This window comes from Hemiscyllium ocellatum, chromosome 8, assembly GCF_020745735.1.
Source record: "Hemiscyllium ocellatum isolate sHemOce1 chromosome 8, sHemOce1.pat.X.cur, whole genome shotgun sequence".
NCBI lineage: Eukaryota > Metazoa > Chordata > Chondrichthyes > Orectolobiformes > Hemiscylliidae > Hemiscyllium > Hemiscyllium ocellatum.
The window spans coordinates 103,610,186-103,898,543 of NC_083408.1; the positions used below are offsets into that span (position 1 = coordinate 103,610,186).

General features: G+C 41.4%; 5 protein-coding genes across 9 annotated transcripts in view; 2 read left to right on the forward strand and 3 right to left on the reverse strand.

The window, feature by feature from the left end:
* Positions 1–25,393: 25,393 nt before the first annotated feature.
* On the reverse strand, positions 25,394–115,618 carry lin52 (lin-52 DREAM MuvB core complex component). Of its 2 annotated transcripts, none has more exons than XM_060828567.1 (6): positions 115,586–115,618; positions 99,094–99,168; positions 97,481–97,518; positions 91,305–91,371; positions 89,614–89,697; positions 25,394–27,289 (listed from the first exon to the last, which is right to left on the reverse strand). In XM_060828567.1, exons 1-6 carry the CDS (start codon positions 115,602–115,604, stop codon positions 27,228–27,230), a joined length of 345 nt encoding a protein of 114 aa, XP_060684550.1. In that variant the 5' UTR covers positions 115,605–115,618; the 3' UTR covers positions 25,394–27,227. The 2 variants fall into 2 exon arrangements, with proteins under 2 accessions (XP_060684550.1, XP_060684551.1); XM_060828568.1 differs by having other exon boundaries at positions 99,094–99,162; positions 115,586–115,604.
* A 356-nt stretch (positions 115,619–115,974) lies between these two features.
* Positions 115,975–156,973, forward strand: aldh6a1 (aldehyde dehydrogenase 6 family, member A1). The gene is made up of 12 exons (XM_060829401.1): positions 115,975–116,101; positions 137,095–137,133; positions 138,464–138,538; positions 139,560–139,721; positions 141,733–141,811; positions 142,155–142,457; positions 143,408–143,529; positions 147,260–147,449; positions 148,562–148,743; positions 153,115–153,294; positions 154,701–154,799; positions 155,646–156,973. The coding sequence occupies exons 1-12, from the start codon at positions 116,066–116,068 to the stop codon at positions 155,748–155,750; spliced, it is 1,572 nt and encodes a 523-aa protein (XP_060685384.1). The 5' UTR covers positions 115,975–116,065; the 3' UTR covers positions 155,751–156,973.
* Positions 156,974–174,648: 17,675 nt separating this feature from the next.
* Positions 174,649–206,621, reverse strand: LOC132817994 (basal body-orientation factor 1-like). Of its 2 annotated transcripts, none has more exons than XM_060828569.1 (11): positions 206,190–206,621; positions 202,218–202,467; positions 197,383–197,448; positions 193,377–193,520; positions 190,290–190,370; positions 189,112–189,182; positions 182,070–182,214; positions 180,724–181,217; positions 179,748–179,849; positions 177,285–177,344; positions 174,649–174,858 (listed from the first exon to the last, which is right to left on the reverse strand). In XM_060828569.1, exons 1-11 carry the CDS (start codon positions 206,210–206,212, stop codon positions 174,729–174,731), a joined length of 1,566 nt encoding a protein of 521 aa, XP_060684552.1. In that variant the 5' UTR covers positions 206,213–206,621; the 3' UTR covers positions 174,649–174,728. The 2 variants fall into 2 exon arrangements, with proteins under 2 accessions (XP_060684552.1, XP_060684554.1); XM_060828571.1 differs by lacking the exon at positions 206,190–206,621 and adding an exon at positions 204,026–204,098.
* A 126-nt stretch (positions 206,622–206,747) lies between these two features.
* Positions 206,748–273,076, forward strand: entpd5a (ectonucleoside triphosphate diphosphohydrolase 5a). 2 transcript variants are annotated; one of them, XM_060829404.1, is made up of 15 exons: positions 206,766–206,832; positions 216,610–216,670; positions 221,521–221,820; positions 223,383–223,459; positions 224,852–224,995; positions 226,186–226,261; positions 232,398–232,433; positions 232,874–232,962; positions 246,322–246,401; positions 251,980–252,041; positions 261,277–261,378; positions 267,866–268,006; positions 268,097–268,153; positions 269,733–269,848; positions 270,898–273,076. In XM_060829404.1, exons 3-15 carry the CDS (start codon positions 221,592–221,594, stop codon positions 270,982–270,984), a joined length of 1,296 nt encoding a protein of 431 aa, XP_060685387.1. In that variant the 5' UTR covers positions 206,766–206,832; positions 216,610–216,670; positions 221,521–221,591; the 3' UTR covers positions 270,985–273,076. The 2 variants fall into 2 exon arrangements, with proteins under 2 accessions (XP_060685388.1, XP_060685387.1); XM_060829405.1 differs by lacking the exon at positions 216,610–216,670 and having other exon boundaries at positions 206,748–206,832.
* Positions 273,077–274,017: 941 nt separating this feature from the next.
* The window catches only part of coq6 (coenzyme Q6 monooxygenase), a 21,488-nt gene continuing 7,147 nt past the window's right edge, over positions 274,018–288,358 (reverse strand). For both annotated transcript variants that reach the window (XM_060829402.1, XM_060829403.1), the window contains exons 4-12: positions 288,100–288,223; positions 286,097–286,227; positions 283,701–283,808; positions 283,512–283,574; positions 281,981–282,088; positions 280,198–280,400; positions 277,886–278,001; positions 276,085–276,251; positions 274,018–275,656 (exon numbers count right to left, since the gene is read on the reverse strand). In XM_060829402.1, coding sequence (XP_060685385.1) covers positions 275,627–275,656; positions 276,085–276,251; positions 277,886–278,001; positions 280,198–280,400; positions 281,981–282,088; positions 283,512–283,574; positions 283,701–283,808; positions 286,097–286,227; positions 288,100–288,223 — 1,050 coding nt within the window. In that variant the 3' untranslated portion in view covers positions 274,018–275,626. The remainder of the gene's footprint in view (positions 275,657–276,084; positions 276,252–277,885; positions 278,002–280,197; positions 280,401–281,980; positions 282,089–283,511; positions 283,575–283,700; positions 283,809–286,096; positions 286,228–288,099; positions 288,224–288,358) is intronic.

The following is a 288,358-nucleotide window of genomic DNA, read 5'->3' on the forward strand; positions in this document are numbered from 1 at the left end:
GGAGGAAAATGCCATCAAGCCACCGGAATCTACCCACATTATTTAGTGAAGTTGCCTTCCAATGAAACACACAGACATTTTGGGGCTATCAGTACATTTGCAATTGTGATGGGAACAATGCACTTTTGGGGCTGAGGATAGGTTTGCATTTGCTCTCAGCTTCAGCTGCAAAAGAAAGATTTCAACCTATACAGAAATTGATCATTCAGAAGGTTTTTGTTTCCTAACTTCAGAAAAACAAACAAGTAAAGGAAAAATATCTTCCAGAGGGAGATTTCCTGAAGTTGAGGCTTTGCTCTGAGACTTCACTCAGCATTTACAAAGATGAAAGCGGCAACAATGCAAACGTAGGCATTCTGCCTGCATACCATTCAATACATCGCACTATAGATGAACCATGTGTCCTGCTCTGCCCAAAGGCAGGTTCCTTTCCTATGCAGCTTTTTAGCAGATTCTCAGGGACAGATGAGGGGATCAGTCCTAAATATACCACAGTCTTGAAAGGAATCAAAGCCATGCTGTTGGTGTTACTGTGAACGACACACTGGCCAATTACCTAAGTGAGCTGACAGCATACGCAACATGTACTGTGCAGCCTTATAGACAAAAATATTACAGACACCACATTCTCTGCACTATATTATAGATGCAATAAAATATGCACAAACTTATACTCACTGCATTATAAACATAATATGCTATGAACTACATTATACTCAATATTCCATACACAAAATTATAGACATACTATTATTTGCTTGACATTCCACAAACAGTGCACAGCATTGTTTATACATTATCACCTCTACACAATGTATTATAGTCACAGTATTATAAGTAAAACATATGGACAGAGTAATACAAACAAACCTGTATATAGCAGTCTAGACATTTCTTATGGATATGGCATTACATTATTGTCGTACTACAGACAGCTTTCTAGATACAGCACCATGGGTCAACATTACAGACATGACATCCTATAAAAAATTTAGTCACTTTGTTATAGACAGTATTATCCACTTGCCATTGCATACACCAAAGTATCAACACAACGTTATGTATTTGAGATTATTCACACAGCGTTACAAGTAAACTTCGAGTATGGATATGGCTTTTATTCAGAAATGAAGTATTAACTTTGTTTCTTTCTCCACAGATGCTGCCAGACCTGCTGAGTTTTTTCCCCAGTATTCCGTGTTTGTTTCAGATTCCCGCTGTCCACAGTATTTTGCCTTTATTCCATTATTTTATATATTTTCTTCTTTTTCCTTATACAGGAATATAACATTTCACATAACTCTGCATGAAATTTAATCTGGCATATGCCAGCTCCTTGTATCAGTCTATCAAAAGTCCTCCAGAAGACTATCATTATCTTCCTCACAATTCAGAATACTTCCAAGTTTACTGATGTCTAAATATCCTGAAATTGTGCGCTACATTCATGCATCCCTGCAGGATCATTTACACATGACAAATAAAAGCAGGAGTCCGAGTACCAATTGCAGTGATTAGAACATGATCAGGTAGGTGGACCTCATAGAATATGAGTTCCCTGATTGGGGCCGTTAATCTGGTCCGATCAGGGAGCCCTGGCTGACAGATATAAACAGGAGTGTCAGAGGTTCTGCTCACTTTAGGAGCCAGATCTGAGTTGGTTGAGTTAGTATCAGGAAAGGGTGACTTCTTGGTGATGGGATACTGGAGTAATTTCACTAATCTTTGGGGAATTCAGCTGTAGACTTTTCTCCAGACTGAAAGGAAAAAGTTCACCATTACTCCCACCATGCAGCCAACTTCCTATTCATGTCAGACATTTTATGTTCCATGGACTTCAACTTTGCTGGCAGTGCGTTAATATGGCATTTTATCAAACACCTTTGAAAGATCATATGCACCACTCTACCCTCATTACACTCATCAATGCTCATTATTGTCTCATCAAAACAACCCAGTCAAGTTGGTTAAACATGATTTTTCCTTAACAGATTCATGTTGCCTTTCCAAATTAGCCCACACTTGCCCAAATTACAGTTAAATTTGGACCACATTATCATCTCTAAATGTAGCCCATGACCAAAGTCTGACTTCTCAAACCCTTTCCCACTATAACACCAACTTAAGACTCCACAGCCCCTCAGTGAAAACAGTGAGGGTCGGGGTGGCCTGGACCTACATGAGCTGGGCCTATCTGTTAGAGCTGTATTAACTTGGGCCAGAGCTCCAGAGTAATCATTTCTGTCTCAGAACATACGACTGCAAGCTTTTAACTCACCACCTCACTTTAGGAAGTCTGACCTAGGTTAACTTGCTTTACTTACATTCATTCACATATCTGGGCATTGCTGGCTAGACCAACATTTGTTGTCAATCCCTAATCATCCTCCAAAGTTTTCTCGAACTGCTCTTGCACACACGGTGTAGGGACACACACCATGCCTTTGGGAAGGGAATTCCAATAATACTGAAAAAATAGCAAAGAGTTCCAGGTCAGGATGGTGCGTGGTTTGGAGGGGAACTTGCTTGGATGATTTCAACAGAGTCGTTGGATTTATCCTGGTGTCCTTTTTTCTGAATAAATATGTAACATTTGCAATTCTCCAGTTTTCTCACACCATTCCCATATCTAATGAAGATTGAAAAATAATAGGCAGCCCCTCCACAATTTCCAATATTAAAACAGAAAGTGCTGATGAACTCAGCAGGTCTGACAGCATCTGTTGAGAGAGAAAAAACAGGGTTAACGTTTTGAGTCCAATATAACGCTTCTTTGGAACTCCAAACTTTCCATCCTTACTTTTCTCAGCATCTAGCATCCCATTTGATCCCAAAAACACAGTAAAATCAAATACAACCATCCAACTAAACCTCTTCTTTACCTATTTGATCAAATTCATTATTTCAACTATCTGCTTTTTACTATGCCTCATACCTAACCCTCCCAAACCTAATTCCCCCGTTGCTTAACTCTTACCAATTTCTTGTTCCTGTTCTCAAATATTTTATTAATCTTGACCCTACCATCTCTTCTGAATTAATACATTTTATTGTACTCCCTAACCAAAGAAAGAACCACGTTAAATATTCATCAAGTCTGTGTTTCACAAAATGGCCTGATGTAATGAAGGGTGTACACGTGCAGTTGGAAATCAGCAGCTATTTGTAATGGTGGTGTCCTATCTCCTGCACACCCTACCCCTTTATCATGCAAACTATTTGGTGAATATTAATAGAGGTAGTTGGTGACTCCATCACCATATTTCCATGAGCAGTGGCGGTGAGAGAGTAGCTACAATGATTCAGAATCTGAAATCTCAGAGAGTTGCATTAGGGAAACTCAGGAGCTGCTTGTCTCTTTGGAAAGCCACATTCCCAGTTGGCCAGCTCGCAAATGGCACTGCACATTGTCTGCTGGTAAAAGAAAATCTGGGAGGGGAGCTGTTGCAAAGGAAATCAGAAAGAAGAGTGACAACAGCTGAGGAAATATTCTGAAATTAGTTTAGCTTTCCTTTCTTTGGAAATTCTTTCTTTGGCAATGGGGGGTATGGTGGCTCAGTGGTTAGCACTGCTGCCTCACAGTGCCAGGGACCTGGGTTCAACTCCAGCCTCGGGTGACTGTCTGTGTGGAGTTTGCACATTCTCCCCGTGTCTGTGTTGGTTTCCTCCCACAGTCCAAAGATATGCAGGTTAGGTAAATTGCCCATAGAGTTAGGTGTATTAGTTAGGGGGAATGGGTCTGGGTGGGTGACTCTTCAAAAGGTCAGTGTGGACTAGTTGGGCTGAAGGGTCTGGTTTCACATTGTAGGGAATCTAATCTAATCACTGACATCCCAGAAGAGGCCTGTTTATTCACGATGCTCAGGTCTGCTTTGATTTCATATTGTTTTGTTACATTTGAAGAGTAAGATACTTGGTAGAATACAAGTGTTGGTTTGTGAGGCTGATGCCACTAAAGCCAAACTTCCACACTGTAAGTAATCTAATCTAATCTAAGAACTAGAGGGCATAGATTTAGGGCGAGAGGGGAAAGATAAAAGACACCGAAGGGGCAACATTTTCATGACGATGGTCTGTGTATGGAATGAGCTGCCAGAGGAACTGGTGGAGGCTGGTAAAATTGCAATATTTAAAAAGCATCTGGATGTTTATATGAATAGGAAAGGTTTGAAGGGATATGGGCTGGGCGCTGGCAGGTGGGACTAGATTGGGTTGGGATATCTGGTCGGCATGGACGTGTTGGACCGAAGGGTCAGTTTCCGTGCTGTACATCTCTATGACTCTGTGACTCTAGAAGAAGGAGATTACTGAGTGACATGGATTTGAATAGTCCTGATGGGTGACTAAGCATTCTGTTGCTGTTTTATGACAGTTTGCTCAATACATCTATCACAGGCTTTCAATTTTCATGTGAGCTGGCATGGAATTGTGAAATTTCTCCCATTAAAGAGAGAGCAGTCACTGCATTATACACCAACAGAAATTCTACAATTAAGAAACTCAGACATAAAGAGGATTGAATGAGGGTTTCTGTGCATGCTTGATACCCAGCTGGACAAATTCACCAAGAGCGAAATTGTAGTGATTGGGTATTTATCCAGTTGCCAGAAGCAGTTTACCAAATAAATACCAAATCACTACGGAACCATTCTACCCTTTGCAACACAAAGGACCTTGTGATGAACTGTTACTTTTCAGAGTAATTTGGACATTTGTCCTACAGCCATAGAGTCATAGAGACTGACAGCACAGGAAAAGACTTGTCAGCCCATCAAGTTTGCGCCCAAAAAAAACAACCACCTGACTTTTTAAATCCTGTTTTCCAACACTTGGCAGCCTTGTAATCACAAGTATGTATCTAAATATTTAGAGTCATAGAGATGTACAGCGTGGAAACAGACCCTTCGGTCCAACCTGTCCATGCCGACCAGATATCCCAACCCAATCTAGTTCCACCTGCCAGCACCTGGCTCATATCCCTCCAAACCCTTCCTATTCATATACCCATCCGAATGCCTCTTAAATGTTGCAATTGTACCAGCCTCCACCACTTCCTCTGGCAGCTCATTCCATACATGTACCACCCTCTGTGTGAAAATGTTGCCTCTTAAGTCTCTTTTATATCTTTCCCCTCACACCCTAAACCTATGCCCTCTAGTTCTGGACTCCGACCTCAGGGAAAAGACTTTGTCTATTTATCCTAACCATGCCTCTCATAATTTTGTAAACCTCTATAAGGTCACCCCTCAGCCTCCGACGCTGCAGGGAAAACAGCCCCAGCCTGTTCAGCCTCTCCCTATAGCTCAAATCCTCCAACCCTGGCAACATCCTTGTAAATCTTTTCTGAACCCTTTCAAGTTTCACAACATCTTTCCGATAGGAAGGAGCCCAGAACTGCATGCAATATACCAACAGTGGCCTAATCAATGTCCTGTACAGCCGCAACATGACCTCCCAACTCCTGTACTCAATACTCTGACCAATAAAGGAAAGCATTCCAAACGCCTTCTTCACTATCCTATCTACCTGCAACTCCACTTTCAAGGAGCTATGAACCTGAACTCCAAGCTCTCAATGTTCAGCAACACTCCCTAGGACCTTACCATTAAGTGTATAAGTCCGCTAAGATTTGCTTTCCCAAAATGCAGCACCTCGCATTCATCTGAATTAAACTCCATCTGCCACCTCTCAGCCCATTGGCCCATCTGGTCCAGATCCTGTTACAATCTGAGATAACCCTCTTCGCTGTCCACTACACCTCCAATTTTGGTGTCATCTGCAAACTTACTAACTGTACCTGTTATGCTCGCATCCAAATCATTTATGTAAATGACAAAAAGTGGAGGACTCAGCACCGATCCTTGTGGCACTCCACTGGTCACAGACCTCCAGTCTGAAAAACAACCCTCCAACACCACCCTCTGTTTCTACCTTTGAGCCAGTTCTGTATTCAAATGGCTAGTTCTTCCTGTATTCCATTAGATCTAACCTTGCTAATTAGTGTCCCATGGGGAACCTTGTCAAACGCCTTACGAAGTCCATATAGATCACATCTACTGCTCTGCCCTCATCAATCTTCTTTGTTACTTCCTCAAAAAACTCAATCAAGTTTGTGAGACATGATTTCCCACGCACAAAGCCATGTTGACTATCCCGAATCAGTCCTCACCTTTCTAAATACATGTACATCCTGTCCCTCAGGATTCCCTCCACAACCTGCCCACCACTGAGGTCAGGATCACCGGTCTATAGTTCCCTAACTTGTCTTTACCGCACTTCTTAAACAGTGGCACCACATTAGCCAATCTCCAGTCTTCTGGCACCTCACCTGTGACTATCGATGATACAAATATCTCAGCAAGAGGCCCAGCAATCACTTCTCTAGCTTCCCACAGAGTTCTCGGGTACACCTGATCAGGTCCTGGGGATTTATCCACCTTTAACCGTTTCTTAAAATGCTATGAGAATTTCTGTCTCTATCACCTTTACAGGTAGTGAGTTCTAGATTCCCACCACCCTAATGAATGAAAGATTCCCATTCCCTCTAAACCTTCTGCACCTTACCTCAAGATCTGTGCCCCTTCCATCTTTGTTTTCAGCTCCCCTGCTTCCTGTACGGGAAGTCTGTTACTTGCGTAACTTCACTTCCCCTCATGATTGATCACCAGAAGATCTGCAGAAGGAAGACAGATGGTTCCTTAGTCGTGACTTTTTTTTCTGTTGCCCTTCTCAGAGGACAGCAGGCTTGGTGCCATTCCTTAAACACACTTTCGAGGAGAAAATGCCTCTGCTCCTGCAGAACATTGAGGGGCGAGTGTTCTGGTTTCTGACTGGGGGCATAGCTTTAAATGCCAATTCTTGGGGGGTGGCGGTGCTCTTGTGGTACAATGATAGTGCCCCTATGTCTGGGCCAGGAGACCTAGTCTCACCTGACCCAAAGGTATTTCATATTAAGGAGGCACAGTGCCTCAGTGGTTAGTGCTGCTGTCTCATAACTCTGGGACCCAGCTTCGATTCCAGTCTCTCGTGGCTGGCTATGAGAAGTTTGCTCATTCGCCCCGTGTTTGCATGGATTTCCTCCAGGTGCTCAGGTTTTCTCCCACTGTCCAATTATGTGCAGGTTTGGTGGATTGGCCATGCTAAATTGCCTACAGACTGCAGGTAGTTTAACCATGGGAAATGCAAGGGTAGGAGGTGGATCTGGCTGGGATGCTCTTCAGAGGCTTGATGTGAACTTGATGGGCTGAATGGCCTGCTTCTACACTGTAGGGATACTATGATTCTTCTATGATAACATCTCTGACCAGGTCGATTTGAGAAAATATCTAAAGTTTGTGTGATTTCGAATCAAAGTGAACTTATGTAGAAATCAACTTAAAAATAGAGCTTGCAATAAAGATAAACCCAAAGTACTGAGAACAAAACAATATTTGGAACTGTTCAGTATTTTATGTCAAAGATAGGAGCAAGTAGTGAAACATTAAAATAGAGTTGTAGGAATGTTGTTTCCTTTTAGAAAGCGTGTGAATTAGACCAGCAATTAGGGGCTTATTAGGGGTCATGATGTGCTGTGTAACTCGCGTTGCTGGTATCCGCTAACATGGTCCAGGTCTTCATGGCAAGCCCCAGCTGAGAATAGACCAAGCCATTGTCTTGTCCAATTATTCTGAATGGCCTTTCTTTTTGTTCTCTTTGGGCACGGCTGTCTGATTGCTTTTAACGGGCTGCTCGTTGCATCCGCGTTACGAGTGTGCTAATTAAAGGAGAAACGGCCACAGTAATTATGTCAGGTCTGGTTAGAATGATGACAATGCGGAATATTATTTTTATGCAACGTTTGTGTAAGCGCCCAGTTTTAAAATCTCATTAAGTGAGAAATGGTCCATGCAGAGAAACTTGGGGCATGTCACACTTACTTACTTTCCTGATTTAAACAAGTGCGTGGAATAAATTGAGGCTCCTGGATGGTGTGGACATGCTGTTATTGTGCTAATTACCACTTTTCGTACAGACTACTGCTCAAATTCCATCCTTGTCAGTAATTGGAAGATTGTTTCTCATGGTGCAGTGGCAATGCTCCTGCCTCTAGTCCAGAAAAAAGTTGAAAATGTGTTGCTGGTTAAAGCACAGCAGGTCAGGCAGCATCCAAGGAACAGGAAATTCGACGTTTCGGGCATAAGCCCTTCATCAGGAATGAGGAGAGGGTGCCAGGCAGGCTAAGATAAAAGGTAGGGAGCAACTCAGCACTGCCCTCCTAACCTGCAATCTTCTTCCTAACAGACTCTCTAGTCCAGAAATCCTGGGTTCAATTCCTACCTGCCTTAGAGGTATGTTAAAACAACTAAGAACAGGTTGATTAAAAAAGTAATGATTTGAGGGCTTTTGTGATGAACTGGTCATGTCTGTATCTCTGGGCCAGGTGGGCTGGGTTCAGTTCCCATCTGCCCCAGAGATGTGTAATAACATCTCTGAACATTCAGCATTCTGAAGGAGGGTTACTGTACTTGAAACATGAACTGTGCTTTCTGTCTCCACAGATCCTGCCAAACCTACTGAGTTTCTTCGGCTATTTCTGTTTTCATTTGAAATTTACGTCTATCTCCTTGGCTGGGTGAGGGAAGAGTTTGTCACTTTGTACTGTGTTGGCTTAAATTGCTAGATGTGCTTCAGAAGTTAGGATTTTCTGTTTGAAGTTTCTCCATTCATTTAAAACTCAAATCCCTGTTACATAACATCAATAGTGTCTCTGCTTGGTGGTGTGTCAAGGGGGCTCAGAATTAGGTTAAGCGAACAAATAAACCAGTGGATCCTCGATTCACCAATTGGGACATTTCCTAGGCACAGTGAAGATTTTCTGCAAAGTGTGGTCACCAATGAAGCTGAGCAGGGCCTTGAATTGTACCGGCCCTAAACAACCCTCAGATCTTCTTCACTGCACTATCTTCCTTTAAGATACTCCAAGACCGAGAATTAAGGCTTCTGACAAAGCTTTTTCCAGTCTCCCAACAATATCCTATGTGGATCATTGCCATATTATGTTTAATCACACTCAATTAAAGCATTACTGAATGTTTTTCTATGCCAAAGATGCTACATTAGTATAGTCTGTTGAAGTAGTGAGGGACACCATGGCACAGTGGTTAGCACTGCTGTCTCACAGCGCCTGAGACCCGGGTTCAATTCCCGACTCAGGCGACTGACTGTGTGGAGTTTGCACGTTCTCCCCGTGTCTGCGTGGGTTTCCTCCGGGTGCTCCGGTTTCCTCCCACAGTCCAAAGATGTGCAGGTCAGGTGAATTGGCCATGCTAAATTGCCCGTAGTGTTAGGTAAGGGGTAAATGTAGGGGTATGGGTGGGTTTCGCTTCGGCGGGTCGGTGTGGACTTGTTGGGCCGAAGGGCCTGTTTCCACACTGTAAGTAATCTAATCTAATCTAATCACTATCCAAAGGACAGCACAAGGGATGAATCATATTTGTTACATAATGCTAAAATTGGGCTTTAAATCCAGTTGACCACTGGAAGAAAGGAATAAGGAAACTACGCACTTTTAAGGAAAATGGCTTGTAGTATGAGATGGTGCTGACAGATTTCAAGAACCTATTCCACAGCATGGAGGAAACTTGGGGAAAAAGCATTTTGAGAGGTTGGGAGAATGGGAGTCTCCTGTTACAATGGGTTTTGCAGCTTCAGGAGTCTGAAGTTATTAAAGAAACCTGGTGAAGCTCCCTTTTTCATTCTGGATACAGTAATAAAGAGAAACAATGTGGTGTTTTGGTGTTTGAATTAACATTTACTTTGATGGTCTGTGTTTCAGAACGTGGTTTCTAAAGTACATTTCCTCAGTTGAGCAAAGAATGGAAGGGCCCATTGGAGGGGGTTGAATTTAGTCATCAATACCTTCCTTCCTTGAGAGGAGTCTCACAAGATGTGGAATATGGTCCAATTTTTTTCCAGGATCTCACCTTTGACTTTAACTCTGGTGACCACGAAGACTAATAGAGTATTCCTCCTGAATTTGTCATCATTCTTCGCTTAGGCCACAATAATATTAAAGCCATGGGCCTCATCATTGGAAGAGCCACAAACCTTTTATCACCAAAGTCCAAACAAGGCTGTGTCACTGCACTACCTCTTTTGTGTTATCATCCTCACTGCAATGCAGTACCTAATCCCCAGCAAACTTCCCAAAGGTGTGGGGTAATCTAGAGTGCAGAGAAAAACTGTTCAACCCACTCCATCTTCAATCTGAAATCGAAACCACTCCAACGTCAGGTGTAGAGCTTCCATTTGCAGATGAAACATGTGCATGTTTGCTCAAAAGCTGAGTTTCAGGCTATTGCCAAAATGTTGTCCAAAACATATAATTAAAATGGGCCTTTCACTAATAGTCTGGAAAACTGAGTATTCTTTCATGGAGAGAGAAACAGAGTTAACATTTTGAGTCTAGTATGACTCTTCTTCAGATACATTCACTGTTTCTCTCTCCACAGATGCTAGCAGACCAGTTGAGTTTTTCCAGTGTTCTTGGTGTTTGTTTCACTTGCTTTCATTTAAGGTTCTCTTCAAACCAGATCCCAAAACATCTTTTCCAATGTCAGCAAACCAGATCTAAACACTGCATTGCAAAGTAATATTGTCATAGAGTCATAGAGATGTAGAGCATGGATCAGACCCTTTGGTCCAAACCGTTCATGCCAACCAGATATCCCAACTCAATCTAGTCCCACTTGCCGCACCCGGCCCATATCCCTCCAAACCCTTCCTATTCATCTACCCATCCAAATGCCTCTTAAATGTTGCAATTGTACCAACCTGAACAATTCCTCTGGCAGCTCATTCCATACATGTACCACCCTCTATGTGAAAAAGTTGCCCCTTAGGTCTCTTTTATATCTTTTCCCTCTTGCCCTAAACCTATGCCCTCTAGTTCTGGACTCCCCCACCCCAGGGAAAAGACTGTCTATTTATCCTATCCATGCCCCTCATAATTTTGTAAACCACTATGCAAGGGAATTTATTCTGACAAAAATGGAATGCTGTTGTACCACTTTGCCCCTATCCTTTGTTCTGCTACCTATCAAAGTTTACTATGCAATAAAGTTTAATTAGCACATGCATTGGCTATCTTAAGGTTGCTGCAAGATGTATCAAAGGATAGTTACTGCTGTAGCGCAGTGTGTTTTAATTAGGCCTTTTCTCCTTGAATTGAAAAATGTGGTGCTGGAAAAGCACAGCAGGGCAGGCAGCAGCTAAGGAACAGGTGAGCCAATATTTTGGGCATAGGCCTCTCATCAGGAATATTGGGGGGGGGGCAGCAGGTGCTGAGAGATAAATATGAGGGTGGGTTGGGGGAAGATAGCTAGGAAGGTGGCAGGTCAGTGCAGGTTGGGGGGTGTTAGTGATAGGTCGCAGGGAAGGGTGGAGCAGATAGGTGGGAGGAAGGTAGACAGGTAGGACAATTCAAGAGGGCAGTACCGAGTTGGGGGTTGGATCTGAGACGAGGTGGGGGGAAGGGAGATAATGAAACTGATGAATTTGATGTTGATACTGTGTGGTTAGAGAGACCCAGGAAGACTGAAGATGTTCTTCATCGAGCTATTGGTTGACTTGGATTTGGGGGTGGAGGAGGCCCAGGACTTGCATGACTTTGGTGGAGTGGGGTGGGGGTGGGGTAGAGTTGATGTGGTCGGCCACAGGGCAGAGAAGTTGTTTGGTGCATGTGTCTCAGAGATATTCCCTGAAACGTCCTGCCAGTTGGCATCTTGTCTCCCCAATGTGGAGGAGACCACATCGAGAACAATGGACACAGTTGATGAGGTGTTTGGATGTGCAGGAAAATCTCTGCTGGACGTGGAAGGATCCTTTGGGGCCTTGGACAGAAGTGGGGGGGCGGAGGGTAATGTGGGCACAGGTTTTATACCGCTTGCGCTGGCAGGGGAAGGTGCCGGGAGTGGAGGGTGAATTGGTGGAGGACATGGACCTAACGATGGAGTTGCAGAGGGATTGGTCTCTGCAGAATGTAGATGGGGATGGGAGAGAAATATATTTTTGGTGGCAAGGTCTGATTGTAGGTGGCAGAAATGAAGAATAATGCGCTGTATCCAGATTTGAAGGTTAGATGAGGGAGGGGGGTGGAGAAGCTTCTATCCTTGTTGCAATTGGAGGGGTGGAGTTCAAGGACAGGAGTGCAGGAAGTGGAGGAGATATGCTGGAAGGCCTTGTTGATCATGTGGAAGGGGAAATTGTTGGAAATAGGCCATCTGGGATGTTCTGGAGTGGAATTACTCCTCATCAGAGCAGATACAGTGGAGGTGTAGCAATTGGGAGTAAGGGATAGCATTTTTACAGGATGGGGTGTGGGAGGAGAGGGGATTTCAAGACTAGGGGGCACATTTTTAAGGTGAGAGGAGAGAGATTTAAAAAAGACATGAAGGACAAATCTTTTACATAAAGGGTAGTTTGCTTGTGAAATGAACTTCCTGAGGAAATGATGGATGTGGTTACAATTACAATGTTTAAAAGACATTGGAATAAGTACATGAACAGGAAAGATCTGTAGGGATATCGGCCAGGAGCAGGCAAGCGGAACCAGTTTAGTTTGGGAATATGTTCAGCATGGATTGGTTGGACCAAAGGGTCTGTTTCCGTGCCGTATGACTCTATGACTGTATTGAACAGAAAACTGAAAGAATAGTTGTGAAGGGGAGTCATAGGGTTTCAGGATCATGCTTGGGAAGGTAATTGAACCTGTCAATAAAGCTGTCAACCTCATTCGACATTTGATCTTCTTGTGATTGAAAAGATACCAAAGGTCCAGAACTAGAGGGCATAAGTTTACAGTAAGAGGGGAAATATTTAAAAGAGACCTAAGGGGCAACGTTTTCACGCAGAGGGTGGTGCATGTATGGAAATGACCTGCCAGAGGAAGTAGTGGAGGCTAGTACAATTAGAACATTTAAAAAAGCACCTGGATGGGTATATGAATAGGAAGGGTTTAGACGGATATGGACCAAGTGCTGGCAAATGGGACCAGATTAATTTAGGATATCTGGTCCGCATGGACGAGTTGGACTGAAGGGTCTGTTTCTGTGCTGCACATGTTCATGACTCCACGACTCTATGACTTCTCCAGAAGCTGTGAATAAGTACGCTGGATAGGAATAAGTGCGTTTGAGAAACATCACAGGCTCTGGCCCCAAACTATGGTATCCTTAGAGGGAATGGACACCATTAGGCAGAAAATGCCAGTAGCAGGCAGCAGAAAGAAATGGATGTGATGGAAGAGCAATAGTTGTCCCAGAACATGAAGAAGAGTGAAGACAGTGTGCCAAAATGGTAGGGTCAAATCATAGATAATGGAAATAGTCTGCGCTTGAGGCTAGGGTGAATTTACTCAGAGTTTGAAAACAGGAACATGCCATGGAAATGGTTAAATTGCATGATTTGCATTGATAAGTCAGTAGCTACAAAACTGATTACAGCCGCAGTTTTAGAGCTTGTGTGATTCCACTCCAGATTAAAGATCAGATAATTCTCGGTAGGCAGTTTAATCCTGATTTTCTATTTCAGAACGTGCACCACAAATGCAAATGGCTTATCTAGGTTTTTAACTAAAAGTCGAGATTATGGTGTCTAACTCTGCATATTTCTATTATTTTGTAAGGAACATTTAAATGAAAGCAGTAATATTGGTAATAGCCGATCATGAACTTACCTTTTTAATTGTGTTTCTCTGAAGATGCAAGCTGAGATATGGTTCCTGTGCATGAGAGGGAGTATGAGTAAGTGTGTGTAAATAAGTGAATGTAATGTATGAGTATGTGTATGAAAATGAGTAGGCGTGAAAAATTATGTGAATGACTGTGAGATTTAGTGAGTGTGAGGGCAGTGTAAGGGTGAGTGTGAGGGTGTGAGAATGTGAGGGTGTGTGAGAATGGGGGATGTGAGCAAGTGTGACTGAGTGAGTGTGAGAATGTGTGAGGGTGTGAGTAGGTTGTTGAGTGAGGGTGTGAGTGTGAGCATCTGCGAGTGAGCGTAAGGTTGTGAGTGCAAGGACATGTCATTGTGAGATAAGTGATTATCAGCTTCTGAGAGTGTGTGGTCACTGTGTGCCGAAGCGTGGAGTGTGAATGTAAGGGTTTGTGAATGTGAGGGTCTGAGAGTGTGAAGGTCAGTGTGAGGACTTTGTGTAAGTGAGTGTGAGGGTCTGAAAGTGAGAGGGGGTGAGAGTGAGAATGGGATGTGAGGTAAGGATGTGACTGAGTGTAAGGGTGAGTTTGTGGGGGTTGTGCAAGTGAGTGTGGGATGTGAGTGTAAGAGTGTGAAACAGTAAGAGTCTGTTGATTATGAGGTGTGAGTATGTGTTGAACCTGTATGTGGTGAGAAAAGTGGAGTACAGTAGGACCCACCATCGCCACAATCTATTTTCCTCATTCAGGGCAAGACAGGCCATGGCTAGGGAAGGAGACACAATGAGTAGCAGTGGAAGGAGATGAGGAAGATATTAAATTTAGGGCAATGATTTGGCAGTCAGGTTTCTCAGTTTATTTGCACCTACCCACTCCTTCCTGCAGCAGACTGATCCTAATCCAGAAGAACTGGGACGGCCATTCCTGGAAATTTCTCAGGCTGCATAGCCATGTATATTTTCCTTTGTCATGATGAGGAACATTGATCTCCATAACCCCACTCCTCATTCTCCCTCCACCACCACCTTTACTAGCTCCTCCTCTCTAAATGTCATTCTGACTTGCTCCCAACTCTGCTGAGAATGCATGGCCCACACACCCCTTTTCTCAAGTATCTATTTCCACACCTTGCTTCACCCGACAAACATTGAGCTGTCAAAGTGACAAAATAAAAAGTAACGATAAAAGCAGAAAATGCTGGAGAGATTCAGCAGCTCCAGTAGCAGTGAAACAGAGTTACAGTTTCAAGTCCAATATGACTCTTGATCAGAACTGAACAACGCTAGAAAACTATGGTTTCATGCTGTTGGCAAAGGGAGGAGGGAGGAATGCGTGGAACAGAAGGTGAAGGTGTCCAGAGCAAAAGGCAAAGGGAGCACTAATGGTAGTAAAGGAGAGATGTAGATGCAAGATAGATGTTAATGTTAGGTGTGAAAAATACAACATAGATCAGTTCTGCTAAAAGCAAACCCATGCCATCAAATCAGAGGTTGGTTGGGGAGGAGGGTGGTGGTGGGGTTAATTGGTTGGAGGGGGTAGGACAGAGGGATAGGAGTTTAATCAAAATGGAGGACAATATCAATGCTCTTCGTTTGTTGAACACGGTGTTGAGGCCTGATGACTGTACAGGGTGTAAGCAGAAAATGAAGTGTCACTCCTCTAGCTTCCACTGATCTTTGCTAGAATACCGCAGTGGACCTTGGATGGAAATGCAAGTACAAGAGTCAGATGGTGTACTGAAATGGGTTTTGGTGTCATCCAATTTTGGTGTCTTCTGCAAACTTAATAACTATATCTCCTATCCAAATATCCAAATCATTTATATAAATGATGAAAAGTAGTGGACCCAGCACTGATCCTTGTGGCATTCCACTGGTCACAGGATTCCAGGCTAAAAAACAACCCTCCACCACCACCACCCTTTGTCTTCTACCTTCGAGCCAGTTCTGTATCCAAATGGCTAGTTCTCCCTGTATTCTATGAGAGCTAACCTTACTCACCAGTCTCCCAAGGAGAACCTTGTCGAATGCCTTACTGAAGTCCACACAGATCACGTCTACCACTCTGCCCACATCGATCCTCTTTGTTACTTCTTCAAAAAACTCAATCAAGTTCGTGAGACATGATTTCCCACGCACAAAGCCATGCTGACTATCCCTAATTAGTCCTTGCCTTTTCATACACATGTACATCCTGTCCCTCAGGATTCCCTCCAACAACTTGCCCAACACCGACATCAGACTCACTGGTCTATAGTTCCCTGGCTTGTCCTTACAATCTTTCTTAAATAGAGGTACCACATTAGCCAACCTCCAGTCTTCCAGCACCTCACCTGTGACTATTGATAATACAAATATCACAGCAAGGGGTCCAACAATAGGTTCTCTAGCTTCCCACAGAGTTCTAGGGTACACCTGATCAGTTCCTGGGGATTTAACCACTTTTATGCTTTTCGAGACATCCAGCATTTCCTCCTCTGTAATATGAACATTTTTCAAGATGTCACCATCTATTTCTCTACATTACATATCTTCCATGTCTTTCTCTACAGTGAACACTGATGCTAAATATTAATTTAGTATCTCCCCCATCTCCTTCGGCTCCACACAAAGGCTGCCTTGCTGATCTTTGAGGGGCCCTATTCTCTCCCCAGTTACCCTTTTGTCCTTAATATATTTGTAAAAACCCTTTGGATTCTCCTTAAATCTATTTGCAAAAGTTAACTCATGTCCCCTGATTTCCTCTTAGGTATATTCCTACTGCTTTTATACTCTAAGGATTCACTCGAGAGTGTGTTGCTGGAAAAACAGGCAGCATCCGAGGAACAGGAGAATCAACATTTTGGGCCAGAGCCCTTTTCCAGCAACACTCTCTCAACTCTGATCTCCAGCATCTGCAGACCTCACTTTCTCATAAGGATTCACTCGTTCTATCCTGTCTATACCTTACATATGTTTCCTTCTTTTTCTTAACCAAATCCTCAATTTCTCTAATCATCTAGCATACCCTACACCTACCAGCCCTTCATTTCACCCCAACAGGAATATACTGTCTCTGGATTCTCGTTATCTCATTTCTGGAAGGCTTCCCGTTTTCCAGCCATCCGTTTACCTGCAAACATCTGCCTCCAATCAGCTTTTGAAAGTTCTTGCTTAACACCATCAAAATTACCCTTCCTCCAATTTATAACATCAACTTTTGGGTCTAGTCTATCCTTTTCCATCACTATTTGTCCTGTCAATACAGAGGAGAACACAATTGCCTTTTTTGCATTGTTTTTCTCTCAGTAAAGCTGACCTATTTTCTACTATTCAAATCTCTACCATCTGGTATATTCACATTTTGCATAAGTATCACATTGAGGATGAAAGATGCCTGCAGACATTCAGCTTGAACAAACAATTGAACTATGCAGGAGTACACAAGTGAACTGTATTTCAGGCAATAATGTTTGGGCAGTGAGAGCAAAAAGAAAATACATAGGTAACAATAGTACTGGAAGACTCTCTCTCTGTTCCTCTTTCCTTCAGCCATACTTGATTAAAACCAAATTGGGGGAATGTCCACTCATCAAGACTGCAAAGATATCTACAAATTTCATTACTCTGAGGATACAAATTATCAATTAAACAACCATGGTGTCAGGTTAAATACTAACATTTCAATGTTTTTATACTGGTCATTCTTGATAGTACATTTTGTACTAGAAACTCTCCCCTGCTTAGACATATTAACTATGTTTGTGTAGGTTTAGGTTGTCACATTTTATCATTTTTCCACGAGTTAATAAGTAATAAAATTCATATTTCTTTCACTTAAGAAAACCTTGCAATCGGTTCCTTACTTTGACTAATACCACTTTTTAACAGAAGTTGATACAGCTGCTGCTAAAACAAACTTTGAATCTTGTTGCGGCAAACTGAGTGAGGAGTTAGAGAGGATTTGATTCACCTCTCCTTACTTGGTTGGAGCAGAACTGGGGTGTTTCCTGATACATTCCAAAAGACTAACAGAAGAATTAGAGTGAAGGGAAGTAAATGGTCTTTTCAAAATTGGTTTATAAAAAAGGACAAAACTGCATTAAAGCAGAAAATATCTACATTTGTTTTCAATATTTTCACAGAGCAGATTGAGATAACTTGAGAAAAATTAAGAGAACTGTCATGCTAAGACTTACAAAAGGTAACTTAGAGGCGATTTTTCAGTTGAATGACAGGAAAACAGAAACTACAAAATGTGTAGAAAACCATTCAGAAGAGGCATTTGAATATACCAAATTGGATTAGAACTGAAATTCAAAAAAAGAGTATTCCAAGAATGAGACAGGAACTGTCATGATTTTTGCTCCATTTTTCTTGAGGAGAATGCCACTGACTATGGGGCAGTAAAAAAGGTTAACTAAGTGCATATAAATGAGGACTAGAGGAATACCAGCAAAAGTACCCTCAAAGAACCTGACATTCACACCTGGAATTTGCATGACTTAAGCAGCTTGCTTTCGATCAGTAGGTACCATTCACACAAAATTTAGGCCACTGATAAGATCAGACCTCAAATGAAGTTCTCCAATTTGTTACAGTTCCAGATATGATACTCATTACATTAAGTTTGCAGCAAGCAGTGTTGCTGTACAAAGAGACCTTGGAGTGCAGATTCATAGCTCCTTGAAAGTACAGTCGCAGAGATAGGATAGTGAAGTAGGCATTTGGTATGCTTTCCTTTATTGGTCGGAGTATTGAGTACAGGAGTTGGGAGGTCATGTTGTGGCTTCCTATCAGAAAGATGTTGTGAAACCTGAAAGGGTTCAGAAACAATTTACAAGGATATTGCCAGAGTTGTAGGATTTGAGCTATAGGGACCCATTCCCCTACATTTATCTCTTCACCTAACACTACGGGCAATTTAGCATGGCCAATTCACCTAACTTGCACATTTTTGGACTGTGGGAGGAAACCAGAGCGCCCGGAGGAAACCCACGCAGACACGGGGAGAATGTGCAAACTGGCACTGTGAGGCAGCAGTGCTAACCACTGTGCCACTGTGTCGCCCACAGAGACCTATAAAAGAGACCTAAGGGGCAACTTTTTCATGCACAGGGTGGTATGTTTATAGGAATGAGCTGCCAGAGGAAGTGGTGGAGGCTGGTACAATTGCAACATTCAAAAGGCATCTGGATGTATATGAATAGGAAGGGTTTGGAGGGATATAGGCCAAGTGCTGGCAGATGGGACTAGATTGGGTTGTGATATCTGGTCGGCATGGACAAGTTGGACTGAAGGGTCCGTTTCTGTGCTGTACATCTCTATGACTCTATGATTCTAAGAAGGGATGAATTGGCTTTGCTTCTTTATTCAAAAGCTCCTCAGTTGTTCAGAACAAGTTAAATTTAAAATCCCTTCCTTTGTCAATGGAGTAGTGGACAGTGTGGAAGAATTTTGCAGGTTGCAGGGGAACTTGGATAAACTGCAGAATTGGGCTGAGAGATGGCAAATGGAGTTCAATGCAGCGAAATGTGAGGTAGTTCACTTTGGCAAGAATAACATGAAGGCAGAGTACTGGGTCAATGGAAAGATTCTTGGTAGTGTGGATTTGCAGAGGGATATTGGAGTCCATGAACATGGATCCCTGAAAGTTGCTACCCAGGTTGATAGTGCTGTTAAGAAGGCATACGGTGTGTTAGGTTTCATTGGTGGAGGGATTGAGTTCTGGAGCCGCAATGTCATGCTGCAACTATACAAAATGCTCATGTGGCTGCAGTTGGAATATTGTGTTCAGTTCTGGTCGCCCCATTACAGGAAGGATGTGGAAGCATTGGGAAGGGTGCAGAGGAGATGTACCAGGATGTGCCTAGTCTGGAAGGAAGCTCTTATGAGGAAAGGCTGAGAGACTTGGGTCTGTTTTCATTGGAAAGAAGGCTAAGAGGGGATTTGATAGAGACATACAAGATGATCAGAGGATTAGATAGGATAGACAGTGAAAGTTTTTTTCCTAGGATGATGATGTCAGCTTGTACTAGGGGGCATAACTACAAATTGAGGAGTGATAGATTTAAGACAGATGTCAGAGGCAGGTTCTTCACTCAGAGAGTGGTAAGGGCGTGGAATGCCCTGTCTGCCAGTGTAGTTAACTCAGCCACATTAGGGAGATATAAACAATCCTTGGATCAGCACATGGATGATGATGGGATAGTGTAAGGGATGAGCTTACAATAGTTCACAAGTGAAAGCAACATCGAGGGCCAAAAGGCCTGTTCTGCATTATATTGTTCTATGTTCTTTGTGGATATTTCTCTCTGGAGCAGAAATAAACTTTTGTTTTAAAATTTAAGTAAAAATTAAACACGTTTATTTTTGAATCAATAGTGTGAGTTTATTAATTAAGAAATAGCAACATAACACACACGTTTTAAAAATTAGAGATGAACCAAAAAAATATAAAAGTTAAAAAAGTATATATGGATAAGGCTATGAATTGTTGAATAGTTGAATAGTTGAACAATGTGGCAGTTGCAGTGCAGATCATTGGTAACATTGACATTAGTAGTCAAAAAGTGTGCTGCTGGAAAAGTGCAGCAGGTCAGGCAGCATCCGAGGAGCAGGAAAGTTGACGTTTAGGGCATAAGCCCTTCATCAGGAATGTGATAAAGGGCTTATGCCAGAAATATCGACTCACCTGCTCCTCAGATGCTGCTTGACCTGCTATGCTTTTACAATGCCACACTTGTCAATTCTGATCTCCAGCACTCGCAGTCCTCATTTTCTCTGCATTGTCATTAGTAGTTGAGCAGTCAGTTTTATGAACCTTAGGTTTGCAGATCTTTTGAGATTCCTTTGTTCTGATTCAGCTTGTTCAGCCTCTCCCTATAGATCAAATCTTCCAACTCTGGCAACATCCTTGTAAATCTTTTCTGAACCCTTTCAAGTTTCACAATATCTTTCCAATAGGAAGGAGACCAGAATTGCATGCAATATTCCAACAGTGGCCTTACCAATGTACTGTACAGCCGCAATGACCTACTCAAAACTCTGACCAATAAGGGAAAGCATACCAAACGCCTTCTTCACTATTCTATCTATCTGCGACTTGACTTTCAAGGAGCTATGAGCTTGCACTCCAAGGTCTCTTTGTTCATCAACACTCCCTAGGACCTTACCATTTAGTGATAAGTCCTGCTAAGATTTGCTTTCCCAAAATGCAGCACCTCACATTTATCTAAATTAAACCTCATCTGCCACTCCTCAGCCCATTGACCCATCTGATCAAGATCCTGTTGTAATCTGAGGTAACCTTCTTTGCTGTCTGCTACATCTCCAATTTTGGTGTCATCTCCAAACTTATTAACTATACCTCTTATGCTCACCTCTAAATCATTTATATAAATGATGAAAAGTAGTTTTCTAGCACTTTCTCTTTTGTAATAGCTACCATACTCAACTCTGCCCCGAGTCTCCTTAATTGTTGGGATATGATTCATGTCTTCCATTGTGAAGAATGACAGAAAGTACTTATTAAGTTCTTCAGCTATTTCCTTATCTCCCAGCACTAGCCTTCTTGCATCAACTTGGAGCGGCACAATTTCTACTTTTGCCTCTCGTTTGTTTATTATGTATTGAAAGAAAATTTTACTAATATTGCTAGCTAGCTTACCTTCATATTTGATCCTCTCCTTCCTTATTTCTCTCTTTGTTATCCTCTGTTTTGTAGTCTTCCCAATCTTCTGATTTCCCAGTGCTCTTGGCCACTTTATAGGCCCTGTTTTCCTTTTGTCGGGTTTCTAATTAGCTGACACAGTTGCAGAGGCACTTTACCAGCAACATGGGGTAACAAGGGGATAGTCATTCAACTGTGACCCGGGTTGGTACAAGAATATTCCGCCCCACTTACACACTCCAGTAATGTGTTTTTTTAAAACTCATATCCTTGTGCATTGTTCAAAGGGAAAACACAAAATGCATCTGCAGTTTGGGACATAATCCACAATAAGTATGGTTTGATGTACTATAATAATTTTTACAATCTCATCATTACTGTGATTTATAATTCGATTCTCCTAAAATAGGAGTTCATTGCATGTTATGCTCCTAAATAGTGATGAGGTGCTATTCAAATGCAAGTCATTCTTTCCATTATTGCAAATATTGGGGAAAATATTCACCTACAAAATTTGTACAGACGAAAGGATACTATACACAACTATTGAGTTTTATAAGGGATTCCATCAGAATACAGCAAAGATTAGTTTTTTGATCAAGTCATCATGATAAATCATCAAACCTTTCACCCTCTAATCCTTTGTACTAAGTAAGATCTACTCTTGGGAGAACAGCAAATCCAGAGCAAATTTATTTCCACTATAAAACACAGCATTAGCCTCAGTAAGTAATTGGAAGGCTGACTGCTTAACTGAAAAACCACATTGACTACAAAGCTCTATGTGCAGCATTACATTATTAAAATAAAATAAAACTGAAGTACTTATTAAAGCAGCATCTGTTGATTGCAGCCTCATCCACAGAATACTAAGGCAACCTGTAAGGTTCGTAAACTAATAGGAAACAGAGTAAAATCTCAACATACCTTTGGGGCTGGAAGACTGGTAAAAGAAAGAACAGGCTACAGGCTACATGTTTGGGAACTGATGCCAGCCTGATGTGATGAAACTTTCCTCCCTCTGCTGGCTGTAAGGAAATGGGTTCAGACCATAGTATTCCAGTTCCTTGTGCATCTGGGTCCACAGAAAAACGTGCTTAACTTAGAACCTCTTAGCAATCTCATTCGGTGCAAAGTATGGTTTGAGAGAGAAGTGAGAAAAATGTCATCCTACTATCGTAGGAGTATCCTGTTCAGGCTGGGGCTGAGGCACACTGCTACAATAAACTAATTTTAATCTAACCATGCTTTAATTTCCCTAAGTGTATTCCATGCTGATTAAAACCATATCATCGTCAGCGCAACTACTTTAACTATTATTCAGACTTTGGTTTCTTTTCTTTTCTACATCTAGAAGTGCTCTTACACACAGCTGATTGTGGAGATGCTGGTATTAGACTGCGGTGGATAATGTCAGAAGTCACTCAGCTCCAGGTTATAGTACAACAGGTTTACTTGAAATCACAAGCTTTTGGAGTGTAGCCCCTTCGTCAGGTCAAGTGAGGGAGAAGCACACAAACAGAGAGATCAGGGGCAGAGAGATCAAAAGATCATATAAATGGTGTAAGTGGAGACTCCAATAATAAGTCTCTGCAGGTCACCAGAAGTGTCAGACAGTATGACCCTTTAAAGGCAATGTTAATCACCAAAGGTGAGGGAGAGGTAGGGAGAGAGGGCAGACTTTGGGTTCAAATATTGTCCATACATAGTGTGACTGGTAATTTTAATATCAAATGGTGACATCCTCCACTCAGCTGGGCAGTGATAAACAACAGCATTGGCACTTCAACATAACCTTGATTATAACTAAAATTATACTGTATGGTTCTTTCATACAAACATAAAATAACAGAGGAAGTCATTCAACCCATGTGCCTCTGCCAACTCTGGAAGGTGTGTCCAACAAGTCCTGCTTTCCTGCTCTCTCCCCAGAGCACTGCAAATACTGTCCTTTCAAGAATTCATCTGGTTTCCCTTAGAAGGTCATTATTGAATCTGCTTCTACTACTACTCCAGACGTTCCAAGTAATGACAAGTAACCTCATAAATTAGATCCCCCTTCATCACCTGAAGTTCTTTTGCTAATTGCATTAACTTTTCTTGAAATACAATAGAATGAGCCGGATTAAAGACCTAAAAACAAAGTAGGGGAAAAAACAAAATAGGGATCTAAATAAATTCACCAACAGTTGAAATGAATGAACAAGTAGGACATTTTGGAAAACTTAATCTGAACTTTTTTGATTTGCATAGAATCTAATGTAACGATGCTATGGCTTTAAGAGGTGTATTTTGCCCTGGATGTTTTATGAAGGAAGGTTGAGACAGAGGTACCAAGCAGTCTGCTCCAAAGTCAATAAACAGCTTGACAGGTCTTTTTTTTTAAGTTGGAACAGTAGGAACAGCCTGAATGGTGGGGGTCAAGCTGCCGCAGACCCAGGATTTTTAATGTTAGTTTTACGGTTGCAGTTGCTGTTGGGGTCTTGAAGCTGGATGTGGAAGCTGTTTTTTCTCTCTTTGCTGCAGCTAACAGCTGGAAGCTCTCTTCCTGCTGCTGGAATTGCATGTCAGACAGCCCATTTTACTGTGATTGCCTTTATGAAGAATGGGTTCATGGGGCATTATTGTATTGGAACAGTTATCATTTAGTAGTTAAATAATCTATTAAGTTTTCCAATGGAGTTATGTTATTCCAATTCTTTCTTTTCTTGTATTTTAACTATAAACACTGAATAAAGTCTGTTTTACTTCAAGACTAGTAGCTTGACCAATTGAATTACACCTGGAATGCGATGCTTAATACTTGCCATATCCCTCTAAACCGTTCCTATTCATTTACCCATCGTGACGCCTTTTAAATGTTTTAGATTAGATTAGATTACTTACAGTGTGGAAACAGGCCCTTCAGCCCAACAAGTCCACACCGACCCGCGGAAGCGCAACCCACCCATACCCCTACATTTACCCCTTCACCTAACACTATGGGCAATTTATCAAGGCCAATTCACCTAACCTGCACATCTTTGGACTGTGGGAGGAAACCGGAGCACCCGGAGGAAACCCATGCAGACACGGGGAGAATGTGCAAACTCCACACAGTCAGTCGCCTGAGGTGGGAATTGAACCCGGGTCTCTGGCGCTGTGAGGCAGCATGCTGTAATTGTACCAGCCTCCACCGCCTCCGCTGGCAGCTCACTCCATATACGCACCACCCTCTGTATGAAAAAGTTGCCCCTTTGTCCATTTTAAACCTGTTCCCTCTCACCCTAAGCCTATGCCCTCTAGTTCTGGACTCTTGTACCCCAGGGAGAAGACGTTGGCTATTCACCCTATCCATGCTCCGCATGATTTTATAAACTTCTGTAGAGTCACCCTTCAACCTCCAATGGTCCAGGGAAAATAGTTCCAGCCTATTTAGCCTCTCTGTATAGCACAAACCCTCCAACCCTGACAACATCCTTGTAAATCTTTGCTGAACCCTTTCATGTTTCACATCCTTCCTAAAGCAGGGAGACCAGATTGAATGCAGTATTCCAAAAGTGGTCAAACTAACATCCTGTACAGCCACAACATGACCTCCCAACTCCTATACTCAATGCACCAATAAAGACAACTTGTTTTCCATCACTTGCTATTTTGTTTTCTAACATTGTACTTCACTTGCAAAGACAGAACATTGTGCAAGATATTTATGATATTCTTAATGCCATGTTAAATGCAATGTACAAGGAGAAAATCCCAATGTGTGTTGCTTTCTGCAAGATGTGTAAATAAGGATAGAAATTTCACATCAAACATTGCTCCAACAATATCCTTTTCCCCAATATCTATCACTTACTCTTTGCTAGTTTCTTTGTATTCTCATATACATTTTCCCAGATACTGTCAACCCTTGGTATTTCGCACAAATTACCACAGTAAAGTCTGAAGAAATAAAAGAAAGGTATGTCTAATGCATATATTCCTAAGAAATATAATCGAACAATCTTAAGAAGGCTTTTAAATAATGCATATTTTTAATTCAAAAATAAACTATATAATAGAAACATTTCACACTTTTGCACAACACTGTTTGTGAAACTAGATCCGATTTCAATTCCAAAAATATATGGAAACAAAGCTTGAACCTAGTAATTGGAACAATGTTGAAGGGTAGGGGCAGGTGGCTTGAATGATTTGTACATCTACAACAAAGTGTCACACCCCTTTACAAGCAACCACTTAAGATCTAAGCTTCTCATATTTGAGATGTCCATGGGTCGCTGGAGAGGTCAATGTTTCCAGTGATTTTGTCCAATATTTCCCTGTGACTTTATCCCAGTTCTAAAATCAGACTTCAGTTTAGCTTTGTGCATCAGTTACCAAGGCTGAAATTTTAAAGGATGGTCTCCATTTTATTAGAATGCTGCAATTCTAATTCCAAATAACGTGACAATGGGATTGGACTGAACAGAACTGTTTGCATCAACATGTGAAATTTGATATGGAAAGTTGGGTTTGTGTTGTGTCCCTGACTACAGTGATACTCGGTTGCGTGATTGTGATCAAGTACAACTTAGACTTTCATGTTCTCTACTTAATGTTTAAAATTTCGAATCAAAATTTGGTTTAATTTATTTTTCTTCTTAAAACGACCCCTCTCCCAAGATTCAATACTCCACTATGCAGTTTGCAGCCCAACTGTTTATCCCTGCTGCAGGTCAATCACAAAGCATAGTTTTGGTAGCCAGGAAGGAGACACATGGGGCCCAGGAAATGAAGGACAAATAAAATTAAGAAAAATCTTTCTCCAAGTTACTAACTGAATACGTCCTAATGTTTTCTTCTGATACCAAAAGGGAAATAAATTAGAGCGATAGCAGAAGTTATTCCCTTGCAACACATGCCTGAATCATTCATCTAAACAAGACTGCTTGATGCACAGCCATACGTATTCTTAGATATGATTACAATCTCTCTTCTCAATCAAAATTATTTCGGTTTGGCATGACACCTTTTTAAATTGATTTATAATTAAGTTAGCTTTGTTTTCACTTTGGAGCAAAATATCAAAGATTTGTCCTGTTTGTTAGTCACAGATCCATAATATTTCAGGTGGAATAAGTAATTTAATGCCAATGCCAGATTTCTTTTTGCACACTCCAGTCTAAACCTCTAACTGTTGATCAATCACCCTTTAGGGTACTAGTCCAATGCACAATCATTTTAACATAGCTTTTATATGCTCTATCATTAAAAATCTGACAACACAGACAGTAATGTGTTAAAAAGTAGAAGCACAGCAAAGCCTCGAGATGGCCTCACAAACTGTAGGAGAGAAGTTTGGACAATCTTTTGAAATGCCATATTAAATCTCTGAAAACATGTTCAATTTTATGTTATTCTGTCTAAAACAAACAAGTGGGGTTTGTGAAAAGCCATTGTACTCCCAGACAATTTTCTTTACAATGCTCCTTCCATCAAATGTATTATTATTTGATATCCAAATGTGGGCATGTGCTGATAGAATCAGAAGCCCTAAAGTGCTATTGTTGTGCGTAACCTTACTTCATTGCGTGTTAAAAGGGAATAACAAATTCTAAATATACGATAAGAAATACATCTAGATGAGTCCACGACAATATAACAATATTGTAATTTCATATACACAAGGCAAACCAAATGCTGCCTTTCTACAGCAAACAAGCATCAACTGTAGTTTCTATTTCCAATTAAAAACAATTTGCCTTATAGGCTAAAAGATAAGTTGTCCTTAAAGTATGATCTTGTGACGCTCTATTGTATAGGCAGTCTGAACAGACGATATGTGAAGAATGTGGAGGTATCCGTAGACAGCAATTGTCTTTAAACAAGTGCTGGGTCTTCTCTCAGAAACAAGTGGTTGGAATTTTACTGCAACTTCTTGGGCCGTTCCAAAATGTTTAAAAATTTTCCTCTGGTCATTTCTCGTGCTGAAAAATAAAATTTTGAAAGAAAATAAGTACTTACGGAAAAAAATTTTAAATGGTTCGATCATTCCCACTTCCCCTTTGAGAATGTATGGTTTTGCAGTAGTTGTTGTTTAGAACCCATAGATGGACTCTCAAAATTGAATCAGTGTGATCGAACTCTCCAAGTTCTGAAGGATGTAGCTTCCAGATGAATCATCATGAGGAAGTTGACTTCATCCTCAAGATCCTCTTGTTACAAGCACGCCTGGCAGAAGTAACCAATATAGAATCCTTGCAAAGAAAAATCTTAAACTGAGGATAGCCATCATTGAATACTGTGGGATCACTGCACTGCTAAATGTGACATGCTAAAGACAAATCTAGCAGCCTAGAACATATCTACTTGGGTATGAAGGAAGTGTCCTTGGCCAATCTATAATTAGCTATTTTCTATTATAAAGGTCAGAGAAAATTGCCAACACAATGCAAAAAAAGTCCAAATACTTCCTGATCATGAAAGAATCCTGTAGCATCAACATTTTCGAAGTCACCACTGATCAGAAGCATAATTAGACCAATATCAAAATATGGTTACAAGATTAGGACGGAGGCAGTGTAGTCTACAATGACCGGAATATTTCCCGATTTCTCCAAGCTTCTCCATCACCTAAGAGATTCATGTCAGAACTGAAATGCAATCCTGAATATTTACCTAGAAAGATACACTCACAACAGCACTCAACAAATTTCACATGATCCAGAATTAAGCAGCTCACTTGTTCATTGTCCCTGCAACTACATCAGATACCGACACCATTTAACATGCATTGTGGTGTTGTTGAGTGCGTCAACTCAACAAGATTACTTTGACAGCAAAGCCCTGACCCATTCCACCAAGAAGAATAAAAGTAGCATTGTTCTCTAAACACCAATATCTACAAATATCTGTCTTCAAGTCAGTTGGAGCTATATGACTGATTCTCTTCTGCTCAATATTATTTATCACTTGATGATAAGACAACACAATAAAACAAAAAATATTCACATCAGGGCAGAGGGAACTTCAATCAATCTCCAACTAAACCATCCGAACACATGAGAATACTCCTAGTCAGCACCATCTGTAAAATAATGAAAAAAAGTTTCATTCCCTAACACTGTTATTCCACATCTTCATAAAGCTAAAAAACTAAATTATCTTGTGAAGGGAAAATTTTAACTCACCAAATTGAAGTTATAATAAAATTAGTGAATTTAATTGCAAACTTAATATTTCTATGTCTCAGGCATTGTTTCAGTTTCCTGTATAACAATCTGAAATTAGGGGTTATTGACAGGCAACTTTCAAGTACCCAGCACTGAGATGAAAAGGTCAGCTTGTTTTTCAATCAGCTGTCAAGTTTTAGTCAATAACCAGACTCCTGCCACTGGCACCTGTCAACAAACATGGAGGGGACAGTGTTATATCTATCAATAACTGACAACACCAATTACATTGTTGTGGAGTTTCTTCAATGCACAGGACAGCCTCAGCTCTAAGGTGGCCTTTGTAACCACCAAATCTCTCAACAGTCTGACACTTTCAAAGCAACAATTTTAAATAAATAACAGGTAAATCGGAGCAAGATTGAAACATGCTCAGAGGTTTTGTAGAATATAATAAATAGTTGGTAAAAATTAAGTAATTCACTGCCATTAACTGAACCTCAAGAGTATGTTTTGCCGTAAATGCACTTCCAATAGTCAGTCATGCAATAGATTTTCAACATAGTGTATAGTCATCATCTAGACTTAGAAATATTTCTTCATTCTTTCATCGCTAGGGCAAATCCTTGAATTACCTTCATTATAGTATTATGGGTCTCCCTACAGCAAATAGACTGCAGTGATTCAAGAAGACAGCGCACCAAAACCTTCGCAAGGGCTTCATGGGGTGGGCAATAAATACTGGCGCAGCCAAGGACACCAACATCTCATGACGAATTTAAAACATTTATAGTTGGATTGGTATTAGACTTGCAATGCACAATAAGGCACTTTATGATTTGTTACAAAAATGACCATAAAGTCTATTAGATTTTTACAAAGTCTCATCTGGCTCACTTCTTTCTATCGAAACCAAACTGCATGTGACTCCAGCCCCACATTACTTGATTGAATCTTAATGCCACAGAAGCATTGTGGCCATTTCAAATAATGCTTATATGCACTCAGATTCAAGATGGCACCCTGCACTGCATTCACGGAAAACTAGGGATGGTCAACTAATGTTAGCCTTGCCAGTATCACCCATTAAAAAGGAAGATAACGTTTCATAGAATTATAACATATAGTTGTGATCAATTAAATGAGTACAGTCAGCCATTTATTGAAAAAATGTTTCCTGTCTCTTAAAAGCAATGAGGGCAACTAGGGGTGGGCAATAAATGCTGGCCCAGCCAATAAGAATGCAATTTTAACATGCAGTTAATCTGCAAATGTGTTGCTGGTCAAAGCACAGCAGGTTAGGCAGCATCTCAGGAATAGAGAATTCGACGTTTCGAGCATAAGCCCTTCATCAGGGCTTATCTTCATCTCATGTAGCCCTGGGATTCCTACCCGTTTTTCCATTATGACTCAATTTACAGACTGGAAAGTTGCCATGCCTCAGAGCTGTGAGTTGTGGTTGGGTAAAGGGATTGGGACTCGTGATCGTGTACGTGTGGGGTAGGGGTGGGGATGGGAGCTTAACTCTGTTTTCCTCTCAACAGATGCTGTCAGATCTGTTGTTTTCTCAGCACTCTTTTTTGTTTGTTTCACATTTCCAGCACCTGCAGTTCTTTGTTATATAATATAGTCTATCAACTTCAGACTATTGACTTTGATCCTATTATAATTTTCAAATGGCAAGAGCTGGTGATGATTTTGCTTTGCCTATTTACAGTTCCTCTGAAGCAATTTTTGTGCTTTTAAATTGTTCCAATGTCATATCTTCTTGCCTTGCATCATCATTCTTTTCATCAATTATTTCATTCTGCTTTCTAACCTCTCGCAGACCTTTTTGTTCTCCCAACTCCCATTTCCCCACTTGTGTACTTGCTTAAAATTTGTTACATATAACTTTTTTACAGCTCTCAATGCGAAACAGTAACTCTTTTTCATGTTTCGTAGATGCTGCCAGATCTGCTGTGCATTTCCAACATTTTCTGTTGTATTGCACATTTTTTAGAGGTAACACCCTTGTGTCTGTCACAGTGGTTAGCACTGCTGCCTCACAGTGCCAGAGACCCGGGTTCAATTCCCGCCTCAGGCAACTAACTGTGTGGAGACACGTTCTCCCTGTGTCCGCGTGGGTTTTCTCCGGGTGCTCTGGTTTTCTCCCACAGTCGTAAGATGTGCAGGTTAGGTGAATTGGCCATGTTAAATTGCCCGTACTGTTAGGTTAGGGGTATTGGCGGGTTGGTGTGGACTTGTTGGGCCGAAGGGCCTGTTTCCACACTGTAAGTAATCTACTTAAAATCAAAACTCTCAGGAAGAGAAAGAATTCAACAAATGTTTAAAAACAAAAATACTTAACAAACGCTTCAAAAATATAACTCAAATATCACAGCAATGGAAGTCATTAACATTGCCTACCTGCACCACATACATCCATTAATATGGAATAATGACATTTAATGATCAGTACTATGATCCAATTTTTTAAACAGAATTGTGCACCTCTCTAGTTTTCTGATAGCAAAATTTGTCTATATTAAATCAGAATTGTTATACAGATAAATAGGATTAATTCTGCAGTAACCCAAATTGATTTTATCGTCTGAATCCTGAGATTAGAATGCAACCTTAAACTAACTTGCATTAACTGCTTGGTATTTGCTTTTAATAATAATAGATGGCCTCATTTTGTATGTTGGCTTTGATTCCATTTTAAAGACCTACTGTAGTCTTTTTTGCTCACTGGTGACAGTGCAGATTATTTAACTCAATGCATTATGTTCACAAAAAAACCAATAGATATCTTCCATCACCAAAAGGATGACAATTGTTTCATATGGATTAAGTTGTCAGTCAGTGCATGAATGCAATTCAGTGGACAAGAGCACAAGGTGCTTTAAAGAAGAGCCTTTGGATTCAAAAAGTTAACTTTTGCTGTCTCCACAGACGCTGGGGGTAAGGTAGCTATTTTTAATTAACCTATTCAGAAATGTTATGATATAATTCTGGAGCAGGTAGTCTTTGAACTCAGACTTTCTAGCCCACTAGGGACACTTTAATGAGGTGTGAAAAATGACTGAAACTGCAAAGACCTGACTTTGCCTGAAATTAAAAACACTTAAGTAGGTAAGTACATAGTTAGTATTTGGAGAACTGCCTGAACTAATCAACATTTAATAACATTTAAATCATGCCTTTTTAATCACTTCCTTTGGTAATGCAAATAGTTGATGCCATTTGCCGTATTACATCAAGCCATACTTGTTAAGAGTATATGACAAAAATGGTGAGTCAGTATTTAAAACATACACTGTTCAACTTGTATCTTGCACGATTATATCTTTTTTACACAGCTGTTATAAAAAAGCTTTTTTGATTATTGGCTAGCATTAACTAACTTTTCATCCCATCAGAAATAAACTGTTCTCCAGTTATACATTTAAAAGATTAATCAACCTGTTCAGCCATGTTATGATGCATCTCTGAGCAAATGGGTCTTGAAAACAGAGTTTCCGGTGATAGGGAAACTACCAATGGTCCACAAAAGCCCTGTGTCCTATATAATCCAAACTAGCCCTACCTCCGCCAAACTGCATACCTAGTAGATAAGGAGGGGGTTTGGAAAGAAGATTTATCTAAATTAGCGACAAAAAAATTACAGAAGCTATCCAGACATTTCCCATCTATCCCCAAGACACTAACCACACCCTCCACCTCTTCAGTAATTTCCAGTTCCCTGGTCCCTAGCACTTTATCTTCACCATAGATGTGCAGTCCTTCTACACATCCATACCCCACAAGGATGGCCTTCAGGCACTCAGTTTCTCCCTCTCCAACATACTCATCCAGTCCCCCTCCACCAATACCCTCCTCCACCTTGCCGAACTAGTCCTCACCATCAATAACTTTTCCTGAAACTCTTCCCATTTCCTCCAAATCTAGGGGTTGGCCATGGTCACTCTGTTGGGCCCCAACTATGTTTGCCTCTTTGTCAGCTATGTCGAACAATCCCTACACAGGCACTTTGCCCCAACTCTTCTGCCGTTACATCAAAGACTGCATCGGTGCTGCATCCTCCACTCAGGCTGAATTGGAGCAGATCATTGACTAAGCGCACAACTTCCACCTTGCCCTCAAATTCACTTGGTCTATCTCAGACACAGCCCTCTCCTTTCTTGACCTCTGGCTCCAGCGACAGTCTACAGATGGACATTTACTATAAACCCACAGACTTCCATAACTACCTAGACTACACCTCCTCTACCCATCCTGCAAGAACTCCATCCTGTTTTCCCAATTCCTCTACCTCTGCCACATCTGCTCAGATGAGGAGACATTCCACTCCCATGCATCCCAGATGCCCACCTACTTTAAATAACGTGGTTTTCCCCCCCTCTGTCATCCAGACAGTCCTCTACCGCACCTCTTCCATTTCCTGCTCCACTGCTCTTAACCACCCCCCTCTAAACACAATAAAGACAGGTTCCTCTTTGTCTTCACATACCACCCTACCAGCCTCCGCATCCAAAGTATCATCCTTAAACACTTCCGCCAACTCCACCGCATCACCAACAACATCTTCCCCACCCCACCCCACCCCTCTCTGCTTTCTGCAAAGACTGTTCCCTTTGCCAATCCTCGGTTCACGCCACTCACCCCACCAACCCCCCTAAACCCTCTGGCACCTTCCCCTGCAACCATAAAACATGCAAAATCTGCTGGCACACCACCTCTCTCACCTCCATCAAGGAACCCAAACAGTCCTTCTAAGTTCACCTGCCTCTCCTCCAACTGAGTTTACTGTATCAAGTGCTCCTGATGTGGTCCTCTCTACATCAGTGAGACTAAATGTCAACTCAGGGCATGATTCATCGAGCATTTTAGCCAGGCCCACAGGAACCAACCTGACCTCCCAGTCAATGCCCACTTTTATTCCCCTTCCCACTCGCTCTCTGATATGACCAACCTCGACTCCTCCAATACCACAGCGAATCAGATCTCAAACTGGAGGAACTCAACATTGAGTTCTCCAATTTCAAATAGCCTCCCTTCCCATCCCCCAACTCCCTTTCCAGCCCCACCCCCCTTCCATTCCTCTGACCGACCCTTCCTACCAGCTACCAACTGTATTTATTCCTCCCACTGACTAACCAGTTCACACCCTCTATCCGTGCTCACTTATCCCTACATTACCATTCCCCTCAACTCCATTATCTGCAGCTCCTCTTATACCGATCCACAGTCCTGAATGAGGGTTACACTTGAAACATTGACTTCTCCACCTCATGATGCTGCTTGCCTTGCTGTGTTCTTCCAACCTCCTACTTGCCTACCTTGAATTATCTAAGGACTTTTATGAAATCCACAATAATAATTAATATAAAAATGCTAAAATGCTACAAATATTCAACAGCTCAGGTTACATCTGTGAAAAGGAACAGAGTTAATATTTCAGGTTGGTAGCCTTTCATGAGAATGTAAAATTCACAAAATTGGTTGCACTACCATGTTTCAAGAGATTGTCATTGCAAAGGCTGGATCATCACAATAACACATCAATTCTAAATGCATTGCAATAATGATTATTTTGAAAGTAATCATGGGCAACTGAATGAAAGGGAAAATGTGAAGAGAGAAAAAAGGATTCAAAGAGAGGAGGGCAAATATATGAGACAGAGAGAGAAGAGGAAAATGGGGAAAATACATGAGACAGAGAAATGATAGGAAGGCAGGAAATCAGAGGGAAGAGAGAAATCGATCATAAAGGTTAGGAGAAAAAGAAGAGAAAAAGAGACAGAGTGAGTAGAATGAGAGAAAGACATTACTATCTTGGCTTCTTCTATACATAAAGTCCATTGCTACCTAATCAAGATGAACACTACTGTCTCGATTTCAGAGGTGGTCTAAAATTTCACACTATTTCTAATATATTTTCAACTGTAATACACTATTCAATACACTCAATAACTACAATCATAAAAAGTGTATTGTAGAATATATTTTCAAAACTAAAATGCAATGGACAATTATTTAAATTTTTATGCAAATCATACACAAGATTCTATGGCACTAATGTTGTTTTGGAAACAATTCACAAGTATATTTTCCTCATACACCGCCTGCTGTTTTCAAATTACACAGCACACAAACCGGAAGTTTATTATCCAATATTTTAAGTGTGCTATCTTTTATTTTATATAACTTAACTCTTACTTCACGCTAATGTTTTCACACTAATAACGCTAGAATACACTTCCATTTCCCAGCAACTATTTTTGTCTTATTTTCAAATTAACATCTGAGCAGCTTTTTAAAAGGACAAAGGCTTTGGGACTGGTGAATGTGTTAAGAAATAAGATATTTAATTATGATTTAGTTGAGAGGAGCTAAATTGACTAATAGCAATCTAAAAGGTATTATGAATACTTCACCTTGGGGTGTCTATCACTGGGTTAAACATGATGCTAATTGGAAATGGGCTGATTAATAACTCTCTGTCCTGTCTATTCAAATAACACTTAACAAAATAATCAGTGGCGGCTGGCCACCAATTTCCCTAAAAGGAATTAAGCTATCAGAATTAACTGATAGGAAACAAATGAAGATGACCTGTAATTACTAAGCTGGTGAAGTAATTATCATATTACAGAAATTATTCTTGATGAAAATCTTGTAAAACTGCACTGTTCTTTCCAGGAGGCAGGTTTTCTCAATTTCAGGTCTGTTACATGTTTATATCCCAAAATACTTCAGCTTATCCGTTTTTTTATTACCAGTTAATACTCCCCAAACCACTCCACCACCTCCCAGCTTTTTTGGGGTAATTGTTAAATGTACAACTTTTGTTTATCAAATTTAAATTTTGTATTTTGTGATTTATACATATACAGCATGTTGAACAGGGATTTGGTAGGTTAAAAGAACATTGAGTATATAAAGAGTCAGCTGGTGCATAGTTTCTTTTTCATTAGATTACCATGATTTAGGTGGTTTGGTTTCCAACAAGAATTGATTTAATGAGTGTATTGAATTTTTTTCTTACAAAAAGAAAAACAATTTACACTTAATTGTCTACGTGACAAACATTCCAAGGAGCTTTCTAGGATTTCAGAGGACATTGAGCACATAGAAGTGACTGCAGGTGTGTTCAATTTTGAAGTGGCGGCTTGTTGAATCCAAAAGCACTTCAGAAGAATGTTCGACAACGAACATGTTCCTACCAGGCACCGATAGTGATGAGGAAAAAAGGGCAACATTCTTGTAAGAGGCAAGAATTGGATAATTGGAGAAGGCTGTTGAGAATGGAGAGAGTGAAGTGTGTTTGTATATGAGGCAAGAATGTTGAAATTGATTCACTTGAGACAGGAATGTATTGATTTTGACATGATTTATTATTGTCACATGTACATGAGAGACAGTGAAAACTGTTATTTTGTGTGCTAATTAGATAAATCATACCATACATCAGAGTAGAACAGAAAGTAGAATATAGCATCACAGCTGCAGTGAAGATGCAGAGAAAGAACAACTCTAGTTATGAGAGCTTTGTTCATAAGTCTGATAACAATGGGGAAGAAGCTGTTCTTGAGTCTGATGGTATATTTTCAAACCTTTACCTTCTGTCTGATGGAAGAGAGTATACCTTTTTGGTGTGGCATTGGATGTGTTGTGTTTGTCTGTATTCTATAAGCTAACCTTGTGCCATCAACAATGTTGGGTTAAACAGATTAATTAATTGACCTGGATATGTTAACTCTGATTCTCCTTCTACAGTTGCTGCCAAGTCTTTTATTATGGGATGTGGATGTTACTGGCAGAGCCAGCAATTGTTGCCTAATCCTTACTGCCTTTGAACGTGGTTTGCCAGCCATTTCAGAAGTCAGTTAACATATTTTTTAATGAAATAACTGATACACACACACACACACACACACACACTCCTAAGTTCAAATACCCTCAATATAGAGTGTGAGATCACAGCTAATGTGTTTCCAGCACTTATGCACAAATGAAACATTCTAACCAGGTAGTTACACCCCTATTTACTGCATCTTGGATCTTAGTCTCAGAGTCAAATTTAATAGTTGATCATGTTCATTACAGGAAGATCTACCACATTTTTCACACATAGCAGTTTCTGAACACACGCAGTCAAGTTAGACATTCCATATTAATTTGCATTATCTCAGTAATTTGAAGTTTTCTTCAATACTATTTAGCTGAGTTTTGATGTTATGACTGGTTTAAAACTGTTCTCTATCTTTTACAGCTTCTCTCCCCTTGCAACTTCTCTCTTCCTCAAACCTCTTTTGCAATCTCCTTGTCCCTCCATTCCCCACCTACAGCCCCTTCTTCCACTCCATCCCCTCTGTTTATAGCCACCTTCCCTTTCTTCACACATTTGTAACTCCGTCTCACCACTCAGCAAGCATCAACCGTATACCTAGCCTACTTGGTTCACAGCATCAGAAAAACACACAAGAGATGTCAAGAAAGAGGGGAGTTGAAGAACGCGGGGTCATAAAGTATGGAGTAGGGGTCTATTGTGTTGAGCCAATCTTCATATATGGTATAACTAAGTACTCCACAACTCTAAGCTCAATACGTTGCCAGACCAAGGGCCATAAAGGAGCTGAAAGGTTAAGCAGTTAAGGGTTAAAAGTTTAATGATAGCAATGTTAGTGAGAACCACAGATGTAAGTAGAATAGATAAAACTAGACATACAGACAGTCAAAGTTAGTAGTGTAGAGGCCACACTACCAGCAGAATAATGTCCGCCTTGGGTAAATGAGTCATAGAGTTGTGCAGCAAGGATACAGGCCCTTCAGTCCAACTCATCCACGTCAACCAGATATCCTGAATTAATCCAGTTCCATTTACCAGCATTTGGCACATATCCCTCTAAACCCTTCCTTTTCATATACCCAACCAGATTCCTTTTAAATATTGTTATTGTACCAGCCTCCATCACTTCCTCTGGCAGCTCGTTTCATACACGCACCACACTCTGTGTGAAGAGATTGCCCCTCTGGTCCCATTTAAATCTTTCTCCTCTCATCTTAAACTTATACCCTCTAATTTTGGCCTCCCCCACCCCAGGGAATAGACCATGGCTATTCACCCTATCCATGCCGCTCATGATTTTGTAAGCTTCGATAAGGTTACCCTTCAGCCTCTACTCCAGGGAAAATAGACCCAGCCTTTTCAACCTCTCCCAATAGCTCAAATCCTCCAATTCTGGCAATATCCTTGTAAATCTTATCTGAACCCTTTCAACTTTCACAACATTCTTCCTGTAGCAGGGAGACCAGAACTGCTTGCAGTATTCTAAAAGTGGCCTAACCAATGTTCTGTGCAGCTGCAACATGACCTCCCAACTCCTAAACTCAACGCACTGACCAATAAAGGCAAGCATACCAAATGCTGCCTTCACTATCCTATCTACCTACAACTTCACTTTTAAAGGAACTTTGAAACTACAATCAAAGGTCTCTTTCAGGACACTCTCCAGGACCTTACCACTAAGTTATAAGTCCTGCCCTGATTTAACTTTCCAAACAACACTTCACATTTATCTCAATTAAACTCCATCTGCCATCCTCGACTCATCTGATCAAGATCCTGTTGTATTCGAAAGGAACCTTCTTCACGGTCCACTACTCCACCAATTTGGTGTCATTTGCAAACTTACTAACCATGCATCCTATGTTCACATTCAACTCATTTATAAATGATGAAAAGCAGCAGATCCTTATGGCACATCGCTGGTCACAAATACAATGTAAAAGACTGAGAGAAAAATAGCAGACACCTGGATAAAGAGTTGTGGGAATTGTAATACAAATGTTGCAATGTTTTCAATAAATTTTGGATCTAGCTCTAAATTTACTCCACCTACAAATGTCTCAGATTTGTCACAGGTCAGAACTCAAACAATGAGAAGACAGATTACAGGTAAGAGCTCTTTCGGGAGACAGTACAGACACGATGGGTCGAATATCCTCTTGTACAGTAAATTCTATGAACTCCAGAGTTTTGTGCTCTTGTGGCCACAGTATTTATAAGCCTGGCCTGGTCCGGTTTTTGGTCAACAATGAGCCAAAGAGTATTGATTGTGGGGAATTACCAATGGTAATCCCATTAAGTGTCAAAGGGAGAAAAATATTATGTTACATTTTTCCTCAGTGTTAGCTACATTCTTAGGATAGATAGTGTAGAGGTTTATTTTGTTATCTTTGGAGCTTTCGCAGAAATTCTCCACAAGTTTCCCTTGGGTAATTAGATAAATGGGATATAATTCATGGAAGAGCAGACAGCATATAAATTGTGGAAGAAACAAGCTTGAAAGGGCTAATAATTTTATTTGATCTTTTTCTTCTCTTATGATGTAAAATAAAAAGAGAAGAAATATAATTCGAAGTCTATGGATTTCAAGTAGTATAATATGTCCACATCGGTACAATTATGGCATTTCTTCATCACCCCTCCGCTGCCTCAGGAACCATTCATGGCAGGAGTTCCAATGAGCACCAGGTTACAATTTCACATCCATTTTTTAATAGATAGAGAGGAAGAAACTGCATTCCCAAGAGATACATTCACAAACAGCCCTTTTGTATCAGGCCATTTTGCATTTGCAATTTAAGCTGCACAAGTAATTTTTTTTACCTAATATAAAAGTAAAATGATTTTGGAGCATACAGGATTATTTAGAAATGTAATTGCATGCCAATCTCATTTTCTTTTGTTCAGATCTTAAGGGACAACTCCACCCATATTACAATTCAGAGAGATGTTGAAATGCCATTTACTATTAGTAATGGCTAGTGACCAGTTATGCAAAACTGTGGTTTCATGGATGACTCCTCTCTAGTAAGATTTATTTAAACTCTAAATAACAAAGATTTCTACTATTAAAAAAAAACTACAAGTAGGATTGCAATTTTTTTAATCTTTTTGTTTAGGTAGTATGGGTGTAGCTGGCTAGATTAACATTTATTGTCTAATTCCATGGAGAAGGCACTAGTGAGCTTGCCTTCTTGAACTACTGCAGTCTTTGGTGTTTAGGGAAAATGGATTTGGACCCAATGATTATGAAGGAACAATGATCTAGTGCAAATCAGGAATACTTATGGCTTGAAAGGAGAATTGCAAGATGGTGATTTTCCCATACATCTATTGCCTCTTCCTTCATGGGTGGTAGAGGTCACGGGTTTGGGTGCTGTCATAGGAGCCGTGATCAGGCAACAGAGTGCATCTTGCACATGGTACATACTGCTGCGACTGCATCAGTGTGGAAGGGAATGATGGATGTTGAACGTGGTCAAATCAGTGGCAATCAAGTAGACTGCTTTGTCCAGTTTCTTGAACATTGTTGGAGCTGCACTTATCCAAGCAAGTGGAGTATTCCAGCACGTTCTTGACTTGTGTCTTGTAGGTAACACACAGGCATTAAGGAGGCAAGAGATAAGTGACTTGCTACAAAATCCCTGCTTTTGTAGCCACGGTGTTTATAAGACCGGTCCAGTTCAGTTTCTGGTCAATGGAAATCTTCAGGATGTTGTGAACGGGGGTTTCAGCAATTGTAATGACATTCAACTTGCAGGGGAGATGGTTTAATTTCTGCCTTGTTGGAGATGGCCATCGCCTAGGACTTGTGTGGCAAACTTACTTGCCACCCATCAGCTGAAGCCTGAATATTGTCCAGGTCTTGCTACTATGGTCAAGTTTGCTCCATGGTGGCTCAGCACCAGGGTCCCAGGTTTGATTCCAGCCTCGGGCAACTGTCTGTGTGGAGTTTGTACATTCTCCCTATGTCTGCATGGGTTTCCTCCGGGTGCTCCGATTTCCTCCCACAGTCCAAAGATGTGCAGGTCAGGTGAATTCGCCTTACTAAATTGTACATAGTGTTCGGTACGTTAGTCAGAGGAAATGGGTCTGGGTGGGTTACTCTTCGGAGAGTCGGTGTGGACTTGTTGGACCGAAGTTTCCGCACTATAGGGAATCTAATCTAATCAAGGAATCTAATCAGTATCTGAGGAATTGAGCGGTACTGGACATTATGCAATCATAAACAAAACATCCTGACATCTGGCCTTATGATGGAAGGAAGGTAACAAATGAAGTATTTGAAAATTGCTGGACCTAGGAAACTACGCAGAAGAACTCCTGTGGGGATGTCCTGGGTCTGAGATAATTGATATTCAACAACCATAACCATCTTCCTTTTTGATAGGGGTACTGTCCAAACAGCAGATTGCTTACATTTGCAACATTTTTCATTTGGTAACAGCAAATTAAACTTTCACCTTAATATGTCCCTCAGTAAACAATCCAAGATGAAGATCATTTCTTGAGGTAAGAGGGTTTTACTTTGACAGATTTACTAAATTGGCCCTATATATTCTGGAGTTTAGAAGAATAAAGGGTGATCTATTTGAAACATAAAATATTCACATGGGCTTGATAAGGTAGGCACTGAGAGGTTGTCTCCTCAGGTTAGCAAATATAATGGGCAAAGATTTAGGGCTGACATGAAGAGAAACTTTTCCACTCAGAGGGTTGTGAATGTTTACAATATTCTATCCAGAAAGTCATTATGAATATATTAAAGGCTGGAATAGATAGGGTGATGCATTGGCCTAGTGATGTATTGCTGGACTGTTTATCCAGAGACCCAGATAAAGTTCTTGGGATCTGGATTCGAATTCGATCACCTGCTGTGGCAGGATTTGAATTCAATAAAATATCTGAAATTAAGAATCTAACGATGACCATGAATCCACTGTTTGTCAGAAAAAAACATGTGGTTTACAAATGTCCTTTAGGGAAGGAAACTGCCATCCTTAACTGATCTGGCCTACATGCGACTCTAGAACCACCGCAATATGGGTGACTCTTAACTGCCCTTGGGGCAATAAATGTTGTCTCGCCAGCAAACCTTTATCCCATGAATGAATTAAAAAAAAGAAGAGATTTTTTATCTCACATGGAATCAAGGGATGGGGAACTCTTGAAAAGGAGATCTCTCTTATTTCTCATCTACATGTTGTTATTTGAAGATATTATCCGAAAACACAATATTAATTTTCGCATGTACACTGACTACACTCATCGTACTTCACCACGATGTCTCTCATCTCCTCCACTGTTGATAAATAATATCCAATCATCCAGCAAAGGATGAGCAGAAATTTCCTCCTCTAAATATTAGTCACTATTTTTGGACCTGGCTTCAAATCTGTTCCCTAGCTGATGACTTCATCCCTCTCTTTGGCAATGGTTGGTTTGAAACTTTGATGTTATACTTATTCCTGAGATGAACTTTGAACCTTATGTTTGCACCATCACTAAGTCTGCCTATTTCAACTTTCAAAGTCATCCAACTTTGTCCTGATCTTATCTTAAGTGCTGTTGAAGCACTCATTCATGTTTTGTTCAGACTAGACTTGATTGGAGTCACAATGGACCCCTGCCTAGCCTCCCATATTATATCCTCCAATAACTTTAGATTGTCCACATCTCTGTTGCCAGTGCTTTAATTCATAGCAAGATACATTCACCTATCACCCCTGTGTTTGCTCTTGGTCAAGCAATGGATTAATTTTAAAATTCCCATCCTCATTTCTAATTTCTCCATGGACTTGCCCCATCCAATCTCTGTTATTTCCTCCACAACCAGTCAAAATCTCTGTGCTATGCAATTCTGACCTATTGAGCATCTCTAATTTGAATTGATGGTAATGCTGCAAAATGTCTAAGACCCAATCCCAGGACTTAGAATTCCCTTTCTAACTTCTTCACTGCTCTACTTCACTATCCTCATTTAAGAAACTCATTAAAAGCTGCCTCTTTCATCAAGCATTCTTTCTTCTGATCCAATATATCCTTACGTGGCCCAGTGTCATATTTTGTTTTGTAATGCTGTGTGTTGGAATGCCTTATTACTGTAGAAGTGGTACATAAACATCAGTTGATGCTGAAAGAGAGGTGGAGAGCAAAACTTAAAGCCTATATCAATGAAGTAATTACAATCCGGGATATGCAAAAGACCAGAAGTGGAAGACAGCAACTACCTCAGAAGGTTAAGTAGCTTAAAGAGGTTGAAAATGTGTTGCTGGTTAAAGCACAGCAGGCCAGGCAGCATCCAAGGAATAGGAAATTCGACGTTTCGGGCCAGAGCCCTTCATCAGGAATGAGGAGAATGTGTCAGGCAGGCTAAGATAAAAGGTAGGGAGGAGGGACTTGGGGGAGGGGCGATGGAGATGTGATAGGTGGAAGGATGTCAAGGTGAGGGTGATAGGTTGGAGTGGGGTGGGGGCGGAGAGGTCAGGAAGAAGATTGCAGGTTAGGAGGGCGGTGCTGAGTTGAGGGAACCGACTGAGACAAGGTGGGGGGAGGGGAAATGAGGAAACTGGAGAAATCTGAGTTTATTCCTTGTGGTTGGAGGGTTCCCAGGCGGAAGATGAGGTGCTCCTCCTCCAGCCGTCGTGTTGTTATGTTCTGCCGATGGAGGAGTCCAAGGACCTGCATGTCCTCGGTGGAGTGGGAGGGAGAGTTAAAGTGTTGAGCCACGGGGTGGTTGGGTTGGTCGGTCCGGGCGTCCCAGAGGTGTTCTCTGAAGCGTTCCGCAAGTAGGCGGCCCGTCTCCCCAATGTAGAGGAGGCCACATCGAGTGCAGCGGATGCAATAGATGATGTGTGTGGAGGTGCAGGTGAACTTGTGGCGGATATAGAAGGATCTCTTGGGGCCTTGGAGGGAAGTGAGGGAGGAGGTGTGGGCGCAAGTTTTACATTTCCTGCGGTTGCAGGGGAAGGTGCCGGGAGTGGAGGTTGGGTTGGTGGGGGGTGTGGACCTGACGAGGGAGTCACGAAGGGAGTGGTCTTTGCGGAACGCTGATAGGAGAGGGAAATATATCCCTGGTGGTGGGGTCCGTTTGGAGGTGGCGAAAATGACGGCGGATGATACGTTGTATGCGGAGGTTGGTGGGGTGGTAGGTGAGAACCAGTGGGGTTCTGTCTTGGTGGCGGTTGGAGGAGCGGGGCTCAAGGGCGGAGGAGCGGGAAGTGGAGGAGATGCGGTGGAGGGCATCGTTGATCACGTCTGGGGGGAATCTGCGGTCCTTGAAGAAGGAGGCCATCTGGGCTATACGGTATTGGAACTGGTCCTCCTGGGAGCAGATGCGGCGGAGACGAAGGAATTGGGAATATGGGATGGAGTTTTTACAGGGGGCAGGGTGGGAGGAGGTGTAGTCCAAGTAGCTGTGAGAGTCAGTCGGTTTATATTAAAGAGGTAGCTTAAAGAGGTTACAGAGATGGCTAAACGCAAAGCCACAGAGGGATTTCAAAGAATGTAGATTCTAACAGCAAGATAATGGCTCAGTGATTAGCACTGCTACCTCATACTGCTAGGGACCAGAACTTGATTCCACCCTCGGCATTTGCACATTCTCCCTATGTCTGCGTGGGTCTCCACAGATGCTCCAATTTCCTCCCACAGTCCAAAGATATGCAGGTCAGGTGGATTAGCCATGTTAAATTGCCAATAGTGATGATGGACATGTAGTTTAGGTGGATTAGCCATTGAGAATGCAGGGTTACAGGGAAAGGGAAGGAGGGTAGGTCTGGTGGGATGCTCTTCGGTATGGACATGATGGGCTGATGGCCTGCTTCCACGCTGTCGGGATTCTAGAATTTTTAATTATGAGCCAATGTGTGTCATTGAGCATAAGTGATGGTTAATAAGATTTTTGATAAGTTGGGGCAGCAGAGTTTCAACAGATCAAATTTACACAAGTAGAATGTGGGACACAAGCTGGAAATGCACTGGAACAGTCAGGTCTGGAGACAACAAAGGCCTTAGTGAGGGTTTCAGCTGATCTGAGGAAGGCACATGTGATTAAGAAGATAAAAATCACAAATCTGTTCATGAAGTTTAAACTGATATTACGAATTCAAGTCCAGTGCTGATCTTGCTGGTTATGTGGCCTCAGAGGCTCCTTATAGGCTGCCAGACCTCTTATGATTTGGGGATGCTGGTGTTGGACTGGGGGGTACAAAGTTTAAAAATCACACAACACCAGGTTATAGTCCAACAGGTTTAATTGGAAGCACTGGATTTCGGAGCACTGCACAATGACGTGATGAAGGAGCAGCACTCCAAAAGCTAGTGCTTCCAATTAAACCTGTTGGACTATAACCTGGTGTTGTGTGAGTTTTGATGGGAGTTCATGCATACTGACCTATACCTCTTTGACATATTCTTGCTGAGACTATGACATTAACATCCTCATGTGATATGGACTGAAAACTCACCTCTTTTGCATGTTTCTGCCCATCTCAATGAAGGAACATGGAGTGCAAACTTGATGAAAAGAGGCTTGATAATGGCATGCACAGAATAGCTATTAAGAGCAGACTTCGTTCATTCAATCCATGAAACTTAGCTTATGTAATAATATAAGACAAAACATTCCACTAGGGGTAAAAAATGAGGTCTGCAGATGCTGGAGATCACAGTTGAAAATGTGTTGCTGGTTAAAGCACAGCAGGTCAGGCAGCATCCAAGGAATAGGAAATTCGATGTTTTGGGTATAAGCCCTTCATCAGGAATGAGGAGAGTGTGCCAAGCAGGCTAAGATAAAAGGTAGGGAGGAGGGACTTGGGGGAGGGGCGATGAGATGTGATAGGTGGAAGGAGGTCAAGGTGAGGGTGATAGGCCGGAGTGGGGTGGGGGCGGAGAGGTCAGGAAGAAGATTGCAGGTTAGGAGGGCGGTGCTGAGTTGAGGGAACCGACTGAGACAAGGTGGGGGGAGGGGAAATGAGGAAACTGGAGAAATCTGAGTTCATTCCTTGTGGTTGGAGGGTTCCCAGGCGGAAGATGAGGCGCTCCTCCTCCAGCCGTCGTGTTGTTATGTTCTGCCGGTGGAGGAGTCCAAGGACCTGCATGTCCTCGGTGGAGTGGGAGGGAGAGTTAAAGTGTTAAACATTCCACTAGACCATATCAAGAAGTAATTTTAATTTATTTAAGTGGATGCTGACTTGTAATTCCTTTATTTTAGTGAATGGTCTCACAGTTTTCCTTTATCACACATGATTACCTCCACAGCACACCTATTAATAAAATACCTCTCTCCTTTTTAGATCCCTCTTCAGACAGTCAGGAGTCAACAGTTTCCCAACACTATCATGATGTTGCTTTACTTAGGACAAGCTATGCAATCGCTCATGGCTTAATCTTTGTAGGAAAAACTTCCATTTAACAGATAAATATTTGCTTAAATACCTTACTTAAAGCTTGTGAGAATACATTTTTCATAAACTGGTGAGGTGTGTGAAAATGAGAGTAAGAGAAGGCCCAAACAAAAGCAGATGAATTTGCTTGGCAGGTCTGGCAGCATCTGTGGAGAGAAATCAGTCAACGTTTCTGGTCAAGTGACCCTTCCATAGAACTAAGTAGTAGAAGGCCATCCACTTGTGAAGCCTTGTCTGCCACTGGATAAGATCATGGCTGAACTGACTGTGATCTTAGCTTCGCTTTCCTATCTATTCCTGACACCATTTGACTTCCTTGTCAATCAAGAATCTACCTTCAAAATATTCATTGCTTCCCAACATTCTAAGGACGAAATTTCTATGGACCAATAACTCTGACAGGAAAAAAAAAATCTGCCTTAAGTGCTGTTACTTTTAAGCTGTGTCCCCTAGTTCTACGCTCTCCCACAAGGAAAAATTTCCTTTCCGCATCTACCTTCTCAATTCATTTCATGATTTTAGATGTTTCAAGATCACTTCTTATTTTTCCAAATTCCACTGGATACAGGGCCAACCTATTCAACTACTTTCAGGAATGAGGCGAGTGAACTTTCTCTGAATTGCTTCTAACACTATTATGTCCATCTATTTCTCACATACTTACCTTGAAATCTTCCCACCTTCCCACAGCAGACCATAACATACCATGATGCTTCCATTGCTCCTTGCTGAGAGCTTAAAAATTCATAAGTGTCTTCGTCAAAGATTTTTTTTCAAGCATTCAAAGCACTTAATCGTAACATAGTTCCTGTTCACACCAGCAATCAGTTTTTAGTCACAACAACTTCTGAAGACCGAAGCCTGCCAGCTCAGAACGTGGATGAAGAGTAATGGGACAGCATCTAGTGATTGACTGGGATTGTGGTGGAGCTTAGAGGACAGTGCAAGAGAAAGTGAGGACACAGTATCTTATATTAGGGATGAAACAAATGTTAGGGACTCATGCTTCTGGTAAGGATGTTATGTTGGAAGTTAGGTTAGTGGGTGAAGAATTGCTGTAGTTGGAGTGGATTTGAGAGTTGGACTGATGGGGACATACAGAACAGGCTGTAGTCAAAGGTCCAAGTTCAAGCTATGTACCTGCTGCATTTTAATTTCAGGAATTCAATTCTATCCTCAGAGTTTCGTGAATTGTTCAATAATATGTTATGACAACCTACAATTTAGCCATCTCTCTCGGGGTTTCACCTATTTTCTCATCAAGTTCTGATATGGGAAAACCTAAGAAAATTTCCATTGCAGGTATTAGAATTTGCAGGTATCATCTGATAAGGTTACTGGCATTTGCTGCTATCTATGATCTTTAAATTGGTCATTGTATGATAGTATCATATTTAAAACATACAGAAAGTATCACTGCCAGAAAGAGCTATTAGAAGGTATGCTAGTAGAGGTAATTCAACTAGCTAATTAATCTTGAATACTTGTGGAACTTTAATTAATTTAGCATTTGGAAATGGCAGAGGAATTTCCCACGAGTGTTCTGGGGAAAGGGGTTGAGTAGGAACTAACCTTTTATTTAATTATTTTTCATGGTGTGCAAGCATTGCTCACAAGGCCAGCATTAGTTCATCACTGCTAATTGCACTGGAGAAAGTGCCGAACCAACTTCCTGAACCACTGCAGTCCATTTGGTGTGGGTATACCCTCAGTGCTGTTGGGAAGACAGATCCAAAATTTCAATCCAGTAACAGTGATGGAACGGTGGTAAAGTTCTAAGTCAGGATGGTGTGTTGCTAACATACAACCATACAAACTAATAGCCTTTTAGCACTTTGAGCCTCCTCCACCATTTACTAAGATCATGTCTGATCTGTCCAATCCATATTCCAGCTGACTTCTGATAATCTTTCACCCTTCTGGTTTAGCAAGAATCTACTTACCTCTGTCTTAAAAATACTTCAGGACTCTATTTCCCTAACTTTTCAGTTCCAAATACTCAGTATATTTACATTTAAGATGAGAGCTGAGAATGTGTTGCTGGAAAAGCGCAGCAGGTCAGGCAGCATCCAAGGAACAGGAAATTCGACGTCTCAGGCATAAGCCCTTCATCAGCTTCCTGATGAAGGGCTTATGCCTGAAACGTCGAATTTCCTGTGCCTTGGATGCTGCCTGACCTGCTGCGCTTTTCCAGCAACACATTTTCAGCTCTGATCTCCAGCATCTGCAGACCTCACTTTTTCCTCCATTTAAGATGAGAGGAAAAGATTAAAGATCTTTTCACACAGAGGCTGTTGCATACATGCAATGAGCTGCAAGGAGACGTGTTACAATTACAACTTTTAAAAGACATTTGGTTAGGTACATGGACTGAAAATGTTTAGAGGGATATGGGCCAAATGCAGGCAAATGGGAGTAGCTAGTTTAGGAAAACTGGTCAGCATAGTGAGTTGGACCAACGAATTTGTTTCAGTGTTGTATGACTCAGGGACTCTATAAATCAGCCATCTGTAAACATGTAACTTATAAAAAATTGATTTTTTAAAATGTCAGAATCTAGGCCCTGGTAATATGATGTTATGCCAACGATATGAATTATATTTACGCAGCACTGGTTATATATTAAGAGTTCTAAGAACCCTTTGAAAGCAGTAGAAAAAAAGAAGGCATTCAGGGAGAAAGAATTAACCAATTTAAGAACTGTAAGTAGAATTTGCAAAGGATGGAGCTACCATGGCAAATAATGACTGAAGGAATAGTTGCCAGTGGTAAATATGATACCAGTTGAAAGAAACGACATGTTAGATCAGGTAGTAGATGTACAGTAATGGAGTGTAGGAACAGAGGTTTACTGTCAGAAGTGCAAGGTGCACATAATGAGACATAATTTCAAGGCATGATGGGTCTGTCTTGTGGGGGGGTTATAAAGATAAGGACATGAATATCAACCATCCATTACTTTATCTGAAGAATTCAGGAATTTCCATGTACCTAGTAAGAAACTACGAGGCAATTTCCTTACAATTTAGAGGGAAGCTTTAGGTAAGTCATAATTACAATATTTTGCAGGGACACTGCAGTTCTATTTCTCATGAAAACGGCAGGATTAATGGGACCCAGTATTATCTTGTACAGCAGTGATGCAAATTCGCATATCATCAATTAAACATTTTAATCAACAGGAAATTAAACAGCTACTAAGCTTCTTGTCATCAAGCCAGCTGTTATTTTACAGCATCAGACAGACAGCTCATCTCATCATTAGAAGGAATGATGCTAACATTGGATTTAATAATGAACACTGAAATGTAGTTAAGCTCCACAAATTGGAGGCTTGATAAGAATAACGTCAACAAGACACTGGACTGGTATTTAAGTACAATTTACCAATGGTTAAACAGATGCAAATATTCAGCTCCAGATATAAATGCAATAGTTCAGAAAAAGGTATTGTTAATAATCTTATGTTTACAAAAATTAAATTCTACTACCTTTGAGCAGATTTATTAGATTGAAAATAGTTCCTGGAATATTATCTTGATATACAAAGAATTGGGTGTCATAAACTTGGACACGTCATCAACATATAGATTTCTGGGGTAGCAGCTCTTGCAGCACACCGGTGTTGGTGTTCCTACCTCTGAGACTGAAAACCCAGATTCCAGTTTAACTGCTCCAGAAGTATGTCATCACACATTTGAACAGTTTAATTAAAAATATCCACAAATTCCCAAGGAAAAGCAGATTGGAAACCATGTGCTTCAATATGAAGAGAAAATATTTCCCTACTTCATGAATATTGCCCTATTTTGATTACATAAAAGTGCCAGGGAGCAAATTAATCTATAAATTTCAATTAATACCTTAAACACTCTATATTAAGTAGCATTGTGGCACCAAAGCAAGGCAGTGTTAATGTGCATTGCCGGAGGAGTAAAGAGATGGTGCTTCAGCTCTTCTGCTTCCAAATAAACACACTCCTTTCAGTAAGTATTTGATCTCATGTTACGATAGACCATTCAGACTTGAAGCTTACAGCTCAGGTAATGGGTAAAGAAGAAGAAAAAATAAATTGACACACTCTCAGACTAATTTTGCACTTCTAATAGCTGGCTAAAGAAGCAAAGATAGGGACAAACGGAAGTGTTAAAGAATTAAAATGTGCCAAGAGTGAATTTTCCCCACTGCTGCTGTTGCCTCATTTAATCTGGAGGAGTAACCCATAAGCATAAAGCTAAATATAGGCAGAATGTGGTGAACACTGAAACGTGAAATGAGTTGGCTTGCCAATGGCTAGTTTTCATATCATTAAAAGCTCCTACACTGCTCACTTCACAGGCTTCAGTCAAGAACCAATACTCATTCAAAGGGCATATAGCTTTAAGATGGCGCCAACCTAATTGAAGGTATGATTACGACACTTCATGTATGAAAACGCACAAAGAACAAAGATTATCCAGGGTTGACTATAATGATTCGGGCAGTTTACAGGTTAATACGTTTACCTTTTTAAAATAATGGAAATTATTAGGAAACTCAAATTTATTGAGAAATTCAGTTGATTTTCTATTTATTAATAGATATTTAACATATATGTAATGGATGTTCAAATGTTGCCATCAATCGCAAGCAGGACGTGACGTATTTCACCACCTCACCAAAGAAGACAAGTTAACTTTGCTCACTTCCTACAAATAAAAGATGTGTACCTACATTGGGCCTGTTTTTTGCCTTTCATTTTGTGGGATGTGTGTGGAACATTTCTTGTTCCATCCTACTCAGGCCTCCGCTCACAACTCCCTTTATCCAAGTAGTAGTGTTCCCATGTATCTACTGCCCTTGTCCTTCTAGGTGGAAGTGGTTGTGGGTTTGATAGTCTGTCTAAGGATCTTTAGTGAATTTCTGCAGTGCATCTTGTAATAGTATGCACCACTGCTAATCAGTGTTGGTAACACATATGGTCTTTGTGTTCGATGGTGTTAAGCTTCTTGAACGTTGTTGGAGGTGCACCCATCCAGGTAAGTGGGTAGCATTCCATTACACTCTTCACTTCTGCCTTTTAGATGGTGGACAGGTATTGGGAGGCAGGAGTTGAGTGGCTGACCACACTTTTCCTAGCCTCTGACCAGCTCTTGTAGCTGCTGTATTTATGTGGACAGTCCAGTGGCTTCTGGCCAATGGTAACCCCAAGGATTTTGATTGTGAGGGATTCAATGGTGACCATTGAATGTCAAGGAGTGGAGCTGAGATTGTCTCTTATTGGAGATGGTCATTGCCTGGTAATGTGTGGTGTGAATGTTTCTTACCACTTATCAGTCCAAGCCTGGATGATCCAGATCTTGTTACATTTGAACCTGGTTTGCTTCAATGTCTGAGTGGCTGGCAGAATGGCTCAACAGTTAGCACCACTGCCTCGTTGTGCCAGGGAACCTGGCCCAATTTCACCCTCGGGCGACTGTCTGTCTGTGTGGAGTTTGCACATTCTCCCCATGTCTGGGTGGGTTTCCTCCAGGTTCTCTAGTTTCCTCCGACAGTCCAAAGATGTGCAGGTTAGTTGGATTGGCCATGGTCCAGGGTCATGCAGGCTAGATCAGTTAGGATGGGAAATGCAAGTTTATAGGATACAGTAGAGGGATTGGTCTCGGAGGATGGCCTTTGGAGGGTTGCTGCGGATTCAATGGGCCGAATAGTCTATTTCCACACTGCAGGGATTGTATGATTAGATTAGATTACTTACAGTGTGGAAACAGGCCCTTCGGCCCAACAAGTCCATACCGAGCCGCCGAAGCGCAACCCACCCATACCCCTACATTTACCCCTTACCTACGGGCAATTCACCTGACCCTCACATCTTTGGACTGTGGGAGGAAACCGGAGCACCTGGAGGAAACCCACACAAACACGGGGAGAATGTGCAAACTCCACACAGTCAGTCGCCTGAGTTGGGAATTGAACCCGGGTCTCAGGCGCTGTGGGGCAGCAGTGCTAACCACTGTCCCACCATGCCGCCCACGATGATTCTAGTCATGAATTGTCTCTCACTTAAGCATAAACCATTAATATATACATCGCACAAGCTAGGAGCCTAAAAATGAGGTCTGTGGAACGATACCCTTACATGTTCATCTCCGAACTCTTTCCCTCCCTTCTTTGATTTCTTCGTCTCCATTTCTGTCTAATAATATTCATTTCAAGCTGACAAGTTCACCAACTCTGCAGCTTCCTCACTATTTTTCCCTTCCCCCGTGCTTCTTGTTAGAACTTCATTTATTTCTACCAGTTTCTCGACCATATCTGTCCTGATTTTGCTACCTTTCACTTGACATTTCCAACAAGTTTTCCTTACACTGCAACCAAGGACAGACCCTCAGTCCAACCATTTTATGGATGAAGAAATTTCTCCTCGTCATTGTTCTAAATGGCTTGTATTTTATTCAGAGTTAGATCCCATCGGGGAAACATTCTTTCTGCATCTACTGTGCAGATTTCTATGAAATTATGTCTCTTCTTTTAGACTCCACAGAATACAGGCCCAGTCATCTATACCTCATTGGAAAGTCCCATCACCCGAGGAATGTCTTGGAAAACCGTTGCTGCACTCCACGTTCTTCCAAATACTTCCTTCCTTGGGCAAAAGGATCACAATTGAACACAGTACTCCAGGCCCAGTCTCACTAGCACTAAATTCAGTTGAAGCAAGACTTCTTCACTCCTGTGCTCAAATTATCTTGGGATAAAGGCCTCCATAGGGTTTGTCTTCTGAATTACTTTCAGTGACTTGTGAACAAGGATACCTAGCTCAGTTTGGACATCAACACTTTCCAATCTCTCACCTTTAAGAAAGACATTGCACTTCACTTCTGTTCCTCCTAACAAAGTGGATAACCTCATTTATCCACATTTTATTCTATCTGCCATGCTCTTGCATTATCGCACCCTGTCCAAATCCCCTTGAAGATTTTTTGCATTCTCTTCACAATTCTCAATTCCACCAAGGTTTGAAATATCTGCAAGCTTGGAAATATTACAATTGGCCCCCACTTTCAAATTATTCAAATCCAATCAGTTGGTATAGACTGTGAACTGCTGAGACCAAAGCACTGATCCTTGCAATCATTGACGGCAGAAAGGACTTGTTGATGAGTATGACTATTCACCTAAGAAATTCTGCGTCTCTAGTCATGGGCACTGTGGGTCATTGCATGGCTGATGAGCCAATCATACAGCTGTAACTCCAACCACACATTTGGCAGGTTTTTCAGGAGGTGGAAGCATTCCTTAGCCTCGAGATTGTTGGCATTCTCTCTTTGTCATATTCCACTCTTCCTCTTGACAACGAACATTCTCAAGGAATTGTTTCCCATCATACCGCAGTTTTCTCCAGGTTGGTTTCTTCTGAGTGAGGGTCTCCCATATGTTGACATCTATGTTGGATTTTGTGACGGAAGCCTTCAGGGAGTCTTTGAAACACTTCCTTTTGTCCTCTTGTTTGAATGTTTTCCTTGTACTGGGCAAAGATTTGCTTTGGTAGTCAGAACTTAGGCATCCCGAAGCAAGTGTCTGGACCAGCAGAGTTGGTTTTGGAAAATCTCTGCTTCAACGCTGATGCCAATAGCTGCTTCAAGGACACTGATGTTAATGTTTCTTCCTTCCAGCTTGTGTACAATCTGTCTTAAACAGTATTGATGGGTCTTTTCAAGGGTCTTGAGGTGGTATCTACATATAGCCCCCAGGTTTTGGAACCATATACAAGAGATGAAAGGATGACTACCTTATTCAGCGTGGATGTCATGTTATTTGAAAACTCTCAACCACAGGCATCCAAAAGCAGTACTTGCAGATTGAATGTGAAGTTGAATTTCCAAATTAATGTCAACATTAAGAAGTAGCTTCCCAAATGATGGAAATGCATGATGCATGGGAGGATTTCTCCATTGATCTGAATGAAGGAATGGACTGGAACTTGACCTGGAACAATTTGGTCAAGGATTTGAGCTTCTTGAGGTTATAGTTAAGCCTGAACCAATTCTTTGGTATCCTTCCATAAAAGCATTAAGCAAGACTTTAAGCTTCTCTATTGAGAGTACCGAGATGAGGATTTGGTGTTGGGAGAAAAGCATTCAGTTGTGTGTAAGAGCACCTCTGGATTTAAAAGGAAAGAAAAATTCAAAATAAACTACCTGTTCTTGCCTTTAACAGGCAGCTTTGCATGTAAGTATCCAATTAGTTACATGTGTGATTTACTGGTGGCAGTTAATGGTTAAAAACAAAAAAAGGTCAATGATTTGGTGATGGGGTAAAAGAAAAGCATTCAGTTGTGTGTAAGAACACTTCTGAATGTAAGAAAAAAACCCAGTCCTGGGGTTTATCCAGTTTTCACTTGGACTGAAGTCACCCACGATTATTAGATTTCTCTTATTACATGTACCTCCTAATTTCCTGATTTATACCATGTCCTAGATTACTATTACTATTTGGTGGCTTTAAGTCATTCCTACCAATATTTGTTGTCCGGTGTTGTTTATTAGCTCCATCCAAATAGATTTCAAATCATGTTTTCCTGATCAAAGGTCCTTTAGTACTATCACTATTGCACTGATCACAACCCTTTATTATCAGCACTTTCCCATGTCTTATGTCTTTTTCCCTGTCCATTCTAAATGTTAAATATCCTGAAATGTTCAGTTTTCAATCTTGGTCAATTTGAAGTTATGCCTCAATGATAGCAAATAAATCATAAACATTTACTGTTACTTGTTCCAGCAGCACCGTGGCTCAGTGGTTAGCACTGCTACCTCACAGCACCAGACTCCCAGGTTCAATTCCAGCCTTGGGCAACTGTCTGAGTGGAGTTTGCACATTCCCCCCATGTCTGCATGAGTTTCCTCCCACAATCCAAAGATGTGCAGTTCAGATGAATTGGCCATGCTAAATTGCCCATAATGTTAGGTGCATTGGTCAGAGGGAAATAGGTCTGGATGGGTTACTCTTCGGAGGGTCGGTGTGGACTTGTTGGGCTGAAGGGCCTGCTTCCATACTGCAGGGAATCTAATCTAATCTAATTCACTTACTCTCCTGCAAATGCTGTGTGATTTCAGATACTGCATCTAATTCTATCTTTTGAACACTATCCTGTCATTTAATCCTTATTGATTCTAAAACTTGTTTCTGCTATTATGCATTCAAAGGATCATCCTCCACAATTTCTACCACCTCCAACATGATGATTCCACCAAATAAATCTTTCCCTTTCCTCCCATCACCATTCCAAAGGGATAGAGAGAGAGAGTAGACATTTGCTGTTAATATCTCCTCTGAACCACTATTTTGTTTCTTTATTACAACCATTACTTTGCTTCCTGTTCTGACATCTTTGCTACTAAAGCTCCACCACCTGTAACCTACCCTGGTTCTCCCTTTTGAATCATCTAATTCGCGCTTTCTTTCAACAGTTCCAATGAAGCATCATATTAACTTGAAACATTAACTCTTTCTCTCCATAGCTGCTGCTATATCTTCTGAACCTTCCAGCACTTTCTGTTTTGATGTAAGAGTTACACAGCCCTTTCAGAAGGATTTCAAAGTTTGGGGATCTCCTAAAATTCCTGACATACCCAAGAGTCCAGTGCAAGCACAGACCGTGGCAGAAGGCAGAATGCAGGGACATCCGACAGACAGAAGCTGAAAGGATCGGAATTGGTAACACAAGAAGGGACCTATGTAACAAGGTCAGTCAGGAGCAAATAGAAAGCGATGCTGGCTCCATGCAGCTGAAGTGTTGTACAGGAAAGCTATAGAAGCTGTTGGTAGCATTGTGCTGCTGTGTTTGGGACTGCGGAAAGTCCAAGAATTGTACTTGCTCTATGCAGCTGAGTGTTGTGACTCAAGGTGGTCTTGTGAGTATCACAATCCTCAAAGATGGCAAAGTCCACGACATCAGTGCAAAACTTCAGGATGCAGCATTTGTAACAATCTTTAGCCATAAGTGGAAAGTGAATGATCCACTTTGGTCTCCTACAGAGGATCACAGCATCACAGATGCCGGTCTTCAGCTAACGTGACTCACTCCATATGATCTCAAGGAATGGCTGAAGGTACTGGTTTTAGAAAATCCTGACAACATTCCTAACACTGAAGACTTATACTCTAGACTTGCCGTGTCCATAGCCAACCTGTTCCAGTACAGGTATGAGACTATCACCTAAATGACATGTCTGAAATTGCTCAACTATGTCCTATGCTCAAAAATCAAATCCAATCAGTTATCACCAGTCTACTCTCGATCAACAGGGAAGTGGTCATCAACAGCGCTATAAGGCAGCACTATTTTAGCAATTATTTGCTCACTAACACTCAGTTTGAGTTCCATCAGGCCTACTCATTTTCTGACTTCATTACATCTTTGATTTAAATATAGTCAAAAAAGCTGAACTCCAGATGTGAGGTGAAAGGAACACCAAGGTAGTATTTGCCTGAGAGTGACCTGAGAAGGGGCCCCAGCAAAACTACAGACAATGGGAATCAGGAGGAAACTCTTCACTGGTTGGAGTCATACTTAACCCAAATGAAGATGGAGGTCAGTTATCTAAGCTCCAAGACATTTCTGTAGGAGATCCTCTGTATTTGGCAGGCATCATCAACAAAAGAGAATACAATCATATCCCCTTGACATTCTTACCATTTCTGAATTCCTTGCTATCAACAGCCTGGGGGTTGTCATTGACTGGAAACATCTCCCAATTCCCGAAAGCATGTCAACCACCTAGAAGGTACAAGTCAGGAATGTTAAGCAACACTCCCCACTTTCCTGGATGAGTTCAGCTCCAACATAATTTAAGCAACTTGACACCATATAGGGCAAAGCAGCCTATATGTTTGGCAGCACTCACTTCCTCCACCACTGATACTCAGTTACAGCAGTTTGTACCATCTGCAAGATGAACTGAATCAACCCACTCAAGGATCCTTGAGACAGAAATTTCCAAAAACACAACTATTACAATTAAGAAGGTTAGAGCAGCGGACACAGGTGAACATCACCACCCTCAAAAATCACCTCAAAGCACTTGCTATCATGACTTGGAATTATATCACTGTATCTTCAGTGGCATTGAGTCAAAATTCAGAACTCTCTTCCTAACAGCACAGTGGTGCAACTACTCAAAAGCAGCTTACCACCTCATTCTCGGGACAGCTAAGGATGGATAAGAAATACTGGCATAGCCAGGAAAATCCACATCTCATTAATTAAAAAGACAGTGCAGTAAAATAATTTTGCTTAGTGCAGCTGTTGAGATTGGGACTGCGGGAAGCCTAAAATCTCTTGTTGGTAGCAGCCTGCCTAAGATGTTGGGACCTCTGTTAAAATGCTGAGGGCAGCCTGACTATAGCAGGGGGGAAACACTCTAGATAGTAGATCACCTCTGTTAGAAAAGAAGACCAAACAATCTGACAGATATCTGGAATGATGTATCTTTGGGTGATAACTGAATTTGTGGAGCTTGGATAAAATAAGATCTGTTGTCAGCTGGGGATTAGGGGAGAAGGTGAAACTCTTCAAGAAGAGGATAGAATTTAAATAATCTTAATGGCTCACAGTAATGACTTAAGTTTGGGTGGTAAATTTCCTGAGAAATTTAGTTGTGTCTGCCATTTAATGTGTAGTTTAAGGTATGTTCAACCAAAATTTGCCCATTAATTCATATTTACTTCATTAATTTTGGATGTTAGAGCATAATGTAGAAAATATTTACTGTTTGCTTTATTGTTGCTTACATATTAACATCTCTTCTGCTCGTTTGAAATCATGGAATATTGTGCCTTTAATTCTCTTAATAAAGAAGTGGATTTCAAATTTAATATACCTGAAGCTACTTATCCTTAACCAGCTCATAACAAGGTATCATTGTCAGATACACAACAGTTTGCAGCAAAAATAATAGCAGTTGTACACCATGGGAAAATGTATATGCATGCTCAATAAGGGAGACAGTTTAAAGGAGATGGGAGAGGCAAGTTATTTTACACAGGGGGTGGTCCTGGAAGGCACTGTCAGAGGTGGTGGGAGAAGCTGATATAAATAGCCACGTTAAGAAGCATCTTGAACAGGCAGGGAATAGAGAGAGACATTTAAAGGCAAATGGTTTTTAGTTTAGAAAGCTGTCATGTGTCAGTGCAGGCTTCGAGACCGAAGGACCATGGAGTGATTTTTGTTTTTTTATATAGGTGGTGCTTTTGGCTCTCAAATAAATTGGCCAACTCTTTTTTTTTACCTCAATGCCACAGCTGAGTTTGTTGAATCAGACCTGCCCAGCGTGGCACAGTCTCTTTGCCTAGCGTGGTGGTTTTTCAGCCTGGCGTAGCATCAGCATGAACTTTCAAGGTGATTCTAGAGTGGTCTCCCAGTGTCGAGAGCCTTGTGGTGAAGCCTGGGATGGTCTGGAGGCTAGGTGTCAATTTAGATTGGGTCAGAAGGACTGTTGACCTGAACTTTTTATTTCTCTATTTTCTAATTTATTCCTATGACCTGTAATGCTGGACTTTATATTTCTTTATTTTTCTAATTTATGTTTTCCTAGGAACTTGAGCTGAGGAATCTTTACCTAGATACCTGGTATCTAAGACAGTGCTGTAATGGTGAATTGTAAACTCGTTTGAGTGCATGTGACAATAAAGTCAATTCAAAATGCCATGCGATGGTAACCCATTTACCTAAGGACAAGGTATCTATCCTTGCACTGTCTGAAGTACAACTGGCTCTTATTGCTCATGAAGTGGCATTAACCCCACTGACAGACAAAATAATCATCTACTTCATTTTCAAACACTTTCAAATCAAGGTGTATGGAATAGGAGAAAATAAGGGCAAAGAAAAGGTTAAATACAAAACAAAACATGTGCTGTGATATATAAGTAAAGTATGTGAGCTTGCCATTTTGTGATACAGTAGGCAAATACGATAGTAAAATAGCAAATGTGATATAAATTAGCTATATGGCTAACCAAAATTTTCATTGGCAGTAAACAGGTTAAGTCTCAATGCAGAAAAAGGCTGTATTGGATATGTAGTTAAAATGCCATTTTGAAATTCTACAGTGTGTAATCTTTACTTAATGGATTTAAAGCCCATTCTCTCAGGGCTGATCACAGAGTGTGCACAGTGGAGAGGAATAGACAGCCTTTTCCTCTCCCTTGCCACCTTATTCTGAAGTTTGTGTTCAGGATTCAATTACATAGTTATTGATACCTCACAACGATATTTAAAATGCAGACGTGAAGCCTGATTTCCCTTGGGCCTGCTCCTCTTTATTTCAATGCCAACGTCCCTAAGTGAATTCCTGAGGCGTCCATATTAATGGGTCTTCAGTCTGGATTCATTCATTAAACACTCTGCAAGGTTTATGATGCTATGATTATTAGCCAACAAGTCCTTGAATCTCAATTTACTTATGCAAATGTAAGTTTTTTTCCTTGAATTGCCTGAAAAAAAATGCTCCAGGCTCATCCAGATTGCTCTCAAACTAGACAACTAGAAGATTTTAATTCTTTTTGTTCCCTATTCAACTCACCCCTAGAAATGAGCAGCTAATCTTTTTCTTATTAACTATAATTTTCTTTTCAACTTAGGTTGTATATAATATTTTATTTGCTACTTTTAACTTTCTTCAGAACTTCAGCTAATCTTATACACCAGAATTCAAAATAGTGTAGATTATATAACTGAATCCTATATGAAAAGAATATTACATTGCCAGCAGAATAGTACTTTTAGCACAGAGAGAATGCATAGGAGTGAATACTGAATGGTAATTGAGGGCTGAGATAGCTTACATAGTAGATACCTCAAGTTTAGTTATAGACAGTCATCATGACTGCCTATAACACAGTGCACAGCAAAAGGCCATTCAGGACATTGTCTTGTAATGCTGACATATTCACAATGATGTTAATACTTTATAGTTTGCTTCAAGATCCTAAGATAGAAATGTGAGACTCAAAGTTCACTGTCCGTATGTTTCTTTACAAAATTATATGATATGAATGTTAAGACAGTAGTTTAAAGTTTTGAGCTTGTAATTGCTCCAAAGTAACTGATGAGTGAATATGATAATCACAGAGGATTCAAACAAACTCTGCAGATATAATGCTAATCATTTTTGATTACTAGGAAATAATAGCACCAGAAATGAAAATGAAATTTGAAAGCTCATGCACAAAGTTATAGATATGATGAGGCTGTCACGTCACAATGAAACTGGTAGTTAATAGAATAGTACTTCAAGTGAACTGGAATGCTATGGCAGCATTTATGGGTACAGAAATAAAGTTAACATTTCAGGTCTGCAGCCTTTCATAAAAACTGGGAACTATAAGAAAAATAATAATAAGGTTTGAGTAAATCAAAGTCTGAGAGTGGAGAGAAAAATAAAAGGATAGTTCTGTGATTAGGTGTAGGGCAGGACAGATTAAATGAAAATAATGGTTCAGGGCCAAAGTGATTGCTAATCTGACAAGAAACAAAAGCTGCCTCTAGAAGAGGTGCAAATAGCAGGATCCAGTAGACATGCCATCCAAAAGCAAAATCAAGGGACTACGAGAGAAGTGAGAGAAATGGGTGCCATTTTGGCATTATGATTTATCACTTCATTGTTTGGCCCTTGTTGTGGCCCATGTCATCAGCTGGCCGAAACAGGCTGCAGGAAGCAACTGGGAATGAGCCTGCATTGCTTTTATCATGGAACACCTCATCTTCCGCCTTGGAACACTTCAACCCCAGGGCATCAATGTGGACTTCACCAGTTTCTTAATTTTCCCTCCCCCCACCTTACTCCAGTTCCAACCTGCCAGCTCAGCACCATCCTTATGACCTGTCCTACCTGCCAATCTTCCTTCCTACCTATCTGTTCCACCCTCCTCTCTGACCTAGCACCTTCATTCCCATCTCCATCCACCTATTGCACTTTTAGCTACCTTCTCCCCAGCCCCACCCTACTCCCATTGATCTCTCCACCCCAGAGACTCCCAGCCTCATTCCTGATGAAGGGCTTTTGCCTGAAACATCGGTTTTCCTGCTCTTCAGATGCTACCTGACCTGCTGTGCTTTTTCAGCACCACTAATCTTGACTCTGATCTCCAGCATCTGCAGTCCTCACTTTCGCCTTGCTTTTCTCACCATCTTGAGACTGAAAGTCTAGAGGTGTGAGGCAGAAGTGGAGGTTAGGCTGACAAAGCAGAGTGGAGTAGGTCTCCTTTTGCCATTGTTCCTTTGCCAAGCTCACCATGTCTGCTGGCACTCTCTAGCCACCCCACTGACCAAGAGGTGTCATTCCTGATACCAGAGGGTTGTGCTATAGGCCCAGCAATGCTGCTCCATCTGTTCCCTTCCACCTGGTGGCTCTCCCTCTCTATCAAAGGAGAGTTGTTCCTCCTCCTTGTTTGGGTGCCAAACTGGCCACTGAAGCAATTGTAGAGAGGGCTAATGATGTCAGCTGGCTACTTCAATGTGTTCCTGCAGCTGTACACTGGTTGCTAAACTATGCACGATAAATGTGCCAGAGAAAAAGTTGACCAGCAAAGAGAAACAAAATGAGATGGAGGCAAGGGTAATGACCTGAAGTTACTCTCCCAGTAGAGTCCAGAAGGCAGTAAAGTGTCCACTCAAAAGATGAGGTGTTGTTCTTCAAGCTTTCATGAACGTCATCAGAACAGTACTGCAGATCAAGGACAGAAGTGCCAGAATGGAGGTGAGAAATTACATTAACAGGCAACTGGAAGCTCAGGTTCATGCTTCCAAACTCAACAGAGATGCTCTGTAAAACATTTACCCAAAGTAGACTGGGTCTCCCCATAGTAAAAGAGAATAAACTGTGAACAATGAATACAGTATACCAAATTGAGAGAAAGACTAGTAAATTGCTGTTTGTCTTGAAATTTGGTGCCTAGAATCGTGAGGATGGGAGATGTTATAGTCCCTGTGCTTGTATGGAAAGGTGCAAACACTTGCTCCTTCACCTCTTTCTTTCTCTCTCTCTTTTCCTATCCTAGAATACCTTTTCATAGAAGCATTTGATGAGGTATTACTTAACAGAAATGACAACAAAGTTAATGCATTTGAATAAAAAGGACAGTGACATCACAGTTGTGAAGTTGACCAAGTGATAAGAAACAGAGGACAGTGGTGAGTTGGTATTTTTCATACCAGACTAAGGTATACTGTGGGGTTCTGTCAAGAATCACTATTAGGATTTTCTATTCCAGATCTATGATTATGTAAGCTTGAATGTGCAGTGCACAATTTCAAAATTTTCAGATTGCACAACACTTGGAAGTATTGTAAACTTTGAGGGAGATAGTGATGTACTTCAAAAGCATCATAGGTCAGGCAGGTCAGATGAAGGGCTTATGCCTGAGATGTAGATTCTGCTGTTCCTTGAATGCTGCCTTACCTGCACACTCAACTCTGATCTCCAGCATCTGCAATCCTCACTTTCTCCTAGTTGATTTTAACCTTACTGCGAAGCCTCTTCCAAAGATGCCTACCTTGAAGAAGTTCTCCTCCTCCCTCTGCAAGGATCTCAGTGTGTCTCTCTCTCATTGCACTCCCCAGGTACCTCTCAGCCCCCCGACCCACAAGCCTCATTCCTGATGAAGGGCTTATTCCTGAAACATTGATTCTCCTGCTGCTTGACTTGCCGTGCTTTTCCAGCACCACACTCTCGACTCTGATCTCCAGCATCTGCAGTCCTCACTTCCTTCAAGAGGACATTGACAGGATGATGCAATGGACAAACTTGTGGCAGGTTCAATTTAACGTAGGAATTTGTAAAGTGATACATTTTATTTGAAGACATAAAGGGTGAAATTCTGAAAGGAGTGGAAACAAAGTCAACAGGCAGTAGGTGTGCAGACATCAAGCAGTTGGTAGGCCAGGGCATGAAGACAATAATAAGGGAGATGGAAGCGTGAGCTGTCCAAAATGAAGGATGGAGTACATTGGAAATAGAAGTAGGCTATTCAGGCTTTTGAGCCCTCTCAATATGCCAGATCGTGTATCACCAAATCATTTTCACATACTATCCCCTTGATATTGTCGGTATCAGAGACATGGCTGCAAGGGGATCAAGGCTGGGAACTAAATATCTAAGAATATGCATCCCATCAAAAGGAAAGGCAATGGGCAGAGGAGATAGGGTTACATTGTTCGTAAGATATGAAATTAAAATCGATAGCAAGAAGACATAGAATATGTGGGGACAGAATTGAGGAACCACAAAAGAAAAAAGACCCTGATGGGAGTTGTGTACAGGCCTCCTAGTAGTAGTTAGGATTTGGAGCAGAAAATAAATTACAAGGTAGAAAAGGCAAGCAAGAACCATGGAGGATTTCAATATGCAAATCAACTGGGAAAATCAGGTTGGTATCAGATCCCAAGAAAATTAGACAAATGTGAGGTGCTGCATTTTGGTAAAACAAATCAAGGTAGGACTTATATAATGGTAAGATCCTAAGGTAGGTTACTGAACAAAGAGACTTTTGAATGCAGGTTCATGGTTCCTTGAATGTGTAGGAGTCACAGATGACTGGGTAGTGAAGACGACTTTTGGTATGCTTGTCTTTATTGGTCAGTGCCTTGAATATTGGAGTTGAGAGGTCATGTTGTGGCTGTACAAGACACTGGTTAGGCAATTTTGGAATACTGCATTCAGTTCTGGTTTCCCTGTTCTAGGAAAGATATTGTGAAACTTGAAAGGGTTCAGACAAGATTTACAAGGATGCTGCCAGAGTTGGAGGGTTTGAGCGAGAGGGAGAGGCTGATTGGGCTGGGGCTGCTTTCCCTGGAGCTTTGGAGGCTGAGAGGTGACAGAAGTTTACAAACCTTATAGAAGTTTATAAATCATGAGGGGCATAGATAGGGTGAACAGCCAAGGTGTTTTCTCCAGGTAGGGGAGTCCGAAACTGGTGAGCAAAGGTTTAAGGTGAGAGGCGAGTGATTTAAAAGGGACTTGAGGAGCAACCTTTTCATGTAAAGGGTGGTGCATGTCTTGAATGAGCTGCCAGAGAAGGTAGTGGAGGCTGATACAATTACAACATTTAGAAGGCATTTGGATGGGTACATGAATAGGAACTATTTAGAAGGAAATGGGCCAAACACTAGCAAATGGGACTAGATTAATGTAGGATATCTGGGCAGCATGGAGGAGTTGGACTGTGGGATCCATTTCCATGCTGTACGTCTCTATGTTTCCGTCACTCTAAAAGAATTTTGGAATGTCGACAGTTGGCATTTTGAAGAAGTCTGTGGTAGAGCCACTAAGGAAGATTTGGTGACAGGTAATAGGGAGGCTTGATTAGGAAATTTAAGGTGAAGGACCTCTAAGAGGGCAGTGACCATAATATGATAGAATTCACTCTGCAGTTTGACAGAGAGAAGCTTGAATCCAATGTAATGGCATTAAAATTGAGTAAAGGTGACTTCAAAGACATGAGAGAGGAGCTGGCCAGATTTGATTGGAAGGGGAAGCAAATCGCAGGGAAGACAGTGGAACAGCAATGGCAGGAATATCTGGGGGTAACTGGGGAAGCACAGCAGAATTGAACTCAAGGTAGAAGAAACATACTAAGGGGAGGATGAAGTGATTATGGCTGACAAAAGTCAGGGACAGCATAAAAGTAAATGAAAAGCATACAATGTGGTGAAGATTAATGGGAAGTCAGAGGATTGGGAAGCCATTAAAAAAAAAAGAGGATAACTAAAAAAAGTACCAGGAGGAGAAGATGAAATATGAAATGCAAGCTAGCTTGTATTATAGAAGAAAATTGCAAGGTAAGGGAAAGGCAAGACTGGACACTGAACCACTAGACAATGAGGGTGCAGACATAGTAATGGGAAGCAAATAAATGGCTAAGGAACTAAATAGATACTTTGCATCAGTATTCATGGTGGAAGGTACCAGTAGCATATCAGAACTTTGAGAGAATGAGAGGGCAGAGGTGAGTCTAGAGGACATCACTAAGAAAGCTGAAAAATCTGAAGGTAGATAAATCACACAAACCAGATGGAGTGCAGCTGATTGTGCTTCATCAAGTGGGGGGGGGGGGGGGGGATGTCATGTCTTACAAATCTGTCAGAATTCTTTGGGGACATAACAAACAAATCAGACAAAAAAAGAGCCAGTAGATGTGATCTATTTGGATTTCCTAAAGGCAGCAGTCTGCAGCTCAGGAGGCTGCTAAATAAACTAAAAGTCCATGGTGTTAGGGGCAAGGAACTGGCATAGCAAGAGGATTGACTGACTGACAGAAGGCAGTGAGTGGGGATAAAGGGGTTTTTTTGAGGATGGCAGCTAGTGACTATTGGAGTTCCACAGGGGTCAGTACTGGGACCATATCTATTCACATTATATATTAGCAATCTGGACGCAGGAACTGAGGGCATCGCTACTAAATTTCAGATGACTCACAGATAGGTGGTAGATAGGAGCGGGTAGTATTGAGAAGCAGGGAGCCTGCAGAAGGACATAGCTAGGGTAGGTGAGTGGGCAAAGAAGTGGCAATGGAATACAATGTGGGCAACTGTGAAGTTATGCACTTTGGTTGGAGGAATAGAGGAGTAGACTAATTTCTAAACAGGGAAAGGTTTCAGAAATCTGAAGCACTAAGAGACTTTGGAGTCCTCGTTCAGGATGCTCTTACTGTTAACATGCAGGTTCAATTGGAAGTTAGTAAGGCAAACGCAATGTTAGCATTCATTTCAAGTGGGCTAGAATACAAAAACAAAGATATACTGCTGTATACTGATGTACAAAGCTCTGGTCATACTGTATTGGGAATATTGAGAGCAGTTCTGGGCCCCTTATCTAAGAAAGGATGTGCTGGCATTGGAGGGGGTCCAGAGGAGGTTACAAGAATGATCTCAGGATGAATGGCTTGTTACATGAAGAGCAGTTAAGGACTCTGTCTGTAATCGCTGGAGTTTAGAAGGATGAGGGGAGGAACTGATTAAATCTTACAGAATATTGAGAAACCCCAGATAGGATGGATGTGGAAAAGATATTTCTACTAGTAAGAGAAACTAGGGGCCAAAAGCACAGTCTCAGAGTGAAGGGATGACTCTTTAGAATGGAGACGAGAAGGAATTTCTTCAGCCAGAGGAAGGTGAATCTGTGGAACTCATTGCCATAGAAGGTGGTGGAGATTGAGTCTATAAGGTGACTGCCATTTCCACTGTTTCAGTTACCTGCGGCTTGAACATATTATACAGAACCAGGGGGCTGCCGTGGAGGTAAATTTCCCATTTAAATGAATGGGTTCGCTACTATCCGCGGTTTCGGTCTTCCGCGGTAGGTCTTAGAACATATCCCCCATAGGTACCTGAGATAGAGATAGATAGGTTCTGGATTGGTAAGGGGATCAAGAGTAACATGGAGAAGGCAGGAGAATGGGGTTTAGAAACATATTAGCCATAATCAAATGATAGAGCAGACTCAATGGGCCAAATGGCCTAATTCTGTTCTGATATCTTTGTTTTCAGGTGCAAGTTCCCTAGACAGTTTCTTCACTTGTTCCATTACCATGCTCTTTGGCCTGTCATGATAGGGTGGTCATTCAAAGTCATCAATGTGAAATGTCAATGATGCTCATCTTGCCACATGCTGCCTGATCTGTTGAATATTTCTGGCATTTTGTATTAAAGGAAACAAAGTTTTTTTTTGAAAAATTGTATTTTCGGGCAAAAACAAGATAAATTACATATCTAGAAAAATCACGCAAAGTCTTATGATAAAGCAACACTGCTTTACACCTTACAATCAGGAACAAAATTAATGCAATTTCAGTTCCAAGAGCTTTGTCTATCTGGATTCAAAGTAAAACTCACTAATGGATAAGTGACCTTGGCTCATTTATATTTATGATTAATGGAAGATTGAGCTTTCTGTCTTTTAAATAAACTCAGTACAGTCATACAGAGTGTGACTGATGGGCAGTACACATGTCATGTCGTGCTTCCCAAATTTAACACTACTGTGCTGATTATTTTTGCATTCTTTGTATTGTATGACTCTTTTTATGCATTGCTATTATAGCAACATAGAATTAGGAATACTATATTCTTCCACTTTCCCCCAAACTTGTTTAACTATTCATTGCAATGTTACCTGATTTGTAGTTCCTTCCACCTGGCTTGGCTTCATATCCTTTAACATCTTTAATTAGCAAAAAAAAGTATTGTTCCTAGACTTCAAATTATTTACTGAGTGCGAATCTACTGCTTTAGGTTCCACACTTCTTCCTCACAAGTGAAAGAAGTGTTTCCTAACTTATCTCTTTAATCCCAGCTCTTATGTTAAGAGTTTATAACTGGCCGAATGTTTTTAACAGGAGCATTAAAAAGAAGTTCAGCTGAAGATGTTGATGCTGTGAGGATAGATTTCTTCTAGCACAAGTCACACTTTAGATATCATAACTGTCACTGAGGATGAACTCACGGCTGAGCCCAAGCAAACATGCACTTCCCAGCAAAGCTTATTGACACGGTGATCATTTTTAATCCTCCACCAACATGAGCTGAGCTCGAACACAATGGCAAAAAAATTGTCAGCTGAACCTTCAGCAATGTGTTAACACTTTCAACCTAAATCGCCCTGTAAAATATTAATAAAGAAAACTCCTGAGACAAGCTATTTCTGTTTATCCAAGCAAAAAGACCATCTGGATGTGTTGTGGGTTTGTCGGACAGCAAGAATTTACTTGGATTTAATGAGTCCCTCTCCACCATACTGTCATTTCCATTCCTGCATAGCAATCTTGACATTCAGACCATATTATGTTCAGCACCAGCCCGTTCCAGTGATAGTGCCTTTCTGCTTATGGTCATAGAGACAGAGATGTACAGCACAGAAACAGACCCTTTTGTCCAACTTGTACACACCGACCAGATATCCCAACCTAATCTAGATCTACTTGCCAGCAGTTGGCCCATATCCCTCCAAGCCATTCCTATTCATATTCCCATCCAGATATCTTTCCCCTCTCATCCTAAACCTATGCCCTCTAATTCTGGACTCCCCCACCCCAGGGAAAATACTTTGGCTATTTATCCTACCCGTGCTCCGCATGATTTTATAAACCTCTATGAGGTTACCTCTCAGCCTCCAACATTCCAGGGAAAATAGCTCCAGCCTATTCAACCTTTCTGTACAGATCAAATCCTCCAACCCTGGCAACATCCTTGTAAATCTTTTCTGAACCCTTTCAAGTTTCACAACATTCTTCCGATAGGAGGGAGACCAGAATTGCACACAATATTCCAATAGTGGCCTAACCAATGTCCTGTGCAGCTGAAACATGACCTCCCAACTCCTGTACTCAATACTCTGACCAATAAAGGAAAGCATACCAAATGCCTTCTTTACTATCTATCTACCTGCGACTCTACTTTCAAGGAGCTATGCACCTGCACTCCAATGTTTCTTTGTTCAGCAACACTCTCGAGGACCTTACCATTAAGTGTATAAATCCTGCTTTCCCAAAATGCAGCAGCTCACCTTTATCTAAATTAAACTCCATCTGCCACTCCTCAGCCCATTGGTCCATCTGATCAAGATTCCATTGTAATCTGAGGTAACCTTCTTTGCTGTCCACTGCATCTTCAATTTTGGTGTCACCTGCAAATTTATTAACTATACCTCTTATGCATACATCCAAATCATTTATATAAATGATGTAAAGTAATGGAACCAGCACCAATCTTTGTGGCACTCCATTGGTCACAGATCTCCCGTCTGAAAAACAACCCTCCACCACCACACTGTCTTCTACCTTCAGCCAGTTCTTGTAGAAATAGAACGTGGGTGAGCATTTTTATAGAAGATCCTATATTTCATTAGGGTGTGGGTACTTCTCCAACAGCTCTGCACCCTCTCCAGAATCCCATCCATTCACCCCCAAAACTGTGAATCCTTTTCAGGTTATATTCTCTAGGTGCCAAAAAGGCTCAGATGTCTCATCCGCCTGGCTACTAGAATGCTCGTCATTCTTAAATGATGGTAAGAAATTTGATCACTGAAAGCCACTTTCTTGAAACCTAGTCTGTCTGAACCTGGCATACAAAAAAATCATTTCCAATAGGAATCTAATCTGCAACTGGGGACAGGAGCCCCACTCCATTCCACCTTCCCTCAAACTAACCAATTTCAATTGTGGTGATTCTAATACCACTCCAACAAGGAAAATACTGAACTTATCTGGTCTGAGTGGTACAGCTGCTTATTTTGGGAAAACAATAATAAGCAGCTGTTATCATTTGAAGTGTTTTGGGAATGCCAATCAAGTGAGTTCACATTCTACCTTTTCACTTCTTAGATCTGATTTTAAATGTACTGAGACTGGTGAAATAAAACTCTCTTTCTCATGTCTATAGGCATCCTACATCAAAGAATATGAGAAGGTAATCACTTATATTGCATCTTTCACAACCTCAGTAGCTTCAAAACACTTTACATCCAATTAAGTGTTTTTGAAGTGCAGACACATAGAAAACATGGTAGTCAGTTAGCACACAGGTAGCACTTATAAACATCAATAAGATCATTGTCAGATAAAGTTCTAACAATATTAATTAAGAAATAAATACTGGATGAGGTACCGGGAGATTATCACTTGCTCTAGATTAGATTAGATTACTTGATTAGATTAGATTACTTACAGTGTGGAAACAGGCCCTTCGGCCCAACAAGTCCACACCGACCCGCCGAAGCGCAACCCACCCATACACTTACATATACCCCTTACCTAACACTACGGGCAATTTAGCATGGCCAATTCACCTGACCAGCACATCTTTGGACTGTGGGAGGAAACTGGAGCACCCGGAGGAAACTCACGCAGACACGGGGAGAACGTGCAAACTCCACACAGTCAGTCGCCTGAGGCGGGAATTGAACCCAGGTCCCTGGCGCTGTGAGGCAGCAGTGCTAACCACTGTGCCACCGTGCCGCCCCAAAATAGCATTAGATCTTTTGCATCTCCCCAAGTGGGCCGATGAAACTCTCTTCATGATATCTCCCTCAGTACTGCATTGAAATATAAATTCAAACATTTGTGTTCAGTTCATTGGAGGATGCCTTGAACTAGCAACCATCTGGTTCAGAAGCATAGTGCTACTAACTATGCCATCATTGACACTATTCAGTGGATTCAGCACCCACTATTTAATGCTAGAGTCATATAGCCATAGGGTCATACAGCACGGAAACAGATCTTTCAGTCCAACTTACCATGCTGACTAGTCTTCCCCAAACTAAACTAATTCCATTCGCCCGAGTTTGTCCCGTATCCCTCTAAACTTCCTTTTTATGTATCTGTCAAAATTTCTTTTAAATATTATAACTGTACCTCATCTACCACTTCTTCTGGCAGTTCATTCCATATACGCATCACCCTCTGTGTAAAAGGTTGCCCCTTAAATCTTTCTCCTCTCACCTTAAACTTATGCTCTCTAGTTCTGGACTCCACTATTCTGGGGGGAAAAAAAACTTTGATATTCACCTTATCCATACACCCCATGATTTTATAAACATCTATAAGATCACCACTCAATCGCCGACACTCCAGGGGAAAAAGGCACCAGCATATCCAGACTCTCCTTATAACTCAGACCCTCCAGTGTGAGTAACATTCTTGTCAATCTTTACTGCATCCTTTCCAATTTAATAATATCCTTCCAATAAAGGGTGACCAAAACCGTACACAGTACTCCAACTGTGGCCTCACCAATGTCCTATACAGCCGCAATAGCACTTCCCAACAGCACTACTCAATGCTCTGACCAATGAAGGGAAGCTTTCTTTACCATCCTGTCTACCTGTGACACCACTTGCAAGGAATTATGTACCTGAATTCCTAGGTCTCTCTGTTCGATAACACTCACCATGATCATAACAATAACTGTCCAATTCCTGCCTGGCTGACTTACCAAATGCAACACCTTGCATTTATCTAAACTAAACTCCATCGGCCACTTCTTGGCTAAGTGGGCCAGCTGATCCAAGATCCTGCTGTACTCTTCAATAAGACCTTCTCCCCTGTCCACTATAGCACCAATTTTGGTGTCATTTGCAAAATTACTAACCATGCTTCTTCTTTTCTCATCCAAATTGTTTATATAAATGACAAACAAAAGTGGGCCAATTGGCAGAAGAGTCAATTTGGTGCCTAGTGTGAGAAATCGAAAAAGTAAATTACAGAGCTTGTCATTTTTATGTTGCTCTGATGTGCCAGAAGGCCAAGGGAAAGGAGCATTAGTCTCAACCTTTACTCTTCATTCAGTATAGAGAGTTCTGGAAATGCTGATACTGCATAGAAAGGCATTTCATTTCATAGCACAGACACACCTAAATAAAATAAAGTAGATTAAGAAATGCAAGTTTTGTTTAAAAACAACATAGATAGAACCATCTCCACTGTTTTGCTCTGCTGTGCCTATGCCTGTCATAAGATAACAATCTGGGGTTCTCAATCAGATGCAAACAAATAGATGATTCAAATATCTTAACTTTTATTCATCTTCTAAAACAATTACAGCTTATCGTACTGTTTTGAGGTACAACCAGGTTACTTACATTTGTTTATATAATAATTACAAATATTGAGATTGTAGAAATGTCCATGCTTACAAAATACATCTCCAACATGAAATGAGCAGAGAAAAGGCTAGAAGTTCAAAAATAATCATTTGTGTGCACGTGTTTGTACAAGCTCATTATTAGGTCCCTCCTACAACTGTAGATAGAAATTATAATTGAAAAACACAGTCCAAATCAGCTAAAACTGAAATAAAATTAATGAAACAAAGGACTTCACTAAATAACAGCACTGAATTCCCTCTATGTTAGAATGCCTAGCAGGCTGACTGACATTCAAATAGGTGATTTATTTCTAAACAGCTTCATTAGGAAGCCAGAGACACAAATTCACAAAAAGAAATCAGGAATCTAATGAACCCATTTCAGATCAAACCACATTCATTCCTCAGTTAATCCTCTTAACCATCAGCTTCTCCTTTTTCTAATCTGATTCTCTACAGAAAAATAAAAAGGATTTTTAAAAATATATGACAAACTGTTAAATGCTTGTGGAGGAAAGTTAAGCAGAGTAGATAAAATCCTCACAAATAGCTGATCCTCTTAGCCATTTAATTTGCATTCTGGGTGACTTAAAATCATGAAATCTGCTCATTGACCACTTCCTTTAACTGGAGGTCAAACTCAAGAGTACAGTAGCAAGACAGACACAACATGTCCACACAGGCTTCTAACCAATTTCTAAAAAACAATTAGAGGAATGTGTATAATAAACTTTGGAGAAATTCACAGAATAGGAAAATAGTATCATTATTAGTTTGCAACTAATCCAGCAATGTGTGACAACAAAAAAACCCCACAACTTCTGAGCCTCCATAAACAGAATGGTCATGCCATGAACCTCAAAAAATGGGGAAATTGTAACTGTGCTGTGAGCCTCTTCGCTGAAATACATAGTGTGTCATGAAACTGTCGAACTTGCATTATTAATACAAAGTAATGTCAAAATGAATCAAAATCCAGGCAACTGCTTCCCTAACAGCACTGGACATGTACCTATCCAATATGGATTGCAGTGGTTCAAGGAGACAGTACCATCTCCTTAAGAGCAGATTAGGGATGGCCGGGCTTTGCCCACATCCAAATGAATGACAAGGTAATAATCTTGCCCCATCCCTACCCCCCCTTTTTATCTCTCAGCCCCCTTCCCCCTCCATATACCTGATGAAGGGCTTATGCCCGAAACATCGACTCTTCCGCTCCTTGGATGCTGCTGACTGCTGTGCTTTTCCAGCGCCACACTTTTCAACTCTGACTCTCCAGCATCTGCAGTGCTCCCTTTTTCCTAGCTGGTATATTATGTCCTAGGACCCCAGTAAACGTCATGATTTATGTCCCAGGAATGACACTGAAATTAGGCAGTCCAGAAGGGACAATGAAGCACTAATGTCTCAATCTAGCAAATAATGAATTGTTCCTTCAGGTTTCCTCAAGGCTTTTTCATCTGACTTAGTGGTATTTTTGTCCCAGTCTTGTGAACATTGTGTGGCAATAAATTTCAGGATGCAAAGTGGTTTCAATATTCAGAAATGGAAATTAAATTTATTTTCAGAAAGAAATCTATAGAAGATACAGTTGTGCAATTTGGGACATGTCGTGGTTTGTACAATATAGTTGGAAATAAAAAGGATGATTTGCAATCTATAATTCCCAAAACATTCTACTACTGGTGTTTTGCTCTTTTCATTTCCAGACCGATTGATAGATGAGTAAATAAAATCATTATCATTGTGTCATGTGATCACTAAGATAGTGGAAGTTCAACCTCACATACCATAGTCTTTTTTTCATCTAACAATTGCTATGTGCTTATGAAAGCAGTTGCATTGTTCGCAAAATGATGAACAGGGCCATTGGTTCTCCACATTATGTTAGTACATTACATGTATCTATCTGATATGCAGTTCTCAATTACTAAAATTCCCAATCTTGCAACATTTTTGGTAATTTTGTAAAAATATTCTTACTTTACCTTCTTGATGTGTTTTCTTTATATGTAATAACCCATTCCTTTCTGCATCTAATTTGACATATACCCCTCTCCATTGATTGCTCTATTTTGTTCTCTATACTTTGGTTTTATTGGTTAAAGACATTGACTATTGGGCATAATATTTGCAAGGTCCCAGATGTCATTAGTGACAACATTGAACCATTACTCATTTACATTTCCTGTAATTTGCAACACAATCTGAAGGATGACTGTTCACTGCAAGATGCACTGTTCCATGCCAAAAACTTTGACTTCCCAAATTGTGTTGTCTGTATTGCATCTCAAAAACAATTCTGATCTAAAGTTGCAACTTTGAGAAGGTTGCAGAAGGCATACTGTAATCAGATAAAAGGAGTGCAAAATGTGTGACACTCCTACATAAACATCTGAAAGTGGCGAAGAAGGTAATGTTCTTTGAAGTTCAGATGACACAAATAAGCTGCTCAAAATTCTACCATCTCATTCCTTATCATAATAGTCCAGGACAACATCCAGCTGGTATATTAACTTCCGTGTAACGCAAACAATTCAGCATTTGTTATCCTCTCCAGTCTGTGTATTATCTTCCATATAATGCAGTTTCAGTTAATTCCATAGATATAAACAAAAAGTTAATGAACTCTATTGTGAATTCCAGCATTTTGCAGCTTGTCAGTCTCTACTTTCCCACATTTCCTGGGCTGACATCTCTTTCATTGATGCATGTAGTATCAGAAGGCTTGTGTGTGAGAAAAAGTCTTCCACTATACAAATAACGTTTTCAACTTTTATTCAGATTTGATTCAGCCAACAGCAAAATATATCCATGCACTTAAAGTGTCAGCTGGAGAAAGACACTGTTGTAGAGATGAACAACCACAACACTAGGATTAGTTCTTTATAGACTACACTGATAATCAGTATTTGAAAAAAAATCACCTGATCTTTCTGACCCCTGACTGACTCTATTGTGTTACTTGAAGTATGCTATTGTGATTCAGAATTATGTCTGCAGCAGCGCTGAACTTAAATTTACAAACATGAATTAAGAGCAGGATTAGGCCAGTAGAACTGATGATCATGGCTGATCTGATCCTGGACGTAACTCCACATTCTGTCTAGCCCCAGAAATTACAGACTGCTTTATAAGTCAAGAATATATCTACCTCTGCCTTAAATATATTAAATAACCCTACCTCCACCACTCTCTGGGGAGGAGTGTCCCAAATATTCATCACCTTCAGAAAGAAACCCTCATCTCATTTCTGAACGGGAGACACCCTGTTTTTGGTCAAAGATCAGTTATCTCGGTTAGTTGAATGGCTGAAAATGTGTTGCTGGAAAAACGCAGCAGGTCAGGCAGCATCCAAGGAACAGGAGATTTGACGTTTCGGGAATAAGCCGTTCTTCAGGAATGCTGCTTATGCCCAAAACGTCAAATCTCCAGTTCCTTGGTTGCTGCTTGACCTGCTGCGTTTTTCCAGCAACACATTTTCAGCTCTGATCTCCAGCATCTGCAGACCTCACTTTCTCCTAGTTGAATGGCTGGCCTGTGATGCAGCATGATGCCAACAGCGTGGGTTCAATTCTCGCACTAGCTGAGGTTACCATGAAAGACTCTCTTTCTCAATCTCTCCCCTAATCTGAGGCATGGTGACTGTCAGATGTCTTTAATGACAGGAGTGGCCCTATGAGTCCAGTAGGATTATGGTAACTTTACCTTTTACTTCTAGTCTCTTCAATTCTGAACTTCAAAAGTTTATTCTTTATGCAAGGAATCCACTCATTCTTATTTCTTCAATACTTTTTCTCTTCCTTACATCTTCAGACACCAGTTCAGGCCACCTGCTAAACTAACCAGCATAACTGAGGTGGCCACTCTCAGAATTTTGGAATGAAGAATTAATGAACCATAACCAAGAGTGTTGTTTTTTTAAATAGCAGATGTATACAGAAGCACAATGCAGTCTTCTCATTCAGTCATGGAAAGGCTTAGAATTCAATTGTATGCTATTCCGTCCTATTTTTAAAAACATAAGGAAAGAGGAGGAAGGGTGGTTTTGCAATATTACTATTCAATTAATTAATGAAATAACTTTATGATTCCTCGCATGTTGCAGCATTCACATCCCATCTCAAGATGGCGGTTTCAGCATTCAAAATACTTGGCTGAAAATTTCACACAAGCAATTTGGATCCAATATAAATGATAAATTGCTTGATTTAAAAATATTTTAATGTTGCAGGTCACAATTATTCAAAACCTGTGGTCTGACAGCTCAAGCCAATTGCCACTTGGCTCTATTAAAACCCTCTCAGAATTTCTTAAAACAGAATCTAGCCAAAACCAACAAGTGTTTAACTATCAATGTATTCACAAGACCCAGGAGAGTAATCTGAATTCAATTACTATAAATAACATTAGTTAGAAAACAAGCAGAAGGCCCCTGAGGGACAAGGAGCTGTGATGACAAGCTGCAACCTCTTCCTGCAGAACAATTCATTAGGCAGAGCGTAACAGATGTGCCACGTGCTCACTGAAACCCATCAATCCTACTGGGGATTCATGTAATTATTTGAGTTTCGAGTGGCAGGAGCCACCAGCGGCACAGCAGCTGCGCAGGCACAGGGGACCCTCATGTTTTAATCAGCATCACTTAAATGGGCCCTCAGTGCACTTGACGCTAGCTTGATATGCAGTCAAGTGCAAATCGGAGCTGATGGTACAAGTAACTACAATCTCGATCACTTTAAGTGATATCTGCAAGAATTCACTAGCATGATGCCCATGAGTGTCTGCATGAGCAAATTTGTAACCGAGACTAATAAAAGCAAGAATAACTCTACCACCTTGATGGAATGCTTTGAATTGTTAGATTAATTAAGACAAGAAAGCGCATCAGTTACTACCCAATAAATCTAGATTTCTATACTACTTATTCTCACAGTTTTCCATTTTGGCAATACTGGATAAAAGAAGAATCTATTCACAGACCTCTGCTGCTGCCATTCTGAAACCAGTTACAGCACATGCCAAATTTAACTAAATATTAAGATCACCTACTCCTAACTCCATAACAACTCCCGGATTTGACTTTACTTCAGATTATCTTCCACAAAAATCCTCATTTATGCCTTCATTCAGAATTTTAAGCATTCAATCATTGGGGTGGCAGGTGAGGAGAGGTGCCCTCAGCTGCATGGGCCCTCAAGTGTGAAATTCCATCCCTTTGTCCTTCTGCTTTTCCTCCCCTTCCCCTTTTAAGAAACTCCTGAAACTTACCTTGCTGATGTGCCTTTTGCCTATCTGGCCCAATATTGCACTAAGGGGCTATACAAATGCAAGGTGCTATTGTCGTATATTAGTCTCATTATAGACAGGCATTAGACAAGTTTTGATTTTAAATACAAGTTTCTATTCTTTCACTGCATTCTATTCTGGGACCGTGGCTGCAGAAAACTATCACCTACGGAGATAATGGAGTAAGCCCCAGCTTTGTTCCGTAAAAGGACAACAGGAAATCTAAAGACACAAAAAATCTTAGAAAGATATTTTCTTGGTTTCATTGGAGATGGTAAGATGGAAGATTATTATGTTTGTTATCCCTCCCTCCACTTCACAAAGAACTGTCATAGAAAATGACAATGTACGATGCACTTTATGTAGATAATGGATGATTTCACAAGGATTGTGATGAAATTGTTGTAAATCATAATCTGTACCCATTACTGGGAAACAGCATTGTCAGCATAAATACAAGTTAAATGGTGTTGTTATGTTGGAAAAGAGGGAGAATATGTATTCAGTTCCTGACATAATTCTGAAGTGCCCCTCCCTTGTTCCAATAAACAGAGATGACAACTGACATTACAGGAAGATTATCTGTTCTGCCTACTAGCCTGTTGCTAACAGAATACACATGTTATGACAAGCAACAGCATTTTCTAATGTTCTATTAGCCTTCCAATCCTCTTTTAAACACAAAGACAAACTGACAGGTGAGGGGACACACTCTTTTCAATAGCTACATCAAAATGGTTAGTGTGAATACAAAATAGAATTTTATATTTTGCATGACCATTTGATACTTTATTAAAATTAAAGGCAGGAGGAATTTCACCTCCTAAAGTCTTTGAGGTTTAGTTCATACTAACATTTTGTGTTTTACGCACAAAAACAACCAGATCCCTCTGCACTGCACTATTTAAAGTCTCTCTCAATTTAAATACTAATCTGCCCTTTGGTCCTTCCGACGAAAATGTAAGCTCACATACTACCCCAGATTAAACTCCATCAGCCACGTTTTACCCACTACCTCTCCTATCTGAATCCCTTTGCAGATTCCTTGTGTCCTCATTACAACATGCCCCTTCTATTTATGATTATACCATCAGCAAATTTGGATACATTACACTCTGTCCCCTTGTCCAAGTTATTAACATAAACAGTAAATACTTTCAGATCATGGACTGACCCTTGTGGGATTCCACAATTTCTGTTTTTCTAACTATTTATGTCTTTCTAACCTCAAAATGACCGATTTATTCCATCTTTCTGTCTTCTGTGTATACCGTGAGCTCCTACCTTGCAATATAACCTTGGACGTGACACCTTATCAAATGCCTTCTGGAAATTAGATTGGTAGCTGCAGGAAATGGGGAATAAAGGAAATTTGAAGCAGGGAGGCATCTGGGTTTAGGCCTACTATTGTGTGACAAATACCAACACAAGTCTATGTCTGAGTTGATAATTTCCACAATGTAATTTCTCTGCAATTCTGTCTATTTTGATTAAACTTCAGTGGGTTCTATTAATCTAAAAGACCCTCTTTCATCAGAAAGACAAGTACAAATACAAAACCAAATGGTGAGATTACATGAAGATCAAAACATCAGCACCTCCTTCATTATACCAATGTTTGGCAAAAGACTGAGAGGAGTTAGGGGAATTCTGACAGTGAACTGTTATGATCTGGACTGCACTGCCTGAGAGGGTGGTTAAAGCAGAGTTAGTAATAAAACTTTCAGAAGGGAATTGGATAAATATTCAAAGGGGAAAATCTGCAGAACTATAGAGACAGCACAGGGGATGTGGACAAACTAGGGAGTTCCCTCAAAGAATCAATGTAGACATAAATGGTCTCCTTCTGTGCTAGACGATTCTATATGATGTCAGACAAAAATTTATCATACTGAACACTGGTTGAGTTTTCCACATTAAAGCTGTGACCCAGAAATATCTAGGAGGTCATTAATACTAAATGCAAAACATTTACAACATTTGCTGTTTCTCTACTGTCTCAGAATAAAAGTAGAATGGTGTCAATTTAAAAATATTAATTTTTTCAGGTGTTCATCCAATTCTCTTTTAAAATCGATTATGATTCTCCGAACACCATTACCTTTTTACACTATAACATTTGCTGACTTATGCCTTATTCTTTTGATGACATCCTTAAAATAATGTCTTCTAGTTACCAACTCACTGACTAGTGAAAATGGCTCCATGGTAGGGCTATGAATAAATAACCTGGATGTTTTATCTTTATTCATGAACGTTTTTTGTAAAGAAAGTTCAGTTGGATCTTTTACTGAAATCGGACAGTCAGAATCCATTTCCTAATCCTCACCAATTTACAATAAAATTCTATCACATGTTGCTACATTTCCATCTTACTCAAAGAGGGTGCAAGGGTGCCTATTTAGCAAAACTGAATTATACATCAAATAGTAATCCAGCATTGGCTCCCATTCAATCACTGACTTTAACCACTTGATGCAAATACTTGGACGTAAAAGTGGGAAAGGTTCCATTGCTTAGCAGTGGAGGATCAGTCAAACAATCACATTCACCAGGAATTCCAAGCAAAGGCTAGAGTCCTCATCAATGCCCTGAAATCAGAGAGTCATTTAGGGTGAAGAAGGTGGCCATTCAGCCTGCTGAGCCCTTGTCAACACTGTGGACCAATCTAGTCAGTCACATTCCCCAGCTCTACATTCATAGCCCTGCTTTACTCTTCCAATTTCCTTTACTAATCATTCATTGTTCCTGCTTCTACTAACCAGCAAGTTCCGAGTCATTATTAGCATAGCAATGTTCTTTCTCACATATTTCCTATGCTAACGGTCAAAACTTTAAATCTGCCCTTGTATCATCAACTAATGGAAACAGCTTCTTCGCATCTGTCTTATCCAACCTGTCACAATCTTGTAGATTTCTGTCAAATCTCTTCTCAATATCCTTTGCTCCAAGGAGAAGTCTGGCTTCTCCAATATAACCTTGTAGCTAAACCCTGCCCCCTCCCCTCCCCCCCCCTGAATGAATGGCCTATCCTGCTCTTTGCAAATATGCTCTGCCACTTTTAAGTATTTATGCACATGCATCCTGGATCATGTATCTCTGCACACTATTATGAACTGTATCACTTAAGACTATATTGCCTCTCCTTATCCCTTTTATCAAAATACATCAGTTCATGCTTCCTATATTAAATTCCATCTGCCACTTATTTGCCTCTTCTGCTACATGTAATTAGCATAATCTCATTGTTTGACAAAGCGAGGCATCAAGCCATAAAAGGGGATATTAGAGTAGGATTTGTCATGTAGTTGTTTTGAAGAATCATCTTCTAGAAGGAGAAAATGGGGCAGAAAGTTACAGACAGAATTGCAGAACTTAGCAAAGGGATGGCTCCCAATGTGGAAATGATGAAATGGAAATATGCAAAATACCAGATTTGGAAGATTGCAAGATCTCAAAAGGCTAAAGAGAGCTGGACAATATCATCAAGACAGATTGATACAAAATGATGGAAGTTTTACAAACAAAGAAAAGAGCTTCAAAACCAAGGTCAGTGCTAATGTAGATCAGCAAACAGGGGAGTGATGGTTGAATATGAATTGGTGCAAGTTCAGATGCAAACAAGACAATTACGATCGGCTCAAGTTTAAAGGAGCATTTAAGGTGGAAGGCCTACATAAGTCTAACTCTAAATACATCATTGAAATTGCGAGATAGTTTAAATTACAAACCAAATTATAGCTACAATTACATGACAAATTGATCTGCTTTGTACAAATTATTTTCCTTAATATGTCCATTAGATCCAATGATGTGTTGCAAAGACATCCAGTTTCTCCTATTCTCCAAACACTACATTCTTTATCAAAATAAAGAATATTTTGTTTCATTCACCATGAAGGCAGGGTCAAATTTATGTTCCGGCTCAAACAAATGAACAGTATTTTGAAAAAACCGTCTTTCTTATTTCACTTTGCTGATACATTTCCACAAGCCAGTCAAATAGAAGTTCAGAAAACACTTGAGCTGCAAGTTTGAGGTCATGGTATCACCTTGTGGTGATAACTTGCACTGCAGCAATCAATTTCGTCCAGTTTAGAGTTTTTGACTCGATTATCTAGCTTGATAGTCTCCATCAGGATTCCACCAACCCAATATTGAATGTGCAAGTTCTCCCACATTATTCAAGGCCAGACTAAGATACTGTCTTCACACTGAGGATATTGTCTTTTTTGTTGTGTGGCACAACCACCTTGTTAAACAGGAATAGATCTTAAACATAGCTGGCATCCACGCAGTGCTGTGGGCCATCAACGCAGTAGAACGGTATTCAATTATACTCTTTGACAATAGACAATAGACAATAGGTGCAGGAGTGTGCCATCAGCCCTTCGAGCCTGCACCGCCATTCAATGTGATCATGGCTGATCATTCCTAATCAGTATCCTGTTCCTGCCTTATCTCCATAACCCTTGATTCCACTATCTTTGAGAGCTCTATCCAACTCTTTCTTAAATGAATCCAGAGACTGGGCCTCCACTGCCCTCTGGGGCAGAGCATTCCACACAGCCACCACTCTCTGGGTGAAGAAGTTTCTCCTCATCTCTGTCCTAAATGGTCTACCCCGTATTTTTAAGCTGTGTCCTCTGGTTCGGCACGCACCCATCAGCGGAAACATGTTTCCTGCTGCCAGAATGTCCAATCCTTTCATAATCTTATATGTCTCAATCAGATCCCCTCTCAGTCTTCTAAACTCAAGGGCATACAAGCCCAGTCGCTTCAGTCTTTCAGTGTAAGGTAATCCCTCCATTCCAGGAATTGACCTCGTGAACCTACGTTGCACTCCCTCAATAGCCAGAATGTCTTTCCTCAAATTTGGAGTCCAGAACAGCACACAGTACTCCAGGTGTGGTCTTACCAGGGCCCCGTATAGCTGCAGAAGCACCTCTTTGCTTCTATACTCAATCCCTCTTGTTATGAAGGCCAGCATGCTATTAGCCTTCTTCACTACCTGCTGCACCTGCATGCTTGCCTTCATTGACTGGTGTACAAGAACACCCAGATCTCTCTGTACTGCCCCTTTATCTAAATTAATTCTATTGAGGTAGTAATCTGCCTTCCTGTTCTTGCCACCAAAGTGGATAACCATACATTTATCCACATTAAACTGCATCTGCCATGCATCTGACCACTCACCTAACTTGTCCAGGTCACCCTGTAATCTCCTAACATCCTCATCACATTTCACCCTGCCACCCAGCTTTGTATCATCAGCAAATTTGCTAATGTTATTGCTGATACCACCTTCTATATCATTAACATATATTGTAAAAAGCTGCGGTCCCAGCACGGATCCCTGCGGTACCCCACTGGTCACTGCCTGCCATTCCAAAATGGAGCCGTTTATCACCACCCTTTGTTTCCTATCAGCCAATCAATTTTCAATCCAATCTAGTACTTTGCCCCCAATACCATGCGTCCTAAGTTTACTCACTAACCTCCTATGTGGAACTTTATCAAAAGCTTTCCGGAAGTCCAGGTACACTACATCTACTGGATCTCCCTCGTCCATCTTCAGAGTTACATCCTCAAAAAACTCCAGAAGATTAGTCAAGCACGATTTCCCCTTCATAAATCCATGCTGACTCTGTCCTATCCTGTTACTACTATCCAGATGTGCCGTAATCTCATCCTTTATAATAGAATCCAGCATCTTTCCCACCACTGAGGTCAGACTAACTGGTCTATAATTTCCTGCTTTCTCTCTCCCACCTATCTTAAAAAGTGGTATAACATTAGCCACCCTCCAATCCTCAGGTACCGATCCCGAATCTATTGAATTCTGGAAAATAATCACCAACGCATCCACGATTTCCTGAGCCACCTCCTTCAGTACCCTGGGATGTAGACCATCAGGCCCCGGGGACTTATCAACCTTCAGACCTAACAGTCTCTCCAACACCAAATCCTAGCAAATACAGATTCCCTTAAGTTCAGGTCCTTCAGTCACTGTTACCTCAGGGAGATTGCTTGTGTCTTCCCCAGTGAACACAGATCTGAAGTACCCATTTAAGTCTTCTGCCATTTCTTTGTTCCCTATAATATATTCCCCTGTTTCTATCTTCAAGGGCCCAATTTTAGTCCTAACCATTTTTTTGCCTTGCACATACTTGAAAAAGCTTTTACTATCCTCCTTTACATTATTGGCCAGTTTACCTTCGTACCTCATTTTTCCTCTGCGTATTTCCTTCTTAGTAATCCTCTGTTGTTCTTTAAAAGCTTCCCAGTCCTCTGTTTTCCCACTTATCTATAGCTCAACATATTCTCCACTCTACCATTACCATCAAGCCAGGGGATCAACTCTACTTAAGAGATGAATATAGGAAGGAACTCCAACTGCAGCATCAGACCTAAAAATAAGCTGTTAATCTGGTGAGGCTACAACACAGGATTGTTTGTATGCCAAATCTCAAATGTAGCATGAGACTGACAGGCTTACCAATCCCACTACCAACTGATCAGATCTAGTCATGACTGTCAGTGATCAATTTAAAACAACTCACTGGAAGAGGAGGTTCCATAAGCATTACCATCCTCAATGATAAGGGAGCCCAGAAAAACAGTGCAAAAGATGAGCACATGCAACCATCTACAGCCAGATGGACCTGATGGATGATATGCCTTAACCTTCTCCGAAGATCACCTGTCTACAATAAACATGACAAATCTAAACAGGTCAATAACCACTCAATCATCAGCACAGTGATGGAAGGCATTGTTGTCAGTACGACCAAGTAGCACTTATTTAAGTATAACTGTTCAGGACACTCAGTTTGGATTCCACTAGGTACACTCAACAGCTGACCTTACGAGAGCCTGGGTCCATGGATGACAAAACAGTTGAATTCCAGAAGTGAGGGAACAGTGACCACCCTTGATAGCATTTGACAAAGTATGGCAGCCAAGTGGTTGATTCAATTTTAGGACATCATTGTAGCATTTTCTAGGTGTAATGTCCTAGGTTGAAATGTCTGCAAATGCTTCATCAATGACTTTCGCTCCATCAGAAGGTCAGCAGTGAGGATACCTACTGATGATTGCACAATGTTCAGTGCCATTCATGATTCAAAGTCTGTGTCCAACAAGACCCGGACATCACTCAGGCTTGGAATGACATGTGACAAGGTACATTCAGGTCACATAAGTGCCAGATAGTGAAAGAAGGAATCCCACTATCTTTACACACAACAGCATTAGCATCACTAAATTTCCTAAAATCAACATCTAGGCAGTTACCATTGACCAGAAACTAAACCGGATCAGGCATACAAATACAATCGGCTCCAACAGCAAGTTAGACAACAGCAAGTGACAGTTTAGAATTATACAGCAATTAACTTCCCTTCTCACTTCAAAAGCCATTCTTCTATCTACAAGGCAGAAGTCAGTATTTTGAAAGAAGATTCTACACTTTCTGGATGAGTGCAGCTCTAGCAACATTCCAGAAACACAAATCATCCCACTTAAGTGGCACCAATATTTACTCTCATCACCACTGAATAAAAGTGGTAGTAGAGCATATCATCTACAAGAAGAAATTTGCCAAGGCTCCTTTGCCAGCACCTTCCAAGCAGTCACATCCAATTGCTAAGAGAAGGCAGCAAATGCATGTTTCCCTCCACACTATCTGGACTTCGAACTGTATCACCACTCCTTCACTATCACTGGGTCAAAATGCTGAATTTCCTTCCTACCAACACTACCGATGCATCTATAACACATGGACTGCAGCGATTCAAGAATGCAGCTCACCAGAACCTCCTCAAGATCAAGTCGGCATGTGCAATAAATGCTGACATAGCTAGTGATGCTCACATCCCGTGAGAGAATTTTTAAAAATTCTAATACGAGTGCAAAATGACAGAATTTAAAATTTGGGATCTACAAGCGTATATGAGGTATTTAGCTTAGTTGGTTGGACATTGGTTTCTGAGTCAGAATGATGCCAACAGCATGGATTCAATTCCCTCACCAGCTGAGGTCACCCTGAAAGTTCTTCTTCCTCAACCTCTCCCCTCTGAGGCATGGTGACCCCCAGTATAAACTCTCAAACAGTTGTCTTTCTCTATTGGAGCTATGGCGGTAATATGTTATTTTATTGCCAACTATGAATTTCCTAATCACTAAGGAATTAACCATAGGGTTATATAGAATCAGGAGAATTAAATCACCCTCTCTCTCCAACATGTTAACAAGTATAAATCTTCTAGTTCCATGAATTAGCCAGGCCAGGAACCATTATCAATTAGTTCCTACAGTACTGTGGACTCGACCCTGTCTGACAATTCAGAAGTGGACACAGTGATGGCCAACTGTTAGTGGGCTGTTTAAAAGTCCCACTTTGATTCTCTGGGACTTCATCCTAGTTGTTTGCTTATCTTTTGTGCTTAACTAGGCCTCACTGCTCACAGTCACCTCCCTCCAAATACTCTGCATACCAACTAATACTCCTCATCCAGTTATAGAGTATACAGCAGGGAAACAGACCTTTAATCTAACCAGTCCATGCCAAATCTAATGCCAAAGTAAACTACTCCCACTGTCTGCACTTGGCCTATATCCTTCCAAACATTTCTTATTGATGTACTTACCCAAATGTTTTTTAAATGTTGTAACTATACCTGTATCCACCACTTCCTCTGGAAGTTCATTCCATACATTAGATTAGATTAGATTACTTACAGTGTGGAAACAGGCCCTTCGGCCCAACAGGTCCACACCAACCCACCGAAGCGCAACCCACCCAGGCCCATTCCCCTACATTTACCCCTTCACCTATCACTACAGGCAATTTAGCATGACCAATTCACCTAAGCTGCACATTTTTGGATGTGGGAGGAAACCGGAGCATCTGGAGGAAACCCACACAGACATGGGAGAATGTGCAAACTCCACACAGACATTTGCCTGAGGCAGAAATTGAACCCGGGTCTTTGGCGCTGTGAGACAGCAGTGCTAACCACTGTGCCACCATGCCGCTTACATGATCCACTATCTACTAAAAAGGTTTCCCCTCATGTCTCTTCAGCATCCTCCTAGGAGCTCATGCCCTCCTACCCACAGCCATACCTGCCATTGTAACTTATGAGCTCCTATCAAACCCATTGCCTCTTAAATCCTCCATATCAACATTCCAAACCAGTGTCTAGCCCTTCACCAGGAAAGGGCTTTTGCACGAAACATCAATTTTCCTGCTCCTCGGATGCTGCCTGACCTGCTGTGCTTTTCTAGCACCACTCTAATCTAGACTCTGATCTCCAGAATCTGCACTCCTCACTTTTGTCTATTCCAAACCAGTACCCATACTGTGCAGAACTAGTGTGGAACTTCTTAACAATACCCATTCATAATTTTCTGTTTAAAAAAAACTACCGTTACTATAAAACTTATAAAAGTGCCAATCAACCAAGACTTTTGACGTATCACTAACAGAACTTGTAAGCACTGAACACCCATTCCTCCTGTGCGCACATTGAGCTATTGACAAAGAAATCACAGAAAAAAGTTTATAATTACGCCACAAAACTGTAAATCATCTTGTCACTTCTATCAACAAAATAGTTCATACTTTTGTGAATCTGCACTTTCCAAGAATTGTTGGTCTTCTTTAGCATCATCAGAACAGTATTCAGCAACAATCTCATTTAATTCAATGCTTTTAAAAAACAGATTATCTTAAAGAACAAAAGGCTATCTGAAGGACACACTCTCTGTAACACTAAACAAAACAAAATAAATTACAGATTCTGGAGATCAGAAAAAACAGAAGTTGCTGGAAAAACTCATCAGGACTGACAGTATCTGTGGACAAAAAGCAGGATTAATGTTTTGGGTCCAGTGTCCCTTCTTCAGAACTCTGTAATGCTGCCTGAGTACCACTGAATTCATAGGGAGTCAGCTATGTAGCAAATGCTCAGCCCTACACTAAATCATGGACGTGGGATGGCAGAACGAAAATCAATTATTGCTTGCCTCTACTGGAAATGATGCAAATCACAAATCACAGACTAGCTTCATTTGGGAAACTTGGTCAGCATGGATGAGTTGGATCAAAGGGTTTGTTTCCATGCAAAGTGACTCTATGACTGTCACAAAGCTGGTTCTTTTTTCTGAAAGCTGTTCCTTTTCTCAAGGATACTGTGTCCTTTTTTCTTAGAGGGGTCGTAAACCACTCAGGCTCCAATTAAACTGGTTTGGTACAGAGATGAAACAGTTTATTGACAGGCTTTCTGTTTACAAAGTGGTCATGTTTTAGAAGTGATCTGTATAATGCAAGGGGAGTGGTCAGTCCTAGAAACTGAAGTCTGACTTGGTCGGTGCAGGAGTGGGTTGTGTGGAAACAGGCTGCTAGACTCTATCTTCTTCTACCCTTCTAACTTTGACCTGTAAGCCTTTGTTTCATTGTTACTGTGGTTATGAAAGTTTGTTTATTGGGACTGTTGCGCATATTCGGAACAGTATAATTAAGTCTAGTTTGGATAGACTGAGTCTGTAGGTGTTTGTTATTCTGTTCTTTGTGCTTCATTCCATAATTTTGTGAATAAACTTTTGTCTGTTTTAAAACCTTGAAATATTATGTGTAATTCTGGTCTCCTTCCTATTGGAAGGATGTTCTGATACTTGAAAGGGTTCAGAAAAGATTTGCAAGGATGTTGCCAGGGTTGGAGGATATGAACTAAAGGGAGAGATTGAATAGGCTGGGGCTGTTTTCCCTGAAGCATCGCTGGCTGAGGGGTGAGCTCATAGAGGTTTATAAAATCAGGAGGGGCATGGATAGAATAAACAGACTAAGTCTTTTCCCTGGGGTGGGGGACTCCAGAACTAGAGGGCATAGGTTTAGGATGAGAGGGGAAAGATATAAAAGAAACCTAAGGGGCAACTTTTTCACACAGAGGGTAGTACATGTATGGAAGAGGAAGTGGTGGAAGTTAGTACAATTGCAACATTTAAAAGGCACCTGGATGGGTATATGAATAGGAAGGGTTTTGAGGGATATGGGCCGGGTGCTGACAGATGGGACTAGATTGGGTTGGGATAACTGGTCGGCATGAACAAGTTGGACCGAAGAATCTGTTTCCGTGCTGTATATCTCAGTGACTCTATAACCTGGTAGTCAACCTAGCTAACTTACTCTAGGTAATTTTCACTGTACACTTATCAAAACAAATTGCAAAGTTATAGCCTGGGCTGCCTGCTTAAGAATGTTTTGAGTGGTCTGGCCTAATCCATGCAATTTAACCTTTAGAGCTGAAAATGTGTTGCTGGAAAAGCGCAGCAGGTCAGGCAGCATCCAAGGAGCAGGAGAATCGACTTTTCGGGCATGAGTCCTTCTTCAGGCTCATGCCCAAAACGTCGATTCTCCTGCTCCTTGGATGCTGCCTGACCTGCTGCGCTTTTCCAGCAACACATTTTCAGCTCTGATCTCTAGCATCTGCAGTCCTTACTTTCTCCCAATTTAACCTTTAGCCTCATTTCAGAATTTAGTCATACAACTTGCTGTTTAACATCTACTAATCGCTTCAATTCCTTAATTGTGAACACATCACAAATTGACAGGGAATACATCTTCTGTCACTGATCACATTAGTAAAGCTGCTGCAAATAGTGTCAACACAGTAATCTAATTTTGATTCTTGTATCATTTGAACACATGTAAGCATTGCTCTGACAACTTAGGAAATCAACTAACTGCTCAATTAAATTACTGCCTTGTAATCAATCCCCGGGATCCAATACTCTCCATATTATCATATCCTCCTGTGAGTCATGATACATATTACTCTGCAATTAAGACAATATCTAGTTTTGTGTAATCTTCAATTGGTCTCACGTCAGCATTACCATTAAATATCATTAGTTCTATTTAATTCTGGTGAAATTACAAATTCTATTTCATAAAAAGACCCAGTCAGGTCATTATTTTCTCTCTCACTGTTAAGTTTATGTTTGTCTGGTTTTAAATTTATCTTTCTTTAAGCAACACAACCTTTTCCATATCTCCCACTCACCCCAATATCTTTTATGTGAGTCATAATCCAGGACTGCTGTTCACAATACAAAATACTCATATGCAAGATTCACAAACATACTGAAAAACTTCGCTCCCACACCTTTTTTTATCACTCTAACTGTCCATCCTCAATTCCATCCCAATGCCTGAGTTGCACTATGCATTAGCTTGTCCCTGTGGTATCATAATTGCCAGGGCCTACCAGACATAAAATTTGCAACATACATATGGAAGAACTGGTTCCTGTCCTCATCCCCCATCAGTACAAGTGGAAACCTTCTCAGCTAATAATACCTGTTCTTGAATGTATTAGGCATACACAGTATTATTAATATGTTAATATTATAGTTACAATCTTAATCCATATTACATTGCACTCTTATCAGTTTGGCTTCAAAAAGCAGACTTAATGTCTAGTCTTCACAGTCCCCTCACCCCATAAGCATACAAAGATCTAAATTCCATTTGTAAGCAGAATATCTACTCGTGAGTGATACCTGTCTTCTGGATTTAAACTATTTTGAGCCAAGCCTTGTGAACACAAAAACTGGTTTATTATGAAAAACGAATAACCTTCATTTCTCTGCTTTAACCAAGATTGAAGAAGGATTTGGCTATACCTTAATCTTGCTGCCATCTTTATGCCAAATTAAAAATAGGGAATTTGGAACTGCCATCCCCAATTCATCAACATGAACATGCAGAGACAGTATGGCAAACAAAAAGAGAACAGGGCTGAGAGTAGAAGAAAATGCTGTTATAAGAAACTTCAACATGAGCCAATAACAACTATGTTCTCCAAGCAGTGCATGGTCTGTTATCTGCATTTATAACCATGATTTTTTTCTTCTACTCCAAGCTTAAATTAATATAGTTACATACAATGATTTCCGATTGAAAACAAGCACTTACATTCATCCAATCCCAACTGGTAAGCGAGATTCTGTAGGCCTCGTACCTTCTCCATTAAGTTAGCAGTAGTAAGACTTCCCAACTCTGTGAGCAAACATAGTTTAGAGATGCCAGTGTTGGACTAGGGTATACAAAGTCAAAAATCACGTAACACCAGGTTATAGTCCAACAGGTTTATTTGGAAGCACAATCTTTCCGAGCACTGCTCCTTCATCAGGTGGTTGTTGGATTTTAAACATTTAATTAGGATAGTGAATAGAAATGATCATCAAAACTTATAAATTAAATTTATATTCAAAGAGGCGAATGAGAGTTCATGTCACATTTTTCACTGCAGAACAAGAAGCATTCTGAAAATAAAATTATGCAAAACAGTGAAACCATCTATTTCCGTTTATTTTTACAAGCTTCCTATATAAAAAACAATGCAAGACTTCACAACTGAGACAGAGATACCAAAATTATGACAAATATATTTGAAGAAAATTGTTAATGCCCGAATTTTAAAACAGAGTTTAGATGATATTATAAAACTTGCATATCTAAGGTATCATAATACTGGTTCTTTTTACAAGGTTACGATACCCTTGAGTTTTTTCAGAGAGGTTCTAACGATCATTTCTGAAGTTTGACTGGTTTATTGGAGCCCTTTGTTTATCCCTAACAGGTAATATCTCCAGCCTACGACTTTCATGTCTTATAAAACACGGTATAATCAAAGGAGAGTGGCCAGTTAGCTGCATAGCTAGCTTTCATTTAGATTAGAGTTTTCTTTTATTCAGTTCAGAACTTTAGTGAGTTCAGTTGCAGCAGGAGATGTGCTGCTTACCTGTCTTACAGCAAACTGTAAGCTGCCTGTGTCATTTTTAGCATTTGTGCTAAGGGATGTGTGTATTGGGACTGTTGCAAGTATTTTCGGACAAGCATCATTAATTAGGGTTTGGACAGAATATATTATCCGTTATTCTGTTTTCTGCTCTTTATATTTCATCCACAATTTTGTAAATAAATTGTCTGTTTAAAACTTGGCAGTCAAACCAGCTATTTCACTCTGGGAATATCCACTATACACTTACCTAAAAAAATAGCAAAGTTATGGTCTGGGCTACCTACTTAAAAATGTTTTGAGGGGTCTCGCCTAGTTCATAACAAAGGACGATTGGAAAATGGTGACAAATTCTTCTCCTATCTCTCCTCTCACATCCTTCCAGTATGGAGTTTACATAACCAGGGATTAAAGAATTAGCCACCTTGATTATGCTAATTTGCAAAAGAACCAAATTGATTGATTAATCATTCTTCTCAAGTACATCAATGTTCTCATTCTGAAAACTAATACTAAATCTGAATATCATTGTTATACAACCACTCTTAAAATTTCAAATCCTTTCTACTAAATTTTTTAAACATATTATTTCTCAGCACTGGTCATCCTTTTCACCTCCATACGACACATTCTATGTTTTTAGTGATTCTCCTTAGTATTGTTAGGCATAACTTCACAATATATCTCCTTTATAAAGTGATCAAGAACAGTCTAAGGTTCTGAAAGGTGCTATATAAATGTAACTTATCCCTTCTTCACAGGTCCTATCTATAGCACCATGGTTTTGTACTCCTAGCTGTGTTGCTCAGAGTAACCCTGCATTTTAGAGCAGTTAATTAAGGCAGAAATTAAACACAGTTAATACCTTTCAGCATGTCAATATCATCTTTTTCAAGTTCTGCCATCCATTTGGGTGGAGAGCTGGTAATAGGCTACAAAACAAAAATAGAAAAATGGGAAGTCTTAATTGCAAAAGGACCTTACAATTCCGTTTAAATAAATTGCATATTTTGCTTTTATTAAAGGTTTGACAGAATGGGTGGCACAGTAAATTAATACTGCCTCTTCACCATACAGACTGATACTCACTCCCATTGATACTCATACTCATATGGGATAAACAAATGAAAACAACTTCATTCCATGTACTATTATGGGAGAATCAACTGTTGAAAAAATACTCTTGCCGTGATTGGAACAAGGGCCAGGCAGAGCTCACCTACTAGGAGATCCTTGATTGGGGCTGTTAACCTGGGTCAATCATAGACTCCTCACAGGACTTGGAGCAATCAGGAAAGCTCTGGCTGACTGATATAACCAGGAGATATGGAATCTCCTCAGTTTAGGGAACTGACTCTATGCTGGCTGGCCCACAGTCAGTGTGTTACTGCTGCTGCTGGTTTCTGTTTTTTTCGAGAGAACTGGACTCCTAAACTGGCTGGTTCACAAAGCCAGTTTTGTTAACTGACATTCCTGTTCTATGCAGGACTGATTTCTAAACTGCCTGATCTATGTGGTCAACGTGTTTCAGTTCTCATTAGGGAAATGTCATTTCACTGGCTGGTTACAGTTTGTATGTTACTCTTTTCTTTTACTTTGAGAAAAGAACGATGTTGATTTTTAGCCCTTGCACTCTGGTTTTCTTTCCTTTTTGTCTGTGTTTTCACCTTTTTTTGGTGTTTGGGTTGAGCCCCTGTGAGAAAATGCACCTTTCTAGATGAGCTGTTCCTGTGGGTAGGTCTGGCCCTTTGTTGGTGGACTAGCCCTCCGTAAAGACTGAACACCTATGTGTGTGCTGAGAGATTGCTATGACCTGGAGTTCGGGAGTGGCCTCTGTCTTTGGGAGAGGACAAAATCCCTGTGAGTTAACTGCACCTTCACAATCTACTGCATTCCTGTGAGTCAGATTGGTTCTTTGTGGATAAACCAGGCCTATATGGAGATTGAACACGTATGTGTGCTGTGGAGTGTGTATATGCTACCTTCAGGAGTGGACTCTATCTCTGACAATGCATTCTGCATACTGAAGTAAACTCTGTTTCTGGGAATGGACTTTGCATTTTGAAGAGAACTGTTTATGATAATGGACGCTGTGTACCAGAGAGGACTCTGTTTGTTGGTAATTGACTCTGTCCTGTTGTTGGGTTTATCACCTACACTGTCTTGAGTCCCTGCATCTGGCCTCACTGTGAGCTGGGAGGCTCATAGATCGTCCTGAAAGCTGTCACCCTGAGACCGGAGGGTGGGTAGGGCATCCTGTGAACCAGAAGGTGGGTAGGCTGCTCTGAAGGCTGGAAGGTGGGTAGGCCGCCCTGATACCAATCGCCCTGAGAGCTGGAAGGTGAGTAAGCTGTTCTGAGCGCTGTCATCCCAAGAAGGGGTAAGTGGGATAGGCTGTCCTAAAGGTGGTCAGAAGGTGTGTCAGAGCAGCCAAGAGTCAGACGTTGCGTAGGGGCATGCGGAGATCCAGAAGGCTGTGATCTGTCCTGTGCACAGTCATCCCAGGAGGGGGACAGGCTGTCCTAGAGGTGGCTAGAAGGTGTGTCAGGGCAGTCCACCAGCCAAATGGCACGCCGGGGTAGGTGAGAGCCAGATAGTATGTAGGGGCAGACCGAGAGCTGGATGGTGGGTAGGCCTTCCTCAAAGCAGTTGAGGACCTATAAGCTGGATTTAGGCTGTTGTCAGGAGCAACCATTTTATGCATGCTTTTATTAACCACAAAATGTTAATGCAAAGTAACATAACAAAATGGCTTCATGCTGCAAATTAACACTATGTTTAAAATGGCTTCTCATCCTGCTAAAAGCTGCATTCCTGCCTTGCTGAGCTAAGTGAATCAAAAGGTAAAGCAGAAAATGGAACCTTCACAGTATGGAATTAACTAAGCTAGATAGAACATTACTAACCATCCCAGCTAACCTTGAAATGCAAGTGTGAAGAGATAATGTGTAGTAAACAACTTTGTTTCCCAGAAAATATCATTGGGTTAACTTGCTATCCATTATGTCATTTTAATACACTTTATTGGATTTACTCTGCAATTAAGGCAGTACTATTTCTTAAGAAACATATAAAAATTGCCTTTGTTCTAAGTGAAATTGTGCAGTTTCTCCAAGGAACACAGAAGCTTTTAACTTCTGTGTTGCTGGACAAACTCGTGCTTGGCGTCGTAATAAACTGTGAAATCTTGCTGAAGCAGACTGCATTCCTGTTGATTATTTGACCGATCGCAGAACCAGGAGACCCCCTTCACAGTCACCCTGGGCAAGTACCAGGGCAGGCTGTCCTAGAGGTGGCCCGAAGGCGTGAGAGGGTGGTTGGGAAGCCGGAAGGTGGGTAGGCCATCCTGGTCACTGTCATCCTGGGGGCGGGGCTAGACAAAGGACAATCTGTCCTAGAGGTGGCCGGAAGGTCTGTCAGGGCAGACAGAGCCGGAAAGAACGTGGGGGTGGACCGAGAACCAGAACGGGTGGAGGGATTTGCTGCCTTTGAGTGGCTAGAAGGTGGGAGAGATGGGTGGTTTGCTGGTTGCCAGGGGTGTCTATGATATATGCACTGTTTTATTGTTCGGTTTATCGGACTGCCTGGTTTGCATTTACTGCAAGGTGGGATTCGAGGTTTGTCCTCATTTCCCTGTGAACTGATTGTCAGTGGGGTTAGGGGTCTGGCTTTGCTGCTCCTTTCCCCTGTAAATTACTGTTTCTTACATATAGCTGTTAATGTTAATTTTATTTGTAATTTGTACAGGTTAATAAAATATAAACAGGAGATTCAGAGTGTCTCCTCATGATAGGGACTGGCTCTGAGCTGGCTGGTCAGAGCCAACATACTGCGCACATGAAAATAAAGGATGATTTGGTGATGGGATACCGGCCCCTGAAGTGATTTCAACTGTCAAACTTAATAGGAAGAAAAGGAATGGAAGTTGTGTTGCAGAGCTATTCAGTATGGATTGACAAATGATTAATGGACAGGAAACACTGAGTAAGCTTGAACTGATTATTTTTTGGTTGATAGACTATAACTTAGCAGAGCAGTGAAAAGGATCAGCACTAGAGCCTCACCTTCTGATAACATTTATCAGCAGTTTAGTTGAGAAGGCCAAGTCTGCTAACGATTGAGTTTGGCAAGAAAGTCAGATGAGAGATGCAAAGAATAAAATCTTAGAGTCATACAGCATGGAAACAGATCCTTCAGTCCAACTCATGCATGCCAACTACATATCCTAAATTAATAAGTTTTTCAGATATAGGAGCAGAATTAGGTCATTCGGTCCATCAGGTCTGCACCGCTATTCGATCATGGCTGATATGCTCCTCACCCCCATTTTCCCACCTTCTCTCCACATCCCTTCAACCCATTATACCAATTAAAAACGTCTTACTCCACCTTAAATTTACTCACTGTCCCAGCATCCACCACACTTTGGGGTAGCAAATTTCACAGATTCACAACCCTTTGAGAAAGTAGTTTCTCCTCAATGGTTTTAAATTTGCTGCCCTTTATCCTAAGACTGTGACCTCTAATCCTTGAATGCCCCATAAGATGAATCATCCACTCCACATCTATTTTATCCACACCTTTTATCATCTGAAATTTCATCAATTTGATCTCCCCTCATTCTTCTAAATTCTAGAGAGTATAGGCCTAAACTGTTCAATCTCTCTTCATACAACAAACCCCTCATCTCTGCGATCAATCTAGTGAACCTCCTCTGAACTGCATCCAATGGCACTTCATCTTTTCTCAAATAAGAGGACCAAAACTGCACATAATACTACAGCTGCAGTCTCATCAATAGTTTGCATAGTTGCAAAAATAACTTCCTTACCACTATAGTCTATTCCTTTAGCTATAAAAGAAACATTCTTTATTGTCTGCTGTACCTGCATGCCAGTTTTCTGTGACTCATGAACAGGTGCACTTAGATCCTTCTGCACTGGAGCACCCCAAGTCTGAGCTTGTTTTAAGACTGCTTTTGTGAAATGCATTTGAGAGGTAAAAACTATTCCAAATTTGGAAGTTTCATTCCAAAGTGATAGCTGGTATGAGAGACTAAAAAGATCTCACAACAGTTCTGAAAGGCATTTCTGGCGCATAATGTTAGGACAGACCAACGAGAGATTTCCTGTTTTTTAAGATAATACGTTGCCTTCCCATTTTTCGACCCAAATGCATGACCTTGCATTTATCCATGTTAAACTCCATCTGTCACATTTTGGCCCACTCTCCTTACCTATCTATATTCATTTGTAAGGTTCTTATTTCCTCAATGCAACTGACCGTTAGACCTATTTTTGTGTCATCCACATATTTAACTATAGAGTCCCATTTGCCAGCATTTGGTCCACAGCCTCTGAACCCTTCCTATTCATATACCCATTCAGACACCTTTTACATGTTGTAATTGTGCCAGCCTCCCCCAAATCCTCTGGCAGCCCATTCCATACATGCATCACCCTCTGCATGAAAATGTTGCCCTTTAAATCTTTCCCCTCTCACCTTAACTTTTGCTCTCTAGTTTTAGTCTCCCACACACTGGGGAAAAGTCCTTATTTATTCACCCTATCCACACCCCTCATTATTTTGTAAACATCCATAAGATCATCCCTCAGCCTCCGACGCCCACCTAGCCTATACAACCTCTGCCTTTAGCTCAAAACCTCTATCCTTGCAACATCCTTGGAAATCCTCTCTGAAACATTTCGAGTTTCACAACAGCCTTCCAATAGCAGGGAGACCAGAACTGCATGAAGTATTCCAAAAGTGGCCTAACCAATGTCCTGTATAGCCGCAACATGACCTCTCAACTCACTAACCAATAAAGGCAAGCATACTAAATGCCTTCTTCACTATCCTATTAACCTGTGACTCCACTTTCAAGAAACTATGAACCTGCACTCTAAAATTTCTTTGTTCAGCAACACTCCCCAGGACCTTTCCATTAAGTATATAAGTTCTGCTCTGATTTGCCTTTCCAAAATGCAGCACCTCATTTATCTAAATTAAACTCCATCTGCCACTCCTTGGTCCATCTGATCAAGGTTCCGTTACACTCTGAGATAACCTTCTTCGCTATCCACTACACTGCCAATTTTGGTGTCATCTGCAAACTTACGAACTGTACCTTCTTCTATGTTCATGTCGAAATCATTTATATAATTGACAATAAACAGTGGACTCTGCACCAATCCTTGTGGTGCACCGCTGGTCATAGACTTCAAGTCTGAAAAGTAATCCTCCATCACCACTGTCTGTCTTCTACCTTTGAACCAGTTCTGTGTCCAAATGGCTAGTTCTCCCAATATTCCTTGCTAGCCAGTCTACCATGAGAAACTTTATCAAATGCCTTATTGAAGTCCATATGGATATATCCATCACTCTGCCCTCATCAATTATCTTTGTTACTTATTCAAAAATACTCAGTCAAGTCTAAGCTTTTATTTGAATTGGAGACAATCATTATACAAAGGTAGATGGAGAGAAACTTTTCCCCTTCGTAGAGGGATCAATGACCAGGGCGACATAGATTTAAAGTAAGGGCAGGAGATTTAGTGGGGATGTAAGAAAACCTTTTTTCTCCTCTCCACCTGGTGGAAATTTGGAATTCACTGCCCGTAAGGTTGATAGAGGCAAAAACCCTCATAACATTAATAGTACTTGGATGTAAACTTGCAGTGCTAAGATTGACAATACCATGGGTCAAGTGCTAGAAGATTGGGTTAGAATAATTAGGTGTTTCTTTTTTGACCAGCACAGACTTGATGATCCAGAAGACCTTTTTCAGTACTGCAGACCTCCCTGACTCTATAAACTATCTACTATAATTGAAATGACATTTCTCTTGTAATAACTTTGCAGACTTTCTTTTTCCCAATAGGAATTTCAATTTTGCACGAAATTATTTACTAGTTAGTGAGGAATTTCTTGAATTTTTGGCCTGCACTAATAAGGTGGAACATAATAATAATGGAGACTGAAATAGCAACCACAATATAACTAATAATTTATCAGGACATCAAGTTGCACAAAAATACTTACACTTTTGAAAGATGCTGCAAATTCCGCTACCCCTGGCACTGAAATATACAAGGAGATTGTGTGATTTTCTGTAAAACTACTATCAATGCAAAAAAACTCAGTACTGAATTACAGAATACTGTTTCTCTTTGGAGATGTCATGGCAGTTCCAACTTAGGACATAGATAGGAAATCTCTCTTTGCTCTGTCCTAACATTATGCCCCAGAAATAGGACACATTTTCAGAACTGTTGAGAGATTTTTTTAGTCTCTCATACCAGATATCTCACCTTGGAATAAAAATTTGAAACAGTTCTTACGCACTAGAAACTGGATTTGGGCCTCTCAAATGTATTTCACATAGGAGTCTTAAAACAAGCTCAGACAGGAATGGTGGTGGCTCAGTGGTTAGCACTGCTGCCTCACAGCGCAGGGACACAGGTTCGATTCCAGCCTTGGGCAACTGTGTGTGGAGTTTGCACGTTCTCCCCATACCTGTGTGGGTTTCCTCCCACAGTCCAAAGGTGTGCAGGACAGGTAAATTGGCCATACTAAATTGCTCATAGTGTCCAGGGTTGTGTAGGTTAGGTGCATGAGTAGGGGAAATGTAGAGTTATAGGGTATGAATGGGTTTGGGTTAGTTACTCTTTGGAGGGTCGATGTGGACTTGTCGGGCCAGAATAAGGGAGCTTTATATCATCAATAGTCTAAGCTTAAACTTCTGCAAGAATAGTGTACTATCTTTTACACATCCATTTTAGGAAGCTACACTTGACAACAATGTACTTAACACACTGAGTTTATTTCAGTCATCTCCAATATTGCATAATACGAACTGTTCTGTTTATACCAATCTTTCATATTTTCATAGATTTGTTAATTTTTACAAATCTTTGTTGTAATTTGGAGCAGCACGATGTCTCAGTGGTTAGTACTGATGCCTCACAGCACCATGGACCTGGGTTCAATTAAACCCTTGGGCAACTGCGTGGAGTTTGCACATTCTCCCCGTGACTGTTTGGGTTTCCTCCGGGTGCTTCAGTTTCCTCCCACAGTCGAAAGATATGGAGGTTAGGTGGCTTGGCTCCACTAAATTGCCCACAGTATCCATGGATGTGCAGACTAGGTAGGTTAGCCATGGGAATTGTTGGGTTATAGGGATCGGGTAGGATGGTGGTTATGGGTGCGCTGTTCTTTGGAGGGTTGATGTAGACTCTATGGGCCAAATGGCCTACTCCCATACTGTAGAAATTCTATCATTTACAGCAGTTTAAGAAACATTTTTTGCTACTGTGAGATGTTCAGCCCACCAGTTGCCTGTGGCTTTTCAGCCCATGGTTTTGCTGTGGAACACTATGCAAAAGTGGCATCCAATCCACTCCCTGCATTGGGCAGTCAGATGTGTTCACTCACTGTGGACTCTCTCTATGAAATGTTTGGTTTACTTTATAGGTGATGCACCATTTGCATCATGTGGTGCTCATGAGATCTCACACTTTTAAACCAAATGGGCCTCCTGCATGTAAACTTTCATTGCCTTCTACATTGAATTGTTCAGTTTAAGCTAATCATTTGATATCCATATTCATTGACAGTATTATGCAAGATTTCAAATTATAATAAAAATATCTTACTTTGTTCTGGCCATAAATCTGGTGAAGCTCTATCCAACTTCTCGAAGCTCAGCAAAGACTGTTCTAAATCTGCACCTGACAGTATAGAACCAAAATATTGGATAAGTGGCCAGAATGACTCCAATCATATATTTTATAACAAAAAACATTCGTGGTTGAATGGTCTTAATATATAACAGCAAGATCCAGAAAGAAGTAAAATTAGAAGGAAATAATACATTCTAACTGTTACATGCAGCTCTTGAATCACGAGAATTCTTTCAGAATTCCATATCCAATTTTCAGAACTTCGATACTGAATTTATGTAGGAATGTCTGAGCACTGTAAACATAGTTTAACGGTTTAGGTACTGGCAAACACGCACATTTCTGAGTCTTGTTGTTTTGTAACAATTTGTAGAGGATACAGCATCACCTTTGGAGTGAAATAGAATGACAGAAACCACCTTGCAGCATTATACCCATTCAGTTTAACATACTACCAAAAAGTTAGTGTTACCAACTCAAGGATTTTAATTCAAAATAATAAATTAGTAAGGCTTCTTTTTAAACACGAGATGGTGACAGACTTCAGAAACTTGGCCCCTCACCACAAACTGCTATATAACACCTATTACTACATAGTCAATAGATATTTTATATGTTTAAATAAGCAGGTTCAATGTTAACGGACTACTAATGCATGGAAACAATGATGTGTACATCACCTGTTTTATTCTAATACTGTACTAACCAATCAACTAGTAAAAAGTCAAAGATCACAGGAAAATACAACAGAGACGATCATTCAGCCACTTGAGTCTCTTTCATCATTTAATTGGAACTTGGCTTTAGTGCATCTTCGTGAATTTACCTGCCTTAACACCAAATTGCTTGATATTCTTGCCTAGCAAAAAAAAATCTACCAATCTCGGTTTTGAAATTTTCAATTCGCCTCCAAATGACCAGCTGTTTGGGGAAGAGATTTCCATGATCCTTCATGTGAACTACTAAATATCACCCTTCATCTTCAAGCAACTTTTAACTGGACGAGGTTTGCAGATATGAGTCAATATGCATTTGAAAAGTCTTGCAATGAATTATTAATATTTGAAACCTATATTTAGAATCTTCAGCAACCTATGGTATATTTACCATGCAGTTTCCATTTTACACGTAAATATATATCATATTGATATTCATAACAACTTAGTAGGCACTGGTGACTGGCCAGTCTTTACTTGCCCTTGAGGAAACGGTGGTAAGCTACCTTCTTGAACAGCCACAGTCTATGTGCTACAGGTTGCTCGGAAAGGAATTTCAGAATTTTGACACAGCAACAGTGAAGGAACAGTGATATTTTTCCAAGACAGGATGGTGAATGATTTGCTGGGGCCTTGCAGATGATGGAGTGCCTATGTATCTGCTGCTCCTGTCCTTCCAGATAGAAGTGGTCATGGGTTTGGAAGGTGTTGTCTCAGGATCTTAGGTGATTTATGCAGTCTATCTTGTAAGTAGCACACATTACTGCTATTGAGCATCCACGGTGAAGGGCATGGATGCTTGTGGATGCGCTGCCAATCAGGTGGGCTGCTTCTGTTGTGAATAATGTCAAACTTCTCCCCTATTGTTGGAGCTGCACCCATCCTGGAAAGTGGGGAGTATTCCATTACACTCCTGATTTGTGCCTTGTGGACATGCTTTGGGAACTTAGGGAGTGAGTTGTCAACAGCAATATTTATAGCATCTGGTTTGTTCTTGTAGTCACAGTTTTTATGTTGCAAGTCAAATTGTGTTCTGGTTGATTGGTAATCCCAAGAATGTTGATAGTGGGTGAGTCAGTGATTCAGTGAATGTCAAGGGGCATTGCTGACATTGTGTTTTATTGGAGATGGTCATTGTCTGGCATTTATGTAGAGTCGTAGAGGTCTACTGTATGAAAATAGGCCCTTGGGCCCAACTTGCCCATTCCGCCCATGTGGCACAGTTGTTACTTGCCACTTGCCAGCCCAAGCCTGGATATGTCCAGATCTTGTTGCATTTGAACAGTATCTGAGGAGGTAATGTTCCAGGATACAAATGCTACAGGAAGGACAGAAAGGGAGGCAAGAGAGGAGAGGGAGTGGCATTTTTGATAAGGGATAGCATTACAGCTGTGCTGAGGGAGGATATTCCAGGAAATACATCCAGGGAAGTTATTTGGGTGAAACTGAGACATAAGGAAGGGAGGATAACCTTAATGCGATTGTATTATAGACCCCCTAATAGTTGGAGGGAAATTGAGAAACAAACTTTTAAGGAGATCTCAGCTATCTGTAAGAATAATAGGGTGGTTATGGTAGGGGATTTTAACCTTCCAAACATAGACTGGGACTGCCATAGTGTTAAAGGTTTAGATGGAGAGGAATTTGTTAAGTATGTACAAGACAATTTTCTGATTCAGTATGTGGATGTACCTACTAGAGAAGGCACAAAACTTGACCTACTCTTGGGGAATAAGGCAGGGCAGGTGACTGGGGTGTCAGTGGGGGAGCACTTTGGGGCCAGCGACCATAATTCTATTAGATTTAAAATAATGATGGAAAAGGTAGACCAGATCTAAAAGCTGAAGTTCTAAATTGGAGAAAGGCCAATTTTGACAGTATTAGGCAAGAACTTTCAAAAGCTGATTGGGGGCTGATGTTCGCAGGTAAAGGGACAGCTGGATAATGGGAAGCCTTCAGAAATGAGATAACAAGAATCCAGAGAAAGTATATTCCTGTCAGGGTGGTAGGTATAGGGAATGCTGGATGACTAAAGAAATTGAGGGTTTGGTTAAGAAAAAGAAGGAAGCACATGTAAGGTATAGACAGGATAGATTCAGGAATCCTTAGAGTACAAAAGAAGTAGGAGCATACTTAAGAGGGAATTTAAGAGGGGAAAAATGGGGACATGAGGTAAGTTTGACAAATAAAATTAAAGGCGAATCCAAAGAGTTTTTACAAACATATTAAGGACAAAAGGGTAACTAGGGAGAGAATAGGGCCCTTCAAAGATCAGCAAGGCAGCCTTTGTGTGGAGCCACAGAAAATGGGGAAGATACTAAATTAGTTTTTTGCATCAGTATTTACTGTGGAAAAGGATTTGGAAGATTTGGACTGCAGGGAAATAGATGGTGACATCTTGCAAAATGTCCAGATTACAGAGGAGGAAGTGCTGGATGTCTGGAAAGGTGGAGTAAAGGTGGATAAATCCCCAGGATCTGATCAGGTGTACCCTAGAACTCTGTGGGAAGCTAGAGAAGTGATTGTTGGGCCTCTTGCTGAGATATTTGTATCATTGATAGTCACAGGTGAGGTGCTGGAAAACTGGAAGTTGGCTAATGTGGTGCCACTGTTTAAGAAGGGTGGTAAGGACAAGCCAGGGAACTATAGACCAGTGAGCCTGACATTGGTGGTGGGCAAGTTGTTGGAGGGAATCCTGAGGGACAGGAGGTACATGTATTTGGAAAGGCAAGGACTGATTAGGGATAGTCAACATGGCTTTCTGCGTGGAAAATCATGTCTCACAAGCTTAAGTTTTTTAAGGAAGTAATAAAGAGGATTGATGAGGGCAGAGTGGTAGGTGTGATCTATATGGTCTTTGGTAAGGCGTTCAACAAGGTTCCCCATGGAAGACTGATTAGCAAGGTTAGATCTCATGGAACACAGGGAGAACTAGCCATGTGGATACAGAACTGGCTCAAAAGTAGAAGCCAGAGGGTGGTGGTGGAGGGTTGTTTTTCAGACTGGAGGCCTGTGACCAGTGGAGTGCCACAAGGATCGGTGCTGGGTCCTCTACTTTTTGTCATTTACATAAATGATTTGGATGCGTGCATAAGAGGAACAGTTAGTAAGTTTGCAGATGACACCAAAATTGTAAGTGTAGTGGACAGCAAAGAGGGTTACCTCAGATTACAACAGGATCTTGACCAGATGGGCCAATGGGCTGAGGGGTGACAGATAGATGGAGTTCTGATCTCCAAATCTGAGGAAAGACATTCTGGCTATTGAGGGAGTGCAGCGTAGGTTCACAAGGTCAATTCCTGGAATGGCGGGACTACTTTACGCTGAAAGACTGGAGTGACTGGACTTGTATACCCTTGAGTTTAGAAGACTGAGAGGGGATCTGATTGAGACATATAAGATTATTAAAGGATTAGACACTCTGGCAGCAGGAAACATGTTTCCACTGATGGGTAAGTGCCGAACCAGAGGACACAGCTTAAAAATACGGGTTGGACCATTTAGGACAGAGATGAGGAGAAACTTCTTCACCCAGAGAGTGGTGGCTGTGTGGAATGCTCTGCCCCAGAGGGCAGTGGAGGCCCAGTCTCTGAATTCATTTAAGAAAGAGTTGAATAGAGCTCTCAAGGATAATGGAATCAAGGGTTATGGAGATAAGGCAGGAACAGGATACTGATTAAGGATGGTCAGCCATGATCATATTGAATGGTGGTGCAGGTTCGAAGGGCAAAATGGCCTACTCCTGCACCTATTGTCTATAGAAGGAGTTTAATTCAGAAAAATGTGAGGTGCTGCATTTTGGGAAAGCAAATCTTAGTAGGATTTATACACTTAATGGTAAGGTCCTAGGGAGTATTGCTGAATGAAGAGACCTTGGCGTGCAGGTTCATAGCTCCTTGAAAGTGGAGAGACAGGTAGATAGGATAATGAAGAAGGCATTTGGTATGCTTTCCTTTATTGGTCAGAGTATTGAGTACAGTAGTTGGGAGGTCATGTTGCTGCTGTACAGGACATTGGTTAGGCCACTGTTGGAATATTGCGTGCAATTCTGGTCTCCTTCCTATTGGAAAACATTGTGAAACTTGAAAGGGTTCAGAAAAGATTTACAAGGATGTTGCCAAGGTTGGAGGATTTGAGCTATAGGGAGAGCCTGAGCAGGCTGGGGTTATTTTCCCTGGACCGTCGGAGGCTGAGGGGTGACCTTATAGAAGTTTACAAAATTATGAGGGGCATGGATAGGGTAAATAGGCAAAGTCTTTTCGCTGGGGTCAGGGAGTCCAGAACTAGAGGACGTAGGGTTTAGGATGAGAAGGGAAAGATATAAAAGAGACTTATGTGGCAATTTTTTCATACAGAGGGTGCTACGGGTATGGAATGAGCTGCCAGATTAAGTGGTGGAGGCTGGTACAATTGCAACATTTAAGAAGCATTTGGATGGGTATATGAATAGGAAGGGTTTGGAGAGATGTGGGCCAGGTACTGACAGGTGGGACTAGATTGGGTTGGGATATCTGGTCGGCATGGACGGGTTGGACCAAAGGGTCTATTGCTGAAAATGTGTTGCTGGTTAAAGCACAGCAGGTCAGGCAGCATCCAAGGAACAGGGAATTCGACGTTTCGGGACAGAGCCCTTCATCAGGAATCTCAAAGATTTTAACCTACTGCGAATCCTCTTGCAAGGATGCCTTCCTTGAAGAAGCTCTTTCCTGTTCCGTGGATGCTGCCTGATGTGCTGTGCTTTAACCAGCAACACATTTTCAGCTCTGATCTCCAGCATCTGCAGACCTCACCTTTTACCCAAAGGGTCTATTTCCAAGCTGTACATCTCTATGACTCTGAGTTGTGAATAGTGCTGAACATAATTGAATCATTGGCAAACACCCCCACCACTTCTTACCTTATGATGAAGGGAAGGTCATTGATGAAGCAGCTGAAGATGGTTGAGTCTGGGACACTACACTCAGGAACTCCTAAGATGTTCTACAGCTATGGTGACGGACCTCCAATAACCACAATCATCTTCCTAAGTACCAGGTGTAACTTTAACCACTGAAGAGTTTGCCCCCAATACCCATTCACTCCAGGTTTGCAGGACTCCTTGATATCACACATGGTCGAATGCAACCTTGATGTCAAGAGCTGTAACTCTCACGCCACCTGTTTGACAGTCTCTAATAGCAATGCACTAGGACAGTCAAGTAAATGAACCCTTGTTGTATAGCAGTAATTAACAAGGTCAACAAGACAATTAACTACATAATGTAAACAGTAGATTACAAATCAGATGAGCTAAATTATCAAATCTTATGGTGCACTGATCAAACTGCACCATGAGTTCTGCATTCAGTTCTGATTGCCAAAAAATAAGACAGACAGAAACAAGTCCTGGAAGCTATATAGAGGAGTATCACAAGCTATGCTACAAAATCACAAGAGACTGAAGATTGGAGAAAATTGACACTTTAGCATTGAAGGGTGATATCTGAGGGTTGATTGAATGGAGGCACGTAAGGCTGTATTGAAAAAGTGGTCCAGGACATTCGACTCGGACCTTTGGGTGACCATCCTCCAAGGTGGACTTCAGGACATATATTTTGTGGGGTGAATTTGTACATGCAGGGTTACATTGTACTTTACTCAAAAACTGCATGCATTCATGTACAACTCTGAGCTCAAACTGCATGACTTCATGTAAAACTCCATTATCTCACTTTTTAGATTAGAATCAATCTAAACATCATGGCATAAACAGAAACACAGGGGACTAACACCTTCAACGTATCACCATTGTTAACAGCTAACCTGAGAATGCAACTTTTTAAAAAAGGTTTTGTGATTTACACATGAAAGAAGTGAAACTATCATGATATGCTAACAAATGAAAGGTTTAACAGACAATCAATTTTTCAATGTATAATTTCAGTTACATCACACTGTAAATTTTTGCTATAAATTCTGTGTGTTAGGATTGCGCCCTTCACTATCACCTGATGAAGGAGCAACGCTCCGAAAACTAGTGTGCTTCCAATTAAACCTGTTGGACTATAACCTGGTGTTGTTTGATTTTTAACTTTGTACACCCCAGTCCAACACTGGCATCTCCAAATCTTGAAAAAGAAATATTGAGTTATTATGTAACTGAATCAAACTGGTCATTTCAAAACATTAAGATGCAGTATAAATTCAATGGTGTAACTTTTAAGGGATGCAGATACAGAGTGACCTGAAACAGAAAACGTTGGAGAAACTCAGCAGGTTTGGCAGCATCTGTAAAGAGAGAAAGAATGTCAACATTGAGTCCAAACTATTTTTCAGAATTGAGTGACCGCACCTCACATATACAAATCCTTGAAGACTGCTTTTTTTTTAAAACAGGGTTGTTAAACAGGCCCCAGGTAGATGTTTAAAGTACAAAAGCAAAGAAATCTTAATAAATCTATATAATCATTTGTAAGATCTCAGTTGGAAACATTCTATTATGCCTACTCTGACAGCCATACTTTTTAGGTTGGTGTTCAAGCCCTTACAGAGAGTGCAGAGGGGATTTTATATTTATTCATTCGTGGGATGAATATACTGTTGTAGGTTTGCAGCCACACATAAACCAGACCAGGCAGATGGTACATGTCCTTCTCTAAGGCCGTTAGTGAATCAAATGGGTTTTTGTAACAATTGGCAGTGGTTACGTGAACACCATTGGACAGGTTTCTTTCCATTAAATTCAAAATTCACCCTCCACCATTGTGGGATTTGAACTAATTTTCTATAGAACATTATCTTGAGATTCCAGATTACTAGGCAGGATCACTAATATTGTTCTCTTTAAACAGAGACAGTTCAGAGTGATCAGATCACATAGCATTTGATAAATATAATTTCTCCTATTAACTTTATCAGCAGGCAACATTCATGGCAAAAATATTTGGCTGGGATATTATGGTGTCAGAGGAGGAAAACTTTTGTTTACAAATCAACTTGACGTAAGGTATTTCAGATAATGTCAAGTGGTGGAGAAACAGATTCAATTGTATCTTTTAAAATTGAATTTGTGAAATAGAGAAAACATTTGCACAGCCATGGGGAAAGAGGAAGGGAGTGTGATGAATTGGTAACTCTTTTAAACAGGCAAGACAAACCAAAAATGCAGTTATAACACTATGATTTGAAGATGACTTCAAGACAATAGGGCACTTCGCTTCAGTCAGAGTTACTGAGCAGAATATAAGACCATGCAGGCAAAAGAAAATCCTAGAACAATTCAAAACAAATGTAATTTAGATGCTATAGCAGGAAGTGTGGATTAAAGAGTAGTAATGCAAGTCCCCTGAATTAATAAATTGAGGTGAGGCATTTAGAGTAATATTGTAAGGGGACGTAACAGTAGTACCTGTCAAATTCTGACAACAATGTAGCTTAAGGTTCAAAGTAATACCTTTACTTTAAAATAGCTAATGGGGCAGAGGACTAATAGGAATTCAACCCAAACTTAAATTAGTTTTAACCAGTTCTGTAGTGATTGTAACAAGGTCAGCCAGGTGGGCATCATAAAATTTGAGTTCCCTGATTAGATCAGCTTAACAGGCCCAATCTGACAAATAAGAACAGGAGAGTCAGACATCCTGTAACTCTGAGGGAGCTGGATCTATGTCAGGGACTTCTCCACATGTAAATAAAAGGGGACTTGCTGTTGGGATAATGGCCTTAATTGAGTTACTTCAGTGGTGATGAGAGAAAAGCATGCTCCTGAAGAAATTTGCTTGCCCAGGTGTCTTTGAGGTCAGGTCAACATTTCTGACATGCCATTATTTGGGAGGCTTAACTTGTTCAATCCTTCCATCTAAGACTGGGCCCAGTATGTGGAAAGACTGTTTTTGTCTTCCAGGGAAGTTACATTTTATTTTTAAATTCACTCATGGGATGAAGGTGTTGCTGGCCAGGCCAGCATTTATTGCTCATCCCTAATTGCCCAAAAGGTGTTTAAGAGTCAACCACATTGCTATGGGTCTGGAGTCACATGCAGTCAGACCAGGTAAGGATGGCAATTTTCTTCCCTAAAGGACATTGGAAAATAAAACCATCTGGTTTACCAATCAACAACAGATTCATGGTCACTACAAGACTCTTAATTCCAGATTTTTATTGAATTCAGTTTCCACCATCTACTGTGTTGGGTTTTGAACCTGGGTCCCCAGAACATTATCTGGGTCTCTGGATTAACAGTCCAGTGACAATACCATTTGGCATTACCTCCCCATAAGGGGTAGATGAATAGCAACGTATACTTCTCCTGACAGCTTGTGGAGCCGTAGTTTTTTGGTTATTGAGTGCTTAACTGTCCCTGAAGCATTAGATACTATAAACTTTGGCTCCTCTAATTCTGAGACACTATCCATTTTATTCAGCAATTTGAGGACCTGGGGAAATCAAAGAAAGAAAAGAACAAAGAAAATTTACAGCCCAGGAATAGGCCCTTCAGCCCTCCAAGCCTGTGCTGATCCAAATCCACTGTCTAAACCTATCACCCAATTCCTAAGAATCTGTATCCCTCTGTTCCCCAACTACTCATGCATCTGTCCAAAGGCACCTTAAATGAATCTAACATGCCTGCCTCTACCACCTCTGTTGACAACGCATTCCAGGCATCTACCACCTTCTGTGTAAAGAACTTTCGGCGTGTATCCCCTTAAGCTTTTCTCCTCTCACCTTGGATTCATAACCTCTCTTTATTGAATCCCTCACCCTGGGAAAAAGCTTATCTCTATCCACCCTGTCTATATCCTTCATGATTTTGTAGACTTCCATCAGGTTCCCCCCCCTTAATCTCTTTATTTTTTCTAATGAAAACAATCCTAACCTACTCAACCTCTCTTCATAACTAGCACCTTCCATCTCTGGCAACATCCTCGTAAACCTCCTCTGCACCCTCTCCAAAGCGTCCACATCCTTTTGGTAATGTGGTGATCAGAACTGTACACAGTATTCTAAATATGGCCGAACCAAAGGTCTCATACAACTCTAACATGATCTGCCAGCTCTTATTCTCAATAAAGCATACCATATGCCTTCTTGACCACTCTATCCACCTGTGCAACACCTTCAGGGTACAATGGACCTGAACTCCTAGATCTCTCTGCTCATCAACTTTTCCCAAGGCGCTTCCTTTTACAGTATAGCTCGCTCTAGAATTAGACCTTCCAAAATGCAGCACCTCACATTTGCCCGGATTGAACTCCATCTGCCACTTCTCCACCCAACTCTCCAGTCTATCTGTATTCTCCTGTATACTTTGACAGTCCCCTTTGCTTTCTGCTACTCCACCAATCTTCGTGTGATCTGCAAACTCATGATCAGACCACCAATGCCCTCTTCCAGATCATTTATGTAGGTCACAAACAACAGTGGCCCTAGCACCGATCCCTGTGGAACACTACTGGTCACCTTTCTCCATTTCAAGAAACTCCCTTCAACTATTATGCTGTGTCTCTTGTTGTTCAACCAGTTCTCTATCCACTGAGCAAGAACACCCTGCACACCATGTGACTTCACTTTCTCCATTAGTTTACCATGGGGAACCTGATTAAACACCTAACGTCCATGTATGAGACATCTACAGTCCTTCCTTCATCTATCAACTTGGTCACTTTCTCAAAGAACTTTCTTAAGTTGGTAAGACACGATCTCCCCCGCACAAAACCATATTGCCTATCACTGATAAGCCCATTCTCTTCCAAATATAAATAGATTCTATCTCTCAGTCCCTTCTCCAGCAACTTTCCCACCACTGACATCAGGCTCACTGATCTGCAGGAATATCCCTACTACCCTTCTTGTATGGAAGACAACATTAGCAACTCTCCAGTCCTCCAGCATTTCACCTGTGTTTAAGGATGCGACAAAGATATCTGTCAGGGCCCCAGCTATTTCCTCTCTCGCCTCCATCAGCAACCTGGAACAGATCCCATCTGGTCCATTTATTTACCTTGATATCCTTTAGCCTACCCAACACATCCTTCCTCCTTATGTCAACGTGATCCAGAGTAAACAAACTTCTATCTCTAATCTCAACATTCATCCCGTTCCTATCCTCAGTGAACACTGATGCAAAGTAATCATTCAGATTCTCACCCACTTTCTCAGGTTCGACGCACAACCTTCCTTCCTTATCCTTTAGTGGACCAACCCTTTCTCTGGTTACACTCTTGCTGCTTATATAGGAATAAAAATCCATATCAGGATTTTTGGCTAGTTTAAGATGGCTGGCAGAGGCATATGACTTTGGATTAAACCTTAATGAGATGCTGAGACCATTTGGTATGTGGAATCACTGATACAACCATGCAACAAAAACCTCCCAGCTAAAACCCAACTGACTTCAAACAGGCACTACAACTGGCCTGATCAATGGAAAATTTGGCGTAAGTTGGTTCAGTTATCATTGATTGTAGTAAAAGACTTGGTCCCAAGCTTGTTTGGGCAGAATGGATCAAGAAGATTCATCTAGATTGGCTCAACATTTTTGATTAGAAAATGGCAGCCTGAGTGACTCTCTAATTAAATATCCGACAATTTTCGGGAAGGTCAAGGGACAATCAAGGGAGTCAAGGCCAACTTGCATGTTTATCAGGAAGCAAGTCCACTACTTTAGGAGGCCATTTACCTTACAGGCAAAAGTCCAATCAGAAATCAGAAGGCTGGTAAGAGAAAGAATTATCAAACCAATCCAATAGGCAGAATCCGTTGTACTGATTATGAAGTACAAAGGGTCAGTTTGCCTTGGTTAACAAATGGTAAACTGCTTTTCACAGCTAGGTAAATGCCCAATTCCTTGCATAGAGGTAGAGACAAAACTGGCAGGGGGCTGTCCTTCATGACCCGGGACATGAGCCTTGTGTACTTGCAATTGCAGTTAGAGGAAGATTCCCAGAAGTATGCCACAATTAATAACCATAAAGCAGAAACTGAAACACCTGATCAGCGGATCCAGACACTCTATACAGTCAACACAGGAATTCTTGGACATCATCAGAAATATACACATAGACAAGGAAGAAACTATGGTCTCATTCGATATAATGGCACTGTTCACTTTTATTGGCAAAACCCTAGCCAGAGAAACAATAGCCAACCTGCTGGACATACAGAACAGACAACAACACGGGGAACCTATCAACAAAGACTGCATACTCAAACTACTGGACCTGTGCCTCACAACACACTTCACATTCAACAACCAAATATATGAACAAATCAACAGCACACCCATGGGTTCACCCATCTCTGGACTCATAGCAGAAGCGGTAATGCAAAGGTTAGAACAAACAGTCTTACCACAAATTCAATCCAAACTCTGGGTCAGATATGTAGGTGATACTTTTGTTTTTAATGATTACACAGAAATAGAGAACACACACCAGATCATCAACGCCACATTCATAGGAATCCGATTCACTAGAGAGGAAGAAAAGGACAACCAACTCCCATTCCTAGACGTGATGATACAGAGAATACTGAACGGAGAATTCACCACAAAGGTATACAGGAAAGCCACACACACAGACCAAGTCCTAAACTACGAAAGCAACCACCCCAACATACACAAAAGAAGTTCAATCAAGACACTGTTCAAAAGGGCCACAACACACAGCAGTACACCAGAACTGCAAAAAGAGGAAGAAGAACACCTATACAATGCATTTGCCAAAAATGGATACCCGCACAATTTCATCAACAGATGCCTAAGGGAAAGACCACAGAATGAGGACATACCACAACCAAAGGACTAGCCACACTACCATACATCAAAAACATTTTTGAACTGACAGCCAGACTACTGCGACCACTAGGACTCATAACAGCACACAAACCAACAGCCACTCTCAGACAACAACTCACCAGGACGAAGGACCCAGCATGCGCAAAACCAATGTAGTGTACAAAATCCCATGCAAGGACTGCACAAAACACTACATAGGACAAACAGGAAGACAGCTAACGGTCCGCATCCATGAACACCAACTAGCCACGAAACAACATGACCAGCTATCCTTAGTAGCCACACACTCAGATGACAAGCAACATGAGTTCGACTGGGACAACACTACTATTATAGGACAAGCCAAACCGAGAACAGCCAGGGAACAGCCAGGGAATTCCTAGAGGCATGGCACTCATCCACAGATTCAGATTCAATCAATAAGCACATCAACCTGGACCCAATATACCAGTCACTGCAGCGGACAGTTGGAACTGACAACCAGGCGCGGCAGGTTGTCACTATAAATGCCGGAGGAAACATCACTGAAGTGCTTCACAGGAGGCTCCCAAGCACTGAGGATGTCACCTAGACAAGGGACGAAACGTCTGCAAAATAAATTCCCAGCTCAGCTAACAGAACCACAACAACGAGCACCCGAGCTACAAATCTTCTCTCAAACTTTGAATAACCATAAAGGTTTGTACTAACATAAAAGACTGCCATTTGGGGTATCGTCAGCCTGTCTAATTTTTCAGCAGAAAATAGAGAACGTTTTACAAGACCTACTCCAAGTCACCATTGATCTCATCAAGCAATAATAACAGGGAAGACCAATAAGGAGCACTTAGAATTTGAACATAGACCTTCAATGTTTCTCCCTGATGGCTGTACGCTTTAGAAGGATAAAACGTCTGTTCCAGGCACCCCAAGTGAGCTACGTGGGCTACACAGTTGAAAAGACCATGTTACACCCATTGGAAGGTAGTGAGGGCAATCACAGGTGCCTGGCCTCCCACATCTGTATTGGAGCTAAGGTCTTTCCTTGGACTGGAGAACTATTACGGAAAGTTCATACATGACCTGGTCTTCATCCTGGCAGGTTTGCATTAACCCTAAAAAAAAGGTCAACCTCAGAAATAGTTGCATAGCCAAGCCAGAGCTCTTAAGGAAATTAAAAGACAGCTATCATCCTCTATGATCACAAGCAAAATCTGGGAATGACATGAAATGCCTGCCTGTATGGCATTGGGGTAGTATTAGCTCATCAGTGGCCCAATGGAGAGGAACACTCAACTGCAAACACATCCAGGAGTTTGGATAATGCAAAGCATAAATATGCCCAGATAGAGAAGGAAGGTTTGGTGGTCAGACTTGGAGGAAATTCCATCAATACTTTACTGACATAAATTTGTAATAACAATAATAATAGACCACAAACCTCTGTTTGGTCTACTTAAAGGACAAGGCAATGGTGTCCACAGTTTCTGACTGAATTCAGTGGTGGCCTCCAGAACTAAGTGCGTATAATTACAAGTTGTCCAGGAGGCCAAATAGCAAATGCGGATGCACTGAGCCACTTCCCACTGGCAGCTACACTATACTGGTATTGCCACTGGAAGAGTCAAATGGTTTTAAATTTGCTAGACACACTTCCAGTCACAGCTGACATCAGACTTTGGACCCAGTAAGATCCAGTCCTGGCAAAACAAACAGATGGAGGTGATGGGGCAGCCAAAGGGCCATCACAACCAGAACTAAATCTTTTTGGACCTGGAGAGACCAGACCTCAGGAGGAGATGGCATATTATTAGTGGGAACAAGAGTGATTGTCCTGATTAAATGTTGCTGCCTGATACTAGTTGATCTCCACCAGGGTTATCCAGGGATTTTCAAAACGAAGATGTTAGCGAGAAGTAATGTCTGAGGAAGGGTAATTGGTTCCCAAAACAATAACTGATTTCTCTCCACAGATGCTGCCAGACCCGATGAGCTTTTCCAGCAATTTGTTTTTGTTTCTGATTCCAGCATCTGCAGTTCTTTCAGTTTTTATTGAGAAGTATTGTCTGTTGGCCATGAATGGATGCAGATATAGCTGCATTGGTGGGGACAGTGCCCAGAATGTCAACAAAGACAAAAATTACCACTAGCAGCTCCCCACATTCGTGGGAATGGCCAGTTAAATCATGGATTCAGTTACACAACTACTATGTAGGTCCTTTCATGAGCTTAACATTCTCAGTCATTGTGGACACTCATAGAGCTCATTTGTCAAACATGGGGTCAGCGATAGAAAAAAGGCACTTTTTTTTTGCAATACAGACCCTCAGAAGTGTTGGTGACAGATAATGGGCCATTGTTTCCCAGCAAGAAATTTCAGTATTTCCCAAAGTTGAATGGTATGCATCATTGAATATGCATCATTGAAAGCCATCTCCATTCCATCCATCATCAAAGAGTCTGGCAAAAAGAGCAGTCCAAACTTTGAAAGCAGACTTAAAGAAACAGCTTCACTTGATAATAAACTGTCCTGGTTCCTTGTTGATTTTAGAACCACCCCTCGCGTAACTACAGTGATCGCTTTGGCAGATTTACTAATATAGGGAAGACTCTGCACCATGTTAAAGCTGATCTTCCTGGACCTGAGGGGAGAGGAAGATCGGCATCAAGAACATCAACGCTGCACACTACTTCACTAAGTGAGGAGACAAGATTACTTCAGGGAAAAAAGTTTGGTGTAGGAACCGTGGAAATGGCCCCTGCATGGGTAAGAGTTATAGTCACAATTTCAGGTCCAGTGATGTAAAAAGTTCAGGTAGGTGTGATGGTCCTAAACAAGCATGTGGACCATATGAAAGCTGGAAACTGACAAATGGCAGAGCAAAACGTTCTCAGCTCCTCAACTGCCTTTTCAATTGCTCCAAAGCCTGTGAGTTGTCTCTCTCCATCAAGCATTGAATTTACCTCACAATTTGAGATGGAAACAGTGAGGATACCACCTCAGGAGGTACAGAAAAGCATTACCCTATGTCCTCAAAGACGGAAGGGGAGGAATGTAGTAATTGTAACAAGCTGCAAATGTGTTGCTGGTCAAAGCACAGCAGGCCAGGCAGCATCTCAGGAACAGAGAATGAGAGAGAGATAGTGCGAGCACCGCCCTCCTAACCTGCAATCCTCTTCCTGACCTCTCCGCCCCCACCCCACTCCGGCCTATCACCCTCACCTTGACCTCCTTCCACCTATCCCACCTCCATCGCCCCTCCCCCTAGTCCCTCCTCCCTACCTTTTATCTTAGCCTGCTTGGCTGCTCTCTCTTATTCCTGATGAAGGGCTTATGCTCGAAACGTCGAATTCTCTATTCCTGAGATGCTGCCTGGCCTGCTGTGCTTTGACCAGCAACACATTTGTAATTGTAACAAGGTCAGCCAGGTGGACCTTAAGCTGTTAATCTGGTCCAACCAGGGAGCAGTGGCTGATAGAGAAAAATAGAAGTGTCTTCTCTGTGTCTAACACCTGCACACAAAAAAAGTGTCAGACATCCTACTCACTCTAAGAGGGCCGGATCAACATCAAATAAAGAGCCACTTGGTGATGGGATACTGTCAGGTGTGAGTGATGGGGACGAGGGTCGCCGTGGCTTCTCGCCAACATCTTAAAAGGAGAGGAAGGAGAATCGTAAAAAGGAAACTAACAGGTGTGGCTAGAAACAAAACATAAACAGAAGGAACTGAGCACGGCTGTGAGAAGAAAGCAAAGTTAATTCATCAACCCAGAGTTCGAAACGTCAACTCTGCTTTCTTCCCACAGGCACTGCAAAAGAAAAACCTTTACAGCGTAAATAAAAGATCACAACTTTTGTTTTAGGTTCGAATTGTCCCAGTTCTGAGAGGATGAAGCAGCCTGGTAGCAGAGTCGAGTGCCTTCTGACTAGAGGCGCGCTCTCTCTCACTCACTCGCGCTCTCTCTCTCTCATGTTCAGAAACAAATTAGAATTTACCCGCACTCGGCGACGCCATCTTCCCCGGACGGTCACATGACCCACTCGCTACCACCCCCGCGCGCCCCCCCCCCTCCCCGCGAGGGCAAAATAAACACCGGCGAATTTTTTTTTTCCGAACGGAATAGTTTCCGATTTCAAATGCGCTGTTTGGGGTTTCGGATTTTTTTCAATAAAGCAAAACGCGTGTAAAAACTTATCGCCCCGACCGTTAGCCGCCGGGAATCTCGCGACATTAGTGGGCGGGGGGGGGAAACGGGGGCGCGTTCTGAAAGGACGTCGGCATTGGCCGATCGGAATCTGGCGCCTCGCCAATGGGCGTTGGGCTGGAGATGATCCCCGCCTCCATGGGAGGCCGGATTGGTCGTTGCTGACGGTTCCTCAGTCTTCACTGTCAGGAGCTGATCCGTAGTGAGAGAGAGAGAGAGAGAGGGGAGGGGCGCGGGCAGTGCTGTCTGTCTGTCTGTCATCGGTTCCACAATGGCTGCAGTTCTTAGGGTGGCTCTCAGGCGCAAGGTAAACCGTTGGCAGTCACTTAATGACTCGCGTGTGGGGATGATGGAAGACGGGCAATACAAGAGAGGTTCCGCAGAATGTTCCAGTACCGTGCACGTCAAGATCGTTTCTCGGCCGCCGGTTTTATTTCAAACCTTAAAGATGTAGAAACCACGTCTCTGTATGCAGAAGAAATCTCAAAAGAATAATATACGCGCTTTCTTCATTTTGGTAATAGACACACTTTAGCGTGCAGCAATTTGTATTCCCAGCCGCCTTTCGTCCCCTTGACCTTACCAAGTGGTGGAAAACAAACTCGTTCTATTTATATGTTATGCAGTTGTCGTTTTATTTCACCTTTCACCGTGGTTTTCTGCATTTTTGGATCTAATTGTTCTATATCCCCGTGTATTTTCCTTATTTTGCTTTGTTGCAAGGGATGAAAACGCTTATTTACTAGGTTTGAGTTTTTAAACGTGTCTCAAATACTTGGCAACCGTCTCAGTTTCCAGCGACGACTTTGTTATTGTGCCCATGTCGCTGTTAAACCTCAGAACATTAAATACAGTAGATCTGCAATTATTCTTTACTCCTCTGATATAAAGCGTCAGTGATCTAATTGAAAAGCATAAATTGTTGGAGAAATTCAGCAGGTCCGTCAGCATCTGTGGGGAAAAAAGCATTTGGGGTCCGGTGACACCTCTTCAGTGATCTGACCTTAAATTTTTCGATTGTTGATTGTTACTTTCTGGGGTTCACTATTACTGGTCTAACTCATCTGAAATCGTAAGGTATCCAAGCTAATTGGTTTCCTAATTCAATTGGTCAGTGCCCCTTTTTCTCCTGTGGTTTGTACTCGGGTTGACTTGAGAGAAAAGCAGTTAATGCTTGTTCATACACTATGAGCAAATTATTGTAATTGCTGGAATCTGTACTGAAAACCCAGCATTTTTTTTTGTTTTCAATGCTTGTTCATATTTCTACTCGGCATGTACAGTAGAAGTCTGTAAGTCAGCTTTAGTGGGTGGTTTCCAGAGCTCCCTAGTTATTGGTTCAAACATGTTGGAAAGTGTTGTCCTTGGTTTTCTGCCTTGTGGCATTTTTGTATTTTTATTCTCTCATTCCTTTCATCCTCTGGAATAGTTTCAGGAATCTCACTATCCTGTTCAAATATTGTAAGTGCGAAGGCTTAATCAAGATTTTTTTGAAATGGGAAGAAAAAGTATCTACTTTAATTTTTTTTTGCAAGTTAGCTCATTGAGCTGATTAGGTTTTTTCTCAGAATTTTTGTTACCATGCTAGGTAACATCATCAGTGAATTTCGGGTGAAATGCTGGTGTTCTGTCCTGCTTTCTATTCGTGTCTTGGTCTGTTAAGGTGGGTGATATCATTTCCAGTTCTTTTTCTGAGGTTAGTAAATGGGGTCCAAATCAATGTGTTTATTGATGGAGTTCTGGTTGGAATGCCAGACCTCTAAGAATTCCTATCATGTCTCCGTTTAGCCTGTCCTAGGGTGGATGTGTTGTCCCAGTCAAAGTGGTGTCTTCCTTCGTCTGTGTGGAAGGATAGGAGTGATAGCTGGTCTTTTGGTGGCTAATTGGTGATCGTGTATCCTGGTAGCTAGGTTCCTGCCTGTCTGTCAATGTAGTTTTTGTTGCAGTCCTTGCAGGGTATTTTGTAAATGACATTTGTTTTGCAACTAGCCACCAAAAGACAAGAACAGCTATCACTGTGATCCATACACACAGACAAAGAAGGACATCACTTCTACTGGGATGACACATCCATCTGAGGACAGGCCAGACAGAGACTTGCGTGGGATAAAGAACCGGACATGATATCACCCACTTTAGCAGACCAAGACACGTAAATAGAAAGCAGGATGGACCTCCAGTGCTTCACCGGAGGCTCACCGAAGATGTTACCTGGCATGGTAACAATGTCTGAGAACAAACCTACCAGCAAACTAAGAAAACTTACAAAATGAACCTCAACCTGAGCTACAAATCTTGTCAAATTGCATATATTTTTTAAATTGTCAGGTTCCATTTACTGAATATAACAGTAATGATTTAAGGACAAGTCTTCTACACCTCTCTGCACTGAATTCTTGATTTACACTTCAGTTGTACAAGCCTTCAATTTCAATTTCCAGCTGTGTTATGGCATTCTTTCTTCCTCTTCTGTCAATTTGTGTCTCACATGTTTTCAGTGGATGGAAATATCATTGGCTGCACCAACATTTATTGCCCATCCTTGGTTGTCCTTGAGGGTGTTAGTGAGCTACCTTGTTGGTGACTTGGCAACTTGCAAACATTAGGATTTCCATGAGCTTCTGCCTATACAGTATTCTTGTCCATGCTAGGTCGTTGGCTTTGGAAGGTGCTGTCAAAGGAATCTTGGTGAATTTCTGCACTGAATCTTCCAAATGATGCGCACTGCCACTGTATGTTAGTGTGGGAGGAAGTAAATGTTTGTGGTAGTGGGCTTCTTCATGGATGGTGGAAAACTACTTAAGTGTTGTTGGAGCTGCTGTCATCCAGGCAAGTTGGTAATATTCCATCATATTTCTGATATGTGCCTTGGCTTTGGGGAGTCCAGATCTGGACATCTGCTTCAGTATCTGAGTAGTTGTGAGTGATGCTGAATATTGTTTAATCATTTTTTGAACATCCCCACTTTGACCACCTGGAGGGAATGTCATTGAAGCAGCTGAAGATGATTGGGCCTAAGACGCTACCCATGAATTCCTGTAGAGATGTCCTGGAGCTGAAATGGCACATAATTTCTGTACTCCTCTATCACTGTCTGGTATTGGTATGACTTCTTTATAGCAGTGATAATTGACTTCATTATTAGTTCTCTTCTCCAGAGCTCATTTCTTTATTGTCCTTCTTTTCTGGTCTTTAACCTTGCTTGACTTTCAGAATTGTACCTGATTTGTCCTATGCTGAATTTAGATTAAATGCTGTTATCTCAATTACACTTTCAATATCTTCAACTAATTCAAAGATCCATACACTGAAAATATATTTAGTTGTTAAAGCATTTTGTTATTGCTTTCATAGAGTTACATAGAATGGAAATGTCTGTTCATCTCATTTGGTCTTTCCTGGTGTCTGTGTTCCATGTGAGCCCCTCTCAGCTTTTGACTTAACTCTCTCCCAAATCCTTTTACAGTAATTTCTTCTGTAGCCCAATAGTCGCATCCCTGTGCAAACCCACGTTTCACAAGAATCATGCAATACAACGAGCACTTCAACTATTAACACTGCAATTATGCCATAGCCAACACGTTTTAAAAGTTTGCATTTAAGAAACAGCGTTCCTATTTGTCAATCACATTGCAGCGAATTTGAGTTGATGAAAAGTGTTAAAGTGGAACAACCTGTATTCCTTTCTCCGTTATCCAGTTGTTAGCATCCTTTTAAATGTGTTTAAGCTATTCACCTGAACAATTCCTGATAGTGAATTCCACACTTTGAGTGCACATTCCTCTTGAACCTGTTGAATTTAGGAGTAACTATTCCTTTTCTCATTCCCCTTTCATGGGATGTAAAATTGCTGGAATGGCCGGAGTTTATTGCCCTCCAGAGAGCATTGAAGAAAGGGTTGTTGAGCATTTTGAGGGCTGAGGCAGGTGGGTTCTTGATGATTGACAAAGGAGTCAGTGTATAATAGAAGAAAATGGGGTTTGAAGTCTCAGGCAGATCATCATGATCTTACCAAATGGTGTAGCAAACCCAAGGGACTGAATGGCCTACTGTTCCTTATTTGAATGTTTATATTTCACACTTATTCCTTTTAACTTCTGTTTAACACACCCCACTTCATCCTTCATTGAAAGTCTGTCTTTATTCAACGTGATGCCCAAAGGGTCTGTTTCCTGATGAAGGGCTTTCGCCCGAAATGTCGATTTTACTGCTCCTCGGATGCTGCCTGAACTGCTGTGTTCTTCCAGCACCACTAATCCAGAATCTGTTTTTTACCTAGTTCTATGGCTCTATTGTTCTGTGATATGCTCCCACAGTGAAATTTGTTTTTCCTGCAATAAAAATGCAAAACTAGTCTGGAACATTATGTAACCTCCAACTTCCTCAGATGGCGTTCTGAAAGGGTTACAGTGCTTTTATTTTTAAATCATCTCTTTTTGTGTATTTCTCAATGTAGCCCAGTATTTATTTATATAGTTGCTCATTGGTTGTGAGCACTGATGGTAGCATCAGTATTTATTGCCCTGGAGAATTTGTGATCACTTGTTGCCTGAAACACTGCAGTCCATCTTGTGAAGGTACACCCACAATGCTGTTGGCGAAGAAGTTCCATGATTTTGACCCAACGACAGTGAGCAAGCAGTGATTTAACTTCAATTCGGGTATGGCTTGGAGGCAGATCTTTCAGCTGTGGTGTTCTCATTTCTGCTGGCCTTGTCATTCTAGATGGCAGATGTGGGTTTGGAAGGAGCTGTCAGAGAAACCTTGGCGAGTTGTTGCCGTACATCATACTGCCACATACATTGGTAGTGAAGTGGATGAATACTGAAGGTGGTGGGTGGCATTCAACTCAACTTGTTGTTCAGTGGCAGCAGTGTATCATCTACAGGATGATGCATTGCAGAAATTTATCAAAGATCCTCACTCACCATATTCCAAAACCATGACTACTACAATCTAGAAGGACACGGGTAGTAGATTCATGGGAGCACCACCACCTGCAAGTCCCCCTGCAAGCCACTCACCATCCTAACTTAGAAATATATTGCTATTCCTTCAATTGTTGGGATAAAATCCTGGAATTCCCCCTCTACCTACAGCACATCATCTGCAAAAGTTCAAGAAGGCAGCTGGGGATAGGCAATAAATGCTGGCTTAGCCAGCAATTCCATGAGTAAGTTAAATACAAAATAGTTCTCAAATGGTCAAAGCTTTGGTGGTGGAAGTGGCTCACTATCGCCTCCATGCACCACATTGTAGGGTTTCAGTGAGTTGCAGATTCTACGCTCTGCAACATTATTAATGTTTAATGCAGACATAGAGCTAGGGTGAAATACTTATTTCCAGCATCAACCCTGGAAGGTGGGAAGAGATTAGATTAGATTGCCTACAGTGTGGAAATAGACCCTTTGGCCCAACAAGTCCACACCGACCCTGCAAAGAGTAACCCCCCCGACCCATTTCCCTCTGACTAATGCATCTAACACAATGGACAATCTAAAATGGCCAATTCACCTGACCTGTACATCTTTGGACTGTGGGAGGAAACCCATGCAGACATGGGGAGAATGTGCAAACAGTTGCCTGAGGCTGGAATCGAACTCTGGTCCCTGGCGCTGTGAGGCAGCAGTGGTAACCGCTGAGCAACCATGCTGCCCCATTTTTTTATAAACTTATCTGTCCTCTTGTCCAGTACCTACAGCCCCCCCACTGTCTCTGCAACATCCTCCAGCCCTTACCAACCTGCCCAGCTGTGTACCTTCCTCCACACTCTGCGGCACATGATATCACTGCAACCTTCCCCAGTCCCTGCAGCATTCGTCCATCCTGTTGTACAGCACCTCATTTCTTCTAACCTTCTACCATCCTTCTTAACTTCCTTATCTGTACAAATCACTCCAGTTCCGACTGCATTTCCTGCCAATCCTCCTTTTGCATAACATTATGAAGCCACTTGAACCTTCCCTAAGCCTAAGGTGATAAATTTTAGGCTGCAGTTTTGGTAGGTTGCTATTAGTCAGAAATCTGCTCACAGCTTGCCTGCTTAGCTTTTATAAGTAGTCAGAAAAGACCCTTCCTTTTTTCTGAAAGAACTTTGTTCATCCACACTGATTTAAAGCTGCATATTTTATGGTCACAATTTCATACTTCAACTATTAACTAGAATTGCCCGATGAAGTTTCAAGGTCACTGCTATCACATTTGCAATACAAAATACAATAGCCTAAAGCATTTTTTTCATTTACAATGTGATATTTCTGATAGCAAATCTGTCAACTTTTAGCTATTAATGAGTATAAGCTCCTCGATTTTGGTAAGTAAACATGCCCTTCAGGAAGGCAGAATATACATTGCAATAAATATCTTGATTGTTTGGCTTGGAAAAAATGGTTTCGGGTTTCTCTGCAGATACTAGTGATACTAGTCCATAAAAAATTACGCATTATCATATTCTAATCTTTCCTATCAAGATTTTTCTCTGGCACAGCACTCTAATTACTCTAACCAAAGCCACAAACAACATCATCTCTAACTGTGATTATGGTGAATCATAGAATTGTAGTGTGTTTACAGTACAAAAGTAGACCATTCTGTCTGTTAAATCTGTGCTATCCCTTTGAGGAGCAATTCACCCACCAAGTGATACTCCTATACCTCTTCTCCATAGCCCTGCAAAAATGTTTGTTCTTTTCACAAAATCCAATTCCTGTTGAAATCCTTGATTGAACCTGCCACTTTCTCAGGGAGTGCATTTCAGATCCCAACCATATGTTGCATGAGAAGTATTTTCTTCATGTAATTATTGCTTCCTTTCTCGTTATTTTGGACCTCTTCCCTCCTGGTTCTTGATCCTTCCACTGTCAGGAATAGGTCCTCCCTGTGTACTCTGTTCAGGCCCCATGATTTTGAATTCATAATTTCTCAATCTTTTTCCAACATTATCCACCACTGTCTAGTTTTTTTTTTGGATTGCCTTCACATGATCCCCCTTTTCATGTCCAGTTATAGCTAGACAAAATCTTCTGCAATCTCCTCCTTTTGTGAGAATCTCTCTCTGTAATCTGTCAAGGGTCTATGATTGGCTGCTTCCTCTTCCTCATCATGGCAGCATCTACAGGAATGTGGATCAGCTTTTACAGACAAATTCATGACTCAGTAGGGAGACTGTGTCATATCTATTCTAGTTAGCCATTGAAAAGTTTACAAGTGTTGTCTTTGTCTCCAGCCAGCAATACAGTTTCATGCTCTTGACGTCAATTCAGTTTTTCTCCTTTGATCTTTTGGTTCCTGGTGAAGCAGATGGTCAAACCCTCAGCATCTTGTTCAACCTCCAGTCGTGCATCTATAACCTCTCCACTGTATCACATCCTGCAGCTCTTGAAAGCAATTTCACCTAAAAAATGCTAATGTTCACATCTGTGTGTTGGCTACTCTCCGATCCAACACTTCATTAATATCAATTCATCCAAAGTTTGCTTCTCCTCCTACTTCTCACCAAGTCCCATTCATTTGTTGACCTTGCTAATGTACATGAGTTCCTGATCCATTTTCCTTTGTTACTTAAGGGGATGTAGGCATTGCCAGCCAGGGAAGAATTTGTTGTCCATATCTAATTGCCCTGAATTGAGTCCATTTCAGAGGGTAGTTAAGAGTCTTAACACATTGCTTGCCCCATGTGATTCCAGATCTATAGCATGGATGGCTGATTTCCTCCTTTTTTTTATAAGACATTAGTGAACCAGATGGGTTTTTAAAATAATTATAGTTTCATGCTCATCATTATTTCATTGTTTTCTGGCTGAACATCTTAAAATCCTGGAGAGAGTGCAAAAGAGATATTCACAAGTATGAAACCAGGAATGAAGAATTTTCAGTACAAGGAATGATGAGAGAAATTAGACTTATTCTCCTTTTAGAGTAAAGAAGATTTAAGAGATGACTTTCTTGAGATATTCAAATAATGAACAATTTTGATAGGGTAAAGGAGGATATTCTGATTCCACTAGTCGGTGTATCAGTAGCTGAAGGTCACTGTTTCAAAGTTGTCAGCAAGAGAGTGTTGGGACGGACCCGTAGGGTCTCGTCTCCACGTGTTCTTTGGAAGGAGAGATCACACCGGCTAGAGTTTGGAGCAAAAACACCGTTTATTACAGAATCAAGACTGGCAAACTATACAACGAATTCAAAGGCATGCAATTCGTTGGAGAAGGCATTCTGTCTTCCTCTACGGACCTGGAGCAGTTATACTTCGCGCTTCCTCGAGTTCCCGGTCAGGTTCCCCTCGTTCGGATCTCTCATTGGTCGGTTCACCCGTCCGTGAAGGGATTAGTGTCTCTATTGGCTGCCCCGAGATACCTGTCCAGCTCCTGCTGTGCTGAACAATGGGTAGACATCCTGGGTTCAGCAGTTTCCGATCTTGTAATTTAAAAGTTTATTGTTTGGAAGGGTTTCCTCATTGCTATGCGTCTGGCTGTCTGGGCGTTCACAATAGTTCTCCATAGTTGAATATACAGGTATTATCATTTAACACAGGACCCGAATGAGTTTGACGTCAGCGGAGGCATTAGCAAGTACTTTATCAATCAAGTGTAGTATCGGTGCGATTTACACTATCCGATAGTTACCGGTTTCCTTTATTAACAATGAGATTGTAACAGGATGATCTGAAACTGACGGACATGTTCTAATCCCCAAGGAATGTGACCTCAGGCAGACAGTCCTGCAGTGGCTGGGTTTACTTTACATGGCTGTGTTTTAGCTGGTATCTGACAGTGTCTGCTTTAATAATGGTGCTCCCCTCCCTAGCCCCAATGTAGGTACCCCGATAGCAGATTATCCCCAACATTCCCTCCCTTGGCCTCGAAAGAGGCCACACCCCCTTATCCCGTAAGGAACACAACCCCACGAGGCGACCGGTGTCCGGTGTTGTATCGACCAGACTCACCGGTTCTAAGGAGACAGTCATGTAGGGATGAAGGGTGCCCTGAAAAACGCGCCGCTACACAATTAAGCAATAGATAGTCACAGCTGCATGCTAAGCTAAACTAATAGTTGAAGTAATTGAGGCAGTGTCTGCAGAAATAACGAAAAGCACAGGATTAGACAAGCATTGCAATAAGTCATTCAGAGCTGGCGAAATGTACGCGAGTGCGTTAGAATGAGTAAGCCATTTAGTAAACGCAAGTCTGTAGTCCAAAGAGCCGGCAAATGTAAATAGGCGTTGTAAGTTTTTGGAAAGGGAGTAGGAACAGCCTGGTACTAGCAGTTAGGTACCCGCTAGAGATCTGAAAACCAGTGTGAGACTGTACTGTGCCCCGGTGGTCCCGTGGATCAGTATGGTCCAGAGAGCAGCAGTGCTGTCCAATCGTCCGACACGGATGCAAGCAGGCAGAAATCTCATCAAATGGAGACGAACAGAGGCCACCCATTCCGATGTCAATGCGCGACTGTGCCTGTCTTAGGTTGTCCCTCGCCCGAGGGATCTTGCCCATCATTGGCTAACCAGTCGTGCTGCATTGAGTAATAGATGGCGACATTCATTTCACCGCCACAAGGACAGACGTGGGCAGCTCAGTAGCATGGTCAGTGGCCTCCGAGAGTGGCTGAGGCCAGTCAGGAATATTGGACAGTCCGCAAGGGCCGCTTGCGAGAACAGCAGTGTTTCGATTGCCAGGGCGCACAGTACATCTCCCCCACCCGCTGTTATGGAAGGATCAATTGACATATCCCCAATTTAGACGGGCAAAATAAATGAGTAGGGGCTCTTTGGACAACCAGGCTTCATTCATGTGGATGAAGATGAAAAGTTAGTCATGGGTACAACAGGATCAGATGAATTCGGAAGAAAACCATTGAGAGAGCTGACACGCACCGGAGAGATAGCATCTACTACGCCCGAACCGCGAGCTCACGCAAAGGCGGTAGTAGACCAGTGGAGAGACTAACTGGCAGGTCCCCCATCACCCGCCCTTAATGCAACCGGCCGCAAGCAAAAAACCCGGTATCATGGCTCACGAGCGGAAGTCGCATTACAGCATGTATTGGATGTGTCCCTGTCCGTTTGTAGGAGGTCACACACAGGCTGTCGTGTTGTCGGAGTTGGTGGCAGCGGCGTCTCCTGGTGGAGCTCAACATATGGGGGTCCGGTTGAAAAGTAATGATACCTCATCACCTTTAAATCAGTGAGATGGGGCTGTGGGAATGCAGTAAAAAGGAGTCCCCGCATCACCAGGGTGATATATGGTGGAGTCAGTCAGGAACTATGTGACTACTATGGGAAATAAAGTGTTGTGTTGCATAGAGTGTTTGGGGTGGCATGTCTGGGAGACCGGAATGGAGGGGAGGCGGTCCCCAAATTCTCCGGTCAGTACTCCTGAACATAAGGTTTGTGCTCATGTGGACTGTCAAATGCAACCAGGAAGAGTGTACTCAACCATTTGTGTAAGAGGAATGGGGGCAGATATAAAAAGACAATGGTGAAAATAGTGAAGGTAGTCTGAAACCCTTAACCATTCTTATGAGTTGCGGACCTGTACGTGGCAGTATTTCAATGAAAAATATCCACCAAAAGGAGTCACATAAAAATAGAGAGAACTCTGTGTGAGGTAGAAGGAGTGGTTTCATGTAAGGGAAAGGGTACAACTTTACACAAAGGAAGTCAGAGGGATTCGTGATCTCAAATCAGAGAAAAAGGCTCCCCAGCACGGGCTGCCACAAAAAGGCAGTCGAGGCAGGGGTAGCCAGATTATACTATAGGTGTTTTAATGTTCGTCGAATTACGAAGAGGCAGAGGAAAAATGTAAAAAACGTAATCATGACACTGGTCCAGTGTCGGTGAGGTAATTGTGGGGAGCAGTCACGCAAAAGGTGTCAAGTCGCAATATTCTGACAAAGTTAAAATCAAGTGTGCGCGGACTGTGGAAGACAATTATTGGGATAATCCGTGTCCATCTGAGCAGCAGCACTACACGGGGTAGATGAAAGTCGGGACACTGATACAAATGCAAGATAGTACGAGTGGCAGTTATGACTCGGTGGGAATGTGTGCTAGCAGCTGCAGGAGCGCAGGCGCCTGTATGTTTTAAAACGCAATGTTTGAAGAGCAAAAACATTCGTCCAGGAGTTGTGTTGAAAAAAAAATGGAGTAAGTCCCTCGAGAGGGAAGTGGGATTGGTAATAGTGAGAAGGGAACCACAATAGACTGCATGGGGGAAGGCAAACGGTACGCTTTGATAATGCACAGTAAGGGACACAAGTAGTTTCGATTAGCACACCGGGGAACTGCCGGTGCTCGGGGCGCACAACCAATGGTGTTGTCGTAGGACAATCGTTCGATGAGGCGCCCATGGAGACCGTTTAGTATAAAGGTGGAAATGATGAGGATCCCCATCAACTCTGTGGTAATAGGACAATAGAGCAGGTGAAATTCCAGTGTGTGATTAGGGAAGACAAAGCGCAGGAGATGCCCCTAGCCTCACAGGGCGCGCAGAATAAGCGGCAAGGTAGCCGGGAACCCCCTTTAGCAAGCAGGGCGGGATTGTCGCCCCCAGACACTTGGGTAGAATATTGGAGCGATCCGCGACTGTGAGGCAGAAAGTATTGGTAACATCAGGAAAGGCGCCTATACAATGGAGAAAGACCAATGTAGACAAAAAGGGGTTGAGCCACCAGCTAAAGGGCACCAACTTATCCTGGCGGCTATTTGCCCGCTCGAAGCGGAGTCCATGATAAACAAGGTGGATCTCTTAAGATAAGGCTGAATGAAGAGTTTAGAGAGCGGAATAAAGTACACGAAAAGTAAGGACATTAGTGAAATGGACCCATGTCGGGCCGTGTGAAGGTGGGGCTGCATGTTTCCAGCTCAAACTGCACCTCCCCATCAGGTCGTGTCTCATCGAGTGATTTTAGAGATATATTAGGTTCTGCTGACCTGGAGCAATGAGAGAAGTGGTGCGTGTAGTGGCGTATGTGTTTCCAGCCAGCTCGGTACAAGATATGATGATGATGATTATGGAGCGGGGGCGTTCTCACTGGGAGCCTCATGAGCAAAGCAAAACTCTGGGCAATTGGGAGATTTGCGGTGGTACGAAGTTGGACCAATTCCCTGAGGGGGCTTGTTGCCCTGAATGAGGCGCAGAACGAGAGGTGCAAGGACGATCCTGGACTAATGAAGAACCTGCTTGTGAGAGGGGCCGTGTGCTCTAGCCAAAGGAGTGTGCGCAGGTGCTGCGGGCATGTTGGAAAGGGGACAGAGAGAGAGAGAATCTCAAAAAGCTGGTCGGACAGATTAGGACAGAAATTGGCTGTGCAGCAGTCTCCTACGTGAAATACATAAAGATTTGATGAATTTGGGGGAAGTAGCAGCCTTTAAAAGATACCCCTAGGAGAGGATTCATAGAGGAACCTGGTCACCCTGCCGTTCTCAGTGCGAACCTGTGCATCGCCAAAGCTATGAACAGATGAATTGGCGAGGAGTACTTGCAGTTGAGGAGACTGAAGGATTTGGGCCGGGCATGAGAGGTGGGAAGTCCTGGTAGCAAACCTCAGGAAGCATAAGATTTGGGAAGTCCTGGTAGCAAACCTCAGGGAGCTTAAAACCTTAAAAGAGATGGAGCGTAGGGATCAGCGGATCCTCGATTCAGTGAGAACCAGGTGAATTCAATGCAGGCTGAGTGAAAGACAAAGCTAAGACGACCTCAGATCCGGCGGTGAACATAAAGTGTGTAGGTTTGGGAGAAAACGATGAAGGGGCGTGACCATGGCGTGGGGAATGGAGAGCGGGGTGTAGGATAGGGCAGTACAATCGGCAAGAGGAGTCTGTACTAGATTCCACTGGGGAAGGTTTGGTAGTGTCTGGCAGTTACAGGTTGCATATTCAAAGCATCGGAGAGTGTAGCTTCAGCCAGGTAGACTGGCTGGCATCTTCACCCCGCACGGTTGCCAATACCCGCTTTAAGGACTGGAAATGGCAGTGTCTGTGGCAGCAGTAGCTCAACCCTCCCTAGCCGCAAACTTGAGGAAGGGGGGGAACAAGTAGCAGGAGGAGATTGCTTTAAAATGAGCGTCCATAATGCTTTAGCGAAAGAAAAAATCTGTGGACTTGGGAGAAAAGATAAAAATGGGTGCGTGAGAAGGGGCTTTAAAATTTAGAGGGCATAGACGGAAGAAGGAGTAGGTGGGCCCCCCCTCGTTCTTGGCACGTTGTGAACACGAGGGAAAAAAGGGATGGCCTAAACACCCATGCCGGCGGACAAAAAAATGAGTGAGCGGCCGTGAGGAAAAGAGATGGGCCAAACACCCTGCTGTGTGCTGAGTAGCACGTCCTAGCTGGAGGCCTGAGGCCTGTGACCAGCGGGGGGAAAAGAGAGAGAGACAAAAATAAGTGGGTTGGGGGATATTTGGGCAGTGGGACGGCCAAACACTGGACATACAAAACATTGTAAATGAAAACGCACAGTATGGCGATACGGCAATGCGCATGTTGTTGGTCGGGACGTTATAGTTAAAAGTAAAAGGTACAACCTGTCAGACAAGATGTGGTTAGAGGCATGATTCATATCGACATCCCAGTAACTGAAGAGGACCTGTTCATCGAGTAATCCCATGGAGTACGGCAATGACGCTTGAGAGACCCATCGGTGTAGTGGTGGCGCGGTAGTTGAGCTAATAGGGTGGCGAGCAGCCCCTTCTAGACTGTGCAATCCTGCCAAGAGTGAGCATTCGCGCCAAAAGCGAACGGGCACCGCCCCAACTGAGCGTTCGCGCCAAAAGTCAGCTGGCCCCGCCCAACCTGAGCCTTCGCGCCAAAAGCAAGAAAGCCCGCCAAGAACTGAGGTGACCCGCCCAGAGAAGGGTGACCCGCCAAAACTAGGGTGAGCACGGGACACCCCGGGATTTTCCGTCTTAGGATTCCACAACCGTAGTGTTATTAAAATAAAAAGCTCCACCATCCCTTCCTGCGCCCCCTCCCTACATCCAGGTATTCCTTTCCAAGTATAAGAGTAATTAAAAGTGATAGTGGGGGAACAAGTGGTATTTAATCCTAAAAATCAAGACGAGACTATGGAGAAAAATCCCAGACCATTAAGTGATCAATCCCAAACCGCTAAGTGTAGGGAACAACACTCACGTTCTCCGACAGCAGTAAAACTGCTTTCGGCTGCTGGGCGGCTTTCCACGGTCCCTCTCCGTCACTCAGGCTGTCGGCACCGGTCCACTGTACACCGAGACCTGGGATGAAACATTTGCTGCGACACCTCCGTTCGCCACGTCTGTTAAAAATCACTGCACTCACTCACTCACTCTCTCACTGGGCCGGCCCCACACTGGTTTTCATCCACATACAGGCCAATCCACGCATACTGTCGATGTGTCCGTACTCTCGTCTCAGCCTGTCGCAGTCCCCTGTCCCCAGTTTTAGTGACATGTTTCGAGGCATTACATCCTCGCAGAAACTGACAATCTGTGTGAAATCGTAGCCTAATACCGGTTTCTATAATCCCGAATAAAGTCGGCCGTACAAAAACATGTCGTTGCTTGGTGTTCAGTAAAGAGTAAAGATTACAACCTGTTGGGAAGGATGTAATTGGAAGCATGATGCATAATCTCCTGTGTGTTGTTGTTGTGAAAGGACAAAAGATTGATTAAAAGGCTGATAGTGGAGCAGTTTTTTAGCTGTGGGAGGACAGAAGTTACCATCCCTAAAACGAATCAATGTGAGATTGTAGGGAAGTCCCGATTGAGTAAAAAATGAGGTCTGCAGATGCTGGAGATCACAGCTGCAAATGTGTTGCTGGTCAAAGCACAGCAGGTTAGGCAGCATCTCAGGAATAGAGAATTCGACGTTTCGAGCATAAGCCCTTCATCAGGAATAAGAGAGAGAGAGCCAAGCAGGCTGAGATAAAAGGTAGGGAGGAGGGACTAGGGGGAGGGGCGATGGAGGTGGGATAGGTGGAAGGAGGTCAAGGTGAGGGTGATAGGCCGGAGTGGAGTGGGGGCGGAGAGGTCAGGAAGAGGATTGCAGGTTAGGAGGGCGGTGCTGAGTTGAGGGAACCGACTGAGACAAGGTGGGGGGAGGGGAAATGAGGAAGCTGGAGAAATCTGAATTCATACCTTGTGGTTGGAGGGTTCCCAGGCGGAAGATGAGGCGCTCCTCCTCCAGCCGTCGTGTAGTTGTGTTCTGCCGGTGGAGGAGTCCAAGGACCTGCATGTCCTCGGTGGAGTGGGAGGGGGAGTTAAAGTGTTGAGCCACGGGGTGATTGGGTTGGTTGGTTCGGGCGGCCCAGAGGTGTTCTCTGAAGCGTTCCGCAAGTAAGCGGCCTGTCTCACCAATATAGAGGAGGCCACATCGGGTGCAGCGGATGCAATAGATGATGTGTGTGGAGGTACAGGTGAACTTGTGGCGGATATGGAAGGATCCCTTGGGGCCTTGGAGGGAAGTGAGTGTGGAGGTGTGGGCGCAAGTTTTACATTTCCTGCGGTTGCAGGGGAAGGTGCCGGGGGTGGAGGTTGGGTTGGTGGGGGGTGTGGATCTGACAAGGGAGTCACGAAGGGAACCAGGCACGGACTGTGAGGTGCAAGGAGGAAAACTTACACAGTCGATCCCCAGTAAAACAGCTCTTACTAGTTGCGCAGCTCACCATGCTATCCCCATCTGTCATGGGCCCGTCAAGTAACCCTTGCGATTCTCCATTGTTAGGCAAGACCCATCCACCCATTCCTGTCTATCCCGCGTCCTGGGGCCCTTTTCCATAATCCCTTGGTTCTTTCCCCCCATTGTCGGGGTCTGCCACGTCTATACTCAGGGTGTATATAAGAGGGTGAGCCAGCTGGGAGTGTGGACCCCGCTTGTTGCACCCTTTCCCTGCCGCAGTGGCGTGCTTTATGTCCTGTCCCATTACAAATCCAGCATGAGTCATCTGTCTCCATATCGCATCTATAAGAATTATGTCCAATTTCGCGACACTTCCAACAACGCCCGGGTAATGGATCTCTCCTTCCCCCCTTCCGTATCCCAGCGGGCGGTCGGGTCGGTCTACTGCGGGCAGGCATGTGGTACTGAGAACTGCCCGCCCTGTTAAGGGAGGGCGAGGGCAATAGTCCCTGGGCGTAGGGCGAAGGGGAACTACACGTCTGTGGAGCCGAAGGCATAAGCCCCTGCGCTGTGCCCTTCGTCTCCAACAGTGAAAGAACCTTTTCGAGTCGCTCTATAAGTTGCATAGACAGTTTGGAAGCATGTCTCTCGGCTTCCGCCTTTTCTGATGCTCGGTACCTGGATAGATAGTGGTGTACCTGTTTTTTGCACTGGTCCTCCGGCATTGATGTACCCCCACAAGGTCATTCAATTTGCTCTGTACTGGGGCGGGGAGTTCTTCCATTACCCCCCGTTGAAAACGTGCTATTGGCAAGGGGGGGCCATTGGGCCTTTCCCCTGTACCAGTCCCCCAGAGGTCCGTGGCCCTCACCAGATATTCATGTACACCGTCCCTGACCTTTAGCCTGCGGGTGCCCAGCGCATCCAGAGAAGGGGGCGGCGGACTGATGTTGTGCACTTCGGCTTGGGCTGGTTGTAGAACTGAGGGTGTGTGGTGGGGAAGGGGGTAAAGTGGGGTCTGGTGGGGAATCCACTCGGGTTCATACTCCGGGAGGGGGTCGTGTTCGCTCTGACTTGGCGTCTCTGCGGGCGGGGCTGGCAAATGGGTCAGAGACCTTACTAAGAGCTCCCGTAGGGAGACAGATTCGTCAGCTGCCTTAGCAGAAGGCTTTGACAGATTGAAAAGAACTTTCTTCTTCCCATCTCTTTTCCCATCTAAGTAGGTGTGGAGACTGGTTTGGAAGTTTTCAGAATATACTGGTGTGAAAAAGGGCTGGTCAGCAGCAGGGAAGCAGCCCTTGCGCCGCCACAAATTGAGGTTGTTGTCGATGTAGCGGAGTGTCCGCTGAGCCTCTTTGGTGGTGTTGTTTTCTCTGAGCTGTGCACGAATCCCGTCTAGCACCTTTCCCATAAGGGGTGGCGGTTCCGGGGTCTTTGGGAGTGGGGTGTACTCGGTGGTGTGTGCATCAGCTGGAATGGAAACGGTAGCAGCGAGGTGGTGCAAATCTCAGTCGGGGGCGTCCGAAATGGCTGGGGCTGTGGTGGAGGTACAGTGGCCCTCTTGCCACTGCGGGTTGAATGTGACTAACAGTTTCGTCTTCCACCCCAGGGATTTATCGGCGGTAGGTGGTGCCCAATCAGTAGGGGGTTTCCCTAGGGCTATTGTTTGCCGCACGGAATATTGCGGCGAGAGTAGGAGACGGTTTAAAATCTTGGTCATTAGCGCCGTATCTGTGAAGGTCTCTTTTAGTCTCGTCAATATCAGGTCTTTTTGGGCGGGCGCTTGGTTAAACACTTGATCCAGTGCTGTCTTGTGCACTGCTACACTGTCCAGTAATAAATGGGCATGCCAAGTTAAGTCTGTGCCAACCGTGAGGTGCCACCAGGGCACTCCGGGGCGTAATGGTCGAAATTGGGTCATTTTTGGTGGTCCAAAGTTCAAGTCCCCCATGACGGATCTCACCTGGTGGGTACCGCTTTAAAAACAGTGCGTTTTTCAAAAGCCTGACCTTCGCGTGGCAGATCTCTGCTCTTAACAACCGGTCTAAGGCAGACGCCTGTGTAGGCAAACCCTATCCAGGAGATGAGATCCGCCCTCTGTCCCCTTAGGATGCTAGCAGCGAGTGTGTCTATCGATAGTTGTCAGAGTTAAAGTGCTTATTAAAAAGAGAAAGGATCCAATCAGTCAAGTGCGGTCAGCGCTGTATTAATTAATTTCAAAAAGCGTCCAGGCTCCGTAAGCCACGCTGTACCTTAACTCAGAAAGCTGCGTCCAGGATCCGAAATCCACGCATTAACTTAACTCAAAAACCGCGTCCAGGATCTGAAATCCACGCGTAAAACTCAACTCAAAAAACTGCGTCCAGGATCCGAAATCCACGCATTAACTTAAGGCTAGCCACGGATCAATTAGTCACTTCAGTACCGCGAAAACAGGCAGGTATTAGTGAAGAAGTGAGAAAATAGCTTACCAGTATGGACTCTGCAACGTTGCTGCCAAACTGATTTAAAAGTACTGTTTGTGTTGGTGAGGATCAGGGAGCAGACAAAGAGTGACTAACTAAAAAATTTACCTACTGGAAGTCTTTGCTTTAACAGGCGCTTCCTCACCTTTTAAATGTTTGGCCGAAAGTTTGTCTGCCCTCCGGTCCGCCAACGTGGCCAACTTGCGGTCGTCTCTTTCCCTTCCCACGTTCAGGCTCACCATCTGTTGGGACGGACCCGTAGGGTCTCGTCTCCACGTGTTCTTTGGAAGGAGAGATCACACCGGCTAGAGTTTGGAGCAAAAACACCGTTTATTACAGAATCAAGACTGGCAAACTATACAACGAATTCAAAGGCATGCAATTCGTTGGAGAAGGCGTTCTGTCTTCCTCTACGGACCTGGAGCAGTTATACTTCGCGCTTCCTCGAGTTCCCGGTCAGGTTCCCCTCGTTCGGATCTCTCATTGGTCGGTTCACCCGTCCGTGAAGGGATTAGTGTCTCTATTGGCTGCCCCGAGATACCTGTCCAGCTCCTGCTGTGCTGAACAATGGGTAGACATCCTGGGTTCAGCAGTTTCCGATCTTGTAATTTAAAAGTTTATTGTTTGGAAGGGTTTCCTCATTGCTATGCGTCTGGCTGTCTGGGCGTTCACAATAGTTCTCCATAGTTGAATATACAGGTATTATCATTTAACACAGGACCCGAATGAGTTTGACGTCAGCGGAGGCATTAGCAAGTACTTTATCAATCAAGTGTAGTATCGGTGCGATTTACACTATCCGATAGTTACCGGTTTCCTTTATTAACAATGAGATTGTAACAGGATGATCTGAAACTGACGGACATGTTCTAATCCCCAAGGAATGTGGCCTCAGACAGTCCTGCAGTGGCTGGGTTTACTTTACATGGCTGTGTTTTAGCTGGTATCTGACAGTGTCTGCTTTAATAATGGTGCTCCCCTCCCTAGCCCCAATGTAGGTACCCCGATAGCAGATTATCCCCAACAAGAGCTAGGAGTGAGGTGAGGAGAAATGTTTTTAGTCAGTTAAGGTTTGGAATGTGCTATCTGGGAGAGTGATGGGGGTAGGTTCCATAGGTTTCAAATAGAGCTGAATGAATATTTAATAGTGATGAATTTAGAAGGCAACAGAGAGAGGCTGGAGAATGAGGCTGGCTGGGTTGTTCTTTCAGGAGCCAGTACAGCCGGATCAAATGGCCTCCTCCTAAATTGTACAATTCTATGATTTTTATTGAGGCTAGCTTTTTAAATCCAATTTTATTACCTGAAATTACATTTCATTATCTTCCATGGTGGAACTTGACTCATTCACTCTGCCACCATCTCAAATATACGGTTGTCAACTTTAAGTCCTTTCAGTGTCTTGTCCCTAACTTCCTCCTGCCCTAGAACAATTTTCACCTTCTCAGTTTTGATGTGTGCATTTTCCACTCTCTCTTATCCAGAACACAAGGCCTCTCTCTAATTTTTTTTCTACATGTCTCTGCATATTTCCAACTTTCTTTTTAAATACCCTTCCTCAAACTAATTACCTTGATGTCATACTAATGGTCATCTCTGGCTCATCGTACTTTTCATTCTCACTCAGATAAACTTCCGAAACATCTGGAGAATTCTTTTTCTACAAGCTAATGCCAGATTTGTACAGTATCCAATTCTCAATCATTGTCTTGAATTTATTTATAACTTGAGAGTCAGTTTGCTCAATTGGCTGGACTGCCAGTTTGCAATGCACAGTGATGCCAACAGCATGGATGTAATAGCTGCACAGACTGAGGTTACCACAAAGGGCATCTCACCTGAAGTGTGGTGAGCCTCAAGTTAAGCCACCACCAGTCATCTGAGAACAGCCATATGGTCAAGTAACTCTATGGTGGCTTTACCTTGTGCCTGTTATACTTTATATTTGAAAAACACTTGAATGGAAATTCAAATCTTCCTTTTCTGTGCTGTATGACTCTACTCAATTAGCACAATTGAGTAGTATATGGGATGGAAATTATTTTATGCAGAGCTACATAGACAACTAAAATGCTACTAACTGATTTCTTTCAGCTTTGGAATACGTTCTGCTTATTACAAAATCTACTTATTGACATACAAGATTTGTAATGTACCCTTTGAGAAGGGTAATATGCAGCCATGCAAATAAAATCTGGAAATAGTAATTTCACCTGAATTTCAACACTGAACATAAATTGGCTTCTCACCAACATTTTTTAATTTTGCAGAAAAACATAATCGCTGATTCCTAAGACAGTGAAAATCTGTAAATCCAACAGAACTGAGATACATCCAATTTCCATAACTGTTGTGCACCTTTGTTAAATCACCACTGCAAACGTGGATTCCCCTGCAAGAGACTGAATAAGCCATTTCTGTCCTTACACTCATAAATAACAAAAACAAAAATTACTGAAGAACAGCAGGTCTGGCAGCATCTGTGGAGATAAATCAGAGTTAACATTACTGGCCCAGTGACCCTTCGTCAGAACCCTCATCACATTGTTTTTATAGTTCTCTTCCTTCGTTAAAATGAATTGCAATGTTTAATAATCTAGAAATGGGAAGCATAAGTCCTAGTTTAAACTTCAGCTTATTGGGATACATTGTCGATAATTATAGTTGAACATGTCACAAATCTGCTGTTTTGTTAAATATGAAGGTTGCTGATGATGTCACTGTGGTTGACAGATCAAGACATTTAGCAGGGCAAATAACAATGATGCATAAGGCATCTAAATACATTGTTTTTCCTACATACCGAATTCTCCAGTTATCATGCATGTGTAACGGTCTGCTGTTGGTACATTATTCAATAAGAAGGTGGAAAAATGAAGAAATCTTCCCATACTGTACAAGGTTGTGCACAAAAGCAAAATACTGTGGATATTGGAAATCTAAAATACAAATTGCTGAAAATACTCAGCATATGAGCAAACATTCATACAAAGAAACAAAAGTTGATGTCTCTGAGATGACCGTTTAAGTGAATGTCTATGTACCTCCAGCTTTAGAATGGTACAGGATCACATTTGAAAGGAGAAAAGATGGAAATAAGCTCCAGAAAGAAACTAGCTAGGCTGAGAGAGTGTGAGAGTTGGAGATAGGCAGGGAAAAGAGTTGAAATGTGAAGTTTTCAATGCAGCTAAACAGTGAAGGAGACATTTTTGCAAATATGATCTTTTCTACCTTCTGTTGCAGATCACTCCTCCGTTGGGACGTATGTGCTACTCCTCTCCAGTAAGTTTGGGCCAGTTGCAGTTACTCTATCAAGCCTTTTTCTTTTTTTAAAAAAATGTTTGCTATTGACTTTTTTAATTGCATCGCTTTCCTTTCTCAATCGTCTGCTAAGTAACGACAAATGTTCCCTTTGTCTTGAATACAATGCTTGCCCCTGAAGATATTGTTGCTGACAAAACTGTATAGGCACAGTTAATTTTATGCAGTTGTGCTCCTTCATACCTATGAATAGGTTGTACATTCATCCACCACTGACTTGTTTTGAGTTATACGTGGAGAATTCACTTCTATTAAATTTCAAGAAAGAGGTTAATGCTTTTGCTTATAGCAGAAATATCTGAGCTCCATACCAGCCAAAGTTCAATAGTCTGATGGAAAGAGCAGGCCAAACATTGAAAGCAGGCTTAAAGAAGCAGCCTACAGTTTCACTTGATACCATGCTGCCTCCTGTAAGTGACAGAAAGTTTACTTCAGGGGACAAAGTTTGGTGTTGAAACCATGGAAATGATCTTGCATTGATAGGAGGCAAGCTGGTTTGCCTCTCCTCCTCTTCTAATGCCTCCCCCAAACAAATCACCTTCCAGAAGTCAGCCTCGATGTCTGCCATCTTCATAGCTCACTTACAAGTATCCTTGTAGCATAGGTGTGGCCATCCAGTAGGTCATGAGTGAGTGGTCAGTTCAACCTATAAGAAGGTTTTTGGATGGTTGACAGTTGCTTAACCAATGAACAGTTAGTATAACAAGTAATGTATTTGTACAAACTGTGTCACAGTGTGTAATAACAGAAAATCTCACTTGCCGCATATGTTTTATTTCAAGTATTAGTACTCCTTCAGTTCATATTTTCTTCAGTCTGCCAAGCAATTTCTCCGAGCTGCGACCAGCCATCCCCAAGTAATCAATTTGCACATTCATTTAGGGCTTAATGTTGTCAGTTAAGCACGGGTTTCTTATCTTCATAAAGCATAGAATCTGTTTTGTTTGCTAATTTCTGGTGAAAATTGAACTATTTTCTGTTTCATTTTAAACTGAATCTTTTCAAGTTGTTCTGAAGCTAAAGGTCTTTCAGAATCCAAGGAAAGACGTTGAGATGTACAGTTCTTGATTTGTGTTCAGTCATGATTTCGTAAAACCTTTATACTTCTGAACAAAAGATATAAGAATATATTTTGAAATTGTCACCAGTAATATTCTGTAGCCTGCAGTTTAAAAGTACCAAATTGAAATATTTCAATTCTTTAAAATTAGAGGCCTGGGAGAATAGTCAGGTCTGGTCAAGTGTATTAGTATGTTGTTTATTTGCAGACTGTCTGATTTTTATTTTGCAGCCAACAACAAAATTATTTATTGATGGGAAATTTATTGAATCTCGCACCTCCGAATGGATTGACATTCATAACCCTGTAAGTATGTGTTTGTTTTAAAATCCACTTTGTAAAATTTAAATGACAGAATTGTTTGTATAGGTTATTGGACAATCAGAGGAAGTGCTGAGGTAGTATTGTTTTGAAGGGAAAAAAAATACTTAGGCTATGACTATGCCATTGACATATAGCAAATCTTGTTTTAACCAGCACTCTTGATAACCCAGCAAAAATTGTATACCTCAAACACTGCAGAATGTATTGTATTATTTTGTCCAATTATTAGTTTTTAAATTCATTTACCTCATTTAAGTATACATATTCAATCGAACTGTCACACAAAATATCAGTTGATTCAATTTCTCCTCAAATGCTGAGATCTACTGTGATGCCTGAGTAGTCAGCGAGTGAGAAGACTCTCAGCCTGTAAAGTTATACAGTATTTAAGACAAAGTTGCATTATTATTTAAGTGAATTATGCTGCAAGTGTGTGTACCCACTGCATTATTTTTCGATATGTAGTGTGTTTCTACATTGATTATGTGGACCTCCTTAATTAACTAGAATATTTGATCTATTGTGCAACAAATGCTGGATAATGTAAAGTTTATTGTATTTGTCTTCCAATTTTTAGAAGTTGGGGATTTTGAAATATCAAATCTCTTCCAAAGAGTGAAAGTGGGAAATCATTAAGGAACGATACATTAATTAGCTATGGCAAATCTTGTGGAACCTGTGTAAAGCAAGATGGAATGGTGGCTCATAAGGAAAATTTTGCCTGTCATGTCTCTGTATAGCAAGGATGAAGATTCAGCGAATTTGACTTTCAGCTTCATGGCAGGATGCCTCTCAATGCTATCATTAAACCATTCTGTGTGAATGCTGCAGTGTGAAACTTGTGTATTTGCGGTTTTTACAATTATAAAGGCTAATAACTAGAGATTTGTGATTTGAGTGCAATCACATAATTCTTTTTCTCATGCATGCTGATTCCTTCATCTATGGTGGTAATTCAGGGATTTGTGCTGACTTTCCCTGCTACTTATGACCTTGATTCTAGGCAACAAATGAGGTGATTAGCAAAGTCCCAAAGGCCACCCAAGAAGAGATGCTTGCTGCCTTGAATTCCTGTCAGCGTGCTTACCCGTCTTGGTCAGAGACCTCGGTGTTGAGTCGGCAACAAGTTTTTCTAAGGTATCAGCAACTCATCAAAGAAAACATGGTAAGTGATTTCATTACAGATGTGCCAATGAATTGAATGTTTTTAAGGGCGGGGCGATGGGGTAAGGAGAATCCTGTGAACCAATAAATGGCCTCCAATAGTGAATTTTTTCTCTTATTAACCTGTCCCTACTGAGATAGCTTGACAGTATTCTTTTGAAGGGAAAATTACCTGTGATTTCCCAGGTTTTCTGTTGACTAATGGATGCCGATGTTGGACTGGGGTGTACAAAGTTTAAAAATCACACAACACCAGGTTATAGTCCAACAGGTTTAATTGGAAGCACACTCTCTTTCGGAGCAGCGCTCCTTCATCAGGTGGTAGTGATGAAAGAGCATCGCTCCGAAAGCTAGTGTGCTTCCAGTTAAACCTGTTGGACTATAACCTGGTGTTGTGTGATTTTTAGCTTTTTGTTGTAACTCTGCAGCAGGTACCTGGAGTTGCATAAGACCAAAATGTCTTGGGAATTATATTAACCTCATCCACCTTCAAGATCTTGCACCGACCCAATTTTATCTTTTTTTCTGCTGAAGACGGTCATCAGTTTCCTGCTGATTAGGCCTGATTTTAAATCAGCAACACCACTCTTGCTTTATCATTGGCAGTTGTTTGTCCTTCCCTCCTCATTTCTCTGTATCAGTGCAGTAGGGCTTCTAGAATCCCACAGCATGGGCTCAAACCTTCAGGTCATCAGCTGAGTATTCTGCTGCACTAGTATTTGTCCCCTTGTTACAACAGGCAGAGCTGTATGGTTTTGCCAAAGGGAGACCATAATTAATGATTGGAGTTCTTTTAAAGAAGAACCTGGTGCTTTAGATAAAGTGGTTTATTGTATTTAGATTTCCAAAGAACATTTGATGAGATGCTGCATCGAAAGTTATTATGGAAAATAAAAGCTCACGGTTTAAGGGATAACATATTGGCATGGAGAGAAGATTGATTGGCTGACAGAAAACTGAGTAAGAATAAATGAGTCTTTTTCAGGCTGTCAGGACGTTCCAAGGATCAGTGCTGGGGCCTCAACTCTTTACAATATAAATAGCATGGAAGAAGGGACTGAAAGTATGATATCTAAATTTGCTTATCCAGTAAAGATAATAGGACATAAGCCTACAGCAGGATGTAGATTAAGTGAGTGGGCAAAGATCTGTGAAAGTGCAATATTGTCCATTTTGGCTGAAAGAATAGAAAAGAAGCATATTATCAAAATGGTCAGTGTTGCAGATCTCCCAGTGCTCACGTGTATGAATCACAGGTGGTGAGTTTGCAGGTACAGCAAGTAATCAGCAAAACTGAGAATGTTGTCTTTTATCATGAGGGAAATTGAATGCAAGAATAAGACAGTATGCTTCAGTTATACAGGGAATTGGTGAGAGTGCGTATGTTCAGTACGGCCCTGTATTTGGGGAAGGATATTAATACATTGGAAGCTATCAGAGGATTGACTAGTCTTATACTTGTAGTGAGTAGATTGACTTGTGAGGAAAGGCTAGAAAGGTTATGTCTGTATCCCCTGGAGTTTAGGGTCAGAGGTGACTTATTTGAAACATAGAAGATCCTGAGGGACATGACCGGTGAATGAGGAGAGGATGTTTCTTCAAGGAGAATCTAGAACTCGGAATCATAATTAAAACTAAGGTGTTGTTCATTTAAGTTGCAGATGAGGAAACATTCTTATCTAAGAGTGTTGAGAATATTTACAATTCTCTTCCTCAAAACGTAATAGCTGTAAAATCTTCACAGGTAAATGGATTCTTGTTTGCCATAAAGATAAAAAATTATTGGGCATATGCAGAAATGTAAAATTTGAAGTTAAAATAATTTGCAAGCTTCCTCTTGAATGGCACAGCAGGCTTGAAGGGCTGAATGGCCTACTTTTATTTCTTGTTTGAATGTTCATAAAGGCAGAAAAAAATTCTTTTGTTCAAACTTACCATCACTGCCTACAACACCCTGACATTGAATACAAGAACAATCTTTCAAATAAGATGTCTTTTAATTTTATTAACAGGCTGAAATTGCCAAGCTCATCACAAAAGAGCAAGGTAAAACTTTGCCAGATGCTGAAGGAGATGTTTTCAGAGGCTTACGTAAGTAACGTGTGGATTCCTAAGTAAAAGTATATCAGTGATATCTTGTGAAATCACACAAATTTCACATACCTCAAACATAATTACAGATGACAAGTTATTCAGCTGGTTTCCATCATAGTCCATAGTAACTCCCTCCAGAACTGTTAATAACTTGCTCTTCCATGATATTGTTTCTCGAGTATTCTTATCTTTCCTACTTGAGCAACTTTTTCCAAGAATTTTAATTTGCGTTTTAAAACTCTAGGTATTCTGGTTATTCTTGTGGTACCAGTTTATTTTAAAACCTGCAGAGTTGAATTGGTCCTTCATAACAGTGATCTCCATGCTTCTCTCCTGACAGAGGTTGTTGAACATACTTGCAGTATCACATCTTTAATGCTGGGTGAGACCTTGCCCTCCATTACCAAAGACATGGACACATTCACCTACAGACTGCCTTTAGGAGTGTGTGCTGGCATCACTCCCTTTAACTTCCCAGCCATGATTCCACTCTGGATGTACCCTATGGCTATGGTGTGTGGCAATACCTTCCTGCTCAAACCTTCGGAGCGTGTTCCAGGAGCAGCCATGTTGCTTGCCAAGTTATTACAAGATGCAGGAGCTCCAGATGGAACCCTTAATATTATTCATGGGCAGCATGATGGTAGGAAATTTGATATTTCTATAAAAGTTTTAAAACTGTTGTTGAAGTTGGTATGTACCAACCCCTTTAATCACTGGCACGGTGGCACAGTGGTTAGCACTGCTGCCTCACAGCGCCTGAGACCCGGGTTCAATTCCCGACTCAGGCGACTGACTGTGTGGAGTTTGCACGTTCTCCCCGTGTCTGCGTGGGTTTCCTCCGGGTGCTCCGGTTTCCTCCCACAGTCCAAAGATGTGCGGGTTAGGTGAATTGGCCATGCTAAATTGCCCGTAGTGTTAGGTAGGGGTAAGTGTAAGGGTATGGGTGGGTTGCGATTCGGCGGGTCGGTGTGGACTTGTTGGGCCGAAGGGCCTGTTTCCACACTGTAAGTCTAATCTAAGTCTTAGTCATGTGAGGATTTAATATCTAAAGTTTGAGTTTTGATGGTCGCAGCAGTTTATGAAAAATCGCCTATCAAAGTTGTCTTCCATGCTTCAATGCACATAAAAGTATATTGGATTATGGTGGGACCTTTTTAGCTTGTCTAACAGTGTTGATGCGGATGGATATCCATTGAGATGCCATTCATTTGGCTGTGTAGCATGTGAATTTTTTTTATGATCAAGATACTCATGTGGAATAGAAAATTCCCTTGAATGCTGCCTGTAATGACTACTTGTTAGTATGAAGTGGAGATAATGACATTTAATTATGACATTTCATAGCATTGAATATTATAATTAAGTATATGAGGCAGTGAATTATTGCTATTTTCTCCCATGTAGAAAGTGTTTGGCTGTAATAGAGATAAAATTCAAGAAGTGAGAAAGAAAATGACTGATATTACAGTAATATTTCTCCAAGTCTTTCCATTCCTCCCGAATCAACTTGCAGGTACCTCCAAGTGCATGCTGTATGCTGCATCCTATGGGAATAATAAACTGCACTTTACTTTTCAACTTTTTTTAAAGCTGTGAACTTCATTTGTGACCATCCTGCGATAAAGGCCATAAGTTTTGTCGGTTCCAATCAAGCAGGAGAATACATCTATACAAGAGGTTCTAAAAATGGCAAGAGAGTGCAGTCAAACATGGTGAATATCCTTTTCATTCCCTAGTTATTGGACTTTATCATAGTTCATTTGCAGAGCAGCTGCATGCAGGACAAACCTTTTAATTTTTTTTCATCTTTTTCCACATCTCCCACTTGGTATTGAAATCATATTAATTGCTTTACCTTTCACAACTCTACATCTCTCCAGATCCTCTCCCGCCACCCAACAAAATATAGAATCTCTTCAATAAAATCATGAACTAGAATTAGGTTTATTATCACATGTACTAAGTTACAAAGAACAGGAGTACAGTGAAAAGTGAACAATGCCATCAACACTTGTGCCATCTTAGGTACAAAGTACCTAGATACAGATATTAGGTATAAAAAAATTACATACAGTTGTATATAGTATAAGTTAGAAAAATAAGAAATAAAGCTAAAAAGATAGACAATATAGTCTCTCTGTAAAGACTTTCACATGGCCTGACCGGGCTCCACTGGTTTCTACCCAGTAGTTATTTTCAGTCTGAGCCCACTAGCTGCCAACCCCACTCCGCTCCAGGCCAAAGAGGAAAAAAGAAAAGATAAAGAGAGAAGAAAGAAACAAAGGAACAGACGTGTTTCAGCTGAGGTGTTCTACTCTGCTGCTATCTTGGAATCCAGTCAAATCATAAGGGGCCACCCAAAAAACTTATGTTAAGTGGAGCCATGGAGCCCAGCTTTTCATATCAACACACTGTTTTTAAAAATGTAAGAAAATCTTTATTTTTCAAATTGTCCACACCTTAAGATCACCTGACCTTGTGCAGTAAAAGGAACTGAAGGATGTTGACAGTTGGCTCTGGAAAAAACTTAATAATTGCTTAATGTTTAAAAGTGCTGTCTTTGGATGTCAGTGTAGTTGAAAGACTGTTTCCATTGTTTTATGCCTATGGCCTTTTTGGTTTCAACCCAGAGAAACAGATGTGTGAACAGACAGACAATTATCAGAACCTTCAAGGTCATTGAAGAGCATACTGCCTCATCTGTTAATTATTCTGTTGTGTAGTACACAACATCATCCAACTCTGAATATGTTTTCATGGCTGTCTCTGATGCAATTCCATGGGGGCCTCCAGCAGGTGAACAAAAAGAATATCAATGGGCAGGATGGCCTCTTTCTACTTCTCAAAGTCAGCATGTCATGCAGTTTTAGCTTCTCTGACCCAAGTGTCATGGAAGCAGTTAGCAATTAAGGCTTCCATCACCATTTAGAACAGTTGGGTTGTATTCCTGCTTCTTAGCAATGACATCCAGTGCAAACGATCAGCTGCCATCAGTGTGGGTTCCTATTCGCCCCCAATCCATTGGCTGCACAGGACCATTGTCTGTAGTGATGTATCAGCAAAGGAAGATTTTGTTCACGTTTTAGGTTCATGTGTCAACATACTGAAGGTCACCCAGGTTGTTTTATTAGCCTCATACTGCGTGGCTAGCCTTTTGTCGTTTGCAAAGTTTCTTGTTGCTTGTTGTGATATGGAAATCCAACTTTTTGACTTCATAGATGTTGGCACGGTCTGTGCCATGAGACACTCCTTGCTTTGCTATCCACAAATACACATTTCAAGATGATTTGGAGATGCCGGTGTTGGACTGGGATGTACAAAGTTAAAAATCACACCACATCAGGTTATAGTCCAACAGGTTTAATTGGAAGCACTAGCTTTCAGAGCACTGCTCCTTCAGCAGCGCTCCGAATGCTAGGGTTCCAATTAAACCTGGTGGACTATAACCTGATGTGGTGTGCTTTTTAAAATTTCAAGACGATCTGGTTACAGATGACGAAACAGTGCACTTTAGCTGTCGTGTGTACTTGGGTGAGACTACAATACTCGATATATTTAGTATATGTGCAGCAGTTCTCCAATCTCTTGCGCATTGTTAGCAAATGACTTTGGTGAATTAAGGATGATTCTTTTAGAAAAGAGTATGACACTTCTAGTCCATCACTGCTGTGACATTGAATACTACAGACAGATCGAATTCTTGAAGCTTCCTTGCATAGCTGAAAAATGCAATCAAAATCCGTCCATCCTGGCTCACCTGGCAACTGCTATTGCTGCCACAATAACTGCACCTTCACCACTTACCGCGTGGAAAACAATGCCGTTCCTTGGTCTTGAGTCATTCTGGCCATTCGTTGGTTACAAGTTGGAGCTACTTGACCCAGTTTTTTGCTAGAACAACTTAACTTTCCTGTAGAATTGGGCCAGGGTAGAAATATTCTCTGCTCAAACAGCCTTGAACCAGTGTTAGCAGAGCAGCTTTGTGAGGAAAGGCACTCATTCTCATTCTCTTCCTAGGTGGAAAGAATACCTGCTTGTCAGACTGTTCAAAGATTATTTTCTTTGTGTTTCAGAATTATTGATCGACTCAAAGGTGGGATCTCCCACTCCTTAGCAATGTCAACCTTTTGTGTTGCATCACCGTATTCCACTTGCTACTTCAACCTCACTTTGTCTCCGATCGGCAGTATTTTTCTCCACGGGTTTACTGTACTTGTGGAGATTCACTAAGTCTTTTGAATGATGGCTTACCTATACTTGTGTTTGCATAATCATATGACAAGCTTGTGTGGGTTCAGCTAACCCAGTGGGAATGGCTGACAACACGATCAAATCAGAGTTTTAGGTTTTCCAATTTCTGACTCCCCACAACTGTGGTTTTTCTTCTATGCAATTTATGTTTGCAATTAAGTTTTTCAGCAAACCAACTTGTGGCCTTCTTTTAAAACAAAGTTTAAGTTGAAAACAGTAAATGGCTGGTCGTCTTGGCTTCACATGGCCCAAGGGTTTCACTGAGTGGATTCATTTTTGCATTTAATTGAGGTCCTGCTGATGATTGAGAAGTTCAGTTGCAGCATTGTTTGCTTATCTTTCTATCAAGATTTTATTTTTGTTGACTTTTACTTTGTTCATTGTAATGTCAGCCTAGCTGGCATTTTACAATAGCTGCTAGTGAGGCATCAATAGCACCTTTTCCAAATTTACACCTGAATAAAAGAGATCATGCCCTGTACTGTTGCTGCATGTAAGGGGGAAAGGGAAGATGAGTGCAGAAAGATGGGTTGTGTAGTAATGTTCTCATTGAAATGAAGGAGAGAATCTGTCAGCTAACTATTGAATGAGTAGCTTTTTTCTGTGCACTGTGTGTGCATAGGCCCTATTCTGGGAGTTTCGGAGAGAAAAGAAAGAAACTCATTCTATATTCTACAAACATTGAATTCAGCAGAAGACAGTTCTGAAGAGGAATGCCTAGACTGAAAATGTTAACTCTGCTTTCTCTTCCGATGTTGCTAGACCTGCTGAGTTTCTTGAATTTTTGATTTTGCTGTAGTTGAAACAGCGTGTGTGATTTAGTCAACTTTTATTGGCTGTTGGTTATGTCTGACCTGGGGAAAGACATCATTACAATTCTCTCCCAATAAAATATAAATCCTGCTCCAAGCTGTAGTCGATGAGAGACCAAACTTTACCATACCATAATTGTAATGTGGGAGAGATTGGTTTGGATGAGAGTCCTTTTTTCTAGTTCTACTATTAAATTACACACTGTACAGTTAATCTTACCAGTTCCTGCCAATGTTGTGAAGATTTTTTTTTAAAAATGTGGTCTCTGCTTCCAGTAGTATAAAGTGGTTTGAAGTTTTTATTTTCCATGTAGTCACTTGGAGAGTACAGGGAGGTATCTTCAATTTGCCTTTTCATTTTTCTCTGAATTCTCTGTAGGGTGCGAAGAACCATGGAGTCGTGATGCCTGATGCTAATAAGGAGAATACTTTGAATCAGCTTGTTGGTGCAGCTTTTGGTGCTGCTGGACAGCGTTGTATGGCCCTATCTACTGCTGTCCTGGTCGGGAAAGCAAGAAATTGGCTACCCGAACTAGTGGAAAGGGCAAAGAAGCTGAAAGTCAATGCAGGTATGGTTACTTTTCAATACAATGGGAATATGAGGAGATTGATTGAACGAACAGTCCCAACATTGTCCAGGAGCCAAAATATGGAAAACCGAGACCGTTGGTTAGGCAGTGTGACTTCTCCTCATGTAACTGCAACTATGTCTTTCCAGATAAATATGCACCACATCAAGAATGTGGTGGTATGGGCATTGTTGACCTTGTTGCCCATTCGTCACTAGTAGTCCTTTGAGAAGATGACACTGAGTCATCTTGAGCCACAATGGTCCCTGTAGTGCAGTACTCCCACAAAGATATGGAGTTCTGGGGATTGAAACCACTTAACACTGAAGGAACACTAGAAACTAACTTCCATTATCTTGACTTAATCTGAAAGTTTTTCTCCCCTCAGATTCCATTTTTGAATTCAATACAGAAATAACTAAAGTAGCTCTTCTAATGGACAGCATAGTGGCTTAGTGGGTTAGCATTGCTGCCTCACAGTGCCAGGGACCCGAGTTCGATTCCAGACCCTGGTGACTGTCCGAGTGGAGTTAGCACATCCTCTCCGTGTCTGTGTCTGTTTCTGCTGGGTGATCCAAATTTCCCCCTCAGTTCAAAGATGTGCAGTTTAGCTAGATTAACCATGCTAAATTTCCAAGGGTTGGGTGGATTAACAATGGGAAATGCATGGTTACAGGGATAGAGTAGGCAGGGTGGGACTGGGTGGGATACTCTTTAGAGCGTCAGTATGGACTAGATGGGCTGAACTGCCCACTTCCGCATTGTAGGGATTCTCAGTTCACCCATTTGACAATTTTGTTTGGATAAAGCAATTTTACTATTCAAAACAAGTTCTATTATTTACCAGTATACCATCTGACTGTATTCAATTACTTCTATGTACCCTTGACAGAATTAAATATTTATTTAGTAACTCACCTGACTAGGCTGTTCGAAATGTGTTCTATTGGAGTTTGTGATTTGAGGTTGTGGAATGAGGAACCTAATTATTATAGTGCTCTGATTACAGCCCTAATGGACAGCTGTAAACTTCTCCTAGAATACATTAACATTAGAGGATTGCCTTGGTTAACTATATGAGTGCATAATTTTGTTTTTCTTCCTGATCCCAGGTGACCAGCCAGGCTCTGACCTTGGCCCACTCGTCTCCCCTCAGGCTAAGGCTCGTGTGTGTGATCTAGTCCAAAGTGGAGTGGAAGAGGGTGCCAAGCTGCTGCTGGATGGCCGGAAGATCCAAGTGAAAGGATATGAAAATGGCAACTTTGTGGGGCCCACCATCCTTGGAGGAGTAAAGGTGAGACAATAACTACTTTTTGTCATCCAGTTAATGGTAGAGCCTTGTAGAACAGAGGCTTCGGGGTGTTGTAGAACAGAGGGACCAAGCAGGTACATAATTCTTTCAAGTTAGCGTCCCATATAGGCAGGATGGTTACAAAGGCGGTTGGCACATAGAACATTACAGCACAGTACGGACCCTTCAGCCCTCTGTTGCACCGACCTTTGAAAATAATCATATGCCCATCTAAGCTACTCCGTTCCATTATAATCCATATGTACGTCCAATGTCCATTTAAATGCCCTTAATGGTGGCAAGTCTGTTGCAGGCAGGCCATTCCACGTCCCTACTACTGAGTGAAGAAACTACCCTTAATATCTGTCCTAAATCTATCACCCCCCAATTTAAAGCTTTGTGCCCTCGTGTTAGCTTTCATCTGAGGAAAAAGGCTCTCACTCTCCAACCTATGTAACCCTCTGATTATCTTATACATCCAGACAAAGTCACCTCTCAATCTTCCCCTCTACAACGAAAACAGTCTCCGTTACCTCAGCCTTTCCTCTTAAGACCTTCCTTCCATACCAGGCAACATCTATTAAATTTCCTGTGAACCCTTTCCAAAGCTTCCATGTCCTTCCTATAATGCGGTGACCACAATTGCATGCAATACTCCAGGTGTGGCCATACCAGTGTCTTGTACAGCTGAACCATGACCTCATGGCTCCGAAATTCAACTCAATCCCTCAACAATAAACGCCAACACACCATGTGCCTTCTTCTGGATTAGAGGTGCTGGAAAAGCACAACAGTTCAGGCAGCATCCGAGGAGCAGTAAAATCGACGTTTCGGGCAAAAGCCCTTCATCACAAATACAGGCAGAGTGCCTGAAGGGTGGAGAGATAAATGAGAGGAGGGTGGGGGTGGGGAGAAAGTAGCATAGAGTACAATAGGTGAGTGGGGGAGAGGATGAAGGTGATAGGTCGGGGCAGGAGGGTGGAGTGGATAGGTGGAAAAGATGATAGGCAGGTAGGACAAGTCATGGGAACAGTGCTGAGCTGGAAGTTTGGAATTGGGGTGAGGTGGGGGAAGGGGAAATGAGGAAACTGTTGAAGTCCACATTGATGCCCTGGGGTTGAAGTGTTCCGAGGCAGAAGATGAGACGTTCTTCCTCCAGGCATCGGGTGATGAGGGAGTGGCGGTGAAGGAGGCCCAGGACCTCCATGTCCTCGGCAGAGTGGGAGGGGGAGTTGAAATGTTGGGCCACAGGGCGGTGTGGCTGATTGGTGCGGGTGTCCCAGAGATGTTCCCTAAAGCGCTGTGCGAGAAGGCGTCCAGTCTCCCCAATGTAGAGGAGACCGCATCGGGAGCAACAGATACAATAAATGATATTGGTGGATGTGCAGGTAAAACTTTGGATGTGGAAGGCTCCTTTAGGGCCTTGGATGGAGGTGAGGGAGGAGGTGTGGGCGCAGGTTTTGCAATTCCTGCGGTGGCAGGGGAATGTGCCAGGTGGGTTGTAGGGGGGCGTAGACCTGACCAGGTAGTCAAGGAAGGAACGATCTTTGCAGAAGGCAGAAAGGGGTGGGGAGGGAAATATATCCCTGGTGGTGGGGTCCGTTTGGAGGTGGCAGAAATGTCGGCGGATGATGTGGTTTATGCAAAAATTGGTAGGGTGGAAGGTGAGCACCAGGGGCGTTCTGTCCTTGTTACGGTTGGAGGGGTGAGGTCAGAGGGCAGAGGTGCGGGATGTGGACGAAATGCGTTAGAGCACATCTTTAACCAAGTGTGAAGGGAAATTGCGGTCTTTAAAGAAGGAGGTCATCTGGTGTATTCTGTGGTGGACCTGGTCCTCCTGGGAGCAGTTACTTGCCTATCTTCTTTTCCACTATCCACTCCACCCTCCTCCTTGACCTATCACCTTCATCCCCTCCCCGACTCATCTATTGTAGTCTATGCTACTTTCTCCTCACCCCCACCCTCCTCTCATTTATCTCTCCACCCTTCAGGCTCTCTGCCTATATTTCTGATGAAGGGCTTTTGCCCGAAATGTCGATTTTACTACTCCTCAGATGCTGCCTGAACTGCTGTGCTTTTCCAGCACCTCTAATCCAGAAGAAGGCACATGGTGTGTTGGCGTTTATTGTTGAGGGATTGAGTTGAATTTCGGAGCCATGAGGTCATGCTTCAGCTGTACAAGACACTGGTTTCCAGCATCTGCAGTCATTGTTTTTACCATGTGCCTTGTTGATAACCCTATCAACCTGAGTGGCAACTTCCAGGGATTTATGCACCTGGACACCAAGATCGCTCTGTTCATCTACACTGCCAAGAATTTAACCATTAGCCCAGTACTATGCATTCCTGTTATTTTATCCGAAGTGAACTACCTCACACTTTTCCGTACTAAACTCCATTTACTACTTCAAAGCCCAGCTCTGCATCTTATTAGTGTCCCTCTGTAATCCACACCATCCTTTGGCACTATGCACAACTCTGCCTACCTTAGTGTCATCCGCAAATTTATTAATCCGTCTTTCTATGCCCACATCCAGATCTTGTATAAAAATAACAAACAGTAGTGGCCCCAAAACAGATCCTTGCAGCACACCACTGGTACCTGAGCTCCAGGATGAACTTTCCCATCAACCACCACCCTCTGTCTTCATTCAGCTAGCCAATGCCTGATCCAAATCGCTAAATCACCTTTAATCCCAAAACTCCGTATTTTGTGCAATAGCCTACCATGTGAAACGTTATTAAACGCCTTACTGAAGTCCATATACACCACATCAACCACTTTACCTTCATCCATCTGTTCTGTCACCTTCTCAAAGAACTCAATAAGGCTAGTGAGGCACACTTGCCTCATTGTTCAGTCCTTTGTAGGAGTTGGGAACTCATGTTGAGGTTGTACAGGACATTGGTGAGGCCTGTTTTGGATTACTGTATCCAGTTCTGATTGCCCAGTTATAGGAAGGAGAGGTCTCAGAAGAGATTTACTGGAAGATTTGAGTTATAAAGAAAGGCCGGGGCTACTTACACTGGAGTGTAGATGATTGAGAGGTGACCTGATAAAAGTTTTATAAAATAATGAGGTATAAATAGGGTTGATTGTCTTTTCCCTAAGATGGGGAATTTCAAATCTAGGGGGCACATTTTTAAGGTGAGAGGAAAGAGATTTATTAAAGACAACAAACAAATGTTTTACACAAAGGGTGGTTTGCTTGTGGAATGAACTTCCTGAGGGTGGTGGACATTGGTACAATTACAACATTTAAAAGACATTTGGATGGACATATGAATAAGGAAAGTTTGGAGAGATACAGGCTAGGAGCAGGCAGGTGGGACTAGTTTAGTTTGGGATTCTGTTCGACATGGACTGGTTGGATCAAAGGGTCTATTTCCGTGTTGTATGACTGTAATTGGCCAGATGACAAATGTTTCAAATTTTGTAATTCTTTGCTGCTCAATATGTCAACTGGTAATTTGCCCTAAAACAATTAGAAGGTATTGGTTGGCAGTGCCTCTGGGTGTGATGAGTTTCACACATGCTTCAGGAATTGAACTAGCTTAGGTTTGCAATGAGAGGATTTAATAAATATTTGTTGTCTCCAAATACAAGAATAGTGATTATTGTTCACCAGATTAAAACGATTCCTACGTTTGATTTAGAGGCTCTGGTCATCCTCCTCTTCTGATGTACTTTGCTACTTCAATGATGTTTCTAATCTTTGCTGTCAAATTGTAATGTATAAGTTGGCCAGTTTAAATGATACTGCTTAGCTAAGAAGAACAAAAGTAGAAAATTAAGTATTAAAGAAAATTAAATGGCAAATCAAACGTGGATTAGTGGAATGCAAGCTGTTACTCAAAAAGAAATAGTTTGACACAGTTTGCATTTATAATGGAAATGTTGACAAGTTGTGGCTTTTTCATTGGAGTTAAAGTGGATAAAACTGAGAACAGGTTTTCAACATTATTAAGAATTGTGATGGGGTAAATGCTGGTGAATTGTTGCCACAGGCTGGCAAAACAAATGTAGGTATAAATTTTAAGATCACAAAAAAAGTAGAAATTTTTTTTTCTCAATGTAAATACAACATTATTTGTTTTGCTGCATGTGTTTGAATCCAAAATCAAATCCTTTTAAGAGCTCAGTAACAATTATCATATTGCAGAAGGAGGTCATTCATCTGATCATGTCTACACTGGCTCACACTCTGACTTGTCTCTTTAGATGATAAACAGGCTTTGGAGAGTCAGAAAATATATTCCTTATTGCAGGATTCTTAGTTTCTGACCTGTTCTTGTAACCTCTTCCGATGTAAAGAGTAGTAAAGTTACCAGCCAGTTAACAAGGCATTTTTGTTTTATTTGTTGTCTCTGTAGCCTCAAATGAAGTGCTACACCGAAGAGATCTTCGGACCCGTCCTAGTAGTACTGGAAGCAGAAACACTAGATGAAGCTGTCGATATTATCAACCAAAACCCTTATGGAAACGGCACTGCCATCTTTACCACTAATGGTGCCACAGCTCGTAAATTCACACACCATGTTGATGTGGGACAGGTATGTTTTTAAACCTAGCTCCACAGTTTCTCAGAGTGAGCATACCAATATTAATCAAATAAAAGCAAAATACTGCAGACACTAGAGATCTGAAATAAAAATGCTCGAGAAGCTCAGCAGAGTATTTGGACTTGGTGTTACTTGTTTCTTTCTCCAGAAATGCTGCAACACCTGAGTTTCTCAACCATTTTTGTTGTTCCACATTTATTTGATTGATCTCTATGTAACTTACTTGACGAGGAGCTCAGTACAGTTCTTGGTAGATAAAAATATGAGATTTTAAATCCTCAGTCAAGCAGTGGTACCTTACTGCAATGTTTGTAGTTTTATATGTTCTGGCTATTACTTGTGTTGTGTGAATTGATTTCCAGGCAGTACTCGAGATGTCCAGTCTATGTGCCTTATCTATTTCTCTCTTTCTGCTACCAACATGAATCATAGAATCCTTATAGTGTGAAAGCAGACCATTCGACCCATCGAGTCCACACCAACCCTTGGAATGGCATCCCACCTAGATACACACTCTTACCCTATCCCATTCTGATACACCTAGCCTGCACGTTCCTGGACACTATGGACAATTTAGCATGGTCAATCCACCTAACCTGCACATCTCCCCATGCAGATATGGGGAGAATGTGCAAACTCTATACTTGAATGTGTGAAAATAATGCATTAGAGGAGAGATTAGAACCATGTTTGTGTGCTCAATATTTTGTTTAGATTGGTCGAGTCACTATAGCAACCTGATAACTTTCTCATTTTTCTTTTCCTTATGGAACAAAATTATTAAAGGGAGTTCATCTTAACTGCCCTATGGGCTTTTAGGGATAGGCAATAAACACTGGCCTAGCCAGTGACACTCATTACCCATGAATGACCAAAAAAGGCTTTGTTGAAATTGTCTCCTTTTTATAGCCTCTTTAAATCATAGTTTAAGGTCTCATGCTCTTCTGGTCTTATTGTAAGCTACTATATATTTGTTAAATCAGAACAATTTTAATTGATTTTTATAATGAAATCTGTAATGTCCAAAATCTCACTCTCCGGTAGAGCTCATGTTAAATAACATTTATTGCATAAGTAAAAGGCCAGTGGGACTAGATTGGGTTGGGATGTCTGGTAGGCGTGGACGGGTTGGACTGAAGAGTCTACTTCCATGCTGTACGTCTCTATGACTAGGACTAATTTTGGGTGATGCCAGCAGACCTTGTTTCCCATCCTTCTGTTATCACCTAACCCCTCTCAGATGTGCTTCACACCAACTTCATATTTGAGGTACCAGCATGCCTCCTGGGGATCTCAGGCACCACATCATAACTGCTATTCATAATTTAATATATATCTGTTTGACACCCTGTGCTTTGCTCTCTTTATTATAACAATATTTTACCCCTTCTGTTCAGATTGGCGTGAACGTGCCTATCCCAGTTCCTTTGCCCATGTTCTCATTCACTGGATCAAGAGGTTCATTCAGGGGTGATACCAACTTCTATGGCAAGCAGGTATGTATGTTAATCCCCAAAGCCAGTGAGGCAGCAGCAATGTAAATCTAGAAATTAAATGGTTAATCACCTATCTTTTCTGCAATGATTTTCCTACAGCCTGCCTTTTGCCTTTCTCAGATCCTAAGACCTTGGGTGCACAAGAACCCTCACCACTTATGGAGTATTGCTAGAATGTCCATTCCAATAAGGGACCATCAGTTGCATCTTAGCAGTAGATTTCACTCACAGCCATTCCTTTTGAAGAGCTTTCAACTGTAAGATGTATAAAGCTACAATTGCATTTGAGCCCCAATGGTTCCAGGATTTGGTTCTAGCTCTCAAAATAAAATTGTGTGTAATGCCAATCTATTTAATATTGGTGGTGGAACTGGTTAGATGTTTTCCCAGAAGTTGCCTTTCTGCCTCCAACCACCAGATTTTCATACTTTTCCGTGCCAGCATCATGACACAGACAGCCATTTTCCACAACCATTAGAAATGGATTACCTGAGAGAAGACATTTTCATTTGAAGGTCAAGATATTAATTACAAAATCATGAGACATCAGAATAAAGGTGTTTTGAAGAAAAGTTTGAAAACAATATTGGTCCTCTGACTTCTCTGGTGTATTTCCTTGCAGTGGTGTCCTGGAGGTTAATCTTTCATTCTTACCCTCCCAGGTTGGTTCTGGAGTCTTGGTACTGCTGGTCAGAAATGGATCCAGTGATTTGAATGTGAACACATGTCTGGGCTGGGCTGAACTTATGAAATAATGCTGAACTCAACTCTGAAACTAAATGCTATGTATGGATACATATGTACTTACAGGTTTTTAGCTTTTGTTTTGTTCACATTTCATTCTAGGGTATTCAGTTCTACACTCAAGTAAAGACAGTCACATCCCAGTGGAAGGAGGAAGATGCAACGTTAACCAGCCCATCTGTTGTCATGCCAACAATGGGCCGCTAAGTTCACTTCACTGAGATGGCAAGCCGCACGTTCAACATGCACGTCACTACTCCCCTATTGAATCTGACTTAGCAAATTTGGCACGAATGGGTGCGCGGGTGCAACATATTTCAATATAGTCCTTTCAGCTGACATCGGCATGGCGAAAGAAAATGAAAGGAAATTATTTTCGACTGATTTGTTTTTAGCAATTTTGAACATAAACTCAAGTTGCTAAATGTTATCCCTTAAATCAGATTTTAAGCTGCAGAAGTTGTCAAATTCTGATCATGTAGCACACATTAAGACATAAACATAATTTTTTTTGTTTGAAAATCTGCTTTTCTCTCAATTTGAACAAGTTGCCCAGTTTGTTTTTCAAAATATGATTCACACAAAATAACATGACTGATCTTGTGAATAATGTAAGTTAAAGCTATGCAAGTATGCAGCCTTAAACCATTATGATATTCTTTTTAGTGTAAAAAAAATCAAAACTGACTTTCTGTACTGTTTTTATTTTAATTGGAGATATTGAATGCACAGGCATTAGGCTGATGAGAAGCAAATGTAACTGGGCACTTCTTGCGTAAAGTACAGTTTTCTGAAAAACATCATTTGGTTTAGAAGTTTATAGACTTTTGTCCCAAAACAATTCAGAAAGAAAATGATTATAATTTAGGTGCCTTGGACAGATATATTTTGACAAAACAAGTTGGATATAAGCTAACAGCAGAGATACACATTTTTACTGATCCAGTGAATTACTGAGTCTCTCAGACCAGGAAGATCCCAAATTAAAAATATGAATATCTCTACAAGTGCCCTGTTACCATGTGCCTTGTAGATTCTAACGTTTCCTCTCTTTAGACCAGGTATATATTCTCTCTTCCTTTTTTCTAAGTGAGTTTATGTTCTCTACCTTCCAACCTGCATAGATTGTTCAAAGATTTATCTAATTCTGTAAGATCAAAGCCAATGCTTCCCATTCACAGCAATCGATGTCAAGTTGTACTGAAGAAAAATTGTGAATTTGTATTGGAAATAAGATATTCAAATAAATCTTGGTTGGAGTGTGAAGAGTATAACCTCAATGCCCTGTGTTGAGGTTTCCCCTTTCAAATTGGAAGGAGGTAGTGCAGAAACACTTAATCATACATGAAGTTCTTATGCTCCTGTTTGTTTGAGTTCATTGTAACTGATTTTGTAGAAAGCGTTAACAAATTAAACTGTTTATAAAATGCTTTGTGGCTTTATAGATTATGGGATTTATAGAAAAAAATGTAGTAAAGTTCACGATTTCTGGAATGCAATTTGCATGGAGTAACATCACAAGGGTCAGTGTTCATAATGCCTCTTGCAGCTTCCTTAATGTGTCTGTTTGATGAAGAGAATGTGCATGAGAATTTTTCAGACTGAGATGTCCTAAGATTGACTTTGGCTCAGAGGTTACTACTTGAGTGAGGGGAAAAAAAGAATATGTTGCTCTCAATGGAAATCCCACCTATAGAACAGTGCAGCGTGGTACTGGCCCTTTGACCCTTGATGTTGTGATGACCAGTGAAACCAATTTGAAGCCCATGTAATCTACACTATTCCATTACAATCCATGTATTTATCCAATGACCATTTAAATGCCCTTGAAGGTCGCGAGTCTACTATTGTTACAGATAGGGCCTTCCACACCCTTACTAATCTGAGTAAAGAACCTACCTCTGACATCTGTTCTATATACATATATCACCTCTCAATTTAAAGTTATGTCCCCTCGTGCTAGCTATCACCATCTGAGTAAAATGCTCTCACTCTCCACCTCACCTCTGATCATCTCATGTGTCTCTATTAAGTCACCTCTTAACCTCCTCTCTAATGAAAACAGCCTCAAGTCCCTCAGCCTTTCCTCATAAGACCTCCCCTCCATACCAGGCAACATCCTGATAAACCACTCTGCGCCCTAGCCAATGCTTCCACGCTCTTCCAAGAATGTGGTGACCAGAACTGTACTCAATACTCCGAGTGCAGCCGCAACTCTGTACTGCTGCAATATGACCCCAAAACTCAATCCCTCTATCAATAAAGCAAACACACCGCATGCCTTCTTAAAAACCCTATCAAGCTGGGTGGCAACTTTCAGGGATCTGTGCACACATGGACACCAAGATTGCTCTGCTCATCCACACTACCAAGAATTTTACCACTAGCCCAGTACTCTGTATTCCTATTGCTCCTTCCAAAATGAATCACCTCATACTTTTCTGCATTAAACTCCATTTTCCACCTCTCAGCCCAGCTCTGCAACTTAACTATGTCCTTCAGTAACCTGCAAAATCCTTCCACACTGTCCACATATCCACTGACTTATGCAAATTTACTAACCTATCCTTCTATACCCTCATCCAGGTCATTTATAAAAATGACAAACAGCAGTGGCCCCAAAACAGATCCTACAATACACCACTAGTAACTGAACTCCAGGATGAACGTTTCCCAGGAACCACCACCCTCTGTTTTATTTCAGTTAGCCAATTTCTGATCCAAACCACTAAATCACCCTCAATCCCAATAACAATGACAACATAAAGATCAAAGCCAAAGGATCTCCACTTAGTTTCCCAGAGAATCCTAGGATAAATCCCATATAGACCAGGGGACCTACCTATTTTCACACTTTTTGGAATTGCTAACATCTCTTCCTCATGGATATTAGTCCCATCTAGTCTAATAGCCTGTATCTCCGTATTCTTCTCGACAACATTGTCTTTTTCCTGTGTGAATACTGATGAAAAATACTCCGTTAGCACTTCTATCTCTGTGGGTAAGAGATCTGAGCACAGCTTCCCATTACTGTCCTTGACAGGCCCTAATCTTACTCTAGTCATTCTTTCATTCTGGACATACCCATAGAAACCTTTAGTGTTTTCCTTGTTCCTACCTGCCAAAAACTTCTGTCCCTTCCTGGCTAATTTGTGATTCTCAAGCACCCTAACAGAGCCTTCACATTGAATCTTTATATAAGCCTCCTCCTTTCTCTTGACAAGAGATTCAACTTCTTCAGTAAACCCTCGCTTGACTACTTCCTCCTTGCCTGGACTACACCTCCTCCCACCCTGCCCCCTGCAAAAACTCCATCCCATATTCCCAATTCCTTCGTCTCCGCCGCATCTGCTCCCAGGAGGACCAGTTCCAACACCGCACAGCCCAGATGGCCTCCTTCTTCAAGGACCGCAGATTCCCCCCAGATGTGATCGACGATGCCCTCCACCGCATCTCCTCCACTTCCTGCTCCTCCGCCCTTGAGCCCCGCTCCTCCAACCGCCACCAAGACAGAACCCCACTGGTTCTCACCTACCACCCCACCAACCTCCGCATACAACGTATCATCCGCCGTCATTTCCGCCACCTCCAAACGGACCCCACCACCAAGGATATATTTCCCTCCCCTCCCCTATCAGCGTTCCGCAAGGACCACTCCCTTCGTGACTCCCTCGTCAGATCCACACCCCCCACCAACCCAACCTCCACCCCCGGCACCTTCCCCTGCAACCGCAGGAAATGTAAAACTTGCGCCCACACCTCCACACTCGCTTCCCTCCAAGGCCCCAAGGGATCCTTCCATATCCGCCACAAGTTCACCTGTACCTCCACACACATCATCTATTGCATCCGCTGCACCCGATGTGGCCTCCTCTATATTGGTGAGACAGGCCGCTTACTTGCGGAACGCTTCAGAGAACACCTCCGGGCCGCCCGAACCAACCAACCCAATCACCCCGTGGCTCAACACTTTAACTGTCCCTCCCACTCCACCGAGGACATGCAGGTCCTTGGACTCCTCCACCGGCAGAACATAACAACACGACGGCTGGAGGAGGAGCGCCTCATCTTCCACCTGGGAACCCTCCAACCACAAGGTATGAATTCAGATTTCTCCAGTTTCCTCATTTCCCCTCCCCCCACCTTGTCTCAGTCGGTTCCCTCAACTCAGCACCGCCCTCCTAACCTGCAATCTCCTTACTGACCTCTCCGCCCCCACCCCACTCCGGCCTATCACCCTCACCTTGACCTCCTTCCACCTATCCCACCTCCATCGCCCCTCCCCCTAGTCCCTCCTCCCTACCTTTTATCTTAGCCTGCTTGGCTACTCTCTCTCATTCCTGATGAAGGGCTTATGCTTGAAACGTCGAATTCCCTATTCCTGAGATGCTGCCTAACCTGCTGTGCTTTAACCAGCAACACATTTTCAGCTGACATGTACATACTTATCAAGGACATGCAGTAGCTGTTCCTTGAACAAGCTCCACATTTCAATTGTGCTTGCCCTCTGCAGTTTCCTTCCCCTTCCTATGCATCCTAAATCTTGCCTAATCGCATCTTAATTGCCTTTCCCCCACATATAACTCTTGCCATGTGATATATGCCCATCACTTTTCATTGCTAAAGTAAATGTAACTGAATTGTGGTCGCTATCACCAAAGTGCTCACCCACCTCTAAATCTAACATCTGGCCTGGTCCATTACCCAGTATCAAATCCAATGTGGCCTCACCTCTTGTTGGCCTATCTACATATTGCATCAGGAAACCCTCCTGCACACTTTGAACAAAAACTGACCCATCTAAGGTACTTGAGCTATAACATTTCCAGTCAATATTTGGAAAGTGAAAGTCCCCCATAACAACTACCCTGTTACTTTTGCTCCTATCCAGAATCATCTTTGCTATCCTTTCCTCTACATTCTGGAATGTTTTTGGAGGCCTTATAGAAAATTCCCTATGAGGTAACCTTTCCTTTCCTGTTTCTACTATCGCAATAGACAAGTCCTCATCAAACATCCTTTCTGCCACTGTAATATTGTCCTTGACTAGCAATGCCACACGTCCCCATCTTTTACCACCTTCCCTGATCTTACTGAAACATCTAAACCCCAGAACCTGCAACAACTATTCCTGACCCTGCTCTATTTATGTCATCGAAATGGCCACAACATTGAAGTCCCAGGTATAAACACATGTTGCAAGTTCACCCACCTTATTCTGGATACTATTGGCACTGAAGTAGACACACTTCAAACCACCTCCTTGCCTGCTGTCACACACCTACGACCTTGCAACCTGATTCATGACATCACTACTCTCAACCTCCTGTATGCTGCAGCTACAGTTCAGGTTCCCATTCCTCTGCTGAATTAGTTTAAATCCTCCCAAAGAACATTAGCAATGAGCACCCACTGCCCCACTCCCAAGGATATTGTTACCCCCCTGGTTCAGGTGCATACCATCCCATTTGTAGAGGTCCCACCTACCCCAGAATGAGCCCCAATTATCCAGGTATTTGAATCCCTCCTGCACCATCCCTATAACCATGGGTTCAGGTGCTCTCTCTCTCCCTACTCCTTGCCTCGCTAGCATGTAGCACAGGTAACAAACCAGAGATAACAATTCTGTTTATTCTAGCTCTAAGCTTCCACCCTAGCTCCTTGAACTTCTGCCTTACATCCCCATCCCTTTTCCTACATATGTCATTGGTGCCTTTGTGGATTACGACTTGGGGCTCATCCCCCTCCAGAATACTAAAAACACAATACGAGACATCCTGCACCCTGGCACCTGAGAGGCAACACACCAACTGCGAGTTTCTCTCGTTCCCACAGAACCTCCTATCTGTTCCCCTAACTATGGAGTCCCCAGTGACTAATGCTCTACTCCTCTCCCCCCTTCTGAGCAACAGGGACAGATTCTCTGCCAGAGACCCATCCCCCATGGCTTACCCCTGGTAAGTCCACACCCTCAACAGAATCCAAAACGATATACTTGTTGTTGAGGAGAACGGCCACAGGGTATCCCTATACTGTCTGCCTGTACCCTTTCCATCCCCTGACTGTAACCCATCTACTTTTTTCCTGTACCTGAGATATAACAACCTCCTTGTAACTCCTCTCAATTACCCCCTCAGCCTCCCAAATGATCTGAAGTTCATCCAGCTCCAGCTCCGCAACGTGGTCTCCGAGGAACTGGAGTTGGGTGCACTTCCCACAGATGAAGTCAGCACAGATACTGGTGGTGACCATTACCTCTCATATTGTATAGGAGGAGCATACAACTGCCCTAACATCCATGGTAAAAACAAGGACTGCAGATGCTGGAAACCAGAGTCTAGATTAGAGTGGTGCTGGAAATGCACAGCAGGTCAGGCAGCATCTGAGGAACAGGAAAATCGATGTTTTGGCCTAAAGCCCTTAATCATCCATACCCACTGTTCTGAATTCCCAAAGAGACAATTGATAAAAAGCTAGTAACCTTAACAAACTGGCGCACAGAACCTTTGTTTTTGGTTAGAGAAGGATGGGTGGGAGACACTACCTAAATAGTGTTTCGGGTAAAGCAACCACCCAAATATATTACCTCACTTACCTGGCCGTCCTGTGTCCACTCCTGCTCAGCATATGCTCTGCCTATTCACAAGGTAAGTTTTTATAGGATCAATTTACTTTCCCAACAGCCTCTTGGTCCTCGCTCAAGCTGAATGTTTGGAGGAGTATTGGGAGGGCTCTTTTCTCTTTGCCCAGTCTTTATTCACACAATCAGGCAAAACATATGACTCTCATTTTCTAAACCTAGATATGAAAAGTGACTACTTGTTATGGGTTTGAGGATGTTTTAAATGGATCCATATTCCAGTAAGAGATATCCTCAAGAGCTGAGGGGATAAAACAGCATTGAACAATAAGCAAAGGCTTCTTATAATCTGGAGTGACAAATGAGATGTGATTTCTTGTATAAATTTGAACAATAAACTTTCCCCTTTGAAAAAGACAAATGACCATTCAATAATTCAACTTGACATTTTCTCACTGATCAGGAGGCAAATAACAGCAAGTTCAGGAAAGGGGTGTATGTATGCATGCAGTCCTGCACTTAAATCTCAATGTCCTGAATTTTTTTTAGATTAGACTTACAGTGTGGAAACAGGCCCTTCGGCCCAACAAGTCCACACCGACCCGCCGAATCGCAACCCACCCATACCCCTACATTTACCCCTTACCTAACACTACGGGCAATTTAGCTTGGCCAATTCACCTGACCCGCACATCTTTGTGACTGTGGGAGGAACCGGAGCACCGGAGGAAACCCACGCAGACACGGGGAGAACGTGCAAACTCCACACAGTCAGTCGCCTGAGTCGGGAATAGAACCCGGGTCTACAGGCGCTGTGAGGCAGCAGTGCTAACCACTGTGCCACCGTGCCGCCCACTAATGTGATTTACCACAAATGTTCCTAAACTTTATGAATGCAAGCCTTGGTTGATATTTACTTTCTAAAAGAACAATCCCTGTTTTATATTTGGGACCAATCAGTAATTTGGCAAAGTCAGTATTTCTTCGCCATTGCTAACTGCCCTTGGAAAAAGTGCTAGTGAGCCAATCGGTTGAACCATTGTGGCTCAAGTAATAAGGAAAGAATTTCTGAATTTTAACTTTACGATGATTTCCAAATGATAGTGTATGACCTGGAAACGTCTTATTTCCATATGGCACTGTCTTGTTCTAAGTCTCCAACATAGATATCTCATAATCTCTGACAGTGGATCTCTACCCAGCTATATTCCCTTACTGTACATTGATTGTTATGTTACTGCATGGTTTGTGCTTCTGGAATCTACATAGCTAAAGTGCATAACAGGCCTTGTTCAGCTTCTTGCATTGTTTGTTTGGCCCAAGTGGACTGTCATTGCAGGGTTAAGTAAATTTTGTGTTGACGATGCAAACAAATGAATAAAAAATGTGCTTAGAACAGATGTTTGAAGCCAGTATATTACTAGAAACGAACCATTTAGCCCATTGAGTCCATACAGACTCTGCAAGAACAGCTCAAGTTAGTCCCATTCCTCTGCTCACTGTAAACATGCAGGACTTTTTCTTCCTTCGGCTGCTCGTATAATAGGTTGATGCAGGACAAATAAAACTTACAGGGAATGCTGGCCTATACCATCTGAGCAATGCGAGCTGATGGGACCCTCTGAGACAAGAAGTGACCTCCCATGCCTCCACATTTGAAAGGAGCAACATTCTGGATGTTCCAGAGGTGTATATTCAGAGTGACGTCAAAAAAAAACAAACAAAATGGAGCAAAAACTGAATGAACCTGTGGCATTTAAAATGAAACCAAAAATGTACAGCTTCCGTGCAGAGTGGGCAAATGCATTTTTGACAGCATTTGTCTTGTATGTCACCTGAGTATGGAGGGGGAGGTTTCATCCCACTGGTATCATCACTAGACAATTAATCCAGAGATCCAGGCAACAGTCTGGGATAGTAGAATTTAAATTCAACTTTTTTAAAAAAGTGTCTGGAATTAAGAGTTGAATGATGATCTTGAAACTGGTGTTGATTGTTGGTTCACTAACGTCCTTGTAAGCACTGTTGTCCTTAGCTGATCTGGCCTACATGTAACTCCAAATTCTCATCAATGTGGTTGATTCTTAACTGCACTCTAGCAATACGGGATGGGCAATAAGTAGTGGTCTAGTTGGTGATGCCCACATTGGTGAATAAATTTTTGTAAAAAGTAAAAAGGGGAATTATTATGATGCCACATAATGAGGCTCAGTAAGTTCAACAATAATTTTCCCTTGAACAACATGCTTTAGACAAAGTTGATGAGCTGACAGTTGATTTGGAAGCATAACCGATTCTTTTCAAGATTAGATTCCCTACAGTATGGTAACAGGCCATTCGGCCCAACAAATCCACACTGACATTCTGAAGAGTAACCCACCCAGACCCATTCCCCTACATTTACCTTTGACTAATGCACCTAGCACTAATTTAGCATGACCAATTCACCTGACCTGCAAATAGAGTTATAGTGTCAAAGAGGTGTACAGCATGGAAATATTCCCTTTGGTCCAACCCGTTAATGCCGACCAGATATCCCAACCCAATCTAGTCCCACCTGCCAGCACCCGGCCCATATCCCTCCAATCCCTCCCGATTCATATGCCCATCCAGATGCCTTTTAAATGTTGCGTTAAGTCTTTAGGTGATGGAATCTGACTCAAGTTCACTTTTAGCCTTTGAACTTTTTGTATTGTCCTTACCATTGGTATTAACATATTCATAAATTGGCTCACTATTTCTTTCAAGATATTTTCGGTCAAATAATTCAAAACAAACTGTCTGAAAAGATCAATTCTAACTACACAGCAGTCGAACTTCAGGTGCAAACTTTGTTATGCATAAATTTTATGTAAATTTTTTCCAACCTCCACATCATTATAATAAGGCATAATGTTTGTTCATTCCTGGTCCTCCCCAAACAAAACAGAGGAAGGGGAGTAAAGTACAAACATCTCAAAGTGTCATCCAAGGACTCTGGGTTAAAGATCTACTGCAGTCCATTCAGTAAAGTGGAGGAAACATGTAGCAGTTTGCACATGATATTAGATAACTTACCAAAATCCCAGCTAATAATTAACAGCAGATCTTGAGGATATGAAACCTGAATACAGATGCTCTTAATAACTTAGGCGCAATAAAATGGATTCTTGATGCAAATAACGTAACAAAATAGCTTCTAAGCTGCAAATTGACAATTCTGCTAAAGCTGCATAAAATGGCTTTTAAGTTACTAACTGCTAATTCTGCTATAGCTGCATAATTGACTAACCACAGTCTGCTTCAATAGAGATTAGCAGACAATGCTCCCTTTATAGCACAGAAATAACTAGACTAGATAAGACATCACTGGCCATCCTAACTGATCTTTGGATGCAGGTGCAATGGCTCAGTTAGTGAGATAGGGTGGCCTGATTGTTGGAAAACAAAGCTGGTTCCCAGGAAGTATCATTGGACCAAGTAACTGTCAAATCTTTGGATTGTGGGAGGAAACCAGAGCTCCCCAGAAGAAACCCACGCAGACACTGGGAGAATATACAAACTCCACACAGACAGTCACCTGAGGCTGGAATTGAACCAAGGTCCCTGGTGCTGTGAGGTAGTGAAACGTAAGGACTGCACTGAAGCATCATTTACCACTTTCCACCCTCTGGCAAAATATAAATCATTCACAAATGACAAAGAAATTAAAGAAGCAATCACTGTGGTTACTGACCTTTTATTCACAGTATTCAGAGTGTGTCACTTTGTACTTCCACAATAGTCAGATATGTGGAATCTTTGTCCAAGAAGGTCTTTCAGTAACGCAGCAGGACCTGAGGGATTGCAAATCCTTCACTGTACTTGAATTAATTTGTTGATCTGATAGATAGTCCAGTTGAATTTAAGGACATAACAATCAAACAAGGATACAACAATCAAGCTTGTCTCTTTTTTTATCCCTTAAAAGAGAGAACAAGGTGTGAGGGTATCACAATGAATTCAAAGGTACATGCTTGAGAAAAATATTCCAATCAAGAAACTGATTTCTTTCACAACTGATGGTATATCAGCCATGCTTGGCATAAATGCAGAGTTTGTTATACTTTGCAGAAATCCTGATTTTCCCCTTTGTTAACTACCACTGTATGACCCATCAGTAAGCATTAGCAAGAGACCTCCAGCACTACTTGTTTAAATTCTTACTCAACAAACTCGACGCTGCCTCTGGTGAACTAATCACCCGTTCTGATTTAAAGTGTTAAGTCAAGGGAAGGTCCTGCAGAGAATTTTAGATATGATGCTTGAAATTGTAATTTTTTTAAAATCAAGGAATGAAATGTGCAGCGAGCTGTCAGACAATCCATGGTTGCTCAACTTCAGATTCCTTACAGACATAATGTTACAACTGAATGACATTAACTACAGGAATAGAATAGAGATTTAGCACATATAACCTATGAATGCATACAAACTAAAACTGGATCTGTGGTCCACCCAGTGACCACTGCATGGTCTGAGAGACAAAATCCTGCCTTCATATTGAGAATCCATTGTGTTCTGTAGCACTATCAACATGCCAAATTGGACAGACTCAAAACTGGCACCCACGAAGCACTGTTATTCATCAACAGCAACAGAAGTGGACTCCAGCATAATCTGCAACCTCAAGGCATGGTATATCCCCATTCAACCATTACCATCAGGTCAGAGGATCAATTCTGGGTCAATGGAGAGAGCATGCAGGGGGGGGATTCAGGCATTCTTAAAAATGCGACATCAACCTGCTGAAGCAACCAAACGGGACTACTTGTATACCAAACCGTATAACTAGCAAGTGATAGAGCTAAGTGATCCCACAACCAATGGATCAGATCTAGGTTCTGCAGTCCTGTCACATCCAGTTGTCAATGGTAGTGGAAAATTAAATGACTCACTGGAGGGAGGAAGGAGCTCCATCTCAGTGATAGAGGAGCCCAACACTTCAGTGCAAAAGATAAGGCTGAAGTGTTTGCAGCAATCTTCAGCCAGAAGTGCTGAATGGATGATCCATCTTGGCCTCCTCCAGTGGTCTCCTGCATCTCAGATATTAGTCTTCAAACAATTCAGTTCTCTCCACGTGACTTTAAGAAATGGTCGGAAAAACTGGACAGTGCGAAAGATTTTGGACCCTGTCAGCTTTCCAGAAATAGCATTGAAGAATTTTGGTCTGGAAATTGCCGCTCCCCTCGTCACCAGTACAGTTACAACATTGACATCTAGATGACAATGTGGAAAATTGTCAAGAGCATGGACCTGGAAAAGCACAGCAGGTCAGGCAGCATCTGAGGAGCAGGAGAATCAATGTTTCAGTCATAAGCCCTTCATCAGGAATGAGGTTTGTGAGCCAAGGGGGTAGAGAGATAAATGGGAGGGGGATGCAGCTGGGAGTAAGGTAGTTGAGATTGTGATAGGTAGATGATATTAGGAGTAGTGGAAATGAGGAAACTGGTGAAATTTACATTAATCCCGTTGAGTTGGAGGGACCCAAGGCGGAAGATGAGCCATTCTTCCTCCAGGCGTCAGGTGGTTAGGGTTTGACAATGGAGGAGTCCCAGCACCTGCATGTCCCAAAGGAGCCTTCCACTTCCATCATAGATTTAACTGCACTTCCACACATGTCATTTACTGTATCCATTGCTCCTGATGCGGTCTCCTCTACACTGGGGAGACGGGATGCCTACTTGCTGAACACTTCAGAGAACATCTCCACGAATCAACCCTGCTGCCTTGTGGCCGAACAGTTCGATTCCCCCAAGGACATACAGGTGCAGAGCCTCCTCCATCACCAAACATTAACGACCCAATGCCTGGAGGAAGAACATCTCATCTTCCACCTTGGGACCCTCCAACCTCACAGGATTAATGTGAATGTCATCAGTTTCCTCATTTCCCATCCCCCCCTACCTTATCCCAGATCCAATCTTTTAACTTGGCACCACCCTCATGACCTGTCCCACCTGTCCATCTTCCTTCCCACCTATCCACTCCACCCTTCTGTCCAACCTATCACCATTACCCCCACCTTCATCTACCTATCACACTCTCAGCACCTTCACCCTAGCCCCAGCCCGTCCCATTTATCTCTCTACCCACTTGGTTCACAAGCCTCATTCCTGATGAAGGGCTTATGCCTGAAACATCGATTCTCCTGCTCCTCCAATGCTGCCTGACTTGCTGAGCTTTTCCAGTACCACACTCAACTCTGATCTCCAGCATCTGCAGTCCTCACTTGGTCCAATGTGGAAAATTGCCAGGTATGTCCTGTACACAAAAGGCAGGACAAATACAACTCAGCCAATTATGCCCAATCATGACCATTAGTAAAGTGACAGAAGGTGTCATCAACAATGCTATCTAGCAGTACCTGCACAGCAATAATCTGCTAACTAATGCCCAGTTTGGGTTCTGCCAGGGCCACTTGCCTCTGACAGCCTTGGTTCAAATATGGACAAAAAAGCTGAATTCCAGAGGTGAGGTGAGGGTGACAGCCCTTGACATCAAGGATACATTTGAGGCATGAAGGAGCCCTAGCAAAACTAGAATCAAGGGGAATTGGGGGCCAACCGCACTGCTGGTTATGCCATACCAGGTACTTAGGAGGATGGTGATGGTTATTGGAGGTCAGTTTTCTCAGCTCTAGGACATCTCTCTGAGGAGTCCCTCGGAATAGTCCTGATGTGGAGGAGCCAGTGTTAGACTGGGGTGGACAAAGTTAAAATTATACAACACCTGATGAAGGAGCAGCGCTCCGAAAGCTAGTGCTTCCAAACAAACCTGTTGGACCATAACCTGGTGTTGTGTGATTTTTAACCTCAGAATAGTGTCCTAGGCCCAATCATCATCAGCTGCTTCATCAATGACCTTCTCTTCATCATAAGGTCAGAAGTGGGGACATTTGCAGATAATTGCTCAATTTGTGACTCCTTAGATACTGAAGCAGTCCATGTTCTAATGCAAATGGCAAGTAACATACGCGACACACAAATGCCAGGCAATGACCATCTCCAATGAGACAATCTAATCACCACCCCTTGACATTTAATGGTGTTATCATCACTGAATCTCCCACTATCTACATCCTTGGGATTACCATTGACCAGAAATTCAACTGGACTTGCCACGTTAAAAATAGCGGCTACAAGTGCAGATCAGAGGCTCGGAATACTGCTGTGAGTAACTCACCTTCCGACTCCCAAAGCCTGTCCATCATCTACAATGTACATGTCCAGAGTGTGATGGAATACTCCCCACTTGCCTGGATGGGTGCAGCTCCAACAGCACTCAAGAAGCTTGACATCATCAAGGACAAAGCAACCTGATTGATTGGCACTACCTTCATAAGACTATAAGACCATAAGATGTAGTAGCAGAATTAGGCCATTCAGCCATTGAATAGTGAAGCAGACTCCATCATGCTTGAAATGTTTCTCACCCCATTTTCCTGCCTTCTCCCCACTAATCAAGAACATATCTGCTTCTGTCTTAAATACACTCAATGGATTGGCCTCATAGTCTGGTGTGGCAACGAGTTCCACAGAGTCACCATCCTCAGTTTGAAGAAATTCCTCCTCATCTAGTTCTAAAGGGTCAACCCATCACTCTGAGATTGTGCTCCTGCGTCTTAGAATCTCCTCCTAGTGGAGACAGCTTCTGCATGTCCACTCTAACAAGGTTTCTGTATCCTGTAAGTTGAAATTCAACTCCACCAAGTACAGACCCAGAGTCTTCAAATGTTTCCCATATGATAAGTCCTTCATCCCTGGGATCATTCTTGTAAACGTCCTCTGGAACCTCTCCTACATCAGTATATCTTCCTTAGCTTTTCACAATATTCCCAATGCAATCTGACCACAGGCTTACTCAGCCTCAGCACTACAATTCTTCTATAGTTTCCTAGCCCTCTTAAAATTAATGGCAACATTGCATTTACCTTCCTAAGTGCAACTGAACCTGCACGTTCACCTTAAGAGAATCCTTATATAGGACTCCCAAGTCCACTTGCACTTTAGCTTTCCAAAGCCTTTCCCTGTTTAGAAAATAGTCAATGCCTCTATTCTTCCTATCAAAATGTGTAATGTCACACTTTGCCACATTGTATTCTATCAGACACTTGTTTGTCTACTTGCCTGACATGTCTGCAACCTCCCCACTTCTTCAATGCAACCTGTCCCTCCATCTATCTTTGTGTCATCTGCAAACCTAGCAACAATGCCACAAGCACCACTCCCTCCACCACTGACGCTCAGCAGCAGTGTGCACTATTTACAAGATGTACTGCAGAAAGTCATCAAAGATCCTTACCAGCAACCCCCAAACTCACGACTACTTCCATCTAGAAGGACAATGGCAACATTTATATGGGAACACCACCACTTGTTAGTTCCCCTCCAAGCCATTCACCATCCTGACTTGGAAATATATTGCCGTTCCTTCACAGTTGCTGGGTCAAAATCCTGAAATTCCCTCCCTGATAGCCTTGTGGGACAACGGACAGCACATGGACTATAGTGGTTGAAGAAGGCAGCTCAGCACTACCTTCTCAAGGACATTTAGGGACAGGCAATAAAGTAGGCAGCCAGCGACACCTATGTCCCATGAGTCAATTTAAAAGAAATTAAAAAGCAAACACAACTCTTATATTAGATTAGACTTACAGTGTGGAAACAGGCCCTTCGGCCCAACAAGTCCACACCGACCCGCCGAAGCGCAACCCACCCATACCCCTACATTTACCCCTTACCTAACACTACGGGCAATTTAGCTTGGCCAATTCACCTGACCCGCACATCTTTGGACTGTGGGAGGAAACCGGAGCACCCGGAGGAAACCCACGCAGACACGGGGAGAACGTGCAAACTCCACACAGTCAGTCGCCTGAGTCGGGAATTGAACCCGGGTCTACAGGCGCTGTGAGGCAGCAGTGCTAACCACTGTGCCACCGTGCCGCCGTGCCGTGCCGTCTTCTGGTGAACATACTAGGAAAAAAGAGAAAAGTAGTTCTAGCCACAAACCTTGCGTACTGAGTAAGTTAGCAGAGGAGTTCAACACGTGATTTCAGGAATTGGATGTCATCAAATCATTATGTCTCCCTCAAATCCATTCCTAGTATACATTGATGCCTTCCAAATTCTACTCGGTGTTTGATTTACAAAACAGTAAAGTTGAAATTGAGATAATTATTAAGCAAATAATGTAATAAAGTCTGATAAATGTTTGGGGACTTGTAAACAGAGAAAAAATACCCATTTCCAATCATACTGTGCTTTTAGCATGCAAGCTTACATATCTCTGTAACACTGTCCTCCCAAATGAAGGTAATCAAGTCCAAGTATCACACCCCCTCACAGTTTGAGTTTGCTGATTATATACAGTCAATCAAATTGATTGATCAGCAAATCTCTAACTATAATCCAGACTTCAAAGCATTGGCAGATAATATGTAATCACGTGTCACACTAACATTGGTGAATAACTATATATACACCTAGTTTTATATTTATATAGTTTTAAAATTACATTTATTCTTTACTTGGACTAGATCCTGGCTTGCACTTAAATTCCTAAAGTACTTTAAAGGAATGGAGATCTAGAAGGCTAAGGGCTGCAGATACATGATAATGTCACTCTTTCCTGACAAGCTGCACAATATCTTGAGTTGGAACTATGCCACCTTTCCTTCATTATTTTTAGGTCAAAATCCTGGAACTCCCCCCCCCTTATCAGCATTATGGATGTACCTTAGGATGCGTGGATTGGAAAAATAGGCTTCAAGGGAAGGACACAAATGATATGTGGAGCTTGTTCAAGGAGCAGCTATTGGGTGTCCTTGATAAGTATGTACCAGTCAGGCAGGGAGGAAAGGGTCTTGTGAGGGAGCCGTGGTTTAATAAGGAATTGGAATCCCTTGTGAAAGTGAAGAGGGCAGCCTATGTAAAGATGAGGCGTGAAGGTTCAGTTGGGGCGATTGAGAGTTATAAGGTAGCCAGGAAGGATCTAAAGAGAGAGCTCAGAGCAGCGAGAAGGGGACATGAAAAGTCCTTAGTTGGTAGGATTAGGGAAAACCCAAAGGCTTTCTATGGGTGTGTCAGGAATAAAAGGATGACTAAGGTAGGTATCGGTCTAGTCAAGGATAGCAGTGGGAAGTTGTGCGTGGAGGCAGAGGAGATTGGAGAGACACTAAATCAATACTTTTCGTCAGTATTCACTCAGGAACAGGACATTGTTGCTGATGTGAATATTGAGTCACAAGATATTAGAATGGATGGCCTTGGAGGTATGTAGAGAAGAGGTCTGGGGAATACTGGAAAGGATGAAAATAGACAAGTCCCCTGGGCCTGATGGCATTTATCCTAGGATCCTCTGGGAAGCTAGGGAGGAGATAGCGGAGCCATTGGCCTTGATTTTTATGTCATTGTTGTCTACAGGAATAGTGCCAGAAGACTGGAGGATATCGAATGTGGTCCCCTTGTTCAAGAAGGGGAGTAGGGATAGCCCTAGTAACTATAGGCCAGTGAGTCTCACTTCTGTTATGGGCAAAGTCTTGGAGAGAATTGTAAGGGATAGGATTTATGAACATCTGGATAGGAATAATGTGTAAAAAATGAGGTCTGCAGATGCTGGAGATCACAGCTGCAAATGTGTTGCTGGTCAAAGCACAGCAGGTTAGGCAGCATCTCAGGAATAGAGAATTCGACGTTTCGAGCATAAGCCCTTCATCAGGAATTATTCCTGATGAAGGGCTTATGCTCGAAACGTCGAATTCTCTATTCCTGAGATGCTGCCTAACCTGCTGTGCTTTGACCAGCAACACATTTGCAGATAGGAATAATGTGATCAAGGATAGTCAGCATGGTTTTGTGAAGGGCAGGTCGTGCCTCACAAACCTTATTGAGTTCTTTGAGAAGGTGACCAAGGAAGTGGATGAGGGTAAAGCAGTAGATGTGGTGTATATGGATTTTAGTAAGGCGTTCGATAAGGTACCCCATGGTAGGCTACTGCACAAATTACGGAGGTATGGTATTGAGGGTGCATTAGAGGTTTGGATTAGGAATTGGCTGGCTGGAAGGAGACAGAGGGTAGTAGTTGATGGTATAGGTTCATCTTGGAGTGCAGTTACTAGCGGTGTTCCACAAGGATCTGTTTTGGGACCATTGCTGTTTGTCATTTTTATAAATGACCTGGAGGAGGGGCTTGAAGGCTGGGTGAGCAAGTTTGCGGATGATACGAAAGTCGGTGGAGTTGTGGACAGCGAAGGAGGATGTGGCAGGTTACAGCAGGATATAGGTAAGTTGCAGAGCTGGGCAGAAAGGTGGCAAGTGGAGTTCAATGTAGCTAAGTGTGAAGTCATTCACTTTGGTAAGAGTAACAAGAAGATGGATTACTGGGCTAATGGTAGGCTACTTGGTAGTGTGGATGAGCAGAGGGATCTTGGTGTCCATGTACACAGATCTCTGAAAGTTGCCACCCAGGTAAATAGTGCTATGAAAAAGGCATATGGTGTACTGGGCTTTATTGGTAGAGGAATTGAGTTCCGGAGTCCTGAGGTCATGTTGCAGTTGTATAAGACTCTGGTGCGGCCTCATCTGGAGTATTGTGTGCAGTTTTGGTCGCCATACTATAGGAAGGATGTGGAGGCATTGGAACGGGTGCAGAGGAGGTTTACCAGGATGTTGCCTGGCATGGTAGGAAGATCGTATGAGGAAAGGCTGAGGCACTTGGGGCTGTTCTCATTGGAGAAAAGAAGGTTTAGGGGAGATTTGATAGAGGTGTACAAGATGATTGGGGTTTAGATAGGGTTGACAGTGAGAACCTTTTTCCGCTAATGGAGTCAGCTGTTACTAGGGGACACAGCTTTAAATTAAGGGGTGGTAGGTATAGGACAGATGTTGGGGGTAGATTCTTTACTCAGCAGGTCGTGAGTTCATGGAATGCACTGCCAGTAGCAGTGGTGGACTCTCCCTCTTTATGGTCATTTAAGCGGGCATTGGATAAGCATGTGGAGGTTATTGGGCTAGTGTAGGTTAGGTAGGCTTCGGTCGGCGCAACATCGAGGGCCGAAGGGCCTGTACTGCGCTGTATTTTTCTATGTTCTATGTACACCGCAGTTCAAGTAGGCAACTCACTGCCACCAGCTCAAGGACAATTAAATATGGGCAATACATACCAGGGTTGCCTCATTCCATGAACAAATACATAAAGCCTCCTTTCAGGTTTAATTATTTGCTAAAATCTTACTGTGTCCACCTCAACCCAACACCACTACCAAAATTCTATGTTTTTTCCAGATGTTTCTCCCACATCCTTCAGAATATCCACCAGAAATCCACCTAGCTTCTCTCTGGAACACTGTGACTCCAGTTCAAGAGAGTTCAAATTAAAAAAAGTATCCTCACATTCCTACCATTTTATGATGAGTTCAAAATGGCTTCCTTGTTTGTTTCAGTTGCATGTTTTTTGAAATCTTAACATAAGCCATATAAGACAGAAGAAAGATTTTAAGCACTTTCTCTTATATTTTAATTTCATGATTTGTTTTCATGCACTCATTTTAAAATATTAATATATTAAACTACTGTTTGGTTCTTCTATTTTGACACTATATCTGGTAATATAATTTCTTGGGGCAGCTGATCTGATAAGCTGTTGATAGGGCTTGATTCAGGTTCAACAGGAGCCTGAGTGATAAATGTCGGACTGTGCTTCTCATCTTGAAGGCTGTGAAGGAAATAGTGTTCAGGTCAGACTTTTGAAATGAGAAGGACAGAAATAATATAGACTGTGAAAATTATGTAGAGCTGCTAAACATATCTAGTCTTCAACTTCCTAAATTGCTTCTGTTCTGTTAAGCTTAAAATCTGTCATTAATTTCTTTTACATTTTACTTATCAGTTTGTTACAAGTTTTCTCCGTTAAGGTATTATTTGATTTACAAAGTCAATTATTTCTTATTGTTGAACTTCTCTGTTCTATGGTAGCAATGCAGATCAATCAGGGATTACAGTGCAGAAATAGATATTGCTGGAGAAACTCAGCAGTTTTGGCAGCATTTGCGGAGATAAAGCAGTTAATATTTCGAATCTAGTCACCCTTCTTCAGAACTGGAAGAAGCATCTGCAGTTCTTTGCTTTGCCTTATATTAGGTATGACAGTCCCTTTGGTTCAGATATTGAGGTTTTTCAGGCAAAAAATTAAGAAAAGGGAAGGACATCCCATGGTGCTGCCACTGCAATAAGAAGTGTTGGTTCACTTTCAGTCTGTTGTGGTTCTTTCCCACTTTGAAGCCCATTCCCCAGTTTAATATACATCGGAAAATAATTAAAGTGAGCTAGCCATCAGGAAACAACATTTACGCAACATACACATTTATGACAAATATTTCTAAACTATACAGTGCTGATATATTAACTAATCCCCCTTTAACCCATACTGCAAAAGTAAAATGTTGGGTATACATAAATCATTCACTGGATCTGAAAGAGCCTTATTGTAATGAAAGAAAAATACTGCTGATGCAAAAATATCTGATGTAAAAATACAAAGTGCTAGAGAAACTTAATACATCTGAGAGCATCCATGGAGACAGACAAACAGTTAACATTCTGAGACCAACATCACTTCTTCCAACCCAGAGTTGGAATCATCATTGGTTTTGTGATGTTGAGAAGGAACAAATAGAACAGAAGAACAAGTCTGGGAAATGTTAAGGAAAATTGGAGATAAAATGTGTCGTTGAATAAAAGAAACAGATTGTCCTTATGGATGTGGAGGAGACAAGACATAGAAGACATGCTAATAATAATAAAGACGAGTTCTAACTGAAAAAAACAAATTACAAAGATGTGGAGAATTTGGGGCCTTATAGAGTGAGAAGCCAGGAGGTAAAGGGCCAAGCGTTACAGTTTCTGCAATTGCATCATAAGGTGCAATTTGGGTGTAAGTAGGCAGGAAATGAGATGTTTGCAGCAATGGAGGAGTAGACCAGGGTCACAGAAAGATGTGAGGGAAGATGTGTTTGCTGGTGATATCCTGCAGGATAAGGCAGAAGATGATCCTTTGAATGTAGATTCAAATGTGGAGAATGGAAGGCGAGGACAAGGGGACCTCTATCCCTTATTGTGGTCCTGGAGAGTAAATGTGCAAGGAATGGGTTGAACACGGCTGAGGATGATGTCAACTGCTGTGAGGAGGCAGGGGCAAGGAGATGACAAAATCAAAAGGCAAGTTCTTTCTTGTTCCCACTCCCCAGCCTGTACTAGTTTCTGAACAACTTGACTGCTTCCATCCATAAATCCATGTACAATCAGGAAACCAAAAGGGAGGAAATGAGAAAAACTGCAACTTGAAGGTTACCCAGCACACCCCAATGCTAGCATCAAACGGCCTTCAGGACGATGCAGACTTTGTTATTTTAACTTGTGAGCATAAGTTCATTCTCCGGTAATGATAGGTCATCTAATGGGCAAAGATGGAAATCCACCCTCAATCAAATCACCATAATCGGGCCATCAGTATATGCCTACATTTAGTCATAGAGATGTACAGCACAGAAACAGACTCTTTGGTCCAACTCGTCCATGCCAACCAGATATCCTAATTTAATCTAGTCCCATTTGCCAGCACCCGTCCCATATCCCTCCAAACCCTTCCTATTCATGTACCCATCCGGATGCCTTTTAAATGCTGTAATTGTACCAGCCTCCACAACTTCTTCTAGCAGCCTATTCCATACACATACCACCCTCTGCGTGAAAATGTTGTTCCTCAGGCCCCTTTTATATCTTTCCCCTCTCACCTAAACCTATGCCCTCTAGTTCTGGACTCCCCCACTTCAGGGAAAAGACTTGTCAATTTACCCTTTCCATGCCTTTAATGATTTTATAAACTTCTATAAGGTCACCCCTCAGCCTCTGACGCTCCAGGGAAAACGGCCCCAGCCTATTGAGCCTCTCCTTATAGCTCAAATCCTCCAACCCTGGCAACATCCTTGTAAACCTTTTCTGAATCCTTTCAATTTCATAGCATCCTTCCAAAATGTATAGCATCACTTTATTACAATACTCATGGAAGTACATAATTAAATTACATTCTCTGCACAGCTGTTGAAGAATAAAATTAAACTATTTGTACTGAAGGATATTTACCTAGCTGCTTCTGGCTCCTTTGCAGTCACTCCATTTTCAGGAAGTTGTTTCCTCTTCAGACTACAAGTAAATGAGAGATTCATAATATGGATTATGCACACACTGCATGCACACTAACCTATTGAATAGTCAAGAATTGAGTAAACCAAAAAGCTAGCAAAGAAAATGTAAAATCATTTACAAAATATTAATTCCGGCAACCATTGCTGACAAGTCTACTGACAAGGCTATTAACATTATAGCCAGTCCTTTCAGCAATGAGTGTAGCCAGACATAGTGTAATGGTTTCATCACTCTACCTAATCAAAGAATTCCTTCCTGAACCAAATGATGAAAGGTGCAATAATACAATTCTTGGAATTTAAATTTCAAAATAAAAACAGGGTGGGGGGGGGCGGGGTTGAGTTACTTCTCTGAAGGGTTTTCTTTAAAAGAGAACAAAGTCACATAATCCTCTCAGACAGTGACTGAAGCTAACATTTAATTATGCAGCTAACTGCAGAACCAATGATATTAAAGGATAGAACTTCACACATACTTACATTATGTTATACGACAGGTCAGGTAAATTTTTTCAATTCACTGGTGGGATGTGGATGTTGCTGGCTGTCCAGCATATATTGCCCTTCCCTAGTTGCCCTTGAGAAGATGCTGGTGAACTGGTTTCTTAAAGCATGCAGTCCACCAGCTGTGGGTTGACCCACAATGCCATTCACGAGGTAATTCAGGATTTTGACCCGGTGAAAAAAAGTTTAGGGGATTAGCTTTGTTTTCAGTTCAGAAGACACCAGGGTTGAGTTTAGAAGCAAGTTTAGTTTCTTCCTAGAAGAGATTTATGCAAACTCAGGACAAGTCACTTAGAGTCACAGAGTCCTGAAGGTTTACAACAAAGCATTAACTCCACCATCTCCTGATGCTGCCTGGCTTGCTGTGTTGTTCCAGGCTCCTGCTTGTTTTATCAGAGAGTTTTACAGCCTGGTAACTGACACTTCAGCCCAACTTGTCCAGATTTCCAAACTAAACTAGTTCCATTTGCCTGAATTTGGCTCAAATCCCTCTAAACGGTTTCTATCCATGTACCTGTCCAAATAACCTTTAAATTTTGTAATTGTACCCACCTCTATTATTTCCTCTGACAGCCTGTTCCATACATGCACCACCGTCTGTGTGAAAAAGGTCGTCCCTCAGGTCCCTCTTAAATCTTCCTCCTCTCATTTTAAACCTATGCCCTCTAGTTTGGACCCCACATCCCTATCCTGGGGAAAAAACCTCAGCAATTCACCTTATCATGCCCCTCATTTTATAAACGTCCATGAGGGCACCCCTCAACCTCCTGCATTCCAAAGAAAGAAGTCCTAGCCTATCCTTATAACTCAAACCTTCCATCTCAGAAACATCTTTGTAAATCTTTTTACACCTTTCCAGTTTAATCACATCCTTCATATAGCAGGGAGACCAGAATTGTATGCTGTACTCCAAACATGGCCTCACCAATGTCTTGTACAGCTGTAATATGATGTCCCAACTCCTTTGCTTTGTGCTCTGATTGATGAAGGCAAGCATGCCAAATGCCTTCTTCACCACTCTGTGTACCTGTGACACCACTTCAAAGGAACACGACAGGCACATAGAAAGTGAAGTGAAAAGTGATACCAAAGTATCATTCTTAATCTGGACTTGTGCAAAAGAAACTCCTGCACGAAGCACATTGCTGCAAGAGGTGCAATAAATTCACTAGCATTAACCAAGCTTTCTGCATTTCTAAAAAGCACTGCTTTCAGAGATAGTTAGATGCACTGGCAGTAATCTTCTAGGAAGCCTTAGATTTTGGACGTGTCCAAGAGGATTGGAAAACTGCCGATGTATAAAAATTTATTGAAAAAGGGAATGAGTCAAACAACAGATAGGTCAGTAAACATAAAATGTGCTATTGGAAAAATGTTAGAGTCTATTATAAATAAAAGTATTTATAAATACATGATTTGATCAAGCTTCACAAGGGAAATCATACTTGACAAATTGGCCATGAGAAATGCAGGGTTACAGGGATAGGGCAGCATGGTGGTATGCTCTTTGAAGAGGCGGTGTGGGCTTGTTGGACAAATGGACACACTGTAGAGATTCTATGATTTCTATGTTAACACATTTTCAGTGCTCATCCAAGTGAAGCAAACAGCATAAATAACAAAGTAAATTGGGAATTTAGTGCCAAAACATAGAATTATCAGATAATTTGAAGGCACGGCTTTTAAAAGTGTGTTGTATCAGATATTTCATTGACAAATAAATTATCCAAGTGAAAACTGCAAAATAATAAAAGTAATAAATAGATGGAAGGTGAGGGCTGGCACAATTTGAATATTGTATGGCATTCACTATATCGGTCACCATTTCTGAGCATTGTAATTCAATCTGATGTTCTGAAATTCACAATTAAGGTATCTACCTTTCAATGCAACATACCTATTTGTTTGGACTCCATTCATCTTTGCAAACAGTAGGCGCAGGACCTTTTCTTTCTGCTCCCAAGTTAAGTCAGAGATATTTACTTTTCCAACATGAGTGCTAGAAAACGTCATATGGATTTATTTAAGAATAAAATTAATGGAGAGATTGTGGGCAAGAGAAGCAAACAACAGTAACTTAAATACCATGCCAAAATAAATTGATTAGCAAGTTCTATAAATTTGTTGCGTCTCAATTCCCTGAATTCCCCAAATTCTAAAAACACATTAAAAACAATTATGCATTTGTTCCAAGTTTTGCTTCTCTAAACATGGTGGCTTAGTTGCTCAGTGGTTAGCACTGCAGCCTCACAGCGCCAGGGACCTGGGTTCGATTCTAGCCTTGGGCGACTGTCTGTGTGGAGTTTGCACATTCTCCCCATGTCTGCGTGGGTTTCCTTTAGGTGCTCCGGTTTCCTCCCACAGTCCAAAGATGTGCAGGTTAGGTGGAGTGGCCATACTAAATTGCCCATTGTGTTAGGTGCATTAGTCAGAGGGAAATTGGTCTGAACGGGTTACTCTTTGGAGGGTCGGTGTGGACTTGTTGGGCCGAAGGGCCTGTTTCCACACTGTCAGGAATCCAATCTAATCTTTATTCTTATATGGGATACAGGTTTCATGGGCAAGACCAGCATTTGTTACCCAACCCTAACTGCCCATGAACAGAGTGCCTTGGTAGGCTATTTCAGAGGGAATTTAAGCATCAGTCACATCACTTGCTTTCAGTTGGGAGACACATGTATGGATGGTGGTAAGTGAGCACATGTTCCCAGAGAATTAACTTGGATCTCTTGATTACTGATGCAGTGATATTATCATTATGTCACCATCTCCACCAAAAAAATTTTAAGAATCTGTACGCATTTTCACAACAGCTTTATCAATGTATATAAGGCATTATATAAAATAAAACAAAACTAACAATATTAACATACCACTTATCAGCTTCTTCCATATCTTGGTACACACAGTTTGTGCTATGCTCACTTTTGTTAAAGGTCCTGATTTTGGGATATTCCTCCTTGCCAGTACTTGCCTTCAGCATTAATTTCTGGTATGCAACTTGGGCTGCCCGCTTGTAGTGAGCCCGACTGTGGAAGATCTGCTGCCTCACTTCATCCAACGCTTGCAGGAAAAACAATTCCACTTCAGTGCGCTGATCCAGGATGTTTTTGGCAAGCTTCTTCACTCGATTCATCTCTTTATCTTTCAATTTAATCACTGCCTGCAGCCTGGCAATCTCTACCTTACCAGTTGCTAGTCTAAGTTCAGTTTCTCGTTTGATTGCTTGCTTTTCTGCTTCAAACTCAGATGCCATGAGTCCCAGTGCTTTTTCCAGGTTCTCCACTTTTCTTTGAAGCTCGCTGATCTTTTTTCTCTGCTGCCTCGACTGTGACACTTTTTCTTTCACTAATAGCTCATTAGTTTCCTGGAACAAGAATTGAATGGGACTGTTATAATAAAAGATGTAAAAACATGTAAGCACGAGAGAAGATGCAAGAGTAAAGGAAATAGGTTGTCAGGGAAGATTAAAGAATTTTTAAGCTCTACAGTCTGGGAAAAACTCAGTTCAGGGTGACTTCACTGAGATACACCAAATATTTTTTTTCACAAATAAAAATTCTGTACAGTCAAAACAAATTCAGGGTACTTGAAATTCTTAAGCATACCCAGGGTATCATTCTAAGTGAATAAGAAATAGTTTTCAAATAAGTATTTTCATTCATAGTAATAAGTGAAATGAATAATTGTCCACTATGATTACTATAGTTAAAAAAAATTGATGTTTTAAATGAGAAATTGTCAAATTAAATTCAGGGACCATACGAGCATAAACAAGAGGGCAATTTGTTTTTATATTCGATTTACCGATTTCCACTTTAAAAATACTCAGATTCTGCTTCTACCATTTTTTGAAGAACATTTCCAAAGATTTGCAACCCTCTATGTGAATAAAATACTCATTTCTTTCTTAAATGGAAGACCTTTTGTTTTGAAAGGGTATCTCCTTTTCTAGATTCTCTCACAAGGGGAAACAGACACACACAATGTCAAAACTACTGAGAATCTTGTATGTATCCTTTAAGTCACCTTATACTCTTCTGAATTTCAAGAATATAACAGAAAGGAACATTGCACAAAACTTTATGCCCTAAAATAAGTCTAGACCTCAAACCTTACAGCTATGACCTTTCTAAATTTGAGGTTTCCACAGTTCTGTTTACAGAATTGAGTTTCATAAAAAACATACATTTTGCTCAGTCTTCAATTAATACAACACCTTTTCACTCTCCAGCTGTGTGCTTTTTTCTTCAAGAGTCTTGTGAGACTTCTTCATATATTCTTCATCTTTCTTATAGATCTTCACCATCTCATGTAGCCTTATGTTTTCTTTGAAGACACAACGAGTTCTTTCATTAAGATTCCTGTGGGATGACAGGAACAGTATTTGAATAACTACAGAATTAGCACTGCTGGTCATATTCTTGACAAAGCTCAGATGCTGCCTGACCTGCTGTGCTTTTCCAGCACCATATTCTCGATTGTTGGTCATAGGCAATCGGGCCATCAAGTTTGTATTGATGACCTTCTACACAATTTATTTAATCATGCTCTGCTTGTTGCCCATACATTACATTTCTTTTTAACAAGCGATCATTTAAAAACTATGGTCTCTGTTTCAAAAATATTTCAATGTTATTCCAGAGTTAGAACTGGACAGAAGCAATATTTCATTATTAATACCAATAAAGGCATTTCAATTCAATAGACTCCATCCTGTAGAACAGAAACTGAGACAAACTTCTGAAAACAGGTTGCTGAGGAATATGAAGTGAAGCATCTGCTGGGTCGTAGTGTTTCAACATATTGCACTCCATGGAAATCACTGAACTTAGCTTGTGATGGTTCATCATCCATCTTCGACAGAAAAAGTCAATAATGCTTTGCATGATTATAACTAGTGCCTTTGTCTCCAGGATATCAACTAGCAGTGATCATATTCCTCATTAAAAAGGAAGTTCTTATCACCATAATTATTTTTGAAAAAGTAAATAATCTCAAACAAAGTAAATCTTTTCTGTTTTGAGGGTATATATCACTCGGCCTTAATATTTTTGATGAGAATGAGCATCTTATGTTATCTGATATGCAATAGTTGATGCTTTCATGGTTACCAAAAACAGCATTTGGAACTTTCACAGAAGCACTTTTGGAGGTGTTGTCATTTGGATGCATTAATAAACCAATGCTCCGTCTGCTCCTTCAATCAGGTATAAAATAGCACTGGTAAAAGAAGCAACAGGGAGCTTTCCCTATATCTATCCCTCAACTAACACTCACAAATGTGTTATCTGCTCACTACCCAATGTGCTATCTGCTCAATACCTCATTGTTGTTTGTGGGATTTTGTTGGGTGGATACGAGCTGCAATTATTCCTCTTGCAATGGTGACTGTGATTCAAAAGAACATGACTGTATGTAAAATGCCTTAGGATGCCCTCAAGTGGTGAAAGGATTATAAAACTGCATGAATGTCTCTGTAACAGAAATAAGGATAAATAAAGCACCTTCTGTGATGTCACTGTCCTCTTTATTATTTTCTTACTCAGTTCAGAGCTCTCCTGTTCTCCCACGCATATCACAAAATCACAGAATTATTACTGCATAGAAAGAGGCCATTTGGCTCACTGTGTAAAGACTATCTTTTTATTATTCTGTATTTTTGACCGTTTACTGAAATGGAAAACAGGCTTTTAAAAATACGGGCTATGGAAGGAACTTCTGCACATTTTAAGGACACGTCAGCAAAACTCATTGTATTTGCTGTTGACACTGCTGCTTTGTTTAAGCGGTGCAACAAATGCTTGAAGATGGGCTGTCATGAGATGAGGGGTCGGGCATAAAGTGAGATTCAGCTGGGCAACAAGTAGCAAGTTCGTTTGCGGCAATGTGAGCAATTATAGATGACAACCATCAGCCTGCCAAATTTGATTGACTCCTGGATAGCTTGTGGGTCTGAGCAATACTGGCAGAAGCCGTCAGACTTCCAGAAGGGGATATATTGTATTTCCCTCCAGTAAGTTATTCAAAGCCTGAATAAACTTTCTGTTAACCTGAGCCTAAACAGATAATAATACCAGATAAACTGAAGAACATGAAACTTTTATGACAATTCTGGGATCAGGGGGTTTGACTTCCAGCACACTACCCTACTTTCTATTCAATGATCATACAGTGACTTATTGAATACTTCTATAGCCTCTCCTTTCACAACTTCCAGACAATGCATACCAGACACAAAGCACAGAGTCATACAGTCATAGAGATGTAGAGCACGGAAACAGACCCTTCCATCCAACTTGTCCATGCCGACCAGATATCTCAATCTAATCCAGTCCCACTTGCCAGCACCCAGCCCATATCCTTCCAAACCCTTCCCATTCATACACCCATATAGATGCCTTTTAAATGTTGCAATTGTACTAGCCTCCACCACTTCCTCTGGAAGCTCATTCCATACAAGTACCACCCACTGCGTGAAAAAGTTACCCCTAGGTCTCTTTTATATCTTTCCCCTCTCACCCGAAATATATGCCCTCTAATTCTGGACTCCCCTACCCCAGGGAAAATACTTTGTCTATTTATCCTATCCATGCCCCTCATGATTTTATAAACCTCTTTAAGATCACACCACAGCCTCTGACGCTACAGGGAAAATAGCCCCAGCCTATTCAACCTCTCCCTGTAGCTCAAATCCTCCAAGCCTGGCAAAATCCTTGTAAATCTTTTCTGAACCCTTTCAAGTTTCACAACATCCTACGCAATATTCCAACAGTGGCCTAACCAATGTCCTGTACAGCTGCAACATGACCTCCCAACTCCTGTACTCAATAGTCTGACCAATAAGGGAAAGCATACCAAATGCCTTCTTCACTATCCTATTTACCTGTGACTCGACTTTGAGCTATGAACCTGCACTCCAAGTCTGTTTGTTCAGCAACACTCCCAAGGACCTTACCATTAAGTCTTGCTAAGATTTGCTTTCCCAATTTACAGCAACTCGCATTTATCTAAATTAAACTCCATCTGCCACTTCTCAAGCCATTGGCCCATCTGATCAAGATCCCTTAGTAATCTGAGGTAACCTTGTTCACTGTCCACTACACCTCCAATATTGGTGCCATCTGCAAACTTATTAACTCTACTTCTTGTGCTCACATCCAAATCATTTATGTAAATGACAAAACATAGTGGACCCAGCACCGATCCTTGTGGCACTCCGCTAGTCACAGGCCTCCAGTCTGTAAAACAACCCTCCACCACCACCCTCTGTCTTCTACCTTCAAGTCAGTTCTGTATCCAAATGGCTAGTTATCCCTGTATTTCATGTGATCTAACCTTGCTAACCAGTCTCCCATTGGGAACTCTGTTGAACACCTTACTGAAGTCCATATAGATCACATCTCCTGCTCTGCTCTCATCAATCCTCTTTGTTACTTCTTCAGAAAAATCAATCAAATTTGTGAGACATGATGTCCCATGCACAAAGCCATGTTAACTAACCCTAATCAGTCCTTGCCTTTCCAAATACATTTACATCCTGTCCTTCAGGATTCCGTCCAACAACTTGCCCATTACTGACGTCAGGCTCACTGGTCTATGGTTCCCTGGCTTGTCCTTACCACTTTTCTTAAATAGTGGCGCCACATTAGCCAACCTTCAGTCTTCCAGCACCTCACCTGTGACTATCGATGATATACATATCTCAGTAAGGGGCCCAGCAATCACTTCCCTAGCTTCCCACAGAGTTTCCCAATGGGTGGCACAATGGCTCAGTGGTTAGCACTGCTGCCTCACAGGGTCCCAGGTTCAATTCCTGCCTGGGCAACTGTCTGTGTGGCATTTGTATATTCTCCCTGTGTCTCCGTGGGTTTCCTCTGGGTGCTCCAGTTTCCTCCCACAATCCAAAATGTGCAGGCCAGGTGAATTGGTCAAGCTAAATTGCCCATAGTGTTAGGTGCATTAATCAGGGGTAAATATAAGGTGCGGGAATGGGTCTGGGTGGGTTGCTCTTTGGACACTCGGTGTGAACTTACTGGGGCGAAGGGCCTGTTTCCATACTGTAGGTATCTAATCTAATCTAATCTTCCAGGCCCTGAAGATTTATACATTTTTTATGCATTTCAAGCCATACATCACTTCTCCTCTGTAATATGGACATTTATCAAGATGGCACCATCTATTTCTCTACATTCTATATCTTCCATGTCCTTCTACATTGTAAACACTGATGCAAAATACTCATTTAGTATCTCCCCTATCTCCTCCGGCTCCACACAAAGACCACCTTGCTGATCTTTGAGGGCTTTATTCTCTCCCTAGATACCCTTTTGTCCTCAATGTATTTGTAAAAATTCTTTACCCGATTTGCCAAAGCTACCTCATGTCCCCTTCTTGCCCTCCTGATTTCCCTCTTAAGTATACTCCTACTGCTTTTATACTCTACTAGGGATTCACTTGGTCTACCCTGTCTATACCTGACAAATGCTTCCTTCTTTTTCTTAACCAAACTCTCAATTTCTCTCGTCATCCAGCCTTTCCTTTCAACCTAACAGGAGTATACTGTCTCTGGACTCTTATTATCTCAGTTCTAAAGGCTTCCCATTTCTCAGCCATCCCTCTACCTGCAAACATCTGTCCCCAATCAACTTTTGAAAGTTCTTGCTTAATACTGTCAAAATAAGCCTTCCTCCAATTTAGAATTTCAACTTTTAGATCTGGTCTACCTTTTCCATCACTATTTTAAAACTAATAGAATTATGGTCACTGACCCCAATGTCCTCCCTCACTGACATCTCAGTCACCTGCCCTGCCTTATTCCCCAAAAGTAGGTCAAGTTTTGCACCTTCTCTAGTAGGTACATCCACATCCCGAATCAGAAAATGTTCTTGTACACACTTAACAAATTCCTCTCCATCTAAACCTTTAACACTATGACCATCCCAGTCTATGTTTGGAAAGTTAAAATCCCCTACCATAATCACTCTATTACTCTTACAGATAACTGCGATCTCCTTACAAATGTGTTTCTCAATTTCCCTCTGACTATTGGGGGGTCTATAATAAAACCCCAATAAGGTGATCATCCCTTTCTTATTTCTCAGTTCTATCCAAATAACTTCCCTGAATGTATTTCCGGCAATATCCTCCCTCAGTACAGCTGTAATGCCATCCCTTATCAAAAACACCACTCATCCTCCTCTTTTGCCTCCCTTTCTGTCCTTCCTGTAGCATTTGTATCCTGGAACATTAAGCTGCCAGTCTTGTCCATTCATGAGGCATGTTTCTGTAATTGCTATGATATCCATGTTCCTAACCATGCCCATGTTCCTAACCATGCCCTGAGTCATCTGCCTTCCCTGTTAGGCCTATTGCATTGAAATAAATGCAGTCTGATTTATCAGTCCTACCTTGTCTCTGCTTTGTCCCTGTCTGCCCTGACTGTTTGACTCACTTCTTTTCTCAACTGTACGAGTCTCAAATTAATCTCTTTCCTTACTATCTCCCTGGGATCCCCATCCCCCTATCTTACTAGTTTAAATCCTCCTGAGCAGCTCTAGCAAATCTCCCTGCCAATTCAGGTGCAATCCGCCCATCTTGTACAGGTCACTTCTACCTTAGAAGAGATTCCAATGATCCAAAAATGTGAATACTTCTCCCATACACCAGCTCCTCAGCCATGCATTCATCTGCTCTATCCTCCTTTCCTACTCTCACTAGCTCGTAGCACTGGGAGTAATCCAGATATGACTACTCTCAAGGACCTCCTTTTTAAATTCCTGCCTAACTCTCTATATTCTCCCTTCACAATCTCATCCTTTTCCCTTCCTAGGTCGTTGGTTCCAATGTTTATAATGACCTTCTGCTGGACTCTCTCTCTCTCAAGAACATTCTGTACCCTTTCTGAGATATCCTTGATCCTGGCACCAGGGAGGCAACACACCATTCTGATATTTTGCTGCTGGCCACAGAAATGTCTGTCTGTGCCTCGGACTAGAGAGCCCACAACACAATCAATCTCTTGGAACCCAACATACCCCTCATTGCATTAGAGCCAGTCTCAATACCAGAAACTTGGCTGTTTTGATGTGTGAAAAAGTTTCTTTCTTGAATTATATCTGTTAAATTAGCAAATAATTTTAAACCTGTGCCTTCTTGTTCTTGAGCCATTTACAAGCAGGAACAGTTTCTCCCTATTTACTCTATCAGAATCTGTCAGATCTCCTTGCAGTCTTCTTCTCCCACAAACAACAGCTCAATTTCTCCAATCAATCATCAAAATTGAAGATTGTCATCACTGGTATCATTTTGTAAATTGCTCTGTCATCTCTCAATGTGTTCACATCTTTCCAAAATTGTGTAGCATTCAAAATTGGACACAATACTCCTCAGCTGAGGGTTAAAAAGTGTCCTGTAAAAGTTCAGAATAACCTCCTTGTCCCTATTAATAAAGACTAAGGATAGTATATGCATTGTTAACTGCTCTCTTCACATATCCTGCCACCCTTAGTTATCTGTGCATATATGTGTCCCTCTGCTCCTGCTGGGTATCGTACAGTCTATTTTCTATTGTTTGTCCACATTCTTTCAACCAAAATGCATCACCTCACACTTCTCTGCACTGATCATCATCTGTCACCTATGTGCTCATTGTACCAAATTGTCTTTTTTTATATAGTTATACACTGTCACAGAGTCATAGACAGACAGCATAAAAACAAGCCCTTCCCAACTTGTCCATGCCGACCAGGTTTCCTAAACTAAACTCATCCCAGGTGCCTGCATTTGGCCCATGTCCCTCTAAACCTTTCTTATTCACGTATCTGTTCAAATCTCTTTGAAATATTGTAATTGTATCTATCTCTACCACTTCCTCTGGCACCTATTTCATATACAGTCCTCTTCACAGTTTACACTGCTTCTGAGTTCCCTATCATCCACTAATTTTCAATTTGTCCAATGCACACTAAGATCCAGATTATTAAAATAGGTCAGGAAATTCAAAGATCTCAATACCAACTTCTGGTAAACTCCACTAAAAACTTTTCTCCAACCCAAAATACATCAATTGAACACAACTGTTTCCTGATACTCTGCCAATTTTGTATGCTACTCAAATGATATCATGGGCTAATTAAGATATTTATTCACTTCTACAGATTGCTTAGAAAAATTCCATAATAACTATTTATTGCTTGTTAAATGACATTTTATTCGTGCAGTAAATATATCAAGATCTGGGAGTATAATCAGAAACTTACATAATAGCTTCAGTGTGAGCCTGTTCAGTCAGCTGAATTAGTCTCTGTTCTGCCTCCCTTTCCAAACGCATCTGAAAGTACATAATAGTGACATAAGCACAGAACACTTCACTTCAGCTTAATAATTGCCATTGGTAGCTTTATAACAATAATAAAGTAATAACTCTCATTTCCATTTCTGTTGATTTTCTTAAAAGGGAGAATTCTATGTCATCTTGCGACAGCGTATATTACTTATTCATAAAAGGTCATTAGAAAGTAGCATCAAAAGAGGACTATTGTGAAGAAGAACGTAGAATTAGACTAAGTAGCTCAACTGAAGAAAATTGAATGGATCTGCTTCTGTGCTGTAACAGTATGATCATTTCAGTATATGACCAATTCCATAGCCATATGATACTTTTTCTTTAAGGTCGGTTTTGGATGAGTCAGTTGAGCTACAGCCAGTATCCTAGGTATCAAAACCAGTCATGCAAGAAAAATACAATTAGTTGCCAGCATTTCAAAAGAGAAAAGATATAACATTTCAGGTCAAAAGCCTTTGTTTGAGTGTTCAGTTACAAGGACCTAACACTGAAATTCAGGATCTCAGCTCCTTCAGGTGCCAACAGATTTGCTGGCAGGCCTACATTTTGTGATTTTTTTTCTCCATTGTCCAGCATTTGTTTTATATCTTCAGTGATGAAACAATTTCAGTGGTACATGGGTTATTTCAGTTCTCTAGTACTACAAGGTCCCTCCAAATCAGTAGACTTTGTTAAAACTCAAAGGAATTGATAAGTTACTAAAGTATTATCTTTCTATTTAATATTGAAACATTTTATATACTACTTCTTTTCATGTTCTTCTTGCAGTATCCACTGTTAGCTTTTACACCCAAGACTTCTACAAATGTTATTTCTGAGTTATTCATTAAAAGACTCCAGGTGACCACCTCACTGTAATCTGCCCCTGCCCTCAAACTACCCATCCCTCCTAGCCTTCCATCCTATCTGGAAGGCTCTGGTCTTCCTTTTAGGCCCAGAAGTCACAATACTAGCACACAGTAGAAGAAAAGGAAGGAAAATCATCTTCATGATCAACCACGGACTTACTGTAAAACACTTAATTAAATCCCATTAAAGTATATGCGAGACTGGATTGGTTTCAGGGTGGGCTCCTGTTTCCTGTTCACATACCTTTTCTTCAAAAAACTTGTTTTCCAGCTGTCTTAGTGTTTCTTTGTGTTGTTTGTTTGTTGTGTTCATTGTATCCTTTATCTGAGAGAAGAAAAGAAAAGAATGGAGGAAAAGTTTATTTTGTTCTGCATCTCCCCTTTAACTCCTAAAATTTGCACTGGTACTGAGCATCTTTTCCAAGTGATAGCACATTTAGGATGTGATGTTAAATTGAAGTTCCATCTGCCCAGTCAGGTACATGCAAATGATCTGATGACACATCTTGAAGAAAAGCAGGGAGGCTCTACTTAGTGTTCTTAATCAATACCACTAATGTCGATCACCATAGAGTCATAGAGATGTACAGCATGGAAACAGACCCTTTGGTCCAACCTGTCCATGCCGACCAGATATCCCAACCAAATCTATTCCCACCTGCCAGCACCCGGCCCATATCCTTCCAAACCCTTCCTATTCATATACCCATCCAAATGCCTCTTAAATGTTGCAATTGTACCAGCCTCCACGACTTCCTCTGGCAGCTCATTCCATACCCGTACCACCCTCTGCGTGAAAAGTTGCCCCTTAGGTCTCTTTTATATCTTTCCCCTCTCACCCTAAACCTATGCCCTCTAGTTCTGGACTCCCCGACGCCAGGGAAAAGACTTTGTCTATTTATCCTATCCATGCCCCTCATAATTTTGTAAACCTCTATAAGGTCACCCCTCAGCCTCTGACACTCCAGGGAAAACAGCCCCAGTCTGTTCAGCCTTTCCCTGTAGCTCAGATCTTCCCACCCTGGCAACATCCTTGTAAATCTTTTCTGAACCCTTTCAAGTTTCACAACATCGTTCCGATAGGAAGGAGACCAGAATTGCACGCAATATTCCAACAGTGGCCTAACCAATGTCCTATACAGCCGCAGCATGACCTCCCAACTCCTGTACTCAATATTCTGACCAATAAAGGAAAGCATATCAAACGCCTTCTTCACTATCCTATCTACCTGCGACTCCACTTTCAAGGAGCTATGAACCTGCACTCCAAGGTCTCTTTGTTCAGCAACACTCCCGATGACCTTACCATTAAGTGTATAATTCCTGCTAAAATTTGCTTTCGTAAAATGCAGCACCTCGCATTTATCTGAATTAAACTCCATCTGCCACTTTTCACAGTTGTGTCAACTTACATCCAAAAGTGGCCTTTCCTCAAAACCACTGCATTAGCTGTAAAGCTCTTTGGACCCAAGATTGTGAAAAATGCAAAGAAAGTCTTACGGGGAAACAACAATTTACCATCTTACAGTTGTGTACTAGACAACAGGAGAAAACCCTTTTGGATATGCATACATGTATATTTCGATGTCTTCACTTGAAAACAATCAACTTTTGTGCAAACACCAGCATAAGGTTCAACATAAATGGAATATTGTAAATGATACTTGCAATTACTTAGAAACAATTTTAATTTTCTAAATAAACTTTACATTTAGCAAAAGCTACAAATTATTAACTATTTAACCACAATAAATAAACTTTTCCACCTCATTCAATTTCCTCATCTTACCTGCTCTTGTCTGCAGCTGGCAATTTATGCTTCTCATAGGCCACAAATACTGGTGCTGCCATAAATGCTCATGCCTCAGGAATGAATAACAAAATGCTCTGCTGCATACGTAGTGCTGCAATTCCTGTGTTATGCCATTGATTCAGTTTTTTTTGACAATGCACAATGTTTCCGTCCAAGGCTCTCCACCAAAGGACAGTCTTTGGACTTGAAATGCAAATTCTGATTTTCTCCCCACAAATGCTGGCAGAACTACTGGGTTTCTCCTGCATTCTCTGCTTTTTATTAGATTAGATTACTTACAGTGTAGAAACAGGCCCTTTGGCCCAATAAGTCCACACCGACCCGCCAAAGCGCAACCCACCCATTCCCCTACATTTACCCTTTTACCTAACACTACGGGCAATTTAGCATGGCCAATTCACCTGACCTGCACATCTTTGGACTGTGGGAGGAAACCGGAGCACCCGGAGGAAACCCACGCAGACACGGGGAGAATGTGCAAACTCCACACAGTCAGTCGCCTGAATGTGTTTATTTCAGATTTCCAGCATCTGCTTTTATTGCGGTGCTCAATCTGCTCGAATGCCTAAAACAAGTGAAGGACAATGAGGTGGAAAAGCATTAAATCTCAGTGAAGAAGGATGCCTTTGGTGACAGCGACCAGAGAAATCTTGGTTCTGCACTGGAACAGGATATGAATTGAAAAGAGCAGTGAGAGCAACGAGCAATGAAGTTGGGTGACATGACACATCTAAGCACCTTATAAGAAAAGGAAGTTGAGAAAACAACCTCTTAATGAGCTGCCAAAGGAAGTGGTGGAGGCTGGTACAATTGCAATATTTAAGAGGCATTTGGATGGGTATATGAATAGGAAGGGTTTGGAGGGATATGGGCCGGGTGTTGGCAGGTGGGGCTAGATTGGGTTGGAATATCTGGTTGGCATGGGCAGGTTGGACCAAAGTACATCTCTAATATATATAAGAGGGCCTATCACTACAATAACTGTCTTTGAGGGTGGATGGATGGAATTTGGAGGAGGGGGAGTTACCAGCAATATTTGTTAGCTTTGGCATGAGAGTAGTAGTTGTGCAATGAGTAAATTCCTTGCTTATCCTTTTAGCCACAAATGGCGAATGGGAAGACAGAATAGAACAATTATCAGAAAATGGGATATTATATTGAACAAAAAGAAAAAATAAATACTTGGATTCATATAATTACTTTCAAACTGAAACTTCTCACTTCATATAAATGAAATACAGTTTGCATTCCAATGACAACTGTTAATGATAAGTAACCTGTTCATATAGGCATTATTTGCAGAAGAGTGGCACAGTGGAAGGCAAATATGAGACTGGCGCTGATACAAAGGTGACATAAATGAGCAAGTTGTCTGGAATATTGTGTTTTCAGCGTATTTACTTTAAGACTGATTATAAATTTAAATTATGTCCACACAGAGGTGGCAACAGTTTTGTATTTAACTATATATTTGCTTAAAGATGTACATAAAGAAATAGGAAATCTGAATAGACTCACATCATCCAATTCATTTTCCAAAAGAATTTGTTTCTTCCTAAACTCCTTTACCCTGTTCAGTTCCTCTTGGATCAGCTGTATTTCTTTTGTTTTTTGTAACATTTTGCCTTGCATTTGTTCTAACTGTTGAGTGTAGCTTTCAACCTATAGGAAGATGAAGGTGTGAGAGCAAGTTCAGCTAACAGTGACTACTTGGGTAGAGCACTGCACTCCTTATAAATGTAGGTTATTTGCTAATAATTAAGGATCCAATTGTATTTCCCTGAAACATTTGGATACCACATGAATTTCCAGGTCATTACAATTAATTGTCTACGAGGTAAGAACCATTCTTCCCCAGAGAGCCTTTCTACACACCTTGCCCAAAACCTTGAATCTATTTTTGATTTGATCAGGTGATAAGAGCAGAAGTTGGCTATTCAGCCCATCGAGCTATTCAATGAGATCATGCATCTGATAATCTCAACTTCACTTTCTTGCCTTTTCCCCATAACCCTCAATTCCCTTACTGATTAAAAATCTAGCTATGTCACCCTTAATGGCCCTCTACAATAAAAAGTTGCAAAGATTCATTACCCTCTGAGTGAAGAAATTCCTTATTTCTCTCTCTCTCTCTCTCTCCCCCCTAACTGGGCAGCTCCTTATTCTAAGATAATGTCCTCTGAATTAACCTCTCGATACCTACTGTAAGTCCCTCAAGAATCTTGAAATTGAAATATTGAAATTTTACTCTATTCCAAATCATCGATATATATTTAAAAAGCAGTCGTTCTAATATAGACCCTTGGGTGAACTCTCTACCATCCTCTAGATTGAGGAGCAACCATTTAGCACTGCTTCCTGTCCTTTCTTTTATATCCTACATGTCATGGGCAAAGAGAGAATGGGGTGAATTTAAATTAGGATTGCTTTTCTCCTCAAACCTTTTTCTCCTTTCCCTCTTTAAGCCTAACTCTTACTGAGGCTAAAAGTATTTCCCAAACCCTGTCTTTTTATTAAACCCATAGAAATATAAATTAAAATTAAATAAAAGGTAGGGTTTATTAATAAGCTTTCAAAATGTAGGGCTGATTCTTTGCTACTTCATTCTCACTCTTTAGCTCTCTCTCTCACACACACACACACACACACACACACCTAAAAGGCAAGTTACACTTCATGATTTTCTTTTCCCAAAAGTCAAGCATGCTGGTATTAATGTATGTGACGTGGAGTTCAGTGAGTCAATGTCCAATTGGGAATCTATGAATTGGTTAATCCTATACCAATTATTTTCCTGGAAGTTGGGATGCAGTCAAAAGGCACAGCAATATTTCTTATGCTCAGATAATTAGTCCAGATTGGAAGACAAAGTCCAAGATTTTTTCTGGAGATGTACTTTCGAGAGAGAAAAGCGATGGACAGCATGCCTCTTAACTGGTAAGATCTAGAGCTGGTGTTCCTGTAATGTTAAGATAGCAACTGGTTTAGAATCCTAGATTTGCATACTTAAGCAATTTCCTTCATGTGACAAGGACAGACATTTCAGAAAGTGAAAGTCCATCTTAATGGGCTATTTGGAAGATTGTTGTGCTAACACTATAGTATTACTTTCCCCCATGTAAGTATCCATTGTGAGGTGACAAGATAACTGTAAGAGCAATAGTGCCTATTTTAATATAAAGCATTGAGGTTTTCTTTTACCCAGAGCTGGATGGAAGCAAGTTTTCAAGTACTTTGTGTCAGCTTTAGCTGAAATGTTTACACAATGCAAAGAGTGCAAAAGCTCCTGGAAATGCAAATATATGATCAGGTATGGCCATTTTATAAATTCAGCAAGCTTGTTTGTATTTTTAACACAAACAGAATTTAAAGATGAAAATAAAGAAGAAAATATAGTTTTCTTTCAGATTTCTCTTCATGCCTTCTGGTCATGACATACATTTCAACAATGAAAACAATTTCCACTGCCGCCACGTAGAACTGATTATTGCTAAATCTTTTTTTGTTTATTCATTCATAGCTGTGAGTGTCACTAGCTCGGGTGGCACTTCTTGCCCATCCTTAGTTTCCTTTGTGCAGGTGGTGATGAGCTGCTTTCTAGTTACTGTCCACTTGCTTATGTAGATCCACAATGCTATTAGGGAGAGAGTTCCAGGGTTTTGACCAGTGATAGTGAATGAATAGTGATATATTTCCAAGTCAGGATGGAGTGTGCCTTGGAGGGAGACTTGAAGGTGGTGGTGTTTTCATGCATTTGTTGCCCTTGTCATTCTAGATGGTAGCGGTAGAGGTTTGGAAATGGTTGTTGAAGGAGCTCTGTTGAATTTCTACAGTGGACCTTCTTGATTATACACACTGTTGATGGGTGTTGTTGGTGGAGGGAGTGAATATTTGTGGATGCGATGCCAGTCAAGCAGGCTGATTTTTCCTGATGGTGTTAAACTTCAGTGTTGATGGAGCACTCATCCATTTTGCTCCTCACTTGTGCCTTGTGGATTGTTGACAGCCTAACAGAAGTCAGGAAGATGGTTACTTAATGCACGATTCCTACCTTTGTCCTGTTCTTGTTGCCACAGTATTTATATGGCTGGTTAAGTTCAATTTCTGGTCCAGAATGTTGATAATGAGGCTTCATAAATTCCATTGAATGTTAATTGTTAAATTCTCTCTTATTGGGGATGGTCATTATCTGATACTAATGTGGAGCAAATGTTTTTTTGCCACTTTTCAGCTCAAATGGACCTCCAGATCTTGCTGCACTAGGACTGCTGCAGTATTGGAGGAGTCATGAATGGTGCTTAATATTGTGCAGTCGTGAGCAGACATTCCTAGTTATGACCTTAGGATGGAGAAAACAACAGTATTGAAGCTGAAGATGGTTTAGCCTACCATGAGGAACTCCAGCAAAGATGTCCTGGAGTTGAGATGACTGACCTCTGACAATCATAACCATCTTCTTTGTACCCGGTATTACTCCAATCAATGGAAAGTTTTCCCTCTGATTGCTATGGACTCCAGCTTTGTGAGAGCCACATTCTGAAAATGCGGACTTGATGTCAATAGCAGTTACTCTCACTTTAACTTTGGAATCCAGTTCCTTTATCCATGTTAGAACCAAGGCTGTAATGAGATCAGGAGCTAAGTAACCCTGATGAAACCCGAACTAAGCATCAGTGAGCAGATTATTGCTTAGCAAGTGCTGCTTGATCAATCTGTTGATGACACCTTCCATTACAGATGGTTGAGAGTAGATTGACGGGGTGATAATTGCTGGGTCCTGCTTTTGTGTACAAAGACATAACTGGGCAATTTTCCACAATATCAAGCAGATGCCTGTATAGTAACTGCACTGGAACAGCTTGGCTTGGGGAGTGGCACGTTCTGGTGCATGTCTTCAATACTATTGGCATAATGTTGTCAGGGCCTACAGCCTACACAGTGGCTTCAACGATTACCTAATATCGAGAAGTAAATCATATTGGCTGAAGACGGTGATGCTGGGAACCTCTGGAGGCTGAAGAATGCTATTGCCTTACCTTTTGCACCGATGAGCTAGGCTCCCCATCATTGCAGCTGGGAATGTTTGCGTAGCCACCTCCTTCAGTGAGGTGCATAATTGACGACTACCATTCACAACAAAATGTTGCAGGATTGCAGAGCTTAGTTCTGACCTGTTGGTTGTGGAATTGCTTAGCTCTGTCTATCACTTGCTGCTTATGATGTTTGGCACACATTTCAGTCCAGTGTCTCCTTATTTACCCCATCAAAACCATTCTCCTAATTTTGAATACCTTTATCAAATTTGTTCTCAACCTTCTTTCAGCAAAACACCACTTACACTAGTTTCTCTATGTTAATCAAATTTCTTATCCAAGTAAATTGTCAAGACCCTCTCCCAGATCTTGACATACTTCCTAAAATATGCTTTACTAGTCAACATACTTTAATCCAGTGCTTCCCTCGAACCTTCAAAGATGACAAGTGCCATAAATACTGCTGTAGCTGGAAAACTTCAGTCACTTACAATTGTTTTGTTTTCCTCAACTGCTTGTTGCTTTTGATCCACTAATTGCTGTTGCAGTTTGGTGATCTGAAAAATATAAAATCCGAAATTACATTGACAAAATTCAACTCTTTGAGAGTGGAAAATTTCAGTGACACATTTTAATCCCCTTCATGCAGGCAAGCACTTTCAAATAGTGTGGTGCTGGAAAAGGCTGACCAGCTGTGCTTTTCCAGCACCACACTTTTTGACTCTGATCTCCAGCATCTGCAGTCCTCACTTTTTCCACGTCCTTTCAAATGCCAAGACTCAGAATATGCCATGTAAATTCATGAACACTTAAGCCATTCTGTACCAAAAGCACTTGACATAATCAAAGTAAAAACTAATACTGAGAATACAGGAATAGGTTTAGCCCAGTCAGTCCGTGGACTCTACTCTGCAATTCATTTTGATCATGACTGACCTACCTCTCAACTTCTTTTACCAATCTTTTCCCATATCCCTTGATACCCTTACCTTGCAATAATCTATCATTCTGAGTTTTCAAAACCCCATGTGCAAATTGAAGGAGATAGACTGTCAGGATGCTCGTGGCCTTTTTGTGAAAAGTTGTATCCTGATTTGCTCCAGAATTTCTTTCTCCCTAATTTTAGGCTTATGTCTCATGGTTTTTGATCTGTCAGCCACAAAAGAAAGTTTTTTGTTTTGATTACATTAAATCCTTTTAACATTGCCAACACCAGTAATCTTAGCCATCAAGGAAATACAAGCCACAGTTATGTAATATGTTCCCAAAATTTAATCCTGTAAACCCAGGTCGGATGAAACTATAGACTACCCTCTTCAAGGTCAATCTGTTCACACAGAACACAGTTCTCTACATGTGAAGAAGGCGTTTGATATGCTTTCCGTTATTGGTCAGAGTATTGAGTACAGGAGTTGGGAGGTCATGCTGCGGCTGTATAGGACATTGGTTAGACCATTGTTGGAATACTGCAGGCAATTCTGGTCTCCTTCCTACCGGAAAGATGTTGTGAAACTTGAAAGGGTTCAGAAAAGATTTACAAGGCTGTTGCCAGGGTTGGAGGATCTGAGCTACAGGGAGAGGCTGAACAGGCTGGGGCTGTTTTCCCTGGAGCGTCGGAGGCTGAGAGGTGACCTTATAGAGGTTTATAAAATCATGAGGGGCATGGATAGGATAAATAGACAAAGTCTTTTCCCTGGAGTCAGGGAATCCAGAACTAGAGGGCATAGATTAGATTAGTGAGAGGGGAAAGATATAAAAGAGACCTAAGGGGCAACTTTTTCACACAGAGGGTGGTATATGTATGGAATGAGCTACCAGAGGATGTGGTGGAGGCTGGTATAATTGCAACATTTAAGAGGCATTCGGATGGGTATATGAATAGGAAGGGTTTGGAGGGATATGGACCGGGTGCTGGCAGGTGGGACTAGATTGGGTTGGGATATCTGGTTGGCATGGACGGGTTGGACCGAAGGGTCTGTTTCCATGCTGTACATCTCTATGACTCTATGTGACCAAGACTCTCTACAAAGCAAGCATAGCTTTTGGTTCCCTTGAGAAATGCCAATGGTCCATTATCCTTTCTCATAACTGATATATGTAAAAAACAAATCTCTCTGTCTTTTCTATCTCCCTCATGCCTTCTCCACACTTCACCTAGTCCACAGATCTCCCACTACCCATGTTCTCACTCCCCTCCTGACCACCTTACTTCCTATGTTAATTGATATTGTTAATGGTTCTTCCTCCTCAGGGTTTGTTCCCCTCTCCATTAAATTTATTGTCATCAGGCAAAATGCTTGCAGCATTTTTGGAGAAAAAACACAGAGTTAAAGATTTGAGTCCAGTGAAGGTGGTTGTAGCATTCACAATTCTTTTATTTTATTGTCCTATTCTCGTGTTCTGTTCCTTGACATAAAATCACCATTCCCACATTAGAAGGTAAGTAACGTATGTCCAATTTGCTTGAAAATCTCAATAAATTTACTTAACAGACAGTTGATCATTTTCATTAACGGAACAACTTCGGTACATATTTTTAATCTAGCATGTTGCTGCTTGCACTCTGTGGGTGCTGATCATGTGGCGTCATCCGAGTTCTGGGCTCATTAACATACCCATTAGTAGGGAGATTCAAGATGGTGGCGACTCAGCAAGTCTGAGCCTACAGTGCTCCTTCCAAGACTTGGGCAAAGTGGATCTCCCACCCCCACCACACTCACCAAATAATCTAAAATAGCTCTTATTTAATATAATTAGTTGTTTGGTAGTGTTAGTATTAAATTTAAATAATCTAATCTCTTAGGAAAAATGGCTAAAGGGAGGAGAGCCCACAGCTCTCAGCAAGCAGGAACCCCTCCTCCACCCTCTCCCTCTCCAGCTGCAGCTGAGGCCGTCCATAGCCACCCCGGGGGACTTACCAACAATAACGAGCCTTGTGGAGATGATTACCAAGCTGGATGCGAAGATCGACGCATTTATCGAAGAGTCCCGACATCGCTGGGAATCACTCTCGGCCGAGCTGCAGAAGCACGGCCGAGACATCCGGGAGCTCGAGCACCGAGTCGGAGGGGCGGAGTTAAAGGCCGCAAATTCCGAAACTGCAGCTCAATTGGCTGCGGAACAGGTCCGGACTCTCGAGCACCTTAGAGAATTACATTGACGACCTCGATAATCGAGGTCGCCGAAAAATATTCGTTTGCTGGGCCTTCCCGAACGGAAAGAGAAAGGCCAGCTCACAGCATTCCTGGAGCAGTGGTTGCCACAATTTTTGGATCTGGAGGCTGGATCAGGCCAGGTGTGGGTAGAATGGGTCGCAATACGTGGGCCTGGCTCAAACCAGCGCCCACGTCCAGTCCTATTCCGGCTGCAGAGCTATAGGGAGAAGCAGATACTCCTAGATGCCTCTAGAAATCTTGGAAAAGATCCTAAAGCCATGATCTATAAAGGATCCAAGATCATGTTATTTCAGGACTTCTCCCCGGCTCTGGCCCAAAGGAGGAAGGCGTTCGATGAGGTGAAGAAGTGTTTAAGGGACTTAAATATTCAATACACCTTACGCTAACCAGCGACGCTATGTTTTAACCACGAAGGATCCGGGTATAATTTTAGATCACCAGAAAAGGCTAAGGAATTTTTGGACTCTCTTAAATAAATCGTAAGAGACAATGTATGTTGGTTTGCCTTTTCCCCACTCCGATTTATATCCCCCCTTTTTTTTTCTTTTTCCTATCTTACTGTTTATTATTATCTTGGGGGGAGGGGGGAAGAGGGAATTATTTATTTGCTCTCCATTTAACGATTTTCTCCCTCCCCTTAGGGTTTTTTTATTATTATACGTGTGTATGTATGTGTGTATGTACATATATGTGTGTATGCATGTATGTGTATATATATATATATAAAAACCGGGGGGTTTAGTTAATGTTGGTGGGGAGAGGTGGTTCCCTTATTCTATTTTATTTTTGCCTCTAGGAGCGGGGTTATTTTCCCTTGCTATTTTATATTATATTTAATTATAATTTGTTGAAGTTGTAATTTTATAGTTATATATGTTTATACATGGTATTGATACTACCAAATATACTCAGGTGTGGGTGGGGGGTAGGGTGCTCACTGTTAACTCTAGCTCGGTATTATATCTGAATTCTCCTCATCCTATTAAGGAGCGCCTGGGTCAAGGGTGGGGCACTGGTTGGGAGAGAATATGATGGACCGTTGGAAAAGAAGTGATACCCCCTGGGAATAAGGGGGATAATCTCCATTCAAATATGTTTTTTTTTATTATTTAGAAATAGTTTCCTTTTTATTATACTGTTATGAGTGTATTAGAGAACCTTTATTTTTGTAAATTCTATATGCTCTTTGCTCGGGATGTTTTAGATAGGGTTTCCCCTCCCGGGGGGTCTCGGATTTACCCGGATGATTATGGTTGATCAGTCGGTTAAGTGGTGCACCTGGAATGTCAAATAGGAAGAGATTATTTTCTGTTCTCTCTTTCCATATAAGGAAAAATGTTCCCCTGGATTTTCAAATTGGCATAGATTAATCATGGAATGTATTCCCCTTGACTTCCTTATAAATATGGTGCACCGAAAGACCGAATTATTTTTTATAAAATATGGCAGCCCTTTTACATAGATATTTTGGCTATCCTAACAAGGGCTTTTATTTAATTGAGATTACAAACATGGCTGGTCCGGGGCCCCTTGGAAGAGGAATCCCACACGAATACGGGTTTTGTTACATATGATGTTAACACATTCCGAGCAAGTATTTTAATATCCAACTTCTATGTTAATTGTTGGGGGGTTTTTTTCCCCCCACTTCTTGTTTTCTCTCATTTTCTCTTATTTGAAAGATGTAAGTGACTCAATTATACACTCTGGCTAATTGTAGGTTAGATTAGTAGTTAATTGAGTTTTGTTTTTTCTCTTTCGGTATTTTTCTTTTGTTAAATTTTGATTATTGTATATTTAAGATTTATTTCTATATCAATGTTTGTACTTGAGAGTTTTGTTTATTTTTGTAAATTTGTTAAAATGTTAAATTTCTAATAAAAATATCTATATAAAAAAAAACATACCCATTAGTAGATATCAATGGGGACATTTCTCAAAGAACCAAATATAACCTCCATATCACTGAAATGATACCCCATCTTCAAAATCCCTTTCTACCCAAAGTCATTGAACATGTTGTTACCTTCGAAACACATGTATATCTTTCTCAGTTCTCCACGTTTAAATCTTTCCAATGGGGAGAAGATTAAATACATATTAAACAACATTTTAAAATGCATAATTAAACAATTAAACAAGATTATTACCATTGTCTCTTTCTCTAAGTCCTGTTTCTTTAAGTATGTGATCACTTCCATGGCATCTCTCTCTACCTGAAACCGATCGTTCATTAAGGTTTCATTGGTCCTGGCAAGTGTCCGTGCTGTGTCACGGTACTCCACTCGCGACTTCTCAACCGTGTTCAGTCTCGATTCCCACAAAGCAGCATTAGCCATCGCCTTCTCTGCATCTGATTCCATGGGTTTTGGTTCAGCCTTTTCATCCTTATTTCCTTTCCTTAATAAAAAAAAGTTTTTTTTTATTTGGAGATGCAGTCTCCCAGCTGTGCTAGTTCCCACCTTCAGCATAAACATTAGGGCCACAGCTGTGCTTACTGACTGTCCTTCCACCACCACGACAGTCTGTAGCTATGGCCTTCTGTGAAAACAAATGCTATCATCTTGAGGCTCCCACGCTCTTTTCCTGTCTACATTGGCAGTGCTAACCTCTGTAGATAGGACCACTGATATGTCAGTGTTGGAGATGGTTCTTCAAGGACAAATGTAAGTTGTCAGTATTTTAAGGCTTGATTTATTTTTGTAGGGGTAGTGGATAATTAAATAAATAAAATCAAAGGTCACCCGAAGTTGGGGTCCTCAACCCAGAACAAAAATTCAGCTTATTCACCTGGTTTGCTGTACATTTCAAGCATTTAATCTAGATTGGTATATGTTTGTTTATATATTAAGATATAAAGTTACCCCATTTGAAATCATCGAGCTTTATATAATTTAACAAGTAACTGAGTTCTCTTTCTATCAAGGTTTCGCCTTGCAGTATTCATACAAGGCTGCAATTCTGTAAATGCTGAAAATGTGTTGCTAGAAAAGCGCAGCAGGTCAGGCAGCATCCAAGGAGCAGGAGAATCGATGTTTCGGGCATGAGCCCTTCTTCTTCAGGAAGATTCTCCTGCTCCTTGGATGCTGCCTGATCTCCTGCTCCTTGGATGCTGCCTGACCTGCTGCGCTTTTCCAGCAATACATTTTCAGCTCTGATCTCCGCATCTGCAGTCCTCACTTTCTCCTGCAATTCTGTAAATGTCCCCCCTCTGGTACCCCATTAATTTCACATTTTTCAGAGTTTGACAAGCTAGTAAATCATAAACCCATGACAAGTATCGAAATGCTTAAAAATTTTACCAAGGAGGGAAAGATTGATGGTAAATTCTACAGACTGTCCTTGGACAGTAATCTAAATTAACCCCGTCCACAATTATTCTCTCATTTCTCCTCTACTTCCTTAAGGAAACAACTCATTACGGAGGGTTAAGTACCCTACATAAAGCTTGACACAGTGTCACGAGCGATGGACTAATCAGTTCTCGAGCCTTTCATCCGACGAACATAAATGGCATAGGGAGACATGCCGAAAGGAGAGCATTAAATACGTTCCCAGAAAGAAAGGAATTAAATGTCACTTCATTACACACAAATTATATAAATATAATCAATTAGGTTACCGAAATGTAGCCAACTGCGCCATCGCTATTTGAATTATGCCCTATGCTTATGTTCTTACGATAGTATTTATGACTGTGATGTCGTGAACCAACAGAGGATGTTTGTTGATTGACATATGAACGGCGTAATAATAATAATGTGGCCGTACAGGTAAAGCAAACGACAGTTGTTGATTTTCTAACAAACTATCTTGACCTTCCTTGAATTAAATGCTAGTTGCCAGTATACGGTCCCATTTAAGAGTAACAATACAAAATCAAGCTTAATATTTCATATGTACATATGATATTACAACGTTAACATAACTCTGATGATGTCATATTCCAAATGCCAACCTGTTTTCTTTTATAGATGTTGACTAATATCCTCCTTACTTCACAGATGTCCATTTCAGTATTTTCCAAGGTAAGGGGGTGGTGAGTAATCATATTTTGCAGCACTGAAACACGCCCACATCGTGTACGCGCAGTTAATCGAACATCTTCTAATCCCCCTTTTCCCCAGCACTTAGCCTGAACCCTTGTATGCTAAGGCGTTTCAAGAGTTCATCTAAATAATTCTTATGTCTTGAGGGTTCCCGCCTCTACGATCCTTTTTGATTGCGAGTTCCAGATATCACAACCCTCTTTTTCCCTCAAATCCGGTCAAAAGACTTTGCTCCCCACTTAAAAAGATACTGTGGCCCCGTTTAGCCATTGGCCCCTCCATGGAAGGGAAATGTTTCTCCCTAAAAAACTACGCCTCCTGTTTAACCATTGACCCCTCTACATTGGGAAATGTTTCTCCCGAAAAAAAACTGTGTCCCCAGTTTAGCCATTGACCCCTCTACAGTGGGTGAAAACAAAGGCTGCAGATGCTGGAAACCAGATTCTAGATTAGAGTGGTGCTGGAAAAGCACAGCAGGTCAGACAGCTTCAAAGGAGCAGGAAAATCGACGTTTTGGGCAAAAGCCCTTCATCAGGAATACAGGCAGATTGCCTGCAGGGTGGAGAGATAAATGAGAGGAGGGTGGGGGTGGGGAGAAAGTAGCATTGAGTACAATAGGCCAATGGGATGGGGATGAAGGTGATCGGTCAGAGGGGAGGGCGGAGTGGATAGGTGGAAAGGAAGATAGGCAGGTAGGACAAGTCATGGGGACAGTGTTGAGCTGGGGGAAGGGGAAATGAGGAAACTGGTGAAGTCCACATTGATGCCCTGGGGTTGAAGTGTTCCGAGGCGGAAGATGAAGCATTCTTCCTCCAGGCGTCGGGTGGTGAGGGAGCGGCAGTGAAGGAGGCCCAGGACCTCCATGTCCTCGGCTGAGTGGGAGGGGGAGTTGAAATGGTGGGCTACTGGGCGTTATTGTTGATTGGTGCGGGTGTCCCAGAGATGTTCCCTAAAGCGCTCTGCTAGGAGGCATCCAGTCTCCCCAATGTAGAGGAGACCACATCAGGAGTAACAGATACAATTAATAATATTGGTGGATGTGCAGGTGAAACTTTGGATGAGGACTTTACCAGTTTCCTCATTTCCCCTTCCCCCACCTTACCCCAGTTCCAAACTTCCAGCTCAGCACTGTCCCCAAGACTTGTCCTACCTGCCTATCTTCCTTTCCACCTATCCACTCCACCCTCCTCTCTGACCTATCACCTTCATCCCTACCCCCATTCACCCATTGCACTCTTTGCTAACTTACCCCACCCTCCTCCCTGACCTATCACCTCTATCCCCAACCCCATTCACCTATTGTACTCAATGCTACTTTCTCCCAACCCCTACCCTCCTCTCATTTATCTCTCCACCCTGTGGGACTTTGCCTCTATTCCTGATGAAGGGCTTTTGCCCGAAACGCCGATTTTCCTGCTCCTCCGATGCTGCCTGACCCCCTCTACAGTGGGAAATGTTCCTCCCTATTTACCTTGGTAAGCCGTCAGAAGTCTGTGCACCACAAACAGATCCCTCCCCCCCCTCAGTGTAATTTTTTGTTTAGTAATACTTCCCCATCCATTTTTGTTTTGCTAAATGGTCTGACGATTTTTCATGCAATAGTTTGAATAGGGACGTAGCAAAACAGAGTAGAGGCGGCGAAACTTTTAAAATGAGGTCTGCAGATGCTGGAGATCACAGCTGAAAATGTGTTGCTGGTTAAAGCACAGCAGGTTAGGCAGCATCCAAAGAATAGGAAATTCGACGTTTCGGGCATAAGCTCTTCATCAGGAATGAGGAGAGGGTGCCAGGCAGGCTAAGATAAAAGGTAGGGAGGAGGGACTTGGGGGAGGGTCGATGGAGATGTGATAGGTGGAAGGAGGTCAAGGTGAGGGTGATAGGCCGGAGAGGTCAGGAAGAAGATTGCAGGTTAGGAGGGCGGTGCTGAGTTGAGGGAACCGACTGAGACAAGGTGAGGGGAGGGGAAATGAGGAAACTGGAGAAATCTGAGTTCATCCCTTGTGGTTGGAGGGTTCCCAGGCGGAACAGCACCGAGTTAATCAACATTTAAAGGAAAATGCGCAGGCATGTTACCCTTTCCCCTTTTTCTTCGGCATGGTGACTGAGCGGTAAGCTTCAAAGTTGCTGTGCTGTGTGAAGGTTGCTGCTGCGGGAGAGTCTCCTAACTCTCACTCTGGGAAATGAGAGTTGCTAATGTTGCTTGTCACGCCTGCCACAGCCTTTTGGAATACACCGGGGGAGGTTTCCGAGCGAGATTCTGATCACAAATCCATCCCTTTCATCCCCACGGAGGACGGAGCAACTTTAATGATTGTTCTCCCCCTTGCGTCCTTTCCGACTACATTTGGAGTTTCTGAAGGTGGCCACAGCTCCTGCTTGGGAGGGCTCTACCTTATCTCTCACACTACATCTTCAAAGGACAATTTTGACTCAAAATTTTTCCAGAGAACGGCTCGAGACAGCGGGAGAGGGTCAGGCCGGCGGTGAGCATCCGTCACCATGGAAACCGGGTGTTTCGGGGGGGGAGGGGAAGGGCCGGGGTGGAGACGGTGACGTTCGACGCGAACGACGGGTGACGTAGAACGCGCACACGGCGTGACGTAACCGCAGGAGGCGGACCAAGAAGGTGGGGTATAATGGGGGCGGGGCGGTCGCTAGGCGGCCGGCCGGCACTGCCGGTTTGGCAGTTATTGTGGATCGGAGTTCTCCGCGAGGGGTAAGTGATGTTCGTTTGTGGTGATCGGTCGGCTTGCTTACTTTTTTTTATATAAAAGTAACGCGGTGGCACTTGTGAGGGGTTGTATCAGGTGGGCAAGGCGCTGCTGAGTGTTCTCCTGTCAGTGTCCTGGAAGTTTCTGTCTGGCCGCAGAGGGACGTCTCTGCCTGTCACAGCCACAAGTGTCAGGGTTCCCCCCCCCCCTCCCCACCCCACCACCCCCGTGTGACCGACCTGTCAAATCCAGACCAACACTGTGCTAGATCAGGCAGCCCTTCTGAGACAAAAACAAAGAACTGCGCGATCTGAAACAAGCAGAATCATGCAACTGGCGAGAAAGCTGTCCTGGAGAGGAATCATACTGGACTCAAAGCGTTAACTCTTTTCTCCCCATAGATGCTGCCAGACCTGCTGAGTTTCTCCAACAGTTTCTGTTTTTATTTTCTCACTCAGCTTGCCTTGCTGGCTCAGATTTTCTCTAAGACTTCCTCACTCTCAACAGGAGCTGAAGAAGCGTGACACTATCCAGAACAATGCAGCCCACATGACTGGCACTACATCAAAAGACATCCATTCCCTCCACCTTAATGCACATTGCTGATACTCTACAGAAATTCACCAAAGGTCCTTAGACAACACCTTCCATCTAGAAGGACAAGGGCAGCAGATACATGGGCATATCACCACCTGTAAGTTCCCATGCAAGCCACTCACCATCCCGACTTGGAAATATATTGCTGTTTCTTCACTGTCGCTGGGTCACAACCCTTGAATTCATTCCCAGAGGGCATTGTGGGTCAACTGACAGCACATGGACGGCAATGTTTCATCAAGTCCCTCACTCCTTCCATCTTCTTAAGAGCAACTAAAAGTGGGCAATAAATGCTGGCCAGCCAGTGACATCCATGTCCTATGACTGAATTTAAAAAAGTGTCTTCACTCATTGCTTGCATAACTCACTCACTCATTCAGCCCACTTGTCTCACTCAACTTTTCTCATTCACTCACTGAACTTGCCTTCTTCCCCCATTCATTTAGATTAGATTAGATTACTTACAGTGTGGAAACAGGCCCAACAAGTCCACACCGACCCGCCGAAGCGCAACCCATCCATACCTCTACATTTACCCCTTACCTAATACTACAGGCAATTTAGCATGGCCAATTCACCTGACCCGCACATCTTTGGACTGGGGGAGGAAACCGGAGCACCCGGAGAAAACCCACGCAGACACGGGGAGAACATGCAAACTCCACACAGTCAGTCGCCTGAGTCGGGAAATGAACTCGGGTCTCAGGCGCTGTGAGGCAGCAGTGCTAACTGCTGTGCTACCGTGCCGCCCATTTGTTCACTCACTCAACTTGTATCACTCATTTGTTCACTTGCTCAATCAGCTTTCTTCATTTTATCATTAATTCACTTACTCATTCATGCAGTTTGCCTCACACATTCACTTAATCACACTCAGATCACAGTAAATTCCCTTGGTTCTGAGATGAGGAATACACCAGATCAAATGATTCTGCTGGTTATTTGACAGCATGGTCTTTTTTTTAAAAAGTCAACAAACGCGGAAGGAAAACAGAAGTTTTATTTTGAATGAATGTATGAGAGATTGTTGATAACCTACCAAAACAGTGAAAGGTAAAGATAAAGTCACTATAGCCTACTAGACCATAGAGTTGCTCTCTCTTTGGAGAGAGAGATGTTGATGATTTAACCTGAGGGCCACATGCCTCAGATGAGGGAGAGATTGAGAAGGAGACTCCTTCACGGTAACTTCAACCTCCATGTGTAAATTGAACCCATGCTGTTGGTATCATTCTGCATTGCAAACCAGCTGTCCACCAACTAAGATACTAAACCCAAGAAACAGCAACCAAAACAAAAACATCAGAGAAATTGAACTAAATGGATAATATTCTTCAAAGCTTTCAGTTAAGTACTGACTTCTCCAGTTGTATGTGGAAGATTAAGTTTTTCTGGATAGAGTAAATGAAGGTCCTTGGATAGTTGTTCATTCAGACATATGTAATGCATAATATAAGGACAATTGCAGTTTGGTCCTCTTGAAGTCATAGAATCGTCTAAGATTTTTTTCCTACTTGAGTATTAACCTTTTTTTTGGAAGGGAAATGCTTTCAAAAATCTAAATACCATTTTTAAACTTGATTTCACGATAGTCACACTTTTCTGAAGTTATTTTAAATATATATTTTTATTTGCTTTTGCAAACATTGCGTGAAATCTTTCCAGGTAATTCAACAATAGCAACTTATTCTGGAAGCTGTCCAGTACTTGAAGTGCAGTGCAGTGCTGTTCATTCAGAATCAGCCTGTCAGCCAGCCAATTTATCATAGGGAAAGCTTAATTATGCCTGTTCTCCCTTGATGTTCATAATTATTTCAAAGAGATGATTTGATAAACATGGGAAGGTGCAATAGCTTCATAACTAAAATTGGATAACTCAGTACAGACTATTGCTCATATCTGGGACCATCCTGGAATGTCTGAATCAGTGCCACACCACAATTTGAATGAGGCATTGGGAAAGCTCTGATGATATAGCTCTGATGCTATATTGGTGTTATATTATTTATTTTTCCTCTCTTCAATGTCTGCAAATAAGCTTGAGTAGGTGATCTGATATCAATACTGTTTTCTGTCATTCATCCATCTCAATATTGTAGAACCACAGCACAAGGTCATTTCATTCTGTAGCAGTTGTTCATGTGATGTGAAACAAGGAATGTTAAGAGACACAGGCTAAGGTTAAATAACAGGTTAAGGATGATCAGAGAATGTCAGTGCAAATATTCCCTTGGGGAGGATGGTTAAGATACAGAATAATATAATGGGAAGAAGCTTGATTAGTCTAGTTGCCAACTCTTATGATGTCTCCTCAATTTCTATCAGCTTAAGGTACTTTGAAGATAAGCAACACAGTTGATCTTTTTGCCATTTTTAACTAAAAATGTCTTTCTGAGCTGCAGAATCACAGAATTGTTATTGTGCAGTAGAGGCTATTCAGTGTGTCTGCATTGGCAGATTTGATATTTTTTGTTGTGCTGCATTAGGTGATCTCAGTGAAAGCTGAAGGAAGGGGTCTAGTGTAGGCTGCTGTACCTCTGTACTAGTAAGAAGTAAGAATCATCTAGGCCTCCGTGTCACGACTGCTGTGTAATGATCTCTGCTGAAAATCAGTTAACTCTAAGCATTTTGTGAAAATAAAGTCGTGACCTGCTTTGATGTCCCTGATGGTATTGTGGCTTGTTAACATTTGCTTTCTTAGCCATAAAAATCACAAACCTTCAGAAAAAGATTTCCAAAACAAAAATTCCAAACACTGTTCATTTTCATTGTGTTTCCACTGAGTTGTAATTACTGTGAAATTGTTCATCATTTTACTTCTGAAATTACGTTCTAGAGCTCTCCTAACCTCTTCTGCTGAAATGAAATTTGTCAAATGCAAAAGAAAAAGTGAGTATGTGTTTCTGTAGTGCATTTTCACAGCCTGTAGTTCTCCAAAATGCATCATCGTGAATGAAAATTTTTGAATTTTGTTGTTAGGTCAGAAATATAACAATTCCTTTGCACTCCAAAAACTCTTCTCAACAGTAATATGATGATGAACAAATAATCAGTTTTACTGATATTGTTCTGAGAGGTACAGTGGAATAAATGTTCCATTTCTGATCCAAAAAGCTAACACTTCTAAATGCACTTTGCCTTGGAATGCTGATTATTGTGCTACAGACTCTGGAGTTGGACTTGGACATGCAATTATTTGCCTCTAGCCAAGATTTATATCCACCAAACCATGACTGGAACTGCATGCATTATGTGGTCTACTATACTGGAAAGTTGTAAGTTTGACCCAAAAGCACTACCAATTTAGATGGTCTCCTCAAGGATACTACAGTTGGCCATTATCCTCCGGATAAGAAAGGAAAATCTTGAGAATAGTTTCCATTCCTAACTGATATGATCTGTTGGAAATGATGGCAAGGTTTCAGTTATGCTCATCAGTTGATTACCCCAACAATCATCACTAAGTTGTTGTCAACCATTTGAACAACATATCAAGAAGAGGGTTGGTTTGCTGGATGGCTGGTCTCTGATGCAGAATGATATCAATAGTGTGGGTTCAATTCCTGCAATGGCTGAGGTTACCATGAATGATTCTCCTTCTCAGCCTCTCTCCTTGCCTGCTGCGTGGTGACCCTTAAGTTAAGCCACCACCTCATTCTCAATTGAGCCCCTTTGGGGCTATGGTAACTTTACTTTTTAGTTTTTATTCCAAGAGCTGTTGCATCTGGAAAGGCAAGAACAGCATTGCTTGCTGAAACCAGTCATGAAGGTGAATGCTTATAGTAAATTTCCCTATCCGTATACTGGTCACTTTCTTCTTCTCAGGGAATATAATGTATAATTTATAACCCCTCTGTGTTTTGTAAAAGCATCCAAAGTATTGCAAAAGGATCAAAGAAGAACAAAAATGATTTTGGATTTTAAAACTGTGAAGACATGAAGAGACATTTGTAGAATTATATTTCTTAATGAGGGAGGAAAAGGTCAAGCCCATCAATCAAACAGTTTTATGTGGCCTTTTTGCTGTCTGGGAAGGTTAAGTTATTTATCTCCTTTTTTGTTATTCTTTAAGAAACTTTGGCAAAGGGCCAAAGTCTGGAGAACAATGCAGTACCAAGGTTGAAAAGAAGAGCTGAATTGTTAAATGTAGAGGTGGGGTGTTGTCAATTTTATTTCTTTTTCCCCTCTCTTATATACCTTTTGGTGTGTATCATAGAGCATGTGGTCAATTGGGTTTTCCATGCCCGTACTGGCTTGTTGAAAGAGCAGCCCTACTCAAGCTCAAGGCCCAGCTTTTTGTCCATAACTCTGCAAGGTTCTTCAATCTTGATGCCACTTTCTGCATTGCTTAGTTTTTGGTACTTAGTGTTGTTTCACCATCTTTTAACATATAGCATTCTAGATCTGACAATTGAGTAAATCAAAATTTTCCTCTTCTCCTCCAATTCCATTTCCAATGTTATTAAACTAATGGCTACTTGATATTGCTTCATTCGGAGTTATACAGCATGGAAAAAGACCCTTTTGTCCAACTCATCCAGCTATCATAAACTAAACTAGTTTCATTCAGCTGCATTTGGCTCATATTCCTCTAAACCTTTCTTATTCATGTACCTGTCCAAATTTCTTTTAAATGTTGTAATTGTACCTGCCTTTAACACTTCCTCTGGCACCTCATTCCAGACATGTAACACCCTCTGTGTGGAAAAAGTTGCCCCTCAGGTCCCTTTTAAATCTTTCCAGTTTCACCCTAAACCTATGCTCTCTAGTTATGGATTCCCCTACCCTTGGAAAAAGATATTGGCTATTCACCTTAACTATGCCCCTCATGATTATTTTTATTCCTAATTTATTCCAACGTCTTATTTTAATCTTGAAACCTTCCATTAAGTCATGTCGTAATTTCAAGAAGAACAATCCTAATTTTTCCTCCTGCTCCTCATAAACTGCAGTTTCTCGTTCCCAGTAAATGTCCTCTGTAACCTTTCTAATACTCTTGGTAAGTTTCCTTACCAAGAATTACCCATCGTACTCCAGATGAAGTTGAACAGTGATTTGTAAAGTTCAGCATGAGCTGTATTAATTATTAATATTCTGTTTCCTCTATTTATAAACACAAGTATTCATTTGCTTTTTTTAACTACTGTATCAACTTGCCCTACCACCTATAAGGATTTGTGTCAAGGAGCCACAAGTTCTCACTGCTGATCTGTACTTATCTGATTTATAGTGTATAACCTTTCAGAATAATCCTCCCAACACATCTCCACAATGAACTTCATCTGCTATGTTTCTCTCTGTTTCATCATCCATTCTAAGTCAGCTTACAGATCACCATCTACTACTCGTGCCAAGTCTTGTCAGCTGCAAACTTCATAATGTCGCTCCCTTCACCTGATTTTTGGTTGCTCTTATTTCCTTAATTGTGAGTCACTTCAAAAACCAGCCACTCTTTCCCATCTCCATTCTTAGAGTGACCAGAGATTGACTCTCTCTGCAGTATATGATTGTAAAGGGATAACAGCTGAGCCTAAATCAGTCCATGTTCAATGTCTATTGTTCTTGATTGGTGGACCCTTGAGACAACAAATCCTGACAGATTTCTGTTGTAGTTCAGATAGGAAACATTTAATTGAACACTAAAACGCTGCACTCGTTTAAAAACCCTCAAGAGTTTCACGTGTGTTTCCAAGAATTGAATTGACTCGTCATTGCTTTTAAGGCATACTTTGTGTTGCCTTCTTTGAAATTAAAATTAATTGCTGCTTTGAGTCATGATTTTTAAATTTATATCACTAAACTGTAACAATACAATGAACTGTTTTATGGATGTTTTCCAAGAGATTTGAGCTCTCTGTGGTTGTAAGGGGTGAAAAGATATGAACTGAAATGTGGTGTAAGAAAGGATTGTGATTTGAAAGAAGTAAATAGAATTGTTGAGCTTCTGGGTGGAGGGAAGCTGACTTATCCTTGTTGGCAGGATTATGATTTCAAGTTGTGAAATACCTGGCATCTGGTGTTGACTTACAACATTATCACAATCAGCAAATGCTTTGGCCCTTCAACCTTGACCTCCAAAATGTGTTTATTTTACTAAAAGTTAATCTAAAAACCTCTTTACCTATTTCTAATGCCAAAACCAAACAACATATTCAGTGCAGTGTATCCTTTTACATTATGCAATTTGGGTTTAGCCATTTACAAGCAGTTGAGACAAGGCTGGTTCATCAACCAGATAACACAGCCAGTCATTGAAATTATCAGGAGTTCATGGGGGAAGCATTTGTCCCTCTATTGAATAACCCTTCCTGCTAATTTGTATGCTTTTAGAACAGAATAATTATGATCCAAAACAAAATAACATTCAACATTGAAAATCAGCAAGTGCTTTAGCTATTCAACACTGCCCTTCAAAATGTGCTTATTTTACTAAAAGTTAATTTAAAAACCTCTTCATCTATTTTTAATGTCAACATCAAACAACATAATAGTGCAATGAATTCTTTACATTGTGCACTTTATTGTGTTGTGCACTTGGCTGTACTGAATATCCTTTTCTACTAGTTTGTGTGCTTTTAGAGCAGAATAATTAGGATCTAAAACAAGATAACTCTTGACATTCACTCATTCCTCTACTTTTTTAATACTCTTGAAGAGAAAGTGAAAAGGTTCAGAAGAAAAACAGAAATGTTGGATTACGTATTCATAGATCTGTTAAACATGTATTTACTATTTATCTCTTTTTTTCTGCAGGAGTCAACCTTGGCTCTCACCTAAGTCAGCAGTTTGTGATTTTTAAGCCTCACTCCAGGAGTGAGCACTTAATCTGGTCTCATAGTTGAGTGCAAACTTTTGAATGAGACTTTAAAAATTAGAGGTTTTGTCTGGCTCCATTAAATCGAAATCACAGATATTATGGCACAACGTAAATAGTTATCCTGCAACCCACACTTCTACAACAGATTATCAATGTGATTTTGCAGTATCTATCTTCACCCTAGACTCCTCATACCAGAAATGTTATCTAACCCATCATATCCTTTGATAGTTTTAAACACCAAACAACTTATCTTGTAATTGATGCTATTGCAATGAAACAGACTGATATTTGTCTTTATGCTTATTGTTTCTCGTACTAGGTTGCATATTAGGAATCAATCAAGATGCTTCAACATTTTTCACACTGTTTGGAGATGAAAACTACACATCATAGAAACCAGAGATAGAACATAGCACCCTTCAGTCCACGATGTTGTGCCGAACATTTGCCCTAGCTTAAGCATCTATCCATGTACCTATCCACTTGCCACTTAAAGGCCACCAATGATTCTGACAAAATGCAGCACAGAAGGGAACAATTTGGCCCAGCTTGACCATGCTGAGCATGGACCATGTCAAACACTCCACCAAGTGTAATCTTGTTAAAATATGTATTAATGGCCATAAAGAGTTGGTGTATTTTCATGCCTTCAGAACATGGGAACAACAATAGGCCATTCGGCCATTGGGCATGCACTGCCATTCAATTAGGTCATAGCTGACTTTCTGCCTCAATTCCACTCTTCCACATTATCTCAATCTCTCTCAGTAGTCTCCAACAACCTTTTGATTTCTTTTTTGGACATGTTTAATGATTGAGCTTCCACAGCTGATCATAATAGTAAATTACAAAGGTTCACCAAATGAAGAAATTCCTCCTCATCTGTCCTAGATGGCGTACCTTTTATCTTGAGATTATTTCCCGGACTCAACAGTCACTAGCCCAGGGAAGCTGACTCTCTATATGTCATCTGACACCTATTTTGTTAACTTTATCTCTTCAGTAACCCCTTCTGCAGAACTTCATTCCTATTTCAGGTTAATCCTCACAATTGAATGCCACTCCATAATGTCCAAATTATTAATGTCTTATGAACAGATGTAGATTCAGAACTGATCCTATTTCTAACCATCTTGAGAAATTGTTTCTTAATAGTTGCTTTCCATCTTTTCTCTTTCAAATAAATTTTAATCTAATTTGTAACTTGCCCCAATTGCATACTTATCAATCTTCTTAATTGTATGTGTTTCCTTGTCAAAGATTTGCTGAAAGTCCATTTCCCCATACCTCCTCCAAAAATCTCATTCGGCTCATCAAGCAAGTCTGACTTGTCTGAAATCTGTGGTGATAGGTTCCAGTTTTCTTTTCATCTTAACTAAATATTGCAATTCTTTATTCTTTGCAGCTGACTGATTTTATAATTACTGGCCTACCACAGTCTCTGGGAAAAAAAGCCCATTTATTCTCAGCGAATTGCTAATCCTACTATTTCTCCCGCATCACCCCGTCCCCCTCTGCATTTTACTTCAGTTTGCTTTTCATAAACTTGTGTAATTTCAAGGCAAGTAATCTCACAAAGCATCTTAAGTTTGTTTGACTGTGAAGTGGGAGGGAGAAATGCTGCACGTTGAAACAGATTTAGAGCATACACTCTTAGAGTAGCTGCTTATTAGGACATCATCAAGTTATATTTGAGGCTCTTCTCAATGGAAAGATGTATTTGTATAGAGTTTGGAGTAATCTATGAATCCGTGCATTGCTTCACCTTAAGAAGAAAAGGATAAGAATGTTATAGTGTTCTTTTTAAGGTGGAAGTCTTATCATTGTTAATTTTATTTGAAAGAGGAAAGTGGGCGGCACGGTGGCACAGTGGTTAGCACTGCTGCCTCACAGTGCCAGAGACCCGGGTTCAATTCCTGCCTCAGGCAACTGACTGTGTAGAGTTTGCACGTTCTCCCCGTGTCTGCGTGGGTTTCCTCCGGGTGCTCCGGTTTCCTCCCACAGTCCAAAGATGTGCAGGTCAGGTGAATTGGCCATGCTAAGTTACCCGTACTGTTAGGTAAGGGGTAAACGTAGGGGTATGGAGGTGTTGTGGTTCGGCTGGTTGGTGTGGACTTGTTGGGCCGAAGGGCCTGTTTCATCTCTGTAAGTAATCTAATCTAACCTAATCTAATCTAATTATTTAAGGTTGAAACTATGCCAGTGTGTTGCTTTCTCTGCTCTTTAGATTCAGCTGTGAAAGTTCTAATTCCTACTAGATTAATAAATGTAATACTGGCCTCCTATTTGTAGTTTAACATTCATTTCTGTTAAAGTGTATTTTTTGGAATGGTGTGCATGTGGCATCTGCTTTCCTCCCACACAGCTTTTCTGCAAGCCTCGGACAGAGGAAGGACCTTCATGGGAGAGGCTGCCAGCAAGTAAATGTGGGTTAAAACTCAACTCAACGAAAACTTTGGGTGTAAGTTTACTCACTGAGCTGAAAGGTTCTTTTTCAGACATTTTGTCACCATACTAGATAACATTATCAATGAGCCTCTGGTGAAGTGCTAGTGTTATTGTCCCGCTTTCTATTTATGTGTCTTGGCTTCTTAGGGTAGGTGATATGCATGTCTCTGTTTAGCTTATCCTAGGATGGATATGTTGTCCCAGTCAAAGTGGTGACCTTCATCGTCTGTATATACGGATACTAGTGATAGAGGATCATGTCTTTTTGTGGATTGTTGATGTTCGCGTATCCTGGTGGCTAGTTTTCTGCCTGTTTGTCTGATGTAGTGTTTGTGGATGTGGATGTAGGTTTACTCGCTGAGCTGGAAGGTTCATTTCCAGATGTTTCATCACCCTACTAGGTAACATCTTCAGTGGGCCTCAGGTGAAGCACTACTGATAATTCCCACCTTCTATTTATGTTTGTTTGTTACAGTCCTTGCATGGTATTTTGTAAATTTACAGAAAAATAACACAGAAGCAATCATCCCAACACCCACAAACTGATCTGCATCAGGGCAGTGTTACAATAAGCCACAACCCACTGCAGCACCCAGGAACTACGACGGGCAGAAGAAAAATACCTATACAGCATGTTCAAGAAGAATAGATACCCAATAAACATAGTCTGCTGATTTCTCAACAACAAACCCAAACAAGCAGACACAACATGCCCAGAAACTCTAGTCACATTACCTTACATCAAAGACATCTCTGAAATGACTTCCAGACTATCCAGACCTCTTGGCATCATGGTAGCCCATAAACCTACCAACACACTTAAACAGTGGCTAATGAACCAAAAAGACCCTATACAAACAACCAGCAAAACAAATGTCACTTAAAAAATACCACACAAGCACTGTAACAAACAATGCATCGGAGAAACAGACAGAAAACTAGCCACCAGGATACATGAACATCAACTAGCTACAAAAAGACATGACCCACTATCACTAGTATCCTTACATACAGACAAAGAGGGACACCACTTTGACTGGGAGAAAGTGAGGACTGTAGATGCTGGAGATCAGCATCGAGAGTCTGGTGCTAGAAAAGCACAGTAGGTCAGGCAGCATCCGAGGAGCAGGAGAATCAACCTTTCGGGCATAAACTCTTCATCAGCTTATGCCTGAAATGTCAATTCTCCTGTGCCTGTGTTGCTGCCTGATCTGCTGTGCTTTTCCATCACCATGCTCTCATAACTTTGACTAGGACAAGCTAAAGAGAGACATGCATGAGAATTCCTAGAAGCGTGTTTTTGGGATCCTTGAGGGGGAAGGGGAGGAGGCCCAAGTCATGGTCCGCATAGATGCTAAAAACATAGGTAGAAAAAGAGATGGGGATTCCAGGCAGAAAGTCAGCGAGCTCGGGTGGAAGCTTAGTGCTAGAATGAACAAAGTTGTTATCCCTAGTTTGTTGTCTGTGCCACATGCTAGCAAGATGAGGAATAGGGAGGGAGGAGTTGAACATGTGGCTTCAGGGATAGTGCAGGAGGGAGGGTTTCGGATACCTGAATAATTGTGGCTCATTTTGGGGCAGATGGTACCTATCCAAATAGGATGGTCTACTCCTGAACCAGTGGGTATCAATATCCTAGGGGAAGGTTTGGTAATGCTCTTCAAGAGGGTTTAAGCTTATTCAGCAGGGTGATGGAAATCTAAATTGTAGTTCCAGTATCCAGGAGTTTGAGAGTAGTGAGGTCATAAATGAGGTTTAAAGGTTGCAAGAGTTCACTGGCAAACGGGATGGTGGTTTGAACTGTGTCTACTTCAACACCAGGAGCATCCAGAATAAAGTGGGTGAACTTGCAGCATGGGTTCGTACGTAGGACTGCAATGTTGTGGCTACTTCGGAGACATGGATAGACCAGGGACAGGAATGGGTGTTGCAGGTTCTGGGATCTAGATGTTTCAGTAGGAACAGAGAAGATGGTAAAAGAGTGGGAGGTGTGGCATTGTTAGTCAAGGACAGTATTACGGTGGCAGAAAGGAAGTTTGAGGACTCATCTACTGAGGTGGTAGAAATAGGAAAGGAGGTCACCTTATTGGGAGTCTTCTATAGGCCTCCACATAGTTCCAGAATATAGAGGAAAGGATAGCAAAGATGATTCTAGATAGGAGCAAAATTAACAGGATAGTTGTTATGGGGGACTTTCACTTTCCAAATATTGACTGGAAATACTATAGTTCAAGTCCATTAGTTGGGTCAGTTTTAGTCCAGTGTGTGCAGGAGGGTTTCCTGACAGTATGTAGACTGAATTGAATTTGGTACTGGTAATAAACCAGGCCAAGTGTTGGATTTGGAAGTAGGTGAGCTCTTTGGTGATAGTGACCACAATTCGGTTTTGTTTACTTTGCAATGGAAAGGGATAGATATACAACGCAGGGCAAGAGTTATTGCTGGAGAAGAGGCAATTATGATGCGATTCAGCAAGATTTAAGATGCATCAGATGGAAGGAAACTTAAGGGGATGGGCACAATTGAAATGTGGTACTTATTCAAGAATAACTACTGCATGTCCTTGATAAGTATCTACCTGTCAGACAGGGAGGAAGTAGCCGAGCGAGGGAGCCATGGTTTAGTAAAGAAGCTGAATCTTTTGTCAAGAGGAAGAAGAAGGCTTATGTTAGGATGAGACTTGAAAGCTCAATTAGGGTGCTTGAGAGTTACAAGTTAGCCAAGAAAGACCAAAAGGGAGAGATAAGAAGAGCCAGGAGGGGACATGAGAAGTCATTGGCAGATAGGATCAAGGAAAAGTCTAAAGCTTTCTATAGGTATGTCAGGAATAAAAGAATGACGAGAGAAAGATTAGGGCCAATCAAGGATAGTAGTGGGAAATTGCGTGTGGAGTCTGAGGAGAAGGGGAAGCACCAAATGAATATTTTTCCTCCGTATTTACACTGGGAAAAGACAATATTGCCGAAGAGAATACTGAGATACAGGCTACTAGACTAAACGGGATTGTGGCTCACAAGATGGAGATGTTTGCAAGTCTGAAACTGGGCCGGATGGGATTTATTCTCGGATTCTCTGGGAAGCCAGGCAGGAGATTGCAGAGCCTTTGGCTTTGATCTTTGTCGTCATTGTCTAAAGGAATAGTGCCAGAACACTGGAAGATATAATATGTTACCCCTTGTTCAAGAAGGGAAATAGAGACAACCCTGGTAATTATAGACCAGTGAGCCTTACTTTGGTTGTGGGTAAAGTGTTGGAAACTGTTATAAGATGATTTATAATCATCTAGAGAAGAATAAATTGATTAGGGATAGTCACCACGGTTTTGTGAAGGGTAGGTCATGCCTCATACCTTATTGAATTCTTTTGAGATGGTGTCCAAACAGATGGGCGAGGGTAAAGCGGTTGGTGTGGTGTATATAGATTTCAGTAAGGCGTTTGATAAGATTCCCCACGGTAAGCTACTGCAGAAAATACAGAGGCATGGGATTGAGGGTGATTTAGCGGTTTGGATCAGAAATTAGCTAGGTGAAAGAAGATAGAGGGTGGTGGTTGATGGGAAATGTTCATCCTGGTGTTCAGTTACTAGTGGTGTACCTCAAGGATCTTTTGGAGCCATTGCTGTTGGTTATTTTTATAAGGATGTAGAAGAATGGGTTAGTAAATTTGCTGATGACACTGAGGGGGTTGGTAGAATTGTGGATAGTGTGGAAGGATGTTGCAGGTTACAGAGGGACATAGATAAGCTGCAGGGCTGGGCTGAAAGTTGGCAAATGGAGTTTAGTGTGTAAAAGTGTGAGGTGAGTTCTGGGCTAATGGTAAGATTCTTGGTAGGCTAGAAGAGCAGAGAGATCTCAGTGTCCATGTACATAGATCCCTGAAAGTTGCCACCCATTTTGATAGGGTTGTTAAGAAGGCATACAGTGTGTTAGCTTTTATTGGTAGAGGAATTGAGTTTCGGAGCCACGAGGTCATGCTGCAGCTGTACAAAACTCTGCAGCTGCATTTGGAGTATTGCGTATAGTTCTAGTCACCCGCATTATAGGAAGGATGTCGAAGCTTCGGAATGGGTTCAGAGGAGATTTACTATGATGTTGCCTGGTATGGAGGGAAGGTCTTATAAGGAAAGGCTGAGGGACTGGAGGCTAGTTTTGTTAAAGAACGTTAAGAGGCGACTTAATTGAGAAAAACAAGATAATCAGAGGGTTTAGTAGGGTGTACAGTGAAAGCTTACTTCCTTGGATGGTGATGGCTAGCATGAGAGGACATAGCTATAAATTGAAGGGTGATAGATATAGGACACATATCAGAAGTAGTTTCTTTACTCAGAGTAGTACGGGCATGAAACACACTGCCTGCAACAGTAGTAGACTTGCCAGGTTTGAGGGCACTTAAATGGTCATTGGATAACCATATGGGTGAAAATGGAACAGTGTAGGATAGATAGGCTTCAAATTGGTTCCACAGGTCAGTGCAACATCAAGGGCCGAAGAGCCTGTACTGCAACGTAATGTTCTATGTTGATGGCATTCTAACCGGAACTCCATCAATAAACACATAGATTTGGACCCCATCTACAATCCTCTGTGAAAAAGAACTGGAAATCTTATCACCCACCCTAAGAAATCAAGACGCATACATAGAAAGTGGAACGTAACACCAGTGCTTCACCGGAGTCTCACTGATGATATATTACCTAGAATGATGACGAACATCTGAAAATGAACCCTACAGTTCAGCGAGCAAACTTACATCCAGAACTTCAATCTGAGCTACAAAACTTCTTAAAAATCATCAACAGAAACTGTTTAACAAAACTTTCTTGTTCCAGATTCGTAAGGTATAATTAGATTCCAAACAAGACCTTCACTGCCATTTCCAACATTTCTTCTCTAAGAAAAGATGGAATTCCTGAGGGATCTCTTTGTTCTACAGTTTCTTGTTACCCTGCCTTACATTATTTTGTCAGAAGCAGATGTTTATAGCCCACAGTATGGAATTGAAAATCCGGACATCTTACCTTCAAGGCTAACATCTGTAAATGTATCCAATGTGTTTTATGGAATCATGTTTGATGCTGGAAGTACTGGGACACGCATACACATCTACTCTTTCATTCAGAAAGGCCTTGGTAAGTACATTTTTCCCTATACACCGACTCCATTGACTCGTTGCAAGTTGTCCATAAGTGTGCATTTGACATAGTTAATCGATTTAAATCTAATATGAAGGCAAAGTACCGTGGCTGCCAGAGATCTGACATAAAAACAGCAAGTGCTGGAGAAACTCAGCATGTCTGGTAGAATTTTTGGAAATAAAAACAAAGTTAATATTTCAAGTCTGACATGACTCTTCTTTGGAAATCCTGTTGCTGCTGTGGTGTCCTGATACATTATGACTTGATGTCCTAAATGTTATATTCCATAATAGTAAAGCAAGTGCACACAATTACAACAGTATGCAAGGAACCTTTGCAACTGCCTCTGCCCACCATAACAAGCAACTATATTCAAGAAAAGGTTTTTAGTTTATTTCCCTTCCTTCCCTGTTTGCTAAAATTATCCTGCATTAATCCAACCTTGTATGCATGTCTAGCTGTTGATGGTTGCTAATTGAGTTTTGAGGGTTTTTGGAATGTTGGTGTACATTCATTCTGAGAGCAGCATTTTGTTAGCCTTCAATGCAACTCTTTGCCACGTATGAGGGGAGCATGAATTTGCAGTGTTTACAAATAAAACATGCCAAAGAAAATTGGGGCCTGTCCATTCAAGTGCAAGTGACATTTCAATGGTGTGGTAAATCTTAATTTCTGTCAAACAACATCACTGGCCTTAAGAAAAGTCTTTATTTTTTAGAAAACATATTTTAATTATTGTTGGAGATTTTAGTTACTTTATTTTTCTCTCTTAATCCACCTTTTCCAGTTATTTATTATGTAAATGATTTTGTTTTGAATGTTCTAATTTATACTTACTGGTTTAGGTTCTGCATAACTCAGTAAGGATTCTTCAGTCAGTTGGTTACTTAGTTCCTTGCCCAATTCTCACATTGCCTGATTCCCTGTCAGGACATTACGGTATTTCAGTGCTTTAGTTACATAGTGCAAGAGGGCTCAGAGTCTGTAGGTAAGTGACAAGAGCTATTCAGACAAAACTGCAGAGTCCATGTCCGTATGTTTGTGCCCACTGATCTTGATCCATCAGGCAAATTGCAGACTGAAATCAAGGAAAAGTATGCCTCCGTGTAAGTATTGCCCAGTAACCAGTCGCAGCAAAAGCAGAAGGGAAAGATCTGAAGGCTGCAACCCCACCAATCCACTATGGAAAGTGGAAATCAGAAATAACAATTGGATCTCTATGGCTCATTCAAAGTATAAAAAGAAGTTTTCTGGATATCCTGACCAACATTCCTCCTCAAAGGGCACTACCTATAATAGATTAATTTGTCAGTCTTCTCATTGCCCTTTATGGAATCTTGCTCTGCATTGCATGATTCTGGTGTTGCTTGCATAAGTTGCTGCATTTCAAGATAATTACATTTAAAGCTGTTGGACTAGTATGGTAAATACAACAACAAAGCACTTCTTCCTTCTTAGATATCCCATTTGAGACAAATACTTCTTGCAAAATTTGTTTTAAATTGTAAATTGCTTTAAACAGTTTCAAATAAGTAACCAGCATGTTTTTCAAACAGAACCCCCTCAAGTCGACAGTGAAATATTTGAATCGATAAAACCTGGTCTGTCAGCTTATGTAGATGACCCTGAGCAGGTGAGTTCTGCAATTCTTAATGGACATATTAACCTATTTAGTTATGGTATCAGTGATCTCTTGTACTAGTTTGTGTGTGCTGTACTATAATAAATTAGTGTATTGTAACCTATTATATTAAACCCAGCTATCTCTACAATTGTGATTTGTGAGACTGCTGGTGTGACTGGGAATATTTAAACTTACCTAACAAACTAGAAAGGCTGTTTTGTTTTGACACACCTCTTCAAATACCAATGGGCAAAGGTTTACACTCTGTATTTATACTGTTGCACGCAAAGGACAAAGTTCCAAGTTACATCAGCAAGTTAGAGCAAGTTTGTTTCTTTGTGTGCCTTATTCTTTCTCTATTCTTTCTAGGGTGTGAGAGGAGGAGATTAGAATCCTTCCCTTATTTGTTTTACATGCACTCTATGCATGACAAGGCTTCCCAAAACTGTTTACCACTGATATTTTACTGTCACCATGATTAGTTAATTTTCAACAGTCATGAAGATGTTAAGAGCACCAGGATGGTAAACAGTGAAATTAATAAGTCATGATCATTTTCCATTTGGCAGCTCCTATGTTTTTGTTTCCAACAACAGCGTCCCTCTTAATCTGTAAACAATCTCTCTCAAGTAATTATTGATCTTAGTTGAACTTGGTACCCTGATAGGGTGTGCTCAAGGAAGAACTGATATGCAGAGATAGGGAATTAGATACAGATACAGGGACATATTTAAGGATCTGTTAGCATTGAGCAAATTAATTATTTTATTTTAAAATATTATGGGTTGTTTGATTCAGAATGTTGCTACTTATTTTGAAACACTATAGATTGTTCCCATTTTGACAGATCCCACCAGCAGGGACAAAGTTTTCAGAGCAGGTTGTGGAGATGTGAATGTGCTTGAATCTCCTTCAATGAAATGGAAGCTCATAATAGATTTTTTTAAAAATCTTCTTTCAGCTTCTTGGCTGCAGAGCATCCAACAGGGAGGAAAGAGCCTTCAGGAAGAACTGTGTGCTTGTTGAGTAAACACAGTGTGGCAAAGGCAAACTCTCCTTTGTGTGTCTAATTCACATGTTAGAAATTGAAGTATTGATGACAGCAATAGTCCGCATAAATATGTATATATAGCTTGAACCTATTGACACTTGTGGTGTTTCCATTATTGTCTTGTAGAAAATTGACAGCATTTTAATGAATCACAGACAACTTTTAGATATAAAAGGACATTGTACAGAGTGAAACAGTGACTACCTTCATAGCACTGGGCTCTGTTTATTATGTTGTAGTTTGAAATCACTTTCTGTGTACAAATATTCAGATCTGGCACACTTATAGTATTATGTAGAACAGACAGTAGAAGGCCTGTTTGTTTAAAGCCCTATGTTATTGTATTTTAGGGTGCAGAGACTGTACGCGAACTACTGGATGTGGCAAAGCAGACAATACCTTCAACCCACTGGCATACTACCCCTGTGGTATTAAAAGCCACAGCAGGACTGCGATTGCTTCCAGAGCAGAAAGCCCAAGCTTTGCTATTAGAGGTGTGACCTTATAATATATTGATGCAAAAACCCATTACATAGGAAAAAAAGCCAAATTCAGGATACAGGGTCAGTCTAATATCTTGGTATCAGGCAAAGCCACTTATGTGCGTGAAGTCACAGAAAGGAATCCTTCAAAATGCCATAAGCTTCTATGTAGTAAAAAGGAATTTGACTTTTCCATTTATCAAGAATCTAAGTTTTTTTTATTACCGATCTAATACTCTTTCATCTTGGTAACACTTTAAAGACTAAGAAGTGGTATAATGACTGGAACAGTGCTATTTTATGAGGAAAATGTATTGCTTATGCTCAAGTAAATGTGTTCAAACCAGACTGATTTGTTTATGCTACCTAGATACAAATCAGCAATATGCATGCTATTATCCTGAGTTCAAAGCACACCATGATAGTTTGCAAATTTGAATTCATCATATTTTTAATCTAAAAATAAGTCTTTAATCAATAAAAGAATTAAGTTAGTCTAAATATCCAATTCGTTCACTATGGAAAAAAAGTGAAGACTGTAGATGCTGAAGAGTAGAGTCAAGAATGTGGTGCTAGAAAAGCACAGCAGGTCAGTAGCATCTGAGGAGCAGGAGAATTGGCGTTTCAGGCATAAGCCCTTCATTGGGAATTTCCTGATGAAGGGCTTATACCCAAAACATCGATTCTCCTGTTCCTCAGATGCTGCCTGCCCTGCTGTGCTTTTCTAGCACTACACCCTCAAATTTGTTCACTATATTCATTTTAGCAAATCAAATTTGCTTTCCTTCTCCAACTGACATAAATGTAAATCTAACTTTATGCTCCCCACTGAAATGACCTCATGAGTCATTGTTTCAAATCATCAGTACTTCAAGTAGGCCTGTAATCATCATTTCAGGACAGCAACAAATGGATAATGAACGCTAGCCTTGCCAGCAACCCCCACATTCCAAGAATCTATGCTTCTGAAGCACTGTGGTCTCAAGAGAATTGTATCCCTGTCGGGAGACTTATTCTTTGAAGAAGTAGAAACAGTGTTATGGAGGGTGGAAAATTGTGAGAACCAATTGATGGATGGTAAGGGTAAATGGTGAAAATGAGAATCTAACCTTGAGGGAGATTTAAAACAAAAAGATGAAAATCACATGGGCATAGTATAAAATAAATCAGCAATATCGCTAATATATGTATTCTCAATCCAGGTCCAGGAACTATTTGAGGATTCTCCTTTTCTAGTACCAGATGACTGTGTTAGTATAATGAATGGCACGTATGAAGGTTGGTTCCAAAATTTCATGTGTGCTTATTTTCTCCTCTTGCTAATTCTGTCTCTAGACTGGGAATAATTTTCCAATTTCTAGAAAATCAGTTATGTTTTGCTGCACCATTTGGGATGGAAAGGGACAATATAATTCTATGACTTTCTACAAATCTGATGACCAATTAAATATAATTTGAAGTCTACATTAGTTATGCTGAGTTATGATCATTTAAGTTGCAATTTAGATATTGTTACTTGTATTTCATAAGTACTTGCTTCCTAAACAAATATATAAAACCTCCCATCTTTCCTGTCTTGAGGATGAAGCTGTATGGTTCTTGCTGCTGAATTCTACCATGCAATAGGTGTGTGTGTGTGTCTCTGTGTATTGGAAACTGGGATGTAATGGTCTCGGATAGATATTTTTAAACAACCTGTTCAGACCTATTATGACCTATCTGTAGATCAGGTGGAACTTGAACATGGGACTTCTGACTCACCGCAGGGACACTAAGACTTGAGCTCCCTTGAGCTTTGATAAAATTGCTCCTGTGGTCAATAGGCCTTTGGTCACCCTATTCAGACTTTTGCATGAAGACTGCCTATTTGGGTGAACTGCTGAAAGAAGCTTATTCAAGCACATGTCCATTTCAGAAGTTGGTTAGTGAGGTGAGGAGATGGCAGAAAAATAGAGTCAAAAGATAAAATAACAAATTTCGGCAGAATTGAAAAACACGATCCTTCAAATTATGATAGTACTGAATAGCAGACTAGGCTCTAGGTGCTACCTCCCGTTTCTGTTTTGTGATGTTATGTTCCTGACCTAATTCTATCCCTCAACTCCTTCACAGCCTCTTTGGTGTCAGACTGTCAGCTTGAAATCCAAGCTAAACTATTTTCACACTTCTATTCCTGAGGTACCAATTTCCTACTTACTGCCACAGGCTGAAGCAGACAACTTGCAATCTAGTTACGTTTGTCCCTGAGTTCTACTTATGACTTCATATTGTCTCCGTCATTAAGACTACCTCCTGCCAGCTCCATAATATTGTCATCATCACCTCCGCTACTGCAAGTCTCATTCGTGCTTTACTTACCTACAGACTTGATTGTTCCATTGTTCTCCAGCTGGATATACCATCCTTTTTACTCTCTGCAAATTTGAAATGGTCCAACTCCATTTACTTATCATGTCTGCATTAGCTTCCACACTGGCAATACTTTGAATTTAAATTTCTCACCCTCTTGTTCAAATGCCAACTACCAACTCCTCCCCATTCTATTTCCAATTAGGCGCTCTATTTCTCTATGTCCTCCTTTGATAAGGTAGTGTATAGGAGGCTGCTCAATAAGATAAGAGCCCATGGTGTTAGGGACAAGGTACTGGCATGGATAGAGGAATGGCTGACTGGTAGAAGGCAGAGAGCAGTGTTAAAGAGTTCTTTTTCGGGATGGTAGCTATTGACTCGTGGAGTTCCACAGGGGGCACAACTAGTTGCATTATACGTTAACAATTTGAATGAAGAAATTGAAGGCACTGTTGGTAAATTTTCAGATGACACAAGGTAATTGAGGAAAGAGTAGAGTTGAGGAAATTGGAAGCCTGCAGAAAGAAGTGAACATGCTAGGTGCATGGACAAAGAAGTGGCTGATGGAATACAATGTGACAAAGTGTGATGTTATATACTTTGGTAGAAAGAATAGAAGTGTAGACTATTTTTTAAATAGGGAAAGGCTTAGGAAACCTGAAACACAAAGGAACTTGGGAGTCCTAGTTCAGGATTCTGTTAAGATTAAACATACAGGTTCAGTTAGCAGCTAGGAAGGCAAATGCAGTGTTGGCCTTCATTTCAAGAGGTCTAGAAAACAAGATCAGAGATGTACTGCTGAGGCTATATAAGGCTCTGGTCAGAGCGCACTTGGGATATTGAAGCCATTTTGGGCCCCATATCTAAGGAAAGATGCGCTGCCATAGGAGGGGGTCCAGAAGAGGTTTACAAGAATTATCCCAGGGATGAAGGGCACTCACGAGAACTCTGGGTTGGTGCTCAGTGGAATTTAGAAGGATGAAGTAGTTTGAGGATACTGTGAGGCCTGTACAGAGTGGACATGAGAAGGTGTATCCACTAATAGGAGACTAGCACCAGGAGGCAGAGACTCAGGATAAAGGGACAATCCTTTAGAGCTAAAATGAGGAGGAATTTCTTCAGCCAGAAGGTGATGACTCTGTAGAACTCATTACTACAGAGGGTTATAGATGCCAAGATGTCAAGTCATTTAGTGTACTTAAGACAGATAGATAAGCTCTTGTTGAGTCAGGGGATCAAGGGTTACAGGGAGATGGAAGGAAAATGGGGTTAAGAAACATATCAGCCATGATTGAATGGCAGCACAGAATGGATGGGCTGAATGGCTTAATTCTGCTCCTTTATCTTATGGTTCTGTGGCCCTCCAGCTATACATTGCTCTGAGAACTCTACATTCCTCCAACTTTGGTTTTTGTCCCTATCCCTTTAACATAACCACAGTCTGACGTGCTTTCATCCATCTCAGCCTAAACTCCAGAATTCCTTCATTTTAATCCCACCATCCCAGATCCTTCAAGTCTACCTCTTTTAGTTGCCAGTCTAGACATCTCCTTTATTTGATGCAACTTGATCTGATTGCACGCCTGTGAGATATCTTGGAATTTATTACCAGTTTTAAGGTCTAAGTGCAAGTTGTAAAGCTGGAAGTGCACAGCAGATTGGGCAGCATCGGTAGACAGAAGCTGATTTAATATTTTAATTCAATGGCCCTTCATCAGAACAATAGGTTATGCCAAATAATTTTATTGTTTATGCCAAGTAGTAACCAATGAAGGCAAGTGTGCCAAATGCTGCCTTCACCACCCTACCTACTGTGAAGCCACTTTCAAGGAGCTAAGCACCGTACTCCGAGGTCTCTGTTCTACAACACTCCCCAAGGCCTTACCATTAACTATGCGAGTCCTGCCTGGTTTATCTTACCAAAATGCAACAATTTGCATTTATCTAAATTAAATTTCTCCTGCCACTCCTTGGCTCACTGGCCCAGTGATCAAGATCTGTTGTGATATAACTATCTGTGTTTTTAAATTAGTAAACCAAAATTTGTCACCATTATAAATGTTATTATGGCTTTGACTTATGAAATCTAATGATTCATGATCTTAACTTACATTGTTTATGAAAGGAGAATTTGGGATGGTTTCAGGCTTTGGACAGAGTCTGTATGACTCTTGGAAAATCTAAGCAACTAGACTGTGCCACTCTGTTCTTCAGTTTTCTTTCCTTTTTGCAAATTTATATTCCACCTTTAAGGCTCTTGTATGTGGTGGCCTTTTTTAAAATTTATGTATTTTCTCATGGGATGTGAACATTGATGGCTGCCAGCATTTATTGCCTGTCCTTAATTGCCCTTCAGAAGGTGGCTGTGAGCTGCCTTCTTTAACCACAGCAGTTGCGACTTTGTGAATGGCTGTCACTCTCACCTCACCTCTGGAATTCCTCACCCCTAGTGTCTCTAGCTCTGGGACAGAAGCCCTGGGTTAAAGTCCCATCTTGTTGAGACATGTTTCATGATATATCTGAACATTTTAGTGTGGCTCAAAGAAAGGTGGTTATAGTTGTTGGAGTCAACCATCTCAGGTACAGGACATTTCTGCAGGATTTCCTCAGGATATTGTTCCAGGTCCAACCATTTTCAGTGGCTTCATCAATGAGCATCCCTTAGTCATAACTTCAGCTTTGGAGATATTCACTGATGATTGCATAACGGTCAGTGCTATTCGTGACTTGTCACATTCTGAAACAGTCCAGGTCAAAATGCAGCAAGATCTGGACAATTCAGTGGCAAGTAATATTTTCTCTACACAAATGCCAGGCAATGACCATCTCCAACAAAAGAGACTTTAACTATAAACCCATGAAATCTAATGGCATAATCATCACTGAAACCCCCGCTGTTAACATTCTAGAGGTTACCAGTGACAAAAAAACTGAACTGGATTAACCACCAGTCCAAAGATGTGTAGGCTAGGTGGATTGGCCATGGGAAATGCAGGTTACAAGGATAGGGAAGGGGGGATGGGTGGATTTGGGTTGGATGCACTTCGGAATGTCAGTGACTTAATGGGCTGAATGGACTGTGGTCACACTGCATGGATTCTGTTGATTCTATATAGATACTGTGGCTGCAAGAGCAAGTGAGAAGCTAGCAATCTTGCATTAATTGATTTATCCTTACACCATAAAGCCTGTCCATAAGACACAAGTCAGGGTTATAATGGAATGCAGCCCAGTTGACTGGCATCAAATCCATAAGTATGTCCACAACTGAGCTATATTGTGGACTTAGCTGCTTTGCTACAACCTATTCACTGATACCCAGTTTGTGTTCTGTAAGGGTCACTCAACTCCTGATCTCATTATGCCATTGGTTCAAACATGGGCAAAAGCGCTGAATTTCAGAAGTGAGGTGAGGGTCAACATTTGACCAAGTGTGCCATCAACCCTAGCAAAACCGGCATTAATGAGAATCTGGGGGCAGTGGTGGTGGGGCTGGGGACACATCTCTCTCCTGGTGTCATTACCTGGCACATAGAAAATTGGTTGTTGTTGTTGGCAGTCTGTCATCTCAGCTGCAGGACATCTCTGTGAGAATTCCTCAGGGTAGGGTCCTAGGCTCCACCATCTTCAGTTGCTTCAACAGTGAACTCCCCTCCATCATAAGGTCAGAATTGGGAATGTTTGCTGCTGATTGGTGCTGAACATTGCACAATCATGATTCCTCAGATACTGGAGCAGTCCATGTTCAAATACAACAAGACCTGGGCAAAATCCAGGCTTGGGATGAAAAGTGGTGAGTGACATTCGCAACACACAAATGCCAGGCAATGATCATCTCCAGTAGAGACAATCTGACCTCTGCCCTTTGACATTCAATGTTTTACCAATGTTGAATCCACCACTGTCAACATCCTAGGGATTACCATTGACCAGAAACTCAATTGGACTGGCTATATAAATACAGTAGCCATAACAGCAGGTCAGATGCTCGGACTGCCGCGGTGAGTAATTCACCTCCGGAGTCCCAAAGCCTGTCCACAGTCTACACCACTCGAGTCAGTAGAGAGATGAAATACTCCCCACTTGCCTGGGTGACTGCAGCTCCAACAACATTCAAGAAGCTTGACACCATCCAGGACAAATCAACCCACTTGATTAGCCATCCATAAAAATTCTCTCCATCCACCACCGTCACTTAGTAGCAGCAGTTTATACTATCTACAAGATGCACCACAGAAAGATTCATAGACCGCAATTTACAACCCCCAACCACTTCTATCTGGAAGGACAAAGGCAGCAGATACGTGGGAACATCATCACTTGCAAGTTCCCTTCCAAGCCACTCACCATATTGACATATTGCTATTCCTTCACTTCACAAGATCAAAATCTTGGAATTCCCTCTCTCATGGCATTGTGGGTGAACCTGCACCAAATGGATTGCAATGCTTAAAGAAGGTAGCTTAGTACCACCCTCTAAAGAACAACTAGGGATGAGAAATAAATGCTGGCCTAGCCACCATCTCCCACATCCCATGAATGAATAGAAAAATGTTGAATGTTTTGTGTCCTTTTTTATTAAAGTTATAGTTGATTCAATTTCCTCCAAGTCAGTCAGTGCATTTCATATCATTATCATTTGCTGTGTTTTTAGTACAAACAGAATTACCTCTGGTTCTGACCCCGCCACAATAGTTGTTTTAATTAAAGGTATGTTATTGTATTAATGAGAGAAATGTGATGCCAAAGGTCGGTGGAATAGGTATGTAAAGAACCAAAGGGTACAATTATAAAAAGATATGGAAACTATAAACAGAATGTTACCTGAGCACATTAAGTTGGTTAAAGTATACATTAAAGAAATAATGGCCCAGTTCTTAACTTATTAGAGTAGTGTCAAGAAAGGAGTGCAGTGATCCAAAGAGTTCTGGAGAAAAACTTTAACAAGGGAACAAGCTAAGGAGCAGTCTCTTGCATTACATTCACATTGTTTTGTACACCTGCAGTGTTATTAAATGTATAAACATTCTTAATGTTTGTGCTGACTGCATTTTATTTTTTGTAGGAATTTTAGCCTGGATCACAATAAACTTCTTGACTGGTAAGTGTGTGTTTTCTCTTCCATTTCTTGAATGGCTAAAAACATGGTCTAGCTTTTTGTTTAGCTGTAGCTTTACCAGCCTGTTACCATCCAAACTTTCACAATTCACAGCATTCTGTGCTGCCACTTAATATAGAACCTTAAGACAGTAACCATTATTTAATCCAATGAAAAATGCAAAACCTAAAGTTACCTTGGATTCTGTCAGAGCTCCCATTAATTTTGCAGTTTTTGGGGGTAATACAAGACTAACTCAATGGACTAAAAGTCAGACCAAAATTAATAGGCTCATTGGGCTGATTGGCCAGTAGTTTCAATAACTATAAGTAGTACAAGTAGCACTATAGTACAAGTGAGATTGTATATCTTTTTAAGAAAGGAAGATTACTAGTGGCATTTTATAACCAGAATTTGACTTCCTAAAAAAATATATTTTATAGGCCACCTGTATGGTGCAAATGAAAACACTGTAGGAATCCTGGACCTGGGAGGTGCTTCCACACAGATTACTTTCCTCCCTCAGGCTGAGGTAAGAAGAAACAGCAAGGTTCTGACTCAACCAGATATCAATGTCATTAAATCTAGAAATGAATTTCCCCTCCTTTCACTCTAGGCCTTCAAACCAAGAACAGGCAGTAACTAATGTGAAACAGATGCTCAGTTTTAGTACGTGCATCAATATTGCAATTCACAGTTAAAGTGTTGTCTCAGGGGCTTGTGGTGCAGTGTAGTGTTATTACCTCTGAGCCAGAAGTTCCAGGTCCAGGTCTCATTGGCCCAATATTGCTGTGGGTCTGGAATCATGTGGGTAAAGACAGACCAGAGAAGGACTGCTGTTCCCTTCCTTAAAGGACATTAGTGAACCAGGTGTATATTTCTGACAATCTACAATGGATTCATGGTTGTCATTAATTCTAAATATTTTATTGAATTCAAATTCCACTATCTGCCATGACAGGATTTGATCCCAAGTCTCCAGATCATTAATAGTCTAGTGATAATACCACTAGGTCATCGCCTACCCAAAATGTGTGAATGAATTACTGGAGGGGTGAAGGGGAGGACTTGCAATGTTAAACCAAGGCAAACAAGATTGGCACACACTAAGTCATTTATTTCATGCACTGGAAATGGAGGTCCCACTTACAGGTTCTGCATTCATTCCCCTTAACTCAGTGTTTTTCTCTTTCTCCAAATAGCATCCTCAGTATCTAAGGGTCACTAATCAAGGCTAACTGTAGCCATGATTTCACAGTGGGGAAGATTCTTGTGGCACAATGGTAATGTTCCTACCTCTGAACTGGGAGGCCCTGGTTCAATTTCCCCCGTTACAGAGAAATAACATTTCTGAACAGATTGTCTAAAAAAATGTCTATCACAAGATGAAAGAGTCTGAACTGGAGAACTAGTTTTAGACCATACAGGACGTGCACCCATCCATCAGTGGCATTGAGCACCTTACTCTTAGCCACCTTTGATAAGGAAGCTGAATGGAATGGTTTACTAATGAGTAATAATGAGAATCAACAGCATTTCCCCAAATATCAGGTATGTAATATTTTGCCAATGATGAATTAGTCAAATTCATTGTACTATGATATTAGAGGAAAAAGATTATTATTAAAAACCATTTTATCATGAGACATGAGTACCTATTTTGTGAAAATCTATGAAATTGTGGTAATTGGATTGTTTATAACTCTTCATTTCTAAAGTTGGAGGGAATCTTCTTGAAAGAAAAGTTTGCAGTTACAGTACACCTTGCATGACCTTGAAATATTTGTAGTTTTTTTATTATTAATCATTCACAGGACATGGGTGTTACTGGTCACACCAGCATTTATTGCCCATCCCTAGTTGTCCAGAGAACAGTTAAGTCAACCACATTGCAGTGGGTCTGCAATCACATGTAGTCCAGACCAGATATAGATGGCAGTTTCCTTCCCTAAAGGACATTAGTGAGCCAGATGGGTTTTTATGACAATTGACAATGGTTTCATGGTCATCATTAATATCTTAACTCCAGATATTTATTGAATCAAAATCCACCATATATCATGGCACGATTTGCATCCGGGTCCCTAGAACATAACCTGGGTCTCTGCATTAATAAAAGCCAAAAGAAGTATGGATGCTAGAAATCAGAAACAAAAACAGAAAGTACTGGAAAATCTCATCCTGTTTACAGAATGGGCAGCACTGGTTGTACCGATAGTGAAGCTCGACAGGTTGGTTCACCTTTTGTGAGGATTTCAAACAAATGGTAAACCACTTTTCACTGTTGAATAAATACCTAATCCTTTGCATAGAGGATTTATACACAAAGCTGCAGGGGAGGTGTCCTTTACAAAGCTGGACAAAGTTCATCCATAGCCTGGCTTTCATCCTGACACATCTGCATCAACTCTTAAATAAAAGTTAGCCTTGGAAATGGTTGCGTAGCCAAGCCAGAGCTTTCAAGGAAGTGAAGAAACAGCTATCATCCTCTAAAGTGTTGGCACGCTATGATCCCAAGTGACATCTGTGTTCACATGTGTAGCATCAGGCTAGTATTAGCTCATAGGTGGTCCAATGACGAGCAATGCCCAATAGCGCATGCATCAAGGATTTTGACTTATGCAGAGCACAAGTACACCCAGATAGAAAAGGAACATTTGGCAGTCATATTTGGATTCCGGAAGTTCCACCAATACTTTTACAGCTATAAATTTGTAACACTAACAGACCACAAAACCTGCTAGGTCTACTTAAAGAGGACAAGACAGCATTGCCCATAGCTTCAGACCAAATTCAGCAGTGGACTCCGAATACTGAGTGCATATAATTATGTCGGAATATCATCCAGGAGGCCAATTAGAAAATACAGATGCATTGAGCTGCCTCCCACTAGCATATACACCATTGATGATTTCCACCATTGGAGTAATGGTTTTTAATTTTTATATAAAGTCATTTCCAGTCACAGCTGACAATATCAGACTTTGGACATAGAAAGATCTGGTCCTGGCACAACTGTAACAGCTGGTGGTTATGGGGGAAATCAAAGGGCCATCACAACCAGAATTGAAACCTTTTTTGGATCCAGAGAGACCAGATCACAGGAGAGGATGGCATATTGTTATGGGGAGCAAGTGTGATTGCCTTAGCATACTAGATACTAGCTGAAGTCTACTGTTTTCAAAATGAAGATGTTGGTGAAAAGATCTGTTTAGTGACCAGAATTGGATTCAGTAATAGCTGTGTTAATGATGCAATCCCCAGAGTGCCAACAAGAACAAAAAGTACTGCTATCAGCTCCCCCACATTCGCGGGAATGGCCAGGTAAATCCTGGGCTTGGTTACACGTTGACAGTGCAGTTCCTTTCAGGGGCTCAGTATTCTTAGTCATCGTGGACTCCCACTCAAAGTGCAGAATTCATTTGTCAAACAGGGGCCTGACAATAGAAAGATTGTGCATATCTTTTGCAACACACAGACCCCTGGAAGTGTTGGTCACTGATAACAGGCCATCATTTACCAGCAGAGAACTTGAGTATTTCCTAAATTCAAATGGTATTTGACGTATAAGGACCGCTCCATACCATCCATTGTCCAATGGTGTGGCAGAATGAGCAGTCTAAACTTTGAAGGCAGGAATAAAGAAAAGGCCTACAGCTTCATTAGATACTGTTATGAAGATGTGGGTGTATCTTTAAGAGAGTTAAAAACAGCGGAACGACTGGACATAGCATCAAGTCTTCTTAATAAGTCAACAATGTAACACTGGGTCGAACAACTCAATTAGTTTGTTGCCTTGAGACAAAAACAAATTCAAATTTGGCCAATCAGTTTAAAATATACCCAGAGAAAAATTATACCCCAATTTACAATCCAGTTTGAATTGAATATATTAACAATCTTAAAAGCCAAAGATACAATGCAATGCTCTGATGTATAAGACCAGGGGAATATTGAACAGTTGAGAGGAGAACTGCCAAGTCCTAGCACATATCAGACTGCTTGGAAAAGTATCTCTCTTAAAAGTACCTTTTTGATCAGTAACCTTTTTAATCAGAATTAGCAGATGATGCAGAAATTCCTAACAAGGAGAAAAGAAGATACAGGAAGATCTGAAAATAAGAACCAAAGCTGCCTGGTTTTGAGATCAGAAGTGTTGTTTTGTAATTCTTAATTGGGACTTTTATCATACTAGTATAATAGAAGAGCAGGTAAAAAATGGGTTAGAGAAAGAAATTGTAAATAGTGGTCAGTTAATTATTCTCTGTTATACTTTAAGGAATAAAATTGTTAATTTTTACTTTGCATAATTCTTGGCCACTGAAATTTTACTGCACGGGATAAATCTTTTCTGTGTTGCTGGTTTTAAATTAAGCAGGAGAGTTTACTTCGTGTCATAACAGTTTGGAGGCCCAGGTCCATGATTTGAACTGGATTTAGACCGATTTGAATAGATTTGGGGTTACAAAAAATCCCAGCAGATTAAAACACTTGCAGGTTAGTGTCCTAGATCTTTAAATAAAATGCAGGTGAGATAATTTGTTTAATTTTGGGGGCTTGTGGTCGATTAAATTAAAAGTGCAAAAGTAAAGCTGAAATTATAATGGGGTTACTCAAACACTTGGGTGTGTCAAAGAAACAGACAAGTGTAGTAGAGGTAGAAAACCTAAATTACAATTGAGGAAAATGGAGTTAGAAGATAAACCGAGAGAGAAGAAAAGGAGAGAGAGGAAACACTTCGAAAGAAGGTTGTTGGCTGAGCAAAGACAGAGAGATGGAGAATTTGAACTTGAGAAGTTGCAACTTCGTCAACAAAGTCAGGTTAACAGAATGGAGATTAAAAGAGAAGGTAGTGATATATATAAATACATCAAAACTCTGCCACATTTTGATGAGAAGGATATTAAAGCCTTCTTTATTTCATTTGAAAAATTGGCTACGCAGATGGAGTGGTCAGAGGATTTATGGGAAATGCTAGTTCAGACTAAATTGGTAGACAGAGCTAGTGGGGTATTTGCCACATTGTCACATGAGGTGTCAAGAGATTATGAAGAGGTTTAACAGGCTATGTTAAGTGCTTATGAATTGGTATCAGAAGCATATAGACAGTGCTAAAAATCACACAACACCAGGTTAACTTTGTGCACCCCTGTCCAACACCGGCATCTCCAAATCATATAGATGGTGGTTCAGAAACACAAAGAAAGAACCAGGTCAGACTTAAGTTGAGTTTGAATGAACACAGTCATTTTGATCGATGCGTGCTTTGAAAATAGATAGGACCTTTGAGGCTCTCAGAGAGATTATTCTGGTATAGGAGTTTAAAAACTTACTTCCAGAGATGGTAAGAATTCACATGGAGGAACAAAAAGTTCAGGAAGTGAGGAGGGCAACAGAATTAGCAGATGAGTACATGCTGGTGCATAAGACAAGCTTCCGGCCATTATTTCATCCTGTGAGGGACAGAAGTGGGGAGAAGGGGAGATCCTACACTACTAAACCAAGAGTACAGAGAACTGGTAAGATTTTACAGTAGGATAACAAAGAAGCTCAAGAGGGTGGAAAGGAGGTGAAAGGAGTCAGGTGTTTCCACTGTGGTAAAGTGGGACATGTAAAGACACAATGCTGGTCGTTAAAGAAAGGCACTGTGAGAAAAGATCTGGTAAAAGAAGCTAAGCCATTCACATTAGTGAAGATAGTAAAGGAGATCTGAAGAAAAACCAAGGAGCTGCGGAGAGTATACAGCTTAGATAGGGGTTGGGTTTGGAGTTAATACGTGATCTCTACAAAGAATTCGCCTCTATGGTAAAGTATACTCCGAAAGTACAGGGGGAGGAGGACACGAAGTTATAATTTTGAGAGATACAGGATCTAATCAGTTGCTGTCAGTAAGGGCTGAGCAAATATGCACTCTTTCTGATCTGTTACACGAGAGTGGTGTAATGTGTGGAATAGATAGGGGAACACTAGAATTCTGTCTATGTAAGATTAGGTTGGAGTGCCAACTTAAGACTGGGGAAATTACAATGGGAGTGATTGACAGAGTGTCAGTTCCAGGAATTCAGTTTGTTCTTGGGAATGATTTGGCAGGATCCAAGGTGAGAGTGACACCCCTTGTGGAGAAGCCCAAGGAAGACCAAGAAACTGAGGAATTACAACAGAAGTATCCTGGTATTTTCCCAGACTGTGTGGTAACCAGATCCCACTATCATAAGCCACAGTACGAAGTGAAAGGTAAAGACCAAGATGAAGGAGTTGAGGTTCAGTTAGTGGATACCCTGTTTGATGTAATGATGCAGGAAAAAACTGAATGGGCAGCGGATCATTTAGAGGTGTTTAGTCCTGAAAGGCTAAGAGATTTGCAACAGCAAAGACAAGTTGATAAAAGATATATATGTGGATGCATACTCTGAAAAGGAAGCAGAGAATATTCCAGAGGGTTATTATCTGAAAGATAGAATCCTTAGACGGAAATGGAGTCCACGCCAAGTTAGTGCAGAGGAGAAATGGGCTGAAGTGTACTAGAATATGTTGCTGGGTACATACAGACAGGAAGTGTTATGGGCAGCACATGAACTACCTGTAGGCGGTCGCCTAGGGTTACAGAAGACTCTGGCTAAGGTACAAAAACATTTTTATTGGCCTGGAATGCACAAGGATGTGGTTAACTTTTGCTGTTTGTGTCATACATGCAAAATGATCGGTAAGCCACAGGCTGTAATAAAACAGGCTGTAATTTGTTGCCAATTCCCGCATTTGAAGATCCGTTCGCACGTGCCCTCCCAAGAACTAAAAGTGTGAACCAGTACTTGTTAACCACAATGGATGTGTCTATCAGATTTCCAGAGGCAATTCCATTACAGAGTATCAAGGCAAAAAAGGTGGCAGAGGAGTTAGTAGCTTTCTTCACAGGGTATGGGCTACCCAGAGAGATTCAGTCAGACCAAAATTTACTGCTAAGCTGTTTAAGGAGGTTATGGATAGCTTAGGTATATAACTCTTTAAATCCAGTGCGTATTACCTTGAATCCCAGGGACCTTTAGAAAGGTGGCATCAGACCTTGACGACCATATTAAGAGCATTCTGTCAGGATTACCCAAATGATTGGGATAAAGGTATCCCATTCATATTGTTTGTCATTAGAGATGCCCCAAATGAATCTACTCACTTTACTCCTTTAGAGTTAATATTCAGTCATGAAGTGAGAGGCCCTTTGAAATTAATTAAAGAAAAATTGACAGGATCAAAGTCAGAGATCTCACAATTAGATTATGTATTGGAGGTGGGGGAGAGATTAAACTGAGTAGGTGAGTTAGCTAAACAGCACCTCAAGAGGGCTCAGTGTAGAATGAAGCAGGTGGCAGATAAAAACACTGAGACTTGGAAGTTTTCCCAAAGGGATAACATGTTAGTGCTGTTACCAATGATAGGAGATTCCTTCAAAGTCAGGTTTACTGGTCCCTATCAAATTGAGAAAAAAACTGAGTCAGGTGAACTACTTAGTAAAGATCTTCTAGGAGAAAGTGAGGACTGCAGATGCTGGAGATCAGAGCTGAAAATGTGTTGCTGGAAAAGCGCAGCAGGTCAGGCAGCATCCAAGGAACAGGAGAGTTGACGTTTCGGGCACGAGCCCTTCTTCAGGAACTTAGTAAAGATGCCAGATAGGGGAAAAAAAAGATATCTGGTACGTCATGTGAACATGTTGAAACCATATTATACGAGAGAGAAAGAACTGGAGAAACAAGTGTTAGTTACTGCCACACAGAGTGAGGAATCAAATCCAAATGATATAGATTTTGAGGTGCCTCAAAATAGATTTAAAAATTGAAAAGTCCTTGAGGAGTGGAATAGATTGGTAAGCTATCAGTCTCAGGGGCATAGAACAAAGTTGAAAGATTTGTTACTGCAGTACAAGAACATGTGTAAGAATCAGATGGGGAGGACTAATGCTATTGTACATGAAGTAGATGTAGAGAATACTGGCCCGATAAAACAACACCCCTATCAGCTTAATCCTTTCAAAGCCAGACAGGTCCAGATGGAGGTGGAGGCTGTGCTCGACGAGAACATCATTGGCCCAAGCCAACTCATGGAGTTCGCCGATCATCTTAGTTCCCAAACTGGACGTCACTCAACGATTCTGCATGGATTATTGGAAGGTCAAAGCCATTACAAAATCAGACTGCTATCCAATTCCTAGATTGGAGGACTGAATCGAGAAAGTCGGATAAGCCAGTTATATCACCAAGTTGGACTTAATGTGTGGTTACTGGCTACCTTTATCACAGACGGTGCAAGAAATTTCTGTGTTTGTAACCCCAAATGGGCTATATCAGTTTAAAGTGATGCCACATTCCAAAGACTCATGAACAGACTTGTGGCTGGTATAAAAAAACTGTGCAGTCTATTTGGATTAGGTAGTGATCTTTAGTAAGTCCTGGAAAGATCACATGGTACAGTTGGCAGAGCTCTTTGAATGACTACGAGAAGCAAAACTAGTGATAAACTTAAATAAAATGGAATTCGCGAAAGCAGAGATGACGTTCTTGGGACATAACATCGGTCATGGATAGTTGACTCCACAGAATGCAAAGACAAAGGCTATTGAGGAGTTTCCACGACCAACCTTGAAGAAAGAGGTACTTCAATTTTTAGGACTCAGCAGATTCTATCAGAAGTCTGTTCCAGACCTCAGCAGTGTAGTGGCACCATTAACTGATTTGCTGAAGAACACAAAGTTTCAGTGAACAGAACCATGCCAGGAAATATTTGACCATTTGAAATCGATATTAACCACCAAACCAGTTAGCTACACCAAACCTTTCAAAACCTTTTAAAGTTACCATTGATGCTTGTGACATTGGAGTTGAGGCTGTACTCCTACATGAGGATGAGAATGGGATTGAACTATTGAATTTGGTACTGACCTTACAGCATTTTAATGTGTATGTCAAGAACAATGTGTCGGAGACAATTGTGTACACAGACCACAATCCGCTTACATTCTTAGAACATTTTAAAGATAAGAATTTGAGACTATTTCATTGGAGTTTAATGTTACAGACTTTTAATTTAAAAATCATACATGTTGTGGGTTGTAAAAATGTAATGGCAAATGCATTATTGTGGATTTAACTGAGTTTGGATGAGATTTGTCTTTATTTAATGTTTTATGAATATATATATATAGTTATTTGGGAAGACGTTAAGGTGAACTTATATGAAAGTTATTGGTATGTTAGGGTAATGTGTTTAAATGGTAGAAAAAAAAAGCCATCTTTTCATCATGATGGATCATTTTTTCTTAAGGCGGAAATGTTATGAAGACGTGGGTGTATCTTTAAGAGAGTTAAAAACAGCAGAACTACTGGACACAGCAGTAAGTCTTCTCAATAAGGCAACAATGTAATACCTGGTCGAACAGCTCAATTAATTTGTTGCCTGGAGATAAAAACAAATTCAAATTCGGCCAGTCAGTTTAAACTATACCCCAAAAAAGAAAACCAATTTCCAATCCAGTTTGAATTGAGTACATTGACAATCTTAAAAGCCAATGATGCAGCACAGTGGCTCAGTGGTTAGCACTGCAGCTCACGGCTCCAGAGACCTGGGTTCAATTCCAACCTCAGGCAACTGTCTGTGTGCAGTTTGCACATTCTCCCCGTGTCTACGTGGGTTTCCTCCGGGTGCTCCGGTTTCCTCCCACAGTCCAAAGATATGCAGGTCAGGTGAATTGGCCATGCTAAATTGCCCGTAGTGTTAGGTGCATTAACAATGGGTCTGGGTGAGTTACTCTTCGGAGGGACAGTGTGGACGTGTTGGGCCGAAGGGCATGTTTCCACACTGTAGGGAATCTAATCTAATCTGCTCAGGAGTATAAGACCAAGGGAACATTGAACAGTTGAGAGAAGAACTATCAAGTCCTAGCATTATAACAGACTGCTTGGAAGAATATCTCTCTTAAAAGTACATTTTCAATCAGTAACCTGTGATGCAGAAATTCCCAACAAGGAGAAAAGAAGACACAGAAAGATCTGAAGACAAGAACTTCCAGCTGGGAAGGGAAAGTAAAAGATAGGTTAGAGAAAGAAATTGTAAATAGTGGTTAGTTAATTATTCTGTTATACTTTAAGAAGTAAAGTTGTTCATTTTTACTTTACATTGTTCTTGGCCACTCAAATTTTACAGATTACTGTTGCTGGTTTTAAATTAAGCAGGAGAGTTTATCCCGTGTCATAACACTACAGAACTGTCTCAGTTCATATTTGATGACAGGACCACTCTGCAACTGCAGGGATAGTTCCAACAGATGGGGAGAAGACTCCACACCAGGTTAAATCTGATCTTCCCAGACCTGGATGGAATGTCATTGCTGGAAACAGGACTCCACTAAGTGAGAGTTTACTTCAGGGGATAAAGTTTTTAATGGAGGAACCATGGGAATGGTTCTGCATGGGTAAGAGGAATGGTTGACATGAGGTCAGGTCCTGTGACGTGTGACATTTGGGTATAGATATGATAGTTCTGAACAGGCACATGGATCATATGAAAGTTGCAAACTCTCAAATGATGCAGGAGCAAAATGTACCTGGCTCCTTGATTGTGTTTGGGACTGTTCTGATACCTGTAGGTTCTCCTTCTCCATCAAGCATTGAAGGTACTTTAGAGTCTGAGATGGACAAGGCAGATGTTGCCACCTCAATGCCTTTGCTGCCTGAAGAAGAGAATGATTTTCTTCCAAGATGCTCCAGACACAAGAGATGAGCTACTGTGTGTTTCATGTTGCCTGTATCAGAATCAGAGTCAGAGTTGGAGAAACCTCACCTGGTTCTATAGTGTCCCTGGAGGAGCTACAAAGAAAAGAATCAGCCTATGTCCTCAGTCTATGGGGTTGGGGGAGAGATGTAATGATTGTATTGAGGTCAGCCAGGTGGGCTTCATAGAATACAAGTCCCTAATTGGGACTATTACTCTGTCCAATCAGGGGGCCCTAGCTGAAAGATGTAGGAGGAGTGTGTGAGGTTCTATTCATTCTGAGAGCTAGCTCTGAGGAAGCTGGATCAGTGTCAAGGACTTTCTATGTGCAATAAAGAGTGACTTGGTGACAGGATACCATCCTCTGCTGTGGTAAATTACTGTACAAAATAATCTCAGGAGTCTCAGGTACAGGTTACAATTGTCAATTTTGCCAACATGTTAGGAGAGCTCTACCTCAGATTATGAAGCAAGACCCTGCTTAATCAGGAATTTATCAGACATTTAAACATTGAGAAGCAGTAGGCCTTACATTACTTGAATTCTAGCATGGTCTGTTTAGACTTATATTAATCAAAATAGCTTGCTACAGGCTGTCAGATACTCCTGGTCTTATCTACCACTCTCAGATGCATTCTTATCTCTCCTCTGGAGCTTCTGTTTGGTGTTAATCTTGTAGCCTTGAGAGGCCAAATTTATCTACAACAATATATTGAGTCAATAAAATACTCCAGACTGGACCTTCATAATCTCCTGATGAAGGGTCCTGCCCGAAGCATTGACAGTCCTGCTCTTTTGGTGCTGCTTAACCTGCTGTACTTTTTTTCAGCTCCACATTTTATTGACTCTGACTTTTCAGCATCTGCAGTCCTCACTACCTCCAAGTTATTACATTATATTGATGAGCAGCTCAGGGTAGTACCAAGGTCACTAGGCATTCAATCTACTGATAAGAACTCATAAGTTATTTCAGTTCAGTCACACATGCATTTAGCTGCCTGGCCTGCTTTCTGCTCTTTCAGCATTTTACCTGTGGATTCAATGTAATTATAAAATCTTTCTTAATTCAATCAAATGGGAATAAATTAACTATATAAATTTGACTTATTTAAATTAAGTTCGTTAGTCATAGAGATGAACAGCAAGGAAACAGAATGTTTGGTCCAACTCGTCCATGCTAACCAGATATCCCAACCCAATCTAGTCTCCCCTGCCAGCACCTGGCCCATATCCCTCCAAACTCTTCCTATTCATATACCCATCCAGATTTCTTTTAAATGTTGCGATTGTACTAGCTTCCAACACTTCCTCTGACAGCTCATTCCGATACTGGAACCCTCTGCATGAAAAAGTTGCCTCTTGGGTCTCTTTATATCTTTCCCCTCTCACCCAGGGAAAAGATTTTGTCTATTTATCTGATCCATGCCCCGCATGATTTTATAAACCTCTATAAGGTCACCACCTCGGCCACTGACACTCCAGGGAAAACAGCCCCAGTCTGTTCAACTTCTCCCTATGGCTCAAATACTCCTGGCAAAATCCTTGTAAATCTTTTCTGAACCCTTTCAAGTTTCACAACATCTTTCCGATAGGAAGGAGACTAGAATTGCACGCAATATTCCAAAAGTGGCCTAACCAAAATCCTGTACAGCCACAACCTCCCAAGCCCTTACAAATATTATCATTTACCCCCCTTAAGACTTTTATCGGTCATATTCATTCCCTTCCTAATTGAATGAATTGTTGTGAGGTAACTGATACTCAATATTTTCCCCCATCCCCTGATCTTTTTCCATCCTCTTGGTAATCAAGAATCTATCTTCCTCTGCCATAAAAATACTTAACGATTCTGCATCAACTGCCTTTTGAGGAACGAAATTCTGTGCTTTTAACCCTCTGCTTTAAATGAGTAGCTCATTATTTTTAAACAATGACCTGTATTTATGGATTCTCCCACAATAGAAACACCCTTTCATCAATCACCCAGTCAAGTCCCCTCAGGATCTTGTATGTTTCAATTAAGTCACCACTGAATTTTTTAAACTCCAGAGGGTGCGTACCTAGCCTGTCTAGCCTTTCCTCATAAGTAGGTATTATTCCAGCTATTAGTCTAGTGTCTCGTTTTTAATCAAGTCCAGTCTATTTCTCGTGGGCATGAGTCCAACTCCTGCAACCGTGTATTTCAACAGATATTTACACAGACTCCTCAACCTTTGTTAAATAAGTATTGCCCCAAAGAGGAATGGGCAGAGGAGTGGCAGATGGAGTTTAATTTAAATAAATGTGAGGTGCTGCATTTTGGAAAAGCAAATCACAGCAGGGCTTGTATATTTAATGGTAAGGTCCTGGGGAGTGTTGCTGAACAAAGAGACCTTGGAATGCAGGTTCATAGTTCCTTGAAAGTGAACTCACAGGTTGATAGGATAGTGAAGAAGATGTTTGGTATGCTTTCATTTATTGGTCAGAGCATTGAGTATAGGAGTTGGAAGGTCATGTTGCAGCTGTACAGGACATTAGTTAGGTCACTTTTGGAATATTGTGTTCAATTCTAGTCTCTCTCCTATCGAAAGGATGTTGTGAAATTTGAACGGGTTCCGAGAAGATTTACAAGGATGTTATCAGGGTTGAAGGGTTTGAGCTATAGGGAGAGGCTGAACAGGCTGGAGCTGCTTTCCCTGGATTACAGGAGATTGTGGCATGACCTTATAGAGGTTTATAAAATCATGAGCGGCACAGTTTGGGTAAAAAGATAAGATCTTTTCCCTGGGTTGGGGGAGTCCAAAACTAGGGGGCATAGGTTTAGGGTGAGAGGGCAAAGATTTAAAAAGGAACTCAGGGGCAACTTCTTCATGCGTAGTGTGGTGCGTATATGGAATGAGTTACCAGAGGAAATGGTGGAGGCTTATACAATTACAACATTTAAAATGCAAAACAATGGTATATGAATAGGAAGGATTTAGAGGGATATGGGCCAAATGCTGGCAAATGGGATGAGATTAATTTAGGATATCTGGTCAGCATGGATGAGTTGAACCACAGGGTCTGTTTCTGTGCTGTACATCTCTATGTCTCTATGACAAGGGAATATGTATATTTAAGTTTGCATTGAGCTGACATTTTTGTTTTAATCTTGCAGAGTACACTCCATGCTGCGCCTAAAGATTATATCAGTTCCTTTGAAATGTTTAACAATTTCTACAAGCTGTACACCCACAGGTATGTTACATAATACTAACTCGACAATTTTTGCATTGAAGATCAACCAATGATAATTAATGTTGTTGAGTGCACTAACATTGTTGTAGAGTATTGATAACAAATCTAGTTGATTGTAACTGTCCATCTTTGTTCATCCAGGTAATCCAGTTAAGGGCTTTGAGTCAATTGTCTGAGACCCATATGTTTGTACACATTATTGAATATTTAAGTTTGACTTCTTTAATAAAAGTTTAGGTTGTGCTATGAATGCATTAGCATATTGAGACAACTGTTTGCTTGATCAATCAGGTATCATACAGTAACCTCAAGTTATTTAATTGTCTTTGCCTCATTCATCTTATCTGGAAATCCATTGCATATGTTGACTTTCCTGTGTGACAAACCTCCTGACACCAGTGAAACATTTGTGGGAAATTTTGTTACACCCCTCTACCGGGGACAGAAAATGTAGTTTGTACCCTACCATCTCTTGCCCCAAAGACTTTTGAAATGTGTCCAATTCAATATTGAGTTAGTTGATGTTTCAAGTTCCTGACAGTCATGTAAAACAAGTGTTAGGTTCATGTGAGTCTCAATACCTGACCACTAATTACATTGAGCCAAACCATCTCCTTTCAGGTTTGTCCATTTCAGATTGGACTAGTGAATTTCTGTCCTTTTTGCAGTTTGCACCAGTGCCCCTTTAACCTGCTGTTTGCTGTATTACTTTGGATTTTCAATTATATTTATTGTTGTATGTATCTCCCCTAAGACTGACAATCTAAACTTATCCATTTTGATGCCTTATGAAGATAGTGATGTACTGTATTTTGATTCTTATGTATATCATTACTCTATCTTCTCGATATCTTGGTTACCTAGCTAACCCATACAGATGCTTGCAGAGTTCTGCAAATGTACATCAGGGAGTTAAATGTGGAAATTGTAGGGACACTGGCCATCATCTTCCAATTTTCCTTAATTACAGAGGTCATGCCAGGGGATCAGAGAATTGCAAACCTTCTCCCTTGGTCACACTTGAAGTGCTGACCATTCAGTTTAAAAGCAAAGGAAGTTTTGGTGAACCCGTATAAAACATTTGCCACAGCTGGAACTAGGCATCATAATTTTAAAAAGGATGAAAAGACATTATGTTGAAAGATTCAAAAGAATTACCAAATTTTAAGGAACTTCACCCGTGAAGATGGATTGCAGAAGCTGACCAGTTCTCCTTAGAGAGGATCAAGAGATTTGAAAAGAGATGTTCAAGATAATAGGGAATTTGGACTGAGTAAATCAGCAGAAAATGTTCACATTGACAGACTGGTCAAGAACCAGAGGCCACACTGATTTAAGGTGATTGACAAAGAGAATAGCAATGTGAGGAAATGCTTTGTTTTTGCAAAAAATGGTTGGGGTCTGGAATGGGCTCCCTGAGATTATGATGATGCCAAATTCACGAGAGGCGTTCAAAAGAAATTTAAAGAACTTTCTGAAGAGAAGAAAATTGTAGAGTGGTGGCAAGTGGGACTTGGTGAGTTGCTCATGCTAAAAGGTGACATGGACACAGTGGACCAAAAGTCGCCTGCCTCCCCCGATTCTGTTTCTAAAGAATGTTTTCCTTTCCATTCTGAGCTTAGATTTTTTGAGCATGTCAGAGCCGAGCCTCACCTGTCCTGACTCAAAGCATGTCCTTGTACTCTCTGGCTGTGATCAATTGATAATGATTAGGAAAAAGAACCTTTTTCTCCTGTTTTACCATTCTTCTCCATGATCTCCACATACTCCCGGTCTTGTCAACCATGACCTTTCATCCAGGAACACCAGGTTCACCTGTGGTGTGGTGAGATCAACCACAGCAGTTCACAGCATGGATTACCATAGGACCTTTCCAGTCAACAAAATCACATTCCATAGTTTGCAGTCTACATGTTTGCCAAGTTCTTTGAAGAAAGTATTGCATTAACAATAAAATTGTTGAAGTGCTGCTAGATTAACCAGTCCCTTCAGCCAAGTGTAGGTTTAGGTCTTGAAGAAGTGCTTATGCCCGAAAAGTCAAATCTCCTGTTCCTTGGATGCTGCCTGACCTGCTGTGCTTTTCCGAGTAAAAAATGAGGTCTGCAGATGCTGGAGATCACAGCTGCAAATGTGTTGCTGGTCAAAGCACAGCAGGCCAGGCAGCATCTCAGGAATAGAGAATTCGACGTTTCGAGCATAAGCCCTTCATCAGGAATAAGAGAGAGAGAGCCAAGCAGGCTAAGATAAAAGGTAGGGAAGAGGGACTAGGGGGAGGGGCGATGGAGGTGGGATAGGTGGAAGGAGGTCAAGATGAGGGTGATAGGCCGGAATGGGGTGGGGGCGGAGAGGTCAGGAAGAGGATTGCAGGTTAGGAGGGCGGTGCTGAGTTGAGGGAACCGACTGAGACAAGGTGGGGGGAGGGGAAATGAGGAAGCTGGAGAAATCTGAATTCATACCTTGTGGTTGGAGGGTTCCCAGGCGGAAGATGAGGCGCTCCTCCTCCAGCCGTCGTGTAGTTGTGTTCTGCCGGTGGAGGAGTCCAAGGACCTGCATGTCCTCGGTGGAGTGGGAGGGGGAGTTAAAGTGTTGAGCCACGGGGTGATTGGGTTGGTTGGTTCGGGCGGCCCAGAGGTGTTCTCTGAAGCGTTCCGCAAGTAAGCGGCCTGTCTCACCAATATAGAGGAGGCCACATCGGGTGCAGCGGATGCAATAGATGATGTGTGTGGAGGTACAGGTGAACTTGTGGCGGATATGGAAGGATCCCTTGGGGCCTTGGAGGGAAGTGAGTGTGGAGGTGTGGGCGCAAGTTTTACATTTCCTGCGGTTGCAGGGGAAGGTGCCGGGGGTGGAGGTTGGGTTGGTGGGGGGTGTGGATCTGACAAGGGAGTCACGAAGGGAGTGGTCCTTGCGGAACGCTGATAGGGGAGGGGAGGGAAATATATCCTTGGTGGTGGGGTCCGTTTGGAGGTGGCGGAAATGGCGGCGGATGATACGTTGTATGCGCAGGTTGGTGGGGTGGTAGGTGAGAACCAGTGGGGTTCTGTCTTGGTGGCGGTTGGAGGAGCGGGGCTCAAGGGCGGAGGAGCGGGAAGTGGAGGAGATGCGGTGGAGGGCATCGTCGATCACGTCTGGGGGGAATCTGCGGTCCTTGAAGAAGGAGGCCATCTGGGCTGTGCGGTGTTGGAATTGGTCCTCCTGGGAGCAGATGCGGCGGAGACGAAGGAATTGGGAATATGGGATGGCGTTTTTACAGGGGGCAGGGTGGGAGGAGGTGTAGTCCAGGTAGCTGTGGGAGTCAGTCGGTTTATAATAGATGTCTGTGTTGAGTCGGTCGCCCGAGATAGAAATGGAAAGGTCTAGGAAGGGGAGGGAGGAGTCTGAGACAGTCCAGGTGAATTTCAGGTCGGGATGGAAGGTGTTAGTAAAGTTGATGAACTGTTCAACCTCCTCGTGGGAGCACGAGGCAGCGCCGATACAGTCATCGATGTAGCGGAGGAAAAGGTGGGGGGTGGTGCCAGTGTAGTTGCGGAAGATGGACTGTTCCACATATCCTACGAAGAGGCAGGCATAGCTGGGGCCCATGCGGGTGCCCATGGCAACTCCTTTAGTTTGGAGGAAGTGGGAGGATTGAAAAGAGAAGTTATTCAGGGTGAGGACCAGTTCAGTCAGTCGAAGGAGGGTGTCAGTGGAAGGGTACTGGTTGGTGCGGCGGGAAAGGAAGAAGCGGAGGGCTTTGAGTCCTTTGTGATGGGGGATGGAGGTGTACAGGGACTGGATGTCCATAGTGAAAATAAGGCGTTGGGGACCGGGGAAGCGAAAATCCTGGAGGAGGTGGAGGGCGTGGGTGGTGTCCCGAACGTAGGTGGGGAGTTCTTGGACTAAAGGGGACAGGACCGTGTCGAGGTATTGGGAGATGAGTTCGGTGGGGCAGGAGCAGGCTGAGACAATGGGTCGGCCGGGGCAGGCAGGTTTGTGGATTTTGGGCAGGAGGTAGAAACGGGCGGTGCGGGGTTGTGGGACTATGAGGTTGGAGGCGGTGGATGGGAGATCCCCTGAGGTGATGAGGTGTCTCCTGGACTGTCTCAGACTCCTCCCTCCCCTTCCTAGACCTTTCCATTTCTATCTCGGGCGACCGACTCAACACAGACATCTATTATAAACCGACTGACTCCCACAGCTACCTGGACTACACCTCCTCCCACCCTGCCCCCTGTAAAAACGCCATCCCATATTCCCAATTCCTTCGTCTCCGCCGCATCTGCTCCCAGGAGGACCAATTCCAACACCGCACAGCCCAGATGGCCTCCTTCTTCAAGGACCGCAGATTCCCCCCAGACGTGATCGACGATGCCCTCCACCGCATCTCCTCCACTTCCCGCTCCTCCGCCCTTGAGCCCCGCTCCTCCAACCGCCACCAAGACAGAACCCCACTGGTTCTCACCTACCACCCCACCAACCTGCGCATACAACGTATCATCCGCCGCCATTTCCGCCACCTCCAAACGGACCCCACCACCAAGGATATATTTCCCTCCCCTCCCCTATCAGCGTTCCGCAAGGACCACTCCCTTCGTGACTCCCTTGTCAGATCCACACCCCCCACCAACCCAACCTCCACCCCCGGCACCTTCCCCTGCAACCGCAGGAAATGTAAAACTTGCGCCCACACCTCCACACTCGCTTCCCTCCAAGGCCCCAAGGGATCCTTCCATATCCGCCACAAGTTCACCTGTACCTCCACACACATCATCTATTGCATCCGCTGCACCCGATGTGGCCTCCTCTATATTGGTGAGACAGGCCGCTTACTTGCGGAACGCTTCAGAGAACACCTCTGGGCCGCCCGAACCAACCAACCCAATCACCCCGTGGCTCAACACTTTAACTCCCCCTCCCACTCCACCGAGGACATGCAGGTCCTTGGACTCCTCCACCGGCAGAACACAACTACACAACGGCTGGAGGAGGAGCGCCTCATCTTCCGCCTGGGAACCCTCCAACCACAAGGTATGAATTCAGATTTCTCCAGCTTCCTCATTTCCCCTCCCCCCACCTTGTCTCAGTCGGTTCCCTCAACTCAGCACCGCCCTCCTAACCTGCAATCCTCTTCCTGACCTCTCCGCCCCCACCCCACTCCGGCCTATCACCCTCACCTTGACCTCCTTCCACCTATCCCACCTCCATCGCCCCTCCCCCTAGTCCCTCTTCCCTACCTTTTATCTTAGCCTGCTTGGCTCTCTCTCTCTTATTCCTGATGAAGGGCTTATGCTCGAAATGTCGAATTCTCTATTCCTGAGATGCTGCCTGACCTGCTGTGCTTTGACCAGCAACACATTTGCAGCTGCTGTGCTTTTCCAGCAACACACTTTCAGCTCTGATCTCCAGCATCTGCAGACCTCACTTTCTCCTCGAAGATTAGGTCCTTTTTACTCTGGTTCCCAAGGATTAGCAGCAGCAATCAATATTGAAAAAATATTTTTGTATAATTTTACAGAAACAAAATGATAATGCATGTTACTAGAATATCAGCAGGATTCTTGCTAAAGGTCCTGATGTATTTTTTATTTTTGATTGTCAGTTATTTAGGTTTGGGACTGAAAGTAGCAAGATTGGCTGTTTTAGGAGCATTGGATGCAAAAGGCAAGTGCAATCTCATTTTTTAATTATTGTCTAAATATTTCTTGGGTTTTGTAGTTCAAACAAAATGGGAAGTGTTAGAGTTCTGCCCTACTCTAGTTGTCACTGGAATTTACCTGATTTTTCATTGTGTTACGACTCCATTGGGTCATACAGCATCGAAACTGACCCTTCAGCTCACCGTGTTAATGTCAAGCAATAAGCACCAAACTACACTAATCCCAAATATCTGTACTTAGTCCATAGACTACTGTGCCCTGGAATTTTAAGTACTCATCCAGATGTTTTTTAAATGTTGGGAAAGTACCTGCCTGCACCACCCTCTCAGGCAGCAGCACATTGTATATATATGCTACTGTCTGGGTGAGAAGTATCATAATCAGATTGTCTTGTTCCTCACCTTAAACTTATGCCTTGTCTTAGACACATTTGTCATGGAGAAGATATTCTCGTGATCTACTCCATGTATGCCTATCATAATTTTGTACACCCTGTGTACAATTTCAATTACAAAGCCAAACCTCCACCATCACCTTTTTCCTCCAATTTGCAAGCCAATGTTTGGATCCAGTTTGACAACTTGTCTTGGATCTCATTGGCTGTTCCTAAAGGTAATAGCCCTTCATATAGGATCTTATCAGCCTTACTGAAGTCCATGTAAACCATATCAACTGCACTACCCACATTTAAATTTAGTCATTTTTTCAAAAAAAAGTCAATTAAATTAGACTTCTAACAAATCCATATTGAACATAGAACAGTACAGTATAGTACAGGACCCTTTGGCCCTCGATGTTGTGCTGACCTTTTATCCTACTCTTAAGATCAAACTAACCAACATACCCTTAATTTTACTACCATCTATGTGGCTATCCAAGAGTCGCTTAAATGTCCCTAATGTATCTGACTCTACTACTAGTTGTGGCAGTGCATTCCACGCACCCACTGCTCTATGTAAAGAAGTGACATTGACTGGTATACACTTAGCGTCAGAGATCTGTATAGAGTAGAATTTGCAAGAAGTGTCCAGGAGAGTTTTCTAGAGCAGTATGTCATTAGTCTGACGAGGGAAGGGGCCATATTAGACCTGGTATTGGGGAATGAGCCAGGCCAGGTGGTAGAAGTTGTGGTAGGGGATTTATTTAGGAAAAGTGACCACAATTCTGTAAGTTTTAGGATACTCATAGACAAAGCTGAGAGTGGTCCTAAGGGAAGAGTATTAAACTGGGCCAAGGCTAATTATATCAAAATTCAGCAGGAGTTGGAAAATGTGGATTGGACACAACTATTTGAAGGTAAGTCCACATTTCATATATGGGAGGCTTTCAAAGATAATGCAGGATAGGCATGTCCCATTGAAGGCAAAGGTAGGAAAGACAAGATTCGTGAACCGTGGATGACAGGAGAAATCATACGACTATCCATGAAGAAAAGGGAAGCCTATATAAGGTCCAGGCAGCTAAGAACAGAACGGGCCCTGGAGGAATATCAAGAGAGTAGAACCAGTCTTAAATGAGGAAACAAGCGGGCTAAAAGGGGTCATGTGAGCAGAATTAAGGAGAATCCAAAAGCATTTTATTCTTATATAAGAAGCAAGCAGGTAACTAGATTGGTCCACTAAAGGATAATGAAGGAAGGCTGTGTGTCAAGCTTGAGAGAATGGGTGAGATTCTGATTGATTACTTTGCATCAGTGTTCACGGAGGAGAGGAACATGATGAATGTTGAGATTAGAGATAGAAGTTTGATTAGTCTGGATTATGTTGACATAAATAGGGAAGATGTGTTGGGTATGCTAGAGGTTATTAAGTTGGACGGATCCCCAGGACCGGATGGGATCTATTCCAGGTTAAAACAATGACTGCAGATGCTGGAAACCAGATTCTGGATCAGTGGTGCTGGAAGAGCACAGCAGTTCAGGCAGCATCCAACAAGCAGTGAAATCGACGTTTCGGGCAAAAGCCCTTCATCAGGAATAAAGGCAGTGAGCCTGAAGCGTGGAGTGATAAGCTAGGGGAGGGTGGGGGTGGGGAGAAAGTAGCATAGAGTACAATGGGTGAGTTGGGGAGTAGATGAAGGTGATAGGTCAGGGCGGAGAGGGTGGAGTGGATAGGTGGAAAAGGAGCTAGGCAGGTCGAACAAGTCCGGGCAAGTCATGGGGACAGTGCTGAGCTGGAAGTTTGAAACTAGGATGAGGTGGGGGAAGGGGAACTGATATTCCAGGTTACTGAGGGAGGCAAGAGAGGAAATAGCTGGGGCCCTGACAGATATCTTTGTGGCATCCTTAAACACAGGTGATGTGCCGGAGGACTGGAAGGTTGCTCATGTTGTACTCCTGTACGAGAACGGTAGTAGGGATATTCCGGGTAACTATAGATCAGTGAGCCCGACGTCAGTGGTGGGAAAGTTGGTGGAGAAGGTACTGAGGGATAGGATCTATTTATATTTAGAAAAGAATGGGCTTATCAGTGATAGGCAACATGGTTTTGTGAGAGGGAGATTGTGCCTTACCAACTTAATAGAGTTCTTTGAGGAAGTGACCAAGTCGATAGATGAAGGAAGGGCTACTGATGTCATGTACATGGACTTTAGCAAGGCGTTTGGCAAGGTTCCCCATAGTAAACTAATACAGAAAGTGAAGTCACAAGGTGTGCAGGGTGTTCTAGCTAGGTGGATAAGGAACTGGTTGAGCAACAGGAGACAGAGAGCAGTCATTGAAGGGAGTTTCTCGAAATGGAGAAAGGTGACCAGTGGTGTTCCACAGGGATCGGTGCTAGGGCCACTGTTGTTTGTGATATACATAAATGATCTGGAAGAGGGCACGGTTGGTATGATCAGCAAGTTTGCAGATGACACAAAGATTGGTGGAGTAGCAGAAAGCATAAGGAACTGTTAAAGAATACAGTAGAATAAAGATAGACTGGAGAGTTGGGCAGAGAAGTGGCAGATGGAGTTCAATCCAGACAAACATGAGATGATGCATTTCGGCAAGACTAATTCTAGAGCGAATTATACAGTGAACGGAAGAGCCTTGGGAAAAGTTGATGAGCAGAAAGATCTGGGAGTGCAAGTCCAATGTATCCTGAAAGTTGCTGCATGGGTGGATAGTGCAGTCAAGAAGGCATATGGTATGCTTGCCTTCATTGGACGGGATATTGAGTATAAGAGCTGGTAGGTCATGTTAAAATTGTACGAGACATTGTTTTGACCGCATTTAGAATACTGTGTACAGTTCTGGTAGCATATTACCAAAAGGATGTGGACGATTTGGAGAGGGAGGAGACGATGTTGCCTGGTATGGAAGGTGCTAGCTATGAAGAGAGGTTGAGTAGGTTAAGTTTGTTCTCATTAGAAAAAACGAGATTGAGGGGAACCTGATTGAGGTTTTCAAAATCATGAAGGGTATAGACAGGGTAGATAGCGATAAGCTTTTTCCCAGGGTAAAGGGAAAATAACGAGAGGTCACGCTTTCAAGGTGAGAGGTGAAAAGTTTAAGGGAGATACACGTGGAAATTTCTTTACACAGAGGGTGGTGGGTGTCTGGAATGCGTTGCCAGCAGAGGTGGTAGAGGCAGGCACGGTAGATTCATTTAAGATGCGTCTGGTCAGATGCAAGAGTAGGTAGGGAGGAGAGGGATACAGATGCTTAGGAATTGGGTGACATGTTTAGACAGTAGATTTGGATCGGCTCTGGCTTGGAGGACCGAAGGGCCTGTTCCTGGGCTGTAAATTTTCTTTGTTCTTTGTTCTTTATCTCACCTAAACCTTAAAATTCTGCCCTGGGAAAAAGTCTCTGACTATCCTATCTATCTATGCCTCTCAACATCTTGTACACCTCTATCAAGTCCCCTCTTATCATTCTTCGCTCCAACGATAAAAGCCTTAGTTCCCTCAACCTTTCTTCATAAGACATGCCCTCCAGTCCAAGCAGCATCCTGATAAATCTCCTCTGCACCCTCTATAAAGCTTCCATATGCTTCCTATAATGAGGCAACCAGAACTGAACACAGTATTCCAAGTGTGATCTAACCAGGGCTTTATAGAGCTGCATCATAACCTCGTGGCTCTTAAACTCAAACTCAATCCCCCTGCAAATGAAAGCCAACACACCATATACCTCCTTAATAACCCAATCAGCTTGGGTGGCAACTTTGAGGGATCTATGGATGTGGAAACTAAGATCCCTCTGTTTCTCCACACTGCCAAGAATTTTGCCTTTAAACCCTGTAATCTGCATTCAGATTCAACCTTCCAAAATGAATCATTATTACTTTTCCAGGTTGAACTGCATCTGCCACCTATCAGCCCAGCTCTGCATCCTGTCAATGTCCTGTTGCAGTTTACAATAGTCCTCCACAGTATCCACAACTCCTCCAACCTTCCTGTCATGGGCAAACTTACTAACCCACCTCCCACTTCCTCATCTAAGTCATTTATAAAAATCACAAAGAGCAGAGGTCCCAGAACAGACCCATGCAGAACACCACTGGTCACCATGGTCTAGGCTGAATGCTTTCCATCTACTATCACCCTTTTGTCTTCTATAGGCCAGCCAATTCTTTATTCAGACAGCCAAATTTCCGAGTATCCCATGCCTCCTTACTTTCTGAATAGGCCTACTATAGGGAACCTTATCAAATGCCTTGCTAAAATCCGTGTACACCACGTCCATTGCTCCACCTTCATCAATGTGTATTGTCACATCCTCAAAGAATTCAATAAGGCTCATGTGATATGACCCGCCTCTCACAAAGCCATGCTGACTATCTCTAGTCAAAGTATGCTTTTCCAAAAAATCATAAATCCTGTCTCAGAATCCTCTCCAATAACTTGTCCACCACCAACCTAAGACTGACTGGTTTGTAATTCCCAGGGTTATCCCTATTCCCTTTCTAGAACATGGGAATAACATTTGCCACCCTCCAATCATCTGGTACTACTCTAGTGGACAGTGAGGATGCAAAAATCATTGCCAAAGGTGCGACAATCTCTTCCCTCACTTCCCATAGTAACCTTGGGTATATCTCATCTGGTCCAGGGACTTATCTATGCTCAAAGTTTCCAGCACATGCTCCTTTTAACATCAACTTGTTCTAGCAAAGCAGCCTGTTTCATGCTGTCCTCTCAAATGGCAAGGTCCCTCTCATTAGTGAATACTAAAGCAAAGTATTCATTAAGGACCACCCCAACTCCTCCGACTCAAGGCACAAGTTCCTTCCACTATTGTTGTCAGCCCAACCCTCATTTTGGCCATCCTCTTGTTCCTCACATAAGCATAGAATGCCTTAGCATTTTCCTTAATGCTACCCATCAAGGCTTTATTATGCTTCCTTCTACATCTTCTAAGTCCATTCTTCACTTGCTTCCTGGCTACATTGTAACCATCCAGGGCCCTGACTGATCCTTGCTTCCTCATCCTTAAGTAAGCTTCCTTCTTCCTCTTGACTAGATGTACCACATCTCTTGTCATCCAAGTTTCCTTCGCTCGACCATCCCTTCCTTGCCTCAGTGGGACATCCATCCAGCACTCGTAGCAAGGGCTCCCTGAACAACCTCCACATTTCTGTGCACTTCCCTGAGAATATCTGTTCCCAATTTATGTTCCACAGTTCCTACCTAATAGCATGGTAATTCCCCCTCCTCCCATTAAATACTTTCCCATACTGTCTGCTCCTGTCCCTCTCCATGCCTACAGTGAAGTTCAGGGAGTTATGATCACTATCACTGAAATGCTCTCCCAAGAGGGATTTGACATCTGACTTGATTCATTACAAAGCACCAAATCCAATATGGTCTCCCTCTAGTCAGCCTATCTACATATTGAGTCAGGAATCCTTCCTGGACACACCTGACAAAATTTGCTCCATCCAAACTATTTGCATCAAGAAAGTTCCAATCAGTATTAGGGAAGTTGAAAAGACCAATGACAAAAACCCTGTTACTTATGCACCTTTCCAAAATCTGCCTCCCAATCTGCTCCTCTGTTTCTGTTGCTATTGGAATGGTCTATAGAAAACTCCCAATAAAGTAACCACTCCTTTCCTGTTTATGACTTCTACCCATACTGACTCTGTAAGCAAACTCTCCTCAATGACCTCCCTTTCTGCAGCTGTGGTACTCTCCCTGATTAGCAATGCCACATCACCACCTCTTTTACCTCCCTCCCTACTCCTTTGAAACATCTAAACCCAGAATATCCAACGGCCATTCTTGCCCCTGTGATATCCAAGTCTCCGCAGTGGCCACAACATCATAGCTCCAAGTACTGATCCATGCTTTAAATTCATCACCCTTGTTCCTGACACTTCTTGCATTAAAATATATATACTTCAACCCATCACACTGACTGCAGCTTTGCTATCAACTGTCTATCCTTCTTCACAGATTCTCTGCACAGTGTATCTGCCTGTTCACCAGCTACTGATCCATAGCTCCTGTTCCCATCGCCCGCCAAATTAGTTTAAACTCTCCCAAAGATCTCAAGCAAACTCCTGTACAGGATATTGGTGCCCCTCCAGCTCGGGTACAACCAATCCTTCTTGTACAGGTCCCACTTTCCCCAGAAGGTATCGCAGTGATCCACATCTCTGAAGCCTGTGGCGCTGGTACCAATCCTGAAATTACTACTGTGCTTGTCCTGCCTTTTAGCTTCCAAACTAACTCCCCATATTCACTTTTCAGGTCCTCATCCCTTTTCCTAGCTATCTCATTGCTACCAACGTGTACTACAACTTCTGACTATCCTTGATCAGTCTCTGCCTTCTATGTATTGATTAATCCTGACCTTCAGAATTTTTCCAATAATTTCTCTACCACTGACATCAGACTAACTGGACTGTAATTACCTGGTCTGTCACTGTTGCCCTTCTTGAACAAAGGAACCATATCAGCTATCCTCCTGTCATCAGGCACTTTGCCTGTGGCCAGCGAAGTATTAAATGCATCTGCCAGGATACCAGCTATCTCCTCCCCTTGCCTCCCATGGATGGACCACACAGGTCAGAACATAAATCCTGAATACCTCTTATTTCAATGGGCCACAGCTGAATCACGTGGTGAACCTGCATCCTGAGTCATTGGGGGTGTTTAGTAATTCTGAGGATAGGGTGGCTCTGTGGCACTTTGTTTTACTTGATTTCAAATTTGTAAAAATGACGCAAGTTTCATTTTTTCCAGTTTGAACATATGAAGTATGGTTGGCAAATTTGCAGATTACACCGAAATTAGAGGTATCATGGACAGCGAAGAAGGTCACCTCAGAGTACAATGGGATCTTGATCAGATCAGCCAATGGGCTGAAGAGTGGCAGATGGAGTTTAATTTAGATAAATGTGAGGTGCTGCATTTTGAAAAGGCAAATTAGGGCAGGACTTGTACAGTTAATGGAAAGGTCCTGGGGAGTGTTGCTGAACATAGAGACCTTGGAGTGTAGGTTCATAGCTCCTTGAAAGTGGAGTCGTAAGTAAATAGGATAGTGAAGAAGGCGTTTGGTATGCTTAGTCAGTGCATTGAGTATGGGAATTCGGAGGTCATGTTGTGGCTGTACAGGGCATTGGTTAGGCCACAACTGGAATACTGCATGCAATTCTGGTTTCACTGCTATAGGAAGGATGTTGTGAAACTTGAAAGTGTTCAGAAAAGATTTACAAGGATGTTTCAACTATAGGGAGAGGTTGAATAGACGGGGGATGTTTTCCCTGGAGCAATGGAGGCTGAGGGGTGACCTTTATAGAGGTTTATAAAATAATGAGGGGCATGGATAGGGTAAAGAGACAAGGTCTTTTCCCGGGAATAGGGGAGTCCAAAACTAGAGGTACAGGTTTAAGATGAGATAGAAAAGATGTAAAAGGGATTTAAGAGGCAACCTTTTCAGGCAGAGGGTGATGTGTGTATGGAATGAGCTACCAGAGGAAGTGGTGGAGGCTGGTACAATTACAACATTTAAAACTCATCAGGATGGGTATATGAATAAGAAGGATTTAGAGGGATATGGGCCAAATGCTGGCAAATGGGACAAGATTCATTTAGAATATCTGATCGACATGAATGAGTTGGACCAAAGGGTCAGTTTCCATGCTATACATCTCTATGACTTTATTTTACAATATAATTCCTACCTTGGACTTTGCCTGAGATTGTTTTTTGTTGGCACAAGCTACTTTCGTGCGAATGTATCCTCGCAGTAAAACTGACTTGAAAACAAAGTTATTGTAGATGTGCAGTAACTCCCACAAAGAGGAGAATCTTTTAGGGCCATTGTCCATTCATGTTGACTTATAGATTAACACCAGGTGTAACAATTGGAGAATGAGACTGTCAGTACTCAGTGGAACTTAATCCTTTATGTTCTTCATCTAGTTAATTCCCACATAATTTAATTATTGGGATAGAATCCATGATCAGAAATTGTCAAAGGGGTGACTTTGAGATGATCTCTTGATATTCTCACTTCGTTCATAGATATCTAGAATACATTTGGTCCATTATGTCCACACTGATTCATTATTGACCTCTCTACTAATGGAAAAAGTGTTTTGCTATCCATTCCACCTATGCTCTTCAAAATCTTATGCATCTCCATTCCTTGTGATCGTCACTACTCCAAGGAATACAACCCCACCCTGTCCAAACTTTTCTCATAGCTCAGACACTCCAGTCCAGACAGTCTCCTGGTAAACTTCCTCTGCATCCTCTCTAGTACAATCACATTCTTCCCATAATATGATCAGAACAAGTTGTTGAGTACTCTAGTTGTGGCCTCACCGGCATTTTGTACAGTTCCAAGATAAACTCCCTGGTGTTGTATTCTGTGCCTCTCATAAAGACACATGTTGCATGAGCCTTATTAATCACCTTATCAACTTGTCCTGCTATATTCAGGGACCTGTGGATATGTTCACGACCATCCCTCTGACCTTCAGCATTTTCCAAGATTCTTCCATTCATAGTAACCCTTCGCCTTGTCGCTTTCCTTAAGTGAATTCTCTCACATTTTTCCAGGATGAATTCTGTTTACCACTGCATTGTCCACCTGACTATTTTGTTAATATCCTCCTGCAGTTTACAGCTGTCCTCCTCGCTGTTTACCACTGTACTGATCTTTGTGACTGTGTGTTTGGAAAAAAATAGGTTTTCCTTTACTTTTAAAGTTTCAGTGGACTGCTTGCATTTTTTAAACATTGTGGATTTTTAGTTTTCTCAATTCCATCCTGCCAAACATTGTCCATACTTGCTTCCAGATGTGGACAGCAGACGATTTACAAGTTCATGTTTACCACCGTCTTTGAAAGCTGAATGGAAATTTAGTGGAATCAAGTATAAGTTTGGAGGAATAAAAGAAGGTAAGATAACATTACCCCACATTTGGACAGCTGCAATTGTACAAAACTTATTCGATATGCGAGGTGTTGCATTTTGTCGAGACAAACCAGGGCAATTAATGATAGGACCATGGGGAGTGTTGTTGAACAGAGGGATCTGCGGGTGCAGGTACATAATTCCTTGAAAGTGGGCATCACAGGCATAGTGAAGGCAGCATTTGAAATGCTTCCCTTCATTGGTCAGAGCAGTGAGTACAGTAGTTTGGATACCATGTTACAGCTGTACAAGACATTGGTAAGGTCATATTTGGAGTATTGTGTATAATTCTGGTCGCCCTGTGATAGGAAGGTCGTTATTAAACTGGAAGAGGTGCGAAAAGATTTACAAGGATGTTACCAAGACTGGAAGATTTGAGTTACAGGTAGAGGTTGGACAGACTGTGATTTTCTTCCCTGGAGCATAGAAAATTGTTGGGGTGACCGTATAGAGATTTATAAAGTCATGAGGGACATAGATAAGGTGAATAACCACTGACTTTCCCCAGGGCAGGGGAGCCCAAAACTAGACGGAATACGTTTAAGGAGAGAGGGAAAAGATTTGAAAAGGACTTGAGAGGCAACTTTTCCACACAAATGATGGTGCATACGTGGAACGAGCTGTCAGAGGAAGTGGTAGAAGTGTGTACAATTACAACAGTTAAAAGACATTAGGAGAGGTACATGGATAGGAAAGGTTTCAAGGAATATGACCCAAATGCAGACAAATATGACTAGTTGAATTGAGGCCACCTGGTCAGCATGGACAAGTTTGCATGTTGTATGACTGGACAACTATTTTCCCATCAACTGGATCTTCATGATCCAGATTGATTTTTGAAAAATAAAATAATTAAGTGTTATGGTGAGCAAGTGGGTAAGTACAGCTGAATTCACGAAAAGATCAGTCATTGAATGGCAGAGCAGGCTCAGCAGGTCAGATGGCCTGCTCCTCCTATTTCTTATGTTTATGTATCTCCATGCGTGTACAGTTACAACATTTAAAAGACATTTAGATAACTCCCCTTAAAGGGGGAGGTGTGGCATTGTTAGTCAAGGACAGTATTATGATGGCTGAAAGGACATTTGATGAGGACTTGTCTACTGAGGTAGAATGGGCTGAGGTTAGAAACAGGAAAGGAGAGATCACCCTGTTGGGAGTTTTCTATAGATTCTAAACAGTTGCAGAGATGTCAAGGAAAGGATTGCGAAGATAATTCTGGATAGGGGTGAAAGTAACAGGGTAATTGTTATGGGGGCTTTAACTTGCCAAATATTGACTGGAAACGCTATAGTTCAAGTACCTTGGATCAGTTTTTGTCCAACGTGTGCAGGAGGGTTTCTTGACACAGTATGTAGATTGGCCAACAAGCGGCGAGACTACATTGGATTTGGTACAGGGTAATGAACTGGACCAGGTGTTCGATTTGGAGTAGGTAAGCACTTTGGTGATCGTGACTACAATTCAGTTACGTTTACATTAGCGATGGAAAGGGATAGGTATATACCGCAGGGCAAGAGTTATAGCTGGGAGAAAGGCAATTATGATATAGGGTATGGGCACAATTGAAATGTGGATCTTATTCAAGAAACAGCTACTGCGTATTCTTGATATGTATATTCCCGTCAGGCAGGGAGGAAGTGGTCTTTCAAGGGTACCGTGGTTTACTAAAGAGGTTGAATCTCTTGTCAAGAGGAAGAAGGGGACTTATGTAAAGATGAGACATGAAGGCTCAGTTAGGACGCTTGAGTGTTACAAGTTGGCCAGGAAAGACCTAAAGAGAGCTAAGAAGAGTGAGGAGGGGACATGGGAAGTCTTTGACAGGTAGGATCAAGGAAAACCCTAAAGCTTTCTATAAGTTTGTCAGGAATAGGTAGGAAAAGATATGGAGATGTAAGGCAGAAGTTCAAGGAGCTAGGGTGGAAGCTTAGAGCTAGAACAAACAGAGTTGTGATCTCTGGTTTGTTTTCTGTGCCTTGTGCTAGCGAATGGGGGGAGAGAGAGCAGTTGAACCCATGGTTATAGGGATGGTGCAGAAGGGAGAGATTCAGATACCTGGATAATTGCGGCTCATTCTGGGGTCGGTGGGACCTCCTACAAATGGGATAATCTACACCTGAATCAGAGGGGTTCCAATATCCGGAGGGGGGGGGGAGGAGAAGGGGGGCAGCAAGGGCTGGTTGTTGCTAATGTTATTCGTGAGGATTTAAACTAATTCAGCAGAGGAATGGGAACCTAAATTGTAGCTGCAGCATACAGGACGTTGAGAGTTGTGAGGTCATGTATAAGGTTTCAGGGTCGCAGGTGTGTACCAGCAGGCAGGATGGTGGTTTGAAGTGTGTCTACGTCAGTGCAAGGAGTATCCAGAAAAAGGTGGGTGAACTTACAACATGGGTTTGTACCTGAGACTTCAATGTTATGGCCATTTCAACTACACAAACAGAGCAGGGACAGGAATGGTTGTTGCAGGTTCTGGGGTTTAGATGTTTCAGTAAGATCAGGGAAGGTGGTAAAAAATGAGGCATTGCTAGTCAAGGACAGTATTACAGTGGCAGAAAGGATGTTTGATGAGGACTTGTCTACTGAGGTAGTAGAAACAGGAAAGGAAAGGTCACCTTGTTGTGAGTTTTCTATAGGGCTCTAAAATGTTCCAGAGATGTAGAGAAAAGGATAGTAAAGATGATTCTGGATAGGAGCAAAAGTAACAGGGTAGTTGTTATGGGGGACTTTCACTTTCCAAATATTGACGGGAAATGTTATAGTTCAAGTACCTTAGATGGGTCAGTTTTTGTCCAATGTTTGCAGGAGGATTTCCTGATGCAGTACGTAGACAAACCAACAAGAGGTGAGGCTATATTGGATTTGGTACTGGGTAATGGACCAGATTTAGATTTAGATTTAGAGGTGGGTGAGCACTTTGGTGATAGTGACCAGAATTCGGTTTCATTTACTTTAGCAATGAAAAGTGATAGGTATATACCACAGGGCAAGAGTTATATCTGAGGGAAAGGCAACTAAGATGCAATTAGGCAAGATTTAGAATGCATAGGATGGGGAAGGAAACTGCAGAGGACGAGCACAATTGAAATGTGGAGCTTGTTCAAGGATCAGCCACTGCATGTCCTTGATAAGTATGTACATGTCAGGCAAGGAGGAAGTAGTCAAGCGAGGGTTTACTGAAGAAGTTGAATCTCTTGTCAAGAGAAGGAGGCTTCTATAAAGTTGAGACTTGAAGGCTCAGTTAGGGTGCTTGAGAATCACAAGTTAGCCAGGAAGAAGCTAACAGAGAGATAAGAAGAGCCAGGAGGGGACATGAGAAGTCTTTGGCAGATAGGATCAAGGAAAACACTAAAGCTTTCTATAGGTATGTCAGAAAGGAAAGAATGACTACAGTAAGATTAGGGCCTGATGAGGACAGTAGTGGGAAGTTGTGTGTGGAGTCTGAAGAGATAGGAGAAGCGCTAAATGAATATTTTTCGTCAATGTTCACACTAGAAAAAGTAATGTTGTCCAGGAGAATACTGAGATACAGGCTATTAGACTGGATGGGATTGAGGTTCACAAAAAGGAGGTGTTAGCAATTCTGGAAAGTGTAAAAACAGGTAAGTTCCCTAGGCCGAATGGGATTTACCCTAGGATTCTCTGGGAAGTGAGGGAGGAGATTACAAAGCTTTTGATTTTTATTTTTATATCGTCATTTTCTATAGGAATAATGATAGAAAACTGGAGGATAGCAAGTTTGTTCCCTTGTTCAAGGAGAGTAGAGACAATCAGGTAATATAGACCAGTGAGCCTTGCTTCGGTTGTAGGTAAAGTGTTGGAAAGGATAATAAGAGAGAGGATTTATAATCATCTGGAAAGGAATAATTTGATTAGGGATAGTCAATATGGTTTTGTGAAAGATAGGTCATGCCTGACAAACCTTATTGCATCTTTTGAGAAGGTGGATGAGGGTAAAGCGATTAATGTGGTTTTTATAGTTTTCAGCAAAGAATTTAATAAGGTTCCCCTGGTAGGCTATTGCAGAAAATTATGGGATTGAGGGTGATTTAGTGATTTGGGTCAGGAATTGGCTAGCTGAAAGAAGGCAGAGGGAGTTGGTTGATGGGAAATGTTCATCCTGGAGTTCAGTTACTAGTAGTGTACTGCAAGGATCAGTTTGTCATTTTTATAAATGGCTTTGATGAAGGCATTGAAGGATGGTTTAGTAAATTTATGAATGACACTAAAGTCAGTGCAGTTGTGGACAATGCTGAAGGATGTTGCAGGCTACAGAGGGATGTAGATAAGCTGCAGGGCTGGGCTAAGAAGTGGAAATTGGTATTTAATGCAGAAAAGTGTGAGGTGATTCACTTTGGAAGGAGTAACAGGAATACAGAGTACTGAGCTAATGGTAAGATTCTTGGTACTGTGGATGAGCAGAGAGATCTCAGTGTCCATGTGCATAGATCCATCAAAGTTGTCACCTAGGTTGATAGGGTTGTTTAGAAGGCATACAGTGTGTTAGCTTTTATTGGTAGAGGGATTGAGTTTCAGAGCCATGACGTCATGCTGCAGCTTTACAAAACTCTGATGTTGCTGCACTAGGAGTATTGTATATAGTTCTGGTCGCCACATTATAGGAAGGACGTGGAAGCATCGGAAAGGATACAGAGGAGATTTACCCGGATGTTACCTGGTATGGAAGGAAGGTCTTATGAGGGAAGACTGAAGGACTTGAGGCTGATTTTGTTAGAGAGAATGTTGAGAGGTGACTTCATAGAGACATACAAGATGATCAGAGGATTAGATAGGGTGGAGAGTGACAGCCTTTTTCCTCAGAGGTGATGGCAAGCACGAGGGGACATAGATTTAAATTGGGGGGTGACAGATATAGGACAGACGTCAGAGGGAGGTTCTTTACTCAGAGAGTAGTAAGTCATGGAATGCCCTGCCTGCAACAGTAGGAGACCACCAACTTTAAGGGCATTGAAATGGTCATTAGATAAATATGGATGATAATGGAATAGTGTAGATTAGATGGCATTCATATTAGTTCCACAGGTCGGCGCAACATCAAGGATCAAAGGGCCTGTACTGTACTGTAATGTTCTATACATGAATGAGAAATGTTTGGAGGGACAAACGCAGTCAGATTGTTCTAGTTTAGTTTGGGATTATAGTTGCCATGTATTGGCTGGATCAAAGGGTCCATTTCCATGCTGTATGACTCTATGAATGAATGAATATCTCTCTCTCCCATGGACATGGCCTTCGTGGCCTAGGTAGAAAGACTTATGTAAAGGTACTTGTCTTAGCAATTGTTCCATGGACAGCACCTTGCTCTGATGTGTAAAATTGTGCATTCGGCTCCTACTCCAGAGAACAAAAGTTTCGGCTAATACTGTAGTAGAGTAGAAGTATCATTTTTGTATGGGACTTTATGTAGAAGATGTGTTGGTTTTCTCAGGTAATCATGAAAGAAACCATGCCACATTCAATGAGTGATTTGGAGATAACCCAGTGTCCTGGCCAATATTTTATTTCCTGATCAGCATCACTAAAACAGATGATGTGATTGTTATCATCCTACTGCTTGTGGGAGCTTAGAGTGTTTCCCCCATTCGATGAGATCAGGGCTAAACTGATAATCCTCAATTCCATTTTCCTTTCTTTTCCTCTTCATTCTGTTAAAGATCTGTCTTTCTCAGCCTTGAAAAATATGATGACCCAGCCTCTACAGTAAAGAATTCCATAGATTTATGACCCTCATGGAGAAGAAATTCCTCCTCACTTCTCTCCCAATTGGATGACTTCTTCCTCTGAGATTATGCCTTCTTGCTGTAGACTTCCTCCACAAAGGGAAACCTCTCTGCATTTTCCCTGTCAAGCCCCTTAAGAATCTTTGTTTTTTGTTTCAATAAGTTCACCACTCATCCCACTCTGAGTATTCAACCTCTCCTCATAATATAATCCCTCCATACCCAGAACCAGTCTAGTGAGTCTCCACTGGACTCCCCATTATCCTGTATCCATGGTAACATAGTACCCCATTATTTTTAAGTGGTCTAACGTGTAGTACCTTACCAAGGGGGAAGTAGCCATACCATAGGTCAGAGAATAAATCAGGAGATAGTGAAGTTATGTAAGTAGGGCATTTCATTAATCACAACTGACTTTAATCATTTTTTTATTCACTCGTGGGATGCAAGTGTTACTGGCTTGGCTAACATCCCTAGTTGCCCTTGAGAAGGTGGTGGTGAGCTGCCCTTTTCAGCTACTGCAGTCCGCCTGCTGTAGGTTGACAAACAATGCCCTTAGAGAGGGAACTCCAGGATTTTGACCTAGTGACAGTGGAGGAATGGTGATAATTTCCAAGTCAGGATGGTGAATGGCTTAGAAGGTAACTTGCAGAGTTAATTTATCTGCTGGATGAGAAAGTCAAATCGGTGACATATAAATGCAAGTATTGTTATTTATTTGTAATCACAGTTCCTTCTGGCTTCCAATCCTGCTACACTGAAATTGTCAAGCTGATACAAAAGAAACTTGATCAGCAAGATGAAATCAAAAGGAGGACATTCTATGCATTTTCATATTACTACGATCGAGCTGTAGATGCAGGAATTATTGGTATGTGAACAGCTAAATTATGTTTTTGATCTCATTTTTCTACACGTATCGAAATAAGTTTTCAAAAACTTTATTTCTCATTTGTTTTAGATGTTGAGGAAGGTGGCGTTATACGGGTGAAGGATTTTGAAACAAAAGCAATAGAAGGTATTTTTTTAAGTCTTTTTAAATAGAAATATTCTATACTTAGAAGTAATTCTGCAAATGGTTTGTACCCTAACCCTAACTAAATAGAACTGGTAATAAGAACAACCTAACCCCTCACCAGCAAGGAAAACAGAATTTTCTATATTCTTTTGAATGGAAAGACATGATTCTATTCCAAGTCGGACTAAAACTAATGTCCAAAGTAAGTTTTTAAGGACTAGAGAGGAAAATTTGTACAAAGTAGTAATTTTCAGGGTGAACTCTTTGCTTTAGTGAGGGCCTATTGCCTTCCTAAGTTAAGAAAAGTGTTATCAAAGTGAACAAACTGATAATATTGTGGAAATGCCTTCTTTGCACACACTGCAGTAGGTCAAGAGTACAGTATAGTACTGCCGCCTTGTGGAAAACCAGACAATGAGGCATAATTGCCAATCTTGGCAATAGTAATCATATCACAAATGCTGAAACCTATCAAGGTATTGTTCAAGAAACTGAAATCTATTCAGATGATTATACGATAGAAAAGCACAAGGAGGGCATGGAAGGACTGGAGAAGTGTTCAAAAGATGATTTACACAGATGAAGTCAAAAGTCACACTGCATCAAATTGTAGTCCAACACAAGTTTTTGGAGCACTGCTCCTTCCTCGGGTGGAGAGATGCACACAGATGAACAAGGACGTTGTACATATCAGAATAGACTGAACTGACTGAGTTTAATTTTGTCTGAAAAACAAAAGGCTCAGGGGTGCCAAATAGAGATCTTTAAAATTTTGTTAAGGTTTAATAGGGTAGACTTGGTAAGATGTTCCTGGATTAGTGGTGCTGGAAGAGCACAGCAGTTCAGGCAGCATCCAAGGAGCAGCGAAATCGACGTTTCAGGCAAAAGCCCTTCATCAGGAATTATTTCTGATGAAGGGCTTTTGCCTGAAACGTCGATTTCGCTGCTCCTTGGATGCTGCCTAAACTGCTGTGCTCTTCCAGCATCATTAATCCAGAATCTGGTTTCCAGCATCTGCAGTCATTGTTTTTACTTGGTAAGATGTTCCACTTGTTACAGAGTCTAGAACCAGAAAAGATAGAAACAGGAATAGAAAATGCTGGAGAAACTCAGCAAGTCTGGCAGCATATGTAGAGAGAGAAATAGTTAACGTTTCTAGTGCAGTATGACTTTTCTTTGGAACTCAGAAATAAGATCTACATTAGCAAACTCAGCAGAAACTTCCTGGCTTCTCTTATCGCATCGAGTTGGTGATGAATTCCATTATTAATGTATTGTTAGAGAAAGCTAGATGAGTACATGAGAGAGAAAGGGTTAGATAAAACAGGGTGTTAGGAAGCTTATATGGAGCATGGACCCATTGGATAAAATGTTATTTCTATGTTGTAATTTTGATGTATAATTTTCCAGGAATCTTGTGCCCTTTTTTAAAGGAGTAAAAACATTTATATAAAGAGAAAGAACAGGAAAGTAATTGCTAGTTGTCATGTGGTTATAATACAATCTCCTAATAGATCAGAGTGAAACCAAATCACCTCCTGTTTTCCTGCTGCCTAATTATGAACTTTGAATTCTTCAGTATGTGAAGACTTCAATAAAGCAACCAAAGGTAGTCCCTTTCTATGCATGGATCTAACATACATCACTGCCTTACTCAAGGAAGGGTTTGGATTCTATGATAACACAGAACTACAGGTAAACATGATGCTTATTCAGCTTCACTTTCTAATGTGCTATAAACAGACTGTAAGAAATGTTTCCTTTCATTATCAAGTTTATAAAGTTAGTCTAGGCTATTAAAAATAGAGGATTAACACAGTTATCTTGTAGATTAGTCAGGGAACCCCAAAGAATCAACTAAAATCTCTGTCAAAGTTATCTTCTGTTTATTCCAAGTCACCGCTAATTCAGTACAAACTATAACAGTGTAAAATTTTTTAAAGACCCTTAGATATAGGAACAGAACTAGGCAATTTGGCCCATCAAGCTTGTTTTGCCATTTGATCATGGCTGCTGTTTCTCAACCCCATTCTCTTGCCTTTTCTATGTAACCTTTGATATCCTTATTAATGAAGAACATTAAGGGACTTGACACCAATTACAAACCAAAATAATTTTTTTCTTAGAATACCTCAAATGGTTTTACAAAGTTAAAACTTATACAACACCAGGTTATAGTCCAACAGGTTTAATTGGAAGCACATTAGCTTTTGGAGTACACCCCAGTCCAACACCAGCTCCTCCAAATCATTGGTTTTAAAACTTAAAAGTAGAAATTTATGGTTTCCATCTGCAAACTTGCTTCAGAACTTGGAGGACATAAAATTCTGCTTTTAAAGTTTTAAAACCATCTTGGCATTGCATCCAATGAAATAAATAATTTTAGTTTGTAATTGATCTCAAGTGCTATTGATACTGTGGATCTTGTAGTTTCAGTAGTGCACATTGCTCCGTGGTGTAGCTGGGAATACAGAGATTAGGCATGTTAAATGTTTGCAAGGTATCTATTAGGGTCAGACAAGGGTGTGGTGATGTTGGATTAGGAGGGGGCGGGGCTGAGGTTTCTGCTGACATTCAGTGGTAGAGTAGGAAGTCCAACTATTGAAAGACTTCCATCCTAGAAGTAAAATCTTATGTTTGTTGTTGTGACTTCCCTCTCAACTCTGTCCCAGTCTTTTCTGGGCTGAAGATTGATGTTTATTGTATTATAGCATTTATCATTCTTGCACTTATTATTTTCACAGCTGGCCAAGAAAGTCAATAATATTGAAACTAGCTGGGCACTAGGAGCAGCGTTCCACCTCATCCAGTCACTGAGGAGCACTGCGTGAATTGTAAAGCAAATCTAATGAGACACTTTATTTATGGGGGCATAGAGCCACATGATTGCTACTGTTTTAAAGTCTGAGCACTGATTTCTATCTGCATATAGAGAAAATAACTTCAACTCCAAACTGGTCTCCATTCACTGAAAACAAGTCAGAGATATGCTCCTTTCTAGTGAGTCTCTCATTGTTTCATGAGGTGGTCAGTTAATTAGGGGTGGGGAGGAAGCTATGCTATATTTTTGACTCCTCTTGGATAAATTAAGCAGAAAAATAAAATAATCAACATCAAGACTTTCAAAAATATGGCAATTCCATCGAAAGTATAAGAACATGGAAATGCTCAATACCAAAACATCACATCGGGCAGTAATCGTGAAATGATCTTTCTACTGGACTTGCAGAGAAACTCTGATACACTTAAATACTTTTCAGTGTTAACAATTTAATTTGGTTAATGCTTGCTCCCACTGTAACAAAATTCAAAAGTCTACAAGAATATGTTGATGTAAATCAGCTCAAAACCTTCAATGACAGCAGATAATTTTAAACACGTCCTGAGTACTGTTAGTGATAACATGCCTAGATTTTTAAAAATTACTCAAATTAAATCTCACTCCAAATTTAGTTCCAGATGTAGGTTTATCTTAGAAGAAACTTGATTTCAAAGCTGGTGGGAATGTTTTTTAATCACTTACAATGGTACGAGCACTAGAACATTAAACCTTATTAGAACTAGCGTTGGTTGTAAGAGCAAATAAATAGTAGTGGGGGAGCCAGGGATTGGCATTTTAACCTCAAGAATATGGGAAGTTGTAATCCTTAACCGATCTTGAATGCCTCCTAGTGATTTTTAACTTGAACCTGTTGTGCCAGGAGACCAGCATCTGATATTAAATTATTTGGAGATGGTAGGGAGTGGAAAAATAAATAGAAAGTAGTTAAGCAGTAATTGGGAGATACTGTCCCTCAAATACCACAAATGTGTTAATTTCTAATTGTGACTGTAATAGATATGTCACCTTGGAAGTCAATTTAGCTCTTGGATAAGTTTGAATTTCAATGGGTTCAAATCACTGCGGTACATCCAAAGTTCTGCCTTAACCAGACTTTCATCTCTGTTACATAATTTCCTTACAAGTTGCAAATCCCTGACAAACTGGAGCAGTGTGAGGTTGTTAATAAAGCTACTCAGGTTTCAGATTACAATAATGTTCTGTCCTGCTATTTTACGTAACTGACTAATCAGGTATAAAAATTATGTAACAAACTAGTTGAATTTAAATGTTTCTTTTATGTCAAGTAATCTAAAGTACCAGAAAGTTGTCAAATTTGACTGGCATTTTTGGTAAATGCTGTGCCAAGAGTTAGCTTCACACTAGCCAGCTGTATAGATCAGAAGATCTATAAATATTGGGTATGGCTCATCAGATTCTCTTGTTCAGTCATTGTCTCAGCAATTTAAACATTTCTGATCAGTGGTTTCATTTTCAGTCTAGCTTTTAATCAACAAATGCTCACTGAAAGTAGGAGACCATTGTTAGCAGTCATGTAAGATTCTCTCTCTCTCTGTCTGCCATGTGCCAAATCCTTGTGGTTATATTTTGTCTCTTGGAACAAAATCTTTTGCTGCTTTTATTCAAAAATGATGTATATTGCACAAGTGTATTTAACTGCATGATGACTGTAAAAATGATTTTATATAAAATATTCACTTGCAGTGATTTCATTGACGAATTCAGGACATCTACACAGAATATTCTCAATGCCCTGATCTTATCGTGTAAACTTATCAGATGAGTTTAAACTTTTATCATGAATTAAGCATAGATATTTTAAGTTAAATGATTATTGAATAGTATACGTGTTTCTTGCTATGTTTCGTTCCTTTCTACTACATCAGCCACACTTAGAAGCAGCTCCACAATCCCTGAAGGACAGATAACTTCAACTTATCTACAGCAGTTGAAGCTCTTGTGATGCAGTGGTGTCTGTACATCTGGGTCAGAAAACCTGGGCTGAAGTCCCATCTGCTTCAGCAGTGTATCATAACATGATTGAACATGTTAGTTTTAAAATAAAATACCTGTACGAGCTATTCACTTGGTTTACCCTTGAAATACATCTAGATTTAATAAAATATACTTAGTTTCTGCATCTGGTTATGCACTTTTGCAAACCAATACTTTTGTCTTGAAATGGAGGGATAGGTTTTATTTCAAACAAAATCTTATTCAATGAAACTGGTAAGGATGCTAAAGATATGCTGTTTGTTTTGCAACATGGTGTTGCCCCAACTGGTAGACATTGTCTACTAGAAGCAATGCAGCGAAGATGATCAACATTAATCTTTAATCCTGACGGAATAGAGCTCTATATGATGGGAACACTATCATGCATTGAAGCACACAGGATCATATATAGCACAATCATATCCTTTATAATAGATTCTAGCATTTTCCCTATTACTAACGTCAGGCTCCAGGTCTATTCGTTGTATGTGTTCCCCTTTTTTCTCTCTCCATCCTTTTTCAAATACCGTGCCACTACATTTCTGAATTAATAACATTAAGAAATGAAAAGGCAAAGATCATTGGGTTCTCGGGATTTGTCAAATTTAAGCTAATTAATTTTTCACATTAGTACTTTTTAAAATTACAGATAATTAGCTGTTATAGGGATTGAATCCACCCCATTTCCATCACTTTGCATAGTATTCCAGCCATCTACAACGACTGACCCTCCCATTATAATTATACAATACAATATAAAGAAAGGGAAGACATCATAATTGGTGGGAGCCTCTAACTAAATTAAAGTATTATTCAATGGCTTAGTTTGTAAAATAAAAGTGGAGAAACTGACAAGCGTTGTAATGTGAAACTTGAGACTGAAGTGTGAATTTAGACTTTTAGTACAAGTCAATCAATGCCTACATATTGAACATAAATGTACTTGATTAAAATAAGGTAAAAGAAAATTTGCAATTAACTCACTCTTTAGAGCAGATTATCACTACACAGCAACATCAAAACCCTGTTGATTCCAAAATTATTTAATGGAGTAGATACAAAAGCTTAAACAGATTTAAGAACAGCTTATTCTCTGCTGTTATTAGACTTACAAATGGACTTTTCAAATTTTAAATTTAATGTTGATCTCACTCTGTGCACCTTTTTCTGCTGTCATAACATTAATATTGCTCTGTTCTATTACCCTAATGCACTTTGTATGATATGATCTGCCTGTCCAGCACACAAAACAAATCTTTTGACAGTACTTAGGTACATGTGACAATAATAAATCAAATCAAAATCAAGAAATGGTTCAGGGGAAAAAACTAATATTTGGCAAGAAAATGTCTTAAGACTCATTAAACATTAGCAAACAGGTTGTTAAATTACCAAATAGTATTGTACTAAAATAATAGTATTTATAGTAATCTATATTAAAAATGACACTGAATATGCCCTTGGAGTACAACTGCAGGTAATTTACTTACAGGTACCAACATAAGCTGTTTTTTTTTTCAAACTGACTGACAAAATAAGATTTTCATCTGTTCAGTTCTTACAATTCACTGTATTCATGAAAACATTAAGCTGGATTTTAAAATTCACAGCACTCGGAGATCAGAACTCTGGAAGCAATTGCATACTGCTCCGGTAAAAATAGTAGGAAAATATGGAAAGTCAATCTATACCCAAGTTCACTGATGGTCTGAGCCAAATGGCACATGACTACCAGAGTTCACCCAGGAAACATCTGAAAGATTTGCTTAATTTGCAAACTTGACTTTTAGAAATCCTGCTATTTTGTGACCATTCACTTCAAAAGATCCCTCACTTCTGAAGACACCACTTGCAATACCAGTTCACAATGTATCTACATCAAAATTAGTAAGTTTACAAATCACAAAACATTAGTATAACTTTTATTTCTAATATGTAATTTCACTATTTTGGCCTTATTTTATAAAAATACCATTTGTAAGTGTTAATTAACTCTTACAGTATCTGTCTCGGTTTGCTTTCTCTTTACCCTGATGGACCCAGACTGCATCAGGTACAAGAGGCTCAAGTTTCTTAAAACACAGTGATAGTTCAATGTACACTACTATCTGACGTCTGTGCATACTGTTCACACAAAACAAGTTGCAGTGTCCCTTCCCATAAACAAAATGATAGCAATCAGTGTACATTTTGCTCTACAGCGTAACAATTCAATGCATTTAAGCATTCAGGCGGCTTCTCTCTTTTTAATCACGTTATGATTCATCAACCTGAATTAATTTGTACTTTCCTTTATAAGATTTAACCATGCATTGGACTGTCACAAACCACAAACAAACTTCACCAGTGAGTGGGCGATGAGGTCATTCTGACTATTTTTGGATTTCTTGTACCATTCACCATCCATGTTCACTGTTCTGTGGCACATTATTTTGGATGCAAGCTGACAAGGAATTTGATAGTATAGTACAAATCAAATATTTACCATGTATTCCATTCCAATGTAATAAATTAGAAAATATAACAAATCAGTCCTTTACAGTGAACAACAAGAATTCAAATAAAAAGTTTCCTAGCAGCCAGAATTTGCAATTCTCCAGAGATAGAAGAAATCCAAGATAGATGCGAAATACGATTCACCTACTGACGAATGCCATGATTTGCTCCTGGAAATAATGGAAAAAGTTTATTAATAAAATATCAAACATAACACAAGCCAATTTTATTAAAACACTTTGTTTAAAACAAAAAAATCCTTGAAGTGAGAGCACATGACCCTGCTCCCAGGTTTCTGTCAATGTAATTTTACAATGGCCACTGGGTTATGTAAGAGCAACATTGGCTGAAACAACTAACCCTTTTTCTAAACCTTTTAGTATTTATCATTAAAGTACTGATTAAATTAACAGAGTCCACAAGCAAATGCTTATTCTGATAACCCCCATGAAAATGCATACTCCATTCTTCCTTGTTTCTAATGTCAAACCAAATTTAGCTGTTAATTCCTACCAATTGATAGGCCAGTGGAAACCATTCGGTATCCTAATGTGTGTTATTCCAAAACTCTCATCCTTACAAATAATAAACTGATTACCTTAATAGGTACAAATGCATTTGTTGCCTGCAGACCAAGACTCCTCAGACAGACCAATGGTATACTTTTAGTTGAATATAATCTTTTCAGCAGGTCTATTGCAGCCATGACAGGGAGATTATGTCTCTGACGCTCTGTTTCAAATGCATTGAGGTGGTTGGTAGACCCTAGATAAACAAGAGGAAACAATGGTTGATGATGGCAGTGGTTAAAACGCAAAGCAGTCAACTCAATTCCACTAGTTAATAGTGCTTAGATAAATAAGTTGTAAAGCATAATAAGTAAAAGTCTGAGGACAATATAGTAGATTATATCTAATTACCCTCTGGACAATTAGGGGTGGGCAATAAGTGCTGGCCTAGCCAGTGATACCCTCATTCCATCAAAGAATAAAAACCCCCATCATATAGCTGGAAATTCAGCCTATAAGGAGTTGTTTTATTCGTTATAACGACTTAAAAAAGCAGTTTGATGAATTACTCATTCAACTGAGGCATTCAAAGCAGCAGTGGCTGATTATTTAGAGTATTGGAGAAGTATTGCAAGAAAATAGACCCTTCGGTCCAACTCATCCATGCCAACCAGATTGGGTTAAAATATCTAGTCCCACCTGCTAGCACTTGGCCCATATATCCATCCAGATACCTCTTAAATGTTGTAATTTTACCAGCCTCCACCACTTCCTCTGGCAGCTCATTCCATACATGCACATGCATTTTCTGCGTGAAAATGTTGCCCCTTAGGTATCTTTTATATCTTTACCCTATCCCCTAAACCTATGGTCTCCAGTTCTTGACTCCCCCACCCCAGGGAAAAGACTTTGTCTATTTACCCTATCCATGCCTCTCATGATTTTATAAACCTCTGTAAGGTCACCCCTCAGCCTCCGACGCTCCAGGGAAACAGCCCCAGCCTATTGAACCTCTTCCTATAGCTCAAATCCTCCAACTCTGGCAACATCCTGAAATCTTTTCTGAATGCTTTCAAGTTTCACAACATCCTTCCAACAGAAAAAAAACAGGAAATGATAGAAGATTGGCACCAGGTTAAAATGCTCAGACAGTTGATGCAGACACAATAGAGTCCACTTCCTGTTCAATTCTGAACTGCTACAAGTCTCACCCCAACTGAGATAGATTAAAACACTACCAATATTCATGCTGTTATTCAAAGGTGAGGTTCAATTTTTGATCTGTACTGAGCTGGTATAAGTTTGAATCCTGAAAATGGCATCAGCATCCTTCGCTAGGATGTCGGAGATTTATAAAGAAGAAGCCAGCATTTCTGACAACTATCCACTGGCAGTGGGCAACATTAATGGGGAGGAACATCAGGCACAAGATTATCTTGACTCTGGGAGTGTACAATTATGGTAGCCCGAGGTCAATTATTTCTAGCTTTTAAACACTGGTTCACCAGAATGCTGTATTTGATCTTAAATGCCTTGAGGAACACTGAGACAAAGCTATAATGCTTTCCTCAGCTAATCAGCCAGGTTTTGGGAGCAGAATGAAGACATACCAATCACACACGTACCTCCGACCTCAGGAGATTACCTGCTCACAATCAGCTTCACTTGGCAGATGAGTGGGTCAGAAAAGGGAGTAAGAAGTCATGTAAATTATAGGAATGAGAACCCAAATGGGATATCCGGGATGAAAACTTGCAAAGTCTACACAGAGTGCATTAAAGTGAGAATTCTTAGAAAGAGAACCTAGTGTTTTTTTTTCAAAAACCAGCCTTCATCACCAAAAATGACCCCATTTACAATTAAACTAGCCAGAGACAAAGGTTCTCCTACCTAGGTCTTTGCCATTGTAGGCTGCCTCGCTGAGATGTTGAGAGAGACTAACAACATCCCCAAAACCCAGGTTGACTCCCTGCCCTGCTAATGGGTGAACTCTGTGTGCAGCATCCCTATAAAAGGAAGGAAATTACAAATTAAGAGAATATTTATTAAGCAATGAAACAATGTTCCCTACCAAGTCACTAGGAGGACGATCCAGTCATATCAAGACAACCAGATTTTACTTTCATCATTTCCAATCGAGAAAGAAAATCAAAATATAATACTCAGACCTTTCCGCACACTATTTAAATTATGCAGAAAGTTCATGTTTATTTAGCAGGACAACGTTGTTGGATTTGTCACTTTGCATATTGAAAAGGGTTTTTATTCTCCCAACAGATAATGATATTATAAAAGCTAACTAATCAAAATTATTGAAGCCCACAAAAGGAGCTGAACTAACATCAGAATATTTCTGTACAGATCTCAACCTGTAATAGCAAAAACAGATTAAATGTTTATTCATCTGAGTAGGCTTGGTGATGGTGCAGTTTCTTATTTTCAGAAAGTCGAGCGTTTTCTAACAACTTCAAAGTCATCAGCCATGGCTCATTTGTACCTCTCTGGCCTGAGAGACTAGTGGGTTCATGTCTTAATCCAAATATGAGCATGAAAGTCGCAGCTAATATTCCAGCACAACAGTGATGGAATGATGCACAGCAGGAAGTATTATCTTTCTGATGAGACATGAGAATGAAGATGAAAATCTATTTCAAGTGAACCCAATGACACATTTTATCCCAAACAATATCCTTTCATTAAATCTTTGTCCACAGCATATGGTTGTTTGTGAAGCTTGCTGTGCAGAAATTGGCTGTTCTGTTTCCTATATTACAGTAATGCCCATAGCTTTTTTAAAAAAAAATCACTGGCTTCAATGCACATTGGCATGGCCTGAGGTCATGAAAAGATCTGAAATCCAATGACATTTTCATCTTTCAGAAGTGATTTAATTGATTGTGTAAGTGTTGAGAGACATTATATGAGTGCTTTATAAACCCAAGGTCCATTTAATCAGCATTATATACACTAATATTGCTCCTTGCATCATAGAATTATATTAATTATTTAATCAGTTTCTCCAGTGACAACTTTGGCACTTGAGGCTCAAATAAAACTTAGAATGGTATAGCAAAGATGACTATTTGATCCATTGCATCTGTGCTCAGCAGAACTACCAATTATCCCATTCTTTCCTATGGCTTCTCAAGTTAAACAGAGGTACAATTTCCTGTGGAAGGTTACTGCTGAAGTTCCATCAACCTTTCAAACAGTGCATTCTCAAACCCTCAGTAAAACTTGAAGCTGGGTCAAAATTCTGGAATTCCCTCCCTAAGGGCACTGTGGATCAACCTACAGCACAGGAACTGCAGCAGTTTAAGGTGACAGTTCACCACCACCTTCTCAAAGACAGTAATAAATTTTAGTGAGTTTGAGAAGATTTGTAGCTCACAGCAATAACAACAAAGATAGCAATAAATGCTGGCTCACCAGCAACGCTCACATACTATGAGTGAATTTAAAAAGAAACTCTTGAATTTTGCAAAAATTTAATTTTGAGACATGGTTTTTAGACCATAAAATATAGGAGCAGAAATAGGCATTCAGCCCATTAATTTACTCCACTAACAATAGCATGTGTTTAAATTTGCACTGACCAATAGCAGTTTACATTTAAATTGTGAAAATAGAGTTAACGTTCCTCAGAACTTCTGAAGGAGGGTCACTGAACTCAAAACATTAACTCTGTTTTCACTCCACAGATGTGGCCAGACCTGCTGGGTTTCTCAGCAATATCTGTGTGTTTTGTTTGTTTAAGATCTCCAGTAACTGCAGTTCTTTGTTTTACATTTAAGTTATACTGTTTATATAGTAAGATATCCTAAGCCACTTGACAAGAGCATTATCAAACACATTGAGTCATTTAAGGAGATTTCTTGAGGAGCTCTTTAAAAGGAGAGAGGCTGAAGGAGAAAATTCCAGAACTTAGCTTCCCTAAGTGTGTTCGCAAGGTCACATGAGAACACAATCATGAATGGAGCAGACATCTGCAGCATTCAACCTGCCTCCTGTGAACAGTAAGATACAAGAATTCAGGTTTCTGCTGTCCTGTCAAAAGGGCCACAATGCAAGGATCAAATAGTTGCCTGCAGCATTCAAAGAGACACCTCCCAACGATAATACCAGCACACAAGTTGACTTCCTAGACTTTCGATCTCAGATGGGTCACAATGTAGGAGATAGGGATAGGGAATTGATCTTACCCAATGAGAGCAACACGTGGTCTAACATACTTCGTGGCATGACCCAATCCAAGTGGAAACATAGCCCTGCTTTTTGGGTCAATGTGAGCCACGCTTGGTGGCAGCTGACGTACCGATGTGCCAGATGGCAGCAGGAACATTAAAGCTGTCTTTAACATGGAGCTTGCAGTGTCAATAAATTCAGAGTGATTCTCATTGCTCCACTACAAAAAAAAGTCAAAATATCAATAAACATTTACGTTTTGCAGAAATCAGAACTTTAGCACCATGTTATCACAAATCAAAATATCATATTGCAATTAGTACAAATTGAGTGTTTGTCTTAAATATTTACTCAATAATATAGGTAAAGTCGCCATAGTCTCAGAGAACAATAGGGCTGCTCTTTCATTAAAGAGACAACTGATGCTGAGTTAACCTGAAGGTCATCAAGCCTCAGATGCGAGAGAGGTCAAGAAGGTAGAATCTTCGTGGTGACTTTAACCAGTACAGGAATTGAACCCATGCTTTTGGCAACACTTTGCATCACAAACCAGCTGTCCAGCCAACTGAGCTAACCAACACCCAAGTTTATGAGCACCAACCTGGTGAACTACAATAAAACTGAACAGTTTTCTGCATAGTAAATTGCTGATTTTGTTACAATGATGTAGCAGAGCCAAATGAAAGCCATACAAGGTATTGATGACTAAAGTCAAAGAATGTTCCAGGAAAGGCAGATTCAGTTTAGCAATAATGCTCACTACCTCCCCCTCGGGTAAGCAGCCCATCACACATGGACCCTACTGTCAGGACACAAGTGCCGGAGGTTGCCAGTTTAGTAGAAACACACAGCAGCATTAGGAAATGAGCAAGTACAGAAAATGAAAAAAATTTAATTGTTTCAATCAAGTCTCCAGTTTGCTTTCATAGCAGAAGAATATTTACATCTGGGAGAACTCAAGGCAATACAGAAAAAATAAGCATACCTCCGCTATAAAGCAGTAGGGAATGGATTTGCAAAGCATAGCCTCTCAGAAATCCACTTAATATATTAAATCTGATCACTTGAATGTGATTTTTTTAAAAATTCACAGCAACAAAAGTTTCAATTTCTTTTCCCTCAATTTTCTAACCGGTCTTGAAAGAGAAATTTTGCTTTCAGATTCTCATTTCAGAGTCTTTACAGTAAAAATTGATTTTTAAGTAATATATATCAGAACTTAGGAACACGAGTAGGTCTTTCAGTCCATTGAGCCTGCCCAGTCGTTCAATATAATCACTGCTGATTAAACAATTCAATGCCTTCACCCATCCTATCACCTTACTCTGAATGGTCTAAGTATAAATAATTGCTGATGAATTGCTCATCGTTCTGCGCTGTTTAATTGTTAAGTGAACAGCAAAACAGGTAGTCTTCAGAAGTTACTCCATAGTGTCACCTATTGGCCAGAACTTCCAATTACATGTTCAAAAACAGCTACTTACATATAAGATTTCAATTCTAAGTGCTTACATAAATAATTTAGATGTTGACCTACAGCTGTGAAAAAAAATGTGACAGCAGGAAGTTAGGCAGACAGCATTCCTATTCACCAGCACTAATAATAAGACAGTTAGACAGGCATTAGAGCTCAGCTCGACAATGTGCATTGGCATTCCAGCGTTAGCGCAAACAGCAAGTCTAATTGATTCTTTTCTCTCATGGATGAACATTGCCTGAACTTTGCATTGACCAATATCCAATGTGCAACATCCCAATTCAACTATGCACTTAATAGCCCCTTCTTCACATTTCACTTACAAAAGCTGAATTGATGGCATCCACAAATGTCTCTTCATCCATACTGAGCAGGTCAGATGCATGCTGGTGGGAAGTTGACCACACTAAGGAACTGAGATTATCAGACAGCTAGAGAGACAGAGTTCAAGGATTGCATTAGTCAGACCTAATCATTCTTATACAACGAAATTAAAATGCACCCCACTCTTTGCCCAAAATTAGTCACTCACAGTTGGTAACAACTCCCACAAGAATTGACTTGCAATGTCCATTATAAAGACCAGGTATTTTTATTTTCATGGTGTTTTTTTTAAACTGGGACTTCAATGAAAAACGAACTGTTTAAAACTAGGGATTCGAAGGATTGCTGCCTGCTTTGAATGCAAGTAATTTTATACTTATTGTGAACACTGCTTGCACGACTGTGGGTTGGTTATAGCAATGGTTAAAGGCGAACTGGAGCAAAAGGATTGTGTACAAATGGAACTTTAGTTGGCAATAGGTAGCAGATTACTTTGTAGACTAGAAAACAGTTACAGGACAAACATCTTCTGCCTGCCAACAATTCTGTGATTATTCCTCAAGTAAGTGAATAGCTTGCAGAGAAACCTTCAGATCAGTACCAGATCAGCAGTTCTCTGCAATAAAAGGCACTTTTGGTCTGAAGAAAACCTTTATCTTTCCTTCAGCTGTTGCTATAAGTTGTGACTTTTAATTGATTAGAGACCGTTCATAAGTGAACCAGCCGCCATCCCCCCCCACCCCCCCCCCCCCACCTCTTACAAATCAGTGAAAGCAGCCTAATGATCAGCAAAAGAATCATCTCACCAACCTTTGTTACCAGGAACCACTGAACTACTTTCCCAGTATTTCTCGCTGTCCATAATTTTTTGTGTGTACCGTGAACTCAGATTTTTCAAATATTTTGTTTGTATATTCAAATACAAACAGAATAGAAAAGTAATCTAAGACATGACAGATGGTTAAGTGCAGCATGCTTTTAAGGAACAGGTGACTTTGGGTCCAAACATTCCCAAATTCTCCACTACTGGCGTTTCCTCGTCTTACATCTGGACCAGTTGGTCACTATAATGAGGAGTGAACAACTGCCATTATCCATGTAGCAGGTGATCAGCACAACTGTAGAAGGCTAACTAGATGGATCTGAACCTCTTTCTGTTCAGAAATCGTTTACACTGAAAGCACTTCTTAACAAACTCACAATCAGAAATAGTAGTTGAGGCAAATGGCATGGATACATTGAAGGAAAAGTTAGATAAACACAAGAGGGAGAAAGGAATAAAAGGATAAGTTGAAGGGGTTACAAGGAGGTGAATCATGTGAAACAAATAGTATTAACTTGTTAGGTCATGAACTGTTTCTGGGCTACAAATATGATACATTCAATGTTGTGTACTCATTAAAGGATTGTGCAATCATGAACATTTTAACCAAGGTCTCTGACTTAATGACAAACTTTTTAATACAATGGTTTCAGAGAATCTGCATCTTATAGTTCAGAAAGTAAATTCAAATTGAACGTGAAGTGTACCGGAAGCATTGCGATTGGCCCAGTCACCAGAAACCTCTGCCAAGCCACATTGTTGTCAGTAGGCTAAAGATTTAAAAGAAAGAAAATATTAGTTGGAAGCAATGACAATCTCACACTTCATTCACAAATTAAATAGTTTTGCACAGACATCTGTCAATTGTTCGAGTACATTATCAGTCATCTACTTACTTCAGCAAGGCGAAGGGTAGCAACCACAGCAGACTGATCGTATTTCCACTGCATAGTCTGAATACCAGCAGACTGCCGCACCATTGAGTTTGGACCATCTGCACCAATCTATTTGGATGAAAGATATTATCTTTTAATGTAGTCAAGTTTAACTAATCAGAAAACAGTAATTATATCAACACCATGGACGTGATCAGTTACCATTCCCGCAACCCAGGTCCTCTAGTCCATATGTTTTAGATGACTTTTTACATTACATTATTGATACATCACAGGTAGATTTAATTTGGGGATAATTATGACAATGAATCAGCTCATTCATTGTGCACAATGAAATACAGTATGGATGTAGAAGAAAATGTAGAACTTCAACTTCTTTCAGATCTTTAGACTGGAGGCTTGTGACCAGTGGTGTGCCACAAGGATCGGTGCTGGATCCATTATTTTTTGTGATTTGGATGTGAACATAGGAGGTATAGTTAGTAAGTTTGCAGATGACACCAAAATTGGAGGCTAAGTGGACAGAGATGAAAGTTAACTCAGAGTACAACAGGATCTTGATCAGATGGTCTAATGGGCTGATGAGTGGCAGATGGAGTTTGATTTAGATAAATGCAAGGTGCTGCATTTTGGAAAGCTAAATCAGAGCAGGACATATACAGTTAATGGTAAGGTGCTGGGAAGTGCTGCTGAACAAAAAGACTTTGGAGTACAGGCTCATACTTCCTTGAAAGTGAAGGTGCAGGTAGATAGGATAGTGAAGGCAGCATTTGGTATGCTTACTTTATTGGTCAGAACACTGACTATAGGATTGGAAGGTCATGTTGTGGCTGTACAGGACAGTGGTTAGGCCACTTTTGGAATAGTGTGTGCAATTCTAGTCTCTCTCTCTCTCTCTCGGAAGCATGTTGTGAAACTTAAAAGGATTCAGAAAAGATTTACAAGGATGTGGCCAGGGTTGGAGGATTTGAGCTAAAGGGAGAGGCTGAAAAGGCTGAGGCAGTTTTCCCTGGAGCGTCAAAGACTATATGGTGACCTTATAGCCATTTATAAAATCACAAGGGGCATGGATAAGGTAAATATACAAAGTCTTTTCCCCAGGGTGGGTGAATCCAGAACTCAAGGGCATTGGTTTAGGGCGAGAGAAAAAAAATTTAAAAGGGACCTAAGGGGCAACTTTTTCACACCAGGTGTATTGCATGTACAAAATGAGCTGCCTGAGGTAGTAGGGGAAGCTGGTACAATTACAACACTTAAAAGCCATCTGGATGGGTGTATGATTAGGAAGGGTTCAGAGAGATAAGGGCTACGTGCTGGCAAATGGGACTAGATTACATTAGGATGTCTGGTCGGCATTGATAAGTCTGTTTCCATGCTGTACATCCCTATAACTCTCCTACATTCCCTGCCTGAAGGATTTTGGAAATGGGAAAAGTTACATTGTTTCATGTGTGTGCATGTGTTTAAAGGAGGATTAATTTTAATTAGTAGGGTTGTATGCTGACAGTTCATAACTGTTTACCTGTAGCTAGAATCTAATTACTTGTAATAAATAGTACTTTTTATTGAGAACAAAAACCTGTTCCATATTTTCTATCAATTTGGGTCTAAAAGACAGGTAAAATTGAGAAAGAATACTTTCTAAAATCTTTAACTTTTGTGATGACTCTAGGAATAGTGGAGATCAACTTCCGGCACACTAAACCAATGAGATATACTGCACTGCACACCTCACCTCACTGCAAACCTTCCTGCAGCAAATCAATAAGAAATAACAATGCTGACCAAATATCAATAAAAAATAACCGCATAAAAATATGCAGTGGGATTGGTCATAAACTGTGTACCTTCAAGGTGATCTACACCTAAAACCTTTGCATGACTTTTCTCTTTACAGATTCTAGAGCCTTAAGCCCATTTTCAGAGCTTTATTACACGTTGACACCCTCAAGTTTCAAATGCAGTGTAATGGGTGAAAGCATCCTGCAGTCAGGCAAGCACACCATCTTTCATGGAACTCAATAGAAGGTCCCAGGATTAAAATGCAGGATTGTGTGGGACAGTGCCAGGGATGTTTCATCAGAGCTTCATGTCTCCAATCTTGGATGGGAGAAGAAAGCAAAGGAAACATGGACAATTGGTCAGGTTTCATCTCTCAGAAAACATAAGCAGATGCAAGTGAAAGTAGGATCAGAATCAGCTGGCATATCTGACCCAACGTTGAGGATGACTGACAATGTATATAACCACCAGTCAAAGGCACCAGAAGGACTGCAGTGTACCCTGAAGTGTACTGTATAATGAAGTGACACCTCTAGTCAGGAAGGGAACAGGGTAAAAATTAAAAACATGACATGTTCATCACATGCTGAGAGTTTGATTTCACTATTGCTTACCAGTACTGATGCCTGAAGTTTACTCCCATCAGCAAGTTCAATTTGCACCCATGGGTTCATATCAGGTGTTAGGCTTGGTTCTGGCCACGTATAGTTCACCACTTTGCTCCTGTATAATACACGCACCCTGTCTGAGGGTAAACAAAACACAAATCTATTTCATGGTTCTCTGCAGTTTCTGAATGGCCTGGACAGAGTGGATGTCCGGAAGATGTTTCCATTGGTAGGACAGGCTGGGACTCGAGGACAGAGCCTTAGATAAAAGGAAGACCTTTTAGAACGGAGATAAGAAGAATAGTGGATCTACCAAACTCATTGCCACAGACTGCGGAGGCCAAGTCATTAAGTATATTTAATATTGAGATAGGTGGTTATTGATTGTCAAAAGGATTAAGGGTTACAGGGAGAAGGCCAGAGAATGGGAATGAGAAACTGATCAACTATGATTGAATGGTAGGGTTGAATGGCTTAACTTCCGCTCCTTTGTCTTATGATCTTATTACACCACCTGCCACAGGTGTCCTTCATGTCCTATAGGAAGAATTCCTAAATTGCACCAAGTTGCATTCACTCCTAACCCCCATTCCTACTGATGTACACTGGCTACAGGTTAAGAAACACCTCAAATTTTACAAATTCACATTCTCGTTTTTAAATCTCTGACTCACTCCTGTGTAATATCTCCAGGCCTTTAAATGATACGTGTTTCTCCAAATTTGGCCACTTATTCAATCACTATCAATGACAACCATGCCTTCAGCTGCCTTGGCTAAGCTCTTGAATTCCCTCCCTAAAACTCTTGCCTCTTTACTTCTCTTTTGGAAGAAGTTGGACAGCCCTTTCAGATTTCTGTGCTCCTCCAATTCTGACCCTCTTGCACAGTCCTGATAATCATCACCGTCACTGGCAAACTTTAATTAACTGGACCCTAAGGTATGGCACGCCCTTTCATCAACTGTCTGCTCATATCTCTCCTCTTTAAAGCAACTTCTTTAACCAAGTTTTTGGTTGTATGCACTGTAGTTCAGTGTCACATTTTACTTGACAGCTTCCTGTGATATGTATTGGGATTCTTTTTTAAACTGAACTGTGTTAACTGCACTGTATAAATGCAAATTATTGTTGCTAAAGGAGAGCAAAATTTCTTCCTGCTCCATCTGCAGCAGCAAATCTTTATAGAGCAATGAAATCATGACTAGATCATCTAGTCCAGCACTGACTCGCAGTGACAGCAGTATGTTACATCAACAAGAAGCACTGCAACAATACACCAAGGCTCCTTTGGCAGTACCTGTCTTCCAAACAGAAGATAGTGACTCTACATCACCTGGATTGCAGCAGTTTAGTAATGTGCTCACCATCACTTTCCAGAACCAGGGGGACTAAAATAATGAGAAACCAGAGACTGGTAAGACTGTGGAATTCACTACCATAGAAAATGGTTGAGGTCAAAACATTATGCATTTTCAAGGATGAGGTAGATATAGTTCTTGAGTTTAAAGGGATCTTGGGGAAGACTGGATTAGGGTATGAGCTCAACGATCAGCCAAGATCATATTGAATGACCGAGCAGGTTTGAGGCATCAAATGGCTTATACCCGTTCCTATGTTTCTCAAGTACAAATATAAATGGGTGATAAATGCCGAACCCACTCTGCTTCCCTGAATGAATGCTTTAAAACTATTGTTATAGCCATTACAAAGTGCTAACTCTACCTTTTTGTCAAAACAATGCTGTAATTTTTTTTAACATTTCCAAGAGCCCAGATGGAGTCTCAGTTTAATATCTCATCTGAAAGACAGATGCTAAAGCAAGATACTAAGTGATGGGTTAAACTTAAGGAATCACCCTCAGTCAGCACCTTTAGAAAAGTGAACAAATCCAAATGGAAGTGAAACTACAAGATCACACTTGACGCATTGTTTATACTTAATAGCACTGTAATTAACCCAGCAACCTGTTTTTAAAAGCATTCAGTAGCTTTTGGGAGATCAACACCTACCAGCAGCAGTCAGTTGTTTAGACAAAGCTGACAATATCACGTCATTCTCAACAATGAAGCCGATGTCCTCCAACAGGTTAGCTTTGTCAAATGTAATCATTGCATCTGAACATTCATCCCAAACCTGAGTAGAAAACAAGTGAAGTTTAGAGTCACAATTCACTCTCACTTATGCAACAGAACATGGTAGAAGCTAACCATTCGAGAAAGGATCCAGGAATACCAGTTTGTTCAGTCCAGCCCGCCAATTTGGTCATTC

Coding starts and splice junctions, on each gene's coding strand:
- lin52 (XM_060828567.1), bottom strand. Junction 91,372..97,480: donor TTGCAGCATCTTTCAAAAGT/GTAAGTATTTTT, acceptor TTTGTTTTGTAG/CCTATTACCAGCTCTCCACC. Junction 27,290..89,613: donor CCAGTTGGGATTGGATGAAT/GTAAGTGCTTGT, acceptor TTTATTTTTCAG/CACGAGAAATGACCAGAGGA.
- aldh6a1 (XM_060829401.1), top strand. CDS start 116,066: ATGGCTGCAGTTCTTAGGGTGGCTCTCAGGCGCAAG. Junction 116,102..137,094: donor GGGTGGCTCTCAGGCGCAAG/GTAAACCGTTGG, acceptor CTTCTGTTGCAG/ATCACTCCTCCGTTGGGACG. Junction 153,295..154,700: donor ACCATGTTGATGTGGGACAG/GTATGTTTTTAA, acceptor CCTTCTGTTCAG/ATTGGCGTGAACGTGCCTAT.
- entpd5a (XM_060829405.1), top strand. CDS start 221,592: ATGGAATTCCTGAGGGATCTCTTTGTTCTACAGTTTCTTGTTACCCTG. Junction 232,963..246,321: donor CTTTCCTCCCTCAGGCTGAG/GTAAGAAGAAAC, acceptor TTAATCTTGCAG/AGTACACTCCATGCTGCGCC. Junction 261,379..267,865: donor GTTTGGAGGAATAAAAGAAG/GTAAGATAACAT, acceptor TTGTAATCACAG/TTCCTTCTGGCTTCCAATCC.
- LOC132817994 (XM_060828569.1), bottom strand. CDS start 206,212: ATGCCGAAGAAAAAGGGGAAAGG. Junction 179,850..180,723: donor ATGGAAGAAGCTGATAAGTG/GTATGTTAATAT, acceptor GACGTTTTCTAG/CACTCATGTTGGAAAAGTAA. Junction 177,345..179,747: donor AATGGAGTCCAAACAAATAG/GTATGTTGCATT, acceptor ATTTACTTGTAG/TCTGAAGAGGAAACAACTTC.